We start from the raw sequence: 288,358 nt of genomic DNA, 5'->3' as shown, positions 1-288,358 counted from the left end.
CCTGTTTGCATTTTTCCTGAGAAACGCCGCGAGGCCCTGGAGGAAATGTTCCATTTCACAATGATGGCCGTTTGAAGCGCATGCTACTTGTTTTGAGATGGGCATGAGTGGTTCAAATGAATAAACCAGTGGAGCTTACCTTACCAGTGTTGCGGACTCTATTTCTTTCCCTTTTGACTGATTTGACTGCCATATATTGGAGCTGACCTGTTCTGACATTCCATTATGTTGATCTGACCTCATCAAACCCTGTACACTCAAGACATGCTCCATGATATGGCCAGTACAGAATTCATTCCATATGTTAATTTGACCCCCCATCCCAAAGTGCCAGTGCTCGCCCCAGCAGTCTGCCGTCACCCAGCAGTCTGCATGCACGCGACCTCGCCCTTGAGGTCGCTTCTCGGCCTCAGCCGTCTTACTGGAATAGGTCTAATGATATTGCCCATCCAAAAAGATCTCACAAAATATATAACATTTGAATAAGAAAACATAGTGCTATTGCACAATATTTAGCTGCATGCTTGTCATAAAGAAACCCAATGCACACCAAAAAAACGCAAGAAATCTCTCGTTCCCGCAATGACTGCTTTCATGTCATCTTAATTTTAATATTATAGCCTCTGAACAAAGTATGCTAGTGGATCATCGAAATATGTATTAATGCTTTTATGTTACGACACGTACATTTTTAGCGCTGACCATTATTGATAGGATCTGTCATTCGGATGATGTTATGGTACAGCACAGCAGGCTAGTATAGGTTCAACAAAGTTGTGGCTGAAGTATAATTCCTATCTAACAACTTCAAGAGAGAGACTGACGACGGTGCACGCAGATGAAAGTTTCGAAGTCCATTTTATTGTAGAGTGTAGAATAACAACAGAGACCTGGAGCATGGAGCTCCAGGGATGCACCCAACCACCAGCCTCACGGCTTGTCTCAGGGCCTAACACACAGATAGACATTTCAGTAAGCTCTTTATACAACTCAAGACAGAGACATCAAAGACAAGGTGGTCTCAGGTTCCCCCACTGTCCCAAATGATTCCCTTATAAGGTAGTGGTCACACTGGTCAACAGGAACACAGTATAGGTGCAGCTGTTATCAGCACACAAACAACCCCCAACCATTTGTTTATGGGTCACTAGTTAGTGGCCACTGGCTATTGTAAGATTCCCATGCTATAAACGCCTCTGTGTCCTGACATGTTTGCTCAGCTGAGAGACAACTTAGAACAGTTATTTAAGCTATATTAATGTGAATTGTAGTTACATATACATCACAACCTCCCTTTGAGGCAAACTTGCCTCATAAAACGAATATGGAACACAATTTACCCTAGTCCTCCCTTTTGCACTGACTGACTGGAACATCAAAAAATATGACACAAAGAATAAAATCAAACAATTACAGTAGTATGACGTACATTCAAATCACATAACTCGTTACCAGTGTTCTTCATCACATTACAGTATTATCATCGGTGTGCTCATAAGACCCCCTGTGTTACTCTAATCTTAGGCTAAAACGTAAAAAATAAACACTAACAACATTAACTTCATGTCAACTCAGGCATGGCCCCGACCATCATGCGCACCTGACCACATCTCTGTATGTGATTCACCGTCATGGAAACAACATATAAAGAACTACATTTTAGCTTAAAAACCACAGAAAAATCTCCTTTACACCTCGATAACTCCTCTGTACTGTAATCAACTTCACTTTTAACCTTTACATAACTCAAAACAAAATCATTGCTTCTGTAACGTTTCTCTTCTTTCTCTGTCCCACCTTCTCGAGTGTTCATTCATCGGCCAGCGCACAGGCCAAACGAGGTTGTGATGCAGTACAAATATGCACCGCAATGACGCGTAGGCCGCTCTGTTATGGAGAGTTGCCCATTGTTCGAAAACTTTCGTTCTGATTTGAATTCACTTTCATGATCACCTCCTCCCTTTCAGCCATGACAGTCCAATCATGACTGAACAAACAGAAAGTGAGTCAGATTCATCGCAGGAGCCTAGGCTTCTGCAAGGCAGAAACTTGTTGCGTGCCGCGTTGCGAGATTGTAGATCAGCCGCCTTGCCGTCGAACCAAGCAGAGGCGTACGCCGTCGACGCCGAGAAGAGTTGAATGAATAGCGCCACCACCTCCCTTTGATCGTTGACCACCGATGAGCTCCTTGGGCCGGGGTATATGCTACGCTGCGCACCCTCACCCCGCCGTCCAGCCGCTGACATCCTCCGTTCACCGATCGCTAGGAGCCGCCGTCGTCCATCGCCGCACCTCCCCACCGCGCCGGGCAGGCCGTCGCCATTGTGTTGAATCGCCGCTGGCTCGATCAGCGCGCAGCACCACTGCCGACGTCCTCCTCCAAAAATTGCCGACCGAAACACTATTAGACTGAAAAATGCCCCTGGTTCACTCGCCTGACGCAAAAAATGAATCAAAAAGCGACGGGTTTCCGCACCACTGTGAAGTATAATTCCTATCTAACAACTTCAAGAGAGAGACTGACGACGGTGCACGCAGATGAAAGTTTCGAAGTCCATTTTATTGTAGAGTGTAGAATAACAACAGAGACCTGGAGCATGGAGCTCCAGGGATGCACCCAACCACCAGCCTCACGGCTTGTCTGGGCCTAACACACAGATAGACATTTCAGTAAGCTCTTTATACAACTCAAGACAGAGACATCAAAGACAAGGTGGTCTCAGGTTCCCCCACTGTCCCAAATGATTCCCTTATAAGGTAGTGGTCACACTGGTCAACAGGAACACAGTATAGGTGCAGCTGTTATCAGCACACAAACAACCCCCAACCATTTGTTTATGGGTCACTAGTTAGTGGCCACTGGCTATTGTAAGATTCCCATGCTATAAACGCCTCTGTGTCCTGACATGTTTGCTCAGCTGAGAGACAACTTAGAACAGTTATTTAAGCTATATTAATGTGAATTGTAGTTACATATACATCATGGCTCAGACTGGAGTCGATCCCGGTGCGTGTGGTTTTCTATGATCCCCCCCCCCCGGACAATCTAGCTGGTTCCTGCTTTATCTCTCTGTCAGCTTGGACTGAAAAACGTTGACACCATAATGGTATAGACTCGGAGCATACTGTGTCTAACTCCATAGCAATTAATCTTATAGGGGGTAGAGTCATTGACTCGTTGCCACACACACTAGGGCTGATGGGACGTGAATGACCGCTGCCACTGTAAGCCTCTTAATCCCATGATCTAATCACGCAGCAAAAAACGTTCAGCCACTGCTCTGTATTGTGAGCCATCGATCGCCGCCCATTGCCACCATTGACTTTGTGCCATTTTCCGCTGAGTGCTCAATTCAGCCGCGCCGTCGACACACAGTGTCTGTGTGCCCGGCCGACCCCCGCAGCCAAGGAGAGTACATCATGTGTATGCAGAGACACGTACTGTACATACACAAGTGCTGAGACACACACACACACACACACACACACACACACACAAACACACAATCCATCAGTCGCACACTGACACACTAAAAGCAGTAATGGGTATGGGGAATGGGGCCGAGTTGACAGCATGAAGGCCAGTCTTTCTGACTGTGCCTGCGGCGCCAATGGAATTAAACTCCCACCCTCAGGCTGTGTGATTTAGCTCCGCTGTGATGGGAGGAGTCACGCCGGATAGGTCAGAGCCAATGACAGAGAGAGTTGTGACCAAGCCTCCCGAGGCCTTGTTGTTTCTATTGGCCTTGTATTCACCATGGTTGCTTATGACGTCAGCAGCCGGCCATGGCTTGAACCAATGGGCTCGACTCGCTCATGGAGGTTGTTTGTGACGAATATAGGCAGTGATTAATTCTTCGACTAACACACTGACGAAACTCCAGTAGAACTAAAACATCAATGTATGTTTGGTTGAGCTTGGGTGTTGCACTCTGACCACGAGACATGGCCAAAGCATTTCCGGGGGCATTGAGAACCCCTGCCCTATTCGAAAACCTTTGTTACTGGTACTTTGTAGATTTTGGTCATTACTACAAAAGATACATTAACCACTTCAGCCCTATTTATATCTACAAGCTAATAATGTGTCACAATGAGACTCATTGTGAGCTTGTAGATCTGCTATATTCAAAAATATTATTTATAGCCTACATAAATTGTATATACATTTACAATTACAATTTACAATTTAGGCATTTAGCAGACGCTCTTAATCCAGAGCGACTTACATTAAGCAAGAACAAAAGCATGGGAATACATCACATAAAAACATTCATCATGAAACATGCGTAAGCTAAGAAAGTAACAGTGGAATATCTATATAATGAAACTTATACGTATAAACTATACATATATACTACTATGCTATACATATGTACCATGACGTGCTATGACTATATACAATGCAATTCTAGTGCTGTCTACATAACATGCTATAAGTCTGTTTTAAATGCTATCTAAGTCTACAGAAGTGCTATCTAGGGTAGAGTAAGTGCTATGGGCCATGATGGAGTCTGAAAAGGTGGGTTTTCAGACTACGGCGGAAGATTGGGAGTGATGCTGCAGTTCTGACTGCCATGGGAAGTGCATTCCACAGTTTTGGAGCCAGAAGGGAGAAGAGTTTGGGACGTGTGGAGCGTTGTCCCGGCGTTTTTAGTGAGGGTACTTCCAGCTTCCCTGCGTTAGCTGATCTGAGTGCGCGGGAGGGTTTGTAGGGTTCAATCATACTTGCAAGATATGGGGGAGCCATACCTTTGGTTGCTTTGAATGCCAGCATCAGAGTTTTGTATTCTGTGCGGGCAGCGACCGGGAGCCAGTGGAGGGAGCGGAGCAGGGGGGAGACATGTGAGAATTTTGGCTGGTTGAAGACCAAGCGAGCTGCGGCATTTTGGATCAGCTGGAGAGGCTTAAGTGCACATGCTGGTAGGCCAGTAAGGAGGGAGTTACAATAGTCAAGTTTTGACAAGCCATTTGAAACATTTACGACACTCATAGACAATTCTAAACAAAACGTATGGATTTCATTAATAATCTATTGACAGTTTTTGGTGTGCTCAGAAATAACAACTTGCACTTGTAATTAAGTCACTCTGAATAAGTGTGTCTGAAAAATGCCTACATTTTCATTTGAAAGAATGCAGAAGAAATGCTTGCCATTGTTGATAGTTCCAACTCTACAACTGTATGCAAGCTTCACTGCATGCGCACAACATGAGGTGAGTGCATATTATGTTCGCCCCCAACATACGGAAGACAGGGTCCACTTATAGTTGTCTGTTGTCTCCCTCTTCTGATGGGGAGAGATAATTGCAATGATGTCCAAACTGAAATAACAATGGCAGTGCATCTAAATTAATTTCCATCCAATTTCCATCTCCCTCTATGGTTCCCTCAGGGGAAGAGAAACAGAGGCCGGCCCACAAACAGCTGGCGGCGGGATCTCCAGGCAGACACAAAGAGGCATGGTGGGATGCACCTGGTCGCAGATAGAGAAAAATGCCAGTGACCGAGAACTCTGGAGGACTCTTGTCGACGGCCTATACCCCAGTAAGGGTGTCAGGCGTAAGGAAGTAAGTAAATAGTTGTAATATACATATAATTTATTGTTTTGATATTGCACTGTTTCAACTGATGCTACTATAGGTTTCTTGGTTTACCTATGATTCTAGATTACTGAAGCACTGCTCTCTCTCTCTCTCTCTCTCTGCATTTCAAGTGTTTACCTTGCTTACTGTAAATCGATCAACTTTTCCCTGGTAACACTAGAAACATATTAAAGGGCCACTTCACCACCTTTCAACCTACCTTCATATAATTGGTCCTCACTAATGTTCATGATAAAATGCCACAATTGCTTACCACTCGGTCTGTGTCACATGGCATGGGAGGGCTGTGGGCAGGTCAGAAACCCGTCCACCATGATATCATCGATGGGGAATCCAAGCTAATAGAAACTGCAGGCTTTCTATTCCTGAAAAGTTGCAATGCCACAATGGAAGCCATCGTTCTCATGATAATACCTACAGTATATTTCCAGCAAGAGCAGAATTGTGTTTAAAGATTAATACGCCTCTGAGGAAAGTGGTTGTCGACTTAAACTCTAATAGTTACCTATACGTTGCACATCCACCAGTGTCTGCTGTCTGCTAGCTGTCGGGTGGAAACCTCATAACCAAAACTGTTACTTTCCGTGATTAAAATTCAAAAGCAGCGAGAGTAGCAGATCTACTAGCTCAAAACGTGTCGATTTGTGCCGCAATTCCGAGATTGTGGATCTGCTATTTTGGATGCTTTTGTGTATGAATTACTATAGTAGCCTATGAAGTATGGCATTAAAGGAGCATTCAGTGATTTGGGTGATTTGGAAACCCCCCCCCCGGTCCCAAGATGTGCACTACAGTGGGGGACACACACGTAACAGGCCAACTGAACGCACACCAAGGCCCACCCCCGCTCGATCATGATTGGCGCACTCTCTATCCTGATTGGATGAAGGCTGGGCCACCTAGCCAAAAACGAAACCTACGTTTTTGTTTTTTTTACCCCAGGGGTTAACTGGGGACAGGGAGGAACTCCTTATATGGTCGGCACACTCTATAGTAAGGAGGATTATCACAACAAAACAAAAAATAAGTAATATTTGAATTAAGTGAAATCACTGAATTATATACCTGTTTTTAATTTTAGAATATGGAGATAACAGGTTTCTACCCCACAGCAACGTTTCACTCTGTCTACTCTACAGACACTGCTAATGGCTTCGAAACAATGTGCAGAGGCGAGGCTTCCAAACTTTTGAACAGAACGAAAATGCATTACTTGCTGATGCTCTTTTAATGAGCTTCAATTGGTTTGTTCTATGTCACTCCATAAGACCCTCTTTTCGATGTCTCAGCTCATTTCCTCCCGTTCTTCTTCACTCGGCAGGGCCCTGAAAAAGCTCTCACGAGAACAATGAGCGAGGCACATGAAGGCAGAGGGAGAGTGAGTGAGTGAGATGCACTGAAGGTGTGAACTAACCTTTTTTCCCTGAAGCCTCTCTTTTATTTTATTTGTATGTTTTGGAGCTTTTTCTGCCTCTTTTATTGATAGATTTACAGTAGGCTGACAGGAAATGGGGAGAGGTGGAGGGGTGACATACGTAGCCTGGCTAATAAGCCAGACTCAAATCACACTGTCGTGCCACTGGCTGATTCGGTCTGGCTTATTAGCCAGGCTAGGGGTGACACGCAGCAAAGGTCGTCGGGATCGGCAGTCAAACCCGCAACACGCTGTCAGGATAGGTGCCCACGCTAGCCGCCTGGGCTTTGCTTTACGTTCTGACAAAGCTGGGAGTGGGACCCCCCTGAGAAATATGTGCACACGCCCACACGCACATGTTTTTCAGACAAGTGTAGTTCAAAAACACACACACACACACACACACACACACACACACACACACACACACACACACACACACGAATTGTTAAAATAGTCGTTCTAGAAGCTCAGAGTGTTGTTAATTTTTGGAACATGTTCAAACAGGTCTGCTTCAAAATGATGTTACACGTGTGAGTTATCTATTATTTTGTGTACATTATCTATGTACATTTTGGGACTACCAATAAGGCCTCATAGTTTTCACTCTCACTTTTCATTTGTGGCCCAATCAATCTCAAATAAGGGCCCATGTTGAATATTTTCACTTAGTTGTGAGGATATTTGCACCTCGCAAATATAGGAAAGCACGCACGCACACACACACACGCCAAGTCAAATTCATCAACATACTGTGTACACACATTGACAAGCCGACTTGATACAGTGGCGAGCTAGCTAATGAAGGATGTCGTTCAGGGCTACATGGGACCACAGTATATGAATGAATGGCATCAATTAACTAGATTTACCTCCAACGTTTACACTCCCCATTCTACTTGTCTGTTAGTAAAATAATTTGCCTGGCCTGATTTTCAAGAATGATTTGTTGCCTGCACTGAAGACAGGGAGAGAGAGTTTGTGGAAGAGGGAGGGAGGAAGAGAGAGAGGGAGCAGGGAGACAGATATAGAGGGAGAGATGGAGAGACAGAAAGAGACAGATGGGGGGGGGGGGGGTGGAGAGAGAGAGAGAGATCAGTTCCAACCAGGTTTCATAAAAGTCTGCCCACCTTCTCTCAATATAGATCTTGCTCTTCAATGTGACCTTGAAAACGCCACTTAAGCCAATTCCCAAAACCCAATATGTCGGCCACTCGCTCACTCACACTCGCTCACTCCAGCATGGCGGTGTTGTGGTGAAATTAGTGACCTGCCACAAATATGTGACCATCTTGTGGACTTCACACAACTTATATGGAGGTCTTTATGTGGCCTGAATACCGCTAGGTTGAACTCTGCTAATAAACAAACTGCAACGATTTACATTCGGACACTTGACATTTTGTGATTGTCACACGATTGTCACATATTTCAGCAGGTCACCAATTTCACCGTAACACCACCATGCTGGAGTGAGTGAGCGAGTGGCGATTTGGGGAATTGGAATTTGGCTATAGGTGGAGGTATACTGTGTATGCCCCCTAAGATGAGTACAGTCTTTCTACTTTAATGATCACATGCGGGTGACAGCCAATTTCACATAGCTGTGCAGAGCACGAGACTTGAGATATTGCGGTCAGATTATGATTATCAGTAATATTGAGAGACAATGACACATGGAACTCTCATTAGCAGAAAAATACATTTACATCTAGGCTAATGTATTTACATATCTCACAGACACATACTGTCTGTGAGACAGTATGTCACCCCCCCCCCCCACACACACACACACACACACACACACACAATGAGATATTAATGCTAATTAGGATAATTACACTCTGGATTATAGGATTCTAACAAATCATTTTCATTTGCCATTTTGGTGAGGACTTTTAGCTTGATTGCAAATATAGAAATTTGAGGATTCACGCGCGTATGCATACACATCTTTTCGACAATGTTTGCTTATCATAGCTTATTTTTAAATATTCATTTTTAAGCAAGCCAAAATACTGTCTCTGTTGCTTGGAAAAACCTCACATCTCCAAAACTAATCCTTTTCAGGATTCAAATTCAAAAATAGCAAAAGTCATTCTTTCTTTATAGCCTATATTTGGTTGATTATTTTGATGCAGTATTAAATGGTGTCATTTTTTATAGAGGTATTAAAAAGGTTTCCTTAAATTGTTACTTTTAGATACCCTATATACTGTAGATAAATACTGTGTGTTGATTTGTTTAGTGCTTGGCCATATTGTTGTTAGTACTCAGATATCAGTAGGGGGCGCTATATTACCAGCTCTCATGAGGCCTACAGTTTCACAGCCAAGCTCTTTCAGCTGAAATCTGTCCCTCCTGTTGATGACCCTTAGGGTCCCAATGCATTTTCACACTCATGTGTGTATGGCTTTCTTTTTCTTGCCGTCCCTGCAGTGAATGGCACCGTGAAGGAGGAACCCATCCACAGTGAATGGCACCATGAAGGAGGAACCCATCCACAGTGAATGGTACCGTGTTTGTGTGTTTGTGTGTGTGTGTGTGTGTGTGTGTGTGTGTGTGTGTGTGTGTGTGTGTGTGTGTGTGTGTGTGTGTGTGTGTGTGTGTGTGTGTGTGTGTGTGTGTGGTGTGTCGGTAAGAATCAGTGGTGGACAATAGAGCACCGAAGTCTGACGTCAATATCGGTCCACAGGTTCAAGTCCACAGGTTCATGTATTTTTTATTTGCCTTGTAATCCCCATAGGGGGGATTTTAGATCGCCTCATATAAGAACTGTGTTTGGAAAATAAACAAATCATCCAGGCCGCTTCACTCATATGGATATTAAGAATCAACTGACTGAGAGAAAACGCTATTGTTGCTGCTACTGAATTGGTTACGTTTTATGGAGGTCTTTATGTGGCCTGAATACCGCTAGGTTGAACTCTGCTAATAAACAAACTGCAACGATTTACATTCGGACACTTGACATTTTGTGATTGTCACACGATTGTCACATATTTCAGCAAGTCACCAATTTCACCGTAACACCACCATGCTGGAGTGAGTGAGCGAGTGGCGATTTGGGGAATTGGAATTTGGCTATAGGTGGAGGTATACTGTGTATGCCCCCTAAGATGAGTACAATCTTTCTACTTTAATGATCACATGCGGGTGACAGCCAATTTCACATAGCTGTGCAGAGCACGAGACTTGAGATATTGCGGTCAGATTATGATTATCAGTAATATTGAGAGACAATGACACATGGAACTCTCATTAGCAGAAGAATACATTTACATCTAGGCTAATGTATTTACATATCTCACAGACACATACTGTCTTCAGGATTCACACGCGTATGCATACACATCTTTTCGACAATGTTTGCTTATCATAGCTTATTTTTAAATATTCATTTTTAAGCAAGCCAAAATACTGTCTGTGTTGCTTGGAAAAACCTCACATCTCCAAAACTAATCATTTTCAGGATTCAAATTGTGTGTGTGTGTGTGTGTGTGTGTGTGTGTGTGTGTGTGTGTGTGTGTGTGTGTGTGTGTGTGTGTGTGTGTGTGTGTGTGTGTGGTGTGTCGGTAAGAATCAGTGGTGGACAATAGAGCACCGAAGTCTGACGTCAATATCGGTCCACAGGTTCAAGTCCACAGGTTCATGTATTTTGCCTTGTAATCCCCATAGGGGGGATTTTAGATCGCCTCATATAAGAACTGTGTTTGGAAAATAAACAAATCATCCAGGCCGCTTCACTCATATGGATATGAAGAATCAACTGACTGAGAGAAAACGCTATTGTTGCTGCTACTGAATTGGTTACGTTTTCGCTAGAAACAGACTATCATAATATGAGTGACTGACTGTTGCAAACGATACAGAGACACCTCCCTGACGATAACGCAGAGACAGTTTGTTTATTTTTGGACCACAACGCTTATATGAAACGATTTTAAGATGAGCCCATGTTATTCTCCATAGAGAAATGTACTTCCGTGAACCAGGGGAATCGAGGGGACTTCAGTGCTCTATAGCTAAGTACACGTACTTGTTTAAGTACTGTACTTACGTACATTTCTGTCTTGAGTATTGAGTACCGGTATCTGTATACTCCAATCATTGATTGAACAAAATGTATACTGTTTGTACTGTTTACTATTTTCAAAACCATGTACTTTTGAATACTTCTTTTTATGAAGTACTCTTTTTGACTCAAGTCCTGCGATTGAGTGTTTTTTCCACCACTGTGTGTTTAGAGATAATCAGCAGTTATAATGGATCCCTGTCGTGAGGGTCAGACACTCAGCCATCTGCTGCTGGGACTTAACCCACTGCCTCTCAACCCCCCCACACACATACACACACACACACACATTTTTTTTTCTGGGGGACCCTGAGGATCCCCCCTCAAGGACCCCTTGGGGTCTAGCTAGATAGGAGACGTATCCTCTCTTTCTCACTGCAGAGACGTGTGCTGGCACTGCCATCTTGTGGTCGATTTGTGGAAGTTAATGGTGTAGAATAATGTTTAAATGAGTAGAGTAGAAGGGTTGAATGAGTTGTGTAGAGGTGAAGGCTGCAGATTCCAAACACACACACACACACACACACACACACACACACGCGCGCGCGCGCCTGTGCCGAACGATGTTCTCTCTCTGTTAAATTTGTTTTGTCATATTAGATTATATAGATTATTCCCCTCTTCTGTACTCGTTTTATTTATAAATCTGTGTTTTTAAACCTCCCCCCCTCTCTTTTCTCACCAATCATGCCAATATTGACTATTTTATTTCATTCAATTATTTAATTTTGCACTATAGGTACAGAACACAATTAGTAATTAGTCATGATATATCAGCAGATGGGTGGTTTTTGTATGAGATGGTTATTATTAACCACTTAAACCCCATATGGCTGAGCAGAGTCCTGCAGGGCTCTACACTAGTAATTTTCTGTTCTATGCAATTTTTTGGAGATTTATAGATTTTGTGAAACTGCTGGATCCCCACATGCGCAGTGGACACTGTCTGTGAGACCCCACAGTGGACACTGTCTGTGAGACCCCACAGTGGACACTGTCTGTGAGACCCCACAGTGGACACTGTCTGTGAGACACCACAGTGGACACTGTCTGTGAGACACCACAGTGGACACTGTCTGTGAGACCCCACAGTGTGGGGTCTCACACACACTGTACTCCATGTGTACTCGCTCAATAAATAATTCCAAAGACTTGGGAGTCAGATATGGTCCTCTAGTTTCACATCCATGTGAAAGTCATTAAGATAAAATGAGTTATCTTGTTTAGTCATATCTCCACTTTTTCACGAGCTGCACCCAGACTGCTTTCTCCCCGGGCAAAGGCGCTCGGAATGACAGCTGGAATTTATCAAAACTTCCTTTGATCATCACAAACGTCATCAGGGAAACACAAGTTTGGGGCACAATTGGCAGGTGGTGTGATTAATTAATTACCCAGCACCTATCGCAACGCACCTGCCGATTTGTGTGCCCCAAACATTTGTGCTCCCTGGTCAATTGGTGATGACGTGTGTGTGTGTGTGGTGATCAGAGGAAGTTTTGGTAAATTCAGTCCAGCTGTCATTCCGGACCCCTTTGCCCGGAGTGAAAGGTGTCGTTGCGAATGCTGTGGAAAAGTGGAGATATTTGACTGGACAATATCTCACTCGACGTCTTTGGAATTATTTAATGGGTGAGTACACATATCTGTGTATACAGGAATGTATGATAGTATATGAATGATCAGACATTCTAGGGCTAGACTAATTATATGCATTAATTGCATTTATACATTTCCAAAAATACATTAAAGTGACACTTCACCCCTTTTGCAAGCAGATCATATTTTTATGATGTTTGGGAGATCAAAAACACTTTCCTAGTGATTTTATGTGGGCAATATGAGTTTTTTGGTATTTTAAAGTGTCCAGGGTGTCATGGTGGAAAAACATATTGTACACATAAAACCCCAGGAAAGTGTAATAATGGTGACTGTTATGACTTCCAAAATGTCATCCTGTAGGCCGACAACTAATTATTTTCTTTTCCCCTGCCATTTCAGAAAGTGAAGCTGACTGGAGGTGTGAACTCTATGCTGTTGCCACTGCTGGGTGAACTCTATGCTGTTGCCACTGCTGGGTGCTGTTATGTTAGCAGTGAAGGTTAGTTAACCGTCTGATTCCTGCTGCTTGTTTAAGTGGGCTACACTACATGCTACCATACCGTAGGTTGTCTTTCACGCCATGTATAGTTTCACTTAATTTGTGTGTATAATGCCAGTCCACATCACCGTTATGTGTAGTACGATATGGGTTTTTCATCATTTTTGAGGATTTGAAAAAAATGAAAAAAACGATGGGTTATAGCCCATGTTTTTTGAAATTTAGAAAAAAAAAGTTATCCTCGTTTCTCATCATTTTGGACCATGGGCTATAGCCCATATCGTACGTCAAATAATGGTTAGAGAAAGTTTAAAAAATCAAAGCAAATACAGGTAATAAAAAAATATATATATATTATTATATTACTTTACTGTTGAAATGTAAAATTTACATTTTAAACAAAGGACCTGTAAATGACAACACAAAACCTAAGGCACTGGTGTCGTACTTCTGGTTTACCGGAACGGGGTGCAACTCCCTGCAGTGCCCTGCTCAATTTGTTGTATTTACATGGTTCATTGGTGTTGCGGAAAAAGGATGGATTATAGCAGTGATACTCAACCTCAGGCCCGCGGGCCACATCAGGCCCGCGGGACCATTATGACTGGCCCACCAATTAAAATCTAAAAAAAAGAAGAAAAAAAAATCTGGAATAAAAAAATCTGAATGAGGTTATCTTTAATTACATTCTTATAATTAATACTATTAGAGTTGTACTATTACTCGAACGAAAATAAAAGCTTGGGGGGGGGAGATGCAATGCAAATGAAAGACATATACTGTGTATCCCTATTCCCTGACATAATTTTATAGCTAAACGGACAGAATTCTATTTTATTTGAATGATGAAACCCAGCTGCCATTAATAGTTGGAAATGGAAATTGCGGAAATTGAAATTGCGGAAATTGCGGAAATTGTAATTGCGGAAATTGCGGAAATGGTGGAAATTGCGGAAATGCGGAAATGGAAATTGCGGAAATTGCGGAAATTGCGGAAATGGTGGAAATGGAAATTGCGGAAATTGCGGAAATTGAAATTGCGGAAATTGTAATTGCGGAAATTGTAATTGCGGAAATTGCGGAAATGGTGGAAATTGCCGAAATGCGGAAATGTAAATTGCGGAAATTGCGGAAATGGAAATTGCGGAAATGTAAATTGAGAAAATTGCGGAAATGGAAATTGCAGAAATGTTGCGGAAAAATTGCGGAGTATTTTGGAGGAATTGCGGAGTGTTGCGGAAAAACGATGGGTTATAGCCCATGTTTTTTGAAATTTTGAGAAAAAAGGTTATCCTCGTTTCTCATCATTTTGGACCATGGGCTATAGCCCATATCGTACGGCATACTATAGCGCGCCGTTTTTCATCATTTTTGAGGATTTGAAAAAAATGACGAAATGACAAAAACGATGGGTTATAGCCCATGTTTTTTGAAATTTTGAAAAAAAAAGTTAGCCTCGTTTCTCATCATTTTGGACCATGGGCTATAGCCCATATCGTACGGCATACTATAGCACGCCGTTTTTCATCATTTTGGAGGATTTGAAAAAAATAAAAAAATTAAAAAACGATGGGTTATAGCCCATGTTTTTTGAAATTTTGGAAAAAAAAGTTAGCCTCGTTTCTCATCATTTTGGACCATGGGCTATAGCCCATATCATACGGCATACTATAGCACGCCGTTTTTCATAATTTTGGAGGATTTGAAAAAAATGAAAAAATTAAAAAACGATGGGTTATAGCCCATGTTTTTTGAAATTTTGAAAAAAAAAGTTAGCCTCGTTTCTCATCATTTTGCACCATGGGCTATAGCCCATATCGTACGGCATACTATAGCACGCCGTTTTTCATCATTTTGGAGGATTTGAAAAAAATAAAAAAATAAAAAAACGATGGGTTATAGCCCATGTTTTTTGAAATTTTGGAAAAAAAAGTTAGCCTCGTTTCTCATCATTTTGGACCATGGGCTATAGCCCATATCATACGGCATACTATAGCACGCCGTTTTTCATAATTTTGGAGGATTTTAAAAAAATGAAAAAATAAAAAAACGATGGGTTATAGCCCATGTTTTTTGAAATTTGGAAAAAAAAAGTTAGCCTCGTTTCTCATCATTTTGGACCATGGGCTATAGCCCATATCGTACGGCATACTATAGCACGCCGTTTTTCATCATTTTGGAGGATTTGAAAAAAATGAAAAAATAAAAAAACGATGGGTTATAGCCCATGTTTTTTGAAATTTTGAAAAAAAATGTTAGCCTCGTTTCTCATCATTTTGGACCATGGGCTATAGCCCATATCGTACGGCATACTATAGCACGCCGTTTTTCATCATTTTGGAGGATTTTTAAAAAATTAAAAAATTAAAAAACGATGGGTTATAGCCCATGTTTTTTGAAATTTTGGAAAAAAAAGTTAGCCTCGTTTCTCATCATTTTGGACCATGGGCTATAGCCCATATCATACGGCATACTATAGCACGCCGTTTTTCATAATTTTGGAGGATTTGAAAAAAATAAAAAAATAAAAAAACGATGGGTTATAGCCCATGTTTTTTGAAATTTTGGAAAAAAAAGTTAGCCTCGTTTCTCATCATTTTGGACCATGGGCTATAGCCCATATCATACGGCATACTATAGCACGCCGTTTTTCATAATTTTGGAGGATTTGAAAAAAATGAAAAAATAAAAAAACGATGGGTTATAGCCCATGTTTTTTGAAATTTTGAAAAAAAAAGTTAGCCTCGTTTCTCATCATTTTGGACCATGGGCTATAGCCCATATCGTACGGCATACTATAGCACGCCGTTTTTCATCATTTTGGAGGATTTGAAAAAAATGGAAAAATTAAAAAACGATGGGTTATAGCCCATGTTTTTTGAAATTTTGGAAAAAAAAGTTAGCCTCGTTTCTCATCATTTTGGACCATGGGCTATAGCCCATATCATACGGCATACTATAGCACGCCGTTTTTCATAATTTTGGAGGATTTGAAAAAAATGAAAAAATAAAAAAACAATGGGTTATAGCCCATGTTTTTTGAAATTTTGAAAAAAAAAGTTAGCCTCGTTTCTTATCATTTTGGACCATGGGCTATTATAGCCCATATCGTACGGCATACTATAGCACGCCGTTTTTCATCATTTTGGAGGATTTGAAAAAAATTCAAAAATTAAAAAACGATGGGTTATAGCCCATGTTTTTGAAATTTTGGAAAAAAAAGTTAGCCTCGTTTCTCATCATTTTGGACCATGGGCTATAGCCCATATCGTACGGCATACTATAGCACGCCGTTTTTCATCATTTTGGAGGATTTGAAAAAAATGAAAAAATAAAAAAACGATGGGTTATACCCCATGTTTTTTGAAATTTTGAAAAAAAAAGTTAGCCTCGTTTCTCAACATTTTGGACCATGGGCTATAGCCCAAATCATACGGCATACTATAGCACGCCGTTTTTCATCATTTTGGAGGATTTGAAAAAAATGAAAAAATTCAAAAACGATGGGTTATAGCCCATGTTTTTTGAAATTTTGAAAAAAAAAGTTAGCCTCGTTTCTCATCATTTTGGACCATGGGCTATAGCCCATATCGTACGGCATACTATAGCACGCCGTTTTTCATCATTTTGGAGGATTTGAAAAAAATGAAAAAAATCAAAAACGATGGGTTATAGCCCATGTTTTTTGAAATTTTGGAAAAAAAAGTTAGCCTCGTTTCTCATCATTTTGGACCATGGGCTATAACCCATATCATACGGCATACTATAGCACGCCGTTTTTCATCATTTTGGAGGATTTGAAAAAAATAGAAAAATAAAAAAACGATGGGTTATAGCCCATGTTTTTTGAAATTTGGAAAAAAAAAGTTAGCCTCGTTTCTCATCATTTTGGACCATGGGCTATAGCCCATATCATACGGCATACTATAGCACGCCGTTTTTCATCATTTTGGAGGATTTGAAAAAAATTAAAAAATTAAAAAACGATGGGTTATAGCCCATGTTTTTTGAAATTTTGAAAAAAAATGTTAGCCTCGTTTCTCATCATTTTGGACCATGGGCTATAGCCCATATCGTACGGCATACTATAGCACGCCGTTTTTCATCATTTTGGAGGATTTTTAAAAAATTAAAAAATTAAAAAACGATGGGTTATAGCCCATGTTTTTTGAAATTTTGGAAAAAAAAGTTAGCCTCGTTTCTCATCATTTTGGACCATGGGCTATAGCCCATATCATACGGCATACTATAGCACGCCGTTTTTCATAATTTTGGAGGATTTGAAAAAAATAAAAAAATAAAAAAACGATGGGTTATAGCCCATGTTTTTTGAAATTTTGGAAAAAAAAGTTAGCCTCGTTTCTCATCATTTTGGACCATGGGCTATAGCCCATATCATACGGCATACTATAGCACGCCGTTTTTCATAATTTTGGAGGATTTGAAAAAAATGAAAAAATAAAAAAACGATGGGTTATAGCCCATGTTTTTTGAAATTTTGAAAAAAAAAGTTAGCCTCGTTTCTCATCATTTTGGACCATGGGCTATAGCCCATATCGTACGGCATACTATAGCACGCCGTTTTTCATCATTTTGGAGGATTTGAAAAAAATGGAAAAATTAAAAAACGATGGGTTATAGCCCATGTTTTTTGAAATTTTGGAAAAAAAAGTTAGCCTCGTTTCTCATCATTTTGGACCATGGGCTATAGCCCATATCATACGGCATACTATAGCACGCCGTTTTTCATAATTTTGGAGGATTTGAAAAAAATGAAAAAATAAAAAAACGATGGGTTATAGCCCATGTTTTTTGAAATTTTGAAAAAAAAAGTTAGCCTCGTTTCTCAACATTTTGGACCATGGGCTATAGCCCAAATCATACGGCATACTATAGCACGCCGTTTTTCATCATTTTGGAGGATTTGAAAAAAATGAAAAAATTCAAAAACGATGGGTTATAGCCCATGTTTTTTGAAATTTTGAAAAAAAAAGTTAGCCTCGTTTCTCATCATTTTGGACCATGGGCTATAGCCCATATCGTACGGCATACTATAGCACGCCGTTTTTCATCATTTTGGAGGATTTGAAAAAAATGAAAAAAATCAAAAACGATGGGTTATAGCCCATGTTTTTTGAAATTTTGGAAAAAAAAGTTAGCCTCGTTTCTCATCATTTTGGACCATGGGCTATAACCCATATCATACGGCATACTATAGCACGCCGTTTTTCATCATTTTGGAGGATTTGAAAAAAATAGAAAAATAAAAAAACGATGGGTTATAGCCCATGTTTTTTGAAATTTGGAAAAAAAAAGTTAGCCTCGTTTCTCATCATTTTGGACCATGGGCTATAGCCCATATCATACGGCATACTATAGCACGCCGTTTTTCATCATTTTGGAGGATTTGAAAAAAATTAAAAAATTAAAAAACGATGGGTTATAGCCCATGTTTTTTGAAATTTTGAAAAAAAAAGTTAGCCTCGTTTCTCATCATTTTGGACCATGGGCTATAGCCCATATCGTACGGCATACTATAGCACGCCGTTTTTCATCATTTTGGAGGATTTTAAAAAAATTCAAAAATTCAAAATCGATGGGTTATAGCCCATGTTTTTTGAAATTTTGGGAAAAAAAGTTAGCCTCGTTTCTCATCATTTTGGACCATGGGCTATAGCCCATATCATACGGCATACTATAGCACGCCGTTTTTCATCATTTTGGAGGATTTGAAAAAAATGAAAAAATAAAAAAACGATGGGTTATAGCCCATGTTTTTTGAAATTTTGAAAAAAAAAGTTAGCCTCGTTTCTCATCATTTTGGACCATGGGCTATAGCCCATATCGTACGGCATACTATAGCACGCCATTTTTCATCATTTTGGAGGATTTGAAAAAAATGAAAAAAGAAAAAAACGATGGGTTATAGCCCATGTTTTTTGAAATTTTGAAAAAAAAAGTTAGCCTCGTTTCTCATCATTTTGGACCATGGGCTATAGCCCATATCGTACGGCATACTATAGCACGCCGTTTTTCATCATTTTGGAGGATTTGAAAAAAATGAAAAAATAAAAAAACGATGGGTTATAGCCCATGTTTTTTGAAATTTTGAAAAAAATAGTTATCCTCGTTTCTCATCATTTTGGACCATGGGCTATAGCCCATATCGTACGGCATACTATAGCACGCCGTTTTTCATCATTTTGGAGGATTTGAAAAAAATGAAAAAATTCAATAACGATGGGTTATAGCCCATGTTTTTTGAAATTTTGAAAAAAAAAGTTAGCCTCGTTTCTCATCATTTTGGACCATGGGCTATAGCCCATATCATACGGCATACTATAGCACGCCGTTTTTCATAATTTTGGAGGATTTGAAAAAAATGAAAAAATAAAAAAACGATGGGTTATAGCCCATGTTTTTTGAAATTTTGAAAAAAAAAGTTAGCCTCGTTTCTCATCATTTTGGACCATGGGCTATAGCCCATATCGTACGGCATACTATAGCACGCCGTTTTTCATCATTTTGGAGGATTTGAAAAAAATGGAAAAATTAAAAAACGATGGGTTATAGCCCATGTTTTTTGAAATTTTGGAAAAAAAAGTTAGCCTCGTTTCTCATCATTTTGGACCATGGGCTATAGCCCATATCATACGGCATACTATAGCACGCCGTTTTTCATAATTTTGGAGGATTTGAAAAAAATGAAAAAATAAAAAAACAATGGGTTATAGCCCATGTTTTTTGAAATTTTGAAAAAAAAAGTTAGCCTCGTTTCTCATCATTTTGGACCATGGGCTATTATAGCCCATATCGTACGGCATACTATAGCACGCCGTTTTTCATCATTTTGGAGGATTTGAAAAAAATTCAAAAATTTAAAAACGATGGGTTATAGCCCATGTTTTTTGAAATTTTGGAAAAAAAAGTTAGCCTCGTTTCTCATCATTTTGGACCATGGGCTATAGCCCATATCGTACGGCATACTATAGCACGCCGTTTTTCATCATTTTGGAGGATTTGAAAAAAATGAAAAAATAAAAAAACGATGGGTTATAGCCCATGTTTTTTGAAATTTTGAAAAAAAAAGTTAGCCTCGTTTCTCAACATTTTGGACCATGGGCTATAGCCCAAATCATACGGCATACTATAGCACGCCGTTTTTCATCATTTTGGAGGATTTGAAAAAAATGAAAAAATTCAAAAACGATGGGTTATAGCCCATGTTTTTTGAAATTTTGAAAAAAAAAGTTAGCCTCGTTTCTCATCATTTTGGACCATGGGCTATAGCCCATATCGTACGGCATACTATAGCACGCCGTTTTTCATCATTTTGGAGGATTTGAAAAAAATGAAAAAAATCAAAAACGATGGGTTATAGCCCATGTTTTTTGAAATTTTGGAAAAAAAAGTTAGCCTCGTTTCTCATCATTTTGGACCATGGGCTATAACCCATATCATACGGCATACTATAGCACGCCGTTTTTCATCATTTTGGAGGATTTGAAAAAAATAGAAAAATAAAAAAACGATGGGTTATAGCCCATGTTTTTTGAAATTTGGAAAAAAAAAGTTAGCCTCGTTTCTCATCATTTTGGACCATGGGCTATAGCCCATATCATACGGCATACTATAGCACGCCGTTTTTCATCATTTTGGAGGATTTGAAAAAAATTAAAAAATTAAAAAACGATGGGTTATAGCCCATGTTTTTTGAAATTTTGAAAAAAAAAGTTAGCCTCGTTTCTCATCATTTTGGACCATGGGCTATAGCCCATATCGTACGGCATACTATAGCACGCCGTTTTTCATCATTTTGGAGGATTTTAAAAAAATTCAAAAATTCAAAATCGATGGGTTATAGCCCATGTTTTTTGAAATTTTGGGAAAAAAAGTTAGCCTCGTTTCTCATCATTTTGGACCATGGGCTATAGCCCATATCGTACGGCATACTATAGCACGCCATTTTTCATCATTTTGGAGGATTTGAAAAAAATGAAAAAAGAAAAAAACGATGGGTTATAGCCCATGTTTTTTGAAATTTTGAAAAAAAAAGTTAGCCTCGTTTCTCATCATTTTGGACCATGGGCTATAGCCCATATCGTACGGCATACTATAGCACGCCGTTTTTCATCATTTTGGAGGATTTGAAAAAAATGAAAAAATAAAAAAACGATGGGTTATAGCCCATGTTTTTTGAAATTTTGAAAAAAATAGTTATCCTCGTTTCTCATCATTTTGGACCATGGGCTATAGCCCATATCGTACGGCATACTATAGCACGCCGTTTTTCATCATTTTGGAGGATTTGAAAAAAATGAAAAAATTCAATAACGATGGGTTATAGCCCATGTTTTTTGAAATTTTGAAAAAAAAAGTTAGCCTCGTTTCTCATCATTTTGGACCATGGGCTATAGCCCATATCGTACGGCATACTATATCACGCCGTTTTTCATCATTTTGGAGGATTTGAAAAAAATTAAAAAAATTAAAAAACGATGGGTTATAGCCCATGTTTTTTGAAATTTTGGAAAAAAAAGTTAGCCTCGTTTCTCATCATTTTGGACCATGGGCTATAGCCCATATCATACGGCATACTATAGCACGCCGTTTTTCATAATTTTGGAGGATTTGAAAAAAATGAAAAAATAAAAAAACGATGGGTTATAGCCCATGTTTTTTGAAATTTTGAAAAAAAAAGTTAGCCTCGTTTCTCATCATTTTGGACCATGGGCTATAGCCCATATCGTACGGCATACTATAGCACGCCGTTTTTCATCATTTTGGAGGATTTGAAAAAAATGAAAAAATAAAAAAACGATGGGTTATAGCCCATGTTTTTTGAAATTTTGAAAAAAAAAGTTAGCCTCGTTTCTCATCATTTTGGACCATGGGCTATAGCCCATATCATACGGCATACTATAGCACGCCGTTTTTCATCATTTTGGAGGATTTGAAAAAAATTAAAAAATTAAAAAACGATGGGTTATAGCCCATGTTTTTTGAAATTTTGAAAAAAAAAGTTAGCCTCGTTTCTCATCATTTTGGACCATGGGCTATAGCCCATATCGTACGGCATACTATAGCACGCCGTTTTTCATCATTTTGGAGGATTTTAAAAAAATTCAAAAATTCAAAATCGATGGGTTATAGCCCATGTTTTTTGAAATTTTGGGAAAAAAGTTAGCCTCGTTTCTCATCATTTTGGACCATGGGCTATAGCCCATATCATACGGCATACTATAGCACGCCGTTTTTCATCATTTTGGAGGATTTGAAAAAAATGAAAAAATAAAAAAACGATGGGTTATAGCCCATGTTTTTTGAAATTTTGAAAAAAAAAGTTAGCCTCGTTTCTCATCATTTTGGACCATGGGCTATAGCCCATATCGTACGGCATACTATAGCACGCCATTTTTCATCATTTTGGAGGATTTGAAAAAAATGAAAAAAGAAAAAAACGATGGGTTATAGCCCATGTTTTTTGAAATTTTGAAAAAAAAAGTTAGCCTCGTTTCTCATCATTTTGGACCATGGGCTATAGCCCATATCGTACGGCATACTATAGCACGCCGTTTTTCATCATTTTGGAGGATTTGAAAAAAATGAAAAAATAAAAAAACGATGGGTTATAGCCCATGTTTTTTGAAATTTTGAAAAAAATAGTTATCCTCGTTTCTCATCATTTTGGACCATGGGCTATAGCCCATATCGTACGGCATACTATAGCACGCCGTTTTTCATCATTTTGGAGGATTTGAAAAAAATGAAAAAATTCAATAACGATGGGTTATAGCCCATGTTTTTTGAAATTTTGAAAAAAAAAGTTAGCCTCGTTTCTCATCATTTTGGACCATGGGCTATAGCCCATATCGTACGGCATACTATATCACGCCGTTTTTCATCATTTTGGAGGATTTGAAAAAAATTAAAAAATTAAAAAACGATGGGTTATAGCCCATGTTTTTTGAAATTTTGGAAAAAAAAGTTAGCCTCGTTTCTCATCATTTTGGACCATGGGCTATAGCCCATATCATACGGCATACTATAGCACGCCGTTTTTCATAATTTTGGAGGATTTGAAAAAAATGAAAAAATAAAAAAACGATGGGTTATAGCCCATGTTTTTTGAAATTTTGAAAAAAAAAGTTAGCCTCGTTTCTCATCATTTTGGACCATGGGCTATAGCCCATATCGTACGGCATACTATAGCACGCCGTTTTTCATCATTTTGGAGGATTTGAAAAAAATGAAAAAATAAAAAAACGATGGGTTATAGCCCATGTTTTTTGAAATTTTGAAAAAAAAAGTTAGCCTCGTTTCTCATCATTTTGGACCATGGGCTATAGCCCATATCATACGGCATACTATAGCACGCCGTTTTTCATCATTTTGGAGGATTTGAAAAAAATGAAAAAATTCAATAACGATGGGTTATAGCCCATGTTTTTTGAAATTTTGAAAAAAAAAGTTAGCCTCGTTTCTCATCATTTTGGACCATGGGCTATAGCCCATATCGTACGGCATACTATATCACGCCGTTTTTCATCATTTTGGAGGATTTGAAAAAAATTAAAAAATTCAAAAACGATGGGTTATAGCCCATGTTTTTTTAAATTAAAAAAAAAATAAGTTAGCCTCGTTTCTCATCATTTTGGACCATGGGCTATAGCCCATATCATACGGCATACTATAGCACGCCGTTTTTCATAATTTTGGAGGATTTGAAAAAAAAAAAAAAAAAAAAAAACGATGGGTTATAGCCCATGTTTTTAGAAATTTTGAAAAAAAAAGTTAGCCTCGTTTCTCATCATTTTGGACCATGGGCTATAGCCCATATCGTACGGCATACTATAGCACGCCGTTTTTCATCATTTTGGAGGATTTGAAAAAAATGAAAAAATAAAAAAACGATGGGTTATAGCCCATGTTTTTTGAAATTTTGAAAAAAAAAGTTAGCCTCGTTTCTCATCATTTTGGACCATGGGCTATAGCCCATATCATACGGCATACTATAGCACGCCGTTTTTCATCATTTTGGAGGATTTGAAAAAAATGAAAAAATTCAAAAACGATGGGTTATAGCCCATGTTTTTTGAAATTTTGAAAAAAAAAGTTAGCCTCGTTTCTCATCATTTTTGACCATGGGCTATAGCCCATATCATACGGCATACTATAGCACGCCGTTTTTCATCATTTTGGAGGATTTGAAAAAAATGAAAAAAATAAAAAAACGATGGGTTATAGCCCATGTTTTTTGAAATTTTGAAAAAAAAAGTTAGCCTCGTTTCTCATCATTTTGGACCATGGGCTATAGCCCATATCATACGGCATACTATAGCACGCCATTTTTCATCATTTTGGAGGATTTGAAAAAAATTAAAAAATTCAAAAACGATGGGTTATAGCCCATGTTTTTTTAAATTTTGAAAAAAAAAGTTAGCCTCGTTTCTCATCATTTTGGACCATGGGCTATAGCCCATATCATACGGCATACTATAGCACGCCGTTTTTCATCATTTTGGAGGATTTGAAAAAAATGAAAAAATTCAAAAACGATGGGTTATAGCCCATGTTTTTTGAAATTTTGAAAAAAAAAGTTAGCCTCGTTTCTCATCATTTTTGACCATGGGCTATAGCCCATATCATACGGCATACTATAGCACGCCGTTTTTCATCATTTTGGAGGATTTGAAAAAAATTAAAAAATTAAAAAACGATGGGTTATAGCCCATGTTTTTTGAAATTTTGAAAAAAAGAGTTAGCCTCGTTTCTCATCATTTTGGACCATGGGCTATAGCCCATATCATACGGCATACTATAGCACGCCATTTTTCATCATTTTGGAGGATTTGAAAAAAATTCAAAAATTCAATAACGATGGGTTATAGCCCATGTTTTTTGAAATTTTGAAAAAAAAAGTTAGCCTCGTTTCTCATCATTTTGGACCATGGGCTATATCCCATATCATACAGCATACTATAGCACGCCGTTTTTCATCATTTTGGAGGATTTGAAAAAAATGAAAAAATAAAAAAACGATGGGTTATAGCCCATGTTTTTTGAAATTTTGAAAAAAAAAGTTAGCCTCGTTTCTCATCATTTTGGACCATGGGCTATAGCCCATATCATACGGCATACTATAGCACGCCGTTTTTCATCATTTTGGAGGATTTGAAAAAAATGAAAAAATTCAAAAACGATGGGTTATAGCCCATGTTTTTTGAAATTTTGGAAAAAAAAGTTAGCCTCGTTTCTCATCATTTTGGACCATGGGCTATAGCCCATATCATACGGCATACTATAGCACGCCATTTTTCATCATTTTGGAGGATTTGAAAAAAATAAAAAAATTCAAAAACGATGGGTTATAGCCCATGTTTTTTGAAATTTTGAAAAAAAAAGTTAGCCTCGTTTCTCATCATTTTGGACCATGGGCTATAGCCCATATCATACGGCATACTATAGCACGCCGTTTTTCATCATTTTGGAGGATTTGAAAAAAATGAAAAAATAAAAAAACGATGGGTTATAGCCCATGTTTTTTGAAATTTTGAAAAAAAAAGTTAGCCTCGTTTCTCATCATTTTGGACCATGGGCTATAGCCCATATCATACGGCATACTATAGCACGCCGTTTTTCATAATTTTGGAGGATTTGAAAAAAAATAAAAAATAAAAAAACGATGGGTTATAGCCCATGTTTTTTGAAATTTTGAAAAAAAAAGTTAGCCTCGTTTCTCATCATTTTGGACCATGGGCTATAGCCCATATCATACGGCATACTATAGCACGCCGTTTTTCATCATTTTGGAGGATTTGAAAAAAATGAAAAAATAAAAAAACGATGGGTTATAGCCCATGTTTTTTGAAATTTGGAAAAAAAAAGTTAGCCTCGTTTCTCATCATTTTGGACCATGGGCTATAGCCCATATCGTACGGCATACTATAGCACGCCGTTTTTCATCATTTTGGAGGATTTGAAAAAAATGAAAAAATAAAAAAACGATGGGTTATAGCCCATGTTTTTTGAAATTTTGAAAAAAAAAGTTAGCCTCGTTTCTCATCATTTTAGACCATGGGCTATAGCCCATATCATACGGCATACTATAGCACGCCATTTTTCATCATTTTGGAGGATTTGAAAAAAAATGAAAAAATTCAAAAACGATGGGTTATAGCCCATGTTTTTTGAAATTTTGAAAAAAAAAGTTAGCCTCGTTTCTCATCATTTTGGACCATGGGCTATAGCCCATATCGTACGGCATACTATAGCACGCCGTTTTTCATCATTTTGGAGGATTTTAAAAAAATTCAAAAATTCAAAATCGATGGGTTATAGCCCATGTTTTTTGAAATTTTGGGAAAAAAAGTTAGCCTCGTTTCTCATCATTTTGGACCATGGGCTATAGCCCATATCATACGGCATACTATAGCACGCTGTTTTTCATAATTTTGGAGGATTTGAAAAAAATGAAAAAATAAAAAAACGATGGGTTATAGCCCATGTTTTTTGAAATTTTGAAAAAAAAAGTTAGCCTCGTTTCTCATCATTTTGGACCATGGGCTATAGCCCATATCGTACGGCATACTATAGCACGCCATTTTTCATCATTTTGGAGGATTTGAAAAAAATGAAAAAAGAAAAAAACGATGGGTTATAGCCCATGTTTTTTGAAATTTTGAAAAAAAAAGTTAGCCTCGTTTCTCATCATTTTGGACCATGGGCTATAGCCCATATCGTACGGCATACTATAGCACGCCGTTTTACATCATTTTGGAGGATTTGAAAAAAATGAAAAAATAAAAAAACGATGGGTTATAGCCCATGTTTTTTGAAATTTTGAAAAAAATAGTTATCCTCGTTTCTCATCATTTTGGACCATGGGCTATAGCCCATATCGTACGGCATACTATAGCACGCCGTTTTTCATCATTTTGGAGGATTTGAAAAAAATGAAAAAATTCAATAACGATGGGTTATAGCCCATGTTTTTTGAAATTTTGAAAAAAAAAGTTAGCCTCGTTTCTCATCATTTTGGACCATGGGCTATAGCCCATATCGTACGGCATACTATATCACGCCGTTTTTCATCATTTTGGAGGATTTGAAAAAAATAAAAAAATAAAAAAACGATGGGTTATAGCCCATGTTTTTTGAAATTTTGGAAAAAAAAGTTAGCCTCGTTTCTCATCATTTTGGACCATGGGCTATAGCCCATATCATACGGCATACTATAGCACGCCGTTTTTCATCATTTTGGAGGATTTGAAAAAAATGAAAAAATTCAAAAACGATGGGTTATAGCCCATGTTTTTTGAAATTTTGAAAAAAAAAGTTAGCCTCGTTTCTCATCATTTTGGACCATGGGCTATAGCCCATATCGTACGGCATACTATAGCACGCCGTTTTTCATCATTTTGGAGGATTTGAAAAAAATGAAAAAATAAAAAAACGATGGGTTATAGCCCATGTTTTTTGAAATTTTGAAAAAAAAAGTTAGCCTCGTTTCTCATCATTTTGGACCATGGGCTATAGCCCATATCATACGGCATACTATAGCACGCCGTTTTTCATCATTTTGGAGGATTTGAAAAAAATGAAAAAATTCAATAACGATGGGTTATAGCCCATGTTTTTTGAAATTTTGAAAAAAAAAGTTAGCCTCGTTTCTCATCATTTTGGACCATGGGCTATAGCCCATATCGTACGGCATACTATATCACGCCGTTTTTCATCATTTTGGAGGATTTGAAAAAAATTAAAATATTCAAAAACGATGGGTTATAGCCCATGTTTTTTTAAATTAAAAAAAAAATAAGTTAGCCTCGTTTCTCATCATTTTGGACCATGGGCTATAGCCCATATCATACGGCATACTATAGCACGCCGTTTTTCATAATTTTGGAGGATTTGAAAAAAAAAAAAAAAAAAAAAAACGATGGGTTATAGCCCATGTTTTTAGAAATTTTGAAAAAAAAAGTTAGCCTCGTTTCTCATCATTTTGGACCATGGGCTATAGCCCATATCGTACGGCATACTATAGCACGCCGTTTTTCATCATTTTGGAGGATTTGAAAAAAATGAAAAAATAAAAAAACGATGGGTTATAGCCCATGTTTTTTGAAATTTTGAAAAAAAAAGTTAGCCTCGTTTCTCATCATTTTGGACCATGGGCTATAGCCCATATCATACGGCATACTATAGCACGCCGTTTTTCATCATTTTGGAGGATTTGAAAAAAATGAAAAAATTCAAAAACGATGGGTTATAGCCCATGTTTTTTGAAATTTTGAAAAAAAAAGTTAGCCTCGTTTCTCATCATTTTTGACCATGGGCTATAGCCCATATCATACGGCATACTATAGCACGCCGTTTTTCATCATTTTGGAGGATTTGAAAAAAATGAAAAAAATAAAAAAACGATGGGTTATAGCCCATGTTTTTTGAAATTTTGAAAAAAAAAGTTAGCCTCGTTTCTCATCATTTTGGACCATGGGCTATAGCCCATATCATACGGCATACTATAGCACGCCATTTTTCATCATTTTGGAGGATTTGAAAAAAATTAAAAAATTCAAAAACGATGGGTTATAGCCCATGTTTTTTTAAATTTTGAAAAAAAAAGTTAGCCTCGTTTCTCATCATTTTGGACCATGGGCTATAGCCCATATCATACAGCATACTATAGCACGCCGTTTTTCATCATTTTGGAGGATTTGAAAAAAATGAAAAAATAAAAAAACGATGGGTTATAGCCCATGTTTTTTGAAATTTTGAAAAAAAAAGTTAGCCTCGTTTCTCATCATTTTGGACCATGGGCTATAGCCCATATCATACGGCATACTATAGCACGCCGTTTTTCATCATTTTGGAGGATTTGAAAAAAATGAAAAAATTCAAAAACGATGGGTTATAGCCCATGTTTTTTGAAATTTTGAAAAAAAAAGTTAGCCTCGTTTCTCATCATTTTGGACCATGGGCTATAGCCCATATCGTACGGCATACTATAGCACGCCATTTTTCATCATTTTGGAGGATTTGAAAAAAATGAAAAAAGAAAAAAACGATGGGTTATAGCCCATGTTTTTTGAAATTTTGAAAAAAAAAGTTAGCCTCGTTTCTCATCATTTTGGACCATGGGCTATAGCCCATATCGTACGGCATACTATAGCACGCCGTTTTACATCATTTTGGAGGATTTGAAAAAAATGAAAAAATAAAAAAACGATGGGTTATAGCCCATGTTTTTTGAAATTTTGAAAAAAATAGTTATCCTCGTTTCTCATCATTTTGGACCATGGGCTATAGCCCATATCGTACGGCATACTATAGCACGCCGTTTTTCATCATTTTGGAGGATTTGAAAAAAATGAAAAAATTCAATAACGATGGGTTATAGCCCATGTTTTTTGAAATTTTGAAAAAAAAAGTTAGCCTCGTTTCTCATCATTTTGGACCATGGGCTATAGCCCATATCGTACGGCATACTATATCACGCCGTTTTTCATCATTTTGGAGGATTTGAAAAAAATAAAAAAATAAAAAAACGATGGGTTATAGCCCATGTTTTTTGAAATTTTGGAAAAAAAAGTTAGCCTCGTTTCTCATCATTTTGGACCATGGGCTATAGCCCATATCATACGGCATACTATAGCACGCCGTTTTTCATAATTTTGGAGGATTTGAAAAAAATGAAAAAATAAAAAAACGATGGGTTATAGCCCATGTTTTTTGAAATTTTGAAAAAAAAAGTTAGCCTCGTTTCTCATCATTTTGGACCATGGGCTATAGCCCATATCGTACGGCATACTATAGCACGCCGTTTTTCATCATTTTGGAGGATTTGAAAAAAATGAAAAAATAAAAAAACGATGGGTTATAGCCCATGTTTTTTGAAATTTTGAAAAAAAAAGTTAGCCTCGTTTCTCATCATTTTGGACCATGGGCTATAGCCCATATCATACGGCATACTATAGCACGCCGTTTTTCATCATTTTGGAGGATTTGAAAAAAATGAAAAAATTCAATAACGATGGGTTATAGCCCATGTTTTTTGAAATTTTGAAAAAAAAAGTTAGCCTCGTTTCTCATCATTTTGGACCATGGGCTATAGCCCATATCGTACGGCATACTATATCACGCCGTTTTTCATCATTTTGGAGGATTTGAAAAAAATTAAAAAATTCAAAAACGATGGGTTATAGCCCATGTTTTTTTAAATTAAAAAAAAAATAAGTTAGCCTCGTTTCTCATCATTTTGGACCATGGGCTATAGCCCATATCATACGGCATACTATAGCACGCCGTTTTTCATAATTTTGGAGGATTTGAAAAAAAAAAAAAAAAAAAAAAACGATGGGTTATAGCCCATGTTTTTAGAAATTTTGAAAAAAAAAGTTAGCCTCGTTTCTCATCATTTTGGACCATGGGCTATAGCCCATATCGTACGGCATACTATAGCACGCCGTTTTTCATCATTTTGGAGGATTTGAAAAAAATGAAAAAATAAAAAAACGATGGGTTATAGCCCATGTTTTTTGAAATTTTGAAAAAAAAAGTTAGCCTCGTTTCTCATCATTTTGGACCATGGGCTATAGCCCATATCATACGGCATACTATAGCACGCCGTTTTTCATCATTTTGGAGGATTTGAAAAAAATGAAAAAATTCAAAAACGATGGGTTATAGCCCATGTTTTTTGAAATTTTGAAAAAAAAAGTTAGCCTCGTTTCTCATCATTTTTGACCATGGGCTATAGCCCATATCATACGGCATACTATAGCACGCCGTTTTTCATCATTTTGGAGGATTTGAAAAAAATGAAAAAAATAAAAAAACGATGGGTTATAGCCCATGTTTTTTGAAATTTTGAAAAAAAAAGTTAGCCTCGTTTCTCATCATTTTGGACCATGGGCTATAGCCCATATCATACGGCATACTATAGCACGCCATTTTTCATCATTTTGGAGGATTTGAAAAAAATAAAAAAATTCAAAAACGATGGGTTATAGCCCATGTTTTTTTAAATTTTGAAAAAAAAAGTTAGCCTCGTTTCTCATCATTTTGGACCATGGGCTATAGCCCATATCATACAGCATACTATAGCACGCCGTTTTTCATCATTTTGGAGGATTTGAAAAAAATGAAAAAATAAAAAAACGATGGGTTATAGCCCATGTTTTTTGAAATTTTGAAAAAAAAAGTTAGCCTCGTTTCTCATCATTTTGGACCATGGGCTATAGCCCATATCATACGGCATACTATAGCACGCCGTTTTTCATCATTTTGGAGGATTTGAAAAAAATGAAAAAATTCAAAAACGATGGGTTATAGCCCATGTTTTTTGAAATTTTGAAAAAAAAAGTTAGCCTCGTTTCTCATCATTTTGGACCATGGGCTATAGCCCATATCATACGGCATACTATAGCACGCCGTTTTTCATCATTTTGGAGGATTTGAAAAAAATAAAAAAATAAAAAAACGATGGGTTATAGCCCATGTTTTTTGAAATTTTGAAAAAAAAAGTTAGCCTCGTTTCTCATCATTTTGGACCATGGGCTATAGCCCATATCATACGGCATACTATAGCACGCCGTTTTTCATCATTTTGGAGGATTTGAAAAAAATGAAAAAATTCAAAAACGATGGGTTATAGCCCATGTTTTTTGAAATTTTGAAAAAAAAAGTTAGCCTCGTTTCTCATCATTTTTGACCATGGGCTATAGCCCATATCATACGGCATACTATAGCACGCCGTTTTTCATCATTTTGGAGGATTTGAAAAAAATTTAAAAATTAAAAAACGATGGGTTATAGCCCATGTTTTTTGAAATTTTGAAAAAAAAAGTTAGCCTCGTTTCTCATCATTTTGGACCATGGGCTATAGCCCATATCATACGGCATACTATAGCACGCCGTTTTTCATCATTTTGGAGGATTTGAAAAAAATGAAAAAATTCAAAAACGATGGGTTATAGCCCATGTTTTTTGAAATTTTGAAAAAAAAAGTTAGCCTCGTTTCTCATCATTTTTGACCATGGGCTATAGCCCATATCATACGGCATACTATAGCACGCCGTTTTTCATCATTTTGGAGGATTTGAAAAAAATTAAAAAATTAAAAAACGATGGGTTATAGCCCATGTTTTTTTAAATTTTGAAAAAAAAAGTTAGCCTCGTTTCTCATCATTTTGGACCATGGGCTATAGCCCATATCATACGGCATACTATAGCACGCCGTTTTTCATCATTTTGGAGGATTTGAAAAAAATGAAAAAATTCAATAACGATGGGTTATAGCCCATGTTTTTTGAAATTTTGAAAAAAAAAGTTAGCCTCGTTTCTCATCATTTTGGACCATGGGCTATAGCCCATATCGTACGGCATACTATATCACGCCGTTTTTCATCATTTTGGAGGATTTGAAAAAAATTAAAAAATTCAAAAACGATGGGTTATAGCCCATGTTTTTTTAAATTAAAAAAAAAATAAGTTAGCCTCGTTTCTCATCATTTTGGACCATGGGCTATAGCCCATATCATACGGCATACTATAGCACGCCGTTTTTCATAATTTTGGAGGATTTGAAAAAAAAAAAAAAAAAAAAAACGATGGGTTATAGCCCATGTTTTTAGAAATTTTGAAAAAAAAAGTTAGCCTCGTTTCTCATCATTTTGGACCATGGGCTATAGCCCATATCGTACGGCATACTATAGCACGCCGTTTTTCATCATTTTGGAGGATTTGAAAAAAATGAAAAAATAAAAAAACGATGGGTTATAGCCCATGTTTTTTGAAATTTTGAAAAAAAAAGTTAGCCTCGTTTCTCATCATTTTGGACCATGGGCTATAGCCCATATCATACGGCATACTATAGCACGCCGTTTTTCATCATTTTGGAGGATTTGAAAAAAATGAAAAAATTCAAAAACGATGGGTTATAGCCCATGTTTTTTGAAATTTTGAAAAAAAAAGTTAGCCTCGTTTCTCATCATTTTTGACCATGGGCTATAGCCCATATCATACGGCATACTATAGCACGCCGTTTTTCATCATTTTGGAGGATTTGAAAAAAATGAAAAAAATAAAAAAACGATGGGTTATAGCCCATGTTTTTTGAAATTTTGAAAAAAAAAGTTAGCCTCGTTTCTCATCATTTTGGACCATGGGCTATAGCCCATATCATACGGCATACTATAGCACGCCATTTTTCATCATTTTGGAGGATTTGAAAAAAATTCAAAAATTCAAAAACGATGGGTTATAGCCCATGTTTTTTTAAATTTTGAAAAAAAAAGTTAGCCTCGTTTCTCATCATTTTGGACCATGGGCTATAGCCCATATCATACGGCATACTATAGCACGCCGTTTTTCATCATTTTGGAGGATTTGAAAAAAATGAAAAAATTCAAAAACGATGGGTTATAGCCCATGTTTTTTGAAATTTTGAAAAAAAAAGTTAGCCTCGTTTCTCATCATTTTTGACCATGGGCTATAGCCCATATCATACGGCATACTATAGCACGCCGTTTTTCATCATTTTGGAGGATTTGAAAAAAATTAAAAAATTAAAAAACGATGGGTTATAGCCCATGTTTTTTGAAATTTTGAAAAAAAGAGTTAGCCTCGTTTCTCATCATTTTGGACCATGGGCTATAGCCCATATCATACGGCATACTATAGCACGCCATTTTTCATCATTTTGGAGGATTTGAAAAAAATTCAAAAATTCAATAACGATGGGTTATAGCCCATGTTTTTTGAAATTTTGAAAAAAAAAGTTAGCCTCGTTTCTCATCATTTTGGACCATGGGCTATATCCCATATCATACAGCATACTATAGCACGCCGTTTTTCATCATTTTGGAGGATTTGAAAAAAATGAAAAAATAAAAAAACGATGGGTTATAGCCCATGTTTTTTGAAATTTTGAAAAAAAAAGTTAGCCTCGTTTCTCATCATTTTGGACCATGGGCTATAGCCCATATCATACGGCATACTATAGCACGCCGTTTTTCATCATTTTGGAGGATTTGAAAAAAATGAAAAAATTCAAAAACGATGGGTTATAGCCCATGTTTTTTGAAATTTTGGAAAAAAAAGTTAGCCTCGTTTCTCATCATTTTGGACCATGGGCTATAGCCCATATCATACGGCATACTATAGCACGCCATTTTTCATCATTTTGGAGGATTTGAAAAAAATAAAAAAATTCAAAAACGATGGGTTATAGCCCATGTTTTTTGAAATTTTGAAAAAAAAAGTTAGCCTCGTTTCTCATCATTTTGGACCATGGGCTATAGCCCATATCATACGGCATACTATAGCACGCCGTTTTTCATCATTTTGGAGGATTTGAAAAAAATGAAAAAATAAAAAAACGATGGGTTATAGCCCATGTTTTTTGAAATTTTGAAAAAAAAAGTTAGCCTCGTTTCTCATCATTTTGGACCATGGGCTATAGCCCATATCATACGGCATACTATAGCACGCCGTTTTTCATAATTTTGGAGGATTTGAAAAAAAATAAAAAATAAAAAAACGATGGGTTATAGCCCATGTTTTTTGAAATTTTGAAAAAAAAAGTTAGCCTCGTTTCTCATCATTTTGGACCATGGGCTATAGCCCATATCATACGGCATACTATAGCACGCCGTTTTTCATCATTTTGGAGGATTTGAAAAAAATGAAAAAATAAAAAAACGATGGGTTATAGCCCATGTTTTTTGAAATTTGGAAAAAAAAAGTTAGCCTCGTTTCTCATCATTTTGGACCATGGGCTATAGCCCATATCGTACGGCATACTATAGCACGCCGTTTTTCATCATTTTGGAGGATTTGAAAAAAATGAAAAAATAAAAAAACGATGGGTTATAGCCCATGTTTTTTGAAATTTTGAAAAAAAAAGTTAGCCTCGTTTCTCAACATTTTAGACCATGGGCTATAGCCCATATCATACGGCATACTATAGCACGCCATTTTTCATCATTTTGGAGGATTTGAAAAAAAATGAAAAAATTCAAAAACGATGGGTTATAGCCCATGTTTTTTGAAATTTTGAAAAAAAAAGTTAGCCTCGTTTCTCATCATTTTGGACCATGGGCTATAGCCCATATCGTACGGCATACTATAGCACGCCGTTTTTCATCATTTTGGAGGATTTTAAAAAAATTCAAAAATTCAAAATCGATGGGTTATAGCCCATGTTTTTTGAAATTTTGGGAAAAAAAGTTAGCCTCGTTTCTCATCATTTTGGACCATGGGCTATAGCCCATATCATACGGCATACTATAGCACGCTGTTTTTCATAATTTTGGAGGATTTGAAAAAAATGAAAAAATAAAAAAACGATGGGTTATAGCCCATGTTTTTTGAAATTTTGAAAAAAAAAGTTAGCCTCGTTTCTCATCATTTTGGACCATGGGCTATAGCCCATATCGTACGGCATACTATAGCACGCCATTTTTCATCATTTTGGAGGATTTGAAAAAAATGAAAAAAGAAAAAAACGATGGGTTATAGCCCATGTTTTTTGAAATTTTGAAAAAAAAAGTTAGCCTCGTTTCTCATCATTTTGGACCATGGGCTATAGCCCATATCGTACGGCATACTATATCACGCCGTTTTTCATCATTTTGGAGGATTTGAAAAAAATAAAAAAATAAAAAAACGATGGGTTATAGCCCATGTTTTTTGAAATTTTGGAAAAAAAAGTTAGCCTCGTTTCTCATCATTTTGGACCATGGGCTATAGCCCATATCATACGGCATACTATAGCACGCCGTTTTTCATAATTTTGGAGGATTTGAAAAAAATGAAAAAATAAAAAAACGATGGGTTATAGCCCATGTTTTTTGAAATTTTGAAAAAAAAAGTTAGCCTCGTTTCTCATCATTTTGGACCATGGGCTATAGCCCATATCGTACGGCATACTATAGCACGCCGTTTTTCATCATTTTGGAGGATTTGAAAAAAATGAAAAAATAAAAAAACGATGGGTTATAGCCCATGTTTTTTGAAATTTTGAAAAAAAAAGTTAGCCTCGTTTCTCATCATTTTGGACCATGGGCTATAGCCCATATCATACGGCATACTATAGCACGCCGTTTTTCATCATTTTGGAGGATTTGAAAAAAATGAAAAAATTCAATAACGATGGGTTATAGCCCATGTTTTTTGAAATTTTGAAAAAAAAAGTTAGCCTCGTTTCTCATCATTTTGGACCATGGGCTATAGCCCATATCGTACGGCATACTATATCACGCCGTTTTTCATCATTTTGGAGGATTTGAAAAAAATTAAAATATTCAAAAACGATGGGTTATAGCCCATGTTTTTTTAAATTAAAAAAAAAATAAGTTAGCCTCGTTTCTCATCATTTTGGACCATGGGCTATAGCCCATATCATACGGCATACTATAGCACGCCGTTTTTCATAATTTTGGAGGATTTGAAAAAAAAAAAAAAAAAAAAAAACGATGGGTTATAGCCCATGTTTTTAGAAATTTTGAAAAAAAAAGTTAGCCTCGTTTCTCATCATTTTGGACCATGGGCTATAGCCCATATCGTACGGCATACTATAGCACGCCGTTTTTCATCATTTTGGAGGATTTGAAAAAAATGAAAAAATAAAAAAACGATGGGTTATAGCCCATGTTTTTTGAAATTTTGAAAAAAAAAGTTAGCCTCGTTTCTCATCATTTTGGACCATGGGCTATAGCCCATATCATACGGCATACTATAGCACGCCGTTTTTCATCATTTTGGAGGATTTGAAAAAAATGAAAAAATTCAAAAACGATGGGTTATAGCCCATGTTTTTTGAAATTTTGAAAAAAAAAGTTAGCCTCGTTTCTCATCATTTTTGACCATGGGCTATAGCCCATATCATACGGCATACTATAGCACGCCGTTTTTCATCATTTTGGAGGATTTGAAAAAAATGAAAAAAATAAAAAAACGATGGGTTATAGCCCATGTTTTTTGAAATTTTGAAAAAAAAAGTTAGCCTCGTTTCTCATCATTTTGGACCATGGGCTATAGCCCATATCATACGGCATACTATAGCACGCCATTTTTCATCATTTTGGAGGATTTGAAAAAAATTAAAAAATTCAAAAACGATGGGTTATAGCCCATGTTTTTTTAAATTTTGAAAAAAAAAGTTAGCCTCGTTTCTCATCATTTTGGACCATGGGCTATAGCCCATATCATACAGCATACTATAGCACGCCGTTTTTCATCATTTTGGAGGATTTGAAAAAAATGAAAAAATAAAAAAACGATGGGTTATAGCCCATGTTTTTTGAAATTTTGAAAAAAAAAGTTAGCCTCGTTTCTCATCATTTTGGACCATGGGCTATAGCCCATATCATACGGCATACTATAGCACGCCGTTTTTCATCATTTTGGAGGATTTGAAAAAAATGAAAAAATTCAAAAACGATGGGTTATAGCCCATGTTTTTTGAAATTTTGAAAAAAAAAGTTAGCCTCGTTTCTCATCATTTTGGACCATGGGCTATAGCCCATATCGTACGGCATACTATAGCACGCCATTTTTCATCATTTTGGAGGATTTGAAAAAAATGAAAAAAGAAAAAAACGATGGGTTATAGCCCATGTTTTTTGAAATTTTGAAAAAAAAAGTTAGCCTCGTTTCTCATCATTTTGGACCATGGGCTATAGCCCATATCGTACGGCATACTATAGCACGCCGTTTTACATCATTTTGGAGGATTTGAAAAAAATGAAAAAATAAAAAAACGATGGGTTATAGCCCATGTTTTTTGAAATTTTGAAAAAAATAGTTATCCTCGTTTCTCATCATTTTGGACCATGGGCTATAGCCCATATCGTACGGCATACTATAGCACGCCGTTTTTCATCATTTTGGAGGATTTGAAAAAAATGAAAAAATTCAATAACGATGGGTTATAGCCCATGTTTTTTGAAATTTTGAAAAAAAAAGTTAGCCTCGTTTCTCATCATTTTGGACCATGGGCTATAGCCCATATCGTACGGCATACTATATCACGCCGTTTTTCATCATTTTGGAGGATTTGAAAAAAATAAAAAAATAAAAAAACGATGGGTTATAGCCCATGTTTTTTGAAATTTTGGAAAAAAAAGTTAGCCTCGTTTCTCATCATTTTGGACCATGGGCTATAGCCCATATCATACGGCATACTATAGCACGCCGTTTTTCATAATTTTGGAGGATTTGAAAAAAATGAAAAAATAAAAAAACGATGGGTTATAGCCCATGTTTTTTGAAATTTTGAAAAAAAAAGTTAGCCTCGTTTCTCATCATTTTGGACCATGGGCTATAGCCCATATCGTACGGCATACTATAGCACGCCGTTTTTCATCATTTTGGAGGATTTGAAAAAAATGAAAAAATAAAAAAACGATGGGTTATAGCCCATGTTTTTTGAAATTTTGAAAAAAATAGTTATCCTCGTTTCTCATCATTTTGGACCATGGGCTATAGCCCATATCGTACGGCATACTATAGCACGCCGTTTTTCATCATTTTGGAGGATTTGAAAAAAATGAAAAAATTCAATAACGATGGGTTATAGCCCATGTTTTTTGAAATTTTGAAAAAAAAAGTTAGCCTCGTTTCTCATCATTTTGGACCATGGGCTATAGCCCATATCGTACGGCATACTATATCACGCCGTTTTTCATCATTTTGGAGGATTTGAAAAAAATAAAAAAATAAAAAAACGATGGGTTATAGCCCATGTTTTTTGAAATTTTGGAAAAAAAAGTTAGCCTCGTTTCTCATCATTTTGGACCATGGGCTATAGCCCATATCATACGGCATACTATAGCACGCCGTTTTTCATAATTTTGGAGGATTTGAAAAAAATGAAAAAATAAAAAAACGATGGGTTATAGCCCATGTTTTTTGAAATTTTGAAAAAAAAAGTTAGCCTCGTTTCTCATCATTTTGGACCATGGGCTATAGCCCATATCGTACGGCATACTATAGCACGCCGTTTTTCATCATTTTGGAGGATTTGAAAAAAATGAAAAAATAAAAAAACGATGGGTTATAGCCCATGTTTTTTGAAATTTTGAAAAAAAAAGTTAGCCTCGTTTCTCATCATTTTGGACCATGGGCTATAGCCCATATCATACGGCATACTATAGCACGCCGTTTTTCATCATTTTGGAGGATTTGAAAAAAATGAAAAAATTCAATAACGATGGGTTATAGCCCATGTTTTTTGAAATTTTGAAAAAAAAAGTTAGCCTCGTTTCTCATCATTTTGGACCATGGGCTATAGCCCATATCGTACGGCATACTATATCACGCCGTTTTTCATCATTTTGGAGGATTTGAAAAAAATTAAAATATTCAAAAACGATGGGTTATAGCCCATGTTTTTTTAAATTAAAAAAAAAATAAGTTAGCCTCGTTTCTCATCATTTTGGACCATGGGCTATAGCCCATATCATACGGCATACTATAGCACGCCGTTTTTCATAATTTTGGAGGATTTGAAAAAAAAAAAAAAAAAAAAAAACGATGGGTTATAGCCCATGTTTTTAGAAATTTTGAAAAAAAAAGTTAGCCTCGTTTCTCATCATTTTGGACCATGGGCTATAGCCCATATCGTACGGCATACTATAGCACGCCGTTTTTCATCATTTTGGAGGATTTGAAAAAAATGAAAAAATTCAAAAACGATGGGTTATAGCCCATGTTTTTTGAAATTTTGAAAAAAAAAGTTAGCCTCGTTTCTCATCATTTTTGACCATGGGCTATAGCCCATATCATACGGCATACTATAGCACGCCGTTTTTCATCATTTTGGAGGATTTGAAAAAAATGAAAAAAATAAAAAAACGATGGGTTATAGCCCATGTTTTTTGAAATTTTGAAAAAAAAAGTTAGCCTCGTTTCTCATCATTTTGGACCATGGGCTATAGCCCATATCATACGGCATACTATAGCACGCCATTTTTCATCATTTTGGAGGATTTGAAAAAAATTAAAAAATTCAAAAACGATGGGTTATAGCCCATGTTTTTTTAAATTTTGAAAAAAAAAGTTAGCCTCGTTTCTCATCATTTTGGACCATGGGCTATAGCCCATATCATACAGCATACTATAGCACGCCGTTTTTCATCATTTTGGAGGATTTGAAAAAAATGAAAAAATAAAAAAACGATGGGTTATAGCCCATGTTTTTTGAAATTTTGAAAAAAAAAGTTAGCCTCGTTTCTCATCATTTTGGACCATGGGCTATAGCCCATATCATACGGCATACTATAGCACGCCGTTTTTCATCATTTTGGAGGATTTGAAAAAAATGAAAAAATTCAAAAACGATGGGTTATAGCCCATGTTTTTTGAAATTTTGAAAAAAAAAGTTAGCCTCGTTTCTCATCATTTTGGACCATGGGCTATAGCCCATATCGTACGGCATACTATAGCACGCCATTTTTCATCATTTTGGAGGATTTGAAAAAAATGAAAAAAGAAAAAAACGATGGGTTATAGCCCATGTTTTTTGAAATTTTGAAAAAAAAAGTTAGCCTCGTTTCTCATCATTTTGGACCATGGGCTATAGCCCATATCGTACGGCATACTATAGCACGCCGTTTTACATCATTTTGGAGGATTTGAAAAAAATGAAAAAATAAAAAAACGATGGGTTATAGCCCATGTTTTTTGAAATTTTGAAAAAAATAGTTATCCTCGTTTCTCATCATTTTGGACCATGGGCTATAGCCCATATCGTACGGCATACTATAGCACGCCGTTTTTCATCATTTTGGAGGATTTGAAAAAAATGAAAAAATTCAATAACGATGGGTTATAGCCCATGTTTTTTGAAATTTTGAAAAAAAAAGTTAGCCTCGTTTCTCATCATTTTGGACCATGGGCTATAGCCCATATCGTACGGCATACTATATCACGCCGTTTTTCATCATTTTGGAGGATTTGAAAAAAATAAAAAAATAAAAAAACGATGGGTTATAGCCCATGTTTTTTGAAATTTTGGAAAAAAAAGTTAGCCTCGTTTCTCATCATTTTGGACCATGGGCTATAGCCCATATCATACGGCATACTATAGCACGCCGTTTTTCATAATTTTGGAGGATTTGAAAAAAATGAAAAAATAAAAAAACGATGGGTTATAGCCCATGTTTTTTGAAATTTTGAAAAAAAAAGTTAGCCTCGTTTCTCATCATTTTGGACCATGGGCTATAGCCCATATCGTACGGCATACTATAGCACGCCGTTTTTCATCATTTTGGAGGATTTGAAAAAAATGAAAAAATAAAAAAACGATGGGTTATAGCCCATGTTTTTTGAAATTTTGAAAAAAAAAGTTAGCCTCGTTTCTCATCATTTTGGACCATGGGCTATAGCCCATATCATACGGCATACTATAGCACGCCGTTTTTCATCATTTTGGAGGATTTGAAAAAAATGAAAAAATTCAATAACGATGGGTTATAGCCCATGTTTTTTGAAATTTTGAAAAAAAAAGTTAGCCTCGTTTCTCATCATTTTGGACCATGGGCTATAGCCCATATCGTACGGCATACTATATCACGCCGTTTTTCATCATTTTGGAGGATTTGAAAAAAATTAAAAAATTCAAAAACGATGGGTTATAGCCCATGTTTTTTTAAATTAAAAAAAAAATAAGTTAGCCTCGTTTCTCATCATTTTGGACCATGGGCTATAGCCCATATCATACGGCATACTATAGCACGCCGTTTTTCATAATTTTGGAGGATTTGAAAAAAAAAAAAAAAAAAAAAAACGATGGGTTATAGCCCATGTTTTTAGAAATTTTGAAAAAAAAAGTTAGCCTCGTTTCTCATCATTTTGGACCATGGGCTATAGCCCATATCGTACGGCATACTATAGCACGCCGTTTTTCATCATTTTGGAGGATTTGAAAAAAATGAAAAAATAAAAAAACGATGGGTTATAGCCCATGTTTTTTGAAATTTTGAAAAAAAAAGTTAGCCTCGTTTCTCATCATTTTGGACCATGGGCTATAGCCCATATCATACGGCATACTATAGCACGCCGTTTTTCATCATTTTGGAGGATTTGAAAAAAATGAAAAAATTCAAAAACGATGGGTTATAGCCAATGTTTTTTGAAATTTTGAAAAAAAAAGTTAGCCTCGTTTCTCATCATTTTTGACCATGGGCTATAGCCCATATCATACGGCATACTATAGCACGCCGTTTTTCATCATTTTGGAGGATTTGAAAAAAATGAAAAAAATAAAAAAACGATGGGTTATAGCCCATGTTTTTTGAAATTTTGAAAAAAAAAGTTAGCCTCGTTTCTCATCATTTTGGACCATGGGCTATAGCCCATATCATACGGCATACTATAGCACGCCATTTTTCATCATTTTGGAGGATTTGAAAAAAATAAAAAAATTCAAAAACGATGGGTTATAGCCCATGTTTTTTTAAATTTTGAAAAAAAAAGTTAGCCTCGTTTCTCATCATTTTGGACCATGGGCTATAGCCCATATCATACAGCATACTATAGCACGCCGTTTTTCATCATTTTGGAGGATTTGAAAAAAATGAAAAAATAAAAAAACGATGGGTTATAGCCCATGTTTTTTGAAATTTTGAAAAAAAAAGTTAGCCTCGTTTCTCATCATTTTGGACCATGGGCTATAGCCCATATCATACGGCATACTATAGCACGCCGTTTTTCATCATTTTGGAGGATTTGAAAAAAATGAAAAAATTCAAAAACGATGGGTTATAGCCCATGTTTTTTGAAATTTTGAAAAAAAAAGTTAGCCTCGTTTCTCATCATTTTGGACCATGGGCTATAGCCCATATCATACGGCATACTATAGCACGCCGTTTTTCATCATTTTGGAGGATTTGAAAAAAATAAAAAAATAAAAAAACGATGGGTTATAGCCCATGTTTTTTGAAATTTTGAAAAAAAAAGTTAGCCTCGTTTCTCATCATTTTGGACCATGGGCTATAGCCCATATCATACGGCATACTATAGCACGCCGTTTTTCATCATTTTGGAGGATTTGAAAAAAATGAAAAAATTCAAAAACGATGGGTTATAGCCCATGTTTTTTGAAATTTTGAAAAAAAAAGTTAGCCTCGTTTCTCATCATTTTTGACCATGGGCTATAGCCCATATCATACGGCATACTATAGCACGCCGTTTTTCATCATTTTGGAGGATTTGAAAAAAATTTAAAAATTAAAAAACGATGGGTTATAGCCCATGTTTTTTGAAATTTTGAAAAAAAAAGTTAGCCTCGTTTCTCATCATTTTGGACCATGGGCTATAGCCCATATCATACGGCATACTATAGCACGCCGTTTTTCATCATTTTGGAGGATTTGAAAAAAATGAAAAAATTCAAAAACGATGGGTTATAGCCCATGTTTTTTGAAATTTTGAAAAAAAAAGTTAGCCTCGTTTCTCATCATTTTTGACCATGGGCTATAGCCCATATCATACGGCATACTATAGCACGCCGTTTTTCATCATTTTGGAGGATTTGAAAAAAATTAAAAAATTAAAAAACGATGGGTTATAGCCCATGTTTTTTGAAATTTTGAAAAAAAGAGTTAGCCTCGTTTCTCATCATTTTGGACCATGGGCTATAGCCCATATCATACGGCATACTATAGCACGCCATTTTTCATCATTTTGGAGGATTTGAAAAAAATTCAAAAATTCAATAACGATGGGTTATAGCCCATGTTTTTTGAAATTTTGAAAAAAAAAGTTAGCCTCGTTTCTCATCATTTTGGACCATGGGCTATATCCCATATCATACAGCATACTATAGCACGCCGTTTTTCATCATTTTGGAGGATTTGAAAAAAATGAAAAAATAAAAAAACGATGGGTTATAGCCCATGTTTTTTGAAATTTTGAAAAAAAAAGTTAGCCTCGTTTCTCATCATTTTGGACCATGGGCTATAGCCCATATCATACGGCATACTATAGCACGCCGTTTTTCATCATTTTGGAGGATTTGAAAAAAATGAAAAAATTCAAAAACGATGGGTTATAGCCCATGTTTTTTGAAATTTTGAAAAAAAAAGTTAGCCTCGTTTCTCATCATTTTGGACCATGGGCTATAGCCCATATCATACGGCATACTATAGCACGCCGTTTTCCATCATTTTGGAGGATTTGAAAAAAATAAAAAAATTAAAAAACGATGGGTTATAGCCCATGTTTTTTGAAATTTTGGAAAAAAAAGTTAGCCTCGTTTCTCATCATTTTGGACCATGGGCTATAGCCCATATCATACGGCATACTATAGCACGCCATTTTTCATCATTTTGGAGGATTTGAAAAAAATAAAAAAATTCAAAAACGATGGGTTATAGCCCATGTTTTTTGAAATTTTGAAAAAAAAAGTTAGCCTCGTTTCTCATCATTTTGGACCATGGGCTATAGCCCATATCATACGGCATACTATAGCACGCCGTTTTTCATCATTTTGGAGGATTTGAAAAAAATGAAAAAATAAAAAAAACGATGGGTTATAGCCCATGTTTTTGGAAATTTTGAAAAAAAAAGTTAGCCTCGTTTCTCATCATTTTGGACCATGGGCTATAGCCCATATCATACGGCATACTATAGCACGCCGTTTTTCATAATTTTGGAGGATTTGAAAAAAAATAAAAAATAAAAAAACGATGGGTTATAGCCCATGTTTTTTGAAATTTTGAAAAAAAAAGTTAGCCTCGTTTCTCATCATTTTGGACCATGGGCTATAGCCCATATCATACGGCATACTATAGCACGCCGTTTTTCATCATTTTGGAGGATTTGAAAAAAATGAAAAAATAAAAAAACGATGGGTTATAGCCCATGTTTTTTGAAATTTTGAAAAAAAAAAGTTAGCCTCGTTTCTCATCATTTTGGACCATGGGCTATAGCCCATATCATACGGCATACTATAGCACGCCGTTTTTCATCATTTTGGAGGATTTGAAAAAAATGAAAAAATTCAAAAACGATGGGTTATAGCCCATGTTTTTTGAAATTTTGAAAAAAAAAGTTAGCCTCGTTTCTCATCATTTTGGACCATGGGCTATAGCCCATATCATACGGCATACTATAGCACGCCGTTTTCCATCATTTTGGAGGATTTGAAAAAAATAAAAAAATAAAAAAACGATGGGTTATAGCCCATGTTTTTTGAAATTTTGGAAAAAAAAGTTAGCCTCGTTTCTCATCATTTTGGACCATGGGCTATAGCCCATATCATACGGCATACTATAGCACGCCATTTTTCATCATTTTGGAGGATTTGAAAAAAATAAAAAAATTCAAAAACGATGGGTTATAGCCCATGTTTTTAGAAATTTTGAAAAAAAAAGTTAGCCTCGTTTCTCATCATTTTGGACCATGGGCTATAGCCCATATCGTACGGCATACTATAGCACGCCGTTTTTCATCATTTTGGAGGATTTGAAAAAAATGAAAAAATAAAAAAACGATGGGTTATAGCCCATGTTTTTTGAAATTTTGAAAAAAAAAGTTAGCCTCGTTTCTCATCATTTTGGACCATGGGCTATAGCCCATATCATACGGCATACTATAGCACGCCGTTTTTCATCATTTTGGAGGATTTGAAAAAAATGAAAAAATTCAAAAACGATGGGTTATAGCCCATGTTTTTTGAAATTTTGAAAAAAAAAGTTAGCCTCGTTTCTCATCATTTTTGACCATGGGCTATAGCCCATATCATACGGCATACTATAGCACGCCGTTTTTCATCATTTTGGAGGATTTGAAAAAAATGAAAAAAATAAAAAAACGATGGGTTATAGCCCATGTTTTTTGAAATTTTGAAAAAAAAAGTTAGCCTCGTTTCTCATCATTTTGGACCATGGGCTATAGCCCATATCATACGGCATACTATAGCACGCCATTTTTCATCATTTTGGAGGATTTGAAAAAAATAAAAAAATTCAAAAACGATGGGTTATAGCCCATGTTTTTTTAAATTTTGAAAAAAAAAGTTAGCCTCGTTTCTCATCATTTTGGACCATGGGCTATAGCCCATATCATACAGCATACTATAGCACGCCGTTTTTCATCATTTTGGAGGATTTGAAAAAAATGAAAAAATAAAAAAACGATGGGTTATAGCCCATGTTTTTTGAAATTTTGAAAAAAAAAGTTAGCCTCGTTTCTCATCATTTTGGACCATGGGCTATAGCCCATATCATACGGCATACTATAGCACGCCGTTTTTCATCATTTTGGAGGATTTGAAAAAAATGAAAAAATTCAAAAACGATGGGTTATAGCCCATGTTTTTTGAAATTTTGAAAAAAAAAGTTAGCCTCGTTTCTCATCATTTTGGACCATGGGCTATAGCCCATATCATACGGCATACTATAGCACGCCGTTTTTCATCATTTTGGAGGATTTGAAAAAAATAAAAAAATAAAAAAACGATGGGTTATAGCCCATGTTTTTTGAAATTTTGAAAAAAAAAGTTAGCCTCGTTTCTCATCATTTTGGACCATGGGCTATAGCCCATATCATACGGCATACTATAGCACGCCGTTTTTCATCATTTTGGAGGATTTGAAAAAAATTAAAAAATTCAAAAACGATGGGTTATAGCCCATGTTTTTTGAAATTTTGAAAAAAAAAGTTAGCCTCGTTTCTCATCATTTTTGACCATGGGCTATAGCCCATATCATACGGCATACTATAGCACGCCGTTTTTCATCATTTTGGAGGATTTGAAAAAATTTTAAAAATTAAAAAACGATGGGTTATAGCCCATGTTTTTTGAAATTTTGAAAAAAAAAGTTAGCCTCGTTTCTCATCATTTTGGACCATGGGCTATAGCCCATATCATACGGCATACTATAGCACGCCGTTTTTCATCATTTTGGAGGATTTGAAAAAAATGAAAAAATTCAAAAACGATGGGTTATAGCCCATGTTTTTTGAAATTTTGAAAAAAAAAGTTAGCCTCGTTTCTCATCATTTTTGACCATGGGCTATAGCCCATATCATACGGCATACTATAGCACGCCGTTTTTCATCATTTTGGAGGATTTGAAAAAAATTAAAAAATTAAAAAACGATGGGTTATAGCCCATGTTTTTTGAAATTTTGAAAAAAAGAGTTAGCCTCGTTTCTCATCATTTTGGACCATGGGCTATAGCCCATATCATACGGCATACTATAGCACGCCATTTTTCATCATTTTGGAGGATTTGAAAAAAATTCAAAAATTCAATAACGATGGGTTATAGCCCATGTTTTTTGAAATTTTGAAAAAAAAAGTTAGCCTCGTTTCTCATCATTTTGGACCATGGGCTATATCCCATATCATACAGCATACTATAGCACGCCGTTTTTCATCATTTTGGAGGATTTGAAAAAAATGAAAAAATAAAAAAACGATGGGTTATAGCCCATGTTTTTTGAAATTTTGAAAAAAAAAGTTAGCCTCGTTTCTCATCATTTTGGACCATGGGCTATAGCCCATATCATACGGCATACTATAGCACGCCGTTTTTCATCATTTTGGAGGATTTGAAAAAAATGAAAAAATTCAAAAACGATGGGTTATAGCCCATGTTTTTTGAAATTTTGAAAAAAAAAGTTAGCCTCGTTTCTCATCATTTTGGACCATGGGCTATAGCCCATATCATACGGCATACTATAGCACGCCGTTTTCCATCATTTTGGAGGATTTGAAAAAAATAAAAAAATTAAAAAACGATGGGTTATAGCCCATGTTTTTTGAAATTTTGGAAAAAAAAGTTAGCCTCGTTTCTCATCATTTTGGACCATGGGCTATAGCCCATATCATACGGCATACTATAGCACGCCATTTTTCATCATTTTGGAGGATTTGAAAAAAATAAAAAAATTCAAAAACGATGGGTTATAGCCCATGTTTTTTGAAATTTTGAAAAAAAAAGTTAGCCTCGTTTCTCATCATTTTGGACCATGGGCTATAGCCCATATCATACGGCATACTATAGCACGCCGTTTTTCATCATTTTGGAGGATTTGAAAAAAATGAAAAAATAAAAAAAACGATGGGTTATAGCCCATGTTTTTGGAAATTTTGAAAAAAAAAGTTAGCCTCGTTTCTCATCATTTTGGACCATGGGCTATAGCCCATATCATACGGCATACTATAGCACGCCGTTTTTCATAATTTTGGAGGATTTGAAAAAAAATAAAAAATAAAAAAACGATGGGTTATAGCCCATGTTTTTTGAAATTTTGAAAAAAAAAGTTAGCCTCGTTTCTCATCATTTTGGACCATGGGCTATAGCCCATATCATACGGCATACTATAGCACGCCGTTTTTCATCATTTTGGAGGATTTGAAAAAAATGAAAAAATAAAAAAACGATGGGTTATAGCCCATGTTTTTTGAAATTTTGAAAAAAAAAGTTAGCCTCGTTTCTCATCATTTTGGACCATGGGCTATAGCCCATATCATACGGCATACTATAGCACGCCGTTTTTCATCATTTTGGAGGATTTGAAAAAAATGAAAAAATTCAAAAACGATGGGTTATAGCCCATGTTTTTTGAAATTTTGAAAAAAAAAGTTAGCCTCGTTTCTCATCATTTTGGACCATGGGCTATAGCCCATATCATACGGCATACTATAGCACGCCGTTTTCCATCATTTTGGAGGATTTGAAAAAAATAAAAAAATTAAAAAACGATGGGTTATAGCCCATGTTTTTTGAAATTTTGGAAAAAAAAGTTAGCCTCGTTTCTCATCATTTTGGACCATGGGCTATAGCCCATATCATACGGCATACTATAGCACGCCATTTTTCATCATTTTGGAGGATTTGAAAAAAATAAAAAAATTCAAAAACGATGGGTTATAGCCCATGTTTTTTGAAATTTTGAAAAAAAAAGTTAGCCTCGTTTCTCATCATTTTGGACCATGGGCTATAGCCCATATCATACGGCATACTATAGCACGCCGTTTTTCATCATTTTGGAGGATTTGAAAAAAATGAAAAAATAAAAAAAACGATGGGTTATAGCCCATGTTTTTGGAAATTTTGAAAAAAAAAGTTAGCCTCGTTTCTCATCATTTTGGACCATGGGCTATAGCCCATATCATACGGCATACTATAGCACGCCGTTTTTCATAATTTTGGAGGATTTGAAAAAAAATAAAAAATAAAAAAACGATGGGTTATAGCCCATGTTTTTTGAAATTTTGAAAAAAAAAGTTAGCCTCGTTTCTCATCATTTTGGACCATGGGCTATAGCCCATATCATACGGCATACTATAGCACGCCGTTTTTCATCATTTTGGAGGATTTGAAAAAAATGAAAAAATAAAAAAACGATGGGTTATAGCCCATGTTTTTTGAAATTTGGAAAAAAAAAGTTAGCCTCGTTTCTCATCATTTTGGACCATGGGCTATAGCCCATATCGTACGGCATACTATAGCACGCCGTTTTTCATCATTTTGGAGGATTTGAAAAAAATGAAAAAATAAAAAAACGATGGGTTATAGCCCATGTTTTTTGAAATTTTGAAAAAAAAAGTTAGCCTCGTTTCTCATCATTTTAGACCATGGGCTATAGCCCATATCATACGGCATACTATAGCACGCCATTTTTCATCATTTTGGAGGATTTGAAAAAAAATGAAAAAATTCAAAAACGATGGGTTATAGCCCATGTTTTTTGAAATTTTGAAAAAAAAAGTTAGCCTCGTTTCTCATCATTTTGGACCATGGGCTATAGCCCATATCGTACGGCATACTATAGCACGCCATTTTTCATCATTTTGGAGGATTTGAAAAAAATGAAAAAATAAAAAAACGATGGGTTATAGCCCATGTTTTTAGAAATTTTGGGAAAAAAAAGTTAGCCTCGTTTCTCATCATTTTGGACCATGGGCTATAGCCAATATCGTACGGCATACTATAGCACGCCGTTTTTCATCATTTTGGAGGATTTGAAAAAAATGAAAAAATAAAAAAAACGATGGGTTATAGCCCATGTTTTTGGAAATTTTGAAAAAAAAAGTTAGCCTCGTTTCTCATCATTTTGGACCATGGGCTATAGCCCATATCATACGGCATACTATAGCACGCCGTTTTTCATCATTTTGGAGGATTTGAAAAAAATTCAAAAATTCAAAAACGATGGGTTATAGCCCATGTTTTTTGAAATTTTGAAAAAAAAAGTTAGCCTCGTTTCTCATCATTTTGGACCATGGGCTATAGCCCATATCATACGGCATACTATAGCACGCCGTTTTTCATCATTTTGGAGGATTTGAAAAAAATGAAAAAATAAAAAAACGATGGGTTATAGCCCATGTTTTTTGAAATTTGGAAAAAAAAAGTTAGCCTCGTTTCTCATCATTTTGGACCATGGGCTATAGCCCATATCGTACGGCATACTATAGCACGCCGTTTTTCATCATTTTGGAGGATTTGAAAAAAATGAAAAAATAAAAAAACGATGGGTTATAGCCCATGTTTTTTGAAATTTTGAAAAAAAAAGTTAGCCTCGTTTCTCATCATTTTGGACCATGGGCTATAGCCCATATCATACGGCATACTATAGCACGCCATTTTTCATCATTTTGGAGGATTTGAAAAAAATGAAAAAAATCAAAAACGATGGGTTATAGCCCATGTTTTTTGAAATTTTGAAAAAAAAAGTTAGCCTCGTTTTTCATCATTTTGGACCATGGGCTATAGCCCATATCGTACGGCATACTATAGCACGCAATTTTTCATCCTTTTGGAGGATTTGAAAAAAATGAAAAAATAAAAAAACGATGGGTTATAGCCCATGTTTTTAGAAATGTTGAAAAAAAAAGTTAGCCTCGTTTCTCATCATTTTGGACCATGGGCTATAGCCCATATCGTACGGCATACTATAGCACGCCGTTTTTCATCATTTTGGAGGATTTGAAAAAAATGAAAAAATAAAAAAAACGATGGGTTATAGCCCATGTTTTTTGAAATTTTGAAAAAAAAAGTTAGCCTCGTTTCTCATCATTTTGGACCATGGGCTATAGCCCATATCATACGGCATACTATAGCACGCCGTTTTTCATCATTTTGGAGGATTTGAAAAAAATGAAAAAATTCAAAAACGATGGGTTATAGCCCATGTTTTTTGAAATTTTGAAAAAAAAAGTTAGCCTCGTTTCTCATCATTTTGGACCATGGGCTATAGCCCATATCGTACGGCATACTATAGCACGCCGTTTTTCATCATTTTGGAGGATTTGAAAAAAATGAAAAAATAAAAAAACGATGGGTTATAGCCCATGTTTTTTGAAATTTGGAAAAAAAAAGTTAGCCTCGTTTCTCATCATTTTGGACCATGGGCTATAGCCCATATCGTACGGCATACTATAGCACGCCGTTTTTCATCATTTTGGAGGATTTGAAAAAAATGAAAAAATAAAAAAACGATGGGTTATAGCCCATGTTTTTTGAAATTTTGAAAAAAAAAGTTAGCCTCGTTTCTCATCATTTTGGACCATGGGCTATAGCCCATATCGTACGGCATACTATAGCACGCAAATTTTCATCATTTTGGAGGATTTGAAAAAAATGAAAAAATAAAAAAACGATGGGTTATAGCCCATGTTTTTAGAAATTTTGAAAAAAGAAGTTAGCCTCGTTTCTCATCATTTTGGACCATGGGCTATAGCCCATATCGTACGGCATACTATAGCACGCCGTTTTTCATCATTTTTGGGGATTTGAAAAAAATGAAAAAATAGAAAAAACGATGGGTTATAGCCCATGTTTTTTGAAATTTTGAAAAAAAAAGTTAGCCTCGTTTCTCATCATTTTGGACCATGGGCTATAGCCCATATCATACGGCATACTATAGCACGCCGTTTTTCATCATTTTGGAGGATTTGAAAAAAATTCAAAAATTCAAAAACGATGGGTTATAGCCCATGTTTTTAGACATTTTGAAAAAAAAAGTTAGCCTCGTTTCTCATCATTTTGGACCATGGGCTATAGCCCATATCGTACGGCATACTATAGCACGCTGTTTTTCATCATTTTGGAGGATTTGAAAAAAATGAAAAAATAAAAAAACGATGGGTTATAGCCCATGTTTTTTTAAATTTTGAAAAAAAAAGTTAGCCTCGTTTCTCATCATTTTGGACCATGGGCTATAGCCCATATCATACGGCATACTATAGCACGCCGTTTTTCATAATTTTGGAGGATTTGAAAAAAATGAAAAAATAAAAAAACGATGGGTTATAGCCCATGTTTTTTGAAATTTGGAAAAAAAAAGTTAGCCTCGTTTCTCATCATTTTGGACCATGGGCTATAGCCCATATCGTACGGCATACTATAGCACGCCGTTTTTCATCATTTTGGAGGATTTGAAAAAAATGAAAAAATAAAAAAACGATGGGTTATAGCCCATGTTTTTTGAAATTTGGAAAAAAAAAGTTAGCCTCGTTTCTCATCATTTTGGACCATGGGCTATAGCCCATATCGTACGGCATACTATAGCACGCCGTTTTTCATAATTTTGGAGGATTTGAAAAAAATGAAAAAATAAAAAAACGATGGGTTATAGCCCATGTTTTTTGAAATTTTGAAAAAAAAAGTTAGCCTCGTTTCTCATCATTTTGGACCATGGGCTATAGCCCATATCGTACGGCATACTATAGTGTTATGGAAATCAATATAATGTCCATCCGGGTGAATGTATATCTTAGAAGTTTATTCAGAAGAACAGCAACAAGCAAACAACATCTCTCAGTTCCATCTCTCTCTCGTGGTCTTGCTCCCACCAGTCTCCCGAGCTTCCCTCTAGGTCCTTTCTTATACCCCAATACAATGGCTGTCTTGGCTATTACCCCTCCTCCTGAGACAGGAACTACCTAGTGATACCTATTCAGGCCCAGCAGGGTCTCCTAACAAACAATAGGTGTGACATAGCCTTTTACATACAACTTGAGTGGATTGAGACAGGCTTTCAGGCCAAGGTGTCGTTGCTCACAGACACGACCAGACAGATTAGCATGGAACCATATACTATATAGATTTGAGTCTTCATATTTCCCACAACATTCCCCCATTTCGACAATCTTGTCGATATAGAAATATATTTTGACAATTTTGTCGACATTACAGAAATATGAAATAAAACGAGTTACATACAGGCATTAAGATTACATACAAACAAATACATGCCTAAAAACTGAATTCAAAATTAAGTTCACGAGAATACATAATTGAATATGGACAAAATAAAACATAAATTAACATTCATTTTCTAAAGGGAACATATCAAATACTGGCCACATATTTGACTGTCAAAAACCCTGAAATCAATGCAGGTCATAATAATAATACAACAGTCCAACAATTTGGACTATGATAAGAAGCACAAAGATAAAACATTAATTCATTCATTCTTATTCTCACAATACAGTTATGGAAAGATTCACCTGAAAAACATAATTACTCTATTAAATGTATCTTTACATTTGATCACCTATGTGAATACATACAACATTAGCGTCTGACCATGCAAGTAGAACATGTAACATATATGAACAGGCATCCCGCAGGTTTATTTTTGTATTGGTATATGCCATATATACCTAATCACAAAGATAACAGACACTGATAAACGGCTTGAAAGTCCATAATTCCATACACCTCTATTAGATGTCTAATATTTTAACCAAGCCAGGCTGCAAAAGTCCACAATTCCATCCATAATTCCATACACCTCTATTAGATGTCTAATATTTTAACCAAGCCAGGCTGCAAAAGTCCACAATTCCATACACCTCTAAAGGTTATAATTTTTAAAAGCAGCCATTCCCCATGTCTATGCATGTCTATGCATTGCATATATACACTGTCCTCTTACTGCGACTCCAAGTTACCTCTTATGTTCTCATTTCTAAATAGACAATGGCCATATACTGTATATTCACAAAACATGGATCCTTTGACATAAATCAACCCATAAGTTAATATAATATATGTCAACCAAAAGGATCAAATCAACACCACGTAATAGAATACATGCAAATGCTCACTCAAAACTTAAATGCCTTAAAAGGTCAAGTCAGTATCACTTAACATAACAATCATACAATAGGCTACTCTATTAAATGTTCAAAATGCTAAATAGAATCAATTCCCTTCAAAAAGTCAAAAGCCTACAGTATGTGTACAAGAAAGGGTTCTGGACATGACAAATGAACATCTGCAGTTTGTTCATTCAACATGGTCCAGAAAATCCACTCATGTGACACACAAATTATTTATTATCTACCTTACAATTTCAGTGTAATTTTATTCTCAAATTTTATTCTCTGTTCCCCCCACTCTCACTTACATACACAAGTGTCTGTGAGTGAGAGTATATTTCCACCATAGCAAAAATAGCAGATCATATATTGAGATTTTAAATTGCTCACTGGTAAATTTGAAAAACACTGATCCAGCAGGATAAGATCTTAGTATTTTTACATTGCTTACTATTAACTAGTACCTACACTTGTAAAATGGGACTATCAATGTAAAGGTTGTTTCACTTTGTAGTACCCTAAATTCCTTCACCCTACTATGACATAAAATGGGTGTCACATGGATCCCAACCGCAAACGGTTTTGGTGGAGTGACAATGGTCTGATTTGAATCTCTATAGCTTCACAAGAAAGACTTTGACAATGCTTTATAAAGGCTTGAATCCGTGGCACACACATCCTTTTGTCAAAATGTCATCTCAGGAATCAGGATGTTTAAAATGTGATTGAGTCAATGTGTTCTTGCACATTGGCACAAAATAAATGTATACAAACAATTTGTGTTATTCGTCTCAGAGTCCAGCTAAATAACTTTAGTGACAGTAGTACGTTACTGGTTGGAAAAACTGGAGGTTGAATCAGCAGGATCTCATTGTCCCCTGACCTTTACTAAGCAAATGCAGCAGGGACTCCCATTTTTAATAAAGTCACTTGTCATCAAACTTGCTTGAAATGAGGGCGCTAGACAGGTTCAAATGTACTGGTCTGGTATTGTTGTTGTATTAGAATGGAAAACAACAAAGCTGTTGGCATTTACCTCCCTTGGATTTATTTCCTGACTGCTTGTGTGGGCAGTTGTGACGGATATGATCCCCGCTACCACAGTTGTAGCAAAGTTTCCATCGTCTTCTCTCTCGGTCTTGCTTCTGCCTTTGATGAAAACGCCATCCATCTTGCCTTTCGTGATTCCTGCACTGTTGTTGTTGCTGGAAATGCATCTGTCGTGCTGGAACCTGCTTTTGTGGAACCAGCTCCTTGCAGACTAGCGTCTGTGGTGTTGTCATAGCATGCCCCTCATAGTACATCAGTTGTGCTGTTTCCAGCTTCTTCTTCTGCGTGTTTTCCTGTGTGATCGCACACCTTTCTGCATGTTCCGCATGTGACCAGACAGGGTCCAACTCCATACTCTCCCAGCCTATGCATGATGTCATGACTCTGTCATGAATTGATGGCGACAATCCATGTACCAAAACAAATTTTAATAGGTGGTTGTATGCTGCAGTACCATGGGTCAGGCCAGCATGCCTGTTGAAACATTGCTCCATCCTCGTTCTGTAGATGTCACAGCTTTCATTATGTTCCTGCTTAATGGAATGGATTTTTTTCCAATCTGTACGGACTGGGTAGGCCTCCCTTATTCTCGAGAAGAGGCCATGTGCATTCTGTAACTGTCCTGTGACAATTTCCTTCCTTGGTATATTTACATCAAAATCGCCTTTCAGGTGTAGCCATTTCAGTTTGAAAACTTTGCGAAACACTGTTTCCAACTCTGTTGCGGATGGCTGATACATCGATATTAAATCCAACACGGATGTACACCAGCGTTCCACATTTTCGGTCGGACATGGAAGATCCTCCACAATTCCACTTAATTCTTCTGGGGTCCAGTTGTGTCGGACCTGGACTGTTTCAGAGTAAGCATCACAGATTTCCTCTGCAGCTTCAGCAGGATTTGCAGGATACGACAATAATGGAAATGTCTGATGTGGCCCAGCTTGGCTGCGTGTCACAATTTTGTGGTTGGTTTGGTGCGAAGGCTCCACCTGAGGGTTGTCATGGATAAGGGGACCACCGTCGACTGTTCCCTGCTTTGTGTTGCCATCCGTGATGGGGAAGACCGCTGCTGTTGCTAACTGCAAAGCTGCTTCATATAGTGCCTTCACTTGATCGAGTTGCACTGCCCGTGGCTGGGCTGCTGGCAGTACCGGAGTGGCACTGTCTGCTTGTCGTTTGATCTCCCCCCTGGAGTGTCGTGGAGAGCTCGCCTGCCAGTCTGCAGGGCCCCTGTAGGTGTCGGAATGGTAGCCCTGCCGTGTACGGGCTCCACTGTCCTCCTCCTCTTCCTCCTGTGACTGGCTGTCGCTATTGTCACTGAGATCACTGGTCAACTGTGTCTCCCTTACTGAAAGTTCATTCAACTGCGTCTCAATCATACGCAGATATTGTCTGTGTGCCCTCGTTGACTCAGTCAATTCACTGATCAGGTCCATTTTCTGGGAACGTAACCGTTTCAGCTCCCTCTTAAAATACCTTCTACCACTGGTGAATAGTGAAGAAAAGTGGGGGGAAAAAGCAGAGCATGGTCTACTCTAAAGTGCAGCAGGTAGATATATTTAATTATGAGTGAATAAATAGATGTGCAGCAGAAACTGTCCCTCAGTCTAGTCTGTTTAGCATGCATATGATACTCAGAGTAATCTAGAGTAGAGTGGCGACACGCTTTGATCTTGCCGCAAAGCCCGGGTGCCTATGCTATATAGTTCCTATATTGCTCCTATGGCTGGAACTATATCCCATTGAGATAGGATGAGCACTTCCGCATTCCATTGTTACACTTACAATGGGAGTCAACAGAGTGTCATTACTCTCCTACTAGATTACTCTGGTGATACCAGATTGCGCCTCATGTTCATATTCTTCCTATTACTTATGTAAGGATGAGGATGTCTCTTGTTGCTTTGTCTGTTCACAGCTCATTATGCATTATATACTGCATGTCATGCTGTTTACAAGTTTGTCCACCAGGGGATGGTCATGTAACACACTTCTAGGTTTTGCTCATGATCAGTTTAGCTGTCATGTTAGCACTAGCAGTAGTCTCTCAACAGACTGGCAAAGAGGGCGCTGTTTTTCCTTTATTGTTTGACGATGGGTTCTCAGATTGTGTTAGCAGAGACAGTGGTGACCCTGCTGATGTTTAACTTCTACATAAAATAGAACCAGAACCTACTGTACATGCCAACACATGCATAGGCTACTAACATTATAACATAGACACAAATAGCCCTGTCTATAGTCCAGAAGACTATATCTCATTTGGCCAGGGGGACTGAGAACAAAATGCATTTATTATCAGATAGAATGAACACATGTTTTGCATATATTTTCCAGTGGCCCCGGCCTCAGTGCCAGGAACCCCCTTGAAGATGATGGAGAGGTATTATGATTATTTATGATTCTTCGTTGTTATTTGCTCTGGTGTAACGTGTGCGCTATTGTGATGTCTTCACTCTGCATTCATTGTTTCCGTGTTGCTTTGAATGAAAAAAGTTTGACGAGGCTCTTTCATGGCCAAATCCCTCTTGAAAAGGGTTCGTTTTTTTGCCAATAAAGTAAAATGTTGTTAAAATGTCAGTTTAGTTACCATAGCAGCTTGTCTTCTGCTGCTGCTGTTGGATGCGTTTGTGTTCATGGTAACCGATGGGAGCTTCCTCTACTACACACAACACATTGTGGAGAGAACATTCTTCATTTTCAGGACTTTTGTCTTTATTTCAAAAGGCACAAAGAAAAAAACATTACATTATCTCATCAATTCAACTGTTTAAAACTGTATGAATAGTTATAGTTAAGTGACAGCCGTCGACTTTACAGTAATGAAGGTGCATTCAGTTCCAATGCGCTTTGAATGGGTTTCATGCCTTCATAATGGACTATATGTACAGTATACCAACTTCAATGAGGTGTTCATCCAACAATAGAGATAAGTAACACAAAGAAAAGGATACAATACAAAGTAAAGTTGCTTAACTGTGATTTAAAAAAAATCTTTAAATCTTTAAATCTTAAAAAAAAGAACAAAAACATGGTAATATATCACATACATAATTTTTTTTGGAACAATAACCTCCTATTTACACTATGGCTTACTGCTCATAACAAACACTGTTCTGTAAAAAATATATATAAACAAAACACAAAGCAAAAAATGGAGGGATTACACATTAGCTTGAATGACAAAGCAAGATTATTCATATTAATACCCTAATCGCATAAAATATGTAAAAGTAACAATTGTATAGCAACCACTGACTATAGCCCTTCATCAAGTTGACTATTTTAATTATCCTACACGACTATTTACGTGTTCCTGTTGCCTGCTTGGGATATTAATTCTCGGGGCATGGTTCCATAGAGGAACCACAGAGAGCATCCTGACTGGATAGGCGGCGGTTGGGCCTGACGTTTGGGACGGCTAATATTTGTAGTATTATACAGCGCCAGCATGGATGACTGACCGTGACACTAAATACATTGATTTAACCATGCCCCCATAACAAGCTAAATAAAAACGCAACAAGGCTTCCGTTTCAAAATCACATCTTCTGTCTGTCCTCGTTTAGCTATGGTCTGTGTGGACTGGGAGGAATTATTTCTATTTACAACCACAAACACCAGGTAAAGTACAGTACTTGTTCTTCTGTCTGTCTGTTCCTGTCAATCATTTATTTATTTATTTTTTTGCCCCTTTTTATCCCAAATTTCTATTTACAACCACAAACATCAGGTAAAGTACAGTACTTCTGTCTGTCTGTTCCTGTCAATCTTGTTTTCTTTTCTTTTTTTGCCCCCCACACACACATATCTGTACATTGTCACCTCACCTGGAGAATGGAGATCATACCGGGAGGATGTAGAGCCTTCATCTTACTACTACTTAGGATTATGTGCAGTGACTATATACAGTATATATCACCCTCCCCGCCCGGCTTCTCTACCCCGAACATGGGCCAAATGTGTTCGTGTAGATGCTCGACAAAGCCAGATGAGGTGGATTCGAACCCCCCTAGACTCCGCAATGGCGGGCACAGCTACTTTACTGTGCCACCCGAGCGTCTCAAGTGTCTATGGGGCCTGGACTCCTGTCTCAGCACTGGGTCCAGCTTCAACAACTCCTTGTTGATCTATCTCTTCATACTGGTGGTATTCTGTCTCCTCACTGGGTCCAGCAGCTTCAACAACTACTTGTTGATCTATCTCTTCATAGTCTGAGTCGTCTGCCTCTTCAATGGAGCCAAATTCAACAACTACTTGTTCATCTATCACTTCATACTCGATGCCAGCTTCAGAATCAGAACCAACAACATTATAATACTCGATATCAATGTTCTCATTTCCGACATTATAATGAACCGTCGCAGTGTCCCACACTCCTGCATTATGTCTTCTGCTGGCCTGGAGAAACACAGAAACACCCAACGTTAAGTCACTGAATCACATCTGGCTGAAAACCCTCCTATCTCTCTCCTAACTCTGGTTTAACTGTGATTTATACACATTCCAGTCTTGTGTTGTGTAAAGATGTATTACCTGCCAGAGACAATAGAGGGCATGGATGGGTACCAGCAGCACCAACAGCAGCACCAACAGCAGCACCACCACAGTGACTGTAACTCTGCTGCTGTCCTCAGGTGTCAGAGGGACTGTAGGAGGGACTGTAGGAGGGACTGTAGGAGGGACTGTGAAAAATAAAACATCATCAAATCATGTAAGAACATTTGATAAACCTTCATGTTTGATTGAATCATGCCTGACGGAGATTCATATTGTGAGTTTAACACATTTAGACCTGAGGCCGATTCTAAATCAGTTTTCTGAAAAACCTGTGTTTCTATGTCAGTGGTGCTCAGCCTTTTTCATGTCAAGGACCCCCCTCCCCCTGCCACCAGAAGCAAAGATTTGAGTTAAAAACATTCACTCTGAAAGAATATATATTCAAAGAATTGAGCCACATTTTCAAGATTCATCAAAAATAGCAGACCTGCAAGCTCGTAGCGTGGCACTCGGTGACGCGCTACAAGCTTGTAGGTCTGCTATTTTTCAACACCCAAAAGGGGTTCCCGCCCAGAATGGTTTAAAGGTAATTTCATTCAGGTTACCTGTGACGGTGAGAGAGAGGATGTCGCTCTCAGAGGAGACATTGTAAGAAAACACGTTGGTGTGATTTATAACAACGTCGACGTGATAAGCACAGCTGTAATTCCCTTGGTGGCCGGGGCCTGCTTCGAAGAACAGGAAGTTGGCAGAGTGATTGACAGCTGGCTGGGTGTGGCTGTGTGTGCTGTTGGCTCCAGTGAAGGTGAGGTGGAAGGAGCCGTCTGGGTACTGTGGCAGGATGGAGCAGCTGATGCTGAAGTTGGAACCTTCCAACACCTGCTGCCCCTGCTGCTGGCCCTCAGAAACCCCGTTTAGAGACACCTGATGCCCCTGCAGCTGGCCCTCAGAAACCCCGTTTAGAGTGGGGAAGACGCTGATGTTTGGCTTAAACAGAAGATCTGTAACAAGACACGAGTGATTGAATTATAGTACAGCAGATATTTACAGTATAGAGTAGCCAATGAGATGGAACCAAGATTAGAGATCCAACATATTGTATGGCTTTTGCTGAAATTAGACGATGCAAAAAAGTTATTTTAAATTCATTCAGAAAAAGAAACATCCTGTTTCTATGCTGTAGATAGGTATAGGTTAAGTGAGTAGGCAAGTAGACGGACGTCACTGTTTGTGTTACCTGAACAGATCACCTCCAATGTGACAGTGGAATTCTCAGACAGTGTCATTCCACACTCCCTCAGTGAAGCCTCGGTTCCAACACAGTCAGCTGTGATCCACCACACAGGTTGAACCGTTGAAGCAGGACTCCTTTGTGTTGAAACGTCAGAGCCACAGTCCATCTGCCTACACACGACAGAGGATGACTTCAGGTTCCAGTCGGACTGACCATCCACGGCTCTCCAGTCTCCCTGGTGTTGCATCTCCAGTACACCACTACAGTTACTGCTTCCTCCAACCAGCCTGACGTCATCAGGCTCTGTACAGAGACAAGACCGTTACAAACCATTTAGAGCAGACATGACTTGTGAGCCGAAAGTGTTCAGTTCTCCCACTCCATGTTAATGGATGGTGGTGTTCTGTTGGGACGCATACTTTGTTTAGACATAGCATTGGTTAAGGTTGGTGAGGGGTGCGTTAAGACGACCGGATTAAAGTTGGTGAGGGGGGCGTTGAGGGTTGGGAGAGGGTTAAGGTTAGGTTTAAGTGTGCTGCACCAGCTCAGTGGCCTTGTGGTTAGAGTGTCCGCCCTGAAACTGGGAGGTCGGGGGTTCAATCCCCGGCCGGGTCATACCAAAGACTGTAAAAATGGGACCCAATGCCTCCCTGCTTGACACTCAGCATCAAGGGTTGGATTAGAGGGTAAGTCCCTGCGACATACTAGCGTCATGTCCAGGGGGTGTACATCAAGCTGCCTCACGCTACAGAAACAGGAGTTAAGCTCCTGCCCTATGGGCCTCATGGCTCGGCAAGGCTACTTACTATAGGTGTGCTGCCCCGTGGGAGGTTAGGGTGAGGGTGAGGGTTTGAGATATCAGACCAATGGTATGTCTAACCAAAAGCATGCACCCGTTCTGTTAACAGATGGTGGGGATCTATTCAGATTTCAGATTTCAGATTTTTATTGAAGGGACAGCCTCTTCAGATGCAGCATCTCATTTTCAAGAGGGACCCATAAAACCAAATACAGAAAAGCATACTTTCCTAACACTGTCTAACACTAACACATGGTGAGCTGTCACTCCCAAGACGGCAAACGGGTGACTTCTTGTAACGGAAATGACCAAACGTCAAACTCAAAACTCAAAGTTTGAGCACGGAATATCACACCCGTTATGCCATGCTCAGCCAATCACAGCACATAATGGGAATAACGGCACAGCTTCCAGCCAATCACAACGGCCAACCACATCGCCAATGTCGGCGCCATACATGGTTAATTTTGCTGCAATTCCGTCCTCAAATTTTGGCGGCATAGATGGTCATTTTCCCTCCTCATATTTTGAGGACATTACTAAAATTATTAGATCATACCTGAGCAGGTGAGTCCAACAGTCTTGTCAGGTGAGCAGGTGGTGTTTCTAGTTGAGTCTGAGGTTCTACAGTCCAGGAGAGCAGACTCGTTGCCTTCACACTGGAACTCTTTGGTCCACATCGAAGCGTTCAGGCCTCCATAGAGCGCCCCCTGGAGGACTGAAGGAGCCCCGCAGCCAAGATCCCTACAGACCACCTCTGCATCCTGCTGGTCAAAGTCATCTTCACACACTGAGACCCACGACTGGTTAGATTTCACCACCACTCTGCCTGAACACACACCGGTCCCGTTCACCAACCTCACAGAATCTGGAGAGAGAGAGACAAAGTGTGTTCAACATTTTTATTCATTATTCACAACAGATGAAAACATGAGGACACACACACACACACACACACACACACACACACACACACACACACACACACACACACACACACACACACAATTTATAATGTAGGCATTTAGCAGACGCTCTTAACCCATTCAGGACGGGAACCCTTTTGGTGTTTTAAGCATTGTGTTATACTTTAGTTATTGAAAAGCGCAGCACTAGCTTGTAGATCTGCTTTTTTTTTAATCGTGAAAACGTGTGCAAATCATTGGATTTAAATTATTTCAGAGCAAACGTTTTCATTTCATATGTTCGCTTCTGGGGGGGTCCCTGGAACAACATATTTTCAGATATGCCAGCCACATACATATAATTCTGGGGGTCCTGAAATAGTTTGAGAACTACTGACATAGAAACGTAGGTTTTTCATTTGTAAAATAATCCTCAGGTCTAATTGGGTTAAATTAATCCAGAGCGATTTACAGTAAGCAAGAACAACACGGTAATACAGCAAATACATAACACACACACACACACACGCACGGACACACGGACGCACGGACGCACACAGATAGACGGATGGACAGACGTATGGGGACAGACAGACAGACAAGCCAGATCAATTTAATAGCAGACTGTACAGATTACTGTTATTGTTGAAGTATTGTTTGTGTTACCTGAACAGATCAGTGAGATCACCTCCTTACTGACATAGGAGGGTTCAGACCTCATTGCTCCACACTCCCTCAGTGAAGACTCAGTACCATCACAGGAAGATATAATCGACCATGCATCAGTATAACGAGCAGAACTCCTTTGTGTCGACAGAGCAGATCCACAGTCTATCTGCCGACACACTACAGATGCTGCCTTCAGGTTCCAGTCAGACTGACCAGCCCCTCGTCTCCATTCTCTCTGGTGTTTGATCTCCAGTCCACCAGTACATTTACTGCTTCCTCCCACCAACCTAACATCATCAGGCCCTGTACAGAGACAAGTGAGAATACCGTAAGTACAGTTAAACAAAGTACTATTACTTTTCCTTACAAAAAGATCCTAACAAAGAGTGTAGATTGTTATGTCAGGCTATCGAAACCACATCCTTGCGTTTGTTTTCTGTTTTAACTGATTCTAGCCCCTCCCTGTGTCGGTGTCCATAGTCGTGTCATAGTGTCTGAGCAAATAGACAATGTGTCAAATTTTACGTCATGCTGATGTGCCCCTCACTTCACATGGGTGTGATTTTTCAAATAAGATTTTGGTTTGTAAAGCTGTCCTATTTTTGTCCAGCTATGTCCAGCTTTCAGTGTTTACACAAACATTGGATACAAAAGTGTGTAAACCAAAACATTGAGGACAAAAGTGTGTAAACACAAACATTGAGGACAAATGTGAGGACGCAAATTGTAATTGGCCGGAATGTGATGATGTATGATGATAAGAGCGCCCCTCACTTACACACGGGTGTGATTTTTATTATTACCTGAGCAGGTGAGTCCAACAGTCTTGTCAGGTGAACAGGTGGTGTTTCTAGTTGAGTCTGAGGTTCTACAGTCCAGGAGAACAGACTCGTTGCCTTGACACAGGAACTCTGTGGTCCACATTGAAGCGTTCACTTCTCCATAGAGCGCCCCCTGGAGGACTGAAGGAGGCCCACAGTCAAGCTCCCTACAGACCACCTCTGCATCCTGCTGGTCAAAGTCATCTTCACACACTGAGACCCACGACTGGTTAGACTGCACCTCCACTCTGCCTGAACACACACTGGTCCCATTCACCAACCTCACAGACTCTGGAGAGAGAGAGACAGAGAGAGAAAGAGAGAGAGAGAGAGAGAGAGAGAGAATTTTAATCAAGAACATTAATGAGAATCATTTGAATAGAATGAAGGCGTGAACGAAGTATGCCATTGTTACAGGAGGCTATTGATCTGTTATCAGCTAGGCAAAGCAGTAACCATGCAGTGGGAAATCAGCTTTTGATGGGCACAGTCTAAGATGAAATAAATATCACTTTTGTGGGGCAGGTTGTCGCAGACCCCCAGTGAATGGGCTCCAATTTTGACAACCCGTGCCCTGCACGGTCCATAGACCGTCCATGCAGTCACCAGCGATTATATCAGAATACAAACCAGACACGCCCCACCCGTCAAATTAGGGACCCATTGTAAGCCCTGTTACCCGTGATTACATAAATAGCCTACAGCCAGTCACTCAATTTAAAACTGTGTTAAAATGCTTTTGACACAAGACAGCAGCCGTCAACAATAGCGGTACATTCAGTGGTCAAGTTCGTTCATAAATCTACACGTCAAGTGAAGAACGGAGGAGTGAGCTTTCCATATAGCCACGCGCCAGAACGTGCATACATGCAGTACGAACGTGTCGTTGTTTGCATTGTCAGATGATTTTTATTTGAAGGTTAAACAGGATGATAAATGTGTTTTTGTGAGTTAAGTCAACTGACCGGCGTGCTGTGTTAAGTTACGTGCTAGTGCTATGAGGATGATATCCCAAAGCGCCCTCCCGCTCATAAAACATATGTTGGACCCGGGCCGTAAATTAAAGCCCTTTATAAGTTTGCAGCATGTGTGTGTGTGTGTGTGTGTGTGTGTGTGTGTGTGTGTGTGTGTGTGTGTGTGTGTTTGTTGTGGTGTTCACTGTGTGCCAGTGTCTGGCCAGCAGCTACGATCCGAATCTCTGGTGTTTACACAGAAACGCTAATAAACAACTTAAATGTTAAAAACAGGCGTTGTGGTTGTGTGTATATGCTAATGGTCAATGCCCGTGTGCAGAGCAATTGCTCAAGCCACTGAGGAGAACCATCCAGAACAGACAGGAGTGACTGACTCACTGACCGGTTTCCTTATTATAGTAGGATAGGATAGTGAAGGTAGCAGATCTACAAGCTCACAATGTGTCACATCGGAACATGTTGTGAACTTGTAGATCTGCTATTTTCACTGTATTTGAAAGTGCATTTAAGTGGTTAAACTTTTCCCTTCCTAGAGATGTCTTTGAAATGTAGTGGAGTAAAAGTATACAAAAATAGAAGTACTTAAGTAATAGTACTCAATACAAGTAAACATACTTTGCTACTGTCCACCACTGTGCATAACAGACACGGACATGAGTTTCAACAAAGACACAGACAGACGGACGGACGGACGGACGGACGGACGGACGGACAGACAGACAGACAGACAGACAGACAGACAGACCAATTAAATGAACTGTACAGATTACAGTCAATGCTGAAGTGATTGTTAGTGTTACCTGAACAGAATACCTCCAGGACCATTTTGGAAGTATCAGACGTCTTTGTTCCACACTCCCTCAGTGAAGATTCAGATCCATCACAGGACACTGTCATCTTCCATACCGGTTGTGTTGAAGCAATACTCGTGTTGAATCGTGTTGAAACAGCAGAGCCACACTCCATCTGCCTACACACTACAGAGGATGACTGCAGGTTCCAGTCAGACCGACCATCCACAGGTTTCCAGTCTCCCTGGTGTTGCGTCTCAAGTCTACCAGTACACTTACTGCTTCCTCCCACCAGCCTGACAGGCTCTGTACAGAGACAAGGGAGTAAGTAGTACAACAACGTTTTATTTCATCAAAAACTAAAGGTGACGTTATCTCAGAGAGTTCAGTGTCTTTTTGAATATCTTCAATATATTTAAGTTGATACTTTTTGAGTGGTGCAACCACTCCTACAACCAGCAATGACATTAATGAGCACGAGAATGAGTACCAGTAGGGGCGCTGTTGTGCCAGAAACAGAGAGAGAGTGCTGCAGTTGCCTGCTAATGAGATAGAGAGGGGGGGGGGGGGGGGGGGGGAGTTGCACCACTCAGTTCACACGGGTGTGATTTATTTCTCATGTATCTCGTTTGTGTTATATTATAGTAAAATATGTATCTTGTTTTGTCAAGCCCAATATGTCATGACATGAAATAAATTGATTTAACCATAAACAGTCACAAAAAGGCCAATATAACTGCATGAGGAACGCTTTAAACGATTTATTTATGAACGTGGAAAACTCTCCCTCTCTCTCATCTGTGCATAAACCCTCTTTTCTCATCTGTCTGTGCGTAGGCTGTGGGCCTGTGGGCTGTGTGTTATTTGCAGAGCCCTCCATACCTAGCGTAATGAACTGTGATGACAGTTGCAACCATTTTCTTTTTAACAGCAAATTATGAAGTGGTCATTGTGGCAATTTATGAACTTAACTAAGGTTTATTTCATGCATGGTCCTTTTTCCATTATAGATTACGAGAAGGGATGAGGGGAGAATATTAAAGCTGAATATATATACTGTATATATATATATATATATATATATATATATATATATATATATATATATATATATATATATATATATATATAAATTTACCTGAGCAGGTGAGTCCAACAGTCTTGTCGGGTGAGCAGGTGGTGTTTCTAGTCGAGTCTGAGGTTCTACAGTCCAGGAGAACAGACTCACTGCCTCTACACTGGAACTCTTTGGTCCACATTGAAGCGTTAACTTCTCCATAGAGCGCCCCCTGGAGGACTGAAGGATCCCCGCAGTCAATCTCCCTACAGAGCACCTTTGCGTCCTTCTGGTCAAAGTCATCTTCACACACTGAGACCCACGAGTGGTTAGACTGCACCTCCACTCTGCCTGAACACACACTGGTCCCGTTCACCAACCTCACAGACTCTGGAGAGAGAGAGAGAGAGAGAGAGAGAGAGAGAGATTTAATTAAAAGAAGCTCTTGGTCTATCTATAATCTATGATGATTTGTAATCTTTGTTTACCTGTTGTTGTTGTTACTGTGTTGTGTGTTTGTTCAGCCTGGAGAGCTGAAGGGAAACAAATAACACAATCAATTAGCTTCACAACAGATAACGTGGATTGTCTCTATTACTACATTGTCTCCACCAGGTCGGGCGTTACATTTCCACCCCGTAACTCTTGAATCAAAGGTTGTACAATCACTGACATTCCCTGGATTCCTTGGATCATGACAACTACCCACACAGTCAATGCCCACCTCAGAATGAGTATCAGAATCAGATGGAAACACCCAGTTCTCTTTTCTCATTGGACAATATTTTCCCCCAGCGATGGGCTCCACGCAAGACGTTAACGTCACCAAAGGCCAGCTAGCTGGCCCTGGCACTTGAAAGAACACGCCCAGCAGGGAAAACTTGAAATCTGATTGGCGAAGGAAATCTGCATCAGGAAAGTGCAGGGCCAGCAGAGAAGGCCTTGCTGGCCCTGACGGCCCACCACTAAAATACATGTGTTTCAATGCAGCGACGTTGTCCCACTCCCCAAACTATGTGTATATTTGTATTGGTGGATATCTGCTTTGTGCCTGTTCCTGGAATATAGCTATGGACGGACGACACATTTTGTTTCACGAAGTTCCTGCCACACTTCATATTTGAGGATTGTTCACGGTACATTACGGTATAGTATTACTTCATAGCATGTATAGCCTATAGTTCAAAACCTCAAACGGCCACCATCAAACAGTATAGGCTACAGTGAGTAAGAAAAATCTCTGCTGTGTGTCGTTAAAGGACATTTATTATCACCTGGCTTTCAGACAGAAGTATCCTACATAAACTGATGTCTTACCAGATAAACCGTGATGGCATGAGGCCAGCTGCTGTGCTAGGTCACCACTGTTGTTGGACCAATCATCAATAAACTCAGTCGAAGCATGTCGGTTTAATAAAATTAAGTGTTCCCGGATCTCTGCTTTTTTTCTACAAATGCACTGACTATAATGAATTGTTTAGTCCAAACATTACAAGTCACAGGACATTTCATAACACTGTGTGTAAAGTTCTTTTGTAATTGCCCAACAGTAATTGCCCATCAGTTCTAAATGTGTGTGTGCACTGTGCATGGACTTGACCGAAATGTGGCCTTAAACCTAGGCTTACCATACGTCCTCTTTTGGGGGGCTGTCCGGGCAGTCCGGGGGGGTTTTATAAATTCCTTCAAATGTCCGGGGTTTTACACCACGTATCGCCTGTATATGTATCGCTACGCTCACAGACCATTCAGACCAATGTGTATTAAAATGCACGTTCAATGGTTCGTAGTGTAAAAACACTGAGAGGTGGACTTTCAGCCCGAACCCCGGAATGTGTATTATTCATAACTCTGCATGCGCTGCGCGCTGAGTCTGACAGCACTGGTCCCGACCGCAGAGCAGAGCAGAGAAAGGCTCGCTGGCTGCAGATAGACTGTTGTGCTCTCCGTGAGGAAAGCTTGACATGCCAAAGAACTATCTCATCATCATTGACATGCAGAAAAAGTAGGCTACTGTTTTCTTAGCTTTGTGACTGACCAATGAGAAGCAGATTGTATTGTCTGCAAAGGAACTATGTGTCTGTCACAAATAAAAGTTCTGTCCTGCAAGCCCATGTCATGTCAACAACACAGACAAGGCAGCTGTGCGCGAGGTGAGTCCTGCAAATTAAATTGACCCGATATTATTTTGTACAACCTACAGTAGCAAAGCATAAGATAATGGTTTGGAGAATAGGCTGGTCTCTCTTTTTACAAGAGATAAGCCATTGCATACAGGTTCTTAAACTTTTTAATTTCAAGGACCCCCATAACTCTGAGAGTAAAACCAGATGGACCCATAAGAGTCCCATTTGATTCCATTTGTACAGTATCAGAGTTAAAAGTTATAAAAGGGTCCATTTGGTTCCTTTTCTAGGCCTACTAGTACACTCTCAGAGTTACAGACCTGTAAGGGTCCATGATTTGGTTCCATTCGTACACTCTCAGAGTTACAGACCTGTAAGGGTCCATTTGGGTCCATATGTTACACTCTCAGAGTTACAGACCTATAATGGGTCCATTTGGAACCCCCTCAAGGTACCATGAGGGTCCCTGGATCACACCTTTGAGAGCCACTGCTTTAAATAAATACATAACTAACTAACTCATCTTGACAGCTTGTTTACAAATGTTTGTAAACAAATTACAAATAGTTTATAAACAAATACCAAAATATTTGTAAACAAATCCCAAATGTTTATAAACAAATCCCAAATGTTTATAAACAAATACCAATTAAATGCCTATATATATGGTATGCCTATTAAATAGGCCTATTAATTCAGGACGAGGGAACCCCTTTTGGTATTTCAAGCATTATGTTGTACTTTAGCTATTGAAAAATAGCATATCTACAAGCTCATAGCGCGGCACCGAATGCTGGGCTACGAGCTTGTAAATCTGCTAATTTTGAAAAATCGTGAAAATGTGGCGCAAATCTTTGAATATATATTCTTTCAGAACGTTTTTAACTCAAATCTTTGCTTCTGGGGGTTCCCTGGAAAGACATATTTTCAGATGGGGGTACATGGCGAAATACAGATAATTCTGGGGGTCCTTGGCCTGAAAAATGTTGAGCACCATGACTGACATAGAAACACAGGTTTTACAGAAAACTTTTAGGATTTAGAAGCCATTTGTTTTTAATTGTTTACATTAGTAGGCTATTTTATTAATTCGTTTTTTGTTTTTTTTACATTGTTTGTATGGTCTGTTGGATGTTGGTTGTTTTAAAATGGACCTCCATTTCATTTTTACCAATATATTGTACTCAAAAAGGACTCATAGCACGACACAGAGTGCCGCGCGCTATGAGCTTGTAGATCTGCTATTTTTGAAAAATCGTGAAAATGTGGTGCAAATCTTTAACTATAATTATATTCTTTCAAAGTGAACATTTTTAATTCAAATATTTGGAACAACATATTTTCAGATGGGGGTCCACGGCCAAATGCATATTATTCTGGGGTCCTTGACATGAAAAGGTTTGAGCACTACTGACATACAGAAACAGGATTTTAAGAAACTGTCATGAATTAGAAGACATTTGTAGTTATATATTTAATGCAGGTGTCAGAAACAGTTAAAGGACATTGGAGTACAAAGTAATAAGTGTAATCAGTGTAAACACATGTATAAGATGTGTTTTAGTCTCTGAGTCTCTACTCACAGCAGTCTGCAGGTTCGTCTGAGCCGTCCCCACAGTCATCTGCCGTGTCACACTTCCACCACAACGGAATGCACTTGTAGTTCTTACAAGCAAACTGACGGGAGAGACGACACACATCTTTAGAATGACTATCGACAGCAGACACGAGACCTATAAAGACATAAACGTGTATAACACAAGTGAACTGGAGGTGAATCACCTGGCTGGCAGTGCAGCTGGACATGCACTGCTTGTTGTCCGCTGCCAAGTAGAAGTAGGTTGGACAGGAACACTTGTAGCCTCCTCCAGGTGAGAGCAGACACAGGTTACTGCATCCTCCATTGTTGGTCTGGCACGGATGAGCAGACACTGCAGGAAAACATGTACACATGTAATGAATATGAGAGCCCTGAATACTACTACTGTACTACTATGATACAATACTACTACTACTACTATTATGTTACAATACTGTTTAGGGGTGCACAGTTATGAAATTATAATGACCGATATCCGATCTCCCATTATTTGCAGGGTCATATCTGCCGATACCAAATCTGACCAATTCCGATATTATACAGAGGGCCACAATGGAAACAAGCCTATAGGTCCTCTAGGGGCTTGGCCCCAGTGTTGTTTTTGGCAGCAAATTTCAATTTTAGTCTAGTCATAGTCTTTGGACTGAAACTTTATTTAGTTTTAGTCACATTTTAGTCACCTGGAATGTCTTAGTGTTAGTCTAGTTTTAGTCGACTAAATGTCATAAGATTTTAGTCGACTAAATCTATAGTTGATTTAGTCGACTAAAATGTATTTTGGCGGGTCTTGATGCCGTCTTAATGAGTGTTTTTACACTTGCTGAAAATAGCCGATCTACAAGCTCACAGCGCGTCGCGTGAGCTTGTAGATCTGCTATTTTCAGCATGCAACCAAGTGTAAAATGACTTACTGGATCTCTTGTCCACTAGTCCCTTCCTAACATTTTAGTCTAGTTTTTATTTGTCAACGAAATTGTCAGTATATTTAGTCTTAGTTTTAGTCATCGTAGCTTAGTTTTCATTTAGTTTCCATTTGTTTTTGTCAGTGAAAATAGGTAGTCGACGAACATTTTTCGTCTTAGTTTTAGTCGACGAAAACAACACTGCTTGGCCCAAAGCCAATCAATACATAGCCTATACTCTTTTTCCAAGTGTGAATGAATTCAATGTAGAATTTTTAATTTCTTTTGCTGGTGTAAACCGATGAAATAATCTGGATTATTTTGAGACCGATCCGATACCAATATGGCATTTTTATGGCCGATGTGGCCAATTCCGATTATACTATACTAATACTATTACTACTACTATGTCACAATATGACTATTATTGTTGTTTCTGTTGTTGTTGTTGTTGTTGTTATTATTATAGGGTGTATTTATACTGTATACGTAATGCTTTTCAAAACAGATCAGATAATAATACAATGATAGACAGTTAATAGAAGTCATAAAACATTATGCAGAGTCATAATGAGAGTGTTGTGTACAGTAGGTGGTACAGACCCTCAGGTTGTTGATATGGGTGGTAGATCTTCATGTCCCATGGAAGACTATACAGGTTTCTGATGAGTGTGGTGGGGTTGGTTCCCTGAGTCTTGTGAGCTCTGGAGATGGAGCCGGAGCCGTCGTTGGAGCCACAGTAGATGTACTCCTCAAACAGGGTAATACCATAGATATGGAACCAGCTGTCCCGACGCAGAACTACAGACACACAAAACCAAAAGTGTCAGAATATTATGAAATAGCAATAAGACTATTTATAATAAGATATACAATGTTTTAGTAAAGTGTACTCTGAAGTAAATCATGTTCTTACTGCTTTAATTACTTTTTCTTCCACTATACTCATGGACAACATTTACAAAAGCTGTTCTTGAACACAGTCAAATCTGGAGCATTCCTTTAACACAGAGTGTAAAATGGACCTGGAATCGTGTAATTACAGTGTCGTATCAAAATGTTGCCCACAATAAATATGTATCAGTATGTGAGTATGATGTGTGTGTGTGTGTGTGTGTGTGTGTGTGTGTGTGTGTGTGTGTGTGTGTGTGTGTGTGCGTGTGTGCGTGTGTGTCTGTGTGTGTGTGTGTGTGTGTGTGTGTGTGTGTGTGTGTGTGTGTGTGTGTGTGTGTGTGTGCGCGTGCATGTGAGCGTATGTGCGTGCTTGCGTGTGTGGCTGCGTGCTTACATACGTGGCTGCATGCATGCATGCGTGAGTGTGTGGCTGCGTGTGTGTGTGTGTGTGCATGTGTGTGCGTTTGTGTGCATGTGTGTGTACGTGTGTGTACGTGTGTGTACGTGTGTGTGTGTGTGTGTGTGTGTGTGTGCGCATGCATGCGTGAATTATGCCTTACATACATAACTGCACACCGGTGTCACTCACCAAGAATAGCAGATCTACAAGCTCACAACGCGTCGCATTGTGAGCCTGTATAGATCAGCTATATATTTGGCTCTCTATGATTTGTGTTGACCAAAATATTTTTCAAAAATGGCATCCATGAATCCCCATACTAAAATCTGTCTGTGTGTGTGTGTGTGTGTGTGTGTGTGTGTGTGTGTGCGTGCGTGCGTGCGTGCGTGCGTGCGTGCGTGCGTGCGTGTAACCTGTGTGTCTGTTGGTTCCATCCAGGTTGGCAAACTCAATGCTGTTCTCCCATCCGGTGCTCCAGTATATGTGATCATTGATGTAGTCTAACGTCAGGGCCCTGGGCGTGATGATCCCATCCTTCACTATGATGCTCCTGTTGGTGCCGTCCATCCCTATCCTCCCTATGTGGGGGTTGTTGCTGCCCTCGTCTGCCCAGTACAAGTAGCTGTCAGAGGAGACACTGTGTCAGGTCACTATTCACAACAAATCACACATTCAGTACTGTCTGTACAGCAGTGGTTCTCAAACATTTTTGTCTCAGTGCACCTCGATCGGCAAAATAACGTTTTCGTCAACCGCACCCCTGAATTGCATTGTTACTTTATAGAACCTTTATGTCATTTCACGGTACGTAAACTAGTCATTTCCATGCAAATAACTTCATACTTGACGTTTACTTTAAACACTTCAGCATCCCTATTCTGGGGGGAACATACACCAAAAATAGCTGATCTACAAGCTCACACAACACGTCTCTGTGAGACGCGTTGTGTGAGCTTGTAGATCGGATATATATATACTCATACTCATGTGATACATCCTAGTCTTATACAAAAAAAGAACTAATGTGATTTTTATTTAACTAGATCTGCAAGACAGTTAATTATGTTGTGTAGTAAACTAAAATAGGACTCAGATGACTGAAATAGGACTAAAACAAAATGCTGTGTTGTTCAAAAGACTAAGACTAAATCTTTAAAAATGTACACTGCATTAAGAGTAAGACTAAGACCACAATATTTTGATATTTAGTCGACTAAGACTAAACAATTTCAGAAGACTAAAATAGGACTAAAACTAAAGACTAAGACTAAATCAGAATTTGCTGTCAAAATTAACAGTGCTGCAAGAGAACAACAAACAACAAATAAATATGATGCAATGTCATCCGTTTAGCTCTTAGATGTAAATTCAGTCTTCTTGTATCTGTGGTGTTTCACAGGACGGTTGATAAAGTCAGTGTAAGGTTCATGATCACCACACCACAGTACACTTACCCGTAGCGTACATCCACAGCCATGGAGGATGGCAACTCCAGGCCGGTGTTGACCAGGACTGTTCGGTACGCCCCGTTTAGTTTGGACACCTCTATGGTGTGCTGCACAGTGTCACCCCAGTAGAGGTTTCCTCCCACCCAATCAACAGCCAGACCCCATGGTGCACTGAGTGACGTGTGGAGGACCTGTCAATGAGACATACATTCACTCTGGATATACTCCACTGCGCAAAAAAACCCATAAACTCCCGTATTGTACCATCACACCTGTATATTACCGTACATTACATGTATATGCCCGCTAAACTTGAGGTCTACGGGCAAAATACAGTTCCCGTAATTGCCCGTTAACTCCTCTTTTCACGCAGTGCTCACCACGTTTTATTGTTCTATTTGTAAGTCATTTGTTCAACATATTAATATCACAGGGTATTGTAAAAAAGTGTTCTAACTGCCACTACTCAACCTTTCTGCTTGTTTGCACAAACTCTCAGCACTTAAGCCTTATTTCATAATTTGGCTTTTTGAAAATAGCAGGTCTACACATGCTATAAAGCTCACAATGCATTGTGACATGATGCGTTGTGAGCTTGTAGATCTGCTATTTTCTAACTATGTTGAATATTTTCAATAATGAATGTTATTATTTATAACATCATAACAATCTAAATCTACAAAGTAACTAGTAAGCAGTGGTGGACAAAGTACTCAAGCCCAGTATACTTGAGTCAAAGTATAGATACTCAACTACGTATACTATAGATACGTAGTTGAGTATATATTACTCAACTAAGTATAGCAAGTATACATTTCTCTATAAATGTGTACTTGAGCTAAAGTACTGGCGTACTTGTAGCCTATACTGTATAATTTGTACATAAATAATTTGTATCAATGTATTGCTGTATTTAGACCCCCCCCCCACACACACACACACACACACACACACACACACACACACACACACACACACACTCCCCCATCCGGCCCAATCCACAACCACCTTCAAGACAATATCAATGGTAGTGAAAATAGCTGATCTACAACTATCACAACGTGTCCTGATGCGACGCGGTGTGAGCTTATAGATCGTTAATTCAGAATGTACCTTTTACCTTCCTAGAAATGTAGTGGAGTCAAAAGTACAATATTACGTCTTTGGAATGCAGTGGATTGAAATACTAAAGTAAACCACACATACTCATAAATGTACTTAAGAACACTACTAAAACAAAGTACCTCATTCATTACTGTCCACCACTGCAAGTAACTAAAGTAAAACGTACAAATATGCCTCTGAGATATAGTGGAGTACCAGGCCAGTATGTATTAGGAAATATAAATACTTGGGAAATTACACGTACCTTACAGTGTTTAATATGTACAGTACTTGAGTAAAAACACTTAGTTACCACCACACTGTCTAACAACAGTGATATTACAAAGCATTTTGAATACAAGTATAACCATTTTCTGACATTATTTCACTTCCCATCTGTGTATTTGTCACACTGACCTGGACGTCACTGCCATTGATGTGCATACGACTGATCGTCTTGGTGTCAGTGTCTGTCCAATAGACCATCTGCTGCTTGTAGTCAAAGTCCAGAGAAAACGCTCCTTTCAAGTCCTGTCACAGCACAGCAGTTAGTTAGTTAGCAGTTAGTCTCTGACAGGTCGAATACATTCCGACATGTCAAAAGCAGTGTGTGAATTGTATCAAATCAAATCATCCTTTATTTATAGCACATTTAACACAACCGAAATTGACCAAAGTGCTTCACAGGAAAGAAAAAACATTTAGAGCAAATAACATTTAAAGCAATTTACATCAAGTAGAACCAGATACATGGCAAATGAGGCATACATGGACAATATAGGAATATATGAGCACATTAAAATAAGATTACATTAAAATCCAGGTACGTTTAAAGTAAGGATTTAATAATCTCGATGGATTGGGCGGCTCTAATAAAGTGGGGGAGGTTGTTCCACAGCTCTGGGGCCGCCACCGCGGGGTTCAGGTGGTTGGCAGGCACGGTCAGCAGTGATTGGTCAGCAGACCTCAGAGCTCTGGGAGGGTTGTAGCGCTGTATACGTTCAGCCATATAGGGCAAGAGATTGAACCCATTTAGACCTTATAGACCTCTCAGTGTCTCTCAGTGGTGCTCAACCTTTTTCATGGCAAGGACCCCCATCTGAAAATATGTAGTTCCAGGGTCCTCCCAGAAGCAAAGGTATGAGTTAAAAACATTCACTGTGAAAGAATATATTGTGGGATGTCACATGACAGCGGGCCGTCAGAGCGCCACCCCAACGAGAGTCAGTGGAGCGTCAGAGGCGGAGCCCAGCTCAGAAGACAGCGACCCGCCCTGGGTCACGTGATTGACCACACGTATCTACCCGTCTTCCTCCTCAATCAGAGCAATTACGCAACAGCCGCGCTGCGCGCGTAATGTTTGAAAGGTAGGAAACAGATCCGCCTCATTCTCCACTGACTCACGGAGGGAGAACTGACATGGCAATCTGGCGGTAGGTCTCCACAAACACACATCCCCTCACTGTTGCCACTTGTTCAGACTCTGTGCTAATAGTGTTTCTCATTACACAGGCAACCTCGGGATGGAGGAATCCTGAAGAGGAACCCAGATGGAAATAACACTCCTGAAGGAATAGGAGTGAGAGGAATTATAGACTGTTTTGCCCTGGAAATAGGAAGAACCTAAGTTAACCAAGTGTGTGTGCTGGATCTGATTTGAACTTTTGAACATAATCCTCTCAATAAATGCCCGAGTAGGCAAACCTTGCTGTGTCTCCTGCCTATCGTTGTTCAGTGGTGCCCACAATATATTCAAGATTTGTGCCACATTTTCACAATAAAAAAAAAAGAAGCAGATCTACAAGCTTGTAGCGCCTCGCCGCGCTATGAGCTTGTAGATCTGCTATTCAATAGCTAGTATAACATGATAATCCTTAGAAACACCAAAAGGGGTTCCTGTCCTGAATGGGTTAAAAGTAAAAAAGTAGGATCTAAAAGATAAATTATTTGTTTTATCGGGAGCCAATGGCGTGATATCAGGTGTGATGTGGTCAAACTTTTTAGGTCCGGTGAGAAGGCGGACAGCAGCATTTTGGACTAATTGGAGTCTTCGGAGTGAGGATTGGTTGATGCCATAGTATTAGTACAATAGTCCAGCCTTGAGGAGATGAAGGAGTGAATGACCATTTCAAATTGTTTGAGGGGGAGGCAGGGTTTAACCTTGGTGAGGAGGCGTAGGTGATAAAAGCTTGTTTTGACAACAGAGCTTGTCTGTGTTGATATTGGAAGTGAGGGGGCCGAGGTTGTTGACAGGAGGGGTGGAGCCACTGGAGCGTTGTCCAAAGATGATGATTTCCCTTTTATTGTCATTGAGATATAAGAGGTTTTCATCCATCCAGGTTTTAATATCATCAATGCAGTTCATTAGGGGCTCAAATGTGTTATTGTTGGTGGATGTAAGCGTGTATAGGATGTGTTGTTACAGTATGTTCAATGGTTTTCACCTGTTTGAGCACAGTGTGGTTGGAGCCGTTCAAGTTCATCTTATTCAGTTTGTTGGAGGTGGTGAAGATGAGGAAGGGCTCCACATCTAGAGAAAATTTGACATCACATTTATTTAGCGTAAAATGCAATGCTTAATTTGTTTGTTTGGGAGAGACAGAACATATTCATGAACACAGCATCATTTATAAAACTACATACAGTAGAGATGAGAAAGCAATGTAAATATTAGAGTTACCAAGAATGATAATTTACAACCGTATATTGTATTAGACCAATAACACATATATTAGTACAGAAAGAAACAGATACCTGTTCCTGCCATGTGACATCAGACAAACAAACAATAGGCCAATACAACAATAGAAAATGCAAATAAAACCAAACTCTGTATCTATGTATGTTAACCCATTTAGGACTGAGACCAGATTCTTTTAAATCATGACAGTTTTCTGGAAAAAAAAGGTTTCTATGTCAGTGGTTTTCAAATTACTTCATGTCAAGGACCCCAACAATTATATGTTATTGGCCGCCGAACCACATCTGAAAATATGTTGTTCCAGGGACACCCCGCCCCCCCCCCCCCAGAAGCAAAGATATGACTTCAAAATGTTCGCTCTCAAATAATATATATTCAAAGATGTGCGCCAGATTTTCATGATTTTTCAAAAATAGCAGATCTACAATGTCTTAGCGTGGCACTCGGTGCCGCGCTATGAGCTTATAGATCTGCTATTTTTTCAATAGAAGTTCAAAATTATGCTTAAAACACCAAAAGGGGTTCTCGTGCTGAATGAGTTAAAATAGACAAAAATAACAGTTACAAAGAGATTGACAAAAAGAGACAACAAAAAGATTCATGAATTAATTAAAATAACCAACTCAGAGAGATGTCAGACTCAGGCCTCCTAAGGTACTAGCAGCAAACCCGTTTCCCCAAAAGGTTTTGAGTTTATGCAGTATCTTCAGTAGTATAGCAGCTGGTTCTCAAGTGCACAGCATTACATGCTACCTAACTGCTTTCAGGAAGCACTACTTAAGTTGGTTCTCAAGAGCACATTACGAGTCTTCTTATCTGGCTTCGGGAAAACACCTCCTGGATGAATGAACTTAGAAGCAAAACAATTTCCTGAAAGCCTTCTTAGCTTCAGTCTACTGTCGTACGCAGCAGTTTGTAAGAGGGATCTGGGACGATCTGGGACGCTACCCTTCGTAGCGAAGGGTGTTACCCACTGATACTGATGTCGACAGGTTATTGATCTGACAGAGACAGCAGCGCAACATGAAACCAATGCTTATAGTACCCAGGCCCCTAAAAAGAGAGGCAGGTACACATTTCACTTGAATTGGATTTCAATACTTTACAATTTTATAATAAAAACTTTTTAATATTTTTCGGGGGCCACCCTAGTCGGGGGCTATACGATCTCATAGCTCGGCACATACAGTAGTGCCGCGCTGTGAGCTTGTATAATGTACGTACTGTATATCTGCTATTCTTGGAATAGACAACCAATGTGCTTTCAGTGCTTTGAGCTCCACTGTTTCCTACCAGATGTGGACCTGCAGATGGTGGGGTCTTCAGGGCTGAGCTGGTACCCCTCCATACAGAGACAGTGGAAGCTGCCCTGTGTGTTGTTGCAGTGCTGGGCGCAGGGATTAGGATAGCTGCTACACTCATCTGCGTCCACACACGTCTTCCCATCGTCCTTCAGATGGAAGCCGCTGTGACATGTGCACTGTAAGGAGACAGGAACAGAGCGTGATGCTGACCAGGTGTTTCATCAGTGTCTTGGTGGAATCTGTGTCAAATGGCGCTGTTGATTCCATACCTTGAAGCCTATCTTGAGGTCTTTACAGCTGAGCTGGGAGGAGCAGCCACTCAGCTCGCTGTTCAGACACTCGTTAACAGAGCAGCTGCTGAGCTCATCAGAGCCGTCGCCACAGTCGTCCTTGCCGTCACACAGCACTGTCTCCTGGACACAGTTCCCGTTGTGACAGACATAGGCTGGGTGATGATCACATTTCTTCTCTGTTGGAGTGGAAGAGCAATGGAAGCAGAGGAGGTTTAGATGAATGTGATTCTGATCGTGTAAAAGTTTACACCATTTCTATAGTTATGTCTATGGATGATGTCTTATTAATGTATCTGTTTATTAATTTAATGTGTGACTGATATCTTCAATATCCTACCTTGTAATATAGAATAGTGTATTCTCTATTGTTTACATAAGACCTTGACCTTGATCACTCAACCAATCAATCAATATTGATATATCTCTCCACAACGTATAATATGTATAGGGAATGACCCCATGCACCTCACATGAGAGTATTTCTTTAAGACACACCAGTAGTTCTGACATGCACAGGTACAGTATGTACAGTATATACTGTAAGAGACAGGAGTTTGACAGCCATCTATTCCACTACACTGAGCAGCAAAGAGAGCGTGTGTGTGTGTGTGTGTGTGTGTGTGTGTGTGTGTGTGTGTGTGTGTGTGTGTGTGTGTGTGTGTGTGTGTGTGTGTGTGTGTGTGTGTGTGTGCGCGTGCGTGCGTGCGTGCGTGCGTGTGTGTGTCTTACCTGGGCAGTGAGCCTCATCTGAGTTGTCGCGACAGTCATTGTCTCCGTCACACTCATAACTCTTGCGGATGCATCGTTTATTTTGACACATGAACTGGTCGCTGCGGCACAGGTTTGCTGAGACACAGGAAGTAGTTGTTTAGGTCAATCCATTATTATAGAATAAGAGCAAAAAGCCAGTTCTATAGTTATGTCTATGGATGATGTTTGACGTTCTCTTATTAATGTATCTGTTTATTAATTTAATGTGTGACTGATATCTTCAATATCCTACCTTGTAATATAGAATAGTGTATTCTCTATTGTTTACATAAGACCTTGATGGAAACAATCCATCCAGTCCACACCACTTTTTGTGTTTGACTGTACTCGTGCTGTTTGCATTTCTGTCTAATATTATATTCAATCAATCAATCAATCAATCAATCAATCAATCAATCAATATTGATATATCTCTCCACAACGTATAATATGTATAGGGAATGACCCCATGCACCTCACATGAGAGTATTTATTTAAGACACACCAGTAGTTCTGACATGCACAGGTACAGTATGTACAGTATATACTGTAAGAGACAGGAGTTTGACAGCCATCTATTCCACTACACTGAGCAGCAAAGAGAGCGTGTGTGTGTGTGTGTGTGTGTGTGTGTGTGTGTGTGTGTGTGTGTGTGTGTGTGTGTGTGTGTGTGTGTGTGTGTGTGTGTGCGTGTACGTGCGTGTGCATTATTTTTTTTTTTTTATAAATCTTTTTATTGGGTTTTTTACATTTTTTTCCCCTCCCATGTGGGGTCCTTGTTCATGATCAGCATATACATTTCATGGTACAGTACATATGTCTTAAGGTACCCCTCATTTACCTCCCGTCCACCCATTATGCCCACCCACTCTTCCCCGATGCAGAGACAATACAGCTGGAAAAGGGGAAGATTACAAAGGGAAAAAAGAAAAGAGAAAAAAAAACGCAGAAAAGGGAAGGGAAAGATGCGTGTGCATTTCTTACTTGGGTCTTTGCAGCGAGTATTCTTGGGAGCTTCATCTGAGTGGTCGTGACAGTCGAGCTCTCCGTCACACTCCCACGCTCTCTGGATGAGACAGCGGCCGTTGGCACAGCGGAACTGGTTGGAGCCACATGGTGGATACTCTGGAACAGGAAGTATAGAGCTTGACATTGTGAATATGTTTGAAACGTTTTAACAAGATCTCGCATTAGGCACAACATATTTTCCTATCCGTCTGAGACCAAATGAATTCATATCCATATTCATTCATTATGAGAAGCGTCCACTCACCACACTCCTTGGGCTCATCTGAGCCGTCACCACAGTCGTCGTCATGGTCGCACACAAAGCTCTTGGGGACACATATTTTGTTTTGACACAGGAACTCTTCGCTGTCACACGTGCTGTTGAACACTGAGGCACAGGAAGTAGTTGTTGGGATATCATTACACAATAAGAGGAAAAAGCGACAGTTCTATCGACAGTTATGCGTGAAGTTCATTTATGAATGTCTGTGTTTATTATTGTCAATACCACACCTGGGATATAATATCGTTAACCTCTTATTTCCATATTTCAACTTTTTTCCCTGCTTGTTCCTATATATCTATATAGATCTACAAGCACACAACGCAATAAAGTAAGACAGTGAAAATAGCAGATCTACAAGCCCACAGCGTGAGCTTGTGGATCTACTATTTTCCTATCTATTAGGGCTTGTAAGTTTTGGTCTCTGTAACGCATCGCAACATCACATCGCATGTAGATCGGCTATTTTAGCTATTTAAAAATAAATCTAAATAGTGTGAAAGTGAAAGTTTTATGAATATCTAACCAACCAATGCAAATGTATTAACAATATATTGTGAATGAATAATAACTACAGTGGATCCATTGGACAACAACAACAACAACAACAATAATAATAATGTGTTCTTTGTTTACCTGTTGTGTTGTGTGATTCAGTCTGGAGAGCTGAGGAGACAAATATCAGAATAAATGAGTTCCACTGTAACAGAGAACATGGATCGTCTCTACTAATACATTCTGCTTGGGTCTAGTTGTGGTTTATCTGTTGCACCAAATGCACTGGAGAAAAGTAATTTGGCAGCCATGCATTATGCCTACTTGCCTACATTATGACCTACTTTTGAACCTATATTTCAGGTAAGATTTCACTATTTGAATATTATATTAAGCATTGCAATTGATTTTTGTATACTGTATACTGTAAGGTTTGCTCTTACAGATCAAAATGTCCTCATTTAAGTCTGTTTTCTGTGTTTCCTTACATTTTGAATTTTAGACTTGTTCTTTAGAACACTGTTTCCCAAATAGGGGGTCGGGACCCATTTGTGGGTCATGGACACATTATTATGGGTCCCTCTATGTTTTGTTTCCTACATTTTGTTTTTAATTATTACTAGTTCAGGACATAAAAAAAAAGAAAATCCCAAAAAAGCAAAAAGTTTCATGAATTATTATTATTTTTTTTTTTAAGTAATGTCAAGAAAAAAATAAAAGAAAGAATATCAAAGAAATTCCATAAATTAGAAAACAAGTGTTTAGGTAGTAGTGAAAATAGCCAATCTACAAGCTCACAATGCGGCGCAAAGCCACATGTTGTGAGCTTGTAGATCGGCTATTTTAACTAGGCTATAGTTTGGGTGTCGGGGAGGGGAGACATCATATTTTTATTTTTGGGTCACAGGCTAAAAAGGTTTGGGAAACACTGGTTTAGAAGAAAACCTCTTTATTGCATACGGACGGTAACTATTAATTAATTTCAGTAAGTGGACCCTGGCCATTTTAACCCATTTAGACCTGAGCTCGATTCGTCAAAATATCTTCTAAATCATGACAGTTTTCTGAACATCTATCTTGCTATGTCAGTGGTGCAACCTTTTTCATGTCAAGGACCCCCAGAATTATCTGTATTTGACTGCGGAGCGGACACCTATCTGAAAATATGTTGTTCCAGCGAAAGCAAAGATTTAAGTTAAAGAACATTGGCTCTGAAAGAATATATTCGGCAAGCTTGTAGATCTGCTATTTTTCAACAGTTGAATAATAACATAATGCTTAACGCATTTAGACCTGAGGACGATTCTACAAATGCCTTCTAAATCCTGACATTTTTCTGTCAGTCGTTCTCAAACATTTTCATGTCAAGGACCCCCGAAAATATATGTAACTGGCCGCTGACCCCCATCTGAAAATATGTTGTTCCAGGGACCCCCCCCCCCCCCTAACCTGACGCTGCCAGATGAGGGCGGTATTGGGGAAACATATTAGCTGTGAAACAAATTTGTGTAGCAAGCTTTTTGGATCTGGCAGCGTCAGGTTACCCCCCCCCCCCAGTAGCAAAGATTTGAGTTAAAAAAACGTTCGTTCTGAAAGAATATATATATTTAAAGATTTGCGCCACATTTTCACTATTAAAAGAAAATAGCAGATCTACAAGCTCGTAGCGCGGCACTCGGTGCTGTGCTATGAGCTTGTAGATCTGCTATTTACAAGCTCACAAGTGAGTGGATTTCAAAACAAATATGTTCAAGTTCAGGAGACTTCGTAAAAGAAAAGCAATTCTCCTGAATGCGCTGCCTTCCAGCATGTTGGAAAGGAAAGGAGTTGCATTTGCATTTATTTCACCACAGAAAGGGCAGTTATTTTACAGACGGGCAAAAGGGCAGGGGCTGAAGCCCCCTTTGATGTCTATGTGTGCACGTCCCATGCCAGACCCACCTGTGGTGTCCACCTGGCTGCTGAGTCCTGCCTCTTCAGTGGCTAAGGCTGGGTTAGTGGTCACAGCATCCTCCATGGCATCCTTGGCCCTTCCACCTTAGGATATTGTCAATAGTATTGTCACTTTTCACACATCTAACATGATCTCGCACCGGCATTTTTCTCTTCTTGACTCTTATCTTTTCTGATGTGTTTCTCACATGTGTTCTTTGTAGATTAAACTACGGTCAAAATGAACATAAGAGGACGTCGTCTGGTACTAGAATGCTTGAATTTTATATAGGCAAAAAATGGTACAGAATAATGCAATTAATTAGTTTGGTTAGTCAATTTGGCACATACGGCCATACTAGGCTGAGCCTTTCTTTTTCTCAATGTAAAAAACAACAACAACAAAGCCCGCCTTGGTTCCCCGGATATCCGGTGCTAAACACAAATGCATCATGGGATATGAAGTTCAACTTATAATTCGTTTCTTAGTAAGCAATATCAATCAAATAAATCATACTGTGAATTAAATCGACTTCTTTTGTTTATAATCAATTCTCCTTTTAACTGTAATAATAATAACAATATGCAATGAGCACATTTGACTGTTATGCAATATAAATATTACACAAATGAACTGTAACCTAAATTAAGTTACAACATTCTTTGTTTCCCTCAAATGATTAAAAGTAGAGGTCATTCTGACAGGCAGGAAAACTTGACAGAAAAAGACTACCGGTATATATAGCACTGATGAAGGTCTTAGGACTGAAATATTTGCTACTTTTAAATTTTAATGTACTTTTATGTTATAATAAAAGAAAAAAAAATCTTAAGTCTCGGTCTCTTAGAGTTTTCTTTCATTTTTTATAATTATATTAGTGAGCGAGTCTTTTTCTGTCAAGTTTTCCTCTATGTTTTTGAGACCACTGCTCCTGTAGTCAAGTTGGGGAAAAAAGGACGAAGACGTAACAGTGCTTTCTCAGTGTTTCAGCATTCTGACAGACAAGGCAGCAGTTTATGCTTTGTCGTACAACGGTCAACGGCGTGACGCGGCGGACATGGCAGATCTGGAGGAACTGATAATGCATTTTGAGCTTGTAGATCAGCTATGTTTGCTATATTTTAATTGAAATCCTGATTTATTCATTTATTTTTGCTATTTATTAATTGGAATCCTGAAAAGTAACCTTTTAATTTAAAAAAGACAATAGCATTTGAATTGTAGTAATTAGCTGAAATCAATAATATATGAGTATTCTGCTATTAACCTGCGGGCCACATTAAGTGAATGTGGCCCCCGGGCCGCCATTTACCATGTATGGTTTAGTTAGTAGGACTCCTAATATGACATATTGTCGACTACAACCTATCTCAAACCCTCACCCTAACCCTAACCTCCCACAGGGCAGCACACCTAAACCTAACCTTAACCCATGTCTAACCAATAACTAGTCTAAACTAAGTATGCACCCCGACTGACTTTCAGTAATTGGCTCTTATGATCAAAATAAGAACATTATAATGTGTGTAAAAAGAAAAAAAAACTTTTGCCACTTCTGCTTTAATATAATATTGTAGCACAATTTGCGGAACAAAAGCATTCCACTGTTCCTACAAGTACAAGTTACTGGCAAATAAAAACTTGATTATTGATTCACAACAAATTCACAACAAAATTCAAACTAATTCACAACAAAACACAACAAATCCATGACATGTGGGGCTTGTAGATCTGCTACGTTCATCGCGTGACACTGTCTTACGACTAAGTATAAACATGACTTGTGCTGCTGCCTGCAGGCCACGTAAACTGGCCGCTCTGCTTGTTACATCACAATCAAAACATGGGCCTCACCAAACCTGGTGAGATTTTTTAACATGAACGCATCTAGACTACGACCCTGACAGGAATAAACCTATATATTTCCCAGTACATATACAGGAATGTGTTCAAACTATACTTGATGACAGGACACTTCTAAAGGATTCACAATGTAAAAGCAAGTCAGAGGTATATATGCATTAGCCTATAGCCAAAAACCATTGAGTGATTTAAAAGTGATGAGTTTAGTAATCAATCAACGCATTAAAACAATCAACAAACTAAAACAGAGTCCTACCTGAGGTCCAGAAAAAGGTGAACAGCACCAATATTTGGTAAAAATTCATATCTGTTTCTAGCTGTCAAAACAGATACATGGACGTTCATTCGTTCAATCAGACTTTAGTCTTTAAATGGGCATTCAGTCAACAAGAAGCAGTGTGGTCTGGTCTCTTTGGGGTCGGCACTTCGTGTTTTATCATGTTTTCTTCATCAGTCATGTGGTTTCTCTATGACGTCACGCTGCTCTTACTGACACTCTGACAGGAAATGCTTATCAACGCGGCAGTTGGAAAACCCAACACATCACCATTCACCAGTAAGCCCAGTGCACACTGGGTCAGCGCCATTATTCAGACTAGGTCCGACTAGGTCCGACTCGCCCCATTACTAACCCTTTCCCTAACCCTAATCCTAACCCATTACTAACCCTGTTCCTAACGCTAACCCTTATTACCCACTTCCTGGTGTCCCTTTTGGGGGGCTTGTCATTATAGGCATGCATGTCATTTATTATATTATTGTCAAAAATAGCTCATGTTACAATGTGATCCATCAGCAATTTTCAAATTTTTTGAGCACTGCTAATGTGTGGCTTTGTGTGTATGTCTGTACTATACTCTCTCCCTCCCTGTTTCCTGTCTGCATGTCTCCACTATACATACAATCGAAAAAAGGCATGAAAGCCCAAAACATTTTGTTTTTGAAATGAGGCCTCTGGTATAGCCACACAGGACTATAATAGTGAAATGAGGCCTCTGGTATAGCCACACAGGACTATTATAGTCTATTTTACGTCATGAATGATGATGCACGATGATGAGAGCGCCCCTCACTTCACACAGGTGTGATTTCTATACTTTTGTACAGCCATTTAAAAGTAACCAGTCATCAAGCTCTATACAAGCACAAGCTGTGAAACAAGAACAAACTAATTAAATTTCAATTCAGGAATGCATTGATATAGAAAAAAAAGTTATACCAATTATGAATTATTTGGTGCTGACTGGGCCTCACACTGCTGCAGCTGGAACAGAGCTCACTTATTAATTGAGATATATTAATGAATGCCTTTAAGACAACTGGATGGTGAATATTAGGTCATTCAGGTTGAAGGCTGGCCTTGTGGTGGTAGTGTGCTTCTGTGACGGAGGCTCACAGCGCGCCACAGAGAGACACTAAATCCTGATTGGACAGACCCCTTTTCTGAAAAAAGGTTAAACTATTCTCAACTTTTAAAAGAACTCTGCTCAGCCTGCAGGAAAAGTTCTCTGAGCAGTGTCTAACTGGTCAACTTTTGTTGACCAGTTATAGACACTGCTCAGAGAACTTTCTCAAAGGATTTAATGTTTAAATGACCATAATGTGGATGCTAAGTTTCACCAATTGGCCTTTATCTATAGGATCTTAATTTTATTTTTAAGCCAATACACTCATTCTAGATCAGAAGATAACATCTTCACTTTCAGGAAAACCCAAATGCTACACAGCAGATCTATGAGAAATGACGTCTCTAACCACATCCTGCGGTTGACAAGTTTCCATTTAAATGCTTTTCTCCAAAACTACTTTTTTGTTATTTACTAATACTAACATTACTGTCAATCTCCAATGAATATAGCCTCGGGTTTGTCAAGACATTTGTTATTCAATCTTTATTTCAGACTCTGGGTCCATATATCACAAACACAATGGCAATGATACAGTCCAGTCTACCCTCTCTCTTCTGTAAAACACATCAGTGTCTATCCCTCTGTCCTCTTCCCTCAGTGTCAGACAGCCTGGCTGGCGTGCGTGCGTGCGTGTGTGTGCTGCGTGCCTGCGCGTGAATATGTGTGAATGTTTTTTTTTATTAATCAGATTTTAAGTCGACAAATAAAATATGTCAATCCACACCCATCATCTAGCGGCGGGGGATTTCAATCAAGCTGACTTAAAGACACTCTTTCCATCGTAATGTGAAATGTGCTATACCAGAGGGCAGGCAGGCAGGCAAGCAGGCACGCACGCACGCGCACACACACACACACACACACACACACACACACACACACACACACACACACACACACACACACAGGTATACGGTCAGAAATGTGCTCTGTTGCTGTCTCATCACAAACCTGTTTAGAAAAAAATGTTTACTTTAAACCTGAAGAAAAAAAAGACCTAAAATAAACCGCACAGTTACTGCCTCTGCTGTGGTGTGTGTGTGTGTGTGTGTGTGTGTGTGTGTGTGTGTGTGTGTGTGTGTGTGTGTGTGTGTGTGTGTGTGTGTGTGTGTGTGAGTGTGTGTGTGTGTGTGTGTGTGTGTGTGTGTGTGTGTGTGTGTGTGTGTGTGTATGTGTGTGTGTGTGTGTGTGTGTGTGTGTGTGCATGCGCGTGTGCGTGTGTGCGTGTGTGTGTGTGTGCTCTACCAGTCTAATGGAAGGCGTGAAGCACTTATCAAGTTATCTTGTATTCTGATCTTCACAGCTGGAGCAGCGTGTGGTCTCTTCATGCTCATCTGGGTTTGGCTGCACGGTTAGTGCAGGTAGTGACACTTTACTATATGGAGACTGTATGAACACAAACAGTGGAGCATCTTGAAATAAGTAAATGAACACAACAAGAATGTAAAAGTCCTGCTAGGGACGTGCTGTTACTATCCCCAAATAACTTCTACATCATTTCAGTGACATTCTAAAAATCATTATACGAGAAAAGATGTAAAGACTAATGGTTGTACAAATACATTAGGAAATAAACATAGTTAACAATAAGAGACAAAAGTCACCAGGTCCTGCTCTCATGACATACAGACAGAGAGTGGAAAAATATAAACATACACAAACCAAATTCACTCAACGAGGCAAGAAGTTCTGAATTAAAGTGCTTATATATTTTACGTATTAGTAAATAGCGTATAGGGGGGGGGGGGGGGGGGGGGAACGACATTTAGTAACAGTTCATCATTGAGCGCCTTGGTGAAGGGTTTGAAGGGTATGGATCCAATATGCTTCACGTTGTTTGAGTAACAGGTCATGGTTACCGCCTCTGTTGGGCAGGCGAACTTGTTCTATACCCATCAAACGAAAAGAAGAAATGTCATGTTTAGAGTGATTAAAATGGACAGCAATTGGGTAATCACGGTCGTTTCTCCGAATGGAGCTCGTATGTTCACTAATTCGTTGCTTGAGCGGTCTAGTGGTTTTGCCCACATAGGCCAATCCACATGGGCAACGGATCATATAGACCACATGTGTGGAAATACACGATTATACTCTGAATTTTGAACTTCTTGCCTGTATGGGGATGAGTGAAAAAAGCAGCCTTAAAAGTATTGCTGCACTGAGCACAATTGCCACAGGGATAGTTTCCCTTGGGCAAGGGACTCAGGAGGGTCTGTATTTGAGTGACCCTGGGAGAATGAAACTCAGCATGCACAAGAGTGTCTCTGGGGGGGGGGTCCTTGAAATGAAACAGGTTGAGAATCACTGCTAGTCCCTGGCATATTTTACATATTGGGGGTCCGTGGGCTAATAAGTGTCAATTTGGGGGTCCTTTCCTTGGCATGAACAAGTTTGGGAACTTGCTATAGTGAATGGTGGGAGACCCTGAAAAAGAAAAGTATAGGCCTATATGCAAAACCAAGTCATTTCAGAAAGAAACAGGAGGAAAATGAACTGAGGGAAAAGCTATCAAGGGAAATTATAAATGCTGGTAATAATATGAATTACAATGTTAAAACATATTTGAAAATAAAGCCTGCGTTAGATGAATATGAGAAAAACAAGTGTAGCCTATGCATGCAATTGTGAGGAGTAGGGCACAATATGCTGTAGAGGGTGAAACATGAACTTCCTTCTTCCTATACTATAGTGCTTGAACTATTAAAGCAAAAGAGAAATTATATTCATGCATTGTAAAATAAAAATGGTGAAAAGTAAATATTAAGTAAGTAGTATTCTAGAAACGGTAGAATCATTTTATAGGGACTTATTCAGGAAAAGTGACGTTGACAATGATTGTGTTGAGAATGCTTTGAACAAGACACTAAATAAGTGAATCTGAGAAACAGCTACTGTATGTGATGATGATATTGATTGATGCAGCTTAGAGAGGCTATATTATTCTGCCTAACAAGAGCCCAGAGTCAGACTGGCTAACAGGGGACTTTTATAAAACCTTTTCAGAGGTGCTGGCACGGTGGCACCTACAGGCTTTACAGGCATATGGAGGATGCAGCTGGTGTCAATCCATGTCGACTGGTGTCATCAGTGATGTCATGGGGGAGTAAAGTAGGATATGTAATTATGTTTAATACTGTTTGTGAGTGTTATGACACTATTCTTTAATAGGTAAGGTAAGGTAATTTTATTTATAAAGAGCCTTTCAAAACAATCGTTACAAGGTGCTGTACAATAAGAAAAAAAAGATAGAATAAAACACAAAGTCAACAGCAATAACATAATGGCTATAGTCACTATAGCAAACCAAGATATTTACGATACAATAGCTATATTTGCCATATAGCTTGAACAATATTGAACAATCTATGTGTCTGTGTGTTTTGACAGGGCTGAATGGAAGCCAGTCCTTCATGCCCAGTGATGGCACCTTTTCTGCAAAGTTTCTTATATGGACACAGGTTGGTTTCATCGGTGCTGATTTTCTGTTACACTAGTGCTCTCCAGTTCGGTAGTAAAAGATGCAGAATCTATATGCAGTAGCATGGCAAAACGTGTGTTTTGAAGAAAACGTGGCGAAAACTCTAGTGAGGCTCAAAATGATTAGATTCGAAAAATAGATCGACAACTATAGGAAAGTAATGTATTAAAAAAAGTAATGTACAGTAATGCATGTAAAAGATGCAATACTTTTAATGTGAAATGAGAATAGCAGGGCTAGTTACTAGAAAGTAACAAAATAAAATCACACTTGTGTGCAGTGAGGGGTGCTTTTACCATCATAATTATACATCATAATATTCCGTGCTCAGCGAATCAAATCATCACATTCATCACACAAAAAAAAAAACTGTTTGAGGTCAAATGGTCTGATGGTGGCCGAGTTATGCCCGGGACATATACAAACACACAGTTTTCATTCATTTCATATATTATTTATGATATAAGTAATAAAAAACTAAAAATCTTTCAGATTTATTGGCAACAACATACTCCTGAGCAACACCCACCTCCATGGTGAATTTCCTCCAGTTGTCAGAAATGTAACGTATACAGTAAATGCACTGAACACCCACCATAGACCTCACTATATTAATTTCAAATACAGAATATAGTACCCTTCCAACCTACAGAGAAGCCTCCTAAACTCACATCTTTGAGGGGCGCTATCCCCTCCAACGTCTGGCATTTGAAATTACGTCTAATAATGACTAGTCATAATAATAATAATAATGACTCTAATTACTTTGAATTAGTAAACTTTGTTTACAGCAGTAAACGTCCTGTGGGTCAATAGAGGCGAGGGGCTCCCCTCAATTTACACAAGTGTGATTTTTTTTAACTGCCAAACTTCACGTAATTACATTGTTTGTTTTTTACCATTTCATTTTAAACTGTTTGTTTGAGTACTCATTTTACCCGTCTGTCTGTCTGTGTCCCTTTTATGCTCATTATATGGAGATCTCTGTATCTTTGTATGCGTGTGTCCCTTTAATGCCCATACCTATGGAGATATCTGTATCTGTAAGTCCTTGACCCCTTTATGCCCATGTATGGAGATCCTTGGGGCTAGATTTTGAAGGTGCGTTTTACCTATTACAGTAATATGAGCTGGGGGCGTGAGGTATGTCATATTGCAATTTTAAGCATGTTAAGAAGCGCTTTCGACACCCCGTGGAGTGCGCAAAACGGCCTTGAATTAGTCATGGGAGTGTTTAAGGCGTGTTTGAGAGTTACCCAATCAACATGTCCGTACTATTTTCTTTACCAGTCAGCTGATGTCACATACGGAATGCGCACTTTGGGGATCGTTATTATTACATTTCTTCAGGCTGGCACCATAGAAGACATGACATATGACTTTGTCACATTTGGGTTAATTATTCCTATTGCACTGCATGCTGTCACCTTTATGCCTCAAAATAAGTTGTTTCTATTGAGAAACACCAGTAAAATTATATTTTAATTTAAATTATAATTATATTATATTTGAAATGAGTAATGAGTTGAATGCGTGGTGCGTATGCCCGTGATGGTATGGTCTTCGCTCGTAGCATTTTATTGAAGAAGACTTGGATCGAGTGTGATACAGCGTATGAAAGCAAACCTCTCAAGGATTATGGAGATGTTTTTATTTATTTTTAAGGTTGAGAAATGAAATAATTATGGTCGTTTCTAATCTCAACCTTTCAAAAAGAATGGATGCGTCTTTTGCTGGCTGTTGCCATGTCTCATAGAAACAAGTAAATAGGTCTATAAAAATAATCCCAAAATAAGCGCATATAACAGGGGTCTGTAACCTATTTTAAATGAAGTGCCATGTTTTTATTTTCTAGATAGTGAGTCTGCTATATCCAGATTAATTTTAATGACACCACATTAAAATAAAAAACATATTTTGATTGTCCACAAATATAAAGAAAATTTAAATATTTTCTTGCACATTGTTATAATGATCATTATATATCCGCCTGCAGTCAGAGTTCATAGTTTTAATGAATGAATGTGATTAATTGTGAGCTGGTAGATCTGCTATTTTCAAAAGTAACATTTTAATTACATTTTTGTATTAGCCGTCCTTAAGTTGGGCAAATGCATTAATCTGGGGATCCTTGACATGGGAATGTGCTGTGTGAGGATCACTGGTTTAAACAACATTAGGAGAAACCTTTAGAAACAAGAAAAGCAACCACAACTACCAATATTTACAAGCAACTTTACAGAAAAAGAAGCCGCTTATAATAAACAGACTTGGCAACACTCCAGCAGCGTCCCAGAGCCGCTCAAGTGTAAAATCAAACAGTACTTTAAATTCTTTTTGCGTTTATGAGGTGCCTAGACCCACGTCTAATCGTTATGCGCAGGTCAAGGGGCTTAATAGCAAATTGCGCAAAGCGAAAATAATTAACATATGGACACTCCCACAATGCTAAAATATTCAGCAACGTCGTATTCCATATGTGTGTGCGTTCAACACGGGACGATAAGGCTTTCATAATACGATTGTGCGCAGAGCGAGGCCAATTTATGTATTACCACATGGTAAAACGCACCTTCAAAATCCAGCCCTTGATGTCATATGACATATATGGGCACTCCAATATACATATCGGTCAGGTCGGTGTTCTGTACAACCATCTTCCATACCAAGTGATAATGTGGTGGTGGATGGTAGAAAGTGTTGCAGAGAGAGGGATGCAGTGGGGGCTCAAGGCTGGGTTCCCTATTCATAGATGTATCTGCCCACGCCACGTGTTCACCACTTGGGGCCCAAACATATGAGCGTAGCACGGCTTGTGGCAGTACGGCTGGCCATCATGCGCTGCGTGGCTTCCCGGAGCCAGATCCTTCCTGCACTTTTCACAGTGCAGACAGGGCCGATGCCAGTCCTTGCCCAGTGACGTCACCTTCTCAGCAAAATATACCTTCTTGTTGCATCTGGGACAAAGGTTGGTTTCACCAAGGAAAGTGAAAGTGGTGCTGCTCCCAGCTTTTTCAGGTCCCTTACGTACATAGGCTCTCTTCTCCTCAGACTTGGGTGCTGAGTTCACAGCAGCAGGGTTGTTCACAGGGGTATCATCATCCATTTGGGGGCCTGCACCTTCATCTCTTTCTGGTTCCTCAGGTACACAAGCTTTCTTGTCCGCCACCTTGGGTGCTGAGTAGTCCACAGCAGCAGGGTTGTTGTTCCCAGGACTATCATATATATAGGAGCCTGCCCCTCCAATATTCACACCTCTTGGCCCAAAGAGGGCAGCATAGCATGGGATGTCGCAGAACGGCTTGCCATCATGCTCTGCGTGGCTGCCAGCAGTCAGGGTCTTGCGGCACCTTTCGCAGCTCAGACAGGGCCGGTGCCAGTCCTTGCCCAGTGATGTCACCTTCTCAGCAAAGAATACGTTCTTGTTGCATCTGGGACACAGGTTGCCAGATTTTGCTGGTGCCTTAGGTACTCTCTTCTCAGCCTTCATGGGTGCGATGTCCACAGCCGCAGGATTGCTGGTGTTCATCGGAGTATAGGAACTTGCCAATGCCCCTCCAATGTTCACACCACTTGGCCCAAAGAGGGCAGCGTAGCATGGCATGTGGCAGTAGGGCCTTCTATCGTGCTCAGCATGACCACCTGCCGTCAGAAGCTTGTTGCAACGGTCACACTTCAGGCACAACTTGTGCCAAGCCTTCCCCAATGATGACACCTCCTCAGCCCAAAACACGGTTTTCTCACAATTGGAACACTTTTTGGCCATGTTGTAAATGCTTTGGTCAAATAAAACCAAGTGAACTCTCGCTTATACTGTTGCACAAGCTTCCACCAGGCTATCAGTGAATATGAGATTATGTGAAGGAAGTCAACCATGTCATGTATTTATACATTGGGTTGACATCATCAGTGACAGATGAGATCATCAGTGACGTCACTGGGGTAGAGCAAGTATGGGGGGCAGAGACATAGAGTAAGACAGAGTTACGACATTGAGGAGGCAGAAAAGAGCCCGGTCACGTGGTTCATCGTCACTGTAAAGCCTATTAGTAGGGGGTATTATCGTCATAACATGGTTAAAATCGTTACGCGGTGGAAAAAAGCACCAAATTTGGTACACACACTCTCACATTAAAGGCTTTTTTTAGGGAAGAATTCTGAAATGTTGACTGATTGTGCAAAGTAAAACCTTTACATTTATAGTAATTAGGCTAATATTAACACTTTAACTGCTACAGGTTCTAGCGGACCATGGCTTACTGGTGCTGAAGGGTTAACATGGGCTTTTTGAACTTTTTGGGGGGCCCACAGCGAGGGGCCTCTTATAGCGTGAATCACACCGCATAAATCAAAAGAAAGCCCAACTTGTCCACTTCAATTTAAAAAAAAAATTATGATTCTACCATCTTCCATTCTGGAGATATTGACCTTTTTCTAACACCTGCTTTTGCCTGCACGCTGCTTGTGAAAAAAAACAACAGAGATATGGAGGCCTGAAGTTGACAGACATTTCAGTTCAGTTTTTTTAGTTCAAAAGACCGATATAAAATTGAGCACAAATAATATCCTATACAAACCATATACCGAATGAAAGCCCTGAATGTCTACTTTTAGGAGGAAAACAGTACACATTGTACACATATACAGTTTGTCACTAATTGGCTATTGAATGCAGCTTGCGCCCACCAGAGAACTTTAGAGAAGGCATGGACCCGAAGAACTATTATTCACAAAATAAGGCCTATAGCGACATGTACATACTATATACCGTATGAAACAGTAGACTCTCTGCTTTCATAAGAAAAATACCACCCAGAAAAATCACACCCCTGTGAAGTGAGCAGTGCAATTGCACTGCTCACTTCACAGGGGTGTGATTTTTATTATTATTACAGTATTAGTATTTTTCTTATGAAAGCAGAGAGTCGACTGTTTCATACGGTATATAGTATGTACATGTCGCTATAGGCCTTATTTTGTGAATAATAGTTATTCAGGCCCATGCCATCTCTAAAGTTCTCTGAAAAAGATAATTTTAGAGAAAGCATGGACCTAACAACTAAATATTCACAAAATAAGGCCTATAGCGACATGTACATACTATATACCGTATGAAACAGAATACTCTCTGCTTTCATAAGAAAAATACTAATACTGTAATAATAATAGAAATCACACCCCAGTGAAGTGAGCAGTGCAATGTTGCACTGCTCACTTCACAACATTGCACTGCTCACTTCACAGGGGTGTGATTTTTATTATTACGAGTAAGACGCGCGAACGCGGAAAGCGAACGCAGATCGTAAATTGCAATAACAATTAGAATAAATTACAGACATGATCTGCAGGGTGTCATAGTTAGTGCTTGGACCACGCCAGCTCCATATATGGTCACAAAAGACGCCATCACACTCATGTCACCATGACTCAGCCATAACCATATAAGGAGTCCCCAAAGCAGGACCACGCCATCACACTCATGTCACCATGACTCACAAATCACTCAGCTCCATATATGGGCACAAAAGGGCCAGGTCCACATATACAGTAAGCGAGACAGACAGACAGACAGACACACACACACACACACACACACAGACAGACAGACAGACAGACAGACGTGATCTGCTAGGTCTCATAGTAAGTGCTCATTGCATTCGCAATTACAGTATTAGTTTTTTTCTTCAGAAAGCAGAGAGTCTTGATGCACATAATTATCTGATCATAAAACGGACTTGGAAACTTTCTTCTGCCTGCATCGTGGTCAGTCTCTCTCCTAAGTTGTTATAAAATATAAATCAGCCTCAATCGTAGCCCCATATGTGCCCTCTCCCTACGCTCATTGAACTCATTCTGTGATTCGAGCTACAATCGCAGTAACAGGGGGGGGGGGCAACTAGGCTTTGAGGAAATGATCTTGCATAATCAACATTATTGTCGATTGTCGTGTGCCGCTCCAAACATGTCCAGACATACCACTAACCTCATCGATCCAGTCTCGCGTATCTATAAGGTGAGACGCGAGACTGGATCGGATTGTGTCTGGACATGTTTGGAAAAAAAAACAACGACGATCGTGGATGGATGCGGCAGAAGCAGAAGCAGCACGCAACGTGTTTGGAAGAAAAAAAACAACGGGAAAGCACCACCTGTCGTTGCAAGACAAACACCCGTATGTTGCTGATAGACAGATAATAATCGATCCGATTATGTCCTGCCGTTCATTTTATCACATTAGGTGCAGGGCAGGCTGCTCGACGGTGAGTTTATAATAGCCTGTTGTAACGAGAAAGGGGGGTGGATGGTTTGATGCGGCAGCAGCAGAAGCAGCACGCAACGTGTTTGGGAGGAAAAAAAACCGAGAAAGCACCACCTGTCGTTGCAAGACAAACACCCGTATGTTGCTGATAGACAGATAATAATCGATCCGATTATGTCCTGCCGTTCATTTTATCACATTAGGTGCAGGGCAGGCTGCTCGACGGTGAGTTTATAATAGCCTGTTGTAACGAGAAAGGGGGATCATGGATGGATGGATGCGAGCAAAGCAACAGCAGCAGCAGTACGGCTCGCGATCAGCGACCAACGTATCATGGCGGTCCCTCGATAATGATGTGCAATCTGTCGATGACTAACTCCACATGTGTCTGGCAAACGTTATGAAATCAATTATATACGGGCAGAGAGCAAATCGCGTTGTATCTTGTTCCGAGAATGAGAGTGCAAGCCTTGCAGTTGAAAGCAGTGGGGACTCGGGAGTGGGGGGGGAACTGCCAATGCGATCCAAGAGGAAGAGACCCCCCCCCCACCATTCTCCCTCGGGAGAAACCATGTAGAAACAGGAGGGGAGGGGGAATCGAGTGTATTCACACAGACAAGAGCATTGTCCCATCCATTTTAGATCCCCTGACATCTGCGTTGGTCTATGCCGGACGGCCGTGTCCATTACGTCGTACGTCCTCGCATAGACCAACCAATAGGCGGTGCCAGACGCTTCTCAGACCAACACCTCTTTTCAGCAGGGGGGGGGTTTTAACTCTTTTTAGAGCCGATCGGTGTTACATTATGAGTTGTCCGGGCGCAAATATAGTTGAACTATAGTAATCAATAAAAAAACGTTTTTTGGACCATAAAACGTATAAAAACGTTATGCGCTTCTTAGGGGTGGCTATAATAAAACGTTTAAAAACGCTTTCAGCATTCTATGAGTTAACAGAGCATTGAGTGTCGCTGTCGTCTGGCCGTTGCTCTGATGTCCTCATGTCTCCGCTGTCATGAACTTCCACCTCAGCCATCGACTGTAACCATTCAGCTACTGGATCACTGACATTGGGGCCTTCCTTACAGAACATATCTAATACTGATAATTCAGTCTTGCGTTTGAGTCTCCGCTCATTCGTTTTCTGATCTGCTCTGTATCCATGCACAAGAACCCTTATAATGTTAATGACTTCTGCATCAAAAGTACCCTCCAGAGGCCATGGTCTGTCAATGTCCGGCCAACGCTCGTTAAATTTCTTTGAAATCTTCAAAATATCCTTGCATGAAACTGAATATTTCTCTTGGACAATGTCCACTGGGATTATCCCTGCGCCCATCATATCTACTAAATAGTAAATAATCTAGACACTAGACACTAAACTTTCACAGTCACACTGTGACACACTCATGCTGTGTCTCCTCTCACTCAGTCACAGACATGCACTCATTTGCATACTGTCCCCACAGAATGAGTACAAACTCACTTCAAGGAAAACTCTTCCAGCTCTATTTCCCTCCAGCTCATAACTTTATCATGTGCACAAGGATTGGCAGTGTGTACATCTCCGTCTTCCAGTCTGGAGCCATCACAACTAACGGTTCTTGCAATTGTGTGGTTGTCTAACCTTTGTAGGGCTGCGACAAACTTCCCCAGGGTTCTACTCAACTTATCCTGTAGAGAAAGTACTGTGGCTTCAATCTGTTTCCTTGTCCTTTGTTTCCCCTCGAACTGTCCATTTCGCTTATAACTCAACTTGCCTCCCATTGTCCTCCTAGGTATGGTTGCAAAAACATCTACTTCACCTTCATGTCTTTATTTCAGTCCTTGTGGTTGTGTCGCCGTAGTATGGTTAGTTTCCCTTTTGCTTGATTTCAGTCAGACAACTCACGAATAGATTAAACAATATTTATTGCAGCATGAGTAACAAGTGTGCATATGATATTTGACTTGGCGTTCGGCTCTGCTGGAATTCTCCCTGCTCGGCATGATTAGCAACAACATAAAACATAAGAGCAGGGAGATAGATATACAATAACCCCCCCGTGGGGAGCATAGATAGCAGAGCCCACCGGTGGTGCTGGGGTGGTGGTGGGAGAAAACATCACATGCAGCTGGAAACCATGAGCAGAGGAAGGCAGGAAGAGCATGGAGACTAGTGAGCTTAAGTAGCCTGCCCAGTTAGTCAGCTGACTGCCGCATCGGCGAATGACGTGTGAGACTTGTACACACGTATACTCCCACATAGTAATGCAGCATGTTAACCCCTTGAGCATAGCATGGGCCTTTGAGCATGGCAAGAACTTCCCTTGAGGTTGACTGACTGAACTGACTCCGCAAGCTGCGTTTGATTTCAGTCAGACAACTCACGAATAGATTAAACAATATTTATTGCAGCATGAGTAACAAGTGTGCATATGATATTTGACTTGGCGTTCGGCTCTGCTGGAATTCTCCCTGCTCGGCATGATTAGCAACAACATAAAACATAAGAGCAGGGAGATAGATATACAATAACCCCCCAACACGCATACCTTCGGTGAACCTTCACCGTCAATCCGGGCAGGTGACCCACTATGAATGCACAGTGACGAAATGCGAATATGCATTTCTGGAACCTGCACGGATAACCCCCCAACAAGCAGAACCGAGAACGCCCTACGGGAAGACTCAACCGATACACATCCGGGCAGATATCCCACTCGATAGTGACGAAATGCAACGGCTATGCAATTTCTGGATCCTGCACGGATATTTTAACTTTATGTGAGCTATGTGTGCCATGACGCCACGCTGGTAATCGTGAGGCTTAGCTGAGAAAAATAATGTGTGGGGTGAGCGCCGAACTCAAAACCATTTTTGAGTATAAGCATGCTAGACTTTAAGCTTAAGCTGAATGAGGCCTGCATGGCTGCGCTAGCCGATAGGCCATTCCTCCATAACGCCATTATGGAGGAATATTCTACGCTGCTTCGCGGGGCTTACACTCACAGTGGACAGTCTCTGTATTGAGTTTGTGCTTAAAATGTACTGTATTCCTACATTGAAAATATTTCAATCTATCAAACCTACGGGAATCCTCAACCGATACCCATCCGGGCAGATATCCCACTCGATAGTGACGAAATGCAACGCTATGCAATTTCTGGATCTGCACGGATATTTTAACTTTATGTGAGCTATGTGTGCCATGACGCCACGCTGGTAATCGTGAGGCTTATCTGGGAAAGTTATATGTGTGGGGTGAGCGCCGGACTCAAAACCATTTTTGAGAATAGGCATGCTAGACTTTAAGCTTAAGCTGAATGAGGCCTGCATGGCTGCGCTAGCCGATAGGCCATTCCTCCATAACGCCATTATGGAGGAATATTCTACGCTGCTTTCGCAGGGCTTACGTGTAGTGCAACCATTCACCGGTATTCCTCCACAGCATATGGAGGAATATTCTACGCTGCTTTCGCAGGGCTTACGTGTACTGCAACCGTTCACCGGTATTCCTCCATAGCATATGGAGGAATATTCTATGCTGCTTTGGCAGGGCTTACGTGTAGTGCAACCATTCACCGGTATGCCGACGTCCTCTACGCCAGTATGAGGAAACGCCATCGGCATGCTCGCCGTTATGCCAACGTCCTCTACGCCAGTATGAGGAAACGCCATCGGCATGCTCGCCGTTATGCCAACGTCCTCTACGCCAGTATGAGGAAACGCCATCGGCATGCTCGCCGTTATGCCGACGTCCTCTATGCCATAATGAGGAAACTCCATCGGCATGCGCTGTTTCTCTAGAGCCACTATAAACATGAGCTTGAGGAGAAACTGAACTATAAGCCATTAGCTTATAACGACCTGTAGGAACTTCACCCAGCGAAACAGATCTTACATGTAGTGCGACCATTCATGTTACCCCAACATCCCTCTAACGCCAGAGTGAGGAAACCACCATTACCCCGATGTTCCTTTAATGCCACTGTAGAGGAACATCAACGAACCATTATTAACATTAGCTTGTGAAATGCCACCAATTGAACTGCCCCCAGCGACCACCGTATATGCAAGGAAATAAGATTACCATCCCTGATCGAATACAGCACTTGCACTCATTACATTCTGAATAAACAACTGAAAGCTCTTCCGATTAGATGCACATGATGATTCATGGGCAGCTGAGGACCATTGGCCTGAGTTTCAGGTGGCGACTGATGCATCAGCGTGGCGGTAGAATCGGGAGTAGCCAGGGAATGAGCTGAGGAGACCGATAGCCGATTAAGCAGGGCTCACGCCACCTGAAGGAGTCCAGAACACAGCCAGAGCAGGTTGCCCGATGCAGAACTAAAGACACAAGCAGAGACAGAGTTACTTATACTTCATCCTGACTGAATGAATGAATTAAAGAGTGAATAGGGGATCCTAGCGCGGATCGGAAAACAGAGATCATGCTGAGGGTCGAGATCAGCAGGAGAGACTTCCCACACCGCGCAAGCCGAGATACCAATACTTAAAGAGAGAAGCCTTAGATCTTAATCCTAAACTATTTAAACACCCAAGTGATAGAGGCCCTTTATGAATAACTTACATAAGCGGCATATGCTCTTCATGCAGCCTTTGAGCAATTGATTATGAGCTTTAAAGAAGTTAAAATAAGCTTCATGTCATACAGACCCGAGAACTGTTCGAGACCACCCTCGTCCAGAACTAAGATGAGATACACTACTATGTCCCATGCAAGAAATCTATAATGCTGCAGGATTGACAGCACTGCAGCCTGCACGTGGGTGATGGTGATGGACTTACTTCTTCGCTAGATACTAGAACCATCACTTTCGAAGAAACCCCAACGGGCCCACACCGGCTGAAGAAGTATTGGTGAATCTCCTGACTGAGCGACCCAGGACATCTGTGATTGTGCTGAAAGAAAGCTTAGGACCAGAAGATCATCTGGGGGTCATGACCTGATGAACGGATGAGCCACAGATAACAGATAAAACATGATATGCTTTGAGAGAAAGCATGCCTAGATATGTGCCTGTCCTGAATAGCCACTTTTGTATAAAATATTAATTAGTATTAATAATTCATTAATATTATAAATTAATTTAACACAACGCTAAACAGCTTCTATGAAGAAGCAATGACAAAGGTTACGGTTGTTTGACAACATCTATGCAATTAACTATGAATTGATTACTGTCATGCCATTAGTTGCAATAACTAAGATGGGCAGAAAACAGCCTTGCCGAGTCATGAGGCCCGAGGGCAGGAGCCTAACTCTTGTTTCAGCAGAGTGAGCAGATTGATGTACACGTACAGCCCCTGGACGTGACACTAGTATGACGCAGGGACTTACTCCACTCCGACCATTGGTGCCGAGGATCGAAGGAGGCACTGGGTCCCATTTTATTTTTAGTCTTTGGAATGACCCAGCCGGTGATCGAGCCGCAACCTCCCAGTCCGGGTCTAACCACGAGGCCGCTGAGCTGGTACCAGAAAATGTAGGCTTACAGTAGGATTCCACCTGAAAAAGTAGCTACCAAGCAGCCACAAGAAAATCTGCCCCATCCCTACTAACTGCAACGTTGAATAGGTTAACAAGATATACTGGCCATCTTGCACTACTATAGACTACTTTAACGTTTAATGAGCACCATGAGCCAAACATTTGGATCCGTCGTCCTGATGACACGCTGCATGAGGTCACACAACTAACCAGGGGCAGCCTAGGAATCTGGAGGCTCGTTTCGAGACCAGATATGAGGCCTCCATGTATACCATGACATAATTATCCTGTTGGGTTAAGGTTAGGGTTAGGGTTACACTTGGTTACATTTGGTTACATTTTCCTAATGCTGTTACTCAATACTATAGTGGCACTGAGCGACATCAAATCGATTACTGATCTGAATACAACTGGCAGAGTACATTTCCCAGACTGCACCGGGGAAACCACAACCGATAGGTCGCACAAGCACTGCGACACAGAAGCCAAGCTTGCTGCGAACATAGACATAGTCTATGGCTGCCTTCCTTCAACCCAGATCCTCTCGCAGATAAGTGATGAATTAATGCTTAGGAGTTTCAATTTAGAGCTCCTGGCAGTGGATGTTAGCTGTGCAGAAATGAAGCGACACAGCAAGCTGCTAGCCTACCACCTTCTGAAACATCTTCAGTCCCACAAAGCAACTGCCATTACCTAATCTTACTCGAGGACTGATCAACAGAACATACAATATGAATCTGAGACATTTAAAGTGACGAATGGGCAATGGGACGCACGGTGACGGAACGCTATATACGTATACGTATATTTAATCTGAACTTCTGACCTCAAAGAGAGTGAGGAGGGTATACGCTAGAGTGACTGGACCGACAGCTAGATAGGCTTGGGGGGCGGACGGAGGCAGCAGTTTGTTAAGCTTTTAGCTCTTCTCCAAGACAGCTCAACCCGGATAGTGAAGCTGAGACATGATAGAACGACAAAGGAAGCACTAATTAAATGCCCATTAAGAAATACATCCAAAATAACAGCTAGAAACAAATCTACGGAAGTAAATAAACTAGACAGAAGGCTATGACACTTGACATGAGATTACTGCAAATGCAATTTGCAATCTTAACCTACTTTAATATGACACTGCGCATGACTGAAATCCATTGAGATGAATTAACAATAACGTATGATACTGTCCTTGGAAACATGGAAAAAACTTTAAGATTAATAACTATGCCACGTATGAATTAATTGACGGGCAGAAAGCTCTTATACAGCTGCTGCTGCATAGAAGTATTAGTGTTAGCCAGGCATAAACTGAAGCATGATACATCACAGGGTGAAAAGGGTGCTAGCTTTAGCATTAGTTTAGCATGAACAACCCTCATGGCAATGAAGAACCTCAACAAACCACATGGCTACAAGCAGTATTAAAGCACCAAATCTATATAGAGATTGCCATTAAGGTAGTTAACTCACAGCAATACTTTCCAAGCACATATAGAAAGTGTTAGGTAATACTTGTTAATACTTTGGTAAGCAGAGTGTGACTGAAGTCTAGCTTCAAAATGAATGAAACTGTTAAGAGACACAACAGGCAGCTGAGTTGCCAGATCTTGAGAAAGAAAGCAACTAGGTGTAGAACCATCCCATGCCCGACTAGGACTCACCACATGAGAACTTAACTTACAATATATATACACCCCAATGACTATGCTTACTTGAACAACACATTTCATTGGACAAGGTCATTTGGGCCCCTGACCAAAACCAGAACAAACAATTGACTACAGAAAACAAGCCCAACGTTGCTTATAAAAGCACACGTGGCAACCACTGCACATGATTTGAGAACCCATAGCTGGAGGGGACAAACACTGCGCCTGAGCTGGCTTGGCAAACATCAGCTAAATGAAAACGTGGCTTTGACTGTAGACACATATACCACATACAATAGAAGGTGCAGCACTGTCTGCGCATCCGGCTTAATAACCAGAACAGGCTATTATGAAGCTTGTTGAAGCCACATGATAGAACTCAGCATCAGCAGAATCATATCAAACTCAATATTTTGCATACAACCTGCAGGCCCTTATCACAGCATGGACAGTAGCTGAGAAGCATAATTTAAGCAGCAGACGCAGTAGCTGCACCCGCAGACAGCAAAAGCAGTAGTAACAACCACGAGGAACAGAAAACATCACATGCAGCTGGAAACCATGAGCAGAGGAAGGCAGGAAGAGCATGGAGACTAGTGAGCTTAAGTAGCCTGCCCAGTTAGTCAGCTGACTGCCGCATCGGCGAATGACGTGTGAGACTTGTACACACGTATACTCCCACATAGTAATGCAGCATGTTAACCCCTTGAGCATAGCATGGGCCTTTGAGCATGGCAAGAACTTCCCTTGAGGTTGACTGACTGAACTGACTCCGCAAGCTGCGTTTGATTTGTCTTCCATCTTCTCGAACTGTTCCTCCAAAAATCGTCAGAAAGATTTGTTAGTCCTGAGGTTCACTTGAATGGAGTTATCCGCTTCAGCAGAGTAATCCAGTCCCATCTGGGGTGCCAAATTGTTATGGAAATCAATATAATGTCCATCCGGGTGAATGTATATCTTAGAAGTTTATTCAGAAGAACAGCAACAAGCAAACAACATCTCTCAGTTCCATCTCTCTCTCGTGGTCTTGCTCCCACCAGTCTCCCGAGCTTCCCTCTAGGTCCTTTCTTATACCCCAATACAATGGCTGTCTTGGCTATTACCCCTCCTCCTGAGACAGGAACTACCTAGTGATACCTATTCAGGCCCAGCAGGGTCTCCTAACAAACAATAGGTGTGACATAGCCTTTTACATACAACTTGAGTGGATTGAGACAGGCTTTCAGGCCAAGGTGTCGTTGCTCACAGACACGACCAGACAGATTAGCATGGAACCATATACTATATAGATTTGAGTCTTCATATTTCCCACAACAATAGCACGCAATTTTTCATCATTTTGGAGGATTTGAAAAAAATGAAAAAATAAAAAAACGATGGGTTATAGCCCATGTTTTTAGAAATTTTGAAAAAAGAAGTTAGCCTCGTTTCTCATCATTTTGGACCATGGGCTATAGCCCATATCGAACGGCATACTATAGCACGCCGTTTTTCATCAGTTTTGGGGATTTGAAAAAAATGAAAAAATAGAAAAAACGATGGGTTATAGCCCATGTTTTTTGAAATTTTGAAAAAAAAAGTTAGCCTCGTTTCTCATCATTTTGGACCATGGGCTATAGCCCATATCATACGGCATACTATAGCACGCCGTTTTTCATCATTTTGGAGGATTTGAAAAAAATTCAAAAACGATGGGTTATAGCCCATGTTTTTAGACATTTTGAAAAAAAAAGTTAGCCTCGTTTCTCATCATTTTGGACCATGGGCTATAGCCCATATCGTACGGCATACTATAGCACGCCGTTTTTCATCATTTTGGAGGATTTGAAAAAAATGAAAAAATAAAAAAACGATGGGTTATAGCCCATGTTTTTTTAAATTTTGAAAAAAAAAGTTAGCCTCGTTTCTCATCATTTTGGACCATGGGCTATAGCCCATATCATACGGCATACTATAGCACGCCGTTTTTCATAATTTTGGAGGATTTGAAAAAAATGAAAAAATAAAAAAACGATGGGTTATAGCCCATGTTTTTTGAAATTTGGAAAAAAAAAGTTAGCCTCGTTTCTCATCATTTTGGACCATGGGCTATAGCCCATATCGTACGGCATACTATAGCACGCCGTTTTTCATCATTTTGGAGGATTTGAAAAAAATGAAAAAATAAAAAAACGATGGGTTATAGCCCATGTTTTTTGAAATTTTGAAAAAAAAAGTTAGCCTCGTTTCTCATCATTTTGGACCATGGGCTATAGCCCATATCATACGGCATACTATAGCACGCCATTTTTCATCATTTTGGAGGATTTGAAAAAAATGAAAAAAATCAAAAACGATGGGTTATAGCCCATGTTTTTTGAAATTTTGAAAAAAAAAGTTAGCCTCGTTTCTCATCATTTTGGACCATGGGCTATAGCCCATATCGTACGGCATACTATAGCACGCAATTTTTCATCCTTTTGGAGGATTTGAAAAAAATGAAAAAATAAAAAAACGATGGGTTATAGCCCATGTTTTTAGAAATTTTGAAAAAAAAAGTTAGCCTCGTTTCTCATCATTTTGGACCATGGGCTATAGCCCATATCGTACGGCATACTATAGCACGCCGTTTTTCATCATTTTGGAGGATTTGAAAAAAATGAAAAAATAAAAAAAACGATGGGTTATAGCCCATGTTTTTTGAAAATTTGAAAAAAAAAGTTAGCCTCGTTTCTCATCATTTTGGACCATGGGCTATAGCCCATATCATACGGCATACTATAGCACGCCGTTTTTCATCATTTTGGAGGATTTGAAAAAAATGAAAAAATTCAAAAACGATGGGTTATAGCCCATGTTTTTTGAAATTTTGAAAAAAAAAAGTTAGCCTCGTTTCTCATCATTTTGGACCATGGGCTATAGCCCATATCGTACGGCATACTATAGCACGCCGTTTTTCATCATTTTGGAGGATTTGAAAAAAATGAAAAAATAAAAAAACGATGGGTTATAGCCCATGTTTTTTGAAATTTTGAAAAAAAAAGTTAGCCTCGTTTCTCATCATTTTGGACCATGGGCTATAGCCCATATCGTACGGCATACTATAGCACGCAATTTTTCATCATTTTGGAGGATTTGAAAAAAATGAAAAAATAAAAAAACGATGGGTTATAGCCCATGTTTTTAGAAATTTTGAAAAAAGAAGTTAGCCTCGTTTCTCATCATTTTGGACCATGGGCTATAGCCCATATCGTACGGCATACTATAGCACGCCGTTTTTCATCATTTTTGGGGATTTGAAAAAAATGAAAAAATAAAAAAACGATGGGTTATAGCCCATGTTTTTAGACATTTTGAAAAAAAAAGTTAGCCTCGTTTCTCATCATTTTGGACCATGGGCTATAGCCCATATCGTACGGCATACTATAGCACGCCGTTTTTCATCATTTTGGAGGATTTGAAAAAAATGAAAAAATAAAAAAACGATGGGTTATAGCCCATGTTTTTTGAAATTTTGAAAAAAAAAGTTAGCCTCGTTTCTCATCATTTTGGACCATGGGCTATAGCCCATATCATACGGCATACTATAGCACGCCATTTTTCATCATTTTGGAGGATTTGAAAAAAATGAAAAAAATCAAAAACGATGGGTTATAGCCCATGTTTTTTGAAATTTTGAAAAAAAAAGTTAGCCTCGTTTCTCATCATTTTGGACCATGGGCTATAGCCCATATCGTACGGCATACTATAGCACGCAATTTTTCATCCTTTTGGAGGATTTGAAAAAAATGAAAAAATAAAAAAACGATGGGTTATAGCCCATGTTTTTAGAAATTTTGAAAAAAAAAGTTAGCCTCGTTTCTCATCATTTTGGACCATGGGCTATAGCCCATATCGTACGGCATACTATAGCACGCCGTTTTTCATCATTTTGGAGGATTTGAAAAAAATGAAAAAATAAAAAAAACGATGGGTTATAGCCCATGTTTTTTGAAAATTTGAAAAAAAAAGTTAGCCTCGTTTCTCATCATTTTGGACCATGGGCTATAGCCCATATCATACGGCATACTATAGCACGCCGTTTTTCATCATTTTGGAGGATTTGAAAAAAATGAAAAAATTCAAAAACGATGGGTTATAGCCCATGTTTTTTGAAATTTTGAAAAAAAAAAGTTAGCCTCGTTTCTCATCATTTTGGACCATGGGCTATAGCCCATATCGTACGGCATACTATAGCACGCCGTTTTTCATCATTTTGGAGGATTTGAAAAAAATGAAAAAATAAAAAAACGATGGGTTATAGCCCATGTTTTTTGAAATTTTGAAAAAAAAAGTTAGCCTCGTTTCTCATCATTTTGGACCATGGGCTATAGCCCATATCGTACGGCATACTATAGCACGCAATTTTTCATCATTTTGGAGGATTTGAAAAAAATGAAAAAATAAAAAAACGATGGGTTATAGCCCATGTTTTTAGAAATTTTGAAAAAAGAAGTTAGCCTCGTTTCTCATCATTTTGGACCATGGGCTATAGCCCATATCGTACGGCATACTATAGCACGCCGTTTTTCATCATTTTTGGGGATTTGAAAAAAATGAAAAAATAAAAAAACGATGGGTTATAGCCCATGTTTTTAGACATTTTGAAAAAAAAAGTTAGCCTCGTTTCTCATCATTTTGGACCATGGGCTATAGCCCATATCGTACGGCATACTATAGCACGCCGTTTTTCATCATTTTGGAGGATTTGAAAAAAATGAAAAAATAAAAAAACGATGGGTTATAGCCCATGTTTTTTGAAATTTTGAAAAAAAAAGTTAGCCTCGTTTCTCATCATTTTGGACCATGGGCTATAGCCCATATCATACGGCATACTATAGCACGCCGTTTTTCATAATTTTGGAGGATTTGAAAAAAATGAAAAAATAAAAAAACGATGGGTTATAGCCCATGTTTTTTGAAATTTGGAAAAAAAAAGTTAGCCTCGTTTCTCATCATTTTGGACCATGGGCTATAGCCCATATCGTACGGCATACTATAGCACGCCGTTTTTCATCATTTTGGAGGATTTGAAAAAAATGAAAAAATAAAAAAAACGATGGGTTATAGCCCATGTTTTTTGAAATTTTGAAAAAAAAAGTTAGCCTCGTTTCTCATCATTTTGGACCATGGGCTATAGCCCATATCATACGGCATACTATAGCACGCCGTTTTTCATCATTTTGGAGGATTTGAAAAAAATGAAAAAATTCAAAAACGATGGGTTATAGCCCATGTTTTTTGAAATTTTGAAAAAAAAAGTTAGCCTCATTTCTCATCATTTTGGACCATGGGCTATAGCCCATATCATACGGCATACTATAGCACGCCGTTTTTCATCATTTTGGAGGATTTGAAAAAAATGAAAAAATAAAAAAACGATGGGTTATAGCCCATGTTTTTTGAAATTTGGAAAAAAAAAGTTAGCCTCGTTTCTCATCATTTTGGACCATGGGCTATAGCCCATATCGTACGGCATACTATAGCACGCCGTTTTTCATCATTTTGGAGGATTTGAAAAAAATGAAAAAATAAAAAAACGATGGGTTATAGCCCATGTTTTTTGAAATTTTGAAAAAAAAAGTTTGCCTCGTTTCTCATCATTTTGGACCATGGGCTATAGCCCATATCATACGGCATACTATAGCACGCCGTTTTTCATCATTTTGGAGGATTTGAAAAAAATTCAAAAATTCAAAAACGATGGGTTATAGCCCATGTTTTTAGAAATTTTGAAAAAAAAAGTTAGCCTCGTTTCTCATCATTTTGGACCATGGGCTATAGCCCATATCGTACGGCATACTATAGCACGCCGTTTTTCATCATTTTGGAGGATTTGAAAAAAATGAAAAAATAAAAAAACGATGGGTTATAGCCCATGTTTTTTTAAATTTGGAAAAAAAAAGTTAGCCTCGTTTCTCATCATTTTGGACCATGGGCTATAGCCCATATCGTACGGCATACTATAGCACGCCGTTTTTCATCATTTTGGAGGATTTGAAAAAAATGAAAAAATAAAAATACGATGGGTTATAGCCCATGTTTTTTGAAATTTTGAAAAAAAAAAGTTAGCCTCGTTTCTCATCATTTTGGACCATGGGCTATAGCCCATATCATACGGCATACTATAGCACGCCGTTTTTCATCATTTTGGAGGATTTGAAAAAAATTAAAAAATTAAAAAACGATGGGTTATAGCCCATGTTTTTTGAAATTTTGAAAAAAAAAGTTAGCCTCGTTTCTCATCATTTTGGACCATGGGCTATAGCCCATATCATACGGCATACTATAGCACGCCATTTTTCATCATTTTGGAGGATTTGAAAAAAATGAAAAAATTCAAAAACGATGGGTTATAGCCCATGTTTTTTGAAATTTTGAAAAAAAAAGTTAGCCTCGTTTCTCATCATTTTGGACCATGGGCTATAGCCCATATCGTACGGCATACTATAGCACGCCATTTTTCATCATTTTGGAGGATTTGAAAAAAATGAAAAAATAAAAAAACGATGGGTTATAGCCCATGTTTTTAGAAATTTTGAAAAAAAAAAGTTAGCCTCGTTTCTCATCATTTTGGACCATGGGCTATAGCCAATATCGTACGGCATACTATAGCACGCCGTTTTTCATCATTTTGGAGGATTTGAAAAAAATGAAAAAATAAAAAAAACGATGGGTTATAGCCCATGTTTTTTGAAATTTTGAAAAAAAAAGTTAGCCTCGTTTCTCATCATTTTGGACCATGGGCTATAGCCCATATGATACGGCATACTATAGCACGCCGTTTTTCATCATTTTGGAGGATTTGAAAAAAATTCAAAAATTCAAAAACGATGGGTTATAGCCCATGTTTTTTGAAATTTTGAAAAAAAAAGTTAGCCTCGTTTCTCATCATTTTGGACCATGGGCTATAGCCCATATCATACGGCATACTATAGCACGCCGTTTTTCATCATTTTGGAGGATTTGAAAAAAATGAAAAAATAAAAAAACGATGGGTTATAGCCCATGTTTTTTGAAATTTGGAAAAAAAAAGTTAGCCTCGTTTCTCATCATTTTAGACCATGGGCTATAGCCAATATCGTACGGCATACTATAGCACGCCGTTTTTCATCATTTTGGAGGATTTGAAAAAAAATGAAAAAATAAAAAAAACGATGGGTTATAGCCCATGTTTTTTGAAATTTTGAAAAAAAAAGTTAGCCTCGTTTCTCATCATTTTGGACCATGGGCTATAGCCCATATGATACGGCATACTATAGCACGCCGTTTTTCATCATTTTGGAGGATTTGAAAAAAATTCAAAAATTCAAAAACGATGGGTTATAGCCCATGTTTTTTTTTAATTTTGAAAAAAAAAGTTAGCCTCGTTTCTCATCATTTTGGACCATGGGCTATAGCCCATACCATACGGCATACTGTAGCACGCCGTTTTTCATCATTTTGGAGGATTTGAAAAAAATAAAAAAATAAAAAAACGATGGGTTATAGCCCATGTTTTTTGAAATTTGGAAAAAAAAAGTTAGCCTCGTTTCTCATCATTTTAGACCATGGGCTATAGCCCATATCGTACGGCATACTATAGCACGCCGTTTTTCATCATTTTGGAGGATTTGAAAAAAATGAAAAAATAAAAAAACGATGGGTTATAGCCCATGTTTTTTGAAATTTTGAAAAAAAAAGTTAGCCTCGTTTCTCATCATTTTGGACCATGGGCTATAGCCCATATCGTACGGCATACTATAGCACGCCGTTTTTCATCATTTTGGAGGATTTGAAAAAAATGAAAAAGTAAAAAAACGATGGGTTATAGCCCATGTTTTTTGAAATTTTGAAAAAAAAAGTTAGCCTCGTTTCTCATCATTTTGGACCATGGGCTATAGCCCATATCATACGGCATACTATAGCACGCCGTTTTTCATCATTTTGGAGGATTTGAAAAAAATTCAAAAATTCAAAAACGATGGGTTATAGCCCATGTTTTTTGAAATTTTGAAAAAAAAAGTTAGCCTCGTTTCTCATCATTTTGGACCATGGGCTATAGCCCATATCATACGGCATACTATAGCACGCCGTTTTTCATCATTTTGGAGGATTTGAAAAAAATTAAAAAATTCAAAAACGATGGGTTATAGCCCATGTTTTTTGAAATTTTGAAAAAAAAAGTTAGCCTCGTTTCTCATCATTTTGGACCATGGGCTATAGCCCATATCATACGGCATACTATAGCACGCCATTTTTCATCATTTTGGAGGATTTGAAAAAAATGAAAAAATTCAAAAACGATGGGTTATAGCCCATGTTTTTTGAAATTTTGAAAAAAAAAGTTAGCCTCGTATTTCATCATTTTGGACCATGGGCTATAGCCCATATCATACGGCATACTATAGCACGCCGTTTTTCATCATTTTGGAGGATTTGAAAAAAATTAAAAAATTAAAAAACGATGGGTTATAGCCCATGTTTTTTGAAATTTTGAAAAAAAAGTTAGCCTCGTTTCTCATCATTTTGGACCATGGGCTATAGCCCATATCGTACGGCATACTATAGCACGCCATTTTTCATCATTTTGGAGGATTTGAAAAAAATGAAAAAATTAAAAAACGATGGGTTATAGCCCATGTTTTTAGAAATTTTGAAAAAAAAAGTTAGCCTCGTTTCTCATCATTTTGGACCATGGGCTATAGCCCATATCGTACGGCATACTATAGCACGCCATTTTTCATCATTTTGGAGTATTTGAAAAAAATGAAAAAATAAAAAAACGATGGGTTATAGCCCATGTTTTTAGAAATTTTGAAAAAAAAAGTTAGCCTCGTTTCTCATCATTTTGGACCATGGGCTATAGCCCATATCGTACGGCATACTATAGCACGCAATTTTTCATCCTTTTGGAGGATTTGAAAAAAATGAAAAAATAAAAAAACGATGGGTTATAGCCCATGTTTTTAGAAATTTTGAAAAAAAAAGTTAGCCTCGTTTCTCATCATTTTGGACCATGGGCTATAGCCCATATCGTACGGCATACTATAGCACGCCGTTTTTCATCATTTTGGAGGATTTGAAAAAAATGAAAAAATAAAAAAAACGATGGGTTATAGCCCATGTTTTTTGAAAATTTGAAAAAAAAAGTTAGCCTCGTTTCTCATCATTTTGGACCATGGGCTATAGCCCATATCGTACGGCATACTATAGCACGCCATTTTTCATCATTTTGGAGGATTTGAAAAAAATGAAAAAATTAAAAAACGATGGGTTATAGCCCATGTTTTTAGAAATTTTGAAAAAAAAAGTTAGCCTCGTTTCTCATCATTTTGGACCATGGGCTATAGCCCATATCGTACGGCATACTATAGCACGCCATTTTTCATCATTTTGGAGTATTTGAAAAAAATGAAAAAATAAAAAAACGATGGGTTATAGCCCATGTTTTTAGAAATTTTGAAAAAAAAAGTTAGCCTCGTTTCTCATCATTTTGGACCATGGGCTATAGCCCATATCGTACGGCATACTATAGCACGCCGTTTTTCATCATTTTGGAGGATTTGAAAAAAATGAAAAAAATAAAAAAAACGATGGGTTATAGCCCATGTTTTTTGAAATTTGGAAAAAAAAAGTTAGCCTCGTTTCTCATCATTTTGGACCATGGGCTATAGCCCATATCGTACGGCATACTATAGCACGCCGTTTTTCATCATTTTGGAGGATTTGAAAAAAATGAAAAAATAAAAAAACGATGGGTTATAGCCCATGTTTTTTGAAATTTTGAAAAAAAAAGTTAGCCTCGTTTCTCATCATTTTGGACCATGGGCTATAGCCCATATCATACGGCATACTATAGCACGCCGTTTTTCATCATTTTGGAGGATTTGAAAAAAATTCAAAAATTCAAAAACGATGGGTTATAGCCCATGTTTTTTGAAATTTTGAAAAAAAAAGTTAGCCTCGTTTCTCATCATTTTGGACCATGGGCTATAGCCCATATCATACGGCATACTATAGCACGCCGTTTTTCATCATTTTGGGGGATTTGAAAAAAATGAAAAAATAAAAAAACGATGGGTTATAGCCCATGTTTTTTGAAATTTGGAAAAAAAAAGTTAGCCTCGTTTCTCATCATTTTGGACCATGGGCTATAGCCCATATCGTACGGCATACTATAGCACGCCGTTTTTCATCATTTTGGAGGATTTGAAAAAAATTAAAAAATTAAAAAACGATGGGTTATAGCCCATGTTTTTTGAAATTTTGAAAAAAAAGTTAGCCTCGTTTCTCATCATTTTGGACCATGGGCTATAGCCCATATCGTACGGCATACTATAGCACGCCATTTTTCATCATTTTGGAGGATTTGAAAAAAATGAAAAAATAAAAAAACGATGGGTTATAGCCCATGTTTTTAAAAATTTTGAAAAAAAAAGTTAGCCTCGTTTCTCATCATTTTGGACCATGGGCTATAGCCCATATCATACGGCATACTATAGCACGCCGTTTTTCATCATTTTGGAGGATTTGAAAAAAATTAAAAAATTAAAAAACGATGGGTTATAGCCCATGTTTTTTGAAATTTTGAAAAGAAAGTTAGCCTCGTTTCTCATCATTTTGGACCATGGGCTATAGCCCATATCGTACGGCATACTATAGCACGCCATTTTTCATCATTTTGGAGGATTTGAAAAAAATGAAAAAATAAAAAAACGATGGGTTATAGCCCATGTTTTTAGAAATTTTGAAAAAAAAAGTTAGCCTCGTTTCTCATCATTTTGGACCATGGGCTATAGCCCATATCGTACGGCATACTATAGCACGCCATTTTTCATCATTTTGGAGTATTTGAAAAAAATGAAAAAATAAAAAAACGATGGGTTATAGCCCATGTTTTTAGAAATTTTGAAAAAAAAAGTTAGCCTCGTTTCTCATCATTTTGGACCATGGGCTATAGCCCATATCGTACGGCATACTATAGCACGCCGTTTTTCATCATTTTGGAGGATTTGAAAAAAATGAAAAAATAAAAAAACGATGGGTTACAGCCCATGTTTTTTGAAATTTTGAAAAAAAAAGTTAGCCTCGTTTCTCATCATTTTGGACCATGGGCTATAGCCCATATCATACGGCATACTATAGCACGCCGTTTTTCATCATTTTGGAGGATTTGAAAAAAATTCAAAAATTCAAAAACGATGGGTTATAGCCCATGTTTTTTGAAATTTTGAAAAAAAAAGTTAGCCTCGTTTCTCATCATTTTGGACCATGGGCTATAGCCCATATCATACGGCATACTATAGCACGCCGTTTTTCATCATTTTGGGGGATTTGAAAAAAATGAAAAAATAAAAAAACGATGGGTTATAGCCCATGTTTTTTAAAATTTGGAAAAAAAAAGTTAGCCTCGTTTCTCATCATTTTGGACCATGGGCTATAGCCCATATCGTACGGCATACTATAGCACGCCGTTTTTCATCATTTTGGAGGATTTGAAAAAAATGAAAAAATTAAAAAACGATGGGTTATAGCCCATGTTTTTTGAAATTTTGAAAAAAAAGTTAGCCTCGTTTCTCATCATTTTGGACCATGGGCTATAGCCCATATCGTACGGCATACTATAGCACGCCATTTTTCATCATTTTGGAGGATTTGAAAAAAATGAAAAAATAAAAAAACGATGGGTTATAGCCCATGTTTTTAGAAATTTTGAAAAAAAAAGTTAGCCTCGTTTCTCATCATTTTGGACCATGGGCTATAGCCCATATCGTACGGCATACTATAGCACGCCATTTTTCATCATTTTGGAGTATTTGAAAAAAATGAAAAAATAAAAAAACGATGGGTTATAGCCCATGTTTTTAGAAATTTTGAAAAAAAAAGTTAGCCTCGTTTCTCATCATTTTGGACCATGGGCTATAGCCCATATCGTACGGCATACTATAGCACGCCGTTTTTCATCATTTTGGAGGATTTGAAAAAAATGAAAAAAATAAAAAAAACGATGGGTTATAGCCCATGTTTTTTGAAATTTGGAAAAAAAAAGTTAGCCTCGTTTCTCATCATTTTGGACCATGGGCTATAGCCCATATCGTACGGCATACTATAGCACGCCGTTTTTCATCATTTTGGAGGATTTGAAAAAAATGAAAAAATAAAAAAACGATGGGTTATAGCCCATGTTTTTTGAAATTTTGAAAAAAAAAGTTAGCCTCGTTTCTCATCATTTTGGACCATGGGCTATAGCCCATATCATACGGCATACTATAGCACGCCGTTTTTCATCATTTTGGAGGATTTGAAAAAAATTCAAAAATTCAAAAACGATGGGTTATAGCCCATGTTTTTTGAAATTTTGAAAAAAAAAGTTAGCCTCGTTTCTCATCATTTTGGACCATGGGCTATAGCCCATATCATACGGCATACTATAGCACGCCGTTTTTCATCATTTTGGGGGATTTGAAAAAAATGAAAAAATAAAAAAACGATGGGTTATAGCCCATGTTTTTTGAAATTTGGAAAAAAAAAGTTAGCCTCGTTTCTCATCATTTTGGACCATGGGCTATAGCCCATATCGTACGGCATACTATAGCACGCCGTTTTTCATCATTTTGGAGGATTTGAAAAAAATGAAAAAAAAAAAAAACGATGGGTTATAGCCCATGTTTTTGAAATTTTGAAAAAAAAAGTTAGCCTCGTTTCACATCATTTTGGACCATGGGCTATAGCCCATATCGTACGGCATACTATAGCACGCCGTTTTTCATCATTTTGGAGGATTTGAAAAAAATGAAAAAATAAAAAAACGATGGGTTATAGCCCATGTTTTTTGAAATTTTGAAAAAAAAAGTTAGCCTCGTTTCTCATCATTTTGGACCATGGGCTATAGCCCATATCATACGGCATACTATAGCACGCCATTTTTCATCATTTTGGAGGATTTGAAAAAAATGAAAAAATTCAAAAACGATGGGTTATAGCCAAGGGGCCAGCTATGCACTCCAATGTTGAAGCGCTGGTCCCTAGTGGTAAGAGGAAGGACTGCAGGCGGACCCGTGGATTCTTGACGAGGAAACCCCGTGCAACCGAGCGCCCAATGTAAAGCCCAGGTGCACTCTGGGTGCACTTCCGCATTTGGACACCAAATTTTGGTGTCCAAATGCGGAAGTGCACCCAGAGTGCACCTCGGTGAAATGCTGAATCAGCGAAAAGACGGTACTTCCGGCAGCCTTCCGGGTGCTTCAAAACGCCACTGAGCAACTTCCACTGACATGAATAGCAGAGGGGGCGGAGCTTCGCGTTAGTTTAGTCTCTATCCTTTTAATACTCTATGGTTATAGCCCATGTTTTTTGAAATTTTGAAAAAAAAAGTTAGCCTCGTTTCTCATCATTTTGGACCATGGGCTATAGCCCATATCGTACGGCATACTATAGCACGCCGTTTTTCATCATTTTGGAGGATTTGAAAAAAATGAAAAAATAAAAAAACGATGGGTTATAGCCCATGTTTTTTGAAATTTTGAAAAAAAAAGTTAGCCTCGTTTCTCATCATTTTGGACCATGGGCTATAGCCCATATCATACGGCATACTATAGCACGCCGTTTTTCATCATTTTGGAGGATTTGAAAAAAATTCAAAAATTCAAAAACGATGGGTTATAGCCCATGTTTTTTGAAATTTTGGGAAAAAAAAGTTAGCCTCGTTTCTCATCATTTTGGACCATGGGCTATAGCCCATATCGTACGGCATACTATAGCACGCCATTTTTCATCATTTTGGAGGATTTGAAAAAAATGAAAAAATAAAAAAACGATGGGTTATAGCCCATGTTTTTTGAAATTTTGAAAAAAAAAGTTAGCCTCGTTTCTCATCATTTTGGACCATGGGCTATAGCCCATATCATACGGCATACTATAGCACGCCGTTTTTCATCATTTTGGAGGATTTGAAAAAAATGAAAAAATAAAAAAACGATGGGTTATAGCCCATGTTTTTTGAAATTTAAAAAAAAAAAGTTAGCCTCGTTTCTCATAATTTTGGACCATGGGCTATAGCCCATATCATACGGCATACTATAGCACGCCATTTTTCATCATTTTGGAGGATTTGAAAAAAATGAAAAAATAAAAAAACGATGGGTTATAGCCCATGTTTTTTGAAATTTTGAAAAAAAAAGTTAGCCTCGTTTCTCATCATTTTGGACCATGGGCTATAGCCCATATCATACGGCATACTATAGCACGCCGTTTTTCATCATTTTGGAGGATTTGAAAAAAATTAAAAAATTAAAAAACGATGGGTTATAGCCCATGTTTTTTGAAATTTTGAAAAAAAAAGTTAGCCTCGTTTCTCATCATTTTGGACCATGGGCTATAGCCCATATCATACGGCATACTATAGCACGCCGTTTTTCATCATTTTGGAGGATTTGAAAAAAATGAAAAAATAAAAAAACGATGGGTTATAGCCCATGTTTTTTGAAATTTTGAAAAAAAAAGTTAGCCTCGTTGCTCATAATTTTGGACCATGGGCTATAGCCCATATCATACGGCATACTATAGCACGCCATTTTTCATCATTTTGGAGGATTTGAAAAAAATGAAAAAATAAAAAAACGATGGGTTATAGCCCATGTTTTTTGAAATTTTGAAAAAAAAAGTTAGCCTCGTTTCTCATCATTTTGGACCATGGGCTATAGCCCATATCATACGGCATACTATAGCACGCCGTTTTTCATCATTTTGGAGGATTTGAAAAAAATGAAAAAATTCAAAAACGATGGGTTATAGCCCATGTTTTTTGAAATTTTGAAAAAAAAAGTTAGCCTCGTTTCTCATCATTTTGGACCATGGGCTATAGCCCATATCGTACGGCATACTATAGCACGCCATTTTTCATCATTTTGGGGGATTTGAAAAAAATGAAAAAATAAAAAAACGATGGGTTATAGCCCATGTTTTTAGAAATTTTGAAAAAAAAAAGTTAGCCTCGTTTCTCATCATTTTGGACCATGGGCTATAGCCAATATCGTACGGCATACTATAGCACGCCGTTTTTCATCATTTTGGAGGATTTGAAAAAAATGAAAAAATAAAAAAAACGATGGGTTATAGCCCATGTTTTTTGAAATTTTGAAAAAAAAAGTTAGCCTCGTTTCTCATCATTTTGGACCATGGGCTATAGCCCATATCATACGGCATACTATAGCACGCCGTTTTTCATCATTTTGGAGGATTTGAAAAAAATTCAAAAATTCAAAAACGATGGGTTATAGCCCATGTTTTTTTAAATTTTGAAAAAAAAAGTTAGCCTCGTTTCTCATCATTTTGGACCATGGGCTATAGCCCATATCATACGGCATACTATAGCACGCCGTTTTTCATCTTTTTGGAGGATTTGAAAAAAATGAAAAAATAAAAAAACGATGGGTTATAGCCCATGTTTTTTGAAATTTGGAAAAAAAAAGTTAGCCTCGTTTCTCATCATTTTGGACCATGGGCTATAGCCCATATCGTACGGCATACTATAGCACGCCGTTTTTCATCATTTTGGAGGATTTGAAAAAAATGAAAAAATAAAAAAACGATGGGTTATAGCCCATGTTTTTTGAAATTTTGAAAAAAAAATTAGCCTCGTTTCTCATCATTTTGGACCATGGGCTATAGCATATATCATACGGCATACTATAGCACGCCATTTTTCATCATTTTGGAGGATTTTAAAAAAATGAAAAAATAAAAAAACGATGGGTTATAGCCCATGTTTTTTGAAATTTTGAAAAAAAAAGTTAGCCTCGTTTCTCATCATTTTGGACCATGGGCTATAGCCCATATCATACGGCATACTATAGCACGCCGTTTTTCATCATTTTGGAGGATTTGAAAAAAATGAAAAAATTCATAAACGATGGGTTATAGCCCATGTTTTTTGAAATTTTGAAAAAAAAAGTTAGCCTCGTTTCTCATCATTTTGGACCATGGGCTATAGCCCATATCGTACGGCATACTATAGCACGCCGTTTTTCATCATTTTGGAGGATTTGAAAAAAATGAAAAAATGAAAAAACGATGGGTTATAGCCCATGTTTTTTGAAATTTGGAAAAAAAAAGTTAGCCTCGTTTCTCATCATTTTGGACCATGGGCTATAGCCCATATCGTACGGCATACTATAGCACGCCGTTTTTCATCATTTTGGAGGATTTGAAAAAAATGAAAAAATAAAAAAACGATGGGTTATAGCCCATGTTTTTTGAAATTTTGAAAAAAAAAGTTAGCCTCGTTTCTCATCATTTTGGACCCTGGGCTATTAGGGCGGGTCATACTTTTTTTTTTTTTGAAAATCAAAATGCTTGGGTGTCTATTTTGTGTGTTTTTTTCTGGAGAATTCAAATATGAAATTATTTTTTGGATAGGACAACTCTTACCTACATGAATTTGCATTTTTAAATCCCTAATTGTACCCGTTCTACCTCATTTATAAGATTTAAAATCCAAAGGAAATTCTAACATGTGGGGTGTCTAAATTACTTGTTTTTTTATGGAGAATTCAAATATCACATTATTTGTTGGATAGAACAACTCTAACCTACATTATTTTGTACTTCTAAGTTGCATAATTTGCCCGTTTTAACATCCTTTTTAGGATTTTCAAAGACATAAAGGACATCATTTATATTGACAAAGTCAAATCAAATTTACATTTATTGACAATTCAAGTGCATGTATATATCACTGGATAAAAGTACAATGATCAATCATCACTTTCTGAACTTTACAAGGTTGAATAAGTCCTGCTTTGACTCAGCTTTAGACATCAGCCTCCTGCTGGTCTCCTGAGCCCTGATTCCTCCATCCCTCTTTTCCAGAGAAGTAAATAGCAGAAGCCTCAGTCACCATTTTGACCACCCTCTCAATGCTTTGAGTGTGGCAAGGCCAGTTGGGCACCTCCATGGGGGTGTCGATGAAGTTCTTAATCTCTGAGGTGTTTAGTGTGCAGGTGAGAGGTGGCTCTGACACACCTTCTGACCAGCGAATCAATCCACCAATGCTGGAAGCATCATGATTGATCTCAGGTGTACTTCTGGATCTTACAGAGTTGTCTCCCAGCTGAGTGTCTGGGTCTCCTTCTCCCCTGATGGCCAGGATTCTCTCCACCCCCTCAATCCTCTCCTTCTGATCCTTCGAGCACAGTAGTGTTTGGAGGATGGCTTCACTGTGGGCATACCACGCAGATCTTGTAACAGTTGGCATCACAATGTTCAATACCTGCTTCCTCTGGGACTTGAGACAGTCCAGCTGAAACAGTATGTGCCTAGGCCCTTCAATCCAGCACTCCTTGACCTTCACATTGAACCAACAGGGATAATACACTCCAATTATGTATTCAACAATGTCCTTCAGTTTTGTCAGATTTTTTCCTTTCAGTCCATGCTTTGACACCCAGATCCTGAGAAGTCTGTTTGCTGTGGTGAGCCAGCGGCTGTGGTTTACTGTCCCTACTACAGTACACACACTGAAGTCAACCTGCCACTGGCCTGGGGTCAGTCAGTCAGTACAGTACACACACTGAAGTCAACCTGCCACTGGCCTGGGGTCAGTCAGTCAGTACAGTACACACACTGAAGTCAACCTGCCACTGGCCTGCCGGCCCTGCCGGGCCAGTAAACCACAGCCGCTGGCTCACCACAGCAAACAGACTTCTCAGGATCTGGGTGTCAAAGCATGGACTGAAAGGAAAAAATCTGACAAAACTGAAGGACATTGTTGAATACATAATTGGAGTGTATTATCCCTGTTGGTTCAATGTGAAGGTCAAGGAGTGCTGGATTGAAGGGCCTAGGCACATACTGTTTCAGCTGGACTGTCTCAAGTCCCAGAGGAAGCAGGTATTGAACATTGTGATGCCAACTGTTACAAGATCTGCTTGGTATGCCCACAGTGAAGCCATCCTCCAAACACTACTGTGCTCGAAGGATCAGAAGGAGAGCATTGAGGGGGTGGAGAGAATCCTGGCCATCAGGGGAGAAGGAGACCCAGACACTCAGCTGGGAGACAACTCTGTAAGATCCAGAAGTACACCTGCGATCAATCATGATGCTTCCAGCATTGGTGGATTGATTCGCTGGTCAGAAGGTGTGTCAGAGCCACCTCTCACCTGCACACGAAACACCTCAGAGATTAAGAACTTCATAGACACCCCCATGGAGGTGCCCAACTGGCCTTGCCACACTCAAAGCATTGAGAGGGTGGTCAAAATGGTGACTGAGGCTTCTGCTATTTACTTCTCTGGAAAAGAGGGATGGAGGAATCAGGAATCAGGGCTCAGGAGACCAGCAGGAGGCTGATGTCTAAAGCTGAGTCAAAGCAGGACTTATTCAACCTTGTAAAGTTCAGAAAGTGATGATTGATCATTGTACTTTTATCCAGTGATATATACATGCACTTGAATTGTCAATAAATGTAAATTTGATTTGACTTTGTCAATATAAATGATGTCCTTTATGTCTTTGAAAATCCTAAAAAGAGGTTAAAACGGGCAAAATAAGCAACTTAGAAGTACAAAATAATGTAGGTTAGAGTTGTTCTATCCAACAAATAATGTGATATTTGAATTCTCCATCAAAAAACAAGTAATTTAGACACCCCACATGTTAGAATTTCCTTTGGATTTTAAATCTTATAAATGAGGTAGAACGGGTACAATTAGTGATTTAAAAATGCAAATTCATGTAGGTAAGAGTTGTCCTATCCAAAAAATAATTTCATATTTGAATTCTCCAGAAAAAAACACACAAAATAGACACCCAAGCATTTTGATTTTCAAAAATAAAAAAAGTATGACCCGCCCTAATGGGCTATAGCCCATATCGTACGGCATACTATAGCACGCCGTTTTTCATCATTTTGGAGGATTTGAAAAAAATGAAAAAATAAAAAAAACGATGGGTTATAGCCCATGTTTTTTGAAATTTTGAAAAAAAAAGTTAGCCTCGTTTCTCATCATTTTGGACCATGGACTATAGCCCATATCATACGGCATACTATAGCACGCCGTTTTTCATAATTTTGGAGGATTTGAAAAAAATAAATAAATAAAAAAACGATGGGTTATAGCCCATGTTTTTTGAAATTTTGAAAAAAAAAGTTAGCCTCGTTTCTCATCATTTTGGACCATGGGCTATAGCCCATATCGTACGGCATACTATAGCACGCCATTTTTCATCATTTTGGAGGATTTGAAAAAAATGAAAAAATAAAAAAACGATGGGTTATAGCCCATGTTTTTAGAAATTAAAAAAAAAAAAAGTTAGCCTCGTTTCTCATCATTTTGGACCATGGGCTATAGCCCATATCGTACGGCATACTATAGCACGCCGTTTTTCATCATTTTGGAGGATTTGAAAAAAATGAAAAAATAAAAAAAACGATGGGTTATAGCCCATGTTTTTTGAAATTTTGAAAAAAAAAGTTAGCCTCGTTTCTCATCATTTTGGACCATGGGCTATAGCCCATATCATACGGCATACTATAGCACGCCGTTTTTCATCATTTTGGAGGATTTGAAAAAAATTCAAAAATTCAAAAACGATGGGTTATAGCCCATGTTTTTTGAAATTTTGAAAAAAAAAGTTAGCCTCGTTTCTCATCATTTTGGACCATGGGCTATAGCCCATATCGTACGGCATACTATAGCACGCCGTTTTTCATCATTTGAGGATTTGAAAAAAATGAAAAAATAAAAAAACGATGGGTTATAGCCCATGTTTTTTGAAATTTGGAAAAAAGAAGTTAGCCTCGTTTCTCATCATTTTGGACCATGGGCTATAGCCCATATCGTACGGCATACTATAGCACGCCGTTTTTCATCATTTTGGAGGATTTGAAAAAAATGAAAAAATAAAAAAACGATGGGTTATAGCCCATGTTTTTTGAAATTTTGAAAAAAAAAGTTAGCCTCGTTTCTCATCATTTTGGACCATGGGCTATAGCCCATATCGTACGGCATACTATAGCACGCCATTTTTCATCATTTTGGAGGATTTGAAAAAAATGAAAAAATAAAAAAACGATGGGTTATAGCCCATGTTTTTAGAAATTTTGAAAAAAAAAGTTAGCCTCGTTTCTCATCATTTTGGACCATGGGCTATAGCCCATATCGTACGGCATACTATAGCACGCCATTTTTCATCATTTTGGAGGATTTGAAAAAAATGAAAAAATGAAAAAAACGATGGGTTATAGCCATAATGACAATGTTGCATCGTGCTATTATATCATTTCTTGTACTAGCACTAATGTTGCTCAATATACCTTCGCAGGTCCTTTGCAGGGCCTATGGTGAGGCAACAAATGACTTTCCTTGCTATTTTCTGTGTAGAAAGAAAATGAACAACAAAACACCAAAAAACATAACAGTACGCCAATGTAATTTATTAAAGATTTTAAGACTCCATGAGCTCATAAAAGGCATTTTATACAAGACAAGACAAGCAAGACCACATAGAAAGATGAGATCAATAAATAATAATAAAAAAAAAGAAAGCTAAATACCTTTAACTAAATAGCGGTTCACCCACACATTCATTAGTGTCAATCTTCATTAATTAGCTTCACATTAAGGACTACTTGTGTGTTAACGATATGTTATGTAATGTTCTGCATTACATAGCGTACAGTGTATGGAGTTAATCTGATCAATCAGACCCATGGCGAATACAACCAGTGGTTCTCAAACAAGGACAAGGATGAGAAGATGCATAATGTATTTGGCTGCAGCAGAACAATGTTTTCCAAATTGTTTTCAAAAAATTAAAATAGCCACTATACAAGTTCAGAATGCGTCAAACTGCTTGTAGATCTGCTCATTTCGAATAGCCACAGTGTAGTGTAATAATAATAATATGTTTATAGTGGTTACAATCACTTCTATGCTACCTGTATATTAACTCATTTAGCTGATGATCCCCTCTTAACCCATTCTGAACGGGAACCCATTTTGGTGTTAGCATCATGTCATGCTTTAGCTATTGAAAAATAGCAGATCTACAAGCTCATAGCGCGCCACCGAGTGGCGCGCTACGAGCTTGTAGGTCTGCTATTTTTTTTAAATCGAAGAGCGACTGAAACTTTTTTTAAATCTGATATCAGGTCAGAATGGGTTCATCAGAGCAAGTGTGTGTCCAGCGGAAACCTGGTATGAATCTGATCTCAGGTCAGAATGGGTTAAGGACATGGCGTCCTTGGTCTCCACTTTGAAAACCACTGGTACACAATGCAGAAGGAAACCCAGGTGAGAACAATAAAAACAAAATAACAACTAATAAAATGTAATGTAATTCGACATAAAAAGGAAGCAACTCGTATGTACTGTATCAATTAAAAGAGAAATAATAGCATTACTATTGTATTTCCAAATTATATTGAGATTTTGAACATCACCGTTAGGCAGAAACCTTGTATACCTCCCCATTTCAACTTCTTAATTTTTCCCCTCCATAAATTAATGCCCGATTTCAACGGTTTTCGTCCTCCCCGACAGTGAGGAATGTCGTGGGCCATTTCTATTGTGGTTGATTTGAACATTTCCGATACAAGAGCAGCAATCAAACATGTTTTGGTTAAACTTCCCACCGCAGCATACTGGAATTAAGACATTCATTAAAATGTTTTAATTTAAATAAATAAAAATCAACATTTACCCGCATAACAACAAGCCATTTTTGATAAACTACAAACCGAAACAGTGAGAAGGTGCTGTAGTAGTATTGCTTTTTATGGGAGAACTGTCAGGAAATAATCCGTTTTTATAACCACTGTCTTACAAACCCTAGTTAGTTGACCCTTAGGAGTCGCGCATACTACTATACTAGTGTATTTAAATAAAAACTAAATAAATATCTTTGCTGAAAATAGCCAATCTACATGCTCACAATGTGACACATTGTGAGCATGTACATCGATCAGCAATTTTCAGCAATTATAAATAACTTCTCTCTCAGGATACGGTAATTTCCCTTGTCCCTTGTATAGCAACTATAGGCATTTGTATGAACAATATACATTTTCACATGTCTTTACACATTTGTCCAGTTTCTATATGAATTTTCACATGTCTTTACACACATTTTTTTCAGTTTTTGACAGCAACACTCTGTATTGTGTGCACACTTTGGCTTGGCTCAGGCTCAATGAGAAAGGCCTGTATATAAGGGTCATGTATTCTGTGCACATTTTGGCTTGGCTCAGGCCAATCTGTAATTCTCAAGCTTTTCTGGCCCACAGGTTGAGAATCACTGGACTCAATGATATAGTCTGTCTGCAGTATATAAAGGTCATGGTGGTGGTAGTGACAGACTGAGTGGTTTACAACCCATAACGGCCACTGATCAAAGTCCTTCGATCAAACATCGAGTGAGACGGTGAACACAACAAGATCTGCATGAGGTCATTCAATGACTCTTTCCCACTACCAGAACTAAGACAACCTCAGTCGCTGTCAGGATCATGACGTTTTACTTGACGATTGTCATTAAAATAAAATCATTGGCCGGGTTTTGCCTTACATGTGGTCCTTACGAAGGCTTGCCTTATTTTACAGGCGTTTCCTGAAAGCGCACGTAAGTGCCTCTCAACACAGGCTACGCAGTAACTCATTCACTGACATCTATTTAGGCTTTGTAAACAATTGCATGGAGTAGGTATGACAAATAACTTCACTTAAATATATATATTAAGTAAAAAAAAGTGGCCGATACCAATAACCCAGATAAATGATATACAATGGCAAAAATAGGCCACATTTAAATGTAAAAGTGTGGGGAGCTCTTGTCAACGTACACATTTATTTGTCATATTTGGCAGACATTTGACCTAATTTCTCATTTCATCGTCAATGGCAAATATGAGACGTGTGGGGACACAATTTACGTCATATTTGGGGGGCATTTGACCTAATTTCACCTTTCATTGTCAATTGAGACGTGTGGGGACAAAAGGAGGGGCTGGCAAAAAAAGAAAAAGATAAGAAAACATTTAAAAAAAAAAGTTAATCGTTTTTGTTTAAATTACGTACTGTATGTCCCCTTCATGGGTGGTTCTGGCTGGACTCTATAATAATGACTTTTCTGATTTAATTCTGTGTGAGCTGGTATAATTGCCATACTTATTATTACATTATCAGCTAAATTCTGCGAATGCTTTTCAGCAGAATATGGATATGTGGTTAACCCATGTGGTTAACACCTTCAGGGCAGGAACCCATTTTGGGGTTCTGTACAGTATGTACAGTATTCAAAAATGTAAAACAAACTGATGCTGCTATATAAATATTTGAAGTCTTTCAGAAAACCTAGGTCAGGATTTAGAGGCGTTTTTAGAATCGGCCTCAGGCCTACACTACCCTTCCTGTGCATGTCATGGCATCAAAAGGAAAAATAAATAAATCAAATAAGTAGCAAGCTGTTGTGTGATTGCTCCTTTTCTTTTACAAAATATCAGCCAAAACATAAAATAAATAAATTGGACTAGATTGGACTTAAAAATCTGGCATCGGTGGTGGTGTAGTTCTGGGTTAAGCGTGACTCCTTCTGGAAAACCAAAGTTTTCATCGGAAAGGGAGGTGATAAAACTACAAATTTACGTCATTTTTAATTTCGGATGGGCGGTCCCAGAACCTTTCCCTCAGAACCTGTGCACCTCCATAGGACCCGACTCCCCGAACTTTAGTTAGGGAAGCCTTTCCCAACCGGGAGATTTTTCCGATTGCACTTCACCCTTGGTAGTGGAAAAGAGCCAGAGGACATACTCACAGAGACACCCAGCAGCATCGCTCTGGACAGAGGACCATTTCTTCCCACTTGGCTTCTCAGTCTCTAAAAAGGGTGCTTCCCGGGACATCCAGGATTCAGATTGGTCATTCTGTGAAAGGGGTGCTTCCGGACATCCAGGCGCAGCGGATTCTGATTGGTCAGTCTGTGGCGCAGGACAGGGACCAGAGCATGTCACTTCCCTTCTACTGTGATTCGTTGAAAGCACTATCCAATCAGAAATGACGTGACCTATGCAACGTTTTCGGAAATCGGGCTCAAAAGGAAGAGAGTCAGACCGAGAGGCAAAGTAAAAAAATAAAAAAACGCTGAACGGAGCGAAATCGGTCTGGATACCAGGTTAAATGATCCCCGGTCAAATCAATTGCGATTGACGTCACTAAGAGTGCGAGGCTGTTCAAAGCAACTCGGCTTCGTCGTCGTCTTCGGACCCCGACGGTCCCTGGCGGACCTCCTCGTACCACTTGTTGGTCAGCGTCTTCATCTGGATGCGGCCATGGAGCAGGTCCTGGCAAAAAAAACACTCACGTTACATACAAAAAAACTGTATGTGACATAAATACCGTAATACTATAACAAATCGTCATAAAGGGGTCTTTATGTATATAGCAGTATAGAGCCCCGCCTGCCTGATGACCAAAAGCCTAACAGGCCAACGGGGGAATTCCCTTTTGGCTAGTAGTGTTCAATATGTTGACTTTCTACACGGGTTAGAATCCCGGGCGTCACATTGCTACTGTGACCCGGATCGGGGTTTCGAGGTGAGGGAAGGTCAAAAGGGGGTGTGGGTGGGTGTAGTGACACACACACACACACACACACACACACACACACACACACACACACACACAGTCACACACCTCCTGTGTGAGTCTCCTAGTGAAGAAGGGGTTGAGGTATTTGGCGTCGAGCCACAGGAAGCCCTTGAGGTCTTGTCTCTGGTAGATGTGGGCCTCGTACTCCTCCTCTGTGAGCTCCGACAGATGCTCCGACTCTAAAGCATTACCCTGTGGAATAAACCGGGTGAGAAAGAAACGGCTTCAGAGGTGAGAGGAGGTCGATGAAATGACAATTTGAAGATACTTTGTGTATTTTGCGGTCTCTGGGCCCCTCTGAATTTATGCCAGCGTTGATTGGTGTGTGTGTGTGTGTGTGTGTGTGTTTGTGTGTGCGTGTGTGTGTGTGTGTGTGTGTTCCTGTGTCTCCTGAGTCGTGCGCTTCACGCCACCGTTGACGCAATGTGCTACGTAAGACACCACAATCAACTCTTTGATGTCTGTGTGGGGGTTGGCTGGCAATGGACAAGAGGATGGAATAACTAGGTTCCATCCAGCGGTCAAGTGTGTGTGTGTGTGTGTGTGTGTGTGTGTGTGTGTGTGTGTGTGTGTGTGTGTGTGTGTGTGTGTGTGCGTGTGTGTGTGTGTACATGAGCACCTGTTCTTAGTGAAATCAAAGGGGGCTAGGTTGAGGAATTCCAAATACCAAATGTAATTTTTTTCTTTTTACTTGTAGACCTCAGATGGTTATGTTATAATGAGCATATACAGTATATTAATAAAATCACACCCGTGTGAATTGAGTGAAGTGCTAATATAATAAAGTGTAACTCATTTTGATTAGGTGATGTAATGGTGACGTAAAACAAACGGTGACCAAAATGCATCACTGTCGTGCCAATCGTCACGGTAAAGCACACCCTCTCGTGTAACATGGCTTAATTATTACCATTTTCTCGGTCTTGCTGAGCGTGATGCCCTTCTTGTTCTTGCGCCGCGTCTGGCTCTCCTCGATGTCCATGAGGCGTATGAGGGGCATGGTGCCGCCGCCCATGAGCAGGATGGTGAAGAGGACGATGATGATGGTGGTGGTGCCGATCAGCTGGCGCTTCTCCACGGGCTCCAGGCCCAGGTGGAGGCTCAGGGCGTACGGGATGGCACCTCTCAGACCTGGCAGGGGAGAGAGACTAAACCTTTAACACATCCTGTACATAATACGTCTGGAAACGTCATAAGGATTGGAACCGAGAGGTGCCTTCGACGTCTGTGGACGTCCTAGCGACGTCCAAACGACACGGGGCGAGATAAGAATATTCAGAATTATTCCTATTTTTTTTTTTGGCATTTCGCTTTTCCCTTGCCGTATGCTAACGCTCTGTGCAACTATTAGCTTGTCATTGACTCCCATGTTAGCGCGGCGGAAAGAATGACTCGTATCTCCTCATCCAGGGCGCTCTCCGTGGTGTTAAAAGGATCGACATGCTGGCGCTTCATTTCTGCTCCTCATCCGTCTCTCCCGCAAAATATGAACGCTTTTTGGAGCGTATATAAATATATTAAGATGATCGGGGATTGTGAGGTCACTTTGTCAAGTCAACTTTTTTAAGAAAGTGTTTCTGGTTCATGGCTTTCAGAGTAAAAGCGATCACTACTCTGGCGACTACTCTGGCACCCCGGAGCTCTTATTTTGATGCACTTCCGGCAAAATTAGTGTTAATGGAGGAAAGGATGGCACCTCTCAGACCTGGCAGGGGAGAGAGACTAAACCTTTAATGGAGGAAAGGATGGCACCTCTCAGACCTGGCAGGGGAAAGAGAGACTAAACCTTTAATGGAGGAAAGGATGGCACCTCTCAGGCCTGGCAGGGGAAAGAGAGACTAAACCTTTAATGGAGGAAAGGATGGCACCTCTCAGACCTGGCAGGGAGAAAGACTAAACCTTTAATGGAGGAAAGGATGGCACCTCTCAGACCTGGCAGGGAGAAAGACTAAACCTTTAATGGAGGAAAGGATGGCACCTCTCAGACCTGGCAGGGAGAGAGAGACTAAACCTTTGTTTAACCCATTCGGACCTGAGATCAGATCTAAAAATGTCTTCTACATCCTGACAGTTTTCTGAAAAAAGCTATGTTTCTATGTCAGTCGTTCTTCGATTTTTCAAAAAATAGCTAGACCTACAAGCTCGTATGAGCTTGTGGATCTGCTATTTTTCAATAGCTATTTTTCCCGCCCCCAAAATGGGTTAATGAGGAAAGGAGCGGAAATACCTAGGAATAGACATTCCAGGTATAGGGCGATATATCGGGAGAAAAAAAACAATGACATGCTGAGGAGCCAGGCTGCCGGTGTTATTGTGGCTGACCCGAAGCCTCCTTTAGGGTTTCCGAGTTACGTTTGGGGGGGGATTTTCTAACAAATTAACCTTCTTCGTTTGATTTATTTATTTATTTTTTGTAGAGTGGGTGATGTCCTGGCCTGTAGGTTGAATACGTTGTCTCTGTGGATGATCGGGCCTGAAGAGGTCATTCATGTTCCTCATAATGGAAATATGGATATAATAGTAACAGATCATCCCTTAAAGCAGTGGTTCTCAGACCTTTTCATGCCAAGGACCCAAAAATTGATCTATATTTGGCCGTGGAGTCGGAAGAGAAGATTTGTGATTTAAAAAACACTTTTCGAATTTTCAAAAAATAGCCATGGTAACAAATGTTACTGGGGACCCCCCTCCTGAAACTCCTCCAAGGACCCCCCTGGGAACTCCATTTTGAGAAGCAAAGCCTTAGAGTTTGGCCCAGAGAAAGACATTATTGGACTCTACTACGGTAAATGAGTGAAAATAATGCAGGTCAATGTGCTTACCACTGAACCACATGATGCACATCATCTTGGGCGTGATCTTGTGATCTCTGAAGAAGTTGAGCAGGAAGGACAGAGGGAAGATGTTCACCGCCCGGCCCAGGAGAACCAGGAACTGTAGAGAGATAGACAACGCACAGCTCTGTGGGTACTGTATGTATAATAGTGTCTGACCTCTCCCATCTCTATGGGTACCAGTGCCGGTTCTAGGCCTTTTGAGGCCCCAAGCAACATATTTTTCTGAGGCGCCGGGGGGGCGCTAGCTCACTCGGGGTCCAGAAAAAATTGTAAATTTGCCATGAAAATGCTTCAATCTGGTGCACTTTGAGATCAAAATTAAGAAGCTAGGTGGGGGCCACATGTGGCCAGTAGCCCATGTAAGGGATAGGGGATACATGAAAGGAAAAAAAAATCTTCTCCCTGTGATGTGGCCCCCTCAGTGGTTGAGGCCCTAGGCGACCGCTTAGTTCACCTATGCCTAGAACCGGCCCTGATGGGTACTGTATGTATAATAGTGTCTGACCTCTCCCAGCTCTATGGGTACTGTATAATAGTGTCTGACCTCTCCCATCTACTTTACTCTGAGTAATACTGCCGTCAGGTAAGATATACAGTATTAAAGGGTTCCTGCATGGTAGCAGTATCAGATTTAAGTACTCGTTTGTCCCTCTGCAGTGGCAGCTGTGGACACGGCCTCTCATACGGTCTTATCAGAGCTAAAGCAATCAGAGACGCTCCTGAGACGTGTGCTGCACTTTACCCGGTGTGAAAAACCATTTCTTAAAAAGCTTTCAAAAAGGTCAACAGCACACAGCACTTACGATGCACCAGATGACGAAGGATAGTTCAAACTTGTGAGGGAAGCTGAAGATGGAGAGACCCAGGAAGGCAAACACGCACGTTTCTGTAAAGATGAAAAAGCAGAGCTTTATTCACCCCGAGCCACACCCAGCCGATGATGAATGCTCAGGGCATAATTATGGTAATGATGTTATCGTTTAATTAACCTTCTTCCTGTTGGTTAATCATTTCCCCAGGTCAAACCTTTTCATAAAGTTTCATATGAATAATTGGAGACATATCGTATGAATATGAATGGAGACATATATCCAACAAACATAGGGTGAAAACATAACTTTCCTTCCACTCCATGGGCTCTTGTCATCGTCCGAATTTACATCATATTTGGCAAACATTTGACCCAATTTCTCCTTTCATTGCCAATTCAAATATTGAGACGTGTGGGTACAAAAGCTGCCCCTCAAAAAAAAAAAAGAAGAGGAGAGGCGTGAGTCTGGGTGGGAGCGGTGTCGAACAGAGGAACAGGGTTACTAGACACACAAAAGGCGAGGAGTGGGTTGTGGTGGGATAGGGTGCGGTTTCGGGACAGGGGAACAGGAACTATACTGACCACACAGAGGCGAGGAGTGGGTTGTGGTGGGATAGGATGGGACAGGGGAACAGGATTATACTGACCACACATGAAGGCCACACTGCGTAGCGTCTGCTGCATCAGAATCTGGGTGACGGGAGACAGGTTGTGATGGGTGTAGTGAGACATCACGATGCCAGAGAACAGGATGGCCATGATGCCTGTGAGGGACGGACACAAGCAGAGTAAAACACATAACATTAACCCGTTCGTTACCTCATTGACGGCCATGGACGTATATTGTTGACGCATGATGTCAATCCAAAGCCCACACTGCCAAGGATGTAGTTTGACGTGTGCTGGTGTTTTCAGTGTTTCGTTCCTGCAAATAATCCTTTCCTTTCTCTCTCTGTGTGTGTGTGTGTGTGTGTGTGTGTGTGTGTGTGTGTGTGTGTGTGTGACTGTGTGTGACTGTGTGCGTGTGTGTGACTGTGTGTGTGTGTGTGCGTGCGTGCGTGCGTGTGTGCACCCACCAGACAGCTTGATGCCTTCTGCCAGGCCATAAGGCAGGTAGGCAAAGATGATCATCATTCCGAACTCCAGAGATGGAGTCTTCCTCAGATCAAAGTGTTTGAGACACTGGAGCAAGGAGTCAAGGAGCTCAAAGACAACGACTTCAAGGAAATATATATATATATATATATATAAACATACATGTGCGTCGTGCGTCATCGTACCAAAACGTTCTCACGAGTACTACAGACGAAAAACTGTTTAAGTCCTCACTAATTATCCATAATGTATAAATGATGGATAAGGGGTCAGGACAACGAAGCCATTTCGTGGAGGGGTCAGAATAACATTTGGACTTAAAACTGTTTTTCGTCTGTAGTACTGTTGACTGGCCCTTAAATAGCTGCGATATTATCACAACATAATGTTATATCATTGACCTAAATGCTGTTATATCAGCAATGATAGTATGATTTTGAGTGACGCATTAGCCTACTTTAACCTGGATAACATCATCTTCTGATACTTGAATGTTTTTTTCGACATGAAATAATAACCCTGTACCGTCACAGAGTGTATAGCGTTTTGTTTCATTAGCGCGAGGGTGATGAAATGGGCTGCAGCTGTTTGTCGTTGTTCCGCTGATGCTGCTCAGTGAGCAGACATTGAACGGTGAAGACATTTTGGGCACGCCAGATGTGTCGTTCCCCCCCGCACTCAGTATGCGAGGTGGAAAGCCTGGCGACGCGAGGTTAGAAGTACAGAATGTTCTCAAAGAGATACTTGCCACAGACGAGTAGGATACAAAGGCTGACTGAAAGGCATGCGTTTGCATTCCAAAGGGTGATTGAGGGTCGCGCTCTACGCGCAATGGCCAAATATGCACTAATGTGTTTGTCCTCTCTATTTACTATAGTCGTGTTTTCAAATGGATTTGAAAACACGACGGGAAAACTTGAGATCCCCTTCTCGCGTACGAGTGGTTGGGAACCTCTGCTCTACATGTCTCATCCTGACCCTAATAGCAACATGAATCTTTTTCTAAATTATTGTATCCTTTTTCAACCATAAAAAAAAAACAATTTTCCTTGTTAGGACCAGGAAAATGGTCTTCACATTGTCCGTTTTTCTCACAGTCATACAGTACACACACACACACACACACACACACACACACAGGTATGTATATAAGGATACGAGAGCAGAGATGAGGCCCGTCAGAGTTCCTAGAGCTGCAGAACCAAAGAACATTTTGAGGAAGTATCCCAGGGCTTGGAGAAACGTCTCCCAGCCGGTTACCCCGGAGTTGTCTGAGCTGGTGAAACCCTCTGCCGTGCTGGAAGAAAGAGAGGAACAACAAACAAAACAAGATAAGATGTGTGGTCTAAGCCAGTGGTTCCTAAACCTTTTGAGGCTGTGTGGGACAAGTTGTCCCACACAAGCGATACTGGAGTACTGGGTTAGCAACTTACTACTTGAGTTGCTATAAAAATGCCTTGATGTCATATTCGACCATAGGCCTATTGGCTATCATTTATAAACTCCTCTGGTGTCTCATATTTTGTTTTAAAATCATGCTTTATTGTTACGATATTTTAACAGGCTTAAAAACACATCTTGCAGGAAGAGACACAGAGAGCTTTACAACAGAAGGCCAACTATTAGGGGACTAAACTATTAGGGCATTTGAACACTGATGCCTGTCAGTCACAATGTGGGACAGGGTCTCAATTTGTGGGACTCCTGAAAAGTCTTGGAAATGAGGGACTGTCCCACACAAAAAGGGACATCTGGTCCCTTTTTGCGTGGGACCATATTATGACGTGACGTCATATGGCAGCCAAGACTATGGGATATGTTGGTTTAGACCACTCGTGATGAAAATCATTTGCCAGCCAAGTCTATGGAATGTAATGTTTGTTTAGGGTTGTGACAACGTAAGACGCTATGTGGCTGATATAAATACATCTTGTAACTCATTTTGTTTCATACAAGAAACAAGATAACGTACAGAAACACTACAACTGTAACCAATGTGGAAGAAGCTCCACAAGTAACAGTAACAGTACAAGCCGGAGAATTCATAGAAGAAAGAAAGGAGTGAGTCAGATTTTTCATGTCAAGGACCCCCAAATTGATATGTATTTTGGCCACAGATTCGACATCTGAAAAGGTTTTGTGCCAGGGACCCCCAGAAGAGAAGATATGCGTTAAAACATTACATTGTTTTCAAATAGCCTACATTCAAGATTTTTCAAAAATGCTAAAAGATAGCAGATGTTAAGCTGGCAGAGCAAGACTCTGAGCTTGTAGATCTGTATTTATGAGCAGTCAACATAAAGGATAAAGTGGTTAAAATGATTGTGATTAGTAGAAGGATAATTTCCCTGTGTTTTCGAGGAGTCAGCCCCTCCTATATTCAGCTATTTTTGTCTTAAATTCCAATTGACAATGAATGGAGAATTTACGTCACGTGTCTGAGCAAATCGACATGTTACGTCAAACGTCATGATGATGTACGATGATAAGAGCGGCCCTCACTTCACACAGGTGTGATTATTTATGTATTTTCTAAATGTGGTACTTGGTAGTATACATCACGGTTTCATTCTGCAGCACTGCCAACTTGAAGAGCGGCTTTCACACATTGCATTGTAGTACATGTAATCTTACTCTAGAGGGCAATGGCGCACCACTACCAAATGCAACCATCTGCTGTCCATTGGGCATCACTGACAATGTAAGCAGCCTTTGTATACTGTATATGTGTGCATACTGTATGCACTGTACCAGAGTTGTTTTAAAAAAGAGAAAAGAGAGAAAATGTCCTTAATGTTAGTCTTGGACAATATTTCATACATAAACGTGGTATTTGCGGTGTACTGTATAATGGTAAATATGTTTAGCTGTGCCAGTTTTAAGCGTCGTTGTAAAAAAACGGTCCAAATGCACAATCTACAAGCTCGTGACACAATGTGAGCTTGTTTTTTTTTTTTACTGACAATGCAATATTAAAATAAAAGCGAATCCTAAAAGCGAACTAATACAAAACTAAGCTAAAACCAAGCGACAACTAAACTAGCAAACCCACCTCAAAGACCAACCAGTAAGACGCACAAACGCGGGAAGCGAACGCAGCTCGTACATATTTGAGTTAAGTTATTTTTAAGTTAAGTTTTTAACTTAGCCATAACCATATAAGGAGTCCCCAAAGCAGCTATACGTCCAAATATGGAGTGTGTTGCATCAATCACAAACAAATCACTCAGCTCCATATATGGGCACAAAGGGGACACACACACACAGACAGACAGACAGACAGACATGATCTGCTAGGTCTCATAGTAAGTGCTCACTGCGTTCGCAATCACTGCGTTCGCAATTAAAGTGAACTGTAATGTAACACAAACAGCTAAACTATAATAACCTTGTATATTTAGCGTAACTGAACAGTGTGTGTGTGTGCTGCGCTGCTTTCTGGTGAGTCATTCCTCCATCACGGTTTGTTTGCCAAACACAGACTGAACAGATCAAATAGCTCATTAACTGGAAGACTGAAGCCGTTTCCCGGCCAAACGGCATTAAAGGACAACTTTAGTTTTTTCCAACCAAGGTTCGTGTTTTAGGTTGTTATTAGATCAAGTAAAAGATGAGTGTTATTTTTTTTCCATTTGCTGCTTTCTTTCGTTTTAGGGATTTTAGCTATTTTTGACAGGGGGGCGGGGGCATTCGAACATGGGGCTAAATATGTATTTTTTTTTACACCATTTTATAACGATTTATTTGTATTTAATTTACTATAGTCCTACTAGACCCCAGGAAATTACATTTGGCCACAAAAGATCACATGATCTACTGAATGTGCAGGGGGTGACAAACTGACATGTTGAGCCATGCAACACAGTAGTACCCGCCTTCAAATTCAGTATATCCTGTGATCTTTTGTGGCCAGATGTAATTTCCTGGGGTCTATAGTAGGACTATAGTAAATGATAAAATAATAAATCGCTATAAAATTGTGTAAACAAATACATATTTAGCCCCATGTTCGAATGCCCCCGCCCCCCTGTCAAAAACAGCTAAAATCCCTAAAACGAAAGAAAGCAGCAAATAAAAAACAAATAACACTCATCTTTTACTTTATCTACAACCTAAAACATGAACCTTGGTTGAAAAAAACCAAAGTTGTCCTTTAAAAAGTAAATGAACTTCACTCCACCACCACTCGATGCATTGGACTTTTCCTGAATCAGCGCCACAAGAATCTCTAAAGTGTTCCTACTCATCTGACCACCTGTCACGGCAGCTGAAAGTGGTCAGACGGGTGGGCCTTGTATTACAATTTCAGAGAATGTTTATTTTAATCGATCAATCAATGGTGTTTTGGCTCGGATCAATGGAACTATAGCATGGTACACCTACAAAAAGTAAAACTTCCTTTGCAAGGTTTTAACCCATTTTGGGCGGGAACCACTTTTGGTGTTAGCACCATGTTATGCTTTAGCAATTGAAAAATAGCAGATCTACAAGCTCATAGCGCGCCACCGAGTGGCGCGCTGCGAGCTTGTAGGTCTGCTATTTTTGAAAAATCGAATTCAGAAAACTGTCATCAATCAAGTCTTAAGTGTGTTGGCCATATATTTGGGGACCACTTGCACTATGAATGAATTTGTCCATTACATTCATACAATGTTTAAATTATCCTATCCTCCTAATAGCCCAACAGTGGACCCCGGATCACAGGTTTGGAACCACAGGTGTGAATGGATACGTGTGAGCGGTTGTGCGTCACTCACTCCTCCATTCACTTTTGTTGTTTCCCAAACAACAGTGTTAACATTTAGTGACTTGACTGGAACTTAGTAATGAGGCCATTTCCCCGCCAACTCTCATCCAATACTAGTTACTTACAGCAACTGATAAGGGTTACGACAACAGAACATATATTTGTATTGCATTACCATTATCTGTATGCTGTAATGATATGCTTTTAAGGACTGATACTAGTCTAGGACTGAAGCTGATGGGCTAAAAGAGATGCAGATCAAATCAAAATCATATTGTCACTGTCGGGTGTACAGTAAACCTTGCATGTCCATAACCGTTTACTTTTGAGGAAATGGAAGGAGGAACACCCGTGTTCCCGTGTTAGATTCTGTGTTCTAAATGGACCCAATGTACTTATTATTAGTCACAACAAGCTCTGGTTAATGCTTTTAATTGGTTCAATATTTATCGACCGAATCATAATTACATCACCGCCACTATCAAATAATTATTTCCGGGTCGATAACGCCGGCAGCGTGGCATTTGGAGCAGTGCTATTAATTAACCTTATTTCTGGAAGAACTGGAAAAACACATATATATATATAAATATATTATTTTGTTGTAAATATAACTAGACATAGGCTATAATGTTCTGGACACATTGTTTTGTTGATATCAATAGACATTCTACCAGGAAATACCACTTTTCTACCCGCAGACATACTTTATAAGGGTATTTCACTTTAAAACACTTCTGGCATCACGTTAACTTATTATTTTTTATTTTTCTAACGTGTATGTCTCAACAACCTCCCGGCCGTTGTGTTCGTTCGTTTCCGACATTCTTCTGTTGGTTCAATCACTGTGTTTGTTTGTTATGGCTTTCCTGTAGCTAAAGTTGCTAGTTAAAGAGCAGTCGACTTCCGCGTTATGTCGTGTCAGGGCTTAGGAGGCTGACACATAGTGCATGCATAAAATTTCCTTAAAGGGTTTTCAACCTAGGTTCATGTTTTAGCTTGTTATTAGAGAAAGTAAAAGATAACTGTTAATTATTTTTCATTTGCTGCTTTCTTTCGTTTTAGGGATTGTAACTGTTTTTGACAGGGGGAAGGGGCATTCGAGCATGGGGCTAAATATGTATTTTGTTTACAAAATTTGATAGCGATTTTTTTTTTAATCATTTACTATAGTCCTAGCATTTCCGGGGGTCCCCAGACAAAAACGTTGAGAACCCCTGGCTTAGGCGGCGTTGGGGGGGCAGCCAATCATCACTAGGTTGCTTACGTTTCATGAGCTGTTAAATGTCAGGTTGAAAAGATGAAACGTGCAGATACATGGTTTCTGCCCGACAACAACAGTTTAATCCTACTTCCTAGTGTCTCATCTAAGTAACTTTCTCCTGTGTGTCAATGACATGAACAGGAGACAGACATTAGTCTAATGATTATTATGCCGGCACTTGAGCTTAAGGTTGCATTACCTATAGTAACCTGCTGTTTAGACTCGCAAAGCAACAAAGTACCTTTACTCAAGTACTGTACTAAAAAGGTACTTTTACTTGCTGCTGCTGTTGTTTATGATTTTACCAGCGTGAAACTTGTACAATGAATGAACTACTCACCTAATAGTCAAACAATGTACACACTTTGGAAGTGCGTTAAACGGTATTAAAGTCAAAGATGCCTGGTTTTCATATGGTATATAAACTTTGGCTAAAAGCACGTGTTAAATTAAGCAATATTACACGAGAGGGTGTGGGTTAACGTGATTATTGCCACGACAGGGATGCGGTCAGGAACGATACGAAGTCGAGTTCCGCAAGCATCACTGAAGTGATTTTCAACCAATCAGCTTGCTTCCTCGAAACGACCTGTGGTAGAATCCACCACAACCAACTACTGTCAAGGTAGTTAGTTGGCTACAACCCAAACGGACTTCCTCTTCCTCTTCAAAAGAGGATGTACTTGTAATGATTAGTCAACACCAGTTTATTTTCTTAAGTGAACATTTACATGATGTAGATAAAGACATTTGTAGCGCCGCGAGATGCGGCAATGCTTTTAATGGGCCCGCTCTCCCTGTCTTGCAAAGTGCGACCAAGTAAAAGGTATGTGTCTGTCATGACTGTGTGTGATGGTGTATCATCTGACAGGCCAGGCCCCTGGAGTCACGGGCCGGGGTGAAGCCACGCCTCTAAACCCCGCGGGCGGCCCCGCCCCGCCCTGGCTCCAGTACAGTACACACAATAATTAGCTGAATGTGCGTGTGCGTGCGTGTAAAATTGTAGAATCAGCCACAGGTCTTAATGGTTTTCACGTTGGCTGTGAAGGATGTTGTGTAACGTAGCTCTCTGGACGTACCGTGGCCAAGCGAGGTGTTAACCGAGACAATCAACGGCGGGCCGTCGGGCCGTGTGTGTGTATGTATTATTCATGGTTTCATTTACTATATACACAGTACACATGGGGGCGGGGCTGACACTGGAGATTCACAACACGCTGCTGCCCTGCACGTTTAGCCTTGGCCGCCAGAAACCGAAACCGAGGCGACGGCGAGAAGCGAGTAAAGACACGGCCAATTATATGACAAGAGAGACGAAACGAGGGAAGCCTCTGCCAACAGCTCGTTTCCACCTGTCAGTGTGTGCACTCATATTACTATACCCGTGAGGACCGTAACCCATTCTGACCTGAGATCAGATTAAAAAAACGTCTGTTTGAAAATGACAGTTTTCTGAAAAAGCCATGTTTCTATGTCAGTCCTTCGATTTTTCAAAAATAGCAGACCTATACAAGCTCGTAGCGCGCCACTCGGTGGCGCGCTACGAGCTTGTAGATCTGCTATTTTTCAATAGCTAAAGCATAACGTAATGCCAACACCAAAAGGGGGTTCCCCGCCCACTATGCACATACGCCATTTTGGAGACAACTCTTCCTACTTCCGAGTCTCTTCCTTCCGACCTCCTTCACAGGTGTCATCGATGATACTAATTATTAAGGCTCGGTTCGATTCCGGTCAAACAGAGTCAGGGTGTGCTGCTATTGCACATGTCGGCTCACTGGAAACACTCTGCTGCACCAGTGGGTGTACAGTATGTACAGTAGCAGTGTCATTGAGTGGGTTCCAAATGGCCCTGTATGGGCTATGGAGGTCTTTGAAATAAAAAATAAAAAAAACACTTTGAGAACCATTGTACACAAAATGTAAACAGAGCCTTAAACACCTGTATTAGTTCATTTACTTATGAAGTCTACACAATAATATTAGAGAATGTAGAAGAAATGTTATTTTGATTAACGTTTTTCCTGTTATCTCAGCTATGGCACCCAAAGATCAATACTGCATGGACTTGTGGACAAAATCTTATCCAACGATAACGAAATACAAGAACCTTTTGTGTCTGAGAGATCAAATGTCATCAAATGGTGGTCCGTGGCTTAAATGCTGAATAAATAGTCAACCTTGAAATGAAAAGGTTTGAAAACCACTGCCCTAAGGTAATACAAATGTGTGTGTGTGTGTGTGTGTGTGTGTGTGTGTGTGTGCGCGTGCATGCACGCGCCATTTCACTGAGATTATCTTGTTAAACCTTTAGTCATGTCATGTGTGTGCCACAGTAGGACGCTGTCCACTAGTGTGAGTGTGGAGCGCGTTTCACGTGTACGTGTGTGTGTGTGTGTGCGTGTGTGTGTGTGCGTGTGTGTGTGTGCGTGTGCGTGTGTGTGTGCGTGTGTGTGTGTGTGTGCGTGTGTGTGTGTGTGTGTGTGTGTGTGTGCGTGTGTGTGTGTGTGCGTGTGTGTGTGTGTGTGTGTGTGTGTGTGTGTGTGTGCGTGTGCGTGTGCGTGTGTGTGTGTGTGTGTGCGTGCGTGCGCATGCACGTGTGTGTGTGTGAGCGTGTGTGTGTGTTTGACCATATTATATCAGTGTTTGGATCCATTATGTTGCACTTCTTGTGCGGATCCAAATGGAAGAATCTGTGTCATTCCATTGAGATTAACTCATCACATGTCCTGTCACTGGGTACTGCGTGATACAGTAGTGGTCACTGTCTACCAGGTGTGGAACCAGTTTCCTGTGTGTGTGTGTGTGTGTGTGTGTGTGTGTGTGTGTGTGTGTGTGTGTGTGTGTGTGTGTGTGTGTGTGTGTGTGTGTGTGTGTGTGTGTGTGTGTGTGCGTGTGCGTGTGTGTGTGTGCGCGTTTATTACTATACTTGTGAGGGCCAAATGTCCCCTACAAGTATAGTAGAATTAGATTTCCCCTGGTCATCACAAGAGAAATGCTAGTTTTATGGAGAAAAAAAAACCTCACTAACGTTTAGGAAAAGTAATGCCTGATTTATGTAGATCTTACGTAGTACATCTTACATTATGTAGATGTACCGTTTTGCTATTTTTCAGCAATTTTCAATACTGTTGAAATAAACTTTCGATGGCCTAACAAGTATAGTAATACTTTGTGTGTGTGCGTGTGTGTGTGTGCGTGAACACCTGTCATTCTACACAGATACCACCATTAGTCATGTGTAGTGAGATACAGTAAAGCGGTTACTGTCCACCAAACTAGTTCCACCAGTCTGGTCTGGTCTGGTGGAACCTGTTCACAACACAACGTGGACACGTGGAATGTTTGGTTGTTTTGACTCTCGTTGTCTTTTGGGGGGTGACCGGGTTTCCCCAGTCAATCCTTGGTGTCACCAGGTTTCGGGCGGAAAACGTCAGGACACCTTAACCCATTTTGGCCTGATATCAGATTCTAAAAAATGTCTTCTACATCCTGACAGTTTTCTGAAAAAGCTATGTTTCTATGTCAGTCGTTCTTCGATCTTTCAAAACTAGCAGACCTACAAGTAGATCTGCTATTTTTCAATACCTAAACCATAACATGGGATAAAACAAGTTAAACAACACACCAAATCACAACTCACTGCTAGATATGCATTTCAGTGGTTGCTCAAATGGGGGTTTACGTGCACGCCTAGGGTTATGTGGAGGTACTACACGGGGTACCTTACAGAAATATAAAGTTTACATAACAATTATTATATTAGATTTATATTGAACTCTTTGCTGAATTTTGTCATTTGTAATTTTAGTTTTGCTGGTGGAAGTGGAGATGGTAGGCCCCCGCTGACACTCATAAAGAGACAGACAGACAGGCAGACTGGCTGATCTGAGAGTACAAAACCCATTGATGGTCACATTATAATCATCAATATCGGTTAAAATAATCTGTAATATCTTGACATATGGCATTCTTATGGCTGATCTGGCTGATCTCTAATTGGCATTGTTAAAAATACTTAAAAGAAATAGCTCAAACTAGATAAAGTGCCCGTCGGGGCAGGTCAGGTTGTGGCCTCCTGGTGGCGCCAATGTGAAAAGGATGCCATTTCTTCTTATGCCTTGGATGGCAATTGGATGATTTGAGGCATTTTGTTCCAAAAATGTGTTTTGCAAAAATCCACCTGTTGGTGGCGCTATAACAGGCCAATGTGAAAAGGGTGGGATATATATTCCTCAGCCTAGTAGGAAAGACCGTGAAAGATTTCACGTAAATTGCATGCTGTGTTCTATTCATGATTTGAGGCTTTTTGTTCAAAACAGGCCAATCTTGCAAAATTGAAAGCCAATGTTGGCCAATTAGGATGGAATATGAAACATTGGACAGATCCGTCTTGAACACATGACTATAGAGATAGTGTGTAACGATTTGAGGGATTTTTGGACAGAATCTGGAGGAGTAATATACAAAAAATTACTCTTTTTCAAAGTCGGCCTCCTGTTGGCGCTATAACCGTTCTGGAAAATGTGGGGCAGAGGTTCACCGTTGGCATCCAGGTAGTGTGCGTGCACACTCCCTGGATGCATATGCTATGCTAAGCTTTGACCGTTCAGCTGCGTTTTTCTTTTATATATATATTATCGTAGTAGAGTTAATGAGCTTTTTTGAGCCATGTTGAGGGTGCGTGTTGCGCGCACGTGTGTGTCTGTGTGTGGAGAGACGGAGCAGAGCAGAGGTGTTTGTTTAGACAGATATCTCGTGTTGTGTTTATAGCTATCTAGCTATATCTATCTCGTGTTCTGTTTATAGCTAGCTATATATATATATATCGTATTGTGTTTATAGCTAGCTATATATCTCGTGTTGTGTTTATAGCAGACTCCTCACTCAAACGTTCAACTTGCAGTTTGGGCAACTAGAAAACAAACTCCACATGCCCAGACGTTTTATTTAGCTGCCATAGTATCAACCCCTTCTTACCCCTGTATCGGACGGGTGGTTAGACTGGCATATTCGCCGACCCCGATATGACCAAATAAGGGCATATCGGGCAGTGTTCCGATACTGGTATCGGTCGGGACATCTCTAATTTTGGGATGCTTCTAATTGGGATTACGTGCAGTAACAACTATCCCCCTTTCCCTGCCCAGCTTTCCTCCCCGAATTGTGTTCGTACAGACCAGTGGTTCTCGCACTTTTAAGAATGGTAGGACTTGGAGGCACTACATTAAGTTTGACTCGGTTCCACAGGTATTGTGAAAAAAGCTGATCTACAATCTCACAACACAATGTTTGCCTCTTTCTTATATTATTCGGCCAATGTTTGACTAGTGGTTATAGTATAGTTTGTTTGGTTACCTTTGATGTAGTAATGGTCTTTTTTTCTTTCCTTCTTTCTTTTTCTTAAAAGTCAATTTTGGGCAGGAACCCCTTTTGGTGTTAGCATCATGTTATGCTTTAGCTATTGAAAAATATTTTGAAAAACGACTGACATAGAAACATAGCTTTTTCAGAAAACTGTCAGGATGTAGAAGACATTTTTAGAATCTGATCTCAGGCCTAAATGGGTTGAAGTATCGACACACTAGTATAGACGCTTGACAAAGTCTGAGTCGTCAAACCCACAAAACCACCGCGTTGTGGGGAGGCACTTCACCGCTGCACCATCCGAGTGGCCTAGTATGTACATATTTGATGTGGCAACCCAGAAAGTGTGGCTTCTTCTCTGGGGCGATAAAATAGGTCACCGTGGCTGCGTTTCCTCTCCTCCGCCTCTCGTCACATGCCGTATCAGCATGGAAGCAACGCCTATGGTTCAAAGGTCGGCCTATGCCTGGGCCACAACAACCCACGGCACCAAGTGCAACTGAACTTGACATATACAGTACAAGTAGGCCATATGTGGCTATATACAGATGTATGCACGCACACAGATCTAGTTTTGATTATTAGCGTGCAACTGTTGATTTGGACTAAACGATTATATAAAATAAGCCATTTCAATGAAATAATCAATATGAACGTGTTTGGCTCAGGTCTCCCCCGTCTCATCCACAGCACCACTGGATTTCATTGTTACTTTATCCCATTTTGACCCGAGATCAGATTCTAAAAATGTTCTTCTACATCCCGACAGTTTTCTGAAAAAGCTATGTTTCTGTGTCAGTCGTTCTTCGATTTTTCAAAAATAGCAGACCTACAAGCTCATAGCGCGCCACTCGGTGGCGCGCTATGAGCTTGTAGATCTGCTATTTTTTCAATAGCTAAAGCATAACATGATGCCAACACCAAAAGGGGTTCCCTTCCAAAATTGGTTATAGCACCTTTGGTCATATTAACGGTACGTAAAAATGTAAATGTGTCTGTCTTTGGAGAGAATGGTTTGTTCCACCTTGAAAATAACTTTAATAACTTTTGGTTAAACTGAAGTGATATTGATGAATTCCAAATATTATTCAGCTGTTCTGCAGCACCGGTGGACTTGAGTCAAGGCACACTATAGGGTGCCACGGACGGCCCCTTACTTTGAGAAGCCCTGCTGTGTATTACGGTCGGATCTATAATGCATTACAAGTTCATTCATAATGCATTCTAAGCACATTGCATATCGTTATATAGATCATGTCATGTGGCATAACAATTCATAACAAGGTTTATGAAGTAAACCACTCCATCACTTTATACCGACGTTGGCTATTCAAAGATTGCAGATCTACAAGCTCACAGCACGTCACTGCGTCAGCCTGTACATCTGCAATTCTTGGACATTTTTGAACACAAAGTGCCAGTCATGATACATTATAAGTACATTCAGTATCGTCATAGATGACTATGTGCAGGACAGCATTGGTGTGTGTGTGTGTGTGTGTGTGTGTGTGTGTGTCATCTGTAGACACATCTTTGGCAGGCCCTTTGCATACACAGGTGTTGTGTGGGGTTCCTTGGGAGTGCCAGCCTGTGAGAATGGCGTGCACAGACAGGCAAATATAAACGCGTCCCCATTCAAGGAGAATGAACGCGAGGCAAGGCAAGAAGAAAGAAAAAACAGCGCCCTATAAACATTCACAATCAGTCTGTATATAAACAGACTAATATTTAGTCACATGCACGCTCTTGAATACTTTTAATTATTTAAAGTATGAAACCTATAGCGCCTCACTTTGTGCCCGTGCTGTGAGCTTGTACATCTGACATTTTAGAACAATCTTGAAAGTGTATTTTCTTCTGGGGGGCCGGGGGGGGGGGGGGTCTCTGGCACTAAACATTTTCACATTGGGGTCTGCGGCCAAATATATACAGGGCTTAAAGATAAAAACAATCCCAAGACTGAAAATGTTTTTTTTGCAAATCTGCACTGATCTCATTCAATGACCCCTATGAGATCCTCAGGGCAGAAATCAGTCCCCAGGACTGAGAACTTTAAATGGTAAGACCACATTTTTTTTGAGGTTTGGGTTGTGTAGTTACTTTGCCATGATGCAACTCCAAATGTGGACAAGAAATGAAAAAATACTGCTCCAGTGATTAGAAATTGATAATTCAAAATATGCTCCTCATTGACTTACATTGTAGCTAAAACAGCTCTCAAAGTCACTCTTTTAGTACGTAAACAAACACAAACAATGTTGATTCAGACAATATAGAGCATCACCAAAACTCATGTCGTTTTATTTTTTCATAAAAATGTTAGATTCCTGTTGATTTTACTATTTGAAGATCTGGATCTGGATCCACGTATCCAGTCCGGGTTTTCTTCCCAATAAAATAAAAATCAACAGGAAGATAACATTTTTATGAAAAAATAAAACGACATGAGTTTTGGTGATGCTCTATATTGTCTGAATCAACATTGTTTGTGTTTGTTTACGTACTAAAAGAGTGACTTTGAGAGCTGTTTTAGCTACAATGTAAGTCAATGAGGAGCATATTTTGAATTATCAATTTCTAATCATTGGAGCAGTTCTTTTTTATTTCTTGTCCACATTTGGAGTTGCATCATTGCAAAGTAACTACACAACCCAAACCTCAAAAAAAGTGGTCTTACCCTTTAAGCCCTGTATATATATATATATATCAATTTGGGGGTGCTTGGCACAGGAAAACGTACAGTATATATATCAATTAGGGGGTGCTTTGCACAGGAGAACGTACAGGAGTCAGAATAGGGGAAAACCTACTTCGTGAGCACAATGGACACGGCGTCATTGAGGATGCTCTCTCCGAACACCAGCATCTGGAGCACGGGGTCCACGTTGAGGGCGTTGAAGATGGCGATGGTCGCTACGGGGTCCACCGCCGAGATCAGGGAGCCGAAGGCGAAGCTGGCAAAGGAACAGAGGACGGACAGAAGTTAACCACTTGGACCATGGCATTCGAAGTCACGTCAAGTTTCACAGATTCACATTGTTGGACCCACCGACAGCAGCCAATTCTGTGCGGATCACATGTAGTTCCTCCTTCCCATCTGGGCTTTATATATCTTTCAACATTTGCTTTAAGACAGCGGTTCTCAAGCATTCTCTGGATCAGGGCCCACTTGAAAATGTTAAAAGTGGGCAGTGTTTGCATGCATTTTCAGCTGACGTATATATTTTAAGGCCATCCACACCAATGCAACTCCATGCAAGTATAGTTGCGAGTAGTTGCACTGTTGCGGTTTGGCTTTAAGGCTTTAAGCTATTTTTCGGTGCTCTTTCCTCTTTTCTTTGCTCTAGTGCGTAACATTTCTCTCCTCATCTGTCCATCTAGGTCACCCAGTCACCACATTCTTGTGGAAAGGGAGGACTCTGGAAGTGACAATCAAGCGGTCCAGAAAGATGAGCTCATTTCCAGTCTCTCTGCAATTCCTTTGCACTTGGATAACCCAATCGGTGTTCATTTTGTTGATTAAAACTACGATGAAAATGCTTGTTTATACTAAACACTAGAATTTCGCCCCCCTTCGGGGGGCTCAATCCTAGTGTCGTTGCAGCGCAATATGGGAAGAAGGAAATTGCGGGAATTGACAGACTCCACTTCATGTTTCAGCTGTGGTTTTAAACTCAGTAGTGTGCCCTGCACACAGCGCACACTCGCAATTGCAGCTGGAGGGCGACGCGACACACACACACACACACACACACACACACACAGAGCGATGTGTGGATAAATCACTGAGATTTGGGAAATGTGTTCAGAAGTACAACGATTAAGCACGCACAGGCAAATGTCAGAAGCATCTGTTTCGGTTTCCAAACAGGAAGTTGTAAATGTGCTTATTAGACGGAGGCAGCGTGATGCTGGCATCTATTGTGATGCCAGCATCACCACATTTCACATAGAAATATAAGCACCCATTTACTCGCTTAGCGGAGACTGTGGGGTGGTAGAGGACATCTCCCCGGACGCGTGGGTATGTCCAGATAGTTGCCTCGCGGAGGCCTCTTTGTCCAGTGTCCATTCTGGGTCTGGAAACGGCACTTTTTTGAGTGTTGACCCCAATAGAAGGTCTGCTGCTCTGAATTTTACACCTCTCCCGCTTAGCAGAGACTGTGGGGTGGTAGAGGACATCTCCCCGGACGCGTGGGTATGTCCAGATAGTTGCCTCGCGGAGCCGTCTTTTGTCCAGTGTCCAGTCTGGGTCCGGAAACGGTCATTTCTTTTGCATTGACCCCAGTAGAAGGTCTGCTGCTCTGAATTTTACACCTCTCTCGCTTAGCGGAGACTGTGGGGTGGTAGAGGACATCTCCCCGGACGCGTGGGTATGTCCAGATAGTTGCCTCGCGGAGGCCTCTTTGTCCAGTGTCCATTCTGGGTCTGGAAACGGCACTTTTTTGAGTGTTGACCCCAATAGAAGGTCTGCTGCTCTGAATTTTACACCTCTCCCGCTTAGCGGAGACTGTGGGGTGGTAGAGGACATCTCCCCGGACGCGTGGGTATGTCCAGATAGTTGCCTCGCGGAGGCCTCTTTGTCCAGTGTCCATTCTGGGTCTGGAAACGGCACTTTTTTTAGTGTTGACCCCAATAGAAGGTCTGCTGCTCTGAATTTTACACCTCTCCCGCTTAGCAGAGACTGTGGGGTGGTAGAGGACATCTCCCCGGACGCGTGGGTATGTCCAGCTAGTTGCCTCGCGGAGCCGTCTTTTGTCCAGTGTCCAGTCTGGGTCCGAAAACGGTAATTTCTTTTGCATTGACCCCAGTAGAAGCTCTGCTGCTCTGAATTTTACACCTCTCTCGCTTAGCGGAGACTGTGGGGTGGTAGAGGACATCTCCCCGGACGCGTGGGTATGTCCAGATAGTTGCCTCGCGGAGGCCTCTTTGTCCAGTGTCCATTCTGGGTCTGGAAACGGCACTTTTTTGAGTGTTGACCCCAATAGAAGGTCTGCTGCTCTGAATTTTACACCTCTCCCGCTTAGCGGAGACTGTGGGGTGGTAGAGGACATCTCCCCGGACGCGTGGGTATGTCCAGATAGTTGCCTCGCGGAGGCCTCTTTGTCCAGTGTCCATTCTGGGTCCGGAAACGGTACATTTGTTTGCATTGACCCCAGTAGAAGCTCTGCTGCTGTGAATTTTACACCTCTCCCGCTTAGCGGAGACTGTGGGGTGGTAGAGGACATCTTCCCAAACGCGTGGGTATGTCCAGATAGTTGCCTGGCGGAGCCGTCTTTTGTCCAGTGTCCACTTTATAAAGTCCATGCACTCCAGTGAATAGCATTTATCCATTTAGATAACTTTTTTATGTTATTTAATTACTTTTTTTTACACAGAAACATAATGTGTGTCTTTACAATAACTGTAATGTAATAATAATACTAATAATGTAATGTAAAATTTATTTAATTAACGAATTAAATAACCTTATTTTATTCTGAAAGCAACCGGATGTCTTAAATCTGCTAGCTCTCAGACCGGAAGTTCTGAATTTGCTCATAAGACGGAGCCTTAGACGGAGCCAACTCGCAGGCAGTGCGAGAGGCTGGTTACAGGTTTCTATAGGTCACCCGTTTTGGTGTGACACACACGGCTTCCACATTTAGCTTCATACTGGGTGAAAGTGTCCTTCCAAAAATTATTATTTCGCTCGAAATTCTTATTCACAATGACATCGAGTTGAGGTGTTTGTGTGTTAGGGTAATTGTTGCATAAGCGCTATTTCGCACTATTTCTCCCTCCCCTCCCCTGTGTCTGAAGCAGCTAGCATGGAAGCTATATGGATTATGGAAGCTTTCCCTCCGATTGCACACAGCCATGCCGTTATCCACGCGTCCATCCGATTGCTTTTAATGTAAATGTCCCATCCACTGAGCAAAAGCGATATAAGCGCCTTATTCATTCATTCGATTCATTTGGGTGTGGGGCTGTGCAGTGCTGTGGGCAGCCTTTCTGACGGAGGCTCGGAGCTGCTGCTGCTGACGCTGTTCGAGTCGCATGGAGCAGTATAGAGTAGGCGTGGCGCAGCATTAGAAGGGCGCAGCAAATGCACGACATTGAGGGGTAGAAACCATCCCGGTCGCGTGGTTCATCTAACGCGTGTGTCACTGTGAAGGACTGGCCCCATTAAGTGAACGTAGTTGGCGTAGTAGACGCCAACATGACGATTCTGACGTAGGCTGTTGATGTTGAGCAACAATGGCGTGGTTGACAAAAGTAATATTTATTCAGTAATTAAGAAATTTCTTTCAATGAAATGTAGCCTATATGTATTCTGGGAGTGTGCCGAATTTATTTTGCATATAGAGATGTGTGGTGAAAGTGTGGTTGGGTCGGAGAAAGCTGTTGGATAAACGGCCATGTGCTTATGTACCCCTGTCTATTAGGGTAGCAGGATTTTAGCTGCCAAAAGGAAAAAAAACTAAGCTACGACTAAAATAACGAATGAATGATGCTGACAATTTCGTCTAGTGGACAAGACAGAACTACAGACAAGTTATTTCATGCCTGGTTGCACGTCACGTGGGTGTCACACTCCGAACATAGCCGATCTAACGTTCACAATGTGTACACATCAGGCCTTATGACGCCATCAAGGCCTGCCTATACAAAAATGTCGCCTCGCTTTTATATCGCGGTATATTCTCATGTCGTTGCGTCTTAGCCGATTCTGTAGGTCCCCATATCTGGAGGTCAGGTCCAATTCTCGGTGCACCAGGTACCGTGTTGACCTCTCAGCCAAGTGAATTGGCTGTAGAGTGTTCCTAATGTTTCTCATCTTTCACTTAAAAAAGATGAACAATGTGTCACTCCAGCGATTAGTCTTCATTTATTTTATTTGATTAACGTTACGGTCCGTTGGCCGTATAACAGGTCGAAATGTTTATTAAATAAACAATGAATGAATGGATACTATGAAGCCAGTGTGTGTGTGTGAGACACTTCTTTTTTACTATTTTCCGAAAGGTCGTCGGCACCTTCTCAACTTTCACTCGTCCCTCTCTTTCCCATCATTGTGCACCCATCATCCCATAGGTCCACTTGGTGGGAGATGTCCTTTGAGGAGCTGGACGCTCTTTAATCAGTTCATTCACAGAAGATGGCATTCCTCCCATTCTACCTCAAACCCAACAAGTATCATCTGTCATCACTGAACCTCTCCTTATCTAGCTGGTAAAGTATTACACCGCACAGACAAACAGTCTGGTGAGACGTAGGAGACGACCCTATAGGCCGGAAGCAAAGCACAGTCCTAGAGAGTAGAGACCTCTTAGTGCCTGCAGTCCCCCTAAGAACAGACAAGAGTGCAGAGAGAGCCTCCTCTTGCCTCTGGCATATAAGGGTCGAAACACTTTAAGAAGGTCGGGGGACCACCTGCTGACCTCTCTTGAAGGCCAAGGCTTTATCCATTACAGACGGATTGTAATCGCATGTTTGATGTATTTACAAAACAGGCATGGTGTTCTCCAGAGCAGTGGTTCTCAAAGTGGTGTCTGGGGGACCCCCAGCCAGGGGTCGTTGGGGGGGGGGGTCTGGGGACCCCCAGCCAGGGGTCGTTGGGGGGTCTGGGGACCCCCAGCCAGGGGTCCTTGGGGGGTACCACTACCAGGGGGACCAGCAAAAATGTGTTAATACACAATAATCGTTCCTCCAAAAATCCGGCTCAAACATGGGGAAAGCTATACTATGTGGCCACCATAATGTGGAATGATATTGTATTACTGACGAATTGAGTACAATGGACCACAATGGAAAGGGGTTATCCTTTCAGCACCGTTAACAAACGTATGAATACAGATTCGATTCAATCAAACGGAACCAGCAGTCTCTCTAATCCCCTCCCGTCTCTCCTCCGTCTCAAAATGATTCCCAGGGTTATTTTTCCGTTAACTAAAACTAAAGAAATGGCAAAAAATCGAATGTTTCCAGTCAGCTATACGTCTATAGGTTTTGATATAGCTGTGCTTAATTAACCCAGCCCAAGTTCCTGGACTGGATGCCTGCCAATGGCCTGGCATCGTCGTCCTTCTAAGATTGACTGTGCTCTGCTCTGCTCTCACGGTCAGCTCTTTGGCTGCTCTGTGACCCCGACGCCAGGACAATGCTGCTTCCTCTTTGCTAAAAAGGAAATTGCCTTGAAAGTGCTACTATAGCACTTCTTCTAGACAGAATAGCTGTGCAGACAGATGTATGCGCGCACACACACACACACACACACACACACACACACACACAGGATGTACAAGCTCACAACGTGTCGCAACACGGCACTGCTAGGTTGCCATCTTGTAGATCTGCCATCTTTGTATAAGATCGGAGAGAAATCTGTATCTGTACCTTTTACGCCCATAAATGGAGATTATCAGAACATATGCCCATATATGGAGCTGACCGATTGATGGCCATTTATGGTTAGAAAACACATACCGTATTTCAGTGGAACTCCTTACAGTACCGCCACCAGGCATACGTACACACACACACACACACTCACACAGTACGCACGTGGAGAAGTCACGCGAGGCACATCTTTAATAATATGATCATGTGTTTTCAATTCTAGTCTCTTAGAAAGTGGAGCAGCACACTCACCTGTCTGTCATGGTCATCTTGTAGATCACATCAGCCTGGGAGAGAGCACGCACACACACACACACACACACACGTGCACACACACGCACACACACGCACACACACACACACACACACGCACACGCACACAAATTAGCCTAGTCACATGTCAGTACAGTATCTATAGAATCGGCAAGAAAAAGATCAACGCAACATGGTTTGGCTATTATTCTCACAAATCTCTGTCAGTATCCATCTGCATTGCCCAGGTTATATCTTTGTGTCACTCTGATAAAGAAGAAGGGATTTAGCTGTGTCTAATGGGACGGTCTTTGGAGGGTTATACACTGCTAGGCCAAAGCAAAGTTGCAGTTACAGTGTAAAAAAAAAGAGCAAAAATAAAATATACAAACTCACAAACGCAGTGCATTGCATCACGTTGTGATATTTGTATTATTCATCAAATGAAGAAGAATACATACTCATAGGGCATATTTGTCATAGTGGTTAGCTTTAGGGGCAGCCATAGCTTAGTGCACTGAGCACTAAACTTTTCGGTTCGAGACCCAAAATAGAAATGTGATGTCTCCCCGGGACCCGAGCTAGTGAACCGTGCACCAAACACACACTCACCTGTCCAAGAAAGTAGATGCCCCCTCCTACAATGAAGGCAGAGATGGCCGTTCCGATCACAGCAAACAGAGTGATGGAACCAATGTTCTGGAAGAAGTTACCCTGAGGATACATTCACAGAATGAATATCAACCTCGCATCTCCAATCTCCATATTTCAACTTATTTACGTTTCATTGAATACAAGAAGGGTCGGTATACAACAACATATTCCAACCCGGTCAAACCTGGTGACCTCGGAATGGTTGCCACCAGGCATTCCTAACCTTAACCTCAGTAAAACGAATACAAGTCGAGTGTTCTGCTGAAAAAACTGTGTCCAACTACTGTAGGTTCCGTTGTGGTTACCGTTACATTGGTAAATGAATGCTCTATTTTGTCATACAAGAGTGACGTGCTTTCCGTTGCAAAAATAGGCGCACTACAAGCCCACAACGTAGTGCATTGCGAACTTGTATATTGACTAATCAAAACACAGTGAAAATGAAAGTGGGTTAAGTTAAGTCTGTCTGTTTTTTATGAATATTAAACCAATCAACCCATTCTGAACGGGGACCCCTTTTGGTGTTTTAACTAAGCATTATGTTATAATTTAGCTATTGAAAAATGGCAGATCTACAAGCTCATAGGTCTGCTATTTTTGAAAAATAGTGAAAATGCGGCACAAATCTTTGAATATATATTCTTTCCGAGCGAACGTTTTTTTTTTCTTTCGACGTCAGGCCTATAGGGTTAAAAGCATTAACAAGAAGATGAGACTAAATAATAACTACTAAAAAAAAATCCATTTCCTGAGAGCTTGTTTTCAGCCGACAGCGATGGTAGACAACATGAATAATGCCATGTAGACTTGTGTTTTACATGGCATTACGTAACATGTTAGCCAGCATATTAAATGAAAAGAAGAGGACATGGCACTCTTAAAATAGTAGCAGTTCCATTGTGTGCGAGAAGAAAAGCTCACAGGGCTAGACGTGGCTTTCCATTAAAAACAAGAAAACGGCTGCCTCGGTACAAAGCTTGTCACATTAAATGGCTTCACAAGACACTGCGCTATGAACAGAGTTACTTGCCACGTCTGCTTATTAGAAGCAAATTTGGGCTTGTTTTTCGGGGGAAATCGCTAGATATTGTTGAGGGTGTTCGAGCTGTTGAAAGTAACTATAGGCTACACTTCCTTTTATAAATAAAGCACTTTTAAACTGTGATGACCAATGATGATAAAAAAAAATGAATAACAACAACAACCATATCACAGTGGTTCTCAAAGAGGTTGCAGGGCGTCCCCAGCTAAAGTTAATACATTCTCATTTCTAACCACTTTATCCATGTTGGCTGTTCAAAAATAGCAGATCAACAAGCTCACATAGCATCACGACTCACTACGAGATTGTACACTAGTTCAATAACTTAGCATTTTTTTCTCCAACATCCATCTTCTCCTCTGGTGGTCCCTGGCATAAAATAAATAAATATAATAATAATAATAATAATAATAAATATCGTGAGCCCAATATTGTGTATCATATCGTGACACTCCCCCCCCCTACCCGTTAAATGTTTTATTCTCTCAAAAACAGATTCCGAGCTGCACTACTGAATCTGTCGGCAGTGGCATTCAGATGGTATAATATGTACATGGGGATCAGTGGAATGAAAACATAATGATTCAGGGAAACAAAACAGCAGAGGGTCTGTTTGCTTTCCTTCTATTTTGTCGATGGGTTCCCAGATTGGGAAATAGTGGACACGTTGTCGTCACATGACCACATGTTTGACCTGTATTGCCTGTTTTACACAGAGACGTTAAGACACTGGGATGCCATAATCCTGGTCTCTAAAACTACCTCCCCCTGGCCAGCCGGGGCGCCTGATGGAGGGAAAAGGAACTGGTCGGAATAACGTGTCCCTTCCACGCGCTACGTCCGGCCGGGGAAATTCCCCTCTTGTCAGGTGAAAAGAAGCAGCTTGGACTCCTCATGCATAGAAGGAGGCATGAGGTCAGTCCGCTGCCCCCCCCAGGTTGGCAGAGGAAGTGTAGTGTTGGCACTGATCTTCATGCTGTTCCAAACCAAACGAGCTGCTACATACTTTAGCCTACTGTTAGGGTTTGGCCTGGCGGTAGTGGGAATACATGGTACTCTACCCCACCTACGCGGGTCCATGTTAATGGAAAGGTGGGTATTGGGGTTAGTAGCTCTCATCATGCTTGGACTGTACCCCTTCATCTTTGCGGGTCTGGGGCCACTCCTAGCCCAGAGAAGCAACGACCTGCTGCAGAAGAAACCGTACGAGAACTTGGGGGTAACTGTATGACGCGTACTCCTCCTGCCTCAGGGAGTACAAGGAAGGAGACCGTCTGGGGGTCCTGAAAGAGACCTATAGTGTGTCAATCTAGTGAGAGATTAGACACAGGTGCAGGGGAAGAGCAATCGAGAGAGAGAGTTTAGCACTATGCGACGTTTAAAGGTTTCTCCCAGGTTTTTTTGAGGGCCGAAAGCCCCTCCTATGTCCAGCTTTTGGTGTGTGTGTGTACCCCAAATTTTGTCCTAACACAAACTCATTAAATGCCATTGACAATGAATGGACAATTTACGAAGGTGAGGACGCAAATTGTGATTGGCTGGAATGAGATGATGTATGATGATGAGAGCGGCCCTCACTTCACACGGGTGTGATTTATTTTCTATTTGAGCGGCCTCAGCCCCTCCTATTCCCAGCGTTGTGTGTTTGTGTGAAGCCCATAGTGATGATTTGATGGGCTGATCACGGAATGTGATGTATGATGATGCATGATAAGAGCGCCCCTCACTTCACACGAGTGCGATTTTTCTTTTGAAAACAAACCGCCTGCGGTCTCAGGCTAATATGGAAGTAATGATTTGGGACTAGAAGATGTCGCTTATTGCCCTATACTGCAGCTGGACATTAAATGTATATTCCATTGGTCCGTCAATGGTGACTTGATGCAACTTTACACTTAGTTTCATTGTGATCATTGTCATAGCAACTTCTTGTTTTCAATCGCTAGTTTAAAGTCTTCTTCCTGTTTTTTAACTAGAGCGGTGTGGCCGTGTGGAACGTGTGTATGGAATCTGAAGTCGGTGGGGCGAACGCTTCTCGAGTTACGTGGATTACACACGTAGTACAGACAGACAGAGACTTGGTGCATTTATAGATAGAAGATGATGGTCCTATATAATGGTTTAATTGATGATAAAAAGCAGGGAATGTTTTCAGGGCTTGTGATTGGGTTCCAGTGAGTGAAGACCCACCCTTGCTCCCCTTCAATCAAAGAGCACTAGATTGCTTTTCGGGACCGGAGAATCAGAGACTTTGGATTTGAATTTGCTGAAATAGTGGCTCCAAGACGGGTCTCAGTTTTGTATGTACTTTTACATCTTTATTTATTTTTTAATTTAGTTTAGTTCATTTGTTGTTGTTTTTTGTTTAGTTTTTTCTTTCTACTTAGTACTTTTTTATTTATTTATGTTTTTTTCTTTTTAATGTACTTACTAACCCTAACCCTATTTCTTAATATTAACTCTTTTAATGTACGTTATATATATATATCTTAGTTTTTAGTACATTCTTTTGTTTACTTTTTTTCTTTTCCCGTCTTGAATTGTCTTCTATAATAACATTAAAATTATAAACGCTGTACATATTTTATTTATTTTAGAAATAGTTCATCTCTCACTGAAGGGGATAACGCCCATATTGCAGCTTGATGATGTCATTTTGTCAAGTTGAAAATGCATTCCCCGCCCAATTATGTATTTATGCCCATATATGGAGTTCTTGTAACGATGACCCATGCATTTGATGTTCATATTAGGAAGTATTAAGTTGTTTTGATTACATTTTTATTGTATGTATTATTACATTTATTATTTTATTATTATTTTCAAGAAATTCTTCTACGGAATGGGCTGGGAAAGAGGGCTGGACTGAGGAACTGTTCTGGTAAGTTTCTTACCAGAACAGATGTCTGCATCAAACCCTGTGGAGTTCCTCCCCATACTGTCAGGCATCCCCATCAAACCCTGTGGAAAAGTAAGAGAGTGGCGACACGCTTTGATGGGCTATGGGGCTATAGTTCCAAACATTTGGAACTATCCCCTTGAGATAGAATTACAGAGATAGCACTTCCTTCCGCATTCCATTGCTACAATGGGATTCAACGCTAGTGTCGCCACTCTCTCACTAGGATTAATTACTCTGCCCATCACCAGAGCACAAATGTTATGCAAAGGTCAGCCAATCACAGCTCAAAGTGACTACTCAATTTGACATAATTAGATCAAGGCATATTTTCGCTTATTAGCCAGGGATGCTTTTATGTTTTTCCGTAAAGCACATTGAATGGCTTGTAGATTTCCCCCAGAATAGGGATGCTGGGGGTTCGAGTGGTTTACACAAGTGTGTATTTAAATTCCTAAAGTGTTACGTAAATAAATATATAATTACAATGCACATGCACACACACACACACACACACACACCTTGTGTAAAGAGTATCCAGACTCAAATATGATGGGCGGCAGCAGCAACAGGAAGAACATGTTGGGTCGAAACATCTCTTCTTCCTTCAGGAGAAAAGACACAAACAAACAAACTCACTGATCAATTCACACAGTTCACGACTGAATAAACAAGTGGTTCTAACTAAAACTTTACATTTTTAAATGAAGGACCCCCAAATTGATATGTATTTGGCCACGGTCCGAGCCTGCGCGCATGTTCTTGACAGAAAGTAGCTCGTTGTCGATGGTGGTTTTTTTATGACACAAAAACTTTGCAGAGAGAGAGATGATAATTCAAGCTTTCGGTACAGCTGCAATGTCGGTGAGTCGTTTAATACAATTAGATAGGACTTTTTGGCCAGAAAGTGTTCTTTTGACACTCAGGTGTTCCCGCATAACTTCCTACGATGATGTCACGTGCATACTGCATAGCCTATATATAGGGCTCTACTGAAGCCCGGCAGCAAGTTGCGGGTTCGATTTCCCAGCCCGATGACCTTTGCTGCGTGTTACTCCCAGTCTCTTTTTCCCCGTTTCATGTCACTCAACTGTACAATCCAATAAAGGCAAAAAAAAATGTTTAAACTCGCCGTGAGGCAATCTCTTCCATGCCTACTTTGAATGTTTGAATGGTGTAGAACAGGGGTTTTCAACTGATTGTGAACCAGGGACCACCACCCTGACTAAGAATCAAGCTAGGGACCACTGCTGGGCTAAGCTTTATAGCGCTTTCATAACACTTGCTAATGCTATGCAATGTATACATACCACTGTTTAACAGATGGTTCACGGACTACTAGTGGTCCATGGCATAATAGGCCTGCAGGTGGTCCATGGGGAATTGTTTTAAAATATAAATAAAATGTCTTTGTTAGATGTATTAAAATATATTTAAATAATACAGTATTTCAAAAGTCCATCAAATGTAAGAAGATATTTGAATCGATATAGCTAATAAAAATATTTATTACAGTACTGATAGAGCAGGCAAACGGGCACATTTCCTAATAATGATGACTCAATCAGGTAAGCTGGTAGACTGCACCCTTCTTGAGAACTCCCCTTTCTGTGGAATTTCTTAACCTCAGACTTCCCAGTAACTGATATCATGTATGCACTTCCACGTCCGCCAAAAGTATTAGTGCACTGTTCCGTGGAAGAAAATACAAAATCTTCACTTTGCTACAATACTAAATGCATGGTCAGGGACCACATGCGACACCTTCACGGAGCACCAGTGGTCCACGGACCACCTGTTGAAAATCCCTGGTGTAGAAAGTCACTTCCCTTGATCAAGTTACCCTGTAAGAGGTTTCCACCTGACAGAGATGACACACGTTGCTTGCATGCGTGCGTACATGTTCCGAGGGGAAGCATGCATTATGTCCTTATCTACCGTGTGTAGGCCTGTCACAATGTTACACAATCCCCTAATCCTAATCGCAATAATTTGAGATAATCACAGTTACATTTGATTCAACCCATTTTGGGGCGGGAACCCCTTTTGGTGTTAGCATTATGTTATGCTTTATCTATTGAAAAATAGCAGATCTACAAGCTACGAGCTTGTATAGGTCTGCTATTTTTGAAAAATCGAAGAACGACCGACATAGAAACATAGCTTTTTCAGAAAACTGTCAGGATGTAGAAGACATTTTTAGATTTCGATCTTCTTCCTGTTAAACACACTACAAACTGTGCGCTTGTAGATAAGGCTACTTTTAAAAAGGTTGCAGTTTCGCTTACAGCCCTACCGAGGCGAGTCACGCATGCAAAAAAACATACTCGCACACATGCAGCATGACATGGTGTGTCTGAGAGGACGTATGCATTATGTATCCATCTTACAGTAGGATGTACAGTTTGTACACTTCCCTGTCTCTGAGTGGACTATAGCCTCTGTGACCTTTGCCCTTCTCCAATCACGTGTGCCAAACAGAATGCTCATCATTGTTGCATTCTGGGATGAATGAACTGGCCGGGATCCCAGATCATCATCATCAGAGGCCCGCTCAGTCGGGACCGTCACGCCACGTGGACCCCCGCGCTGTATAACACCCGCCTCTGACTCTCCCAGTGCCCCATGTGTTACTGTGTGTGTGTGTGTGTGTGTGACTGTGTGTGTGTGTGTGTGTGACTGTGTGTGACTGTGTGTGTGTGTGTGTGACTGTGTGTGACTGTGTGTGTACACCAATATTAGTTTGCATCGGTTCAAAGTGATTGTCATTGACAAATTATTCATTTAACCGTTGCTTCATTTATATACTTTGTTTTATCGACTAAAACGTACCATTGGTTGAACAAAGCTCTTTTTCCCCTTAGGTCTTTTTTACTCTACGGCTTAATTTTGAGCTTGCATCCATTTTAATTGAAAAGATGTATATCACACCACGAATAACAAGCTTATTATACATACCAGTGTGTGTGTGTGTGTGTGTGCGTGCGTGCATGCGTGTTTGAATCAAAGCATCTCATGTATGCATGTATCCATGGCATGGGGGAAGTTGCGTTTGTGAGCCGTGGGTGGTGCACTGATGTCAGAGCATCTCTTTGTCATGGAGGCAGATGGGTCGTGTCAGGCTATGTGTGTGTGTGTGTGTGTGTGTGTGTGTGTGTGTGTGTGTGTGTGTGTGTGTGTGTGCACGCGCGCGCGTGTGCATGCGTGCGTGCGTGCGTCTCATATGATTAACTCTAGCAGCCAGTTAAGTCTCACCCATTGTACATGTGTGTGGCAAGGGATTCCAAAACTATGGGCCATTTATTATATTTACAAACATATATAATTAAAAACAAAACTATTATCTTTTTTTTTATACAAAATTAGAAATCAGAAAAAAGCTAACATATTTCAAAATAATTTCCATAAATGATCCCATAGTGTAGTGAAGCTATAGGCGAGCTATACAAGGCCATTCACGCTATTGTTTTAATTTGGGCTATAAGCGATGAATTCATAATTGTGTTTCTGTTGCCAACTTTCTAAATATCATACATTACCTGCTATATATGTTTTTCTATACCCATTTTGCGGCAGGGACCCTATTCAGTGTTTTAAACATTATGTCATAATTTAGCTATTGAAAAATAGCAGATATACAAGATCATACTTGTAGGTCTGCTATTTTTTGAAAAATCGTGAAAATGTGCCTCAAATCTTTGAATAATATATTATTAAATATTTTTAATTTCGACGTCAGGCCTAAAAGGGGGTTAACCTGTTTTCTATCACTTGCCAGTTGCTCTCATTCTAACTCTGTCCTCTCATCTTCTCTCGGAATACTAGAGAAACAATGGAACGCTTCAACCAAGCACTAGAACTATAAGAAATATAGTTAAAAAAATAATCATTCTAACCGTTTGTCACAAAAGCATCAAGCAGATCCACAACATCGATTTGCGCGGCGGGTTTTCGAGCTTGTAGATCTGCTATCTTAGATGATTTTGAATCCTATATAAAGTAACAGTTTTGGACATATACACCACGGTGAAAAATACAGTTGTAGTTATCGTTCCAGTGCGAGCGGTCCTTTAAAAACAAAAACTGTGATGTGACAAATAGAACGGATGCTGATTCGGAAGTTTGGGTCCAAAGGGGAGACAGACAGAGTTTCATTCGGTTCTCAACTTCTCATGTTACACATTATTGACTCTAGCTAAGCACCCAGATAACAATCTCACTTATTGTGTGTGTGTGTGTGTGTGTGTGTGTGTGTGTGTGTGTGTGTGTGTGTGTGTGTGTGTGTGTATGTGTGTGCACACACACGCACAGCTGGGGCTGTGGGTGGTAGATACAACTTTGAATAAATAAAGGCCTTTTATTAGTAACAGAGTATTTTGTGGTATTGCTACTTCGACGTAAGTAAGGACATTTTATGATTTGGTTTTAGGAATCCGGATGAGGCTCAAATGAGGGCTATGTATGTGATGAGGTTGTTTGAGACGTGAACCATCTGTGTACTTTAATGTGTGTGCGCCATCAAGTCACGCTCACGTTAAACAATGGGTTTTCATTGAACGTTAAGCACTCAATGGAACAGAGAGTGAAACCGTGACGGAGGAAGTGCACACTTCCTTTTCACTAGTAAGCACTAAGGCCTTAACCGCTTCAACTGATTTCTGGTTTTGGAGAACCAAAATCAGGGCATTTATTGTTGTTCTGTAAAAGTTTATGTTGTTCCGTAAAAGTTCATGTTGTTCCGTTTGTGTGTGCCTCGACGGAGCGGGCGGTAGAGTTTCTGCTATCTGCGCGCTGGTTGTGGTGGGCCAGTCTGGGCCGAAATTCTCGCGAAAATGACCGGGCCGAATTTTTGTCTCAGCCCTGACCAAAATCTTCAAAAATAGCCAATCTACAAGCTCACAACAACCCAATTTTTGAATAGCCAAACGTATAAAATAATGGATATAGTGGCTAAAATCTAAAATGACACAGATGCCTTTCGCGGGTTGCCTGCCGCACCGCACGGAACGGGGATGCTGGGTTTCAAGTTGGTTAAGCTATATGCTTCAGGGAAGGAAGTAGATTCCAAAAAAAGGGGAACGCTTTAATCTTTAATTGTTTTGGGACTAAAATGAGAGATGACGTCTACACGCATGATAGCATCAGTGTCCCCAATACAAGGTCTTTGTATGGGGATTAGGTGAGATTTGGTGTCAAATCTCACCTAATTTGGTGAGATTTGGTGTCAGAACCTGCCCTTCATCCTCCCACATGCAAGTTCAAGGTGTCTTTATTGTTATATCTTGTGTATGTTAACCCAATCCAAGCCAAGGAACGACAGGTCACGTTTTAAGCACTATAACCCCATGTGCCAGGACGCAATTATTATTATTTTTTTTCCCAAACTTTTCTTTTTATAATAGAAACGCTGGCCACTGGTCTGCGTTTCTATTGTAGTGTACTGGCATGGATTGTGTTTTAAGTACATATTTCTTTGTTGGGATTCCAATCAGCTTCAGTTTCCTAATGTTTCAGTTCCCGTTTCATCACTTTTTGTTTCACTTCTTAATTCTGTATCCTCCTTTCAGCTAGAGAGGGGAGAGTAGAGTTAACAAAAGTTAGTTAACCCATTTTGAGATCAGATTCTAAAAATGTTCTTCTACATCCTGACAGTTCTCTGAAAAAGCTATGTTTCCGTGTCAGTCGTTCTTCGATTTTTCAAAAACAGCAGACCCACAAGCTCGTAGCGCGCCACTTTTTCAATAGCTAAAGCACAACATAATGCTAACACCAAAAGGGGTTCCCGCCCCAAATTGGGTTAATAAGGTTGTCTAAAAAGTGGTTTTGTACAAACTGGACTAGTATACCATGTAAAAGGCATTGACCAGAGTCCTAACTGGCACCCCAAACATTACATAAAAGTCAAACCGTTACACACCCACACTCTACGATTGCAACCAGCCGAATCTAGGCTGGATCAGATCAGAGCCACATCCAGATTGGAATCCGATTCGTTTCAATGAGTCACGTGACATGCCCGGACTCATTTAAACCAATCGGAATTCAATCTCGATGTGGCACCACAGATCCTGATTCAGCCTAGATTTGTCTGCCAGTGTAAATGGGGCCTAAGTGGACCCATTAAAGATGGAGTGCCTTGATTGTTGTACTTTTTTCTGTTCCGTGTGTCTACGGTGTTAAAGTTACTCTAATTGACCCCCAGGTGTGGTTGGAATATTCAAATATGGATGTCTTCCCCGTGTATTTTTGGTTTCTTCCTGAAAGCCCTTGAGTCAAAAGGCCCAATCAAAAATACACATTGTTTTTGTGACATCATAACCCTAACCCCTCCCCTAACCCCCATACAATCTAACCCAATGTATGGGTTAAGGAAGGGTCCATGTGGTTCTTTTTATACACTCTTATACACTTTTTTTTACTGTGCAGTAAATCTCTTAGGCAAAGGTGAAGCAAAAGGCCATATATCTAGCTCACTAATGCATTCAGACTTAAACCAAATAGACTAGAGAATAATGCTTCAGGGGTGATGAATTCCATCCTCTTGACATTTAGCCCAGGTGGAGCGAAGGAGGTGAAAGTTCAACTATGATGAGTATTCTTACCCATCTGGTGCAGAGAGGGGAAAGCGTGTATACGCACTACTGACCACGCCCTGACTTACAGTACAACTGAACTTCCGCATGCTCGCGTGCACAGACAGTACAGTACGCATATGTTGACCATAACAGCCGCGATATGAACCAACAGGTATACCCAGCGTGTATACTGTTCCTGTTCGTACACATAGTAGTAGGCAATGCACGCTCTTCAATTGCACATGCATGTGCACGTGTCATGCACAAGAGATGAGTGTTTGATGGGTGCTTAGGGGGGGGGGGGGGGGGGGGCTTAGGTTTGTCTAAATGTCACCAGGGAGTGTCACCTCTCTGGAGACAACATTCTAAAAAAAAAAAAAAAATGACACTGTCAAGAAATGACTCATCACACAACTGTTAAGGCGGATGGAAGAACTTGACCTGAATGACAAAAGACTAATAATGCTGGAGACGGATGAGAAGATGCAGCTGAAAGAGGAGCGGATGGAGTGATATGAGAGAGAGAGAGAGAGAGAGAGAGAGAGAGAGAGAGATACTCTTAGGATGTAGACTCCCTTGAGGCTGTGCGTTGACACACAGCAGTGACATCATCACCACATAGGGGGGAAATTGCACCCTGAAACTACATTTAAAATATCTCTCTCTCTCTCTCTCTGCCTCTCTCTCTCTAGATCTATTCTGAGAGTACGTCCCATTTCTACGGGGGGCTTTAAACAAACGACCACTGCAGCCTGGTCAGTCAGTCAGTGTACTGTAATGGAAAACTGCTGGTAGCATCACCATGCAAAAGCACAAACTATGAATTACAGAATGGATGAAAAAGGCTCACAACAAGCTACACCACACATCATCCACGCATTTTTGTATAGGTGTGTTTTACTGTGAAATATTATATATTTTTTATCTGTGGTCCAATATTTGAATCATTGAACTGAATTTTAGATATACAAATATTTTATTTATTTGGGTTTTTTTTAGTTCAATGTTTGTTTTAAAAACACCATTGAAAATGAAGGGACAATTTACGTCATCTTGTCCCAAACACAAACATTAAATGTATCAAGCTGTATTTGAAGGTTTTCCATTGAAACACAAGGCCTTTTAATAATAATAATAATAATAATAATAATAATAATGAATTGCATTTTTATAGCGCTTTTTCAAAATGCTCAAAGCGCTTTACAATGGTTCATTCATTCATCCATTGGGAGGTGAAGCGGCGAACAGTCGACGCCAGCGTCCTCACTTCCCACATTCACACACCAATGGTGGCGAGCTCACACCGACCGACTCATTGGAGGCAACGTAGGGTTCAGTGTCTTGCCCAAGGACACTTCGACATGTGGACAGGAGGAGCCGGGATTCGAACCGCCGACCCAGGGATCATTGGACGACCTGCTCGACCTCCTGAGCCCCAGCCGCCCCCTTATCAAACCTCCCCCGAGTCCATTGTATGCACTTCTTTGGTCCTAATTTCTCTTTCTCCTGAATATTATTCCCTTCCATGAGTACCGGTGGTTTGATACCAGTAGCACTGCTGTAACTTCTCTCTCCTACATATTTTATTCATTTGCTTTTTATTATTTTAGGACTTTTTATTATCTTTCTGCACCTTTTATCTCTTTTAACCCATTGAAACCGGTAAAGTGCTTTTTTTTATATATATATATATATATATATATATATATATATATATATATATATATATATATATATATATATATAGAGAGAGAGAGAGAGAGAGAGAGAGAGAGAGAAGAGAGAGAGAGAGAGAGAGAGAGGGACAACGCTAATTTTAACCACATTAAACATTATGAAATACTTTGGCTATTCAAAAATAGAAGATATACAAGCTCACATCTGCTATTTTTGAAACATTGTAAAAATGTGTGCAGATTTTTTTTTAAACTCCAATCTTATGGGGGTCCCAGGAACAAAATATTTTAGATGTAGGTAGGTCCGTAGCCAAATAAAAATAACGTTGGGGGTCCTTGACATGAAAAGGTTTGAGCACCACTGATATAGAAACATACTTTTCTTTCCTCCCCAGATTTTTTATTTCATTTTTTAGAATGGGCCTCAGGTCTTAAAGCCGACTCTGGGAGCTATATGCTCACGAATTGATATGCATATTCGTGCAAAACGGGGCGAATAAATAATGCCTCTTGCATCTTGGGCACAAGCAGAAGACTGGTGGCTGTTGGAGGCGATGGATGAAGGGAGCAGGGTAGCAGGGAGCCAGGGATGACAGCATGCCTGCGAGGGCTTCTGTGGCCTGGCTTCTGCTGCTGCTGCTTATAGCAGAGCTGTGTCCTGGAGGCGAGAGCTATAGCCTGACTCACTTCTACTGTCAGCTTGGCTTCAGAAACCAGGCTATGGCTGGAGGAGACTGGAGAGCCCACATTCAAGTTGGCTATAGGTGCAGTGGTGCCAGATTGTACGAGAGAAATAAGTGACTCAACCAAATATGGGCTGTATACGAGTCCATTTGTTTCTATCTCAGAGTTACATATCCGTAATTCCGTAAAAGACCTCACGTTGAGAACCAGTATGGTGGGGAGAGAGAGAGAGAGACCATTTTGACCTGAGATCAGATTCTAAAAATGTCTTCTACATCCTGACAGTTTTCTGAAAAAGTTATGTTTCTATGTCAGATCTACAAGCTCATAGCGCGCAACTCTGTGGCGCGTTATGAGCTTGTAGATCTGCTATTTTTCAATAGCTAAAGCATAACACAATGCCAACACCAAAAGGGGTTCCCACCCAAAATGAGTTAACAAGAATGAACCCATTTAAACTTGAGGCCGATTCTAAAAAAAACGCCTCCTAAAACCTAACCTATAAGGTTTTCTGAAAAACTTCAAATTCTTATTAAAAAAATAAATGATGATGGTATATATATGAGACACCGAGGGCGCATTCGGCATTTAAGGTAAATATAGGTTACACCAGGTCTAAATGGGTCAAGCAGAAGCTTGTCCATTAACTTTGGATAGCAAAGCATATATTGACCATAGGCAAGTGCAGCACTGTACGCACATTTTCAACAGGGGGCTGCGTCTGAAAAACAACCATGTTGACAGTGTCTTGGCATCGCCGGCGGCTGTGTTCCGCAGTGAGCCTGAGCGAACAACAACACAGGTTACGTTGGTACAAACTACTCCATCTCTCTCCGCTCTACCCCCGCGAGACTCTCTCTCTCTCTCTCCTAAACAAACAGGTCAGAATAGTATACTACTGTAATGGATTGGCATCATGACCACTTAGTCAAAAGCACGATTAACGCGTATATGCGTGTCCGCCCCTGCAGAAGTAGGACCGTGCAATCAGGGAGAAACCTCCGCAGCTATATATCCCTACTCAGAGATGACTCATGTTCTGTGAAACTGAAAATAGGTATAACATTTAAGAGATGAAGCTATAAAAGCTTGACCAATCTTGGGAGACTTCCTAGTAAAAAAGTGCAAAATCAGTCTGAAAAACTGATTTATTTCAAGATTTTCAAATATTTAAAATTAAAAAAAGAAATGTGCTGATCTACAAGCTCATAATGTGTCATGTTGTGAGAAAAATGGTATAAAATGTCCACCTTAGACCTACTCTATTAGAAAGGGAGGAGAAACATGCACATCCGCAAACCTACTCTAATTAGACCCATTTCATCCCACGGGTGCTTCTCAAGTGAGCGACGAGTGTGGGTGGGTGTGTGTGGGTGGGAGGGGGGCAGTTAACCCATTCTGACCTGAGATCAGATTCATACGAGGTTTCCACTGGACACACACTGGTCTGATGAACCCATTCTGACCTGAGATCAGATTCATACGAGGTTTCCACTGGACACACACTGGTCTGATGAACCCATTCTGACCTGAGATCAGATTAAAAAAATGTCAGTCGTTCTTCGATTTTTCAAAAATAACAGCCACCTATTTTTCAATAGCTAAAGCATAACATGATGCTAAACACCAAAATGGGTTCCCGTTCAGAATGGGTTAAGGTAAAATGTCTTGCTCAGGCTCTCTCTACCCATTCAGCAATGCTGTCCCCAACCTTTGAAAAGGTAATCAAATGTTCATCTGCAAGTGATGTAAACAAGGTTTTCATTGTAATGAGTCCCGGGATGCAGGGGATGGTCTTTTAGATGAGTCCCAGACTCCCAGGGACATTTCCCCACTTAAGCGACGTTAGGAGTCATATTTTGCCTTTTTAACTACTTTAGCATTTAACTCCCATTTCATTTTATATGGTTATAATGTGGTTATATTCATGTAGAAAAAGGAAGAAGAAATTATTATTATTATAACTAAAGCTATAGCAAAATAACCTAGAATAAAAACAGTACAGTATCGTGCATCCCGTAGATGCAGAGGTCGTTGTTTTATTGCGTCCCTTAAAGGTAGAGTAAGTGATTTCACTCAAAAAACCTTAGGTTTCGTTTTTGGCTGTGGGACCTAAGCCTTCGTCCAATCAGGATAGAGAGTCAAAAACGAAACCTAAGGTTTTTTGACCCCCAGGGGTTAACTGGGGACAGGGAGGAACTCCTTATATGGTCAGCACACTCTATAGTAGAGAGGATTATCACAACAAAACAAAAAAATAAGTGATATTTGAATTAAGTGAAATCACTTACTCTACCTTTAACTATGAACTGCGTTTGGGGATGAAAAATGCTGCCTCTTAATCTCTGCAATTCTGTAATTGACATGGATATGCCCCAAAATAGGGTCGGCGGGTTGCAAGTGGTTAACCCATTCTGAACGGGAACCCATTTTGGTGTTAGCATCATGATATGCTTTAGCTATTGAAAAATAGCAGATCTACAAGCTCATAGCGCGCCACCGAGTGGCGCGCTACGAGCTTGTAGGTCTGCTATTTTTGAAAAATCGAAGAACGACTGACATTTTTAGAATCTGATCTCAGGTCAGAATGGGTTCATCAGACCAGTGTGTGTCCAGTGGAAACCTCGTATGAATCTGATCTCAGGTCAGAATGGGTTAAAACTTGGGAGTTGGGACACGTCGTCAAGTCAAATAGTGGGTGATATATCAGCCGATATACATCAGTCAGGCTCTGGAGATGAAGCCACCTGAGACGCAGACAGACTAAACGTGCCTGTATACTGATCATGTACCAGGGGTTATTCGAGGTAAGTTATGGTACGAGGGGGGATAGGATATCATATCAGTTCTCAGATGAGTGCTCATGATGACAGACACATACTGTGTACGAGCAGATACACACAGTATAGGCCTATGTCAGCGATATTGGGTATAGGGGGAAACCTTGTATGTCCAAAACTGACTGTTATTCATTCACAAGATCTTTGTTAATATTTGGTTAAATATTGTTGCTGCTGTCGGGCAGAAACTATACTTAGCTCCATATTTTAACCATTTGTATTATTTCGTAAATTAATGCCCTGCTTGATCATACGACGGCGTCGAAAGTAGCAGATCTACAAGCTCGAAAGTGGTGTGACACGCGGTTTGAGCTTGTCCATCTGCTACTTTTGCTATTTGAAACCCTACTACAGAAAGCCCATTTCCACTTTTGAGTTAGTAGATCAGCTATATGTTTGCCCGGCACACTGTACGGCGAAGTAGTAGCCTTTAAATTCACACAATTATGAGCAAAAGAAACAGAGATATGAGGTTTTTGTGTTGGACAAAAACCTCATATCTCTGTTTCTTTTCCTGATAAGAGACACTCCATGGAGGACCATGGCGGAGGATGAGGGACAGTGGGGAGGGTGGGGGGGTTGGCTGGGGGTAAACTGGGGGGTAAAGGGGGCTCTGATTACTGGGACCGATGACTCAGCAACACTCTGGGGGCCCCCGGGCTGACAAACAATGGGCCCCTGTGTGCAGGACCCATTGACACAACCTGCCTCTTTTACTAAAACCCCATCCCATTCCCCAACCCCACTCACTCTCTCTATATCTGCTATCTCTCTCTCTCTCTCTTGTTCCCCCGCTCTCACTGGCAGAGAACAAGGAATGTTAATTAAAGGCTGCATAGGCAACCAGAAGAAACAGAGAGCTCAAAGGGAGGGGGGAGAGAGACAGAGAGAGAGAGAGAGAGAGAGAGAGAGAGAGAGAGAGAGGGAGGAGAGAAAGAGCAATATATTCACAACTGAGCCGATAGGGTGAATGTGATTGGAGTCTGAGAGACGAGGGAGAGGCAGGCAATGGAGAAGGAGAGATGAAAAGATACAGTAGAGACAAGTGTTTGCATGAAAGAGTGGGGAGGGAGAGAGAGAGAGAGAGAGAGAGAGAGAGAGAGAGAGAGAGAGAGAGAGAGAGAGAGAGAGAAACTTGTCTTGCACCAAGAGAGAGTGCATCAGAGGGTGAGCGTTTGATAAGAACAGTCAGTTATTCTCAAACGTTTCAATTTCAAAGACCTCCAGTTTGATATGCGTTAGGCCAGTCAGTGCTTCTCAAATAAATAGTTTGAAGATATAACATATAACTGCATTTATTTTCCGGATCCAGCTGAAAACACCAAATAATGCATGCGTGACAGAATTAGGACAATACCCACTCATAATCTAAATAAAAAAAAAGAGAGCTTTTTAATATTGTAACCACCTAAGAGAAAGTGACCCAGATGCACTCACACACACACACACACACACACAGAACCTCTAGAGAGCCAGCTGGTCCTGGAACAAACACAAGCAGAGCCACCAGATAGAAAACTCACTGGACTAAACCAAATTATAAAACAACTACAGGATAGCAATCTGACACATTGACAAAAAGCAACCCAAAAGCAGAGCAAACTAGAATGCGATTTGGCCCTAAACAGAGAATACATCGCCATGATGTCAGACCCGAGCACTGCGACCGGGAGAACCTTCCAATGTGACTTCCTGGACATGAAATGTGCGAGGAGCACGTGTAAAGCCAGGGATTCGAACTCGATTCTCCCACGTGAAAGTCCAATATCTTGTAACCACTAGACCAAAGGGATATCCCTATATGGACCATCAGGCCAAGGCTCTGAGCCACTATGCTACACACGTCTTACTTTCGGTTTCTGTCAGAATAGATCGTACAAATAGTGAAACTTGGAGCACTCTTTACTTTTGGTTTCTATATCCCTGCACTCTGTCAGATGTCAGAATCAATCGTACAAATAGTGAAACTTGGAGCACTCTTTACTTTTGGTTTCTATATCCCTGCACTCTGTCAGATGTCAGAATCAATCGTACAAATAGTGAAACTTGGAGCACTCTTTACTTTTGGTTTCTATATCCCTGCACTCTGTCAGATGTCAGAATCAAGCGTAGAAATAGTGAAACTTGGAGCACTATTTACTTTTGGTTTCTATGTCCCTGCACTCTGTCAGATGTCAGAATCAAATCGTACAAATAGTGAAACTTGCAGCACTTTTTACTTTTGGTTCCTACTTTCTATATGCCTGCACACCGGCGTGTATATTCAGCTGCCTCAGCTTAAAACTGGGCAGAATCGTACAACTCATCACAGAGTAGCAAACGCTTAGTGGAATTACCAGTTGAAAATAACACTTCAGTGGACCTGACTTTCTCTCTCCCTCTGATGTGATTCGATCAAAATAGTAAATGCGGCTTTGCCCTCAGTATGCCCACATATCTGACTAATTACCTAAGATAAGTGAGCGACAGACACTCTGTAGACTGTACATACATGTATAGTGTTTATTGCGACCGCAGCTCGCATTGACTATATGAACCCGTGCATTTCCCGTCAGTCGGTTGTTTGGTTGGTCACTAAATGGTCATGCCTCGTCACATCATCAGGGATGGAGATCCCTGAAGTCATCAACATTAGGCTTTTTCTGTACAACATTCTTACTGTACCTTCCAGTTGGCCAGCTCCTGCCACTCGATGATCTTAATGAAGCCTCCCATAAGGATCCCTGCAAAAAGGAGGAGAAAGTTTCAGTTTTCTGACAGTTTTCTGTCAGTCGTTCTTCGATTTTTCAAAAATAGCAGACCTACAAGCTCGTAGCGCGCCACCGAGCTTGTAGGTCTGCTATTTTTCAATAGCTAAAGCATGACATAATGCTAACACCAAAAGGGGTTCCCGCCCAAAATGGGTTAAAAACACAAAAAAGCCTTTTCCGTAAATTTTGTATGGATAGTTATATTTCTTCAGGATTCCTCTTCATATTGTGTTATAACTTGTTCTGTTACCTCTCTTATCCGTGGCTTTTAAAAATTGTATGATTTATATTATGCTTCTGTTCCAATTGCCATTTAAAACCAATACCATTTTGAAAAGTGCTATTCAAATAAAGATATTATTGTATGCATGTTCACATAACCTCTGTCATGGTCATTTCCAACTAGGGTCGTTTTTTATTATTAAAAAGAAAATTATTATGACACTGACAACAATACCCTATCTTCATCGACATAATAACTATCGACAGCAAGCTTATTGGTCAAAACATATCATATTTGATTTGGTTCAATTCCGTCCAGCCCTATAGTTCCAGCAGCACTAAATATTTCACCACTGCATATGAAATTTTTAAAAGAACAGGCCCCACTACCACCACTCACTGGCACCAGCCTAGACGGCAGCGTGAATGCATGAATGGAAGAAGTACAGTACAAGTTAAAGCTGGGAGTTATTATTTATGTGGCTAAACATAATGGGAGGCCTGCTTGGCAACGTCGTCCATTATGGTTTACACACACTATTATGCAAGAGGGGCTTTTGTCTTTAGTTTCGTCTTTAAAAAAGACCCCTGTGGGCGTTTTCTTTTGCTTTTAAAAAAGGGAGAGCAGAGCTATCCTTGTTATTACACAGTACAATGCTCAGTGTTGTTAATTCATCTCTAAGATGGAACAGAAGGGACCCTTACGACCGGGGTCCCTGTGTACATTATCAGAGATAAAGACCCGTATGTGTGCATTTATGCGTTCTCAGAGTTAAATGAACACGGATAATTTGACAAGTTTATACAGCTCAGAAGAACACATTCATAAACCACTTAAACCCCTCGGTTGACTGGGGGTCCTCTAGAGAGCTCTAGGCTTAGGGTCGATTCATACTCCTATTTTAGAGCCGAATAAAAGTCGGTTCGGCTCTGTAGAGCCTACAATTTGACGTCATTTGAGGTTCGGGGGGGCGGGTACCGTCCTAAAGTCGGCGCTTCGGTGCTACTGAAATTTTCTGACGAGCCGAAATCATTTCGGCACTACAGCGCCGAAACAGGAGTATGAATCGGCCTTTAGTCGTCTGCCATTTCCACTTTGAGTCCACACCAGATTTCTTGTTCACTGATCGCCGATCGACAAGATCACAACACGGCATGACTCGTTGTGAACTCAGGGTCTCAAAAGGAAGTACAGGTCATGTTCTATACTTGACCAAAAGTCATGTCCACTTAACAGAGAAAAAAATAATAATAATAAACAATTGAGCAAGTGTATTATGTGGGGGCACATTCCACACCATTACTAGTGGAATGTGCACGCATTCCAATAGTAATCACTAAACGCTGCGCAAAATTGGCCGTTCGGGAGAGCCAACACCACTGACTTGACCAACTTTCTTTTTTTACTTGCCCTGGGCAAGTGTCAATCCCTGCAGTGAAATATAAAAATATTCTCTGTCTTTTTCTCTCTCTGTCTATCTATCTCTCTCTCTCTCCCCCCCCCCCCCCCGTCGAGGCAGATGGCCGCCCACCCTAGAGTCGGGTTCTGCCTGACGTTCCTTCCTAAAGGGGAGTTTTTCGTTACCATTGTCGCAATATTGCTTGCTCTGGGTGGATCTTTGTTGGTTGTAAAGTGTCTTGACTTGAGACAACTTGTTGTGATTTGACACTATAATAAAATTGAATTGAATTGAATTGCAGTGAACCGCTAAATGTTCACACCAGAATGGTGGATGCTAAGGGCTCAAAGTTAAAAAAAAAATAGGAAAGAAACATTACACCCGTGTGAACTGAGCGGTTCAACTATACTTTTGTTGTATTGTATGTATGTTTATATGCTCATTTATATGTATGTTTATATATATATATGAATATGTGTAGGTGAATGTATATATCCAAGGACAACATGAATGTATGCACTGTGCAGGTAGACGGTCCAAAACACGTGCACTTAAATATGCAAATGAACTCCGGCTCCAACTCCGGCTTCTCCCTAGCCATTTTTCAGATATTGGACAGGACATGAGCAACGGACACTCAAAAGAAGTAGAAGTAAAAAATGGAAATGTGTTTTATGTATGAACTGTAATGTCCACCATTCCGAAAACTGAACTGAACTGAATTGTTATATTCACTGTAGTAACTAAACGTTTGTAAATAATAGTGGAGTAAAAGTATACAATATTTTCCCTGAGGTGCGTGGCGAATCATTGGTGCGGTTTGAGCTCAAGACGCTTAAGACGAGGTTGCAATTGAGAAAGCGGTTTGGGGTGCGAGACAAGTAGTACAGTAGCTTGCACATTACAGCTATTTTGACATTTTTATGAAAGTAAATTATACAATATGTCAGTAATTTCTCTGTAGAGCCTACAATGTGACGTCATTTGAGGTTCGGGGGGGGGGGGGGGGTACCGTCCTAAAGTCGTCTCTTCGGTGCTGCTGAAAATGTCTGACAAGCCGAAATCATTTCGGCACGACAGCGCCGAAACAGCGGTAAAATAGGAGTATGAATCGGCCCTAATCGTGATGCAAAATTACATAATGGTGACAGGACAGCCCTATGTGGGGTGTGAGACGAGGGGGGTGGATGAGCACAAAACCACTGCACCAAAACGAGACAGAAACGCCGGGACAGTGAAGGAAAGAATGGGTGGAGGAAGGAAACCAAGAGGTCCGTCCCGATTTGTTGTTTTATAAGCAGTGTTATCTCTCCTGGACAGAGCCAGAGGACCCCATGCAGCTGTAAAAGGCTCTCCAGACGAGAGCCTTTTACCTGCCTGTGTCAGGCAGGGATACGCAAGAGGAAGGGAAGGGGGTCAGCGCTGAGGTCACGGTGGCCCAGAGTGGCCGTGGCTGGCTGCACGACGAGCCAGCGCAGAAAATAACACGACCGCGGACGGCATGAGCGGGGAAAAGCAAAACATGACCTCCATTGTCCTGGCGGAAGAAAGCATTGACGGTTTTGGCTCCAAGAAAATCACTTTCCCCCCCCCCGTGTCTCATATTTATATATATATATATATACATATATATATATACACATACAGTACATATACTGTACGAGCGTGTATCTGTGTGCACACCGCATGTCTCTCGTTGGCGTCTATTTATAACTAGCCGTGGCGTTATTATGGATCCACCGCAAGCCAGTAGTGAGCTGTTTTAGTGTTAGTCTAGTTTTAGTCGACTAAATGTCATTTAGAGATTTGTATTTTGGCGGGCCTCGATGCCATCGTGATGGCTGATTTTACGCTTGCTGAAAATGTCTGTCTTAGTTTTTATTCGTGATAGTTTAGTTTTCATGTAGTTTCCATTTCGTCGTCGTCAGTGGAAAAAGGTAGTCGACGACGAACATTTTTCGTCTTAGTCTTAGTTTTCGTCGTGACACTATAGACTTGCACAGCATCTTCTAGACTTCAGATGCCAAGCCACGCTCGCGAGTCGCGGTATCTCCAACGATCTCAAATGCTCAGAATCTACAAGACCCAAGCAAGACGGTCAAGACCCAGGATACAGGATACAGCTCATAGGACAAGACACAAGACACCACACTCAAGACACCAAGATCAAGTACACCTCAACACATACGAACCAAGGTGTCTGGCTTTACAACCCACATAGCTTTCATAGCTTTTACCAAGGCCGCCATTCCAATTAGCTCCGTTAAACACATCCCGGTTTAAGTTCGGATCGGGCACCACTGCAGCGGGTCCTAGCCTAGACAACTAGCACTAGTTAGAGCTATTTTATATGGCACAAACACCAAAAAACAAATATTAAAAAAACGAAAAAGAAATGACCTCTCGTTACCAGTCCAAATAAGAATTTCCTATCCTTCCGTATCTCCATGTGAATGAATATATCGTTGCCGTGTCCGGTAGAGACAGCCTATAATATATCTCCATATGTCAACTTTTTGTGTTTTTTGTAAATTAACTAGAGCGTGAGACACAAAAGCATCTAAAGTAGTAAAATGCAGCATGAAGCAACACCTTTTGAGCTTGCCTGTTACTTTTGCCATTTGAATTTGAATCCTGAAAATGTGGACACATAAAAGGTAACAAGGTTTCCACCCGACAAGACGATATAATCGTAATGGCATATGGTTATTATGCATCCTGTCTCACAAGATGCAACACTTGTATTTGACAAAACTCATATTGGCTGAAAATTCTGCCGTTTCACTTTCTGCTGATACTGAGATTCCCCATTCTAGTGTATAAGGCAGCCTGGAGCCAAAGAGTACACTGGTCATATGTCACTGACCCCAACAATCAATTCTATGGTTTTAGGCCAGGGGTTCTCAACCTGGTGGTCGCGAGTCGCAACCCCTTTGGGAGGGGTCGCCAAATTATTTTGGGGGGGGTCCCCAGATTATTATTATTCATTCATTTTTCAATTTTTTTGCAACTGAATGGCTGGGAAATGGAAATTAAGAGTTTACACAGTACACACATAAACTTTTCTATAATTACGGATGGTTATTGTAGCAGTCGATTTGTATTGGGGGTGGGGAGGGGGTCGCGAGACATGGCCAAAGCCTTTCCCGGGGGTCCCCAGCCAAAAACGATGAGAACCGCTGTTCTAGGCAACACAGAACCCCTGTTCTGGGCAACACAGAACCCCTGTTCTGGGCAACACAGAAGTTGCGGACCTCACAAATACGACCAAATCAGTTGAACTGTTCCTGAGAGCAATTTCCATAAAAGCCCCTAAATGATGAGAAATCCTGGTTGTTCAAACTTGCATATTTGTGGGGATAGAAAATACACAGGGGAGCTCAAAAAACACCAACAAATTGAAAAAGTAAATTTTATGTTATAGGTCTTTTAGGCCTTTTTATTAGACAGTTTTATGAAAAACCTTATGGTGCTCAATATTTCATGTCAAGGAAAGGACCCCAAAAATTATATGTAAGAAGATCTACAAGCTCATAGTGGTGGCGCACTATGAGCCACAGAGTGGCGCGCTACGAGCTTGCAGGTCTGCTATTTTTGAAAAATCGTAAAAATGTGGCACAAATCTTTGAATATATATTCTTTCAGAGCGAACGTTTTTTTTTATTTCGACGTCAGGCCTAAATGGGTTAATAGATTATTCTACCGTGGAACATCTCCAAGGCACATCTGTGTCGCATAAGGCTCTATTAAAAAAACTATTTTCATCTGCCTGGATCTAAATGTAGACATCTCTAGCCCATTTTGGGGGGGAACCCCTTTTGGTGTTTAGCTATTGAAAAATAGCAGATCTACAAGCTTGTAGGTCTGCTATTTTTGAAAAAAGAACGACTGACATAGAAACATAGCTTTTTCAGAAAACTGTCAGGATGTAGAAGACATTTTTTTTAATCTGATCTCAGGTCAAAATGAGCTAGTAGAAGGCCGGACACTACCTAGGCAATCTGTGTGGGAGTTTTATACAGTGACATGCAGTATAGCTTTGTAGAGAGAGAATCCAGAAGAAAAATGGGAGGGAGAGAGATGAAAAGAAGGAGAACGGCCATTTTAGATTGAGAACAGCCGTTCATTATTTATACAAAAGCAGAGTGGAGCATTGTTGCCAACTCCAAAATTAGTCGCTGAGTGATTTTCTGCTTATTTTTTCCCGGAACCGTCACTGCCTTGCCAAACAACCGACTGTACTTACTTACTGTATGTATGAGGTAACAGTCTAAAAATATTTGAAGAGAGTGTATGTGATGTTTTGGTAAATACAGTTAAAGCTCTATATTATTGCTGTAGAAGAGTGTTTCTTCAATAACAGGGGTTATTGTCTTCCGGTCTCTCCAGCTCTTAAACCATTTCGACCCGAAGTCAGTTTTAAAAATGCCTTCTAATTCCTAACCTAAGTTACATAGGATAAACCTAACCTACCTTTCTGTTAACTCATTTATTGCAGCTAGCCGTTAGCATAAAGCCCAGGGCCAGGTGCCACCTTACGCATTCACTTTAAAAGTCGGAGTTTGCCCCCCCCCCCCCCCCCCCAACACACTCGCTACACACACTCGAGTATCATTGGAACGAGCACACACTGTTTACCTTTCGTCAGAAGCCTTTACATGGCGGGAACTTTGCGGTACAAAGGCACAAATTAAATCCGAAATTTGGATGGCAGAAGATCCACCAAGGACAGCTCTCCTGGATTACGATTTATGAGAAATCCTCTTTTCAACTGCCTTAAATGGTGATTATATTTTCATTCATAATTTTTTTAATAATTTTAATCATGTTGCTATATACAGTACATAGCAACATTTAAATGGCACAGATACTTTCCTGGATATTTCTTTCTATTATGTCACCTCACTTTATCCTGTATCCTGTATGGGGTTCTCTACCCCGATTGGATAAAATTGGTATCCTGACCTGGACCATTTGTTCCGTCTACTTACTTTAAGTCTTAAAAGTAAGTAAACAGAACAACATGTTCAGCTCTTAAAGTTTAAGAGCTGATCAAACACTCTACATTTTAGAGTGTTTGATCAGCTCATTGCTTGAACATCCTCATTGCTTTTAGAGTCTATAAGCAATGAAACAGCATATTTGAGCACTTGGTTTCACAACAAGTCTAGCCAGTGCATGTTATATAATGACAATACTCACCTAAGGACACAACCGCTACACTCTCAGGGAGGAAATGCAGCTTGAACTTAATAAGCAGATGCACCAATATGATGCAGATACCTGTGGGAACACAGAGAAAACAACACAGTCACTCATAAACCCTGGCCAGCATGTCTGCAAAGCTGTGCTCACATGATCTAGAGACTAAACCAGTGCTTCCCAAACCTTTTCACATCAAGGACCCACAAATTGACACTAATTAGCCCCGCAGACCCCACTTTGAAAAGATATGCCAGGGACCCCTCCCATAAGAGAGGTTTTTACAGCTCTAGCAGTGATTCTCAATCCGTTTAATTTCAAGGACCCCCAGTTTCACATGCATTAAGTCTACAGAGTAGACCCCCATTTAATGGCATTTCTATCTCTGGGACACGCAATTTATATTGTAAAATGTTAATGTTAATTTAACTCTGAGAGGGTACAAAATGGAACCAAATGGTTTGGCTACACACAAATGTCATGAACTCGCCCCAAAACAAACAGGAACAACAAAGAGGAACTTGATATTCAAACATACAAGCAAGGTAGTCCAACTGCAAATGATTGTGTGCCCATCATACAGCATAACAGATTTTCAGCACAAAATGTGCCCATGGCATTTTGTGATCCGATCTGTATCCATTTCACCCTGTACTATTTAAAAATGTTAATACAAATATTCTATTCTAATTCGATTCAAAGACATAGCATTTCAGAATTGTGAAAGCCCTACTTGTAGATCTGCTATTTCCCCCCCCCCCCATGTGTCGTACGACAAACTTACATAAGACCCAAGTGGTTAACCCATTCTGAACGGGAACCCATTTTGGTGTTAGCAACATGTCGTGCTTTAGCTATTGAAAAATAGCAGATCTACAAGCTCATAGCGCGCCACCGAGTGGCGCGCTACGAGCTTGCAGGTCTGCTATTTTTGAAAAATCGAAGAACTGACATTTTTTTAAATCTGATTTCAGGTCAGAATGGGTTAATCAGACCAGTGCGTGTCCAGTGGAAACCTCGTATGAATCTGATCTCAGGTCAGAATGGGTTAAAGGGTAATTGTGGAGCGAGATCCCCACAGAGCCCATTAGGAAGTGGCGTCTAGCCCCAGGGGGAGGGGCACGCGGGGAGCAATTACAAGGTCCAATATCTCTACTGAGGGACATCTCAGCACACCAGCCTGGAGGGGCTGGGGATCGAACCAGGAACCTTTGCGATTCCCACGCCACCCGCTCTACCTTCCGAGCCACCCTCCTCTCTCCTCTATCCAGGGGATATTTGTAGTCCTCCCCGATGGGACGGGGATAATTAACGTTTCTGCATCCGACCAAAGATATTCAATTATTAAATACATCCCAATTGGGGCCACTGGAGGCTAAATGGTACACAAATCCTACAAATGGTCTCCTGAAGAATGCGCTGTCTGACCATGCGACTGTCCGATGATTATGGACGATAGATCCCACGAGTGTGTGTTGCTGGGACAGAGAAAGATCGGTAATACAGTACATTTTCTCTTGATGTGTCTCTCTGAAAAGAAGACATTTTTAGTATGAAAACCTTGGGTAGATTCATTGTATGGCTTGTGTCAATCGGGGTCCAATATTAAGCTTGATGTGACCATGGGGCTAAAGGATGGTTCAGAAGATACATTACAGGTGATATAATCACTATTGTCAACAAGGGTGTTGTCCATTTGGGGTAGTTTTTGACTGCTAGTTGTGTTTTGTTTTTTTAACCTAGCAGACCATTTCCGGACAGCTGCGATACATATTGTGTTGCTTGCTACGGGCCATTAGCCAAAGTAAAGCCTGCGAAACGCTAAACATTTGAACAGCACGTGCGTGTTTATACAAACAGAAGAATGCCAGCACACATGGAAGTGTCGTTTTTTTTTATTCAGATAAGCACACGTGTTCCGCCCCGCGACTATCTGAATAATAAATGAGCGTGTTTATGCACAGACAGAGAAAAGTGGGAGCCCCAGCTGTGTGCATGGAAGGGAGGGAGGATTTATTTTCTCCCGTTAGGTGACATTAAATATAACATGGTATTATGTTCTTATGTTGTAATCGTGACACCGGTTAAAACCCAAATCGCCCAGGACGAAGTTCACCGTCCTTTCAATTAGTAACACCCAGTGTTACTAATTATTTTATCCAAAAGACGAAGATTATTGATATCACAACCGGTCGCATCGCTCCACAGCCTCGAGTATTGCACCTGTTGCGCAATACTCGATGTTGCGTAACAGTGGGACGTCATCGAAAATGTTCTCCCCTTGTTTAGCCGACGAGACCAAAAATCTTAAAACGTTAATAACTCTTTATCTAAATCATAACGTCTAATCCGGCGGGCCGTCTATAGTCGCTAGTCGCTTTAGATTTAATCAAACCTCCTGTTGTTGTCAATCGGCTCTAGAGTGTTTTGGCTAGATTTAGCTGCTACATCCACATCCGGGATAACACCCGGTCCAAGGGTAAAAGTGCTCCGCTGCTATAAATCGCTGGGCGCTATGATTTAACCCATTCTGACCTGAGATCAGATTCATACGAGGTTTCCACTGGACACACACTGGTCTGATTAACCCATTCTGACCCGAGATCAGATTCTAAAAATGTCAGTCATTCTTCGATTTTTCAAAAAAATAGCAGACCTACAAGCTCGTAGCGCGCCACTCGGTGGCGCGCTATGAGCTTGTAGATCTGCTATTTTTCAATAGCTAAAGCATAACATGATGCTAACACCAAAATGGGTTCCCGTTCAGAATGGGTTAATGGGCAATCTGTGTCACTTTATACGTTGGCAATTCAAAAATAGCATATATACACAAGCTCATAGCACACACATTTTTAACAAAACTCTTTGCTTCTGTGGGTCCCTGGAACTTATTTTTGTTCAGATGGGGTCGGTGGTCAAATACATATAATGTTGGGGGTCCACTGATATAGAAACATAATTTTTTTTATGAACACACTTTGCATACATTTGTAGAATGGGCATCCGGGCCTTAACAGGTTAAAATAATGAGCAGAATAGAAGGTTACAGACAGACAGAGTCACAGACCCATTTTCACACCTACAGTAGCACTCCTGGAATGTGGGTGTGACGCATAGTTCATACCAGAGTGGTTTTCTGCCAAGCGTTTTTCTGCCAAAACATCTAAAACATCCAGATCACTTTTACATAATGCTAGAGCTTTTGACTGATTGACAGATTATTGGATCCAATTTGGAGAGTATTAGATCACTGATGATTACCAATGTTTTAACCTATGTTTTGTAAAGAAAATAATACAAAAGTACAAATATTTTAAATCAATTTGATACAAATGTCTATTTGAGAAACGTATAAGCCAACAAATAAATTGCAGACAAAACACATTTTGATAGATGCAGAATACTATCAAAATTTCAATTGTGAAAAAAACATTACTACATTACTTACAACACTTTATTCACACAATGAAGACCCCCCCCCCCCCCCCCCCCCACAGGCCCACACACACACACTTTTGAGCCAAATGCAAACGGAAATAAAAGCCTGGGTACCGAGGCTAGTGATGGTGTAAAAACTAGTGGGTACACTACAGGCTTTAGTTTCGACATACTAACAGTCCGACAGCCATTAGACCGACACCCTGCCCCAAACCCTAACATAACCCTAACCGCAAGCACGACGCAGCGCATGTCGGACCAACGCATGTCAGTATTTTGGTGTGTCGGATAAGCCAGGGGTTCTCAACGTTTTTGGCCGGGCGGGGACCCCCGGAAATGCTTTGGCAATGTCTCGGGACCCCCGCCCCACCCCCTTCCGACCCCCAATATAAATGTAGTGCTACAATAACCTTAATAATGGAGACAATACACCACAAATAAATACTGGAACCAGATATAATCATTAGGGAAGGTGTATGCATGTACTATGTGTGTACTATATGTAAACTCTTAATTTCCACTTTCCAGCCATTCAGCGTATATTCAGCGACCCACGGGTAGAGAAACCCCTGGGATAAGCGTGTGCACCCCAAACTAGCTTGGCCTTTCAAGGTCTTTCTCAGAAATGAGAAATGCAAGATCCCCAGACCCCATCCCCCCCCAATTTAACCATCAGAAGTTATTCTACCGTCCGTTCTGCAGAATCAAGCAGATTTAACCAACGGCTAAAGGTTAATTGTGCCTCTAGAATAGAGCAATTATATGCGGTTCTTTGTGTAGAACTGCATATAATTGGGTCATTTCTCATTACTGTTGACCTGTACTGTGCCAATGAAGCTATCGAGCAGGGGTTCTCAAACTGGGGCTCGTGACCCCTCGGTCCCCAAATTTTCAAAATAAATATAATAACGCAACTGAATGGCTGGAAAGAAGTACACATAGTGCATGCATAAACTTTCCTTAATGATTATATCGGGTTTCAGTATTTATTTATGATGTATTTTCTCTATTATTAAGGTTATTGTAGCGGTCAATTTGTATTGGTGGTGGGGAGGGTTAGCCATGGCCAAAGCAGAAAACGTTGAGAGCCAAGTTTAGCTGAATGAAAAAGAGCAGAGGTTTCTTTACCTACTGTAGTGCTTGTGGCTGAGACAGTCCTATATCCATTCCAATCATACACCTAGCAAGCTTCAAATATTTGCTCTCAATGTGAAACGACAATGTATGTCATCCTCTCCACCCATGACGTGAATGGATCTAAGTGGCATATGTGGTGTGGTGGAATTCACAGTCAATCAGTAACAGAAAAAGTGAAGTGAGGGGCGCCCTTATCATCATCATACATCACATTCCGTGCTAGGCCAATCAATTCATCACAAATGCCATTCCAGTCACTTTTGGCGTCTTCACTTCTCTGCCCTGACTTTTATCCTCACTGTACTTCGCTCAGCCAACTAATCGCTATAGGGTGTGCTCACACAAACCCTCAAAGCTGGGCATAGGAGGGGCTAGCACCCTTCAATAACGGGGTCAGACTGCACTACTTGGTGGTGGTGCGTGTTGCCGTTTTAATACATGGACAGGGGAGATGTTCATGAGTACTACACACAGGCCTGTGGTACAGTTGTTGTGCCACGAACACAAGGGATCAGAGTCAGACCATGTTACAAGGACAAGCTGACACTATCATAAACAATAGCTATCAAGCCTAAGAGAGACATCTTGGCTCTTACGTCATGTAAAATATATTGTATCAGAGGGCACAGGGATGAATAACATAAGATGAACAACATAATAATGGATATAAGGTTACAGCAATCATAATAAGATATTATAATGTATTCCTCAACGGTACGTCTTTAAATTAGACATTGCACCGTGTGTGACTGAGACCTTTAAAGGGTGATTTAAAGGCAAGGGGCGCTCCTGACATTACACGAACAACTTGTTTCACTTAAATCATATACTTTGTTGACTGGAGTTCCCCAGGTGTCTATACTAGGCCCCCTCCTCCACCCCGCCCCCCTCTGCGCCAACTGTCTTTGCCGGAAATGGCTGATCTACAAGCTCACAATGTGCCGTTTGTGGTGACTCACTGTGAGCTTGTAGATCTGCTACCTTAGGGCTCAGAACGTATAGAGAACTAAAGTGCATTATGGGCACTGCTCTGCGTGTGGTTTCGTCACGACCACAACCGTGTCTTCTTTGCCCACATCCTTTCCTCTCAACATGCCAGTAAATGGTACTTTGCAGACAGGAAAGAGGGGCCTAGCAAGCTACTCCTAAAAGCTCTTCAAAACCGTTGAGTTGAGTTGAGGGCCAAGATGATCGAAGGGAAAGGCTTCCGTGAGCTGATGGCATTTCACACTATGCGCAAGCAGGAAGTAAATGGTAAATGGTAACGGTGCGTTTATGTAGTGCCTTTATCCAAGGCGATTTACATAGATTGTGCATGATACTATGGATATTAATAGTGAATCGTTAATTGATGAATCGCACTTTAATTGCCCAGGGTTATTTAATTTAAATTATAGCGCCCAGTTGATTTATAAACACGGGGCACTTTTACCGACGGACCGGAAATTGTTCAGGATGTGGCTGTAGCAGCTAGATGTAGCCACACCACTCTAGAGGCAATCGACAACAACGGGAGATAAAAATTAAATCTATCGCGAGTAGCGACTGGACCGCGGAGGGCCGTCTAACACAGGATATTTTTTTTATAATTAGACGGGATGATTTAGATCGCGAGTTATTAACGTTTTTAAGATTTTGTTTTCGTCGGCTAAGCAGGGGAGGAACATTTTCAATGACGTCTCACTGTTGCACAACATCGAGGATTGCACAACACAGGCCCAATTCTGTCACTCAATGTGTTGCACACTCGCCCAGACCAATGTGGCTTTTTCAATTTTTAAGTCAACCAGGGAAAAACAACCAGGGGAAAAAAACAAGCCAAAATTTGCGGCAAATAAACTTGGACTTGGCAACACTGGACAAGGTCCCTCCTGCAAACATCAAAAAGAGAGACTGAAAAACAGATTCAGGAAGAGTACTGACCAATAACCAGCAGGCTGAAGAATATGGTCATCCCACTGGACTGCTCCTCCTCTTGGGCCTTGACACCGGTCTGAACAGGCAGCATGGGTTTAGGCGTTGGGGGAGCAGGAGGGGTGGTGGGCCGGGTAGTAGCGGTGGAATGGAGGGTCTCGTTGCCAGGACCGTCAGTGTCATTAGACCTGCCGTAAAGAGAGACAGGATGAAAGCATTTTTTTTTTTCACTTTGAATTACCGAACACGGTTTGGTCGCTGTGGTGAAATTAGAGAAGTTCTTGGCTTAGGGTTTGGTAGAGGGTTTCATTGCCAGGACTGTCAGCGTCATTAGACCAGTTGTAAACAGAGATGGGATAAAAATCATTCACTTTGAATAACCGAACACAAATTGGCTGGTAGAGCAGTGTTTCTCAAACTATTGAATTCCATGGACCATTACTCTGAGTATACAAATGGAACCAAAATGTCCATTTGGACGCTCTCATTTTGGAACCCCCTAAGGAACACGGAGGGACACTGGACCCCAAATAGTGGCTTGGAGGCAGGCCATTGAACCGGTTATGTGGAATGCTGCTTGCTTGCTACCGATTGGCCGTGGTTATAATGTTTCAGTAGACTAAAGGGAGGACTATGTTTCCTCTCCCCCAGGAATAGTTTGCTGTGATTTTTGGGTTTATATACTTTGCACTGGATTTGCTGTGATTTGCGCATAAGTTGGTGTGACTTGTTTAAATGTGCTGTTTATAAGCAGTTGTATTAACAATATCCATTGGTTCAATTTGTACACTCTGAGTTTACTCAAGGTGGTTCTTACTGATAGCTGGAGTTATACTCCCACACAGGTGATTCACATTAATCACATTGTATACAGGATGACAAAACTGCCTACATTACATTGTTAGGCAAGAAGAAATGATCTCCACCTATTCACTTACATTACAATGTAACTACTAATAGTAGTCTTCTATGGAAACCTTGGGAGGGGGTACTTGTGATATGGAGATATGTAATAATATGGTAAATAAAGCAAAGTTCTTTGTTTACCCAGGGAAGTGGACTAAGCTTGAGATGCTTGTTTACAGCCACACCCTGCTCATAGAACATTTCATGGTAGGGGTTCAATGCCTTGCTCAAGTGCACTTCAGCAGTGGTAATTTTAACGTGCCGGTCCGGGGATTCGAACTGGCAACCTTCCGGTATCAAGACCACTCCGCTAACTGTTCGGCCACCGCTGCCACCGCGGTGGTGATGTTAGTGATATGCATTGGCTAAAACGAGTTTTATGTTAAAAGATTAAAGCTCTATATTCTCATTGTAATCATTGGTGTGTAGTGACTTTGTTCAAAAAAAGGGTCTTTCCAGCTCTTTAATAAATGTCAAATATATGTCCAGGTGGGTCACCAAGGAGATAAAACAAACCACATTGATCAGCTAATGTTCCAATTCCAATTTTGTCTGCTCAGGTTTTAGTTTTTTTGTTCACTAAAGAGCTGGAAAGACAGGCCAGGCTACACACTTAGCCCCACCCTCGGTTACCTTTTGCGTCCAAAATATAGAAAGGTTAACCGAGGGTGCCGAAAGGGACTACCCTGTTACTGAACAAAGTAAACACGCTACTATAGCAATGAGTACTATGGGGAAAATAGATCTATTTAAATAGCATTTAACAATTTACAAGACAACAGTATATAATTGTTTCCCTCTGTACCAGCACTGGAGTAGTGTGGTGGTGTTTACCTGCAGAAACAAACACATTAAACACATCCTGTTCTACCAAAACAAACGGCAAAATACAGCGAGAGGAGCTGCAGGTTGTGTGGTAAACAACTAAACACCACCACGCTACTCCTCCAGTGGCTGATACAAGTTCTGCTGGCATAGAAGGAAATTATTAAAACGTGCTTTTAACAAAATAAAAATCAATAAAGCACCTTAAAAATGGGAAAGCATCCGTGTGAGTTTTAGATGTGTGCTTTGGCTACTGCTTTGTAGCAGATCTACAAGCACACAGCTATAGTAGGAATACAAACTAAACTAGGAGAAAGAAAAGCCACCAAACCTGACAGGCTGTCCATCTTTCTGCTGTGCCTTCACGTCCTCCAAATTGTTGTCATTTGTTAATGTTTGCTGGTTATTATCAACGGGAGGAACAATCTTGTTATGACTAGGGTCCACATCTCCAAGTCCCTCCTGGACGCACGGGCTCGGTGTCAACACCAACAATAACAAAACAACACATTCACACACGATGCCTTTCATCCTTACACACGGATAATATATACACACACATGCGATTAAACACGAGAGACACAGGTTTGAAGTTGAACCACAGATGAAACTAACATCAGCTCCATGTCGACTCTTCCATGTTATCGGTGCCTACTACACGTTTACACTTCCTGTTCCTGGTTAAGCCCCTCGTGGGAGTTGTAGTTTTTTACCACAAACTATACGTGTTGTAAAACTTGTAATGAAAGGACACAATTTACATTTTTTTAATCTAGAACTATCTACACATTGAATAGTTATATTGTGTTAATATACAGTGTTTTCGTTTACAAAGTGGCGCAACATGTAATATTGACAATGACGGCCCGAATTTATTTCTGACTGAGTACTTCATATCCCATGAGCGCTTGTTAACCGAGTGAGTTTAGAAATGTTGCTTTCTGGTTTCTGTAGTTCCTGGGCTGAGTAGGCGTGCCGATGCCCCGGTCTAGGTGGGGTGTGGCTGTGGGTGACTGACAGGCACACGCGCACGCACGCGCACGCACACAGACACACACACAAGAGTGACACTCACACACAAACACGCACGTATGTTATCTTAATTGGGAAAAATGTGTGAACGTGTGGAATGTGTGGAATGTGTGGAATGAATATGTTTGAAACGTTTTAACACAAATTTGTATGGGATCCCTCTGTCCCTGGTTGTTCACATGGCATAATTAATTTTAATAGTTATAGCTATATAATAAACACATTATAAATTGTATATAATTGCTTTTACTTGAATGTATAGATATTTTCAGACTTGCAAGTTGCAACATAAACAATTGGTTCTCAAAGTGGGGACCAGGGACCCTCAGGGCTTAGGGGTCCTTGCATGGGGGTGGGGGTAGGCACAGGGTCCCCCCCCCCCAATTTTTTTTAGTTAAAATAGCTTTACAATCATTTTATCCACATTAATATTATACTTGGGTATTCAGAAGTAACACATTTACAAGCTCATAGTGCGTCATTTTGGTTTAAAAAGAACAAAACTCAAATATTCTCTGTATTGTGGAGGTCCCTGACATAAAACCTTTTCAGATGGGGGTCTGCAGCCAAATATATATTTTGGGGGTCATGAAACATGAAAAGGTTGGAGGACCATTGCTGACATAACCCAAAACGGGTCATAAATGGGTCCAGTGTTTGTGGATATAAGTGGGGGAGGGAAGGAAAAAAAACGTGGACCCAAACTGTAGTGTTCCCTAGCAACGCTTTTCCAATGACAAGGCTCTATATTGTTGAGTTATTATCAACATGATTATTCAACAATCAGTTTGGCCACTGGCCAAGCCTCAAAGACCTATATAGAATTAAGAATTCAATCTAAATTGATTATGGAAAAATGTCAATAATTTAATCCTTATGATATATTATTAACCTATATTCCTATTTTTAGGATGCCTATACAGTAAAAAGATGTACAAATTAAATAGTGAAAATAGAAGATCAGTATATTTGAAAGACACTGTGCAGGCTTAGCGAAGTAAACACTTATTGTTTAATCTCTTTGGTGATAAAGGCTAGAAAGAAATGTAGCCTAGTATATAACACACAAATATTATCTGCTGGAATAATCAAGAAGAAAACGGTGTTGTATTAAAAAAAAATGTATCTGAGGCGCCTGGCAGCCACTATCCACAGTGTGTGTGTGTGTGTGTGTGTGTGTGTGTGTGTGTGTGTGTGTGTGTGTGTGTGTGTGTGTGTGTGTGTGTGCGCGTTCGTGTGTGTGCGCGCGCGCGTTCTGTGAGTGTGTGCGTAAAAAGCTACTTTTCCTGAACGCCCACTTTTAAATAGGTGCAGCTCATTTTCGCAATCGCACCGCTCTCTTCTCTCGCTCGGCTCTGAGGGCTCTGGCTGCTCCATTCATTACTAGGGCTGGTGGTATATAGGCACACAAAACGCACACACACGGGAGCGGAATGATGAGCCTCCACTGATCACCAACCACGCCAGTTTCAAATGCACCATCATCATCCGCAGCAGTTATTTCAAAGAAGATACCTCCGATGGTGGACCTGGTGTTCTCCTCATCCGATGCTGAACCTAATCTCCCCCGGAGGAACCCATCGATCCGTCTGAAACATTTCTGATTCATTGATTTATTTATTGGAGCTCTCTCTTTCTCTTTCTCTTTCTCTGTCTCTCTCCCCCTCTCTCTCTTTGTATATACCACCGAGCAGCAGCACTTCCTCACTGCCGCATACAACGCTCCATTCCGGGGGAGAGACAAGCCTTCCCCTGCCTGCCTGCATCTGGACGGACGGAGCTCTTTCTTTCTTTGGACTAAAAAAAAAAAGGATAATCGGAATCGGATTTTTTTTGGGGTTCTCTTTCAATCTCCCCAACTGTACATAGAACCCGGTGTTGGCCTGATCCCTGTGCTTGTATAATGCCGAGACATTTGCGTTTTCGGAGAAGGTCATTCCTTGGGCTTTTATTCCTGTTCTCGCTGTCCACCTCCGCATTGTATTTCATCTACTCAGCCCCCGGCATCGGTAAGTTGATCTTTTCATGTGTATGTGTGTGTGTGTATGAATTATCTTGGGGGAAATAGCTATCTTTGTTATGGTATGATCAGAGTAGGGGTGAGGCTGCTACAGTACCTAGTGCTGTTTGCTCATGTGTGACAGGCAGAGCAGGCAGAACGGGGAGTGTTTGACAGTCACCATGCGCCTCTTTTCTGATGACTCTCTCAATCACCGCATCTTCAACAAGCCTTCGTTTATAGTCCACCCCAGCCCCCCAACCCCCCCAAAAAAAGAACAGATCTACAAGCATATTACCAAACCTGGCTATTGCATCACGACGTAGATATGTTCTTTTTCAGCTTGTATAGATCGTATTCTTTTTTGGGGGCGACAGTCAGTCAGTCACCCTCCCTCCCTGGTTGAGATGGAGTATAATTAGGCTTGTCACAAAAAGTAGGCCCCCAAAACGCACCTGGTTGGCAGCAGGCATTAAACGTCGTGGGGTTTATGATAATCATTCCACGTCCACGTCTTTTTTGGGGGTGAAAACGTTCCAACGTGCTCCGATTATAGGTGATAGTGATGGTGACCTATTGGTGAGCTATAGTTTTGGTTCAATCAGAATAGGCTCTATATATACAGTATTGACGAGCCCCTTGAGTTCTTTAAATGTCATTGCAACTCATATCACACGCAGTATCACATGCTTGACTCCTATTATTCCATGATGTATACTGAATCGCTATCCTCAATAATGGAATTGCTGATTCATCTTCCTGCATGGTCTCTCTCTCTCTCTCTCTCTCTCTCTCTCTCTGAGAGAGACAGATAGTTTTGTGGTTTCAACACACACACACACACACACACACACTGGGGCAGATCTTTTAACTAAAGGGCATGGTCCATTCATCCTATATTGCTTCTTTTAGATATGCAGAGCCATCGCTGTTGGCTAACCTGCCATCATTATTACCCTGGCCCATGTGATGGCCAACCCTCTGCCACTTTATGGTCATATGGGGCAGGGCTTATCTCGTTGTCTAGGATTCATTGTAAAGGTGGGTGGGTGTTTATCTGACTTTGTCCTTGGGGTTTGTTCCAGGTATGTGCGTGTCATAGTTTTCCGTTTGAACTTCAACTTAACTAGTTTGTGATTGAAATCAATAGCATTCGTGGTTCACAGCTGAGCAACAACATATAAGCGTTCGCAGCAGCAGTATAGCTCAGAAGCTCTGCCTGATGACCAAAAGCCATGTCTCCCCCCCAGGAAAAGGAGACTTCCTCTTTAGTCTAGTGGTTAAGATGTTGGCTTTCCACACGGGAGTCCCGGGTTTGAATCCCGGTTTGTTAATGAGTGTTATGTCCATTTGGACCACTTTGAGAGTGTACAGATGGAACAAAATTGACCCCTTTATTTGGTTCCATGTGTACAGTCTCAGACTTATAAACACACTGAGGATGTTGCAGGGTAGATTGGGGTCCCAAAGGATTGTGCAAGGTTGCCTTTAGTCTGCTTTTTGACAGCGTCAAGCTGGGAACCAATTCGGTAGAATAGAGGACTCAAACCCGTAAGGGTCTCTAGTTGGAAACCTTGATGGTCCCTCAACCCGATGTTGAGAAACGGTGCTTTTAAACTTTAGACTTGTACAACCAATATGAATATGTGTTGCTTTTTGATTGATTGATTGATTGATTGAAGTATGTATTAACAGTATGCAGAATGGGTACATTTCAAATGAAAGCACAACTCGATACAAAACGACACACTGGTAAAGCATTACACAGGGTCCACCATTTTCAATTCATCAGAACATTTAGAGACGTACAAATATACACTTCTATATGAAAATTATAGGGAGGGGGGGCATGTCCGAAACGGTTGAGAAATGGCCGAGTTACCGTGTGGCGGTCCCTCTACAGTAGCCTGTACTGTACTGTCACTGTACTGTACTGACACACCCACGCACAGGTGGTGAAAAACAACCATGCTTTTTTCGTGCTCATACCCAGGCACCCACCCACCCAGCTACCCACCCACACACACACACACATAGCTCCGTAAGGGAGTGGTTGCACCACTCAAAAATCACACCGTGTGAAGTGAAGGGCGCTATAATATATTAAAGTCTAACTCATGTTGATAAGGTGATGTAAAACAAACGGTGCCAACACAAACATTAAACACTATTACAATAAAGAGACAATATGGCGTTGTCAATGGCGTTTACAAAACAAACATTGAACTAAAGACAAACATGAAACCGGTGTAATATAGGAGGGGCTAGCGGCCCTAGTTTCGACTTGCAGCCGTCCGTAGTTGCCCATTGAGAGAGTTTTGAAGGAGTCAAGGGATTCACATGTCTTGATGGCTGTTGATAGGGCGTTCCACATTTTGGTGGCATATAGGAGCGAAATGATTTAGTCCCATGTTTGTGCCGAATCTGGGGTTGCACATGGTTTGTTGAACTCCCTCACTGGATTCCAATTGTGTTTTAGAAATCTGGTTTAAAATAAAACGGGAAATCATTGTATCTCCTGAAACAAGGCTGCCAGGAAATAGACTCACTACTAGCCATGAGACAAAGCGTGTATCTCTCTTATGTATACCTTAAGTCATGCATGTGTAGACTTTCTAAAACATCAAAGGGGAAAGCTGATCTGTTCTTACCCAAATGGATATTGATCCACTCTCATTTTTTTTTCCTTCTCTTTTCTTTTTTCAAACCAGCCCCCGACCAACTTAATCGATAATTGAATCGATTCCTTACACGAAGGACAGCAGAATTGACGGGAATAGCCTGCGTAGGGGTCCCAATAGGTGCGAGCAGCAGTGATTACCGCCCTAATGCGGAGTGAATAAATCTTTTTGAACAATCGAGTACACACTATAGCTTCCTCAAAAATAATTATTGTCTTTTGTTCACGTGGGCCCCCTTGTGTTTTTTCCTCCCTTTCCCCCCCCCCCCCAAGCTCAATAATTGATGTGCCCTGATGGCAAGCTTGTGGTTGCTCTGCCAAAAGCTATATATCCTCTCGGGACATGATTGTAGGTCTTTAATAACCAACCACATGGCTTTACTGGGGGCCTGTTCCTACAACAAGGAACCAGTAGCAACCAGTACATCAATTATAGATGGCAACCCCGGGAGCAAAGGGCTGCTAGCTGTGGCTTCTGCCGCTTATGTTGCTAAAAGCTGGGAGTTTTTTTAAGCCTTTCTTCCTCGTCCTCTGACTTCGGGGGCAGTGTTGCCATTATTTGCGAATGAAATATAAGCGAGGCCAGGTCTACAAAAACAAATAAGCCCCAAAAGAGACGGGTTTACCACTTGAACCCATCGGCTATTTGGGGGGGGGGGGGGTATTGTATATATACTTTCTAATAATATTTACAAGGGACTTTACAGGGAAAACAAGCCCAAAGACGCTTATGATAAGCGGACATGGCAACACTGCTAGGGTTGGTAAGGTCTTGGTTGGTGGTCCGGTGGTAGAGCAGGGGTCAGTCACTGGTGAGCTGTGAGCAGCTAGGAGGTGGAGGAGCGAGATAAGGGGCTAAAGGGAGAGTGGGGGGAAGGGCTTAAAGGTGTGTGTGTGTGTGTGTGTGTGTGTGTGTGACTGAATAGAATAGATAAAGCCTGGGGTTATGCTTAGTTGCCGGTGGGGTGTCGGCCACACGTGAATCTATTTTGTGTCCGAGCATAACCATGGCAACGCACCGGTTTGTCGATTTTTGTGTTGAAACATTATTGTACTGTAAAAAGGTCTATTTTTCCCATGATATTTATATTTTTTAGTATACCGGTAATAGTATTAATTTACTATAATTACATTAATACACGATAATCAACACTTTATTTAGAACACACCCAAAAGCAAATCATAGTACAACGTTCAATCAATTATTCAATGACGCAGACGGCTGACACAATATTAGTTTGCCTCTTCTACAAAAATAAAACGTACAAGTTAGTTACAAGGCGACATTCTGTCGCGCGTGCCAAGCTGTCATTCTCTTGTATTATTTCCCACCACGGAGTAACCTCGCGTCTCGGGAGGACATTCAAGACAGGGCAGTGTCGGTATAGGCCAATCGGAGACCAGACGGGGCGTTACCGTGTCTATGCTCGGACGCAAAATAGATTCACGCGTCCGTCGGCCACACGCCGAAAATAGTCGATCGACAAACTCACACCGGCTGTACGTGTTCCCTCATTGTGAGCTTGTACAGTAGATGTACCAACACCTGCCTGCAACTAAGTATAAGGCAGGCTTATCAAGGGAGGTAGAGCTATAATTCATAATTGGGGGGTGGAAATCCAAAAAAGAGCCACAGAGCAGCGAGAGATTGGAGGAGCACATCATGAGTTAGTTCCTCATCATGCTGCATTGCACATCGGGGGAAGCCATTCGCAGCCACCTGAGCAGGACTTCCCATGCAGGCCCCGTGGGGGTTTGTTGTTTCAATGCAGCAGCACGCCCCTGTTCGCTCTCCATCTCCTTTCTCTTTGTCTGTCTGTCTGACTGTCTGTCTGTCTGTCTGTCTCTCTCTCTCTCTCTCTCGCTCTGTCTTGTTTCAATTCAATTCAGCTTTATTAGCACAAGGAAAACATATGTTTGCACTTGTTTAAGTGTAAACAGAGCTACAGTATGCCGCGTTGCAACATAGAAATAGCTTACAACAAAACCACAAGAATGTTCATTTGCCGTTAGAAATAGCCATTATGTACGCATGAAGGCAACGGTATACAGCTTGACACAGCTCTTGTCTCCTTCTCGTGTGCGCTCTTCTTTCACACACATGTACACACACACATATACATTAAGCGTCCATATGAGCTCACATTCTCCTATTGGCCCCCGAGCAGGATGGCATTACAGGGCCGGTGATGCAGCAGGCCACAGCTGGGGCCTGATTGCAGCAGTTTATTTAATTAAAACATGAGGGGGATCCCTCCGGAGTGGCAGCAGCTATACAGTGAAGGCACAGCAGTGCCTCTATTTATAGGAACGCAATGCGCTCGGATACACAGACGCACACCTCCGCACCCGGGGAGAATATGGGAGACGAAAAGCCAGGTGTTTCCCTTTGTCTCTGGAGAGGAGGCTCGTGTGTGTATGTGTGAGTGGCTACATACAGTGTACAAATCTGTACACTGTATGTGTCACTAGAATACATATGTATTCTAGTGACACAAACACAAACTGCTATACAATATTATTGTATAGTAGTTTTGGGGGAAGCCGACACATACGCTGACTTGTGCCTCGGCCTCCACACTACTACTAGTAATGTGGATTTGCAGGGAGGGGAAGCCATAGTTGTATCGCGTGGCTTAAAAGATTATTAGGGAAGCTATTGTAATTGCAGGAATTCCCTCTTTTGCCTGATACTGTACATTGGTTGGGGTCTTTTCAGGCACACAGACACATTAGCAATGGTGCACTAGTTAGGAATAATGTGCCAAATGTGATGCTCTGTCATGGTCAACACAGTATGCCTAGTCTACTTTTTGTTACATCGGGGAGTCAAAAATAGATAATCGATAAGCTCACAATGCTGTGAGCTTGTAGATCTGCTATTTTCTGCTATGTTTCTAGTAGCCTGGGCACCATTTCATTTCGGTATATGATCCGGGCTGGAGCCGGATGATATGCTTACGTCATGTTGTAGGCAATGGTTTGCCTACAACAAACAGGAAGCTGTTTGTTGCTTCCTGTTTAAATAAAAGCAATAAAAGCTCTCGTAAGCGAGAGCTTTTATTGAGAGAGAAAAGGAAGTTGTCGCCGCCTGTTCATCCTGTCTGGCGACTACAAAACAACACTACAACATGACGTAACCACATCATCCGGCACCAGCTCGGATCATACAGACTTTTGAAACAGGGACCAGGCTTTCCTCCGAGGCGGTGGAAAGCCTGGTGAGGCGAGGTTATGTTTCTAGCCATTTTCATAATATTGTATGACTCGGTAGTACTATACTATAGTAATCAGAATTATTTATTTAACTAAGCATGTTTTTCTCCACACATACAAGGCATTTGATTCAGTCAGGTAGGCTGTCGTCTTATTTCTGCTATAGAGAACTTTAGTTTGGATTTGGAACCGGACTCTCTCAAGTCGACATTGCCATTGCAATGTATTCCACAAGCTAATAGTTTTCACCATCGTTGAAAAAGCAGGAAGTAGGCCACTGACTTTGTGCTTACTTATTCATTTATAATTGACATGTGCACTTTAAGGCTTGTGCCAAACTCCACATTTTACAGCTTCTCTGTACTGTACTGTATCTCGTGTGCACACGCACACACGCGCGCACACGCACACCCACACACGTGCGCATGATGCACTGATTGTAATGGACACTATTAGTTTTTACCTAATTTTAACGTTGCTCTGTATTGTTGATGCTTCTTGTTTTTCGACTGACTGCAGTGAAGTGCATGTCACTATTCCCCCAGGAACTACAGTATGGCTTTCATCTCTACACACACACGATTACTGACAAGTCCACTGAACCAGGTCCATTTGGTTCCATTTGTACACTCTCTTAGTTAAATGAACACTGAGGATTTTTACAGTGCCGATTGGGGTTCCCAGACATGGGAAACATGGCATCAAATGGCCTCATTAATGCATTTAAAATGGGGCGGTCCTTGAAATCCCAAAGTTTGAGATTCACTGCTGTATAGGCCACTAGGCATACCCTTCTAAATGTGCGGGCAGGTGTGTCCCTATATGTCCGTCCCTCCCTATGTCTGTCCCTATGTAACCTCGCCTCACCAGGCTTTCCACCGCCTCGGAGGAAAGCCTGGTCTCTGTTTCAAAAGTCCGTGTGATCCGGGCTGGGGCCGGATGATGTGGTTACGTCATGTTGTAGTATTGTTTTGTAGTCGCCAGACAGGATGAACAGGCGGCGACAACTTCCTTTTCCCTCTCAATAAAAGCTCTCGCTTACGAGAGCTTTTATTGCTTTTACTCAAACAGGAAGCAACAAACCGCTTCCTGTTTGTTGTAGGCAAACCATTGCCTACAACATGACGTAAGCATATCATCCGGCTCCAGCCCGGATCATATACCGAAATGAAATGGTGCCCAGGCTAGTCCCTATGTATGTTTAGGGTAACAACAGGTGACAAAGTGGCGCTGTTGAGCTTCACACTGTGCACAGCTGCATGATGGGAAGCGGAGTTTTTAGCAGCCATTACGTGATTTCGGGTGTGACAGTACAGTACAGTACAGTATAGTACAGTAGAGGGACCCCCACACGGTAACTCTTGTAATTCCTCAACCGTTTCGGACGCGGGGCGGCTCTCCGGAAACCGGGCCACCACCCCGGGCTCGTTCCTGTGTGTCTGGAACTTCCGGGGACCCCCCACACAGAGTTGCACCACTCAACTTCACACGGGTGTGATTTCTTTTTTTTTTATCATTCCAAATTAGTTTTTCAAAATTGTACAATAGGTTCAGTACGAAGCAGCATCAACATTATAAACCTTACAAATAGCCAGTCCAAGAAACGTAACAGTTAAAATGGGGAAAAAAAGAAGAAAAATAAAAACACAGAAATTCCATTCATTCCATTCTTTAAGCACAGGTGTTCTGGGGAACTATACCAATGACGCAACAGTATTCTGGCAGCGGTAACAAGTCCAACCTTTATAATAGTGATTTATTTTAGATTATGCCAGGGACAGCAGTTCTGTCCCCAGGATCTTCATAAATAAAGTCAGACTTAATGAAGTAAATCCTTTGCCTGAAAAAATGGCGTGTGGACTCTATATACCTCCTTTCACACTGATCATCCCCTCAACCATCACTTCATCATGCTGCCATCTGGATACAGAACTTTGAGATGGAAAAAGTTTTTGTCCACTCGGCCATTGCAGCTGGTAAACAACCTGCCGTCCTCATGCCATCTGGATACAGAACAACCTGCCTCGCTGATATGCTGTTACTGTGTACTCTCCCTGGGGACTGTATTACTACTAGGTATTGTCTTGTCTATGTTGTGTCGTATTTTCTTGTCATGTGTTGTTGTTGTTGAACAGACTTGTGAAATGTAATATCCCTCTGGGACATAAATTGATACAAAAAAAGACTATTATTATCCTACATTCATCAGCATGGATTTAAACCAAAAACCAAAACCACTACAGTAAAATAAAAGAATACCTCAAGATAATCCCCTGTGCAGGAGGAGGTATAAAAAAAGCTTTCTGTGAATATGTCAACACGTAACTGGGTAATTGCGGTCTGTCTTATTGGATGTTTTCTCGACGATTCTGTCTGTACACACAATGCCTGGCAAGGCAGAGAGATGCACACACACACACACACACACACACACACAGACTCTGTAAGTACACAATGCCTGGCAAGGCAGAGTGATGCACTGCTTTGTAGACGCTCCAAGAAGAGGGTCTGCGGTGCGATGCTGACTCGTGTCTCCGTCATCACTTCAGTGGTGTTGATTTAGATCTGTGTGGTTCTCAAAACATCTCCGTGTCACGGACCACCAAATCCATATGTATTTGGGCCACGGACGGAAACACCTATACTGAAACGAGATCTTTGTAATTAAAATGTTGCTGGGGACCCCCTGGAACCTCACCGAGGACCCCCTGTGGGGTATACCGCTGCTTTGTAGCCGGTCCAGGAGGGTTTTATGGTGTGGTGGTGTGCTGACTTGTGTATATCCGTCATCACGTTTAAGTGGTGGTGAGTTAAGATTTGTGCGCCGTCACTCGATGGCGTCGCGTGCCGAGAATAGCAGACCTAAAAGCTCCACAGCTTGTAGGTTGACTAGGTTCGTGTAAGCCTATATACTACAAGCTTGAGAGCTTGCATGTCCGCTGTGTTCTGGGCCGTTATTATCGGCCCCGGATGGAGCATGCCATTTGGCTTTCGAGCAGCAGTGCTAGCTGGAGAGCAAGCCTGCAGTATATCTGTCTCTGTTCATTCTCTTCCTTCAGTGATGCTGGGCACTCCTTTTCCTGCCAGTCTGCTTCCAAAATAAATCTGTTTTCTTTTTCCCAGAGCGACTTTTTACATTTCCCCTGTCGTGTGTGTGTGTGTGTGTGTGTGTGTGTGTGTGTGTACTTATACTTACTTGTGAGGACTAAATATCTCCATGCATATACGGTATGGATTTATATCGTTGTGAAATAGACATTGTGAGGACAACTGTCCTGGTCCTACAAAATAAATGGATGTCTTATGGTTGGTTAGTTTTAGGTGTAGTAGTGTTGGAGTTATGCCTGATTTTATAAAAAAATGTCCTCAGAAGTGCAGTACGATAGAAGTATAGTAATAATAACACGTGCGTGTGTGTGTGTGTGTGTGTGTGTGTGTGTGTGTGTGCACACCTTCCGCCGTCCAATTGTATGCCCATTTGTTTTTGTAGCCACTTCCTGCAAAGCTGCCATTTCAGTATAACAATGGGTAGGCTGGCTGCCTTTTCCCTCTGAGGATTTGAATCCTGATTTGGGTAAAAGCTCTCAGGTGGGGCGGTGTGGCATATAGGCCTTTTGGACGCACACAAAGAAAGGACCTATACATTAGGCTATGCTTCTGCTGCTCCTCCTCAGCGCTTTGCCTTTCTAGCAATGCAAAATAAGACTCTTCTCTATAGGCCATTTTGACCTGAGATCAGATTCTAAAAAAAATGTCTTCTACTGCATGTATATCCTGACAGTTTTCTGAAAAAGCTATGTTTCTATGTCAGTCGTTCTTCGATTTTTCAAAAATAGCAGACCTACAAGCTCGTAGCGCGGCACTCTGTGCCGTGCTACGAGCTTGTAGATTTTTCAATAGCTAAAGCATAACATAATGCTAACACCTAAACTAGGGACCCCGTGGCCTAGCCCATTTTGGGCAGGAGCCCAACATGGGCTAGGCCAGGAGGTCCCTAGTTTATTGGCTATATTGTGCGTTTTCTCACTCAACAGTAAACAAACCAAATTTACAGTAGTCTATAAGTGTATACACATGCATGTACACGCAGCGCCCCCGATTTCTGCGTGTGAAGACTTTGTTTTGAGTCTAGGACGCTAACTAGAGAATTACCCTCGTTAATGTGGGTGACTCATTAACTTTGTTACTTAAGTACTTGCTTAGTTACTTTCCACCACGGAGACACAAGAGACACCATTTTACATCGAAGACATTGTTCTTTAATCCCATCCTGATTTATTAACGACTCCAGCAGATTCAATTAGAGAGCCCAATTACGATGAAAGTTTAATATAATTGGCACAATTAATTTGTAACCTCTTATGCATAATGGATCGTTTTGGGTTTCGTTTTTTTTCTTACCCAAGTGTTAGTCAAGTCAGCGAGTGACCCCCAAAAAAATGGGACTCCCGACCCATTGTTTGTGAAAGCAGTGGTTTAGAGACATTGAAACCAAGCCTGTTGGTGTTTAACTACATCATGTCTCCCCTCCCTGTGTGTTGTGTTGTAAAGCTGCTATGGCTTTTATCTCTGGACGTGTTTTATAGGCTTTCAATGTTCCAGCGTCTAGCATTGCACTGAGGTTGCCATAGTGCTGTGGCGCTGGCCAGACATGGGCATGTGTCCACACTTGTTATGGTAACAAGCTGTGTGTGAGTGTGTGAGTGTGTGTGTGTAATTGTGTGTGCATGCATACATGTGTGCCAGAGCGATATCCATCAGTCTGATTGATCTGTCGTCACTGTCGGGCAGAAACCTCGTATCTCCCTTTTCTTTTCTCCATCTTTTCATAAATTGATGTCCTATACTTAAAGTAGCAGATCCACAATCTGATACTGTTGATGCTTGTATGGCTTTGAATGCTGAAAAGTAACATTTCTGGACAAGACATGTGAGGTTTCAGTTTCCCACCCGACACATCACATGAGACATTTTACGTTTGGATCTTTCTTTCGGTGAATTCCCGATTATTATTAGGGGAATTTTCGGGATCGCCACTGCTTGTTTTCCATCTGCATCTGTTCTCTGCACTTTCCTCACTTCAGTCATGTCCTCTCTCACTGCGTTATGAACCTCCCGGTTTGCTATACTGATGCAATGACAGCATCAGTATTGGCAATTATGCAGCCCTATTTTCTGTGTGGCGCCTTATGACTAATCTTATTGGGTATATTCTATTATTTAAAAAACTTAAAATAGTGAAAATAGCCAATCTAAAGCTGTACATTGTGAGCTTGGAGATCGGCTATTATTTTCACTGTATACGAACGTAGGTCCAACATAGGGCCATATGTATACCGTTTTCTCAACCCCCTTTGAGTGTTAGCATTATGTTATGCTTTAGCTATTGAAAAATAGCAGATCTACAAGCTCATAGCGCGCCACCGAGTGGCGCGCTACGAGCTTGTAGGTCTGCTATTTTTTGAAAAATCGAAGAACGACTGACATAGAAACATAGCTTTTTCAGAAAACTGTCAGGATTTAGAAGACATGTTTAGAATCTGATCTCTGGTCAAAATGGGTTAAAAGGGGGATTTAATAAGGGCATTAATTAAATAAAGGCCTGGTAATGTTTATAGAGCGTGAGGCCAAAGAAGGACGAGGAGAGAGAGAGAGAGAGAGGGGACACTAGTTGTGGTCCGGGACCCCCTGGCCCCAAAAACATCACTGTAAACAATGTCCCTGTGACTGTGGATCTGCTCTCGCCACACTCATCATGGGAAACTATGGGATGGCATGTTAGTGTGGGTTGCCAGGACAATGAGGAGGAGTTGGGTCCTGGTTATAGCGACGGAGGAGCCCTCTCTGGGGAACCATGGCAACCACAGTGTAAACGTCAGAGTCGAGATGGCAGAGAGACCTTCTAAGTGTCAGCAGGACCCGGAGAGAGAGGAGTCTTGGGGATTGAAATCCCAACCAAGTCGGTCGAACCATTTATATTTATGTATATACTCGAGAGTTGAGACTCTTAGTTCTTGTATTGTTCGTCGCGTTTCTCAAAACATCCCATCAATTTCTCACGCAATTACAGCACACGCCAAAAAACTAAAAAGAGATTACTGTGTGTAATGGGCTTCTTTATCCCAGTATAAGACCTGAGGCCGATTCTACAAATGCATTTTAACTAACTTATTCTCTCAACAACACGGGACCAAAAAAGCGACGGTGTTTGCACTCGAGTTAATATTTCACTCTTCCCAGCGACAACCCCCTTGGAAATTGGCCTCGGGAGGCCCCGATCCGATTGATCTGAATAGTGGGATCAATTAAGCGGGCGAAGCAGAGGAGGAGGGATTGGAGAAACGGGTCCTTGAGGACTGGGAGATGGATGGCCCGGTTACAGAAAGCTGGAGCCCACTGCTGAACCAGTATACAATACAAGCCAAGGCAACAAGAACACAATCAGCAGCAGCTCTGACAAAGCACATCAACTATATACCACTGTGTTGCTGACACAGTGCATGCATGCACACGCACGCGCACACACGCGCGCGCGCGCACACACACAGTCACACACACACACACACACACACACATGCTAGAACAGTGATTTTCTGTACCTTTTTCAATTTAACCCATTAAGACCGATTCTAAAAAATGCCTTCTAAAATCAGTAGTTCTCAAACGTTTTCGTGCCAAGGCGAGAGAGACACACACACACACACACACACACACACACACACAATGACAATGTTGTGTCCTAGGGACCCCCAGAAGAGAAGATTTGTGTAAAAAAACATATCTTCCAATTTATTAAAAGAAATGGCAGATATACAAGCTGCAGGGTGCCTGGTTTTAATGGATTAAGGACCCCCAGTTTGATATCCAGTTAATATGGTGCTTATTTTTAAACAAAGATTCTCTACTTGGGTCCTTGTGGAAGAACCTTTTGAGATGGGGTTTCGTCGTGGCCATATTGCATATCAATTTGGCTGCCCATGACATGAACAAGTTTGAGAACCGCTATGCTTTTAAGAGTTGCAGCCTGTTGCTGTGGCTGCGTGGTATATAAGGCATGTGTTATAACCCGCACACAGACATGTGACGGTACTAAATGCTGTATTAACAATGGAATTTGGTTAAACATCAATAGAAGCCAGAGTTCATTGCCCCCGTGTGTGTGTGTGTGTGAGTCACTCACAGGCAGCATGAGAGCAATCCTCTTACATACAGTCCTTTTCAGCGACCGCGTCGTCCTTTCCACAAACACACCCACGTGCCACCCCTCTCTCTCTCTCTCTCTCACCGAGAGACTTTTCCATGGATATAGCTTGAAGCTATCCATGGTTAACGAAAGAAACAAGTTCCTATATCACACGAAGATTTGTCGGTCCCTGCTGTAGTATAGCTCCGAGGACACCTATAGGGGTCCCGGACCCTCTGTTGAAGACCCCCTGATCTAGTATGTTCTTCAGTCATCATGTGTAGGGACTATAGGGAGTATATCAAGACTGAGTGAATCACAGCTTAGATGTACATGGAAATAATGGCGGGGCAAATGGTGACTCATTTACTTGGGGAGTCATTTTCTGTGGAATGCACTGTAGCCGTATGGATTCTGGTTTCGAGCTAACGGTGCACTGCTAGTACAGTACTAGACATTAATTCATTCATACTACTAACTAGATTACTAATGATTCATATACTGATATAGTGTCACAATCATTTTAACAACTTTAACCATATTTTATACTTTAGCTATTAACACAAACACCATGCCAGTACACTATACAATAGAAACGCAGACCAGTGCAGCGTTTCTATTGTAAAACATAAACAAAATGACGTCCTGGCACAGGGGGTTATAGTGCTTAAAACGTGACCCGTCGTTCCTTGGCTTGGATTGGGTTAAAATAATAGCAGTGTCACTTATTAATTGGATACTTTTAAATATAATTCAAATATTTGCTTCTGGGAGGTCCGTGGCACAAAACATTTTTGAGATAAGGGGTCGGCAGCCAAATACACGTCTGAGAAATCCTGTTCTCAGTAGAATGATGGGAGAGATAGGCTAATGAGGGTAGACGGTAAATAAATTATGCTCTGCTTCGTCCTCCTCCTGCCCAACACTCCCTGCTGACAGGTAACTTCCCACTCCCCCGTCTGTATGATTACAGTATGTGCAGTGACAAATACCCCCTCCTTCCTCCCCCGAACACGGGGCTAATTTTGTTCGTGCAGAGTAGAGGCAAACGACAAAGCCGGATGCACCATGGTGGGTTTGAACTCCACAACCTCTGTGGTGTAGTGGTGGGCAGGCTCTTTTACCACTGTGCCACCTGAGCACTGACTGTATACGCGTCACAATTTCAAACTTATTTTCAGTCCTGACTGAGTGGGTTGAGTGTCACTGTAACCGTACCAGACACAAGTGGAAAAAGGTGATCCTCACACGCACCTCGGCTCACACACACTCGCCCAAATTAGGGAGCGGGCAACGGGCCAGAATCCAGAGACGAGACAGGCAAAAGCCCAGAACCCCAAGTGGGTAAAAAAATGTAGACAAAACATAACCTGAGACAGCAGGGCTCCTCCAGGCAACCGGGAACATAAATCAGAACACGAGACCAGTGCACCACACCAGCAGGTTGTATGAGTCAAGAGGTTTTGTTAAATCGTACAAAGCAGAGAATTGTTGGTGTCTGTCATCATGCTCAGTCATGCATGGCCATGGCTATAAGTACAGTATCAACATTTCAAGTATCAACTGAAACAAACGCTTATAGTCTGGAGTCCCTGAGCTTTGAACCACCTCAGGCCTCTCTCTCTATGCATCAGTCTGTTGCTGGGGTCGGTACAGGTCCTGGTTGGAGCAGACCTCAGGCCTGTCTCTCTGCATCAGTCTGTTGCTGGGGTCGGTACAGGTCCTGGTTGGAGCAGACCTCAGGTCTCTCTCTCTCTGCATCAGTCTGTTGCTGGGGTCGGTACAGGTCCTGGTTGGAACACCTCAGGCCTCTCTCTCTCTGCATCAGTCTGTTGCTGGGGTCGGTACAGGTCCTGGTTGGAGCAGACCTCAGGCCTATCTCTCAGGCATCAGTCTGTTGCTGGGGTCTGTACAGGTCCTGGTTGGAGCAGATGTAGCTCTAAGCACTAAGTGCAATAATGAAGATCTCTTCATGTTTGTCAAAATCCTTCTTTTCATTCCCACGCTGTCAAAATCCTTTCGTTCACAAATCGAATTAAGCGTGAGCACTACTAACCAATTGAATTATACAACCAATCTGCAGCCAGCCAATCGGCGATTGGGCTCTATGTACTGTTCTTTAGTTTCAAATGGCACTGCCTCTGAACCGTTGTCCTTTCAGTCGACGACCGAGCCACCCACCTCGTTAACTAAGTCCTTGAGATGGTTCATCTTTACTGCCACCACTAGACTCCCAAGGGGGGGTTCTGTCTCCCATCTATAGTCTATGCACTTTGAATGCTATATAGTCTAATCACCAAAAGATCCGCACTGTATCTAATAAACAGTTTGCTTAATGTAGACCATGCAATGGAGCAATATCCACATTTCCATACTGTATACCACGAACTGGCGTAGGAAACGCGGAAGTGTGAAATTACTGCCGCCAAAGCGAAAATATTGTGAACTTAGATTTAGGGTTAGTAATGGGGTTAAAGGCTCATTCATCATAGTCATCATAGTCTGGATTTTCGGTGGTGAGGTGACCACCGCTCCGGTGGTGAGGTGACCACCGGAGCTGAAATAACGTTGAGCGGTTGGTGAGTAAAAACAGAGAGAAGGGCTGGAGCGGTGGCGGTGGTTTGCTCTTCACCGCGGCTCGTGACGTCATGTTGTAGTTCGGTGGTCACCCCACCACCGAGAATCCAGACTATGAATAACGCTTCAGTATAGTCGGACAATGCGCCAAACGCGACGTCGGACAACGGCTGACAACAATGTCAATATGTAGAAAATGTCCTAGCCTGGCTCCTTGATAAGGGCTGGTGATGACTGAGATTATAAGTCATCTGATAACATCCAAGACCGCTAGTTACTGGAAGTGATGTCAGTGGTGCGGCGCCAGAACTGGACACGTGTGTGTGTGTGTGTGTGTGTGTGTGTGTGTGTGTGTTCCTGATTACCTGAGATTATTAATGATTACTGGAAATCCCTGGCTTTTTCGCTCAGAACAACATGGACACCCAAAGAAACACTGCTGTGGATGCTTGGTGGATAAAACAAGTGAGACCCTGCAGAGGTTCAATTTAGCACAACTATTTTAATCCTATAGAGGCTATGCAAAGAAAATCTACTTTCTGGTCCCGACAGCCCAGACAGCCAAGTCCTATATCTTGTGTCAGAGTTGGGAAGCACTCTAGTCTATGGCTATATTGTGTTAATAAAAGGCCTATAATCAAACACAAACATAACATCTATCTATAAATGCAACACGTCTGTCTGTATGTACATATGTACGGCTGTAATGCACGTTAACTCGAGAACCGTTCGTCCCCCACAGACTTAAAATTCGTTCCACACCCCCACAGGGAGAGCAGTGCCCGGTGTCGAGTCGGTCGGACCCACGGTTGTCCACAAACCGCCACAAAAGTCCTATCTATGCCCAGTCTCTGGACAGGGCCCCTGCCGAGGCTCCATATATGGAGCTGGCCTGTTCTGACATCACAACACTCGACATTTGTGCATGCCTGACACAGAACTCCATATATAGGAATAAAGGGACACAGAGGCATCTCCATATATTGACACGGGTATTGCATAGTCGGGTATGGGGCATGGATCTCCAACTTCCATCGTTACAAGAGCTCCATATATGGGCATACAAGCCCCACCCGGTTACATAATAACCGGGTGGAGCGTGCATCTCCAACATGCATCGTTCCAAGTAGGCCAGTGCCCAACGGGCACCACTCTCGTAAGTTGCGAACGCAGTGATTGCGAACGCAGTGAGCACTTACTATGAGACCTAGCAGATCATGTCTGTGTGTCTGTCTGTCCCGCCTTTGTGCCCATATATGGAGCTGAGTGATTTGTTTGTGATTGATGCAAGTGTCTATCCCGCTGTTACGTCACCTCCATGACTCGGCCATAACCATAAAAGGAGTCCCCAAAGCAGCTATACGTCCAAAACCCAAATATGTACGAGCTGCGTTCGCTTTCCGCGTTTGCGCGTCTTACTGGTAATAATAATAATGTATAAAACAACAAGCAAACAGAGTGTCATGCAGTAGGTATTGTGCATCTAGAGATGTGTGCAAACGGAGTTGTTTTGGTATGAGACGGCGGACAAAGGCCAACGGATAAACGGTCGCAGGGCTTTCAATTAGTGTGGCAAGATATTGAATTGTTTTAGAGTAGTAGTGCATCAAGTTAAAACTCCAAAATGGATACACAAAAGGCCAAAGGGCTTGTTTCCATTGTGACCCATAAAACATTAAACTCTCAACTGCAACAAACAACTATTCATATAGTTTTCAAGCGTATACAAGGATTTAGGATACTGTAATTTCCCCCTCCCAACTGAGGCGTCTTGAATGCAGGGATATTTGCACCGTGACTAGAGCAAAATGGACACCCTTAACCTGCCATAATATGAATGTGGATTTCACCGGGAATTTGGAAAACCTGTGAATTTGCTGATTCCCTATAGGGAATCCGCCTATTGAGATTACGATTACAGTTAAGGTCTAGGTTTAGGGTTAGAGTTGCAGAATCTCTAAATGGGCCAGGGAATCAGCAAATTCCCTATAGTTTTTTAAATTCACTGTAACATCGACATTTCAAGAGTGACTAAATGACTTGATGGAACAAACGGTTGATATGCCTTCATGGTGAGTTAAGAAGCTGTCGGTATGTATATGCATCACAGAAGCAAGGTTCAAGGTTGGATATAGCACACAACAATACATGTGTATGCTTCCCGTCATTACAGGAGTTTAGCCATAAATTCATGGCCATAAATTAAGGCAATGTCCTTCATGTGTTCATCATAAACACATGTGCATGGGATTGTAGCTATCGGCAGCACTATTTGCATCCAAGCGTCGTAAATGTTCCTATCGGTGCCAATTTGAGGGTTGTATAACTTCCCATGCATTGGCCCCCGATGACGCCGCAAAAGATTGGGCCATCCTCCTCTCCCCGATTTCGACCCTTCTATACTTTCTCCCCTTTCTCTCGTGTGGAAATATCAAAAACAATGCAGCTTGCACAAGAAAAACTAATTTCACCCACTTGATTTACACCTGCAAACTTGACAAGTGACAAGTTGATTCTGATTCCGTCGTCAAAAAGTCAAAACAATGGCCGCCCATCATCGGTTTGTCTCTATACAGCACTGCACGAGCAGCGTGACCACAGTAGCGGTATCGGTGACAGAAGGGACCTCCGCTGCTTTCCGACCGACCGGGTGCACAAAGAGAGGGATTCTCCTCGGCAGGCCTGATTAGGTTACACGTAATTAGTGCGTCTACTATCTACGGACCTTCAGTCCACCTCTGACACGCCTCATCGACCCCACCTAAAACAACCGCACGCACGCACGCACGCACGCGCAAACACACACACACACACACACACACACACACACACACAACCTATAGGCAAAGCCCTTTGGCTGCCCCCGGCCTCGCAACCTGCTGCCATGTGCACTTATTATAAACGCTATATGGTCGGCCAGAATATTCTAACTTTGTGTTTTTATTTGTAAATCAACGACCCCTCCTTGATCCTATACACAACGGCGTCACAAAAGCATCTGCAATAGCAGATCCACGAGTTGCTGTTTCGGTGATTTATCGCTTGTAAATATTTGTAGTTGCAGGGTCAAACTATAGTTCAAACTAGCATTTCTCAAATATGTTCACGTCAAGGTCAAGGTGCTAAAATGTTTCAAAAATATTACAAATATTTCACATTTTCTTTCAAGATGTGGAAGCTCATGTGTGTGTGTGAGCTCATGTGGCCTATATACAGTAGTTGCTTTATTTTGGGGCTTGTTTTCGTATACCTGGTTGCTTGATTCTCTCGCAAAAACTGGCAACGCTGCAAATGTACCTGTGCGCCCCAGCCATCTGTTGGTGGTCACACACACACACGGAGAGAACACTAGGACACTGGAGGGACATACGTATAGGGCTCAGCTTACAGGCAACACAGTCAATTCAATTCAATTCAAAGGGCTTTATTGGCATGAGAAAACATACGTTTACATTGCCAAAGCAGAATGAACAATACAACAATACAGCAATACAATCAAAACAAAAATTATGTACTTTGAAGGTCAGAATCTTCAATAGATCAACTTCTGTGTACCAAGATAACTCGATGCAGGTATAGTGCAGGAATATACACAATGATTAGTCTTTAGGGTGGTTGTGTTCCATTTGATACAGTCAGATGAATGGCCTGTGGGGAGAGGTGGCCCACCGGGTATGTTTATAGGCCCGTCGCAACTATTACATAATCAACCTAATAATTACAATTATTTTTACATAATCACAATAACTTTTGTTTTGCACAACAACCGTCATAATTGTCACGATCACTTCCGTGTATAACATTTTCAAACGTTAAATAAATAAATAAAAGGCACCTCAAAATTAATTAGAAATAATTAAAGTACAGTAAATGAGTTAAATGTACTTATTGGTTACTTCAGGGGGAAAATATGATATTTTGACACTTGACGAAAGGCCTGTGCGCCGAAACGCGTTTGTCTTGTCTGGTTATGACTGCTGTTTGCGGAGCACTGTCTTTTATTAATAAAGACTCTTAACTCGACTGGAAGTACCGGATTTAATTAATTTTCTTATTAGTTTACTTCTCACCACTGCATTGGGGGGCAAGATCCAGTCGGACACTGTCCAGCTACCTTGGAGCTTATCGCTTATGGATGCAAGTGCCTTTTTGAAAGAACTTCTTGCTAAAAAAGAGAAAAAAAGGGGTCCAAGCCAACATTTAATTGCCTGTCATGTTCTGAGGCGCCGCAATGCAAGGGAAAGGGAAGTTGTGGTGATAAGTATAAAAGGCTTTTTTTGTAAAAAGGGAAATCATAAAGTAAGATGGTGGAATAGCGTGAGAATGTGCTATTATAGCACCGCACAGATTTAGGGGCTGAACATAAATAACATTACACGATAACAAAAAGGCCGTTATAAGGAACACTCCCTATTACTAGTGGTGTCACCCAGTGCACCCAATGGGAAATGACAGATTAAGTGTCACCATATACAGTACAGTAAGGACTGCCATAGTTGCCTGTACCTCTTGAGTTAATGTGTGCAAATGGTAGACGCCTTTCTCAAACATCAGTTCATTTGATGTGCGTTTATATACAGGGATGGCTTCATTGACCACTTAAGCCCTAATGCACGTCATCGAGCGGCAGACAAACAAAAACAGCCACATCTACAACAAGCTCACATTGACAACGATACACTTCTCTGTATTCTACGAACGCTTCTTCTTTTATTGACGTTTTTCCACCTATAATGACATGACCAAAAAGAACAAGTATGTCGGGTTCAAAGAGGTAAAAAAAAAAGCAAAGGTGAAGGCCAACTTGGGACGCAAACTCGGATGAATGGGTCCCTCAAGGGCGTGTCAACATGGGAGTGTCTTACTTGATACAATGGACCCCTCTCATGAGTTGGTCAGTACGCGCACACACACACACACACACACACACACACACACAATCAATACATATCTGTGAGCACTAGAGACTTCCTCACAAAGCTGCCCACTCCAGAGAACTGAGACTACGTGATGTCATCGTGATTCTAGTGCAATTAGGCCTAACTAATTCAGCTGGGGACACCCTGGACATATGATGCTATAGGATCACGTCCATTGTTTTTACTGTTTTGACTCGGCCTGCAGAGAATAGGGATGCAACCGATCCGATTATAATATATCGGAAATTGGCCTCCGATACAACTTAATTAATGTATCGGAGGTCGGATATATAACGCCACCGATACACGTTCCGCGATACAGGAGGGGGAAAAGTATTTAATGTTGGGGGAACCTGTGTACTCTCTACTGCCCCATCCTGCACATATTATGACTCTTTCAGTCCTCCACCGCTGTACTGGAGAAGTATATCACTCTGTCTGTAGCGCATATCTCTCTCTCTCTCTCTCTCTCTCTCTCTCTCTCTCTCTCTCTCTCTCTCTCTCTCTCTCTCTCTCTCTCTCTCTCTCTCTCTCTCTCTCTGAGCAACTCCTTACACCTCGATTGTCTTACTAACCTTTGTCTCAAATTGACCAGCAAAACTATAATCCACAATGTTCATATAGTGTGTCCTTTTTGGTGCTCGTCACGTGGCAGCAGCTATATGTAAAAGACGTGAGCCTGTGCATTTCACCATATTATATAACTTGACCGCATAGGGCAGGCGTTGGCAATCAAGACCATTAATTAATGACAGCTGTGACTGTCACTGTCCGTGTTAGGGCAGGCTATCTATGCTTCCCTGTAGAGAGGGACTTCAAAGTTCCACTTTTCCTTAAAAATAATCTGACCCGTCTGAAGTGAGTGGGGCTGTGTTGACTGTACTTGTGCTGTACTGTACGTACTGTACAAGCCCCCTCATCCCTGTGTGTGTGTGTGTGTGTGTGTGTGTGTGTGTGTGTGTGTGTGTGTGTGTGTGTGTGTGTGTGTTTGTGTGTGACTGTGTGTTTGAGTGCAACAGTGACACTATTGGTGGTGAACGGTTTTTTTCGTGCTCGGACAGACCCAGCCAACATTACACGACAAACAATATTAACAGTATATGTGACTGCTCTATTATTTGAAGCCTATCCTACATGCAATTAAAATAAATCACACCCGTGTGAAGGGAGGGGCGCTCTTCATCATCGTACATCATGTTGTATTTGCTCAGACACTATATGAAATATAATTGTCCATGCATTGTCAATGGGAATTTAATTTCTGTGTAGGACCAAAAATAGACACCATGAAGCTGATTTGTTCAGACGCATGACGTAAAGTTCCCATTGACAATGGGAACTTTTGTGAATGAAATCTACACCGAATAGGCCTATAGGAAAGAAACGCCAAAAGAAACTAATGCACGTTTTGTATTTACATTTTTTCTGCTATGTAAAATATCGGATATCGGTGGAACTATACAAATTAATAATATATCGGATCGGAAAAAACCTGTATCGTTGCATCCCTATAGCAGAGAAGGGGCTTCACTCTCTCTCTCTCTCACCGTGTCCAATTTGTACGCTCTGTGAAAACATGAGAACAGTGTGATAACGAGACTACACACTGCAGGGACCAGTGTTGCCATATTTTGCGAGAGAAGTAAGCAACAGGTATACGAAAAAAAGTATGTCTGTCTGTCTGTCTGCGTGTGGACAACAACTGCCAATATGTACAAGCTACTTTACAGAAAATCAAGCCCAAAATCGCTTGTAATAAGCAGAGTAGCAGACATCTGTGTGTGTGTGTGTGTGTGTGTGTGTGTGTGTGTGTGTGTGTGTGTGTGTGTGTGTGTGTGTGTGGGTGTGTGTGTGTGTGTGTGTGTGTGTGTGTGTGTGTGTGCGTGTGTGATAATAAACCCCCATTTTGATTGTTGATTCTCACACTGGAGTACCAACAAACCAGCCGAGGGATCTCAGGGAGCTACTGTATGTGAGTGTGGATTAAGTTCAGAAACATTATTGTTTGGGTGTGCTGTAAAGGGGACAGGCAGCACAGGGCATTAAGCAGGAATACAACAAGGCAGGCAGACAAAGTCAAAAGGAAGGAACAAAAGCGAAATATGATCCGTAAGCTTACATCCTGTATACCTGCTCCGCACGATCCTCGCCCCAACCCCCTCATGACCACGCCTCCAAACATGTGCGCATACAAACACTGCACACGTGTGGGGAAAAAATACACGACGCAACATACTCGGACACAAGGATCGATCTTCAGTTACAATACAAAGTACAAACGCACTTGGCAACAACAAGGCGTCTTCAAATGATTACAACACCTTGGCTGCCTTTAATACATGTCATTTGGATGACAATGTATGAATGAATGAACCATTGTGAAGCTGCTTTGAGCACTTGGAAAAGCGCTCTTAAAAAAATGCAATTCATTATGACTGTTTGATGTCTCATTGTGTGAGTGATTCTAGGAAATGGGGGACTGCTAAAAAATAAAATAAAAACAAGAGTGGGTCTTAACCCCAGTAGTATAATTAATTAAGGGCTGGAAGGAACTGATATCTTGGCAACGTATTTGGAGATCATTTCTAAGAGGGCTAATCGGTGGGTATAATTTCACATTTACTATGTGAAATCCTGGATATGAAATGTTTCTTATGTCAGACTATGCCTAAATTTAAATCCATGGTATAACAAATAGTGAAACTTGGAAGCACTCCTTTTTAGTTTTGGTTTCTACATTCCTGCACTCTGGCATGCATTCAGCTGCCCCCCCAACTTGACCTTATAGCAGAGCTGTGGCATAACTCATCGCAGTGTGGCAAACGTTTACTAGAATCACCACTTGAAAGTATAGCGCTTTTGTCTGTCTGTCCATGAGGAAGGCACCGTGTTCGACATCCGTCTGTCTGTGTGTCTACTGAGTTAATCAAAGGGGGAGGGGGCCTATACAGTTTCAGCTTCACCCAGCTGATGACTGCGCTCGGGGGGGGTGTTAGGTGACCCTCTGATAACCTTATACAGCTTCTCTACCCACTAAGCTACCGGCGCCGCACCGAATTAGCGAAGGAAATCAAAAGGATTTTTTTCTCCACATTATCAGTGCATTCTTCACATGCATTAATGTTATGTAAGATGGTCTCGCTCACTATAAAAAGGAGTCCTGCATAGTTTGCATTATGTCAACGCTCCTCCAACGACTCCCCGCCCTCAGCAAGCACCACTGATTGAATGCCATCATGTCGTCAAAGTAATCTAAACGCATGATGTTAATTACATGTGCTAATTACATTAGCCAGTAGCACATTGCATTCACGACGACGCAATGAGCTTGGGTCTATTATTGCTCCTTTGCCGTATAATGAAGTATGAAACAACATAAAACAGGTGGAGGCCCAGTTTAGAGCCCTGAGGACTCCGGGCAACACACATCACAAAGGTTGCAGTTGTGGACATTTGAAGGACAACCCCGCCAGCGACGATAATGTGCACGATGTTTAGAACGTTAGCATCACATTGCCGGAAAACGACGTGTTGTCGCAAAACAGCATCGTGCTGTGAGCTTGTAGATCTGCTATTCTGGTGACGGTCTGGTGTATAGAAGGAAAACGAGAGCAGACAAAGTATACAGAACCAACCTGGGCCTCTTTCTTTCACACTAGAGTGAAGAATTGTAAATATTCAAACATTTCGTTCATTAAAATAAGTGGATCGCAGCTTTTAAGTGAACCCTGAGGCCTCTTTACAGACCTCATGGCAAAAGAAGAGAGAGAATTTGGAAGCTATATGGCTCCACGACACACTCTGCTTTGATGACTAGTGCTGATGTCATAATGCAGCTTTCTCTTCCTGACAAACGAGACATCTGCTCTGCCCCTCCTGTCTCTGGCCCTTCACAGGCAAACAGACAGACAGACAGACAGGCTCGTCCTGTCTGTCTCTCTGTCAGACAGGCGCGTCATGTCTGTCTCTCTGCCAGGCAGCCAGCCAGCCTCTTTCCTTTCTCTTCTGAACTGTGTTTTCCTGGACGGACGGATGGACAGACAGACGGACGGACATATGCCAGATCGGAGCGGTTTAGGAGATTCTTTGAATTCCTCGCGTTCGTGCTGAGACTTCTGTACAGAGATCTTAAGTTTCTCGTGTGTGTGTGTGTGTGTGTGTGTGTGTGTGTGTGCGTGTGTGTGTGTGTGTGCGTGCTTCTGTGTAATTGTAAGCCCAGCGTGTGGTTTGAGTAGGAGCCTCATATGATCGACTTATGACTTGAGTCTCATGTGATTATAGTCAGCCACTGAAGTAATATCATCATTGGTGTGTGTGTGTGTGTGTGTGTGTGTGTGTGTGTGTACAACAAAGCCTGATCTATACTCGGCACCGAACATAGCTGATCTACAAGCCGACGGTGCTTGTTGTTCATTGCGTGACACCACCGGTGCACGAGTCACACAACCCACGCAATCCTTCAAAGATTTACCAGAGTTTGCAACATACAGTACAACTACATAGCCCACCCACGCACCCATCATCATTCCAACCCGCCAACCCACCAACCCACCCCCCCTCTCTCTCTCCCTCTTTGCTGTCGGGGGATTTTTTGGGGGCCTGGAGGATATCATGAGATCTCCTGCCCCCCCCCCCCCCCCCCCTCCCCCGCCTAAAACTAAGCCCGTCACACCCCCCCCCCTACCTCTCAGCCACCCCCGCACGCACTACGACGACTGCTTCCTGAATGGAATGAATCACCACCACACCCCCCACCCACCACATGCACGCGTGTGCAGTAATTGGGCAACTTTCTGAGAAAGACATATATGGTACTTAATCTTAAAAAAAATATATATATACAGTATATATAATGTCATATATTGCATTACTTGCTACTTGGTATCATGAGGAATTAGTTGCATAGATACAGTTATCATTATGTTAATGTTTGATAGCTTGTTGGTCTGTTCTTTTTGTACAACATGTGGTGACGACTACTACTACTACTACTACTATGTATAAACAGGAGTATAAATTATAGGCTCAGAGTCTTCGTCATTCATCAGTATAACTTAGTAAGTAAAAGTTACGTGGGAGTTATACTCAAACTGTCATATTATTATTATACTGTGTTGGCAGTTCTAAAACATGCCAGCTCAGTGGCCTTGTGGTCAAGTGTGTCCACCACCCTCACATTGGAAGGCTGGGGTTCGATTGCCTGGCCGGGTCTTACCAAAGACTGGAGAAATGGGACCAAATGCCTCCTGCTTGGCACTCAGCAGCAACGGGGTGTAACATGTAAAACAGGGAGAAGGTGCTAATGGCCTGGGGCGGTAAACTTAAAATAATATAAAAAAATAAATAATTTGAATACATTTTCAGCATTGTGGATTTGTGGCTATGGGTGTGTGGCCTTTTTCTTAATTTTCTATGTGTATACTTAACATGTTACATACTATAGCATCATGTTCAGTGCCAGGGGTATACTTGTGCCCTGCATCACGTGATATGCTATAGGGTGCATGTCCAGAGGGTGTACTTGTACATCATGGCTGGGAGATGTATACAGTACTTGTACATCAAGCCACCTCACGTTACAGAAGGCGGTACAGAGGCAGTTACAGAAAAGGAGATGTCGCTCTCTCCTTTTCTTCCTGAGCTGTGTGGGCCACGTGTTTCGGGGAACTTAATTTCACTTCCACTACTACAGTAGTTACTGGCATGAGTACTGAATGGAATGAATCACGTGAACTTCCTTAGAATGTATGACGTTCTTTGGACCTTTTCTTTCATCGAGGGAAAGTCACAGGACCGCATATACAGACGAGCCAAAAAAGATAATGCCCCTCCCCAGGGTATAGAGAGACTCGGAGACTACTGGCAACATAGTGAAATGTTAAGTGTCAATTTAACCCCCGAGCAGTGTAGAAAACGATGCTGTGGCTGTTGTAAATGAAGGGAGGTTGACTTTTCTGTGGTCGGTGAGCGGCTTGACATCCAAGATAGTCGGTATAAGGATAAAGAAGGATTTATGAGGGGGGGAAACGCCTCGACCTTGCGTTGCCTGGTTGAGCAGAGCATCACAGTAAAAATCCAGATTTATACGTTGTTTGCATGCAATAAATAGCACATTTTTTAGCCGAGCTTGTATGTATCAGCTATTTTCACATTTGACGCTGCATGGCATGCAGCTAAATCAGGTCTTCTATAGTCTCCCTTCCCACTGGACAAATACTCTCTCAGAGATTTGGCGGACCCCCTAAATAGTAGGCTAACTTGAGCACACCCCATTGATTGATTAATTGAAATATTTTTAAAGGGACACAAAATATATGTTAATGACGTTTAGGAGCTTTAGAAACACTTTCCTGGGGGTCTTTATGTGTGTAATATGTGGTTTTAGACATTTTAGATTGTAGCAGTGAGCCTGTTGTCTCTGATGTCATGGACACTGGGCTCACTTCCTTCCTGGACTACATGTTGTCTCAGTAAGACAGCTCTCCCCCTATCCACAAGGAGGAGCAGTGCACCAAAGAATTATGGGAATTGTAGTCCAGGAAGGTATAGTGAGACCAGTGTCCATGACATCAGAGACAATCTAAAATAATCTAAAACCACATATTACACACATAAATACCCCCAGGAAAGTGATCTAAAGCTTCTAAACGTCATTAACATATAATTTTTTTTGCAAAAAGGGTGAAGTGTCCCTTTAACAGTTTGCAGAATTACAGTACATTTCAAGCACAAACTGAGTGGACGACCCAATTAAGCGTTACACTTGTAATTACACAAGAGGGTCCAACCATGTTCAATTCATCAAAACATTTAGAGACGTACAAATAGACACTTCTATATAGTCAAAGAACAGAACAGGAATTCATCATAAAGGAGGTAAAAAAGGGAAAAGAAACATATACAGTGAGGGGGAAAAAGGAGTGGGCGGGCGGTGGGGGGGATTCAGATTTTACGGCGGCCAGTTTTGAATTGCAGCCGTCCGTATTGGTGCCCTTTGAGAGCGGTTTTGAAGGAGTCAAGGGATTTGGGTCCTATATGGCCCCGGAAACCCCATGTTGAAGACCCCTTGGCCTGCACTAAATAATACATAATTACACTGTAGTGTCACTCCCAGTTTTGGAGAGCGGACATGCACATGGCATACTGTACTGCTGGGAGTTGCGTGTCCATAATGTGTGCATATACAGTAGCAGTGTGTGTGTGTGTGTGTGTGTGTGTGTGTGTGTCTCTAGAGGTGCCTACAACAGAACAGGCCCTAAGGACCGCACGCCACATGTGCTACTACTTACATAACCTTAAGTGACCTGCCACAAGAACGCTAGCCCTAGGGGTGTGTGTGTGTGTGTGTGTGTGTGTGTGTGTGTGTGTGTCACTACCTTGTATCTCCATCATTTTTAAATGCACCATTTACTATCTCCACATTTTAACCCATTTTGGGCGGCAACCCCTTTTGGTGTTGGCATCATGTCATGCTTTAGCTATTGAAAGATAGCAGATCTACAAGCTCATAGCGCTTAGATTTTTTTTATTTTTAGAAAAATCGAAGAACGCCTGACATGGAAACATAGCTTTTTCAGAAAACTGTCAGGATGTAGAAGACATTTTTAGAATCTGATCTCAGGTCAAAATGGGTGTGACACTATAGTGTATAGTGTAGAATAGATGATCAAATATAGGACGTTAGTTCACAAAAAAAACCCACAAAGAGTTAGAATATGGAGATAAGAGGTTTCTGCCCGCCAGCAGAGATATATGATAATCTGTACCTTAAGTGCAGCAGAGATATGATATCTGACTGTATGTGCACGTGTACAGTTGGTACATATCTTTGTGATTGTGTTAACCTGTGATTGTTCCTTCTCTTCTCTCCTGCTCTTATCTCTGTGCACTCCCTTTTCACGGAAAACTACCACTACTAAACCACTGAAATGATGGAGTGCGCTAGGAAAAAAAGAATATTTTTCACCTTTTCACTTTTCTTTTTTTTTTACACCTGTAAAGTAAACCTGCTGATGTGACAATAAAAAACAAGGCCTTGACCCCCCCCCCCAACACTGAACTGGGGGACCAGTTTAGTTAAACGGTGTTAAATGAACACGGAGGATTTTACTACATGTGAGTCAGTCCATCCATAACACACCGCAAAGGGATACCACTAAACGCAATAAAAGATAATATTAACAGCAGTCACAGGGTTACTGTAGGGCAGGCCATACAGCTACTCATAACAGTGGCTTCATTGCTAAATTTAACCACATGAAATCTTCTTAACGTGCCTATTCTGGGACGAATATCCAATTATCTACACAGCTTGTAATTTGGCTATTTTTGATTAAGACATTGGCTGTACAGTGTTGGAATTATGAGGTTTCCACCAAACTGCGATGATATATAGGGTTTATAGGTGGTAAACAAACACACAAACTTAACTCATTTTGGACTGAGGTCGATAAAAAAAAAAAAGGCTTCTAAATCCTAAAATGTTTCTGAAAAACCTATGTTTCTATGTCAGTGGTGCGCAATCTTTTTCATTTCAAGGACCCCCAGAATAATCTCTATTGGGCCACGGACCCCCCCCCCCTCTCAAAATATGTAGTTCCAGGGACCCCCGAAAAGCTAATATTTTAGTTAAAAATGTTCGCTCTGAAATATATATTCAATGATTTGTGCCACATTTTCACGGTTTTTCAAAAATAGCAGACCTACAAGCTCGTAACGCGCCACTCGGTGGCGCGCTACGAGCTTGTAGAGCTTGTAGATTTGCTAATTTTTCAATAGCTAAAGCATAACATAATGCTTGAAACACCAAAAGGGGGTTCCCGCCCCAAAATGGGTTAAATATTAGACATCTAAATATTCCAGGTGTGGCGTGAGGAAGTTTCCACAGCTGTACAGTGCAATGCAACGTACGGTATACGCATGACGACACGGTTCATGACTTGTGAAACACCTGTTTCCAGAATCGACCTCCAGCAGCCCTGACGGAAAGGCCAACGGCATTAAGGGGATGACACAGAATTTGGAAATATTGCATGCTTTTCCCTGAACCCTTGATCCGGTCGCAGATGTTGTAATCTGTTACTGACTGTACATGCAAAGTATGACATGCCCCCAACCATTTTTAACCCATTCAGGAAGACGGTCGGGAACCCCTTTTGGTGTTTTAAGCATTATGTATACTGTGTACATATGCATTATGTCTCGTAGCGCGGCACCGAGTGCCATGCTATACGAGCTTGTAGATCTGGGACGGGGGGGACGGGACATATTTTCAGATGGGGGGGTCCGCGGCCAAATGCAGATAATTCCAGGGGTCCTTGACGGTTGAGAACCACTGACATATAGAAACATAGGGTTAAGCCTATATATCCTCTGTAGACTGGGGTCTTCCAAGACTGTATCCTCCCCAGCCCCCTCGTTGTCTCTCCCCTCTACACCAAATCTCTTCGCCAAAACTATAGCAGATTCCCCCCCCAGATTCGGAAACAAACATGGGGATGAATTAACGATACGGTTATGCTACCAAAATGATGTCTTGTTGCATTGAATACAACAAGACAGAACCACAATGGAAACAACAACCCCTCAGGGCTTTTTTTTTATTATCCTTTTATTAGCATTGTATATAACTGTACCACCACTACCTTTTACAATCTGTTAATAAATGATTTAATCAAGGTCTGCAGTATAAACTAATAATAACATATCAGGCTGCAGAACGTTCGCCTATCATTAACCTGCCAGAAATGGGGATCTTAAGGTTAATAATTGATATACTGTACTGTAACTATCTTCACTCATTCAGAGATCCAGTGCATATTTCTATGGCCAGCAGTCTCTTCTTTACATTTAGAAGAAGATTGCCTTTATTAATCCCCATGGGAAAATTATCACACATGCGCTCATGTGCGTGTGCGAGCGCGCGCGCGCGCTGCGCGCGCGCGCACGCACACACACACACACACACACACACGCCATGTGCACATTAAAGGAATTCCACCAGATTACATAACCCCAAATCGTAATCCCAAACACTTCCATTGTAAAATAGCTTGGTGTGTGTATGTGTGTGTGTGTGTGACTGAACAGTAGAAGAATGCACTGCAGTGACTGTGCCTCTTCCCACAGCAGTTGTTCTCAAGTTCCCCCCCCCCCCCCCCCGCCAAAAAATGTAATTCTGCCAGACTATATGCATATAATATACTGCAACATAACGGTTCGCTTCTGTGGAAGCCACCAGACCCACCACGAGTCGTGCTGTTGTTGGCGGACTTGCTCAAGCGGTACCGTACAGCCAGCAGAACCCATGTCTAAATGAATACCTGGATAGTACCGTTGCTACTTGTGATAGCTTGTGTTTATGAATGGTCACTAATTATACTAGAGCGATTTCACGTGAGTTTGCACCTCCCGGAAGTTGGAAGTTGTCTCTTCCAATCTATCACAGATCTTTTCACTGGCATCACTACAGACAGAATTAAGTTGAAACTGAGCCGAATGAATGGAGGCATATTAGACAACTGCAAAACCTCTGAATGACGTCACGTTATATAGTTTTGGATCAGCCAAACCAAACAAACTGTGTCTGTTCTGGTGGTGTAGTATTAAGCAAGCAATGGGAGCTTTACACGGTCTGCAACTCATGAGAGGATACAAATGGAACCAAATTGCCATTTTTATTTCTGTACTTTCAGAGTTATAGGGACGAGAAGAACCACTGCTATAGTCTATACTGTACAGTGTAAATGTTTATTCACTGTGCTTGAGTATTGACGTAAAGTGTAGGCCCACAACAGTGAGTACAGTAGAGTACAGTAAACACTACTGTAAGCTTCAATACTGCGAGCCTAACGGGCAGCAAACAGCATTGACATTCTTATTGAAAACCTTGCAGCGGATTCTGTAGTTGCGGCGAATTAAAATTCCACCTCTCTGCCAGAAAAGTTAACTCAAATAGGCTGCTCTCTGTTCTTAACCCATTTTGACCTGGGAACGATTCTGCAAAATGTCTTCTAAATCCTGACTGTTTTCTTGGAAAAAGCTATGTTTTTCTATGTCTGTCGTTCTCAAACACTTTCATGTCACTTTTCACGATTCTTAAAAAAATAGCAGACCTACAAGCTCGTAGCAGCGCGCCACTCTGTGAGCTTCAAGCTTGTAGATCTGCTATTTTTCAATAGCTAAAGCGTAACATAATGCCAACACCCAAAAGGGGTTCCCACCCAGAATGGATTAATGAGAACCATGTATGTCCTCTAGCAGACACTCGCTATGCTCCGCTCTGCGTCGCGTATCCCTCGACTCTTCACAGTAACGACGTTAAGAAAGATCTGTCTGGAATATGTGAGCCGTTCTCTGTAAAGAGTCCACGGGGCCGCGGCCAAAAGAATAGTTGTCACCACACCACAGAGCTTTGGCCTGAGATGCAACACAAACAATACAAAACGCGCCATGGATGACAACATGGTAGTCAAATATTTAGAGAGAGCACTTTAGTCTTAGCGTGGTATAGGGAGTGTTCAATCAAGACCTCGTCTGTTGAGGATGTCTGCATGCTTCTCCCTGTTTTATATATAAGAAGGAATGTGCAACATTCCTTACAAATGTGGAACTAAACGCACTGGAAAAGTCGCGACACATTTGTACGTCATGCAGTAGTATAGGGCTGCAAAAGTGAATCGAAGTGATTGATTTATTTAATTATTAGAATGATAATCGATTAGAAAAAGTGCCGCTCAGAGAGCACGGGTCAGGTACTGTAGGTTATTGTGGGCCAGCAATTCGCCAATCGGGGATGGAATATGAAAATCTGATGGAGCCGACTTTGATCACTTGACGTGAAAGATAATGTGTACCGATTTAAATGATGCCTCCTGTCCTGTACAGTTTTGCTGTGAAAAAAGTTCACTGCAGTTATTTTCTTGAAAAGGGGGAAAAAAAGGCTTGAAAACAACATGCATTGTTTAGTAATTTAAAGCCTAAATAGTAAATACGCAGTTAAACAAACAATCTGCGTTCCCAAGGCCCTGCAGATGATCAGGCCTCGCTACTGTTAAAACCACATTTCTTTCTTAAGCAGCCTGAGTGACTCAAACCACATGAGTTTACTGCTAATAGACACTCCAGCTAATCAATGACATGAATTAACTGATCTGCACATGGTAGAAAAGAGGAAAGAGTTTCCATGAAGTGGCTGACAGACAGACAGACATGACAGAGTAACTCTGCAATGCTGACAACGATTTCCCAGACCTTGGATTGCAAAGAAACGCAACGCTGATAAGGCTGTCACAGTTAGACTAGAATCGTATACTGTATATTCAAAACCTGATTTGACGCCGCAAATATGGGTGCAAAAGTTCTTAAAAATAACCCCGGCCTACTCTACACACTCTCCCCCCAGAGCAGAACAGTATAGGGGGGTTGGCAGTGACACACAGACCGATCTCTCCATGTCATTGGCATAAAGATAACATGCAGAGAGAAATATATGAAAAACAATTGCGTCATGGAAAACATATACAGAAGGTGCATGTCACAGACAAAAAGTGACATCATGCCTTATGCCAAATAACAGCTTACCACATGCACATATGCGCGTGCACGCACGCACACACACACACACACACACACACACACACACACACACACACACACACACTCTGACACTCACCAACAGGGACAGCATGGCAGCAATTTTGAGTTCATTTTTGGTCGCACTAGACATTCTGTCATTCCATCTGTTCTGCCGTGTGTGTGTGTGCGTGCGTGCGTGCGTGTGTGCGTGCCTGCGTGTGTCAACATGGTCAATGATCGACACACAAGGGAAAGCATGGGGACCAGACACACACACACACACAGCCAGAGTAACGACAACAACAATATTGTGCTGCCAGAACTTAATGAGCTCATTCCATCTTTCTTTTCTTTACTTAACCTCCGTCAACCTGACGTTCCTATTTTGGGCATGACATTATTTATTGTATGCTTTTTTTTGGTGTTCTATTGGTTGTACGTTGAAGTATTATGCTCCACCATTTAAACCGTAAAGGCTGCAATCTGCATCCTTTATTCCCCTCCAAATCTCTTTTTATAAAAGTACCTACAAGCTCCTAGCCAAATGATTGCCCCCCAGAATATGAATGTTTTTTACTACGTTTACATTTCTTTCTTTTGTGACGTCCTGGACACAGCAGCGTCAACTGCAATTGGTCTACTTTTGAGAAGGACGTACAGACAGACAGACAGACATACAGTACAAACCACTGAGCAGTGGCTCTCAATATCTGAGAGTGTACTGTACACAATTGAGAATCATTGTTCTAATCTAGAGGGCTTGGCGTTGGGCCATGCTGTAAAAAAGAAAAGCCTCGTCTGGGCCGTGGCTGAGCGGTCCAGGCACCTTGGCCGGTAGCCCGAGTCTGGCAGTGTGCCGCGGGTTCGACTCCTGGTCCCGGCGGCCTTTTACTGCATGTCACTCACCCATCCCTCCCTCCATCTCTCTCCCCATTTCCTGTCAGCCTACTGTCTGTCCCTCTATATATAATAAAGGCGAAAGCCGCAAAATAAACAGAGACTCAAAACAAACAGACGTTTGAACGAGCTAAACCGAGATAGAGGGAGAGAGAGAGAAGAGACATTCATTATGTTTCTGTATAGTGACTTTATTATCCCTCCTATAGTTTTCATTTCAAATCGTTATAATTTCCGTTCTCAGGCCAAATTGGTGATTTGTTTCCCCCCAAAGTCCGGACCGAAGAACTGGGAAAGAAAGAAATAAGCTCTCTGCAACCTGCTGCATGGAACTCTTCTGCATAAATGCCCTAGAACTTAATCTTCAAAATAATAATAATAACTCTGAATGACGTAAAGTAAGGGGGGGGGGGGGGGGGGAGCCTATAGGCTAGCAGAAATGGAAGAGCTTTCTGTTTTGCTGTCAGAAGAGGTTAGCGGCGAGACAATAATAACGCTGGGCAGACAGACAGACAGACAACTTTCAGGTGCACACATAGTGAGGTATGAGGAAACCCTGCAAGGGATACATGTTTTATTGGCCAGTCATGTAACATAGACAGACAAGACAGCAGCTCGCCAAGGAAGACTGGGAGGTGAAAAGTTGAGTGAGCAAACAAAAACAAAAATGATACGATACATACAGTTTGACAAATGCAGGAAAGACTGGCTCAATAAATCACGCGGGGACATGAGACACTCTATATTGATTCCAATTTGACCTTCCTAACCCCCCAGCCATCACTCTCCATTTCCTCTGTGGTGCCAAACTGGACTTCAACCGACTGACTGTCACCACCCGGGAGTGTTATATTGGTTCTGGCCCGACATCATCTGACATGCTTTGTTTTTGACGACATCGGTATCGGCATTGAAGTCTAGTCTAGTAGTACAACTTTGGCCCAAACATCAGCCAAAACGTCTGTAATTGTCTAGGCTAGGTTTCTCCAGAATCGGCGTCAGAGCCCGAAAACTGCCATCACTCTGGACTCTAATCTATATATCTCCTTCCTCCTCTTGCTATCCGAGTATGTTGTCCGTTCTTACATGACCACCCTAACCACAGCCTTAAAGCTGGTAACCCCCCCCCCAGGACTAAACAAACTACTACTGCTGCTACTGCTACTACTTCTCACGGATATGGTGAAAGAGAGGGAGGGGCATTGTACTTTTTGTTCTTCAATTACACCGTCGGTGTCTTCTTTGTGTGCTGTAATAATCCCCCTTAAATGGGAACTATTTCTTTTTTAACCTGGGCCCTTTTTTTTTTTTTTTTTTTTTTTTTTTTTGGACCACAATCAAAGGGTATAGGTGCCTTTTGCTCCTCTAGGGTGCTTAGACCACCGCTTAGACAGATATATAAGTACATAAGCTTGTATTTGGCAACTACAACAAAACGGCATATAGTTTGAATTACTGGCTCGTGAGTCGCTCTGTGCGGTTTTTTGCGAAACATTCTGAGGTATAGACACAAGTCCAATGATTTTACATCCACTCTGTGGGGTGTAAAATGTAATTGTAAATTATTTACTACTACTATTTTAAAACTTATGTTGTCAGGTTGGAAAATTACTTTTAAAGCTAGTAAAAACGGTATGACTCTTCTACTACTGCCACTACTGTTGTTGTTCACGGATGGATTGCGGTTCATTGTGGAAGCGAGAGAGAGAGAGAGAGAGGCGTTGTGCTTTGCTAGAGTGGGACCGCACCACCACATGGAGAGAGAGAGAGAGAGCAGTGTTGCCAGAGTTTGTGAGAAAAATGAGCAACGAGGTCTATGAAAAAGTCCAAAAGAAGCTACTTAAGGGGGGGATAAAAAGTTAAACATTTGTGATATTTTTGGTAACAAAACGACACAAATCTGGTACGGGGGTGTGTCCCTGGCACAAAATATCAGGTCTGGAGGAGACCCTGATTTGAAAATGTTTTGAGAACCACTGATTTTAATCAACATTTAGACATCAAGCCCATAGCAACTAAAAATATAGGGCTGTATTTTGCGTGTCTTAAGTACCAGGTCTTATTCCATAACTTGAGTAAACTAAAGACCTGGAGGCGTGGTCAATGCTCTTTGGCCACTCAGAATAGCCAAATGCCATTGATCACGCCTCCAGGTCTTTAGTTTACTCAAGTTAGGGAATAAGACCTGGTACTTAAGACACGCAAAATACAGCCCTTAGAATCAATAAGCCCCCCCCCCAACAACATGCAACCAATTTAAAGCTAGCAACTTCACAGAAAAACCAAGCCCCGAGCTGCCATTTTATAATGAGCAGACATGGCAACACGGAGCGAGCAGTGATTCATTTCTGCAGTATACCCCCCCCCCCCCCCCCCCCCCCGACGCCACGGTGCTCTGCCAGCCCATTTCCTCCTCCTGCCCTTACAGTTGGCAGCTGCCCAGAAGAACATTCTTGTCTTAATGCAGCGACTTCACTCAATACTACAGTCAGTGTACAATAACACTCAGACGGAAAGAGAGAGAGAGCAAACAGGCACGGCTACACACACACACACACGCCATGTGCACTCGCAATCACACATGCTCTCTCTCTCTCCCTCTCTCTCTCTCTCTCTCTCTCTCTCTCTCTCTCTCTCTCTCACACACACACACACACGTTGGGTCATGGCAAATCTTTTTGGAAAAACATAACTCCTCTAAACTCCATCCCAAAAACCCCTAAATCCTAAATGCATAATCCTCCTAACTCTGACCCCAAGCGAGCTGTATCTTTTCCTAACTGTGGCCCGCCTGTCTAAACCAATTAGAGAGAGAGAGCTGAAACATGTTTTCTTGTCGGGTCTGTCATTTCGTCAGGACCTCAAAAGACCTCATAGTACTCAAAGGTAGCCCCCCCCTTCCCACACACACACACACACACACACACACACACACCTAGACATAAACACCACATTGCTCTCCCCTCTTATTTCCGCCCAGCAGACGGGGCAAAGAAGTCTCCTCCTCCTCCTCCACAACTGGAGCTTAAGCCCAACCCATCAACACGTCGGTGCACGGCAGTGTCGCGTGATGCGGCACTGAGCTTGTAGGTCTGCTATTTTGGGAAATGATGGAGCATGAATTAGACTTTATTACTCCCCGTCCACTGAACAAATGGGGCAGTGCTTTATATCCACAGCAGCCAGACAGAATACAAGAAGCCTAGTGCGCACACGCACGCACACATGCGCTGCACGCGCCTTGCCTGTGGGTTCACGTACCGTTACTGTATGTCTAACAGGAAATAACTTTTCCTAGCTCTTCACCTCAAATGTCACATGTTCACAAAGTTTCACTCGTGGTCCTTTTTTGTGCCAGTTGTGACGCATTGCACTGAAAAGAGAGCTGCCGTTTTTTGGGACGCAGACAAAAATCAACTGTGTGAGATATGCATGCAGGCAGGCAGGCAGGCAGGCTGGCAGGCGGGTGGGCTGGTTGCGTAGATGGGTTGCCATGCATGTAACCCCTCCTCGTCCTCGACTAAATATAGGATGTCTGCTGCCATTGCTGAGGGCAAGAACTAAATTCGGCTTAGAAAGAATAATGAATTCTCGACAAAAGACTGCTGTAGTTAAACATAATATAATCCTCGACCATAATGCTCCATCTCATAGATCTGTCTGTCTGTCTGTCTGTCTGTCTGTCTGTCTGTCTGTCTGTCTGTCCGTACGTACGCCTAACACAAGTTATAGTCCTCTAGCTGCACTTTACCCAGTTAATATTTCATGAGAAACACTAGGTTATATTCCCTAGAATGCCCCAAAAAACGACTCAAAAAGCGGGTGAATGAAGCTCGCCTCCAAGAAACACAACAGGATGCACCTCAATGTCTGTCGGGACACGTACCGTCGGCACGTCATTAGGACGTCATTAGTTTGGCATTGTTGGGGCACGTTATGCACTTGGCATTGTTTCCTTTTAGTTTTTATGTTTTATCCCACGATCTTTATCCCACGATTTTGCTACCCGTTTTTTTCACCCAGTGTCAATTAGCTAATGTAATCCTGGGCGCTACACTTCCTCTGCCAACCTGGGGGGGCAGCAGACTGACCTCATGCTTCCTTCTATGCATGAGGAGTCCAAGTCACTTGACGGGGGAGAGTTTCCCCGGCCGGGCGTAGTGCGCGCGTGGAAGGAACACGTTATCCCGACAAGTTTTCTCCTCCATTAGGCATCCTGGCTGGCCAGGGGGAGGTAGTTTTTTGAGACCAGGATTAATGCATATTTCTTGTGAGGGTACCTACCCTAGGGGACACGGGGAGAACATGCAAACTCCAACCCCGCCTCGGGTATGGGCACGGAGGAGAGAACTCCCAAAGCGTCCCCAGTGGGAATCGAACCCAGGATTTTAAGCCAACTCCACCTGAACATCTAACACAGTGATTCTAAAAACCTTTTGAATTTCACAGACTCCCAGTTTGATATGCATTGAGGCCATGATGGAACCATCTCTTTTCAATATCTGGGAACCCAACTTTTTTTTGCATGAATGCGTTTCTTTTGTAAATTAACACCATACTTAATCATACTACTACAGCGTCACACAAAAAACATCAAAAGTAGCAGATCCACAAGTTTGAAACACTGCGTGAGGTGACGCATTTTGAGCTTTTATAGATCTGCTACTTTTGAATTTGAATCCTGAAAAGTAACAGTTTTGGACATAATATGGTTTCCGACCGACAGAGACGATATGGTTACGTATAGCCTAAATACCAGGCAAGCTTGCTATCATCAGTCTTCTATTTCACCACCCAGACGACAGGCCATGCCACTCGTGTGCTATAAGTGCAGCTGGTAATTAACTCTCATTGACTTGGCACTATAATACCATGGGCCAGGGTGGTTTTTAAAACGGCTCTGGTCTGGCCACAGCAATGCCCCCACTAATCATCTAAGCTGCTCTCCCGAGGATTTATGAGCAGAGTGAGCCGTCTGAGTTGACCATGGGCTCCCAGGTTATACTTGTTGATTGTTTGTGTTAGCGCTGCTGTGGCCAAGCCAGAGGCCATGCCAGGCCGTGCAAGCCGTGCATGGGCACCAGACACTCTCTTTAGTGTTGGGTCTTCCTGGAAGTCAGTGGTGTGCAGCGACGCCAGAACTGGATACCAGAGGGTTGGTGTGGTGTGTGTGTGTGTGTGTGTGTGTGTGTATGTGTGTGTGTGTGTGTGTGTGTGTGTGTGTGTGTGTGTGTGTGTGTGTGTGTGTGTGTGTGTGTGTGTGTGTGTGTCTGCCTGGCCAGTGGCCACCAGAGATGGTTGTGTTAGGGGCCGGCGTAATTAAGCGGAAATGTATGAAAACAGACACTCAAACTCCCAAATTAATCTCGCTCATGTCAGTTAACAGTAATACCTATTGTTAATTATATAACAAATTAGAATGGATTCTTTTAGAATCGACACTATAAACCCATTATTCTAACCTTGCATTTCTTTATAGCCATGCCTGAGGTGATGGAAGAATTGTCTATAGCTTTCTCTTGCCACAGTCTCTCTGGTCACTGCAGTCACGGGTGTAGTAATAATGAATTGCATTTTTATAGCGCTTTTCCAAGTGCTCAAAGCGTTTTACAATCGTTCATTCATTCATACACTGGGAGGTGAAGCGGAGAACAGTCGACGCCAGCGTCCTCACTTCCCACATTCACACACCAATGGTGGCGAGCTTACACCAACCGACTCATTGGAGGCAATGTAGGGTTCAGTGTCTTGCCCAAGGACACTTCGACATGTGGACAGGAGGAGCCGGGATTCGAACCGCCGACCCAGGGGTCATGGGACGACCTGTGGCATGCATGGTACACCGGGAGAGGACCGGGCATGCATCCCTGGGGGGCTCCACACTCCTCCAGGAATGTGGAGGAATGTGGGAGTGGCCAACAAGCCGTGTCACCATGTCTGCTTATTATAAGCGACATTGGGCTTGTTTTCTGTAAAGTTGCTTGTGAATATCAGTGGTTGCGTTGCTGTGGGCTTGTTTCTACAGTGTGGTTGCTGTGGGCTTGTTTCTACAGTGTGGTTGCTGTGGGCTTGTTTCTACAGTGTGGTTGCTGTGGGCTTGTTTCTACAGTGTGGTTGCTGTGGGCTTGTTTCTAAAGTGTGGTTGCTGTGGGCTTGTTTCTACAGTGTTGGTTGCTGTGGGCTTGTTTCTACAGTGTGGTTGCTGTGGGCTTGTTTCTACAGTGTTGGTTGCTGTGGGCTTGTTTCTACAGTGTGGTTGCTGTGGGCTTGTTTCTACAGTGTTGGTTGCTGTGGGCTTGTTTCTACAGTGTGGTTGCTGTGGGCTTGTTTCTACAGTGTGGTTGCTGTGGGCTTGTTTCTACAGTGTGGTTGCTGTGGGCTTGTTTCTAAAGTGTGGTTGCTGTGGGCTTGTTTCTACAGTGTGGTTGCTGTGGGCTTGTTTCTACAGTGTTGGTTGCTGTGGGCTCCACATACGTTGAATTATTATTTTAACCAGTGTCACAGACACTCAAACAGAAACCACGAGGTCAATATGAATCATGCGCCAATAGTAATTTTATTCAAATTGTGTGCAAAACTTGACGGCACACTATTAGATTAACATAATTGTGTTATCGTCGGCCTCGTAACGATGTCAGCGACAAAGCCGGATTTTCAAAAAGAAGTCATCAAAAATAACCGAATTAAACATATAAAACAAATAGTGGGTTTAGAATGTTATATACACGTTTAGGGTGTGACACAATGGAATAAAAGGTGCGTTTAGCAGGTTATGCAGCGAAGCTGTTAAAAAAAGAAAAAGACAAAATCTGCTAATTATTTCAGGGACCCCCCATAGTTCTCATGTGGCATAATATTATAGTCGCTTCTTTTGACCTATAGTTTTCCTAGACCTGGTTTGACCTCGTTTTTACCTAGACCTGGTTTTCTTAGTTGGTATTTCACAATCTGGCAACACTGGCCATGCATGCCTGACAGGTTTGTGGTGGTTGACAGACAGAAGGAATGCGGGAGTGGCAGTGATGGGGTTGGGGGTGGGGGGGTGGGGGGATCTGTCCCAACACATGATGGGGTTGGGGGTGGTGGTGGGGGGGGGGTGGGGATCTGTCCCAACACATGATGGGGTTGGGGGTGGTGGTGGTGGTGGTGGGGGGGGGGGGGGGGATCTGTCCCAACACATGATGGGGTTGGGGGTGGTGGTGGGGGGGGGATCTGTCCCAACACATGATGGGGTTGGGGGTGGGGGGGGGTGGGGATCTGTCCCAACACATGATGGGGTTGGGGGTGGTGGTGGTGGTGGTGGGGGGGGGGGGGGGGATCTGTCCCAACACATGATGGGGTTGGGGGTGGTGGTGGTGGTGGTGGTGGGGGGGGGGATCTGTCCCAACACATGATGGGGTTGGTGGGGGTGGTGGTGGTGGGGATCTGTCCCAACACATGATGGGGTTGGGGGTGGTGGTGGTGGTGGGGGGGGGGGGGGGGGATCTGTCCCAACACATGTGGTGGATCCGTGTTGGAACAACGGGTCTGGTGGTGGGGAGAGCAGAATGAATGAGAGGTGGCAGGGAACAAATGGAGCCCGAAAACGACACGGAGCCTGACATATGTGTGGGGCTTAGCCCGGAGTGTATTGATTCACTGGCTCTGCAGTGTCTGTGTGTGTGTGTGTGAGTGTGAGTATGGACGGGGGGGATTTGGTTGGTCGGTATTGATCCCCCACCCCCTAGTCTCTGGCTTTCTCAGCATCACTTACAGGGGTCAGGGGAGGTAATCATGTCCTTGTCTTCTCAGATCAGATCCTATAATGGTTTATAAAAGAGAGAGAAGAGAAAAAAAACAAAGCTACACAAGGTCGATGCCGACAGATCTATCGGACTGATTCCGATTCAAAATTTTTCCTAGAGATCACCGGTTCCTGATGTGTGTGTGTGTGTGTGTGTGTGTGTGTGTGTGTGTGGGAGTGCAAAAGCTCACTTGTGAGCTTGCAGATCTGCTTTTTTTGAACATTGTTTAAATGTTCTCATGTTCCCAGAATTGGGACCTTGGGCCAATTTGAAAGTGTTTAAAATCAGGACACATTGGCTGCATGATTGATTGATTGATTGATTGATTAAATAAAACACGTAACATGTACATCTCTGACCCCACCGTAATAGACCCGCCATCGTCATACCCGGAAGTTACGCGGGAACGCTATATACTGAGTGGCAAAAAAGGTTATTTCTGGCCTTGACAGCCCATACAAACTAAATCTGATTGCATTTCCATTGTTCCTCATACATAAATTCCAATACCGATGTCGTCCAAAAAGTTAAATAACTATTAATATATTACACACACAGACACACAGACTGTACACACACACACACACACACACACACACACACACACACACACACACACACACACACACACACACACACACACACACACACAAAATGGGACGAATCCATTATTTAGTCCATTATCTTCACCTCATAGTACCAATCCTAAACATCATCACCAGGATCAATATCCTCTCTAATCATAGTGGCTGTTTGCTGGTCATTTGCGTGGTGATTTCAAGGCTAATGCGTTGAGTAATCAGCTCTCTTACTGCAGGCTAATGGAGCATTGGAATGGGCCCGGCCTACTAAATGATTTGCGGGCTGATTGATTCGGCGTGGCGTTGCATTACGCAGAGCCATTGGTAATTTCAGCTTTTTTACACACTTGACACACAACGCATGTTCAGCATATCCGTCTCTGTCGGGGGTGGAAACCTCCTAATGTATACGTTTCCAAAGCTGTTACTTTTCAGAATTCAAATTTAAAAAAAGCAGCAGATTTGCAAGATCTAAATGCTTGCTTTTGATGCTTTTTTGTTGTGTGACGCTGTAGTATGATCAAGTATAGACTTCATTTATGAAAAACACACAAAACGTTACGGAGATAAGAGGTTTCAAAGTGACAAATGATGTGTGGGTAAGGCCTATAGGTGTCCTGCTCTGTGCTATAGAGTGTGTGGTAACAGTCCTGCAGGCCTCTAGGACTGTGCATGTGTGGGTGCCACTGATGTAGAGAGATTGTAATAAAAATCACACTTTCAGGGCGTGAACCTACAAAAGCTGTGTGTGTGTGTGTGTGTGTGTGTGTGTGTGTGTGTGTGTGTGTGTGTGTGTGTGTGTGTGTGTGTGTGTGTGTGTGTGTGTGTGTGTGTGTGTGTGTGTGTGTGTGTGTGTGTGTGTGTGTGTGTGTGTGTGTGTGTGTGTGTGTGTGTGTGTGTGTGTGCGTGCGCGCGTGTGTGTGTGTGTGTGTGTGAGCATGTGTTTACGTGAGCGTGTGTGCAATAACATTTGTGCCTGGTAAAAAAAGTGCCTTATCTCAGCGGCAGCAGAACAGGACCAATCACCTCCCACTGCTGAGCTTTCAGGGTGGACTTAATTGCCTTTCGCATGCCCAGAGGGGGGGTGGGAGGGGTACTAGTACTTACTATACTTGTGAGAGCCAGATGCTTTTACAGATACATTTTTACTATTCAGGTTATAGGATTAGGAATTCAGAGGTTAGGTTTAGGGGTTATATATATAGGCTTAGCGCTCCTTCTTGCGCCACCCTTATCCCTAATCCCTAAACGTATTGGCCATTTTTTTTACTATTTTTAAATTGTTCAACTAGCCGATCTACATGGAGACATTGTGAGCTTGTATAGATCAGCTATTTGAACTATTTTAGGTTTTTTTTTTTTAAATAGTAAAACATGGCAAATTAGTTTAGGGATAAAGCAAGATACTGTATATATAGCCCTAAGAGTTTTCCCTATTCTATATACTTTGCTGTTGCCGATCTATACAAGCTCACAACACGTCCTGTGAACCGGCCATTTTTTTGGTAAAATGTGGATGTCCTCACAAGCATGCAACTGTATATGGGTGTGTGTGTGGGGGCACACGTGCATGTGTGCATGAGCGAGTGTTTTCAGGAAAGAAAATATTTCAATTTACACAATTCCGTTTGGGTGGCGGCGCGGCCGTGCCATATGGTCGCTACGGTCCCTTCCTGCCATTGTCCCTCCTGTGGAGGTCTGGAATCTGTCCGCCTCGCTGTGTCCTTAAACGATCAGGGCAAAATGGACCTGACAGGAAGTGATACAACCACATTACAGAAGTGAGAGAGGGAGGCGGGGCGGGGAGGGAGATGGAGAGAGACGCACGCACGCACACAGACAGACAGACAGACACACACAGAGAGACACTGACACAGAGAGACAGACAGACAGACAGAGACACACACACACACACACACACACTTGGAGAGAGAGAGACTGAGAAAGAGAGACATGAGATTGAAAGGGAAGATATGGGGAAGGACAGATAAGTGCCGCTGTCTGGCAGAATCCTCTTATGTCCATAACATTGTAACTGTAATTAAGGCCCTACTTAGTACTCGATCATGCTACAGCGTCACACAAGAGCTAAAGTAGCAGATCTATACAAGCTGTGAACGTGTCGCTTATTTGCTTTGATCTGCTCCTCTTGATATACTGTATATGTTTTACTTTGAGTCCTGAAACATGACAGTTTTGGGACATGTGAGGTTTCCACCCGACAGAAGAAGTGCAAAGTGTTGCCGTTCGCGGGCGGAGACCTCCTATACAGTAAAGTCTACAGTATAAGAAACCTCAGTTAGTCCCAATAAAAAACCTCTAGGGTTATTCATTTACGGGAGTGAAAAGAAGTTGAAATACACGGAGATACAAGGTTTCTGCCCTGCGGCGATTGGGAGAGGGAGAAATGTGGAGAGGGAGAGGAGAGGAGAGGAGAGGAGAGGGAGGGAGGGAGGGAGGGAAGGGGGTAGGGGTATACAGGGGAGGAGTGAGAGAGAGGGAGGGGGGTAGGGGTATACTGGGGAGGAGTGAGAGAGAGGGAGGGGGGTAGGGGTATACTGGGGAGGAGTGAGAGAGAGGGAGGGGGGTAGGGGTATACTGGGGTGGGGAGGAGTGAGAGAGAGGGAGGGGGGGTAGGGGTATGGAGGGGAGGAGTGAGAGAGAGGGAGGGGGGGTAGGGGTATGGAGGGGAGGAGTGAGAGAGAGGGAGGGGGGTAGAGGTATACAGGGGCTGGACTTGGCACCAGCACAATGCGTTCTGGAAGGACAAGGTCGTCCAAGGTCTCCTGTCACGCTTGAAGGGGTACAGAGGGGGTTTCTGATGGTGTGTGTGTGTGTGTGTGTGTGTGTGTGTGTGTGTGTGTGCGCGTGTGTACGCATGCAAGTGTGTGTGTGTGTGTGTGCGCGCGCATGCAAGTGTGTTTGTAGTGCTGGGCGCCTGGCCCATCTATCTACAGTACTGGTTTATGTTGATGGGCGTGCGTGATGCAAACAAGGCCTTTAATCATTGCATATTTCGCCCATTCCACTGAGACTGAGATGTTGTTTGGTACGTGTGTGCGTGCGTGCCTAGCGTACGTTCGTGCTTGTGTGTGTGTGTGTGTGTGTGTGTGTGCCTGTATGTCCGAGGCTGGCTAATAGCCTTGTGCTGTGCTGTGCTATGGCTGGCCCTGGCTGCGACTCCAGGTCCCTTGTGTCTAATTGCATTTGTCACAGTTGTAGTTTGCAGCCTTGGCTTGAATACCTCGACACTGACCATTACCCTGACCTCCAGGGACCACTGCATCACTGCATGACGAAGAGGGACGAGGGGGAATCATTTACACGTCTAGCTTTTTGCTTTGCGTTTCGACCAGAGCTCAGTGGCCTTGTGGTCAGTATATTGTCCGCCCTGAGCCTATATAGGAGCTGGGTCTGGGGTTCGATTCAGAATTCCAAAGACTATAAAATGCCTCCCTGCTTGGTACTCGGCAGCATCAAGGGTTGGATCGGGGGGGTAAGTCCCTGTGACATGCTATTATAACGTCATGTCCTGGGGGGTGCCTCACGCTATACAGAAACGGATCTATTCCCTGTCGTATACGACCATGTCGGGGGAAAAAAACCGTGCTATAGCTATACCAACTTGCCTTAAAGACCCACCTCTATACCTTGGCTTTTAACAACCGCTTGAGTTCCTTCGGTCCTTGTATATGTTTGTCACAGTGAGACATAATTATGTTTGTCTCACTGTGATGCTTTTCTGTTGTTTTTCTGTAATGTGTCTCAGTTGTTTTCACTGTTTGTACTTTGTTTTCTCGCTGTTGTTTTTTCTGTGTGGAAGCTGTAAGTGCATTTGTTTGAATTTTTCTCCTGTACAGCACTTTGTAAACTCGTGCTATATAAATAAAGTGGATTGGATTGGATTGGATATAGTCTCATGTTGCAGGTGAGACATACCATTTAGCAGCAGATTACAGACCAAGAAGACACTTGTGTGCAACTATACCAACACTTCTAATAACCACGCAGTGTATACACGTCTAAACATCCTATAAGGTTTTGCGAGACCGAAATATCTTTCTACAAGAACAAGCCGAGTCACAAGACCTGTCTAGTTCTAAGGCTATAGAGAGACAAAGATCTAAGTGAGCTTTTGGTCTAGGAATAACTCTGCATTCTGCATTCTGCACTGGGCCTCTCCCTGTTCTCCTTGATTTGGAACGGCATGTCGTGGGTTTATAACACCACACCGAATGGTGGGTTTTCTGTTTCTGTGTGCGTATCCAATTATCCCGCATCTCTCACAGGATTAATCCTATCAGCGGTTTTCGTTCGTTTTATCCATAAGGATCCATCCATCCATCCATCCACTGTGTGTGTGTGTGTGTGTGTGTGTGTGTGTGTGTGTGTGTGTGTGTGTGTGTGTGTGTGTGTGTTGTGTGCACACATAAGAGCTGAGCCATGAGAAGGCAACGAGCTGTGATCTGTCACCATAATTGTATTAGGGTTTCCATTACATACATCTTGTTTCATACAAATTGGCCGGGGCTTGCAGAACTAGTGACCGGTGGCACCACGGCTCACTGCAATCAATGTTCTCATCTTACCTCTGCAAAGTATGGACATGATGGAGGTCACAAGTCCATACTTCATCTCTCTCTCTCTCTCTCTCTCTCTCTCTCTCTCTCTCAGCTAAGGGGTACATATTGTGTAAGATTGTGTTAAATAGATTTCATAGATATAGCTTGACTTGTTTGACAGTGACACTGTCATCAGTAGTATGTTGGATTCATGTGGTTCACGTGTATTGTCAGACCTTTCACCACTTTAGGGCGCCGGCCCGATTCTGGCGAGCCGCCCTGCGTCCGAAATGGTTGAGAAATGACAGTTACCGTGTTACCCTCCACTGTATCCTGTACTGTACTGTCACTGTACTGTACTACTGGCACACCCGAAATCACCATACAGTTAATGTGTGTGTTAGGTTGCGCACAGGTGGTGAAAAACAACCATGCTGTTTTCGTGCTCAGACGCACCCACCAAGCCACCCACCCACACACACACACACACACACACACAGCTCCGTAAGGTGTCCTTTAAACTCAATACTTAGCTAATCTGACCTGTCACTCTGTACTTGGTTTGCTCTTTTTGTGTGTAGAGGGGTATATAGCATATAGCAGGGGCAGATAGGATGTAGAGGGATATGGGGCAGGTAGGATACCATGCTGCACAACAAGTATTCCTGCCTTCCACAAAGCTACTGTAACTATATCCATTCCGCTGTGCATTTCAACGCACCTCGCAACACATTTTGTATACTGGACTTTACATATTGATTTGACTGTGCCTTCCTGTTATCTTTGTTCTGTGTTCCTTTCTTCTCCATCCTCTCTCTTTCGCGATTCTTAACTCTTCCTGGAACTGCAAACGTTGGTGACTATAGACTATGTGATGATGTGACAATACTGTTGATTCGGAGGGTATATGTCAGCGAGAGTTGTTCACGCTCGCAGGAAGAAGGTAATAGCCAGCACTCCATCCGAAGACCTTTTAATTCCTATACGCAAGGATACACACTGAGGAAGGCAGTGTGTGCTGTGACTTATATACGAATTACAGGGCGGCTGTGGCTCAGGAGGTAGAGCAGGTCGTCCAATGATCCCTGGGTCGGCGGTTCGAATCCCGGCTCCTCCTGTCCACATGTCGAAGTGTCCTTGGGCAAGACACTGAACCCTACGTTGCCTCCAATGAGTCGGTCGGTGTGAGCTCGCCACCATTGGTGTGTGGATGTGGGAAGTGAGGACGCTGGCGTCGACTGTTCGCCGCTTCACCTCCCAATGTATGAATGAATGAACCATTGTAAAGCGCTTTGAGCACTTGGAAAAGCGCTATAAGAATGCAATTCATTATTACAATGCACCACAAACACTTTGGAGTGCTGGATATTACTTTCTTTCTGTGAATCTTTGTGAGCCGTGCACCCTGAAGCAAACTGCATTGTATACAGACTGAGAGTGCTCGCTTTAGTATTCTACCTTGTACAAGCTCGCTACAGTAGGTGAGAGACAGACCGACAATAACATTCTATTCCTAGTAGCCATCCACTTGTATGTGTGAGTAGACACACACGCAGGCAGGCACGCGTGCACACACACACACACACACACACACACACACACACACACACACACACACACACACACACACACTCACACTCCCTCCCAAGCCATCATCTGATGGAAAAAGGCAGATAGTGGAGTGTGACCCAGGCCCGCAGGCCCTCTGCAACAACACATGGGCCACTTTATAGGCCTCTCCTCCTGCGTGTTTCCGAGGAGAGCTATAGTTCCCCCTAGTTCTTCCTTGGCATGGTTACGTATTGTACTGCACTAGTTCCCAAATTCATATAGATGTGTATTTGTCCATCCATGGACTCCCATCTGAAAATGGTTTATGCCTGCTGGGACCAAAAGAGCTGCTATATAGAGCTGCTATTGTTGAGTAGCCAACATAAAATGTATAAAGTGGATAAAATGATTGTGACTCTATGTTAGCTACTTTTGCTGGAGAGACCCCCCCCCCCCCCCCCACAATGTCCCCTGCGACCCCACTTTGAGAACCAATGCATATACATACTGTACATACCGTATGTGCATATGTGCTACTAGACAGACGTGTGCACGGCACACACAGACACCCGCACGCATCTCCACATTAATTATTAGAAAAAACACCTGACTCCCATGGATTTGGGTAAAGTGATGACACATATAAAGTCCCATATCAATTTTGGTGTGTGTGTGTGTGTGTGTGTTTGTGTGCGTGTGTGTGTGTGTGTGTGTGTGTGTGTGTGTGTGTGTGTGTGTATTTCCACGTCATAATGTCACGGGTGCACGGTTCAATAGAAAAGAATAACCAGCACTCACGTAGTATCCCGATTACGTCCTTACTGTTTGTTGCTGTTTGGGGGAAACTAAATAAAGCTTTAATCCAGGATACTACGTGAGTGCTGGTATTATTTTCTATTGACTGACTTTGTGTGTTCCCAGCATTCGCCAAGCCCCCACCGCCTGTTCTGTTATTGGTGTAATTAACAGATTCGATAGGGGATATATATACGTAACATGTTTTATATACACAGATTTAAAAAAGAAAAGCATCAGAGAGCACCCATGCATTAAATTACAACCCCATATCCCAGTCACGCAACATGGTTACTGACACATCGGCTCACTGGGTGGGAACCAGCTCACTCATGTTGGCCAAAACTGTTTCTTTCAAGCTTGCAGATATGCTACTGTTTATGCTTGTGTGTGATGCTGTAGGTATAGGGCGTTAATTTAAAAATAAAATTGGCGCTGTCGGGCAGAAACCTCTTATCTCCATATATCCAACTTTTTGTGTCTTTTCTTTTCTCCTTTTTCCCTCAAGTATTATGTCACTTTCTCTAGTGAGCGTGCATGCCGTTGCACCACAAATCACCCCCCCTCCCCCTCCCCCCTGCTGAAAGATCCAGAGAGAGATTGTTATAGGTAGAAATGTCATGACGCATTAGCAAAAGACCTAACCGGAACCAATGCAACCAGATTTGCTGCAAGTTGCAGCTCCGTTCCTTTGCAACAGAACACTTTGAGGAATGAGGAATAGGAAGCTATAGGGCTGATTGATACAATCAGCTGACTCAGTGACAGCCGATTACAGCTGAGGCGTGCAAGACATGATGTGAGACATGCGAGCTTTCCTCCCCGACAGAGACAATGCATTAGATGTCTGTCTGTCTGTTTGATTAGTTGATTACATATTTTATTGACAGTTTAAAAGCACAACAGTATGTTAAAAAAAACAGCCAAAGGCTTGTTTCCGTGTGAACATAAGTGGGGTTTTTAAAGTGCTTGTTGGTGGGAGGTTAAGGTCATCACTGTGCCACATACAGTTTATTTGCTATTTTTGGGTTCTTTTATTTAATTTATTTATTTGCCACTATCGTTGCATTTAAATGTGACACATGCACACTGACTGTGCAACCGCAATGAAATGTGGAATACAGATGAAAGTGACTTTTAACCAGTCGGCGTGTCTTCAATGCTCAGCCCAGCTTTCTCTCTGATGTGACAACTGTGGCTGAGAACAAAGTGAAATACTCTCTCTGACACACTCTCTGCAACTCTTTTCTCTCTCATGTCTGTCTGCTTCTTCCTGTCTTTAATATACACTGAATAACTTCCATCTCTCTCTCTCTCCTATTGTCAGTCTTCCTCCTACACGTACAGATATCAAGGGCTCAGCAGCTCTCTCTGTATCCATTTTGGTTCCATCTGTAAACTCTCAGAGTTATACGGGATCCTTAACCCATTCTGACCTGAGATCAGATTCTAAAAATGTCCGTCGTTCTTCGATTTTTCAAAAATAGCAGACCTACAAGCTCGTGGCGCGCCACTCGGTGGCGCGCTATGAGCTTGTAGATCTGCTATTTTTCAATAGCTAAAGCATAACATGATGCCAACACCAAAATGGGTTCCCGTTCAGAATGGGTTATAATTAAAAGTTTTTGAGAACCACCGGTCTAGTTGTTGCACTCTTAGGCTTACAGTGCCTCTCGTAGCATTTGGTTTTCACTGCCGTTGCTGCTCTGACACCTATATATGTCCCTCTGGGCATCATCAGTGAAGCTTTATCTCATACTATCAAGAGTGTGAATGTTGGTTTACGGTCGGTAATCTAGTTAGTTAGTATGCATGCGTGATGATGCGCGCAAAAGCTGGATTACTGGTAATCTTGTGTACGTGTACGTGTGTGTGTGTGTGTGTGATGATCTGGATTACAATTGGTAATCTAGTATTCATGTGAGAAATATGAACGTGTCTATATATGTGACGTATTTGGCAAGATCGCCATGCATTTTTTCCAAGTTATTTAAAATATAGCCATGATGTAGACTGTCACCACACTACAGTAGTTGAGATGCTTCACAAGCAGCCAGGCTAGAATATTGCGCTTCTTCACCACTGAACAAAACCAGTGTGCGTTGTGGTTCGAGTGTCAACCCTGAGACTGGGGGGGTCAGGGTTCAATCCCTGGCCCGGGGTCATATCAAAGACTACAAAAATGGGACCCAATGCCTCCCTGCTCGGCACTCGGTATCAAGGGTTTGGATTGGGGGTATAAGTCCCTGTGACATACTAGCGTCATGTCCAGGGGGTGTACTTGTACATCATGTAACCTACTAGTGTCATGTCCAGGGGGTGTACTTGTACATCATGTAACCTATACTAGTGTCATGTCCAGGGGGTGTACTTGTACCTCAAGCTGCCTCACACTACAGAAATACCAGCTAAAGTAGGCTCTTGCCCTAGAACAGTTCTCGGGAACACTTTCTTCTTACTTACCTCTACGCCACTTAAGACCACATTGCAATTCGTCCGGCTTCATTCAAACACTGTACTTGCAGTAACTTAACTATATCGATATAGCTCATGATTGGACTGGGAGAGAGAGAGCCACGCATGCTATTAGACTCCGTATGTTTTGTCAGGAAAGGCCTTTGATGTGCACAGTGCTGCAAATCCTTCTGTGATTACAAAGGAACACATAGTCAATTTGTAGCAGCTCAGGTACAAGTGGTGCTGCTCACAATGGAAACAGGAAGTTCACTAGCTTTCACTTTGCCTTTTGATCCTTTTTTCCCCCCCCTGTCACGTACAAAATAATGTGACTCTGCCGTGCGTCGTTCCCCCAGAGCATTACGTTTATTATTACGCAGGGGAGGTTGCTAAACATTTGGTTGAATCGGAACTAGTGGCATCATGATGCAATTGTGTATGAACAACATGCAACACAATCTGGCAAAAGTGTCCAAAACAAACAAACATTCTGCCCTATTGTGGTATTTTTGTACTGTTTCTGTTTTGTATTGTTCATCATTCAAAGTATAAAATAAGACTTATAACCATATTAATGGTGTGACGGAAATCTGCAGATCTACAAGCTCACAACCTGTCTCCTATATCCGTGACCTTGTATCGGTCAATTTTGCAGAACATCGTATGGCGATGCATAAATCTGATTTTTAAGTGGTTTAACTTGGCATGTACTCCGCTCTGTTCGGTTCAATGGGTAGTCTGGTTGGCAGAAGTCCAAACGGAACTGACCTTCACAGTATGACTGAACTGTGTGCGTGTGTTTTTTTTTTTTACAATGTCAAGGCTAACACACACTCTCTGTCTCTCTCTCTCTGTCTCTCTCTCTCTCTCCAACCACAGTGAATGAGTATGTGTTCATGGTCCAGGCCAAAGGCATCCAGATGAAGGAGAATGTGAGGAGCATTGGAGCCCAGGTTCTGGAGCAGGTAGTGAGAGGAGCTTCAGCTTACAACATCAATGGCACAGGTGAGCGCATGCACACAGACACACACACACACACACAGACACACACACACACACACACACACACACACACACACACACACAGACACAGTGTTTCTATACTTGTGAGGACAGCAATGGCTTAGGATGAAGTTTAACTCATTTTGACCTGAGATCAGATTAAAAAAATGTCTTCTACATCCTGACAGTTTTCTGAAAAAGCTGTGTCTATGTTTCATGTTTCTGTCGGTCGTTCTTCGATTTTTCAAAAATAGCAGACCTACAAGCTCGTAGCGCGCCACTCGGTGGCGCGCTACGAGCTTGTAGATCTGCTATTTTTCAATGGCTATAGCATAACATATAAGGCTAACACCAAAAGGGGTTCCCGCCCAAAACGGGTTAAACATAAACCCAACCCAAACCCTTAATCGTAACTTTATCCTAACTTTAACTTTTAAAATGTATAACAATTGTAAAAATGACTGAAGGTCGTGGACCTCTCTAGACTGTGATGGTGACGGAGGTTGTGGGTTTGAATCCACCGCGGTGCATCTGACTTTGTGTCAAGAGTCTAGACTCTATACGAATGCTATTGGCCCATGTTCGGGGGAGGGAATCCTACGCAGCTGGGTACAAATGAACACCCCAGCTGGGTACAAATGAACACCCCAGCTGGGTACAAATGAACACCCCAGCTGGGTACGTACAAATGAACACCCCAGCTGGGTACGTACAAATGAACACCCCAGCTGGGTACGTACAAATGAACACCCCAGCTGGGTACAAATGAACACCCCAGCTGGGTACGTACAAATGAACACCCCAGCTGGGTACGTACAAATGAACACCCCAGCTGGGTACGTACAAATGAACACCCCAGCTGGGTACAAATGAACACCCCAGCTGGGTACGTACAAATGAACACCCCAGCTGGGTACAAATGAACACCCCAGCTGGGTACGTACAAATGAACACCCCAGCTGGGTACAAATGAACACCCCAGCTGGGTACGTACAAATGAACACCCCAGCTGGGTACGTACAAATGAACACCCCAGCTGGGTACGTACAAATGAACACCCCAGCTGGGTACGTACAAATGAACACCCCAGCTGGGTACAAATGAACACCCCAGCTTTTTTGGGGTATACAAACGTAGAACATTCAAAGTGGTTGAGTTAAAATAAAGTACCTTGCACACTTCAGGAAGTCAACGAGCCGAGGCAGCCCTGACAGCGCTGGGGAATTCTGTTTCAAAACTATGTCAATTCACAGAATAAAATAAAATGGTTTTGCCATAAAAAAATAATGACTGCATCGCGGGGTGATGACCGAAGCAATTGCGTATACCCACGCACGCACGACGACACAGCACATTTACAGCAGTCGATTAGGATAAATACATTATTCCCATACCAGCAAGAGTGCAGCTGGAAATGGGTCTCCATAATTAACTCATCAAGTATTACATTTACATTCACCCCCGCAGTTGGTTATTGTCTCTTGTCGAGGGGAATGTCCAAAACTGTTACTGTTCGGGGATTCAATTTCAAAAAGTACACAAGCTCAAAACACGTCACGGTTTCGTGCTTATATACTGTTGATGCTGTGTAGTATGCTCAAGTAGGGATGTTAATTTACGGAAAAAGTGAAAAGGTCAGACTATATTATGGAGATAAGACGTTTCTGCCCCAACGGCAACCGTATAATAATGTGTTGCATGCATGGCTGGCAAATGCTGTCCTGGTGCGTGTCTGTTAATTAGGGTCACAGAGTGAGTCACAGACATTCCTCCATTCTAAACAGTATAGCCTACATTATATTCTTATTGTCTTATGGTTAATTAACCATGAATGAACACGTTTGGGGTTAATGGTTATGGCAAAGCATTCAGTATATGGCCATCCCTAATCCCTATGTTACTGTAAAATCAACCATCATCCTAATTATAAACATTTATAATGCATGATAAATGCAATTCTAATGCATTATAGACCCAACCTTTAAGTAAAGTGTATACTGAAAGTTCTCTATAGGGGCCAGATTTAGCCCATGGGCTGCCCTAAAGCTAACCCTAAACCCCAACCCCCATAACCCTAAACCTATAGTCTCTCTACATTGTCCAATCCTAACCCCGACCCTAAACCTAATCCTAAACCTAACCAGAATGCGGTCCTATAACCTCATAACCGTATAGCTCTAAAATAAGCTTTGGTAAACCCAGGAAAACAAAAACAAATCTTGTGGGATGGCACGTCATTTATTTTGGACCTCACTCTGGGACAAAAGACAAGCTGTTTCTCCATTTTGATCATTTTTGGAGCTCAAAATTATACGCACGCACGGAGCCACGCACGCACGCACGCACGCACGCACGCACGCACGGGTGATTCCATGTCTCAACTCAAAGGGATGTTGACCTCGCGTGCCTTCACCTTCGCTGCAATCATAATGGCTTCAAAAACAATAATCACCACCTTGGGAAATCCTATAAGTGAGGTGTACAGTATGTGCAATGGCCTGAGCCTAGTAAGCCAAGCCGACCGGAATGATCATACACGGTATAGGTATAGGAAAAAAAGAGTCTGGCTTTTAGAGCTGGCCTGGGACTATAGTTGACAGTGTGTTGCGTGCGTGCTCTTAACGGTTGCATGAGTAATACTCCTAATTCAGAGAGACAGTATACAGTAGCTGAGGCAGCGGTCAATGTGAGCAGGTCAAAGCGTGAGGGATGGAAGGCAGTATACAGTATGTGTGTGTATTGTGTACAATAATAGAACGCGTACTGTAACTGCAGCGGACGGTTATGTCAACACTGACATCCAAACCTCGAAGAATAGATTCAGGGGAAGGTTTGAAAAAGAGCTGACCTGACAATAGTATAGGAAGCTGTGGTGGTTGGAGGAAAAAAAGTACTCGCATGGTTTACTTGAGTAAAAGTACCAATACCTGAAATTACCAATGCAGAAATGTAGAGATACTGGAGTAAGATTTGAGTAAAAGTGCAACAGTATTGGCATCAAAATGTACTTAAAAGATCAGATTAAAAGAATGTCTGGTTGAAAATGACAGTTTTCTGAAAAAGCTATGTTTCTATGTCCGTCGTTCTTAGATTTTTCTAAAATAGCAGATATACAAGCTCATATCAATATGAGCTTGTATATCTGCTATTTTTCAATAGCTAAAGCATAACATAATGCTAACACCCAGCTGACAAAATGCCCAAAATGGGTCAGATTGGTGGGCCGCAAAACACTTTAAAAAATGTTCCAAGTGGACCCCTGATCCAGACAATGTTGATGAACACTGACATTATATGTCTATAGCACAGTATGTGCTATTATAGACACACATAGTAATGGTTGGGGCGCAGCCAGCCATAACCGAGCTGTACCATCCATATAAGCACAGCTGTACACACCTCAGCCTTTATTAGTTACTGTACACCTGACCCACAGGGCACGGGCACTGCTCCATGGATCCGTCTATGGGGCAGTTGGAGCTCTTTGGATATACCCTATACTGTATAATATACAGCCTCCAGCCTACTGTAGCTGGAGGCTGAGATCCATGACCTCTCGTGGGTGTCGGGGAGTCGAACACCAATATCCCGGAGACTCTCAGAGCGAACCGGGGAGAGGTGGTGGGATGTCTGCTGTGTGTCTATGTGAAACACTGTGCACTGTGCCAGAAAGGACATGACGATCTATATACTGTATGCTGCTGTCTTCGCAGATTACACCTACGACTTCAACGTGAGCGCCAGCGATGGTCCTCCCCCGACCTACCTCCCAGAAGGCTTCACCTATCTCCCCACGCAGGTCTGCCCAGAGAGACTGCCCTCCATGAGTGAGTACACGCGCACACACACACGCACACACACACACACGCACGCACGCACGCACACACACGTGCACGCACACGCACTTCCAATTAATTTCAAAGGAGCTTTTTGAAACAAATGGCAGAAATCCTTCAAGATTTTGAGTCACTTTTGGGACAACTGGCAGGATATTTCCCCAAACGATTTTAAAATAGTAATAAGCCTCGGATTTTGACCTGATGCTCAAGATTCAATGGATCCCCTGAGCAAGCAGGCAGGCTCTAATTAGCTCAATGGTATAAAAAAAAAAAAATTCAGCACTTGTGCAGGAAAAACCTGGCTCAAATCCAGAGTAGAAGAGGAGAGTTACAAAGTGCAGCTTTAACTCATTTTGTTGGGGACCCCTTTTGGTGTTAGCATTATGTTATGCTTTAGCTATTGAAAAATAGCAGATCTACAATAGCTCATAGCGAGTGGCGCGCTACGAGCTTGTAGGTCTGCTAATTTTTTTTAAATCGAAGAACCACTGACACATAGAAACATAGCTATTTCAGAAAACTGTCAGGATGTAGAAGACATTTTTAGAATCTGATCTCAGGTCAAAATGGGCTAACTCATTTTGTTGGGGACCACGGCCCCCATGCAACCACCTCAATAGACCCTGTGGGGGTCCCCGGACCACGGCCCCCATGTAACCACCTCATTGGACCCTGTGGGGGTCCCCGGACAGCACTTTGAGGACCACTGCTTATACACACTCTGCACACATGACGCAGTCCAGGTGCAGAAGGCCAGATCCGGTTATTAATCCATTCTGACCTGAGATCAGATTCTATAAATGTCGTCTACATCCTGACAGTTTTCTGAAAAAGCTATGTTTCTATGTCAGTCGTTCTTCAGGTTTTTCAAAAATAGCAGACCTACAAGCTCGTAGCGCGCCACTCGGTGGCGCGCTACGAGCTTGTAGATCTGCTATTTTTCAATAGCTAAAGCATAACATAATGCTAACACCAAAAGGGGTTCCCACCCAAAATGGGTTAAGTCATGTTTATGACGTTCTTTACACTGACTTTTATATTATATTGTTAACCTTTTACTAGCATTGCTGCTTCTCTGTCGGCTTCTCCTCTTTCTCCCTGTATCCTGTTTCTTTGATTCATCCTCCTTCACTGTGGCGCTGCTATGACAACAGAATCTCCCCTCAGGATTAATAAAGTGTCTGTCTATCTTCAAGAGCGCACACACACACAGAGGACCCGTAAGGGTCCGTCTTACACTCCAAGAGTTAGATTAACACTCTGGATTCTACTCTGTCGGCACAACCTCTGCATACTGAATTTCATGCTGAGCCCAAACCACACCAATGATTCGTCATGCAACTCCTTGCAACATGCAACTCTTTGCAACATGCAACTCCTTGCAACATGCAACTCCTTGCAACATGCAACTCCTTGCAACATGCAACTCCTTACAACATGCTGCAAACATGCAACTCCTTACAACATGCAACTCCTTGCAACATGCAACTCCTTACAATATGCAACCCCTTGCAACATGCAACTCCTTACAACATGCTGCAAACATGCAACTCCTTACAACATGCAACTACTTGCAACATGCAACTACTTGCAACATGCAACTCCTTGCAACATGCAACTCCTTGCAACATGCAACTCCTTACAACATGCTGCAAACATGCAACTCCTTACAACATGCAACTCCTTGCAACATGCAACTCCTTGCAACATGCAACTCCTTACAACATGCTGCAAACATGCAACTCCTTACAACATGCAACTACTTGCAACATGCAACTCTTTGCAACATGCAACTCCTTACAATATGCAACTCCTTGCAACATGCAACTCCTTGCAACATGCAACTCCTTACAACATGCTGCAAACATGCAACTCCTTACAACATGCAACTACTTGCAACATGCAACTCTTTGCAACATGCAACTCCTTACAATATGCAACTCCTTGCAACATGCAACTCCTTGCAACATGAAACTCCTTGCAACCATTATCCCCAATGGCAGTTGCAAGGAGTTGCATTGGTGTGGTTTACCTTAACCCATTCTGACCTGACATCAGATTCTAAAAATGTCTTCTATGTCAGTCGCTCTTCGATTTCTTCAAAAATAGCAGACCTACAAGCTCTTAGCGCGTGCTATGAGCTTGTAGATCTGCTATTTTTCAATAGCTAAAGCACAAAGTAATGCCAACACCAAAACGGGTTCCCGCCCAAAATGGGTTAAAACCGTTTGGTTTACAAGGAGTTGCAACTGGTGTGGTTTGAGCTTTTAAAGGACACAATACCGTATGCTCTTTGAGACAGTCAAAATTCAATAATAATTTCCTGTAGAATATTGTTATGTTAAGGGGTGATTGTATCGTGTTTCATACACTACAGGCTGGCCATTTGTAATCACAAAAATCATTACGATTATTCAGGTTTCATGAAGAATCCCAATGTGTCCATTAAGCCAGTTGTCATTAGACATAGTGCCTCTGTGCCTATATTCATTAATAAGAGGGAGGGGAGGAGAATAATCATGTTTCATACAGTACAGGCTGGCCATTTTTAATCGTACAAATCATACAAATATTCTTCATGTTTCACGGGACTTTAAAATGTGTCCATTAAGTCAGTTGTCATAGTGCTTCTGTGCCTATTCATTAAGTTATGAGTGGTTTAACCCATTCTGACCGGGAACCCATTTTGATGTTTGCATCATGTTATGCTTTAGCTATTGAAAAATAGCAGATCTACAAGCTCATAGCGCGCCACCAAGTGGCGCGCTACGAGCTTGTAGGTCTGCTATTTTTGAAAAATCAAAGAACGACTGACATTTTTAGAATCTGATCTCAGGTCAGAATGGGTTCATCAGACCAGTGTGTGTCCAGTGGAAACCTCGTATGAATCTGATCTCGGGTCAGAATGGGTTAAACGGGCGGTGAGGCCATGCTTCCAGCGTTGATTGATGATGCATACAAAATGTGTAGTAATGGCGCAGATAGCCTAACCCACCCGGCCATTTACACAGTATGGATGCCCTGATTGCTCAAGTCTTATTGGTCTTGACAAGAAAGCGGTCCTATGGCGCTCTCTCTCTCTCTCTCTCTCTCTCTCTCCCTCTCTCTCTCTCTACACACCAGTGTGTATATATATACATATTTTCTTTTCCATTCTCATCGTCTTCCCCTTTCATACCAGGTCATTACCATTTTTATCTTTTATTCCCTCAGCCTTCTCTGTTTCTTATCTATCTCGCTTGCCCTCATGAATCTCTTTCAGAGGCGAGGTTGAAGGTGTGCACGCACGCACCCGCACGCACCCGCACACATGCACACACACACACACACACACACACACACACACACACACAGACATTTTAACCACGTAAGCCATGTCGTAATACTCCTATGACGAATAGAAAATGTCACATTGGGAGCTTATGGATCAGCAATTTAATTGTTAACTTATTTTGGAAACAATGTTGGCGCCGAAGTCTGATGGCCAAAGTCTGATGGTTTGGAGGGTCATCCATTTTTTAAACTTATTGTGGAAACAATGTTGGTGCCGAAGTCTGACGGTTTGGAGGGTTTTTTTCCTGAATTTCCATAGACTTTTTTTTTTAATCGCGTCAAATAAGAACAATATCGCAGAGACAGTTTGTTTATTTTTGGACCACAGTGCTTATGATAGGATTTTAAGATGACCCAATGTTATTCTCCATAGAGAAATTACTTCCCCAAACCAGGGGATGAGCGAGTGATGTCAGGACTTCGCTACTCTATGGGAGTTAATAATAATTTGGTGTTGGTAAACTGGACCCGAGTGGGCTTCCGTTACCATCTGCACCAAAACTATTTTCCCTAAAAAGAAATACCCATTCTACAAGCAAACTTGTAGATCAGCTGATTTAGCCCAACATTCCCCCCCCAGAATATAGGATGCTGGGGTTAAAATGTTCTTAAAACCAGGAAAGCATCTGTGTCATTTATTAGAACTTTTTTTTCTCGCATTGGCTATTCACAATAGCAGATATACAAGCTCACAGGGCGTCACTTCGTGCAGAGGTGCGAGCTTGTACATCTGTTATTTTTTACTTAAAAAAAAAAAAGAATCCTGAAAGTGTGAGAACTATAGAAGGCATTGGTAGAATGGGCCTGGGGTCTTTAATGGTGTTCCTAACTGTGTTTTACAGAGGGGAGGCTGGAGGTGAACATGAGTGAGATAGCCCTGGAGGACGTGGAGAGGTCGTTGCTGAACGCAGAGCCCAGCCTGGCCCGCGGTGGCTACTGGAAGCCCAGTGACTGTGCCCCGCGCTGGAAGGTGAGACGTTTCAAACAAGCCACTCATGCACACCTGGGTCAATAACATTTCATTCAGCTTTATACGTCATTATTTCAGTCATCTGAAATGTTTTATAGTTTTAACCCAGGCACCCAGAACTAGAGGCAAGTACATTGACCCTATGGGAGCCAACCCTGCAGGGGAAAAGCCAGGAGGGGAAAGAAGCGAACTGTACCACCTATACAGTATGTACAGTAGACGTGCTGCGGCGCGACAGCTTGGCTGACAACACTGCAGAGCTCAAGAACCTGATTATAGGAAATTGTGGAGGGCAAGCGATCCAGGAATCCCGAGTTGGTGTTGGCTAGACCTCAATCTCGCAAAACAACTAAGTTTTAACCCATTTAGGCCTGACATCGAAATTAAAAAAAAAAGTCTTCTGGGAAGAATATATTTAAAAAATAGCAGACCTACAAGCTCATAGCACGCCACCGAGTGGCGCGCTATGAGCTTGTAGATCTGCTATTTTTCAATAGCTAAAGTATAACATAATGATTAGTTAAAACACCAAAAGGGGTTTCCCCGTCCAGAATGGGTTAATCTACTTTTTTAGTTGACAAGTAACATGAGATTTTAGTCGACTAAATCTACAGTTGATTTGGCTTGATGGCGACGTAATGGCTGATTTTACACATGGTTTACAGCAGGCTGTAAATAACCAGTAAATACCAGTAAATACCAGTAAATACAAGTTCACAACGTGTCGTGCAGCATGAGCTTGTAGAACTGCTATTTTCAGCATGTGACCAAACATTAAATTAATTGTCTTTTAGTTCTACGGGATCTCTTCTCCAAAGTCCCTCCCTACGAAATTGTCAATATTATGTCTTCGTTTTTTTATTTTTATTAAATAGCTTCGTTTTGTATTTCATTTTTGTTTAGTTTTCGGCAGTGACAAATTGCTAGTCGACAGACAATTTGTCATAGTTTTACTGTTTTGGGCCTCACGAGATTGTACATTTTATTGTAGATTGTAAAAAAAAACGTATTTGCCCACAGATCCCCAATCCGAGCATCATGGCTGTCCCAGAGGGACCTTTGGTATACAAAGACTAAACCCGGTGTAACACGGGGTTAAAAGTTACCTATAGTTCCCCTTTAAACTGAATTTGAATGCTCCATTAACACATTTTACTGGAGCCCCCTCGAGAACACCCCCAACCAACCCCCCTGGACCCGCGTTGTAGAACCGCTGCTCTAGACCTGTGTGTCACGCACGCACACACACACTGCTCTAGACCTGTGTGTCACACACACACACACACACTGTATGTCTCGACTAAACCTGCTCCCATTCTATCGTATACAGTACGGGGGTGAGCAATAAGAGCATATATAATATGCTCCATGCTTTTTTTTCTTCTTTTTCTTGTATACTCAAATTCCTTACATGCCTGTGGAATTCTACTAATTCGTCCCTTATGACCTGTGGCAGGCTAGAGAAACTGTTCTGTCTCTCTCTGAGAGAGAGGGAGAGAGAGAGAGAGAGAGAGCGTTACTTTTCAGGATTCAAATAAAAATCACACCCTGTGCAACTCTCTCTCTCTCTCTCTGTGCAACTGCAACAGTATCTCTCTCTCTCTCTGTTTCTGGCACAACAGCGCCACTTTTGCCCCTACTGGTAAAAACATCAAATGTCGCAAATCTACAAGTTCGAAACTGTTTGAGTTTCGAGCTTGTGTATCTGCTACTTTTGATGCCTTCATGTGATGCTGTATAGTAGTATAGGCTAATGATCAAGTAGGGTGTTAATTTATGGGGAAAAACACAACATACAAGCCCAGTCCCACAGCCACACACACAGACACGTGCACACTCATGCACCACACTCAGACACATTGTTTAACACCTTCATGCTTGCACTTAAAGGTACAAGCTCGCAGCGCGGGATGAAGTGACAAGCTGCCATCCCCCCTTTAGCTGTTTACAGACATGCGGACGGACAGACTTGCATAACAATTTTAAAAAATATTTAAAAAAAATTGGACAACCTCCAAACAGAGAAGCGGCCTCACGCCCGGCCTCCACCATGACATTTTGGCGCCCGCCCAAAGGGGTGCCATGAGGACCACAGTTTGGGAAACACTGCATATAACTGTATATATGCCATATACAGTATGTCAGACTGCGTCATATTATCGTCTGTCGGGGTGGAAACCTCACATGTCCAAAACTGTTAACTTTTCGGTGGTTCAAATGCAAAAGAAACGGCAAAAGTAGCGACAACCTCGAAGCCTTTCGAGCTTGCGTATCTATAGCTACTTTGGTGAGACGCTGCGGTGTGATATCAAACTATAGGGCGGTAATTTACGGAAAGAAAGTGAAAACACGATGGAGATAAGAGCTTTCTTTCTGCCCCGGCCGGCCCCCGACACAGCCAGGCGATACTACGTCGTCTTTCTTAGGTATGTGAGGGAACCTGAACAGTGAGACTATCTGGAGATAATTCTCCTGGCCATAATGAGAGTTTTGTTTCCTTTGGCGCCGAGTCACTAGTGGTTTCTGTGGGAAGGGAGCAGCTCTCTGACAGTTGACTGGTGGCAGCCTCCTCCACAACTCCACTGAGCTTTCCATTATTATCCCATTTTGGGTGGGAACCCCTGTTGGTACCGTGTTAGCATCATGTTATGCTTTAGCTATTGAAAAATAGCAGATCTACAAGCTCATAGCGCGCCACCGAGTGGCGCGCTACGAGCTTGTAGGCCTGCTATTTTTGAAAAATCATGGTGCAAAGCTTTGAATATATACTCTTTTCAGAGTGAACGTTTTTAACTCAAGTCTTTGCTTCTTCTGGGAGGTGGTCCCTGAAACAACACATTTTCAGAAGGGGGGGTCATGCAGCGGCCAATTTCATATATTTTTGGGGGTCCTTGACATGAAATATTGAGAACCACTGATGTAGAAACATGAGGTTTTTCAGAAAAAGATACATTTAAATTATTTTTAATTTCGACGTCAGGCCTAAATGGCTTATTATCACCGCTGCTATCCCTCTCTGTTGTCATGTCTCACCACGCTATAAACGCCAGCCTCCCCGTCTGCTGGCTGTCTCCATCCAGACTGCGTCTCTCTCTCTCTCTCTCATTCCCACGTCCTGAAGCAAGTGTGTGTTTGTGACAACAACCAAATCTCTCTCTCACTCTCTCTCTCTCTCGCTCTCTGTTCTGCCCTTTGTTCTCTATCCTGCTACTAAATTACACTCTCACAGACTCACTCTTTCTCCAAGTCCCTTTTCTGTGCCAGCTCTCTCTCTCTCTCTCCCTCTCTCTCTCTCTCACCATGACATGTTTGCGTTTCTGCTGAACTTCAAAGAGAAAAGCTTAGAATGCTAGTTAAAAAAGCTAGCCCTCCCCCCCTGAGGGTTTTCAACAGCACAGCGGGCTCTTTTTAATGGAACACTTCCTGCCCGGGCTCTCACCTGCTGTGATCAATACACATGACGTCAAGCTTTATATACTGTTCACTGTACATACAGTATCCGCACGCACGCATGGACGGCACGCACACACAAGAACCTGCACACGGAAGAACCCTTGTCATATGCTTTTGTCATATTAATGACTTGGCTTTTTGTTTGCCCTCACTTAAAGGGGCATTTCACTTTAACCCGTTAGGACCGGAGGCTCGTTCTACAAATGCCTTCTAAATCTGTAGTTCTAAAAACTGAAAACGGTTTTCAAAATGTTCAAAAAATTGCAGATCTACAAGTGCCACATTGCGAGCTTGTACAGTATATGTCCTATTTTAGAAACTAAAGAGTTTTCTGAAAATCACATGTCGCTGTAAATATGGTACAGCACATTAGACTGTAAATACGGTATAGCACATTAGACTGTAAATACAGTATAGCACATTAGACTCATGTGAAAACACACGTCCCTATGCTTCTTCTGGTGACTGATATGGGCCTTCTCTAATAATGCACGAGGAGGAGGACACTGTCATTTATCGTCCGTTTATTTCATTACGTTCATATTGTCTGTAATGCAATGTATATCAGCCTCAAAGTGGTTCGGAGCAGGCAGTAGCTTTTATCCAGTGAATCAGCCACTTTACAGAGATGATAACTGGCGGAACAAAATGCACTCTAAACACTAACCCTTTACACTTCATTAGATGGGAGTTCGGAGTGGTCGATGCGTTGGGGTGTGTGTGTGCGTGTGCGTGTGTGCGCAAAACATTAGTCTTCATGTTTGCTATGTCGTGTCCTATAGGTGGCGATCCTGGTCCCGTTCAGGAACCGCCATGAGCACCTGCCCATCCTCTTCAGACACCTGGTGCCGGTGCTTCAGAGACAGAGGCTGCAGTTCGCCTTCTATGTCATAGAGCAGGTACTGTACTTGTACACGCTCACAGTCACAATATGATCTTTATTCATTCTATGTCATAGAGCAGGCACTGTGCTGTGCACGCTCACAGTCTTCTATGTCCTAGAGCAGGTACTGTGCTGTGCATGCTCACAGTCTTCTATGTCCTAGAGCAGGTACTGTATACTGTGCACCCTCACAGTCACGATCTGATCTTTAATATCGTCACGTTTTCAGGTGTTAAACAGTGGGTGTGAGATGTTGTGCGAGCTCCATTGTTTGTGTTATTTCCATAAGAGAAAGGGAACAGGAAGAAAAGGGAGGGGGGGGAAGGGCGTTTAGGGGAAGAGAGGGAGGGAAAAAACAAACTAAATATTCATATTGTCACATGCTCACACACTTTCACACTCGCACGGCTCAGGGTGGAACAAAGAACATCCCACCTCTCAATGTGTCTGAAACATTTCCCCATAAGTACACCTGTCTGACGACTGTATACTTCTCCACAGTAAGTGATGCATATAGAGCGTCGCAGTCCCGCCCCCTTTCATGACGACGCCAGGCCCAGGAAATGAATCCCAATGCATTTTTCCCCATAGACGTTTCAAAAAAGTATTTATTTAAAGACCTTTTAAGCGTCGTACGAAGCCAACTCGAGTCGTGACAAATCATGACAACAAACACAATATTTTTGGACCAAAAAAATAATTACAAAGAAGAAAAACAACAAAAAAGTGTTATATAAGTGATATATTCAAAGATTTGTCCCACATTTGTCCCACATTTTCAAGATTTAAAAAAATAGCAGACCCACACACATAGCTCGCCACCGAGTGGCGCGCTATGAGCTTGTAGATCTGCTATTTTTCAATAGCTAAAGTATAACCGAATGCTTAAAACACCAAAAGGGGTTCCCGCCCAGAATAGGTTAAATTGTCAAATCTGTCAATAAAATATTCAGTCGATCACACACACACACACACACACACACACACACACACACACACACACACACACACACACACACACACACACACACACACACACACACACACACACACACACACACACACACACACACACACACACACACACACACACACACACACACACACACACACACACACACACGTGCACACGCAGGTAGGAACAGAGTAGCTCTCATATGATCAGATGTTTGCTGCCCACATGACCTCACTATGACTGAGCCAATCAGATGTTTGCTCACATGACCTCACTATGGCTGAAACGGCTTCCTCGATGCAGAAACCAGGTCATTGGCCACGGGGACGCTCATTCTGTGTGCAAAATACACTGTAAGGTCTTATTGGACCCATAAAACCCATTTTTACACTCAAATTGACACAGCTCTCTCCGATATAGTAACGACATAGTAAAACAAGTTAATTGGACCCATGCATAAAGCCAATTCTTAACACTTGCTATGCATATATCTTTGCAATCTCTCCCACTTTGAGAACCAATGTTATCACCCGAGTTGTATACTATTCAAATAGTCTTGAGAAGAAAATGCTGCCATTTGTCCCAAAGTGACTGCAAAAGGTTGCTGCTATTTGTTTTTCAAAACAGCTTTATATCCTGTATAGTATAACCTGTATTTTTTCAATAGCTAAAGCATAACATAATGCTAACACCAAAATGGGTTCCCGCTCAAAATGGGTTAATGTTGCCAATAAAGATCCTTTGAATTGAATGGGCAATATGCACACAGAATAACTCTTACTACTTCCGGACCAATGATACTAATTATCAAGGCTCTGTTCCATCTAGTGTGCAGTGGTTCTCAAAGTTTTTAATGTCAAGAACCCCCATAACTCTGAGGGTACAAATGAAACCAAATGGAGTTAATGGACCTGTACACTCTCAGAGTTACACAACCATACAAGGAGTGTTTCCAGTGAGCCAGCCCCCGGAAGTAAGGAAGGGTCCCAACTTAAGTTATTTCCAAAATGTATAGAGCCCATTGAATTGAACGCTGTGGTCTCTCTCTCTCTCTCTCTCTCTCTCTCCAGAGGGGAACAGAACCGTTCAACCGGGCCATGCTGTTCAACGTGCATAGAGCCCATTGAATTGAACGCTGTGGTCTCTCTCTCTCTCTCTCTCTCTCTCTCTCTCTCCCTCCAGAGGGGAACAGAACCGTTCAACCGGGCCATGCTGTTCAACGTGCATAGAGCCCATTGAACTGAACGCTGTGGTCTCTCTCTCTCTCTCTCCCTCCAGAGGGGAACAGAACCGTTCAACCGGGCCATGCTCTTCAACGTGGGCTACAAGGAGGCCATGAAGGACCTGGACTGGGACTGCCTGGTGTTCCACGACGTCGACCACCTGCTGGAGAACGACCGGAACTACTACGGCTGCACGGACATGCCCCGCCACTTCGCCGTCAAGCTCAACAAGTACTCCTACATGTGAGTATAGTGCCCTCGTTCAGCCGCTTTCGACCGAAAATCAACCGATAATTCCCAGTAGGTTACTTATTAGTCAGGTCTACTGGACATACTGGGAGCCTACTGAAAGCGACAAGCCTCCTCATACCCTCCCCTAAACTTAACCGCAAGCATGTCCCATTGCGGTCCTAATATTAACGCATGTTCGCCAACCTTAATCCTGTCGTTTTTTTTTCTTCAGTCGGCAGAGCGTGCCCATACTGGTCGAAAACATTGGTACTGATCCTAAGTGACCACTGCGGTCTTGTCTATTGAAAACATTTGGTACTGATCCTAAGTGACCACTGCGGTCTTGTCTATTGAAAACATTGGTACTGATCCTAAGTGATCACTGCGGTCTTGTCTATTGAAAACATTGGTACTGATCCTAAGTGACCACTGCGGTCTTGTCTATTGAAAACATTGGTACTGATCCTAAGTGACCACTGCGGTCTTGTCTATTGAAAACATTGGTACTGATCCTAAGTGATCACTGCGGTCTTGTCTATTGAAAACATTGGTACTGATCCTAAGTGACCACTGCGGTCTTGTCTATTGAAAACATTGGTACTGATCCCAAGTGACCACTGCGGTCTTGTCTATTGAAAACATTGGTACTGATCCTAAGTGACCACTGCGGTCTTGTCTATTGAAAACATTGGTACTGATCCCAAGTGATCACTGCGGTCTTGTCTATTGAAAATATTGGTACTGATCCTAAGTGACCACTGCGGTCTTGTCTATTGAAAACATTGGTACTGATCCCAAGTGATCACTGCGGTCTTGTCTATTGAAAACATTGGTACTGATCCCAAGTGACCACTGCGGTCTTGTCTATTGAAAACATTGGTACTGATCCTAAGTGATCACTGCGGCCTTGTCTATTGAAAACAGTCCAATCGGGTGGCTCATTGAGCTTGTAAAATCTGACGTTTTCGAAGATGTTGGAAAACTCTTTTAAATTAAATAAGAAATGATTAAATGGGATACTCTGCATGGTGAGACAGTTTTGTTACTGTACGTATATATTTGGACGTCAACACTTTTGTACTTCCACGTTAAAATTTGATATGCATTCTGGACTGTGACTTTCTGCATTGCGGCATTGCAGAGTGTAAAAATGTAAATTCCGCCAAGTGGAAGTAATGCTCATTGCGTGGCGTCTCCCCTTCCAGGCTTCCGTACAACGAGTTTTTCGGGGGCGTCAGCGGCCTGACGGTGGAGCAGTTCAAAAAGATCAATGGATTCCCCAATGCATTCTGGGGCTGGGGAGGAGAAGACGACGACCTGTGGAACAGGTGAGGATCAGTCAACACGTGATGCTCTAATGTTGACCCATGTTGACCTGAGATCAGATTCTAAGAAAATGTCTTCTACATCCTGACAGTTTTCTGAAAAAGCTATGTTTCTATGTCAGTCGTTCTTCGATTTTTCAAAAATAGTAGACCTACAAGCTCGTAGCGCGCCACTCGGTAGCTAAAGAATGCCATAATGCTAACACCAAAAGGGTTTTTTTATCAAGACATATACACCATCGTTACTGTCCATATTCTAACTTTCCAGTTTTTTTTTTTAAACTAGCCCTATACTTTAATCATGCAGTTTCACACAACAGTATCAAAAGAAGCAGATCCACAAGCTTGAAACGCTTGTGGATCTGCTTCTTTTGATACTGTTGTGTTCTCTGACAACCCATTTGCATTGTTTCATCGTTCCCCAGTGGACCGGTGGTGCCCAAAATAATAGTATGATAATAATATATAAATATAGCCTTGTTGTGTTCCTCGGAAAACCCTTGATCTGTGGCACACAATAAAGGACCCGTCAGTCTATGGTGTACATTTTGTGTAATCCAGGAAAGCATCTTTGTCGTTTTAGATTTCAGTGGGGTCTCTAAGGGGCCGATTCATACTCTTATTTTAGAGCTGAATAAAAGTCGCTTCGGCTCTGTAGAGCCTACAATGTGACGTCATTTGAGGTTCGGGGGGGGGGGCGGGTACCGTCCTAAAGTCGACTCTTCGGTGCTACTGAAAATTTCTGACGAGCCGAAATCATTTCGGCACTACAGCGGTAAAATAGGAGTATGAATCGGCCCTTAAGTGGGGTCCGGCGAAAAGCTTGTACTGTAGATCTGCTATTTTTGAAAATAATATATTTTTTAATGTATTGATATTCTTTGCCTCTGGGAGTCCCTGGAACAAAATACCTTTTGAGATGGGGGGTCAATAATATCATTGTGGGGGTCCTTGATATTTCCACCACTGATATAGCAACATGGTTTTTTTCCAGAAAACTGTTAGGATTTAGAAGACAATTTTAGAATGTGCCTCGGGTCTAAATGGGATAAACAGCGTCAGTAAGGCTGTCAGTATTGGCAATACTCACACAGCGTTGATGTCGGAGGTGGTAGGGGGGGGGGGGAGGGGAGGGAGATTGACATGGTGCTGACATAAGAGCAGATGGCCATAGTGCGAGTATGATCAATTTGTTGACATGAGGTTTGTCTCTAGAGCCAGGAGGAGAACAGAGCCTGGAGAGTGTGTTGGCACAGAGCAACCTTTCATTTAAGCTTTTCTCTTTTTTTGTGTGCTTATCTATGCTGCATGTCATTATTGTGACACACACACACACGTTTGTATTACTATACCTGTGAGGACATCGACCTTTTTAGGACGCCAATGTTATGAATTACATTTTTGTTACATTTCATTTTTGCCATTTTTAACCGTAAGCCTGAAACCGAAAAATGGCAGATCTACAAGCTCACAAACTTGCGCACAATGCACAACACCAGCGTGCAACAACGTATAAATAAGGTGTAACCCAAACCCCGTAAACCTAACTTCTAAAATAAATGTATAATCCTAATCCCAACCTGAATCTTTTCCTTATTGCAAGACAATCGTTAAAACAAAAAAGTAACCTTAAAAACAACCAGAAAATTGTCCATTTCTCAAATTCTACGACACTTATGTGGCCCTCACAAGGATAGTAAAACACACACACACACGTGTACAGGCAGCTGTTCTCCGTCCGGACTCTCTGAATGCACACTCCCAGCTTTCTCTGATTGTCTTTTGGCTTTTGTGCTTTGATTCCATAGATAATAATAATGTTTTTTTTTTTTCTCTTTCACCACTGATTGTATATATATTATTGTAGGCCTATCCCCGTTTCCTGGCGTTTGTCTGTGTACAGTATACTATAGGGACAGGACATGTCCCTAGTATAAATATTTTGAATTATTGTGGCAAAAATAAAAATGTGATAATCAAATGAATGCTTAAAATACCACTTTTGTTAAAGGACGACTGCACCCATTTTCATCTACATATTGATAATATCTTGGTGCCGACTTTTCCCGTTACCATTGTGATTATCTTAACTATCTGGCCACTATTATCTGTGACGGGCCTCCTACTCGCGAGGTTTCTTTTGTTTGTTTGTTTCACAGAGAGAGCGAGTGAATGTATTCCATGAGTCACACATTCATACAGTGTTTGCATATTTCTTATGAATACATGACAGTAGGTATGGGTGAGTCAGCTATTATGGCGCGGCATCATCATCATCAGGGCTAGTTGACAGAGTGTTTGTTTTAATGGCGTATCGCGTGGCGTGGTGTGTTTGTTTTAATGGACGTATGGTGGTGGTGTGTTTGCTCTGCAGGGTGAGACTGGCCAACTACACAGTGAGCCGCCCCCACGGAGAGCAGGGGCGCTACATGTCCATCCCACACCACCACCGCGGGGAGGTGCAGTTCCTGGGCAGGTCAGTTCACACACACACACACACACACGCACACACACACTTTTGTTTTTGTACCGTTTCGTACGCATGGATTTAAAGTTCTCACTCGCCACGGCCCACGACTGATTTCAGTCATGTGGATTCCGTATGAAGCCAGCATACGGAATCGCATATTCTATGGAAGCATGTTGCACAGCGAAAATGTCCTTATCTACAGTGTGTGTGTGTGTGTGTGTGTGTGTGTGTGTGTGTGTGTGTGTGTGTGATTTTAAAATCGAAAATGTACAAAACTGCTACTTTTCACGATTCAAATGAACAATGGCAAAAGTAGCAGATCCACAAGCTTGAAATGCATTTGTGTGACGCTTTAGTATGATCAAGTAGGCCAGTAGGGCATTAATTTATGAGAAAAAAAGTTAAAATATGAAAATAAGACAGCAACACAATTCTGCTATACTTGAAGGGACACATGGCTCTCACAAGTACAGTACACAGAGTGTGTGTGTGTGTGTGTGTGTGTCTGGATACAGGGTGGGTGCTGATTGAGTTGGAATGTGGCTTGGATTCATGTGATGTAAGCTGGTCACATGAAAAGTCAGAATGCAGCGCCTTTGAGGGCATTTCTGTGGCTCTTTTAAAGACTTTGCATGTGATATATGCATGGGGGGGGATACATTCCGATCATGTTCGCTGTGCTACACATACTTAAAACACGTGAACCCTAGCATCCCTATCCTATGAGCTTGTCATAATAGACGAACATAGGCGATCTACAACCTCATAATGTGCGTTGTGAGCTTATAGATCAGCTATTTTTGGGCAAAGAGGTTTGGTGAGGGAACAAAGGAGCTGGGACTAACAATGTGTTTATGGTTCAAGTTATGTATAAACACCTCAGGAGGTGAGAAAGATCTAAATGTCTCAATAGAAGAGCAGAGAGAACAAATAGAACCACCCCAAGTTATATTGTATATACACTTTTTTTCCGTGGACTTTTTCAGAATAAAAGGTGCTAGAGTGTCAAGCAGATGAGGCAGATTTTACTCTGAAAAGCCCCACCTTCCATTTCCCCCCAAAACCGGGACGTGTGGACACGTCTTTAGCGTCAGAAGTGTTAACATACTCTACCATACAGATATCATTTTATTCACACAGCTGTGTAAGTGGTTAAATAACACCGATTCCAATACCGTGCAATGAGTTGTTCCCGTCAGATATTTGCAATTAGTTTTCGTCTGTCTCATATTTGTATTTCTGATTTTTCCCTCCCGCAGGTATACTCTATTACGTCACTCGAAGGAGAGGCAAAGCCTGGACGGTCTCAACAACCTGAACTACTCCCCCCTGGTGTCCAGGAGGCCTCTCTACACTAATGTCTCGGTGATCCTCAACAGGAACCTCGCCCCTATCGCCGACTACTGACCATGAAGGCACAACAAAAACAGGCCGCCCCAAGGCCTCCTGGGAATTGAAGTCCTCTGGGGGGACGTCGTCAGCCATAACTCTCACCAAGTCGTAGCAGCAGTGCTTTGGACTTTTTCAGTTTGATCTGTAGGCTACTTTTTGTTTTGCTTTGTATGCAAAAAACAAAAAACAAAAAATCCAATAGACACACAGGAGATAGGTTTGGTAAAAAAAAAACTAAAAAAAAAAAAACGTAGAGATTTAAAAGGATAAATGTTGCACTCATTTGTGCCATGATCCATTGCTCCGCCTCTCATCTGGGCTTTGGTCTCCACATGCCTTTTCGCACCAGTTTGGCCTTTAGCATTCATTCAGTCAGTCATGCATTTGCTAATTCAGTCAACTATTAAGTCCACAATCTTTTCTCAGTCCTAGCGACACGAATAGGCTATATAACACACATACTATATATAAACACACACACACACACACACACACACACACACAGGCATAGACACTTTTCGCGCTGTTGTGGTCTGTGAGGCTTTTATTTTAGTTTTGCTCTTGCACTAATGATGTTTTCACCAATGCAGTAACCCAGTTAAAACCTGCATGCACACACGAAACACAGTGACTTTAACATTGCGTAGATCCTGCAGCTGGTTCTGCAGTAAAAGTATACAAATGCCAAAATCTACAACTGCTGAAGATATACCGGACAGAGGAAAGAGACGCGTGATGTGTTTCAATGTTATACATGTAAAAAAAATACTATGTTAAATTTAAGAGTAATATTAGCATCCTTACCAAATATCAACAACTACATTTTTTTTTATATATAACTGTTGCTACACATGCTAGTTAACCACTGAAGCCCCTATTTGCTTTCGTCACATGACGAATAGAAAGAATAGCCGCTCTACACACCTTAATGCTACACAACTGGTAGATTGTTATTTTGGCTTCGCCCACATACAGTATGGGATGCTAAAATAATATTCAAAAACAAAATCGGCAAACGTCGTTGAGCTTGTAGCTCTGCTATTCAGGGTTAATGTGGTTTAAAGGAAAAAAAGAAGGCTCTGAACGTCTTGTGTTGCATTAACTGCATCTCGGCTGTTTTTGGCTGCTTGGGGAATGGCTGTACAGTTCTAGAGCAACAATCATAATGAATATTAGCAATAAGCTGTATTATGTCACAGGAGAGCTCAGTGCGCACACACACACACACACACACACACACACACACACACACACACACAGCAGCACGGGTGCTGAATTGGACCCTGATCGGAGAGGATTGGATGCTCTGTGTATGCAAACCTCGCAAATGGACACACCTTTGCCTAAAGCAAACATGCCCTCCCAGACCAGTCAGAAGTGTGTATGAGTCTCCGTCTCTGTCTGTCTTTTGCCTCCGTTTGCTTTTGCGTGCGTGCGTGTGTGTATACTGTATACGTGTAAATGTGTGTAAACAAGTGAGGGAGAGCTATGCAAATGGCCTTGTAGGTACAGTAACCTGTTCTTATTGTCATTGTCCTTCAAGAAGTTCCAAGAAACTGTGACGGATTCCCTCTAGAACTCACCTCATATGATGTTGTATGCCTAAAGGCTATAGAAAGAGAGAGTGAGAGACGGCAACAACAATAACCACCACAAAAAAGCTACGATGTGATTTTCATTGGTTCCCACGTCTTTGACTACTCATCGGGATTTTCCACCTCAGAGTGTCTGAGGTGGAGAATGCTTGACGTCGAACCTAATTTGTGCTGAATTGGGCTTTTTTTAAGGCGTCATACTGTTGAGCGGTAGTTGTGGGATGCTGTGACATGGTCTCACTTCCTTCCGTGTGACCTAGGTTTGCCTCTCGTGTGTTAGCCGTCCCTGTCACAAACATTATTTGGAAAGCAAAACTAGATAAGTCTTGGTGACGCCCCAAGAGGCCACAGACTTAGCCTTAGGCTTAATCATGCTTGCTGGCTAATGTGGGTGAATGACTGTGGCCCTATACTGCCTTATTGCGGTGTCATTTTAGTTTTGTCCCAGGGTGGTTGAGGAACACTTGGCCTGTGATTAGCGGAGGGCTTATTTTGGCTAGCTGCTGGCCATGGGACACTGGCTCGCCTAGTGGCTCGTGCAAGCACTCCTCTTCCGCAGCCATCCTTGGAGAAAACTATTTTAGCGCAGTGATTCTCACATTTCAAATGTTCAGAGTTTGATATCCATTAGGCCACCTTTTTCCAGTTCTATAGGCGTATTGGTTCTCAAACACAATCTCTAAAAAATTTATCCCACGATTTTGTAACCCAGTTTTTCTTTTCACCCAGTGCCAATTATCTAATGTAATCCTGGGCGCTACACTTCCTCTGCCAACCTGGGGGGGCAGCGGACTGACCTCATGCCTCCTTCTATGCATGAGGAGTCCAAGCTGCTTCTTTTCACCTGACAGAGGGGAATTTCCCCGGCCGGACGTAGCGCGTGGAAGGGACACGTTATTTTCCGACCAGTTCCTTTCCCCTCCATCAGGCGCCCCGGCTGGCCAGGGGGGAGGTAGTTTTAGAGACCAGGATTACGGCATGTTTTTGTGAGGGTATCTACCCTAGGGGACACGGGGAGAACATGCAAACTCCACACAGAAAGGCACAATCATTTTAACCACATTATCCATTTATACGTTGGCTATTCAGAAATAGCAGATATACAAGCTCAATTTAGACATTTTTAAAATAGAATTTCTCTCGTGGGGGTCCGTGGGCCAAATATGTATCAATTTTGGGGGTCCTTGACATACGTTTGAGAACCACTTGAAGGGGGTGTCTAACGTGGCCATCTTGCGTGAACGTGGTCAATATTGTATCTAATGGGAGTTAGGAGGCTCATCACAACATGCACTGAACAGTATCTGGAGGGATAGCAGTGTTTATCTAACCGAGCGGTAAGCCTAAGTCACAATTCCATTAAAAAAAGAACGCAGTTCTTGTAAAGATTTACACAAAACCCTCTAGCGTTAACATCTCTGAGCCCTAGTCGTATAGCTGGAGGACCCGATTCATTTCACACAAATCGCCTTGTATGCATTTTTTTTTTTTTTGAGACGGTTCTTTAAGGGGGGTGAGATGTGGCAGTTTATATAAACTAACTGTTTATGTTGTGTTCCCATGCTGAAATAAGAATACATTGAGCGAGGCTGGTTCCTCCTTACATTTTATTTATTTGATCTTTTATGGAATATTTTCTGTGATTTCTTTTGTTTTTGTTTTGACTGTGTTAGATCAGATGCACTGAAATTTGTAGTTTCTATTTGTTTGGAGATTGTAGAGGGTTTTTTTTGCCGTGCGTGCGTGTGTGTGCGTGTGTGTGTGTGTGTGTGTGTGTGTGGAATGGCTTGGAACGATCGTTCCACGTCATTCCGTTTGCACGGCGACTCCCTCTTTCGCTCCGACATTCACAACGTGGTGAATGGATGCTCCCATGGAATGAAATGGCACCCATCCATAGCCTGGCGTGTATTAAAAAAACCACTGAATAGACGCGGTCGACGAACCCATTTTGTTTGACAACCACTGGAAGAGAAGGACACAACATCTTTCGCTATGCATCTCCCGTTATATGAATTGATAATCAATATGGTGCTTAACCCTCCGGAAACTACTCTAGAGGGAGAATATATCGCTTTGTGCTAACGAGAACCAATCCCAACATTGTACTATCTGTATCTGATAAAGGGGGTAAGTGATAACATTTGTTAGAAGTAGATAGATAAATAAATAGCTCTATATTCTGATCGCAATCATTGTTATAGACTTTTATTCAGTAACGGGGGATTTCCCCGAAAACTTTTTCAGGCGGGGATAACAATTTCATCCAATTAGGAGGTTACCTACTAGTGTTTCCAATTCCATTTCTGCTATTTCCATTTCTGCTATTCTTATCATCACTTCCAATTTAGCTTGTTTATCCTGTATGAGTTCTCTCCTGATGTGATTAAATTGGTGTCCTGACCTGAAAATGTCCATTATGTTCCGTTTACTACCAACCTAGAAATATGCGGAGAACCCTGTTACTGAACAAAACTACTATAAAGCAATGATTACGATCGGAATATAGAGCTGTAACGTTTCAACAATAAGCCTTTTTATTTCAACCACAAAATATATCACTTAACGTAACAGCACCCTTTTTAAATGACAGGCAGTGTCTTCGAGATTTGCAGCCTGCGCGTTAGCTAATTGATTTGTCATGCTCTTTGGCGCGCGCGCGCGGACGTAAATGTTTTCTCTGACCAATCGGAAGTGTTGAATGGGTTCATTATGACAACCAGAAGCACATGTTTACCTCTTAGCCAATTACCTTTGGAGGTGCCTAGTGAAAGTCGTGCAGTACAGCCACTTAAGCCCCGATTCGCACTCTTGTCGTCGCACGAGGTGTTCACGTGCACCGGGAAACCGCTGACCCGCACTTGTAGGACGGCCGTTTCCATTACCTCGGGTCGACGGAGCATAAATGTGGCTTTGTTTGTTAACGGTTCTCTCTTCCAAGTGTGTTTGATTGAAATGGCCTAAACCTGCCTATAGTTGTTCAAAGGAGGTCTGTTGTCGGTCCTCTGCAAGTTATTAGATTTTATCAAATCTGTTTTTACTTTCATTTTGTTTTCTAGCACTGATTTGTATAAGACCTGTCTGAGGATACTGACACCTCGCAGGTCCCACTCTAGTTCCTGAACACGATGTGATAGACTGTACATGATCTGTTTTTTTTTTTGTTTTTTTTTATCATCGCCTGTAAATTAAGAAGCTATAGATGGACAGAAAATCCAAGCCAAACGGGTGGCGGTCAGATTATAGACAGGACGACACGATGGAGGAGAGATTTAACAGGTGCATGTCAAAAATATTTAACGTCGTGGAAAAGGTCATAAGGAATATAACACAAATTAATTTAAAAACCTAATCGTCAAAGAAATTGCGTATTGTGATGTTTTAAGGAATTCATTCATGATTGCAGGTAGACATCTGAGGAATCTTCTCATACTGGGAGTTTTGATTCCCATGAGCTGTTGATTGAATCTATGATAATAAGGTATGAGCTGTTGATTGAATCTATTGGATTCAATCTGGAATCTATTAGATTCAATCTGGAATCTATTAGATTCAATCTGTAATCTATTAGATTCAATCAATCATCTCATCTTATTATCGTAGATTCAATCTATGATAATAAGATGATAAGATCTTGGACTTTCCCACGATATGAAACATTTTTGACATTTTTGGGACCGTTCCTCCGGCTGTCGTAGCTACTGAACTGTAGGCCTTCAGTCAGTATCTGACTCTATACGTCAACGCCGCAGAGTCAACGGTTTCAACACCTAAGCGCATATGGAGAGCAGTGGGGGGGTTTCGTGTCTATAAAACGACAAGCTTAGTGTTCCCATGTTTTTATCAGCAGCAGGAAATGGGCTCTGTTTTTGTTTTTATTGTAGATAAGCGCTAGCCGGCTGCATCTCGGAATCCTGTTTTATAAATCGCTCCAGCCCTGACCTGACCTATCGGCCAGCCGGCCAGGGGATGGCCGCTGTGTGCGTTGCATAGTCGAGGCTTTCCCCTGCTATACAACGACATCGCCCATTCTGATCCATTATTATGTCGAGTCTAAATGACGGGGACTAGTTTACTCCAGGTTCCCTGACAAGACAAGACAGCCTTAAAAGCTTGTTAATTTATTTGTTTAGTTTTTTTGTTTTCCACTGAAGTTTTTATTTTAGATATATATATATATACTGTATATATACAAGCTAAATCTATTTAAATTGAAGAAAAAAAAATTGCATATCAAGAAGATATTGACCATTGTAAATATTGTCGTGTGTAGTGTTTTAGAGGTTCGATAAAAAGTCAAATCACTACTGATGCTAGCTTAACGAACAAGGCTTTTTGGAGTGGTTTTGGCTGGGGATAATGCCTGTGCCACTTATACCCGATCTATGCTCTGGCGTACGGCGGTGTGGCACACCGAACATGGCGCTCTTCGAGCTGATTTACAAGCTCAAACGTGGCACGTTGTTCGCGAGCTTGGCTATGTTCGATGTGCAACGCCATCGTGAGACAAAGTATATAAGTTGGGGCTTTATCCAGTTAAGTGCTGGTGTAGTTTACACGGCTACAATGATGCTTTACATCACTGCTAAACCCTTTTTTTGTTTGATTTGTTTGTTTTACCATTTGGGATATTGTCAGATAGTCTGCTTGAATTCCCGTCACAATTCTTAATTTATGCTGGTGTGGCTTGCCCTCAAGAACTGATTTTTCAAGCTACTGTAACAGCTTGTTGTTAGCCTGAATGTCAGGAGTATAATGCCTAATTTATGCGTCATCGTACGACGGTGTCGCACATCCAACATAGTTGATCGACAAGTAGGCTTGTAGATCGGCTATGTTCGGTACGCGACACAGACATACGACAAACTATAAATTGTAGCCTGCTTTTGTCATACAAAAATAACAATGTTTTTTTTTGTTGAAATAATATTTGAGGCCGTTCTTGACATGCATGTTGTTGCAACTTAAGGGAAGGCAAAGGCACCGCTCTTCATATTAAGTTCAATTGGCCTCGTTTGTGATGTGTCATTGATATAGTGTCTCCTCAGCTAAATGCCAACGCTCACATGGATTGGACGTCTGAGTATTGGAATCTGGCTATAGTGGCTATTGATAGTGACGGGTATATCATTGATCGTTATCAGCGATAGTAAGAGAGGTCTCATCGGTAGTGGTACTGGTATCGCCGACAGTGACATGTTTCTTTGATAGTAACGGTTATTGTCGATTAGCTGGCAGGTTTCATGGGTGGTGGTGGTGACAGGTAAGGTTAATATGAAGGCTTAAGTAAATACAAAAATAAAACACTGTAGATCGGCAGTTCTCAAAGCGGGGTTCAGGGAACCCTTAGGGTTCCTTAAGTGGGAATTCCAAATTAATTCTGACAGGACTATAAACTCTAAATAAGTTTAGGTCCATACAAGCTCCTTATTGTGACATCGGAAAAGATTGAAAGGGCTTTCCGAACTGTAGGTCGGACGGTCAGGACATCCGTGGTTTGTAGGAGGAGCGCTCGGAGTAAAAGCTATCGGATGTTCTGAATGACGTCAAAATGTAAATATTACGTCTATTTCCGGCAACAACGAAAAAACGTCAGAAAGGATGTATTCGTGCAGTTTCATGAGGGTCCTTGAAATGTACCCGTTTGAGGAACCAATGCTGTATAGATTGATTGTAGAGAGAGAGAGATAGAGAGAGCGCTGTCAGCCAAACACCACTGCTTACAATCATACCCAGAATCAAACGGACACCCCCCCCCCCCCCACCCATACATACCAGCAAACACAACTCACCCCCAAATCTATACAGATGGAACCCATTCTTTTTTGTACGAAAAACCCAATACAAAGGACAAAAAAAACAAAAACAAAAAAAGATACAGATGAATACATTTAAAATATTATCTTCTCTCTCTGATTGTAAGGAGATGACGTTGAATCTCCTTGAATTGAAGCCATTTGAAGCCACTTGTTAAAAAACTTGATGTCAGCCTTATGTGTAATCTGTGTATTTGGCATATTATCTTTTGATTATTGAAATTTGTAAGACGGAGACTTTCTTTTATACCATCATTGTTATTGTTCAAAGTGCACCAATAAAAAAAACAGAAACTTGAAAAGATACTGATCTGTCACACTCCTGCCTGTGTTTTGTTACAATTACAATGAGACACTCTTATCCAGGGAGACATTACATTAAGCAAGGTCAACACATACAAATGCAAAGAGACAGTGGTACCTAAACTAGGATCACAAGTAAACCAAGGCAATATATACCTACTATCAAAATAACAATCTGCACATTGTAACTATGGGATACAAGGTAAACAATGAATCTGTTTGAACAGCATGCTGTGTAAATTGATTCTAGATCATTTGGAGGGGCTTAACCCATTTACTGTAGGCCTGAGATCAGATTTAAAAAAAAAGTCTTCTACATCCTGACAGTTTTCTGAAAAAGCTATGTTTCTATGTAAGTAGTTCTTCGATAAAAAAAAAAAATAGCAGACCAAGTCTTAACCGGCCACGTATGTCAGAGCCACGGTTGAGTCTTAACCAGCCGCACGTACAGTCGGACTATTGGTAAGTCGGACTAACGTATGCCCGTAAGTCAAAGATGCTAGATTGAGCCCAGGCGGTGGCGTAACCGTCTGGGCACCCGACTGGTAAATCCACTCGCAGTGTGCCGCGGGTTCGACTCCCGAGCCCGACACGGCCTTTACTGCATGTCATCCCCCCATCTCTCTCCCGTTTCCTGTCAGCCTACTGTCTGTCCCTTCACAAACCAATAAAAGGTGTAAGCCCGCAAAAAGAATATCTTAAAAAAGATGCCAGATTGATTAGAACGATAGACCGTCCCAATTGGAGCCACTAGAGGAGAAAAGATACACAGTGGTCCCCTAAGTGCATCCAGTGGCAGATATCGCAAGCGTCCTGTAAACGTTTACTGGTGCTAGATCTTGCACGAGAGTGCGTTACTGGGACAGAGAAAGGTCAAAAACTAAGTAGGTTTTCTCCTGATTTGGCTCTCTGAAAAAAGCCAGTATATATGAACATCTTGGGAAGATTGTGTGGCTTACGACCGAGGGTCCAATATTTAGTCGAGTGACCATGGGGCTAAAGAATGGTACAGAAGCTGTGTTCACGTTCACTCTTACATTGGAATTAAGACTCCAACCTGTTTCCGGTCTCCTAAAAAGGTGACCACCTACTTCACGCAGATACGTTTTTTTCCTTCTTTTTTTTTTGTGCGTCTTAATGGCTTAAGTGTTGTGAGTGTGCAACACTGCAACACTTCCCTGAAACTGACCCTGCCCATTCATCGTTTACCGGACTCCATCTGTTGTTTGAAAACTTGAGAATAATAGCCTGTTTACAGAACCAGAGCCTACGTACGCTTTGGTTTAGGAGACCTTTATGGTTAGACTTCACTTCGATAACAAAACGTCCACCAGGCAGCTCATTAGCTGCTGTGTAAGACGAGATCCAGTCACACTATTTGACAGTATTATAAGACCTTTTTATGATTAAAGCTCACAGCAACGCACTATTGTACAATAACAGTACTCCGGCCCGAACAGATGCCAGAGGTTCCTGGGTTTCTGGGTCCGATGCCAATCCTGATTCGTGAGAGGACCATTTTTTACTTCCAAGGACTCCCAGAACTCTGAGAGCGTACACAGACCCATAAGGCAGTGGTTCTCAACCGATGATGATATGATAATGATGAAAATGATATGCATTTATTTCACTGCGGACCCCCCCCCCGGCCCCAACCCACCCATCTAAGCATCAGAAGCAAAGATTTCAGATAAGAGCTTCCCTCTGGGGAGGTTTTTGGCAGCTATAAGACACACTGGTGTTAGCATACCAAAGTCTTGTGTTAGGAAGTGGCTGCTTTGCTACTCCAAATTCCAAAAAGTTTTTCACTCAACTCACGAATGCATGCACACTCACAGTCACACTCACATTCACACTCACTCTCTATACTGGGTCTGCTGGGTCCCATCCTTTTTTCTCCCCTACCTCTACACCAAATCACTTTGCCAAAATATAGCCAGCTAGTCTACAAGCACGGCAACATGGAAGGTTGCAAGATTGTAGATCTTTGCCTAATATTCGCCGCAGAACAAGGGGCAGTGAATTAAGGCCTGTGTTCTCTAGCACTCAGCTCTCTGCTTCAGAGAGCAAGGCTGTGTCTGTTCCTTCATCATCATCATCGTCATCATCAGGGACAGAGACGCCCCTCTAAAAACCACTCCTGGACAAACAATGCAGCCGACAGCTAGCAAAGCGTGCGCTTGTGTGACACCCACACATGTCTGCCTCCTTCACTAGAATGGAGAACCTCACTTCCAACTGAAATGTGTGTGTGTGTGTGTGTGTGTGTGTGTGTGTGTGTGTGTGTGTGTGTGTGTGTGTGTGTGTGTGTGTGTGTGTGTGTGTGTGTGTGTGTGTGTGTGTGTGTGTGTGTGTCTGTGTGTGGGGCACACATCCTGAGCACGAGACAATGACTCTGCTTGTTGGGGATGTCCAGAGCCATTGACAGCATGGAGAGGCAGGCAGTATGGTGAACACACACACACACACGGGCAGAGTTATTTCAGTTGGAATTGAGATTCTATTCGAGTGAATGAGGCAAATTAAGACAGCTTCCGTATGTCACTGTCTGATCACATGACCCCAACAATCAATTCTCCAGTTCTAGGCAAGAAGGGGGGGGACTTTTCTTATTTCCACACAACAGCTCTAAGGTATATTCATGCCATAATAGTTCAATACTGAAAATGAGTGGTAGTCCCCTTTAAGTAATTAACACATCTGGAAACAGGGAGAGAGCTAGAATGAGTGTGGCCAAGTGGCTTCAAGATCAAGAGGTCACTTCACATGCAATCAATTGCGGCCTCTCTCTCTCTCTCTCTCCCCCGCTCTCTCTCTCTCTCTCTCTGTGTCGCCTGTCTCGGATAGAGAGAGAGAGAGTCTGTTTGTCCACTTGTCCAGCAGGACAAGCAGCCCGTAATGTCATTATGTTAGCACTGAGCAGGAAACGTTAAGTGTCGGGAATGAGGGGACCTAATGGGAGTGCCGTACGTGGCTGAATGAGGGGACCTAATGGGAGTGCCGTACGTGGCTGACAGAGAAGCCTGCGCAAACAAGTTCAAGCTTACACAACCGGCTTCCAAAATAAGTTAGTGTGTCAACGAGTTCAAGTATATCACTTAGTTAAAACCTGCATGGGGGAAAGGACTCATTTGTAATTATCTGGGTCACCTTCAAGCCTCAAGTCTATTATCTCCATTGTTACCTTAAGTCCCCCATGAAGAGCTAGCTATAGATATAGCAGCTTGACCTATGGCATCTATTAGTGGAGTTGTAACAGGTCCGTTTCACAATACACCATGTTGTTCTTTGATGTTTTACTCCTCTGGCACAGTAGTTCCCAAAGTGGGGTCCGGGGACCCCCAGGGGTACCTGAGGGAGTTCCAGGGGGTCCCCAGCTAAATGATAGTTTGGAACCAAATGGACCCTTATGGGTGTGTAACTCCATTTGTACACTCTCAGTCAGATGGACCCTATAACGGGTCCATTTGGCTCCATTTGTACACTCTCAGAGTTAAATTATATAACATTGATTTTACAATATAAATTTGGGGTCCCAGAGATAGAAATGCCATTAAATGGGGGTCCGTCCGTAGACTAATGCATGTCAAACTGGGGGTCCTTGAAATTAAACTAGTTGAGAATCACTACTAGAAACGTAAAAAAAATATTCTCTTATGGGGTCCCTCGCATATCTTTTCAAATGGGGGTCCGCGGGATAATTAGTGTCAATTTGGGGGTCCTTGACATGAAAAGGTTTGGGAACCACTGCTCTAGCACATTGAAATTGTATGAATGTATTGTATGAATATATTGATTATATTTTGCAGTGTGTCTCCCCAGCCGCAACAACAAACAACACAATGAACATGGAATACATAGCTTTGTTATGGACAGATATGAACACATATATGGTGATGTTATGTATAAGCATATAAAACATCAGTCAGTCAATCAATCAATCAATCAATCAATCAATCCTTCATTGAACTTAAACCAGTATTTTTCCAAATGTTCGCCTCAGGATATCGCCGCTATACGGTTCATGTAATGAAGTTAGATTCTGGATTAGTTATAGCCACATTCTGGATTTTAAGATTACTTAAAAATCTGACCAGGAAGATCAAGTAATTTCTTTCAGAAGAATAAATGCCAAACCTCATGGACCTTGTATGTGCTAACCAGTGAAACATCAACGTAAGTGATATTTTCTGGTTTTTCTTTAGTTTTGTACGGCAATCAACTCAGAACATGTTGCATTGTTGTGAGTGCCACGGCTTGTAGATCTGCAACTTTTGCTGTTTTTTCTTTTTCGTTTTCGTTTTGGACATACGAGGTTTGCACCCCACAGAGATGATAAGTAGGCCTACATTTACGTTAAGTAAATCCACCTCCAATTTTGGAGGTACATTTACTTTACTTGAGTATTTACATCAATACTTTATACTTGAACTATACAAACATTTGAATGTTTTTAGTATAAAACTATTTGTACTTTGTACCTATTCAAAAATGGCATTGTGTCATTGCTTTTTTACTTTTAGTATTATTTTATTGTGGCATTGCTACTTTGACTAAAATAAAACAAAGATTACTTCTTCCATCACTGAACAGGAACCTTGGACTATTTTAAATGTTTATTTGTGGTCTCTTAATGTATCTTATCCTATTTCCTTGTTCTTCTTAGTTGATTATTACAATTTAACATTGTTCTGTTCTTATTTTGCATATATTGTATTAGCTGTTGTTAGCATAGTCTTGCCACACCTTACATTTCACTGCTTCTACCTATATAACCTTGAGTGAGTGCCAAATAAACAATAGATTGATAGTCAGACTCATAAATGTAAACAGTGGATAGAAAGTGAGTGCTGCATGGCCATCCTAACAGAGTTCCCAGCTCTCTACACAGCATCCGTCTGGTTTTCAAGATAACAGTTCCCAAGTACACCTGGCTGTCAAACTACCTGAGTCTCCAGATATTGATGAGGCCCGGTTTCCCAAAGGACACATGGTGTAAGAGGTATGGTGTTGCACATGCTCAGATGCCCTCTAGGCAGCACACAGAAGTTGTGAACATAGACATTCTGTCCATTGCCACGCAATGCCTCAGGCTTGAGGCCTGGTATGGTAGGCCTCAGGACTCAGGTCTACCATTCTGAAATTTAATTTAATAATATTTGGACTGCTGGACAGCTGACAGTATAGGCTCTCTTTACTCAATTTTTTATATATATATAAATATATATATTGTCAGTGTCAGCTGTCCAGCAGTCCAAATATTATTAAATTAAATTTCAGAATGGTAGACCTGAGGCCTACCATTGCGTGGCACATCTATGCACGAAATGTCTATGTTCACAGGCTTCTGTGTGCGGCCTAGAGGGCATCTGAGCATGTGCAACACCATACCTCTCATACCATGTGTCCTTTGGGAAACCGGGCCCAGTAGGCCCTTCACCAGAGGGAGTGCCTCTGCCCTTGTCCCTCGAGTCACTCAAGGGTAAAAATGCATTCTACTATGCAGCCACAACTCAGCGGAATGCTCTACCACTGGCCCTGACATTTCTAAATTCTCCATTAAAGTTGAAAGCTTCCCTAAAATGATTGTTCCACAAAAGAAAAAAAAAGATTTGTCTAACGTGTTCCCCCGGCTGGCCTGCCCCCAGGTGTAGCAATCGGCTCACTCCTTTGACTCCAGTCCACGCCTCTTGTGAGTGGCATCCTTCCATCCATATATGGCCATATATTTCAGTCTGTGGCTCTGGACAACTGGATATATGCCTAAATATGGGCATGGGGGTTTGTTTATGGAGTCATAGTGACATGCCTATACTGTATGTGGGCTTATCTGGTTTGTTTATGACATGCCTATACTGTACGTGGGCTTATCTGGTTTGTTTATGACATGCCTATACTGTACGTGGGCTTATCTGGTTTGTTTATGACATGCCTATACTGTATGTGGGCTTATCTGGTTTGTTTATCCATTATCAGAGTCAGAGTGATGTGGCCGTGGTCCGCCTGAACATCCTGTATGTAGTATTGTTGCCTGTATAGAAAGCTGAATGTTCCGAATGTTCAATCAATCAATCAAGGATAGTTACAATGCCTTACATATTTTCATGGGCTGGTGTAGGCTACATTACTAGTGCATTATTTCAGGCTAATGTGTCTCAGTGTCTGCATGGCATATGTTGTTGTTTTTTGTGCATGTGTGTGCAATGTGTGCGTTTATTTCAGTGTATTGTGTGTCTGCAAAGCATGTGTTGTTTTGTGTGTGCATGTGTACAATGTGTGTGTTTGTATGAGTCAGGATCAATACATTCGCACTTGCAAAAAGGACAGAGAGAGAGAGAGAGAGAGAGAGAGAGAGAGAGAGAGAGAGAGAGAGAGAGAGAGAGACAATGCATTTCGCTGAGCCATTCAGTTCTATAATATTAGTTGCTGCATGCTCTGCTCCTGTACATATGCATTTGTCATGGGCAGTTTAATTTATCATCAATATAGTCATTTATGTATAATCTGTTTTGCCATTAACGTCAGCAAAACTGGATTTACTGAAATGTTATGCAGGTTGTTAATGCTGTTAACTGCAGTTAATAAATATAGCTCTGGAGCCACTAACTGTAATTCTTTCACTCCTTTATGGTCGCTGTCGGGTGGAAACCTTGTATGTCCAATGTTCATTTTCAGGAAATGTAGACAAAATGACCTGGCTGTTTTCCAATTAATTATTTTGTCACAAGCTCTTGATAATCATTTTTATTTGTTAGGTATGCTTCTATATAAAACCCACCGACACACTAAACCTCTTTAACATCTTAATATTATATATATAAAAATGTAAAAAGCATTGTAGTACAGCTTGAGGGGTTGAACTATCAAGACACCATATTCTATAAAAAGAATCACACACGTGTGAAGTGAGGGGCACTAATATATTAAAGACTAACTCATGTTGATTAGGTGATGTAATGGTGAACGGTGCCAACAAAAACATTAAACGCCATTAACAATAAAGAGACAATGAAATCGGGGACCATACACACATTTTTTGGGACTGTCCAATAATTTCAAGGTTTTGGAAAAATGTTAATAAGGAAATCAAAAAATGTTTAGGGTTGAATATTCCTTTTGGTCATGAGTTAGTTATATGTCTGCTTGAAATTATACCAGAGGAGGTGCGTGATTGGAGTTACATTTTAAGGATACTTTTACTGATTGCTAAGAAAATGATAACAGTAAATTGGAAGGAAATAAAGCCACCTGCTATAACCCAATGGAAGCAGAGACTGAAGCAGGTTTATATAATGGAAGAAATGACTGCAAGGTTACAATTAAAAATTGGAAAGTTTCATACTTAGATGGATTTCTGTGATATTGTAGTTGGGTGTTTCTGTGTATGTGTAGAGGTTTTTGGGTCTGTAAAAGTGTCATGTAGTGGTTGTTGTGTCTGTAAAAATGCTTTCATATATCTGAAGTGTATTGTGAGTCATGTCTCCTGCTCTTTTCCTGCCTAGTGCCTTACACTCAACTTGAAAAATGCTGTACTATTGTAGTTATGTCAAGCTGTTTTTCTGTTTACATTTGCGTCTGTGCGTTTATGTTGTGTTTTTTGTTTTTCTTTCTTCTGTTTTTGTTTTCATGGATGTTTGATTTGTGTTCATTTATTCATTATTATTTGGTGTAAAAAAAAAGAAAACTTTTGAATAAAAACAAAAAAACAATAAAGAGACAATATGACGTAAACGACACATTATACATTTTCCCTTCATGCGTTTACTAAAAACACTTTGAACTAAAGACAAACATTAAACCTGTGTAAAGGAGGGGCTATAGCTCCCATCAAAAAAAGAAGTCTGAGAAAAAAAAATGGAGAAATAAAAGACCCCATATTCCAGCTTTAGTTTTCTCTTGCCGGTTTCTATGCAGAATGTTTGAAAGTAAAGGGGCTTGGGTCCAGAAATCAGGAAAAGTGCTATACAGACGTCAAACACGTTTGAGAACCACTGCGGTACTAAAGGACAGGCTGAGTTGTTTTGCTTCCGTTGCTAAATGTGGGCCTGTATGGCCCTTTGAGACTGTGACAGCAGCACATTGAATGAATGAATGAATAGTTTATTTCGGTACTTAGATTTTTTTACATTTTTAAAGACAGATTGCATTATACGGTCAAGTTCATTAAGGGGGAGTTGAGTGGAATCTCTGAGGTGTGAGGTGTCTAGTAGCGCTCTCTCTCTCTCTCTCTCTCTCTCTCTCTCTGGCACATGTCAGGTCCTGTTTGTGTCTGTCAAAATCATGCTGTGTGTGTCCCCTGCTGTCCTGGTCAGCAACAGGACAGGGACAGCTCTCTCTGTCTCATTGCCAGAGGTGGAAGAAATACTCTGATTTAGTTTTACTTAACCCATTTTCACATTTTGACCTGAGATCAGATTCTAAAAAATGTCTTCTACATCCTGACCGTTTTCTGAAAAAGCTATGTTTCTATGTCAGTCGTTCTTCGATTTAAAAAAAATAGCAGACCTACAAGCTCGTAGCGCGCCACTCTGCGCTATGAGCTTGTAGATCTGCTATTCTTCAATAGCTAAAGCATGACATAATGCTAACACCAAAAGGGGTTCCCGCCCAGAAAGGTTTTACTTCAGTAAAAGTAGCGAGTTTTTGTGTTAATCAACGCACCACTTGATTATACTACAGCGTCACTCAAACGTATTAAAGTGGCAGATCTATAAGCTTTGAGCTTGTAGATCTGATATTTTTGGACATTGTGAGGTTTCAACCCAACATTCATGAATGAAAGGAAATGATAATATAAAAAAGGAAATTACAGTAAGTACAAGGACAAACAAATGTAAGAATTGGTTGGACATGTTTTAGAAAATGTGCCACCTTGTGAGCTTGTAGTCTAAAATAGGGCTTAAAGGATGATTCACCCGTTTTCCACCCATCTTCATATAATTATGAATTATTAATTATGAACAAATGAAAACCAATTCTACTTGGTCTGTCTCATAGGAGGGCTGTGGACACTTCAGAAACACGCCTAACAGTGACATCATCGTTAATAGGCAGATTTCTTTCCTTTCTTTATGTTAAGATTTTGTATTAATGCGAGAACAATGGCTTAAATTATACCCGTTGATGACGTCTGCAGTTTCTATCAATTTAGATTCCCCATCGATGGATGATATAAGTGCGTTTCTGAACTGTCCAGTGTCCACAGCCCTCCTCTGAGACACAGACGGGAAAAACAAAAATGGTACCGTATTATTATTAGCATTAGTGAAGACCAATTATATGACGATGGCTGAAAAGTTGTCCATTAAGTACAATACTTTATATATGTTCTTAGTTACTTCCCAGCACTGGTATAAAATCTCTTAGTGTTATAGTGTGAAGCCCGCCTCTTCTTCTGGTGCGTCTATTCCCTGGCTGTCACTTGTCACATCCTATGACCAATCGTCCTGACTCCTCACACTGTGTGTCCCCTCTCTGCACTGCTGCCCTGGTCACCAACGCTATGGGGACAGCCCGGTGCGTCTCACTCTCACCGCCTCCTCCGGGGAGGGTGAAGAAAGCATCCAGATGCTCCCTGGCTGCCCCTGGGGGCTTCAAGTCACGTCTGTCACGCTGCTACTGCTTGTGTGTGTGTGTGTGTGTGTGTGTGTGTGTGTGTGTGTGTGTGTGTGTGTGTGTCCTCAATAAGTAGTAAAGTGTGCCGCTTGGGATACTATTTACATTATGAAGAGAGGATATATACAAAATAATGTGTACATCGAATTAGCACAACTGTCAACAACCCAATGCCTCATTCAATTCAATGCAATTCAATTCAATTCAATTCATTGAGGGCTTACGGTAGGAGAAAGAATGCGCTTTTGCACAAAATAACACCTTGGACCTCTTTGGTGGGGACGTAACAATTAAGCAATAAGCCACGAGAGGTCTCACGTTACAGGGTATTTTACACGCGTAGGCACGCGTCTTCTACCCTTCCAGCCAGTGTAAAATACCCGGTAAGCTGAGGCCTCGAGTGGCTTATTGCTTTTCTAAAACGGTTACAAACATATAGCAATATTAACCTAATAAAACTATTACATTCACAAAAGTAGCTACGCTTTGCGCTCTGATGTATTTACGGGGCTGCCTGGAGCCACACATTCACAGTCATATGAGCCGGGCGGTGCTTAGACGCCCGCACGGCATGTGTTTGTAAAGCAATCAAGCGCTCCCCTTCCCCAGTTCAGCTACAAGGCTGCAGGATGATACAAAGTGATTGAAGGAGTGGGTTATCGGTGAAATTTACACCGGTCACGTGACGGTAACCAGCCCATCGGAAATGAAGTATTGGGACTACCCGTTTTAGAACTACAAATAAAGGTAAGAAGGTAAGGTTCTAGTCTGAAATTCTCCTTTAACTAAAAACTACAGGACTTGTTTTTTATAGGCCAAGTACAGAACTGTGAGTGGTTAATACAATATACTGTCCCTACTCCATAGTACATCTGCAATCGTTGTATTTCGTATGAGAGGGAGTATACCAGGGTACAACAGGTTTTAGGAAAAGGCCTACATAGACAGAGCTGTTGCCAAGCCAATCATACTGCATGAATCATATACTGTATAGTATATACACTCAGTCTAACAACATCCACAACACACAGAAGATCAACCAGTCTTCAAAAAAAGGCTGGTCAAAGGCTCAAAGCCCAATTAAAAAACCTCTAGCTTGAACTTAAAAAGGAATAGCAAACTCACACATGATAATTGAAGTCAAGTGACCAAGAACCATGTACAAATACCTGGATAATGTTCCCTGTTATACAACTCACTACCTTCAACATCAGCCACAAGACAACATAGACATACAAATTGAAGATTCACTCCAGAGCCAGAGCTGCATGTTTCGTGGTCACCCCCAGTCATTATTGGGTCCCAAAATGGACAGCATAGTACAATAGTTTGAATCACATACAGTAGTACACACACTCACACAGCATACAACACAAGAAGCGAGAAAAACAACCAAACAAAGTTCCTACCTTGAGCCGCCGATGGCCGCATGCATGCAGGGTCAAACTTCGGAACCCATCCTGGACGAATTACTAGTGACGGGCTTCATGGGGTCCAGCATCCACAGCCGTATACTGTATAGTCTCTACAGGACTGAGAAGAAGCTGAACTTGATATGGTGGGGGAGGTCGCGGACTTCCACGCGCTGAGTGAAAACAGAGAAGGACATGGTTTTTGCAGCGTTTGAGTAACTAAAAATGATCAGAGCTCATATCATGTGGTTGTGTAGACTGTACTGGGCGAGTTCAATTTCTAACTTGTAACCTATACCCAAAGTCAAGGTTATACACACACACACACACACACACAACATTAATTCATTTTCATTTGAACGCATTTCAAAAGACACAAATGGAAATGGTGTTTGTTAAGTAACTGATATCAGAGCGCTAAAACTGGACAAATGTTACAGGCAGGTGTATGAAGTATAGACTATACTTCAAATTAATTTATTTTATACTCCAAATATATTTTAAGCATAATTGCTACATACATACTATATATTTAGGTCAAATGAGTATTACAAATATGCATACTATAATAAGTATAAATTTGCATATTCGTAAAAAAAAGAATATGCCAAAGTGTCATATTGTAAAGGCTTGAGGTATCGTTGCCTGCAGGAGCCGTGACAACTCTCAACAACAAACCTTTTCCAACAGATATTATACAATTATCAATGGGGAAAAGGGGAGAGAGACTGACTAAACAAACAGACATTTGCATTCATGGTTTTACTAACAAATCACATAAAACAACATAAATCACCAAATAATACCATAACAAAACACTAAAAACAATGACCCATAACATAACCCAGGTACACATTCTAATATTCAAATAATAAAACAAATAAGAACAATACACACGGCCCTTGGCACCCCAGTGTATGCTGGGAAATAGACTTCCTCTATAGCCACTCAGGAAGTCCTCTGAGTGGCTTCCTCTAGCCAATCCACATTTCAGGGAGTATTTATATTAGTATACTTAATATACTTAAACTTAATATACTGAAAGCAGTTTATACTTATACGTATTGTATTTATAATGTATTAAAAATACAATCTACACATAATTGTATAATTATATTTACTGAAAATATGCTAAGAATGCATTATTGTGACCTATCCGACCCAACAATGGGGTTACCCTCAGAAAAATAAACTAGAAGTCTTAACCAAATTGAACAACCCATGAATTTGGTCGCTATAACCCAGGAAATGGTTATGGCTCTGGAAAATAACCCAGGAATATAGCCCAACGCAAGTAACACTGCAGGAATTGAGTTACAGAAATAACCCCACGTGTTCTTACTGTGCAGTGAAGGCCGTTGGGATCGGGAGTCGAACCCGCGGCACACTGCCAGACTGGATTATCAGCCAAGGTGCCTGGACCGCTGAGCCACGGCCCAGGCCTATACCTGCTTTTTACTAACACTAACTTTACAAAGATGCCCAGAACATCGGGATGAACCTGTGTAGTTTATGGCTGCTCCAACACAGTAGGCAACATTCAACTTTGGAGAGAAACGGAATGTCAAAAAGAATACACCGCAGTGGCTGAGACCAGAGCCATATAGTCTGGAGGTTTATGTGAAACGGCCCTCAAAGTCACTGCAGATAAATATCTATGAGTCATTCCACGAAACAGGTACGATTTGGCCTTTTTTTTTGTTGACATTTTGACCAAAAGTTTTACTTTTCTGAATACCCAACAATATATCCAAAAAGATACTACAATGCTAGCATGTCAGTGAGGCAAATCAAGCAGGCCTATACTGTACAGGCTTCAATAATAATACTGTCTATATAGAAGTTAGCTCACAATCACTATGTGCATACTCCCTTTCCAGGAGCTGCAAGTGGCTTTGCTGTGGGAGCATTCGAGTTCAACGCACTTTTACTACTGTAGCTCCCCTCCGATGCCCTTTATTCTAAACTCGGGTGCAGGATTAAGACTCAGTCTCTGTCCCCACCGAGTTACAACTGCCTAGACCTGTTAGATCTCAACATAACTCAGCCAATTACCAAACGTACCTTAGTCACTCTTCCTCTTATCTGAAGCATAATGGGACTAACTCTGTTCCCAGGTCATTCTTTCTGACTGGTTGCTTTATTGCTGCTGTGAACAGTGTTGACAGATTTAGCAAGAGAAACAAGAGGCCATGGGTCTATGAAAACAAGCCCAAAAGAAGCGACTATAGTGTTACCACTTTACATCGACTATTTGAAAATAGCTGACGTCTTTTTAGGATATAAAGCAGGTTGGAGTGAACACAGCTTAGTTCAGCGACCATGGGGGTCACTGAACTCAATTTTTGACCCGATCGTCACAAGCCACACTATTCCCAAGATCTTTATGGCTTTTTTTCAGAGAGACAAATCGGGAGAAAATCTACTACTATTATCAACCTTTCTCTGTCATATTACTGTCATAAACTCTAGCACCATGGTAACCATATAGGACGTTTGTGAGATTTACTTAGGAGACCATTCATAGGATCTGTGTACCATGTTGCCTCGGGGTGGACTATCTTCCTAAATTCACAATCTTTGATGACAATTGCACACAACACTCCTTTCTACTCAAGAAAGGGTGTGTTCAGAACAGATAAGACACTCATGGTTGTACACCAAAAATACAGACATAAACATGACACAGTGCTACACATAAAGGCCCATCGCATATCGACATATCCCCCGTTGCATTTCAATAGTTAAACACCAAAGTCCATTCCCCCAGCGTACAGTACTGGAATGCAACTATTCCGATGGCAGATCTCGCAAACGACCTATGTTTACTGGTGCTAGATCCCATAAGAGTGTGTTCTCTGTAACAGAGAAAGGTTGTAATAAAGAAGCCTTTCTCTTGATTTGTCTCTCTCTCTCTCTCTCTCTCTCTCTCTGTAAAAATAGAAGTAGAAAGGAATATTGCGTGGCTCGAGACAATCTGGTCCAATATTTAACGTTTAGATTTAGAAGCTGTGAATGAATAGACTCAAACCTGCGTCCGGTCTCCTAAAAAGGCAGCCACCTATACTGTATGTCATACAAGATACAGGAAGTATAGTACAGTATACTATCCGTGTGCCACCGGCCCTCCCATTAACCGATTTGAATAGGCTTGAGGTTCTGGTTCGGGCCACTATTATGCAGGCTGCTACGCGGCCCTCACACCTATACGCTGCAGTCAGTGCCGATCCGACCGGTATGTCTGTGTCCTTGTCAGAGTACCCGTCTATGCGCACATAGAGTTTGAAGTAGACCGGACCCATCATGCACACTAGTGGTTCTGGACAACCGGATCTCCATATGTGCCTGCATGTACATGTGCCTGTACTGTATATGGGCGTATATGGGGTTTGTTTGTATATGTCTGAGTTGTGGTGACTTAATTGGCCGAGGTCTGCACACCGCCTGCCCTCCCTCACTATAGCCAATTTTAATATAGGATTTCTGAACGTTTTTTTTTGTTCCATTCCATCTGAAAAATGTAAACCGTTTTGGAGATATGAGGTTTCTGTCTCCGAACAGCAACGCTGTGCACGTGGGATTCAGAGGCTGTAAGAGAGAGAGGAGGAAGAGGAGGAAAAGGGGGGCTTTTTATAAAGCTCTGTCAGCAGCGGCCATCCTGTTCAACATCAGCACATACTCTGTGTTGTGAAAACGTCTAAACCATGAACAGGATGGAATAATTACAAGCTAATGAAAACCACAAGGTTAGATATAGAAATATAAATAAAAAAAGCAAGAGAATGGGGGGGATAGGATATCGTGGCATGTCGGATTGGAAACCATGCATGTCCGAAATCATTGGTCTGGAGGAAATAAAAAGAAATCACCTAGTGTTCCAATGAAAATAGCAGATCCACAAACGACGTGCTGTGAGCTTTCAGATCTGCTATTTTCGCACAACACTCTCGTACGATGAAATATGGAGATACAAGGTTTCTGCCTCTCGACAGCGTACAAATATTTAAAAAAATGCCAGTGAAGGGGGATAGAATGATATGTATAGGGAGAGGGAGGGGGTCACGTTATGGGAGAAGATATGTATAGGGAGAGGGTGGGAAGGGAGGACGGATGTATATAATGCAGAATGACAGCAGCTGCCATGGGGGAGGGGAGGGAGCAAGAATGACAGTGAGATAAAGGTCTGGAGAGGAGGAGAGAGGAGAGACAAAAGGGAGGAGAGGAGAGGAGAGGAGAGGAGAGGAGAGGAGAGGAGAGGAGAGGAGAGGAGAGGAGAGGAGAGGAGAGGAGAGGAGAGGAGAGGAGAGGAATCACTGATGAGAAATGAAAAGATGGGGGGTGAATACAACGTATGGAAGTACAATAGCTGAGTATACAGTCAGATACAGATACAGTCACATTGTGAGACAATTTTAGGCTCCTGGACATTAGCCTCATGGCTAATAAGCCAGACTTATTAGCCAGGCTATACCTGGGCATGCTGGGCTTGTGCATGCGCACACACACACACACACACACACACACACACACACACACACACACACACACACACACACACACACACACACACACACACACACACACACACACACACACACACACACACACACACACACACACACACACACTGAGACACAGAGTGAGTAGCCTATAGACATATTAAAATGAGCATTGGTTAATTGAGGACCAGTTATGTGAAGTTATAGGTTGAAAGTTGGCGGAGTGAGTTAGGCCTATTAATGAACATTGTGAAACCGTGATACTTTATGCTAATACCTTTGTACTTTTACTTCAAATAGAGCTCCCGTCTTGTGGGATCAAATGTTTAATAAGTCGTTGTCGGGTGGAAACCTCATATGTCCAGATGAGCTGTTACTTTTCATGATTCAAATTCAAAAGTAGGAGATCGACAAGCTCAAAACGTGACGAATCGGGCCGCATTTCAACCTTGTAGATCTGCTTCGTTGTAATCGTTTGTGTGACTGTTGCTATCGAGTATGGGCATTAATTAATGATAAAACACAATATATTATTTTCTGCCCGACAGCAACGATATAGATCTATGACAGAGTAAGAGTGTTTAATGTACGAGTATTCATTTGAGATATTGAGAGAGATATTGCTACTGTTACTCTAGCAAAATAAGTCGTTTACCTATAATTAATACGTCGCCTACTCGCTGGCAATCCCTCACCTCTCCAGATCATGGCTGTATCAAGCTGCCGCAGATGTCTCAGCCAGCATTATGGCCACTTAGACCTTATAAATTATAAGACTGGTCAATAAAAAAAGAGAAAGATTATCCAGCGTGAAAAGGTTAATGAGATGCGAGCCGCGGGCCATTTTCTAACGAGCTGGCTGGAGTATTAATTAATGATGAGTCACACTGCATTCATCCGGGCGGGGACATAGAGAACTGTCATGGAAACTGCTTTGTCAAAAAAAAAATGCTTCAAGTAAAAAGTTGTCAGTGGTCATATTTGGGATATTCTTAACAAGTAGCATATGCCACTTGGGCGCACAGAGGCCCGGGGCCACAACACTGATGATGTGTCCAAGTTTGTGCATCAGTAGATGTTTAATTTACTGTGACAGTAGCTAGCAGTGACAACCATGGAACAGATTGGGTGACAACCCATGAAGAGTGTGGTGACATCTGGAGAGACAGAGGACGGCCGGAGAGATGGCAATCAT

The 288,358-nt window shown here is 41.3% G+C and overlaps 3 protein-coding genes and 1 pseudogene across 4 annotated transcripts; 1 reads left to right on the top strand and 3 right to left on the bottom strand.

Moving 5' to 3' along the window:
• Positions 1 to 59,400: 59,400 nt before the first annotated feature.
• Positions 59,401 to 63,488, bottom strand: LOC308315147 (uncharacterized protein; the record flags this gene model as incomplete). The annotated part of the gene is made up of 5 exons (XM_080762986.1): positions 59,401 to 59,730; positions 59,866 to 60,014; positions 60,435 to 60,830; positions 61,067 to 61,366; positions 63,434 to 63,488. 5 exons carry the CDS (start codon positions 63,486 to 63,488, stop codon positions 59,401 to 59,403), a joined length of 1,230 nt encoding a protein of 409 aa, XP_080619112.1.
• Positions 63,489 to 93,812: 30,324 nt separating this feature from the next.
• Positions 93,813 to 94,836, bottom strand: LOC308315514 (cysteine-rich protein 2-like; annotated as a pseudogene). Its single transcript has 2 exons — positions 94,240 to 94,836; positions 93,813 to 94,130 (listed from the first exon to the last, which is right to left on the bottom strand). The product of its transcript is annotated as a cysteine-rich protein 2-like (transcript).
• Positions 94,837 to 125,602: 30,766 nt separating this feature from the next.
• On the bottom strand, positions 125,603 to 188,670 carry slc9a8 (solute carrier family 9 member 8). The gene is made up of 16 exons (XM_080763125.1): positions 188,370 to 188,670; positions 186,317 to 186,495; positions 179,819 to 179,899; positions 172,909 to 172,967; positions 158,991 to 159,074; positions 154,487 to 154,588; positions 153,875 to 153,909; positions 148,051 to 148,194; positions 135,021 to 135,159; positions 133,844 to 133,949; positions 133,415 to 133,531; positions 132,760 to 132,842; positions 131,942 to 132,053; positions 130,030 to 130,250; positions 129,165 to 129,311; positions 125,603 to 128,812 (listed from the first exon to the last, which is right to left on the bottom strand). The coding sequence occupies exons 1-16, from the start codon at positions 188,567 to 188,569 to the stop codon at positions 128,702 to 128,704; spliced, it is 1,920 nt and encodes a 639-aa protein (XP_080619251.1). The 5' UTR covers positions 188,570 to 188,670; the 3' UTR covers positions 125,603 to 128,701.
• Positions 188,671 to 190,457: 1,787 nt separating this feature from the next.
• b4galt5 (UDP-Gal:betaGlcNAc beta 1,4- galactosyltransferase, polypeptide 5) lies at positions 190,458 to 271,636 on the top strand. Its single transcript, XM_080764376.1, has 9 exons — positions 190,458 to 191,079; positions 243,727 to 243,852; positions 247,563 to 247,676; positions 251,864 to 251,991; positions 256,227 to 256,343; positions 258,561 to 258,748; positions 259,942 to 260,064; positions 262,436 to 262,537; positions 263,791 to 271,636. Exons 1-9 carry the CDS (start codon positions 190,974 to 190,976, stop codon positions 263,936 to 263,938), a joined length of 1,152 nt encoding a protein of 383 aa, XP_080620502.1. The 5' UTR covers positions 190,458 to 190,973; the 3' UTR covers positions 263,939 to 271,636.
• The last annotated feature ends 16,722 nt before the right edge of the window (positions 271,637 to 288,358 follow it).

This window comes from Protomyctophum bolini (assembly GCF_963924005.1).
Source record: "Protomyctophum bolini genome assembly, chromosome: 5".
Taxonomy (NCBI): Eukaryota; Metazoa; Chordata; class Actinopteri; order Myctophiformes; family Myctophidae; genus Protomyctophum; species Protomyctophum bolini.
The sequence above is the reverse complement of the archived record's forward strand: the minus strand, read 5'-3'. Positions and strand labels throughout refer to the sequence as shown.

What these genes read in the sequence shown, in the direction of transcription:
- slc9a8 (XM_080763125.1), bottom strand. Translation starts at nt 188,569, where the DNA reads ATGAAAGGCATCGTGTGTGAATGTGTTGTTTTGTTATTGTTGGTGTTG. An exon ending in TGTAGCGGTTGTGTCCTTAG is followed by an intron (nt 172,968 to 179,818) that starts GTGAGTATTGTC and finishes TCCTTTTTGCAG; the next exon opens with GGATCCTTATGGGAGGCTTC. An exon ending in AGAAGGCATCAAGCTGTCTG is followed by an intron (nt 133,532 to 133,843) that starts GTGGGTGCACAC and finishes CGTCCCTCACAG; the next exon opens with GCATCATGGCCATCCTGTTC.
- b4galt5 (XM_080764376.1), top strand. Translation starts at nt 190,974, where the DNA reads ATGCCGAGACATTTGCGTTTTCGGAGAAGGTCATTCCTTGGGCTTTTA. An exon ending in AGAGAGACTGCCCTCCATGA is followed by an intron (nt 247,677 to 251,863) that starts GTGAGTACACGC and finishes TGTGTTTTACAG; the next exon opens with AGGGGAGGCTGGAGGTGAAC. An exon ending in CCTTCTATGTCATAGAGCAG is followed by an intron (nt 256,344 to 258,560) that starts GTACTGTACTTG and finishes CTCTCCCTCCAG; the next exon opens with AGGGGAACAGAACCGTTCAA.